The 256,252-nt window shown below is 43.6% G+C and overlaps 2 protein-coding genes and 1 long non-coding RNA gene across 10 annotated transcripts in view; 2 read left to right on the top strand and 1 right to left on the bottom strand.

Annotated features, from left to right (window-relative positions):
• Nucleotides 1-64,736: 64,736 nt before the first annotated feature.
• On the bottom strand, nucleotides 64,737-71,737 carry LOC149972076 (uncharacterized). Its single transcript, XR_016491911.1, has 2 exons — nucleotides 71,243-71,737; nucleotides 64,737-65,300 (listed from the first exon to the last, which is right to left on the bottom strand). It is a non-coding gene; the product is annotated as an uncharacterized LOC149972076 (long non-coding RNA).
• Nucleotides 70,760-215,016, top strand: LOC110505383 (myelin transcription factor 1-like protein). 7 transcript variants are annotated; one of them, XM_036962448.2, is made up of 23 exons: nucleotides 70,760-71,372; nucleotides 114,364-114,479; nucleotides 117,893-117,938; nucleotides 118,641-118,674; nucleotides 122,991-123,053; nucleotides 154,705-155,147; nucleotides 159,430-160,566; nucleotides 177,216-177,350; nucleotides 182,455-182,545; nucleotides 184,121-184,231; nucleotides 185,008-185,234; nucleotides 186,137-186,402; nucleotides 194,486-194,692; nucleotides 199,460-199,581; nucleotides 200,810-200,878; nucleotides 201,111-201,173; nucleotides 201,285-201,368; nucleotides 204,445-204,666; nucleotides 204,870-204,964; nucleotides 207,433-207,536; nucleotides 208,882-209,025; nucleotides 211,620-211,682; nucleotides 212,450-215,016. In XM_036962448.2, exons 3-23 carry the CDS (start codon nucleotides 117,893-117,895, stop codon nucleotides 212,588-212,590), a joined length of 3,867 nt encoding a protein of 1,288 aa, XP_036818343.1. In that variant the 5' UTR covers nucleotides 70,760-71,372; nucleotides 114,364-114,479; the 3' UTR covers nucleotides 212,591-215,016. The 7 variants fall into 7 exon arrangements, 6 of the variants coding, with proteins under 6 accessions (XP_036818343.1, XP_090076775.1, XP_036818342.1 ...); XR_016491910.1 differs by lacking the exons at nucleotides 70,760-71,372; nucleotides 208,882-209,025 and adding exons at nucleotides 71,750-71,965; nucleotides 208,714-208,821 and having other exon boundaries at nucleotides 212,450-212,467; XM_090220649.1 differs by lacking the exon at nucleotides 70,760-71,372 and adding an exon at nucleotides 71,750-71,965 and having other exon boundaries at nucleotides 208,882-208,929.
• Nucleotides 215,017-215,937: 921 nt separating this feature from the next.
• The window catches only part of pxdn (peroxidasin), an 88,986-nt gene continuing 48,671 nt past the window's right edge, over nucleotides 215,938-256,252 (top strand). The window contains exons 1-3 of one of the 2 annotated variants that reach the window (XM_021584563.3): nucleotides 215,938-216,250; nucleotides 242,140-242,211; nucleotides 243,677-243,748. In XM_021584563.3, the coding sequence (XP_021440238.3) occupies nucleotides 216,066-216,250; nucleotides 242,140-242,211; nucleotides 243,677-243,748 (329 nt within the window). In that variant the 5' untranslated portion in view covers nucleotides 215,938-216,065. The remainder of the gene's footprint in view (nucleotides 216,251-242,139; nucleotides 242,212-243,676; nucleotides 243,749-256,252) is intronic. The other variant, XM_021584564.3, reaches the window with a different exon arrangement.

The following is a 256,252-nucleotide window of genomic DNA, read 5'->3' as shown; positions in this document are numbered from 1 at the left end:
AGTCTGGAACAATATCTCAATGTCCTCTCGAAATGTGCATCATCAACTAATACACTACAAATGAATTCACCGGAGCGAGGGGGGAATAGGGATTGGTCGCACTTACTAAGAAGGGGGAAGGAGAGGGGAGACGGGACAAATAATGCTTATTTAATTTTTTTCTCTACTATTTTTCATTTCTTCACATATGTACGTTAACATTATTGCCTGTCTGTGGGCTGAACCCTTCTAATAAAAAATAATTGAAAAAACAATTTGGTAAAGAAAATAAATAAATGATAGGCAGAACAACCATAGCTAGCCACAAATGTGTACCAAATGGCTGACTTTCATTCCTTTCTGAAAACCTATTGTGGATCGAGTGCTCCTGTTATTTTCTATGTTCTATTTTCACCGGCTGTGGTTTCTTTCAGAGGAGAATTATATGGGAGGCTAGTTCTGATGTCTTCCAACAGGGACTCAACCTTGGCATGGTGCATCACTGGACGATAGAGAGGAGAGATTCAGCTCTGTTGATGTTATGACGACCCTCCCACTCTGTCTGCCGTATTCTCTCTTTGTTCTTGTTTCCTTTTCCTTATTAGCTTGGGGGGTGCCGGTGGGCGGAGTTGGGAGGGTCGTCAGCTACATGGGAAACACCTGGGCCCGGTGTGTCCCAGGATAAATAGACCTCTTCCACATTCATGGAAAAAACTCTCCATGCAGACACCTTTACAGATTTTGCTGTGTATCTTGGTGGCCTTTTGGTTGTTTGCTTTGGCACCTTTCAACACCCTGCATTATCACATTTATGCATGCAAAACACTCACTTACACTACTGATTACTGATTACACACACCAGTGTGTATTGTACTTAGTTTACTTCATTTATATATATATATATATTTTGTTACTCCTTATCTCCACGTTGTCTCCATTTTGGTACGGGCTTTGAGCCGGTTCGTGACAATGTACACACTGTTTCCTGCCTCCACTATTGACTGAAAGGACAGATCAGTTTGCGGTTGGACTTCTACATAACATGCGTTAATGCTTTAGTTCAAAGTGCCCAATGGTCTGGACATTTTCTTGGAATGAGAACAACAACATCTGCCGTAGCCTGTTCTGTTCAGAAACACACAGGCACACTTAGACACTCCTCCTATCATGTACTAATATATGGTGTATCACTCTACTGTCTCATGTATCTGTGTATTATCACACTACTCTCTCCTGTATCTCTGTGTATTACCAATCTACTCTCTCCTGTGTCTCTATGTATTACCACACTACTCTCTCCTGTATCTCTGTGTATTACCACACTACTCTCTCCTGTATCTCTGTGTATTACCACACTACTCTCTCGTGTAACTCTGTGTATTACCACACTACTCTCTCCTGTATCTCTGTGTATTACCAGACTACTCTCTCCTGTATCTCTGTGTATTACCACACTACTCTCTCCTGTATCTCTGTGTATTATCACACTATTCTCTCATGTATCTCTATGTATTACCAATCTACTCTCTCCTGTATCTCTGTGTATTATCACACTACTCTCTCATGTATCTCTATGTATTACCAATCTACTCTCTCCTGGCTCTCTTGGTTATTTCCATTTGAAAGTAGAAAGCAGTGGTCCTGGCAAAGACCCAGCTCTCTCTTGACTGCAGCTGTGAGCCAATAGGGAGTGTCCACTAGTCCTCAGGCTTTACTGCTCTCAAACACGCTTTTCAAACAGGATGGGTGAATGATTCTACCCAACCAGAATATGATGTTGCCCTGCTGCCATCCCTCTCACTAGCTGTAGATGCCAGAGAATTTTAACTCGGGAGTAAACAAGAGGAACAGCAAAAGATCCCCTAAGAGAGTAAAATGGGACATTTGTTTCACAGACTAAGGGCTCCTTTCAATCCGTATCGCAGAAATTCAGAGTTACAGTGCGATTGAAATTTGAAGGCAATGTTCCCGCGTTACACCGTAGAACTTAAAGTTCTTGACCCGCTCCACTCGCCCCTACGTTTCCTGTAGTCCTCCACGATCAGCTCCTTTGTCATGATCACGTTGAGGGAACGGTTGTTGTCTCTGACCTCCTCCCTATAGGCTGCCTCATCAGTGATCAGTCCTCCCACAGTCGTGTTAGCAAACTTGATGGTGTTGGAGTCATGTGTGGCCACGCAGCACTGGGTGAACAGTGAGTATAGCATAGTACTAAGTATGCACCCCTGAGGGGCCCCTGTGTTGATGGTCAGTGTGGCGGTTGTGCTGTTGTCTTCCCTCACCACCTGGGGGCAGCCCGTCAGGAAGTCCAAGATCCAGTCCCAGGGTCCTGAGCTTGGTGAGGATCTTGGCGGGGACTATGGTGTTGATTACTGAGCTGTAGTCAATGAACAGCATTCTTACTTATGTATTCCTTTGGTCTAGTTGGGTGAGGGCAGTGTGGAGTGCAATAGCGATTGCATTATGTTTGGATCTGTTGTGGTAGGATGCAAATTGGAATGGTCCATAGTCTCTGGGGTGATGGTGTTGATGTGAGCCATGACCAACCTTTCAAAGCATTTCATGGCGATCGATGTGAGTGATACAGGGCGATAGTCATTTATGTGTGTTACCTCGGCGTTCTTGGGCACAGGGACTATGGTGGTCTGCTTTAAGGTCAGGGATAGGTTGAAAATGTCAGTGAAGACACTTGCCAGCTGTTCAGCACATGCTCTGAGTACGCGTCCTGGTATTCCGTATGGCCCCGCGCCTTGCGAATGCTAACCTGTTTAAAGGTCTTACTCACATCGGCTACGGAGAGCTAGATCACCCAGTCTTCCGGAACAGTTGGTGCTCTCATGCATGGTTCAGTGTTGCTTGCCTCGAAGCGAGCATAGAAGACATTTAGCTCATCATGTAGGCTCACATCGCTGTCCAGCTCATGGCTGGGTTTCCCTTTGTAATCCATGATAGTTTGCAAGCCTTGCCACATTCGTCGAGTGTCAGAGCTGTCATAATAGGATTTTATCTTAGTCCTCCTGTAATGATGCTTTGCCTGTTTAACAGCTATGTATTACTATACTTGTGAGGACTTTTTGGGGACCAACAATTGTTTTCCATACACCTAACCCCTAATCCTAACCCTAGCCCTTACCCTAACCTTAACCCTAAGCTTAACCCCTAACCCTAAACCTTAACCCTAAGCTTAACCCCTAACCCTTAACCTCATCCTAACTCCTAACCCTAACCCCTAATTCTATCCCTAACCCCCAAACCTTAAATAGTAATAAGACCAGCAAATTATCCTCACCGCTCTGAATTTTTGTTGGTTTACTAGTCTGAGGAATTTTGGTACTCACAAGTATAGTAAAATGTGTACACACACACACACACACACACACACACACACACACACACACACACACACACACACACACACACACACACACACACACACACACACACACACACACACACACACACACACACACACTGGCCAGATAGTGACAGCTAGGCTACTGTAACACCAGAAGAAATGACATACAATTACAGAACAATTCTGGCCTCAAGGACTGTGACCTGAAAATGCTGTGTCCCACCCACCAACACACAATCCAGATCAGCCACTGCAGATGCATTATCTACATGACTTGTTAAGGTAAGACATAACCTTCAAAGCCACCTTACCAATAATATCTTTCTCATTCTCTTTCTATGTGGATTATGCATTATGGTTGAACCAAAAGATTACATGTAACAAAAAATGCAATGAAATAGGAAACAATTAAATAGATCTGTGAAGTTGAATCAAACAATAATGTATGTTAATGCTAATGTTATGTACAATATTTAATTATGTTTCCACATCATAACAATAGCCTAATATATTCAATATGCTATAAACTGTTGTTTTTTAACAGTTTCACTCAATTCATTCTAATTAAACTTAATAATTTTGACACACCCCTCACTATTGTCATTGGTTGCACTAATTGCACTGTTTGTCTACATAACCTGGTTCAAGCATTCATGACATCACCCTGAAGTAGGCACAGAAATGTCGAAACTTTGGTGATTTAACCAATAAATTACTGGAAGTTTATACACGGAGTGTGCAACTTTCTGTATTATTTTTTTTATAGCTTATCATTCCCTTTCTCAACCACACTATTTCACTCAACATTGTCTCCATGTAGACTGTAATGATGAGAGTATGAAACTATTGACAATACAAGTGTGCTGTTTTCTGTCCATTTATACAGCTTGTGTCACAACAGGAGGTACAAGGCAGGTTGGATTCATTTGCATACATGGACGGACCAGCGAATCGGATCACCATACAGACGAAGTGGATAGATAAGAGACACATTTTATTACCATGTGTAGATATAACAAATCTCGATCAGATAGTGATCGGATCATCTTGATCGGATGACGACAACCAAGTCAATAATGTAAGGTGGAACCACGGCTTCTGTCTCTCAACTCACACGGAATCTCTCCCTCTCTCTTTCTCTCCCCCCCCCACCCCCCTTCTCCAGCTCTGCCTTACAAATCAAATCACATTGTAGTCATTGTGGACACAGTTCACAGCAGGTATCAAAGATGCAGCGAAATGCTTGTGTGCTCGCTCCCTCAACATTGCAGTACAATAATCAATATCAATAATAAAGAGTCAAATTAAAATCATAACAACAAATAGAATAGGCAGTATGCGTAGTGATAGCTTTTTATGTACACAATAGGATATACAGTATAGGTAATGAGTGTACTATAACTATGATTGCATTCAATATCTATATATACCCCTACCCATATTTGAAAATCATATGAGTGCTATGTATCTTCCTCTCTCTCTTCCTATCAATCTCCCCCTCCCATTTATCCCTGTCTCTGGCCAAGGTTTAATAGAAGAGCTATATCGAGAGAGGGAGAAAGAGTGTCTGGCTGGCAGGACATACCGAGGGAGGAGAGGGGAACAGAGGTAGGGCCGTGGTTGGGGCCAGACATATGGGCTGATATTCTCCTGGTAATCGGTCTGATCAGGACAGCCTAGCCCAGTTCACTGATTCATCTTCCAGGAGGAGTAAGAGAGAGAGAGAGAGTTTCTTGTTTACTTTTTGTCTTTCTTTAATGATACATCCTCATTTCATTAAAACCTCCCCACCCCCTTTAAAAAACAACTATCCCCCGTGCTGCATACTCACCTCATTCTCCACTCCACGATACTAAACATCACACATCACAATAACCAAAACCTCACCACTTCTACAACCGTATTTCCAACCCACCTTCCCCAGGTATACAGACGACCTCCCCGACACACCATACCTCCTGAAACATCTCCACACTTTTTATCATTTTATAGAACTTGAATTCCACCCTAAGGCACGCAGAGACCATCCCATGAAATAATAGTAAAGGGTCTGTTATCCCCCCACCTTTGACACTGTTCCTCCTTGTTAGCAAAATAGCCAACTTTGCCTGAGCAAACAGAGAATTCAACAACACACATTTGGCCTGTTACTTATTTGAATACCTGTACCCCATTATAAACATCCCAACAATAAACTCCACCCCCAACCTCTCTCACAGACATTCCAACAGAGACATTAATGGCATTAACCTGGCACACAAAGCAAAAAAACACATGATGCACAGTTTCATTCATGACACAGAAAGGACACCCCTGTCCGACTCCCGGGTCGACCTGTACCAACCAGCTATTAGTGGCCAGGGCTCCCTCCACTGGAGGTCCCCTGACCTATTTGGTACTGGGAGTTTGTAGAGCCCCCTCCATCTAAAACCCACATACCCCCTGCCACTGATGTGCCTTCACTCCTGTTAGGCTCCTAATGTTCCTCTCCTTAATGCAGAGGTGAGGCTTTACCTCCCACCACTCAAACTCCCCCAAGCTCAGAGTGTTAAAGTCCAACAAGTCCTCCATACCCCCTTGCCAGAGCCCAGTCTCTGCGTCACCTGCAATGGCGGAAACATTTTTGGCCCCTCCCCATTTGGCCGCTCAAACACCCTCCTTACCGGCTCAGAGAGTCTCTTCTGGACCTCCTCCAGGAATCTCTCCAGTAGCCTAAGAGATGTTAGTCCTGTTTGTTGTGGCAGAACTTCCAGGGTTTTCCCACCCCTCCTCCCCCAGCAGCCGCAGGTCACCCAGTCTTAGTAAACCCGCTAACATCAGTCGCTTCTGCAGGGTGTCCGATTGAACCGATCTCAAAAGGATGGCTGGATTGTGGAAGATAGGCTCATCCCACACCCACAGCCCAGGCTCCACACCCTCTTCTCGTCTGGGCCTTAGCAGCTGCCGGGCCCTCAGCACTGCAGAGTAAAAATCAGAGAGACCTGATGTACTCAGCCTCTCCAGCCTCAAGAGGAACAGCTGCCTGTCCAACCCTCATTTGCAAGCTCTCCTCAGCAGCACGCATGCTGGTTCCTTTCAGCCGACATCAGTATGGTACAGCAGTCTCTGCGCCGCATTTAGTCGGAATGCAGCCACCCTGCTCTCCAGTTCCACTTGGCCTTGTCCTCCTTCGTAGACAGACATGTACAACACTGCCGCCCTCAGCCAGTGATAGCCCGACCAGAAATCAGGTCTGCTAGCAGGGGAGGGTTTGAGGACAGCCAGTTTACGCCACAGAGAGGATGTTGCCAGGTTGTTGATTATCAGCACCCTCCCTGTATATGACACTTGGGACAAGAGCCACACACACCTGGCCAGTCTTGACACCACTGACTGTGACAGCCCCTCCCAGTTCTTCCTGACCCACCTCTCCAAGCCCAGGTACACCCCCAAAATGTTAAGCCCTTCACAACCCCAATGCAATCCCCCTGGAAGCAGAGGGGGGGCCCTATCCCTCCATGTCCCACATAACAGAGCTTTGTCGTACCTAAGTTCAACTTACAGTGCCTTGCGAAAGTATTCGGCCCCCTTGAACTTTGCGACCTTTTGCCACATTTCAGGCTTCAAACATAAAGATATAAAACTTTATTTTTTTGTGAAGAATCAACAACAAGTGGGACACAATCATGACGTGGAACGACATTTATTGGATATTTCAAACTTTTTTAACAAATCAAAAACTGAAAAATTGGGCGTGCAAAATTATTCAGCCCCTTTACTTTCAGTGCAGCAAACTCTCTCCAGAAGTTCAGTGAGGATCTCTGAATGATCCAATGTTGACCTAAATGACTAATGATGATAAATACAATCCACCTGTGTGTAATCAAGTCTCCGTATAAATGCACCTGCACTGTGATAGTCTCAGAGGTCCGTTAAAAGCGCAGAGAGCATCATGAAGAACAAGGAACACACCAGGCAGGTCCGAGATACTGTTGTAAAGAAGTTTAAAGCTGGATTTGGATACAAAAATATTTCCCAAGCTTTAAACATCCCAAGGAGCACTGTGCAAGCGATAATATTGAAATGGAAGTATCAGACCACTGCAAATCTACCAAGACCTGGCCGTCCCTCTAAACTTTCAGCTCATACAAGGAGAAGACTGATCAGAGATGCAGCCAAGAGGCCCATGATCACTCTGGATGAACTGCAGAGATCTACAGCTGAGGTGGGAGACTCTGTCCATAGGACAACAATCAGTCGTATATTGCACAAATCTGGCCTTTATGGAAGAGTGGCAAGAAGAAAGCCATTTCTTAAAGATATCCATAAAAAGTGTTGTTTAAAGTTTGCCACAAGCCACCTGGGAGACACACCAAACATGTGGAAGAAGGTGCTCTGGTCAGATGAAACCAAAATTGAACTTTTTGACAACAATGCAAAACGTTATGTTTGGCGTAAAAGCAACACAGCTGAACACACCATCCCCACTCTCAAACATGGTGGTGGCAGCATCATGGTTTGGGCCTGCTTTTCTTCAGCAGGGACAGGGAAGATGGTTAAAATTGATGGGAAGATGGATGGAGCCAAATACAGGACCATTCTGGAAGAAAACCTGATGGAGTCTGCAAAAGACCTGAGACTGGGACGGAGATTTGTCTTCCAACAAGACAATGATCCAAAACATAAAGCAAAATCTACAATGGAATGGTTCAAAAATAAACATATCCAGGTGTTAGAATGGCCAAGTCAAAGTCCAGACCTGAATCCAATCGAGAATCTGTGGAAAGAACTGAAAACTGCTGTTCACAAATGCTCTCCATCCAACCTCACTGAGCTCGAGCTGTTTTGCAAGGAGGAATGGGAAAAAATGTCAGTCTCTCGATGTGCAAAACTGATAGAGACATACTCCAAGCTGTATGTAAGGGAATACCCCCCTGATTTGGACAAAAACAAATGGCGGTATATTGGCATTGGATAAACCATGTACACGATGGTCAATACCACCCAATTTGGCGTTGATTCATGCAAAGTATATTGCAAATGCCATATGGCAATTGCCAATTGTAACACTTCAAAATTCCAATAGGGGGCGTGTGCGTTCCACCGGGGCATTTCATATTGCAAATGACATCCAAGTCAACATCCAAAAGCCAAATTTTGAAAAATGAAATAAAAAAAAAAAAACTTAAAACCCCTTAAAAAAGTGCTTTCTGGACCTTTTTTCGAAATTCTTTCGAGTTTTTTGTCAATTACACATGTGTAAGAACTGTATGAGTATACTTTTGTCATCATATATATATATTTTTTAAGTACATGCGCATAAGGCATATGTTTTGTCCATTTGCAATATGATTTCATAGGAAGTCAAAAGTCAAAAGTCAAAAATGTCAAAATTTGGTAAAAAACTTCACACATCCTTAAAAAAGTGCTTTCTGGACCTTTTTTCAAAATTCTTTCGATTTTTGTGTCAATTACACATATATAAGAACTTTATCAACATACTTTAGTCATACTTTATTATCATATATATATATTTTTTTTTACTTGTGCATAAGGCATATGTTTTCTCCATTGGCAATATGATGTCATAGGAAGTCAAAAGTCAAAGTCAAAAGTAACGATTTTCCTCCGTGCAACTGATGATCTAAAATGTGCAACAAAATGTTTTTGATTTTTTTTGTTTATGTTTCCTTACTTTTTCAAAGTCACTGTGCATTTGCAATATGTTTTAATGGGCAGATACCATCACGAATTTGTCATGCTCAAAATTCAAACTTTACTTTGCTCAAACTATACCTTGGTCAACTTGTATTACATATTTCTTTTTGTTTTACTTGTGCATAAGGCATATGTTTTCTCCATTTGCAATATGATGTCATAGGAAGTCAAAAGTCAAAGTCAAAAGTAAATATTTTCCTCCGTGCACCTGGTGATCTGAAATGTGCACCTGGTGACCTGAAATGTGCACCTGGTGATCTAAAATATGCAACTGGTAACCCAAAAAAAAAATTTTGGGATGTTTTTTTGTTTATGTTTCCTTACTTTTTCAAAGTCACTGTCCATTTGCAATATGTTTTAATGGGCAGGTACCATCACGAATTTGTCATGCTCAAAATTCAAACTTTACTTTGCTCAAACTATACCTTGGTCAACTTGTATTACATATTTCTTTTTGTTTTACTTGTGCATAAGGCATATGTTTTCTCCATTTGCAATATGATGTCATAGGAAGTCAAAAGTCAAAGTCAAAAGTAAATATTTTCCTCCGTGCACCTGGTGATCTGAAATGTGCACCTGGTGACCTGAAATGTGCACCTGGTGATCTAAAATATGCAACTGGTAACCCAAAAAAAAAATTTTGGGATGTTTTTTTGTTTATGTTTCCTTACTTTTTCAAAGTCACTGTCCATTTGCAATATGTTTTAATGGGCAGGTACCATCACGAATTTGTCATGCTCAAAATTCAAACTTTACTTTGCTCAAACTATACCTTGGTCAACTTGTATTACATATTTCTTTTTGTTTTACTTGTGCATAAGGCATATGTTTTCTCCATTTGCAATATGATGTCATAGGAAGTCAAAAGTCAAAGTCAAAAGTAAATATTTTCCTCCGTGCACCTGGTGATCTGAAATGTGCACCTGGTGACCTGAAATGTGCACCTGGTGATCTAAAATATGCAACTGGTAACCCCCAAAAAAAATTTTGGGATGTTTTTTTGTTTATGTTTCCTTACTTTTTCAAAGTCACTGTCCATTTGCAATATGTTTTAATGGGCAGGTACCATCACGAATTTGTCATGCTCAAAATTCAAGCTTGTGATCTAAAATATGCAGCTGGTTACCCAACATTTTTTGGGATGTTTTTTTGTTTATGTTTCCTTACTTTTTCAAAGTCACTGTGCATTTGCAATATGTTTTAATGGGCAGGTACCATCACGAATTTGTTTATCGAATTTGTTTATGTTTCCTTACTTTTTCAAAGTCACTGTGCATTTGCAATATGTTTCAATGGGCAGGTACCATCACGAATTTGTCATGCTCAAAAAATTTTAGATGTATTTTTTTTTGTTTCTTACTTTTTCAAAGTCACTGTGCATTTGGAATATGTTTTAATGGGCAGGTACCATCACGAATTTGTCATGCTCAAAATATTTTAGATGTATTTTTTTTTGTTTCTTACTTTTTCAAAGTCACTGTGCATTTGGAATATGTTTTAATGGGCAGGTACCATCACGAATTTGTTTATCGAATTTGTTTATGTTTCCTTACTTTTTCAAAGTCACTGTGCATTTGCAATATGTTTCAATGGGCAGGTACCATCACGAATTTGTCATGCTCAAAAAATTTTAGATGTATTTTTTTTGGTTTCTTACTTTTTCAAAGTCACTGTGCATTTGGAATATGTTTTAATGGGCAGGTACCATCACGAATTTGTTTATCGAATTTGTTTGTTTCCTTACTTTTTCAAAGTCACTGTGCATTTGCAATATGTTTCAATGGGCAGGTACCATCACGAATTTGTCATGCTCAAAAAATTTTAGATGTATTTTTTTTGGTTTCTTACTTTTTCAAAGTCACTGTGCATTTGGAATATGTTTTAATGGGCAGGTACCATCACGAATTTGTTTATCGAATTTGTTTATGTTTCCTTACTTTTTCAAAGTCACTGTGCATTTGCAATATGTTTCAATGGGCAGGTACCATCACGAATTTGTCATGCTCAAAATTTTTTAGATGTATTTTTTTTTGTTTCTTACTTTTTCAAAGTCACTGTGCATTTGGAATATGTTTTAATGGGCAGGTACCATCACGAATTTGTTTATCGAATTTGTTTATGTTTCCTTACTTTTTCAAAGTCACTGTGCATTTGCAATATGTTTCAATGGGCAGGTACCATCACGAATTTGTCATGCTCAAAATTTTTTAGATGTATTTTTTTTTGTTTCTTACTTTTTCAAAGTCACTGTGCATTTGGAATATGTTTTAATGGGCAGGTACCATCACGAATTTGTTTATCGAATTTGTTTATGTTTCCTTACTTTTTCAAAGTCACTGTGCATTTGCAATATGTTTCAATGGGCAGGTACCATCACGAATTTGTCATGCTCAAAATTTTTTAGATGTATTTTTTTTTGTTTCTTACTTTTTCAAAGTCACTGTGCATTTGGAATATGTTTTAATGGGCAGGTACCATCACGAATTTGTTTATCGAATTTGTTTATGTTTCCTTACTTTTTCAAAGTCACTGTGCATTTGCAATATGTTTCAATGGGCAGGTACCATCACGAATTTGTCATGCTCAAAAAATTTTAGATGTATTTTTTTTTGTTTCTTACTTTTTCAAAGTCACTGTGCATTTGGAATATGTTTTAATGGGCAGGTACCATCACGAATTTGTTTATCGAATTTGTTTGTTTCCTTACTTTTTCAAAGTCACTGTGCATTTGCAATATGTTTCAATGGGCAGGTACCATCACGAATTTGTCATGCTCAAAAAATTTTAGATGTATTTTTTTTGGTTTCTTACTTTTTCAAAGTCACTGTGCATTTGGAATATGTTTTAATGGGCAGGTACCATCACAAATTTGTTTATCGAATTTGTTTATGTTTCCTTACTTTTTCAAAGTCACTGTGCATTTGCAATATGTTTCAATGGGCAGGTACCATCACGAATTTGTCATGCTCAAAAAATTTTAGATGTATTTTTTTTGGTTTCTTACTTTTTCAAAGTCACTGTGCATTTGGAATATGTTTTAATGGGCAGGTACCATCACGAATTTGTTTATCGAATTTGTTTGTTTCCTTACTTTTTCAAAGTCACTGTGCATTTGGAATATGTTTTAATGGGCAGGTACCATCACGAATTTGTCATGCTCAAAATATTTTAGATGTATTTTTTTTTGTTTCTTACTTTTTCAAAGTCACTGTGCATTTGGAATATGTTTTAATGGGCAGGTACCATCACGAATTTGTTTATCGAATTTGTTTATGTTTCCTTACTTTTTCAAAGTCACTGTGCATTTGCAATATGTTTCAATGGGCAGGTACCATCACGAATTTGTCATGCTCAAAAAATTTTAGATGTATTTTTTTTGGTTTCTTACTTTTTCAAAGTCACTGTGCATTTGGAATATGTTTTAATGGGCAGGTACCATCACGAATTTGTTTATCGAATTTGTTTGTTTCCTTACTTTTTCAAAGTCACTGTGCATTTGCAATATGTTTCAATGGGCAGGTACCATCACGAATTTGTCATGCTCAAAAAATTTTAGATGTATTTTTTTTGGTTTCTTACTTTTTCAAAGTCACTGTGCATTTGGAATATGTTTTAATGGGCAGGTACCATCACGAATTTGTTTATCGAATTTGTTTATGTTTCCTTACTTTTTCAAAGTCACTGTGCATTTGCAATATGTTTCAATGGGCAGGTACCATCACGAATTTGTCATGCTCAAAATTTTTTAGATGTATTTTTTTTTGTTTCTTACTTTTTCAAAGTCACTGTGCATTTGGAATATGTTTTAATGGGCAGGTACCATCACGAATTTGTTTATCGAATTTGTTTATGTTTCCTTACTTTTTCAAAGTCACTGTGCATTTGCAATATGTTTCAATGGGCAGGTACCATCACGAATTTGTCATGCTCAAAATTTTTTAGATGTATTTTTTTTTGTTTCTTACTTTTTCAAAGTCACTGTGCATTTGGAATATGTTTTAATGGGCAGGTACCATCACGAATTTGTTTATCGAATTTGTTTATGTTTCCTTACTTTTTCAAAGTCACTGTGCATTTGCAATATGTTTCAATGGGCAGGTACCATCACGAATTTGTCATGCTCAAAATTTTTTAGATGTATTTTTTTTTGTTTCTTACTTTTTCAAAGTCACTGTGCATTTGGAATATGTTTTAATGGGCAGGTACCATCACGAATTTGTTTATCGAATTTGTTTATGTTTCCTTACTTTTTCAAAGTCACTGTGCATTTGCAATATGTTTCAATGGGCAGGTACCATCACGAATTTGTCATGCTCAAAAAATTTTAGATGTATTTTTTTTTGTTTCTTACTTTTTCAAAGTCACTGTGCATTTGGAATATGTTTTAATGGGCAGGTACCATCACGAATTTGTTTATCGAATTTGTTTGTTTCCTTACTTTTTCAAAGTCACTGTGCATTTGCAATATGTTTCAATGGGCAGGTACCATCACGAATTTGTCATGCTCAAAAAATTTTAGATGTATTTTTTTTGGTTTCTTACTTTTTCAAAGTCACTGTGCATTTGGAATATGTTTTAATGGGCAGGTACCATCACGAATTTGTTTATCGAATTTGTTTATGTTTCCTTACTTTTTCAAAGTCACTGTGCATTTGCAATATGTTTCAATGGGCAGGTACCATCACGAATTTGTCATGCTCAAAAAATTTTAGATGTATTTTTTTTGGTTTCTTACTTTTTCAAAGTCACTGTGCATTTGGAATATGTTTTAATGGGCAGGTACCATCACGAATTTGTTTATCGAATTTGTTTGTTTCCTTACTTTTTCAAAGTCACTGTGCATTTGCAATATGTTTCAATGGGCAGGTACCATCACGAATTTGTCATGCTCAAAAAATTTTAGATGTATTTTTTTTTGTTTCTTACTTTTTCAAAGTCACTGTGCATTTGGAATATGTTTTAATGGGCAGGTACCATCACGAATTTGTTTATCGAATTTGTTTATGTTTCCTTACTTTTTCAAAGTCACTGTGCATTTGCAATATGTTTCAATGGGCAGGTACCATCACGAATTTGTCATGCTCAAAAAATTTTAGATGTATTTTTTTTGGTTTCTTACTTTTTCAAAGTCACTGTGCATTTGGAATATGTTTTAATGGGCAGGTACCATCACGAATTTGTTTATCGAATTTGTTTGTTTCCTTACTTTTTCAAAGTCACTGTGCATTTGCAATATGTTTCAATGGGCAGGTACCATCACGAATTTGTCATGCTCAAAAAATTTTAGATGTATTTTTTTTGGTTTCTTACTTTTTCAAAGTCACTGTGCATTTGGAATATGTTTTAATGGGCAGGTACCATCACGAATTTGTTTATCGAATTTGTTTATGTTTCCTTACTTTTTCAAAGTCACTGTGCATTTGCAATATGTTTCAATGGGCAGGTACCATCACGAATTTGTCATGCTCAAAAAATTTTAGATGTATTTTTTTTGGTTTCTTACTTTTTCAAAGTCACTGTGCATTTGGAATATGTTTTAATGGGCAGGTACCATCACGAATTTGTTTATCGAATTTGTTTGTTTCCTTACTTTTTCAAAGTCACTGTGCATTTGCAATATGTTTCAATGGGCAGGTACCATCACGAATTTGTCATGCTCAAAAAATTTTAGATGTATTTTTTTTGGTTTCTTACTTTTTCAAAGTCACTGTGCATTTGGAATATGTTTTAATGGGCAGGTACCATCACGAATTTGTTTATCGAATTTGTTTATGTTTCCTTACTTTTTCAAAGTCACTGTGCATTTGCAATATGTTTCAATGGGCAGGTACCATCACGAATTTGTCATGCTCAAAAAATTTTAGATGTATTTTTTTTGGTTTCTTACTTTTTCAAAGTCACTGTGCATTTGGAATATGTTTTAATGGGCAGGTACCATCACGAATTTGTTTATCGAATTTGTTTGTTTCCTTACTTTTTCAAAGTCACTGTGCATTTGCAATATGTTTCAATGGGCAGGTACCATCACGAATTTGTCATGCTCAAAAAATTTTAGATGTATTTTTTTTGGTTTCTTACTTTTTCAAAGTCACTGTGCATTTGGAATATGTTTTAATGGGCAGGTACCATCACGAATTTGTTTATCGAATTTGTTTGTTTCCTTACTTTTTCAAAGTCACTGTGCATTTGCAATATGTTTCAATGGGCAGGTACCATCACGAATTTGTCATGCTCAAAAAATTTTAGATGTATTTTTTTTGGTTTCTTACTTTTTCAAAGTCACTGTGCATTTGGAATATGTTTTAATGGGCAGGTACCATCACGAATTTGTTTATCGAATTTGTTTATGTTTCCTTACTTTTTCAAAGTCACTGTGCATTTGCAATATGTTTCAATGGGCAGGTACCATCACGAATTTGTCATGCTCAAAATTTTTTAGATGTATTTTTTTTTGTTTCTTACTTTTTCAAAGTCACTGTGCATTTGGAATATGTTTTAATGGGCAGGTACCATCACGAATTTGTTTATCGAATTTGTTTATGTTTCCTTACTTTTTCAAAGTCACTGTGCATTTGCAATATGTTTCAATGGGCAGGTACCATCACGAATTTGTCATGCTCAAAAAATTTTAGATGTATTTTTTTTGGTTTCTTACTTTTTCAAAGTCACTGTGCATTTGGAATATGTTTTAATGGGCAGGTACCATCACGAATTTGTTTATCGAATTTGTTTATGTTTCCTTACTTTTTCAAAGTCACTGTGCATTTGCAATATGTTTCAATGGGCAGGTACCATCACGAATTTGTCATGCTCAAAATTTTTTAGATGTATTTTTTTTGTTTCCTTACTTTTTCAAAGTCACTGTGCATTTGGAATATGTTTCAATGGGCAGGTACCATCACGAATTTGTCATGCTCAAAAAATTTTAGATGTATTTTTTTTTGTTTCTTACTTTTTCAAAGTCACTGTGCATTTGCAATATGTTTTAATGGGCAGGTACCATCACGAATTTGTCATGCTATAAAAATCCTGCAGGAATGTGAAATTGACTGGCCCGATGAACTCGGGATGGCTTTGCAGTGATTCTGGGTCATCTCAATCGCTCGTTTGGGTTGATTTCAGAATGTCGCTTTTGGTGATGTTTTTTCACTATAGAATCATATTGCAAATGTACAAGAGTCAAGTGGACAAGAGTCCATCAGTCAATTAGATATCATTCTGACCACCAAACTGATACAAACTGACACCAAACCCACTTTTTCCAACTCGTTTAGTAGCCAACTATTACATACTTCAGAGCTGGCCCAAAATTCACAACGCCTTCGGTACAAACCATAAAAAAACCATAAAACACGTAGTTACGTTCTAGCTGCGGGTCCATTTCTTATGTTATGTGTTGGCCTAGCTGAGGCGACCCCGAATCCCAAGTTTCGGCTCGATAGGTCATTTGGTGTCCGAGAAAAACCCTAATTGGTGCTGAAAATCCACTATTTTCCATGACTTGCTACGGGGTCCTTGAATGAGATATCGGACAGAAACGTTGGGGTCTGTCTATATGGGCCGAGACGTTCGCAATGCACCTAGTCTTGCGACTCTGGGACATTTCTAAATGTCGTCATTTTCGTGATGCAAAAATGAATTGAAGTTATTTCAAATGTACGAGGCTGTTTCTCGGTCCGAGAACCTTCTAGAGCCACGTAACTCACCACGCACCATCTACGGGAGGTCTAGAACAGGTTTCTAAAGTTTCGGAACTCTAGGTCCGACGGTTCTTTTTTAGCTCCAACAAAGCTAACTATTGGAGCCACTGTCTGTCTCTACGCACCCCAATACGTCCCTCCATCCAAGTTGTGTTTTAGTGCAATTTTTTTTCCTTTGATTTTTTTGGGGAAAAATGACTGATTTACAGTTCATGGGGGTTGCCTAATCACACATATGAAGTTTTGGACAGATCAGACTTTTTTAACCCTTCGAAACAGCCCCTGAGACACCAATTATGGCACTTCCGGTTGGCACAGGAAGTTATAAATCAACACATATCCTCATTGGGGTATGCTGTTACAGAATCCTGAGTTTTAAGTCCTTACGTTAAGAATTGACTGATCTACACAGGGTTGAATGCACTATGTCTATCAAACTGCATGCATTGTATGGGTAAACACTTTTAGGGGCATTTTAACCACTTCCGGTTGGTCCAGGAAGCTTAGAATCAACACAGGTAGACCTCATAGTGGCCTGATGGACTGGTACCGAAGACAGGTTCATACGGCATTCATAACCCACATAGGCCTCAGGTTGAAATTAGGGGTGCAGGCAATGTATTCCTATGGGGAGAGATGACACTGTAATCTGTGAGATCAAAAAACACTGTTTTACTGTTAAGGGTTAATGCCACACGGTCAAGGTTAGGCTTGTTCAGATCGGGAGGACCTTAGGAACATTCCTATGGTGGAATTTTTCTTCTCACCCTAACGGTTCTCTCACTGTCACTCAAAAGCAAATGACATTGTGGGGCAGGCTTCATTTTGGGCCTAATATTCTAATGGTTGCTGCGCCTAGACCGAGCGAGCTACGGTCAAGCGGGATAGCTCGTTGAACTCAGCACAGTCTGGAGACTATGGTGATGCCATTTTTTGTGTTGATTTCAGAATGCCATTTTGGTGATGGTCCCTCTCTGTTTAAACATATTGCAAATGTACAAAAGTCAACTAGCAAGTCAGTGTCCATCAGTCAATTAGATGTCATTATGACACCAAACCCACTGTTTCCTACTCATTTAGATGCCAACTATCATATATGTCAGAGCAGTCCCATAATTCACAGCGCCTCTAGTTTAAAACATAATAAAAAGGTAAAACACATAGTTACGTTCTAGCTGCGGGTCCAGTTCGGACATTATGCGAAGTCCTATGTGAGGCGACCCCGAATCCCGAGTTTCGGCTCGATAGGTCATTTGGTGTCCGAGAAAAACCCTAATTGGTGCTGAAAATCCACTTATTTCCATGCCTTGCTACGGGGTCCTTGAACGAGCTATCGGACAGAAACTTTGGGGTCTGTCTCTATGGGCCGAGCCGGTTTCAACGCACCTAGCCTTGCGTCTCTGAGACTTTTCTAAACGTCGTCATTTTCGTGATGCAAAAATGAATTGAAGTTATTGCGAATGTACGAGGCTGTTTCTCGGTCCGAGAACCGTCTAGAGCCACGTAACTCGCCACGCACCATGGCCCGGAGGTCTAGAACAGGTTTCTAAAGTTTCGGAACTCTAGGTCCGACCGTTCTTTTTTAGCTAGAACAAAGCTAACTATTGCGGCCACTGTCTGTCTCTACGCACCCCAATACGTCCCTCCATCCAAGTTGTGTTTTAGTGCGATTTTTTTTTCCTTTGATTTTTTTTGGGAAAAATGACTGATTTACAGTTCATGGGGGTTGCCTAATCACATATATGAAGTTTTGGACAGATCTGAATTTTTTAACCCTTCGAAACAGCCCCTGAGACACCAATTATGGCACTTCCGGTTGGCACAGGAAGCTATAAGTCACCACATATCCTCATTGGGGTATGCTGTTACAGAATCCTGAGTTTTAAGTCCTTACGTTTAGAATTGACTGATCTACACAGGGTTGAATGCACTATGTCTATCAAACTGCATGCAGTGTATGGGTAAACACTTTTAGGGGCATTTGAACCACTTCCGGTTGGTCCAGGAAGCTTAGAATCGACACAGGTAGACCTCATAGTGGCCTGATGGACTGGTACCGAAGACAGGTTCATACGGCATTCATAACCCACATAGGCCTCAGGTTGAAATTAGGGGTGCAGGCAATGTATTCCTATGGGGAGAGATGACACTGTAATCTGTGAGATCAAAAAACCCTGTTTTACTGTGAAGGGTTAATGCCACACGGTCAAGGTTAGGCTTGTTGAGATCGGGAGGACCTTAGGAACATTCATGTGGTGGAATTTTTCTTCTCACCCTAACGGTTCTCTCACTGTCACTCAAAAGCAAATGACATTGTGGGGCAGGCTTCATTTTGGGCCTACTATTCTAATGGTCGGTTATTGTGTTATTTCAGAAAATCATAGAAAATCACAGAAATGTCGCAGAGCTCCGCAGCACACTTTAAAAAGATTCGTATGAACACCCTGCAACTGGATCTGTAACCGTTGAAAAAAAAAAACGCCTATTTGTGACCATCACCAATTTGCCATTGTTCCGTTTCTCTTAAATGACGATAGATAAATGGCTGGTTCTTTTTTTATTGACACCGGAGGCTCCTTGGCTTTGACCCGAAGTGGAAAAATAATTTCTCTACTTCCATTTTAAGCCTTTAATCCCAGAAAAATGGCCGTAGCTCAAAAACCGTCGAGGCCTAGACGCCATCCCGTTCGGGGCCAACTGCCCGTTACGCCAACCCTACGCTCGCCAAGTTTCGGCTTCGAAATATTTTCAGTTTTTGAGATAAGGCCCTGTCGCGATTCGTGATGTTTTGCCAAATTGCCATATGATTCCGTATGCCATCTGGTGGGAGTGTCCGGGACGGCGGAAAAACGGTCCGAAACTTGTTTTTTTTTTTAAACGGGAACCGAAAGTCCGACAAAGTTCATTCGACGACTTCCCGGTAGGTCCGGCCCTACCGCACGTCCCGACGCCGACCGCGAATTTTACAAACGATTTCGGACGTCGGGTAAGGGACCGTACATTTGCAATATGGACTTTCTCACTGATCATACACGAAATGCCGAAATGTTCCCTTAAGGTATGTAATCGCAGCAAAAGGTGGCGCTACAAAGTATTAACTTAAGGGGGCTGAATAATTTTGCACGCCCAATTTTTCAGTTTTTGATTTGTTAAAAAAGTTTGAAATATCCAATAAATGTCGTTCCACTTCATGATTGTGTCCCACTTGTTGTTGATTCTTCACAAAAAATACAGTTTTATATCTTTATGTTTGAAGCCTGAAATGTGGCAAAAGGTCGCAAAGTTCAAGGGGGCCGAATACTTTCACAAGGCACTGTAGCTGACAAAGCTTCCTCGTACACCTTCAGACTTGTATTTAGTGCCTGCATATCCTGCCCATCCCTGACCATCACAGAAACGTCATCTGCATACATTGACACTGCTATGCCTGTCAACACATCCGTGACTGTCCAGCACACTCCCTGCAGTCTCCTGTGCAGGATGCCCAAAGAATACTCAATGGCTAGTGTATATAACTGCCCTGATAGAGGGCTTCCTTGTCTACTGCCCCGCCTCACCCAGACTGGCTTACTGAGCCCCCCTCCCACCTTGACCATACATGACGCCCCAGCAAATAACATCTTCACACAAGGCCCTAATTAAATTATCTGTGATTGAGCGTCCTGGTACACAATATGTCTGGTCCTTGTGTACTTTAGAGTCCAGGTGGGACTTCAGTCTGTTAGTGAAGACCTTGGCAAATATCTTGTAATCCGCACAGAGCGATGCCACAGTCATCCAGTTCTTAAGTTCACACAAGACCCCTTTTATCGGCAGGAGAGTCAGAGCCACCCAACGGCAGCTCATTGACAACTCTCTTACCCCGACGCATTCACGCAACACGCAAAAGAAGTCCAGTCCAATTCTTCCCCACAATTTTTTATAAAACTCCACTGTGAGGCCATCGACCCCCGGTGCATGGCCGGGGGACATCTGGGTTACGGCCTCTGTCAGTTCATGGAACAACAGGGGAATGTCCATTTCATCCCTCTGTACCAGAGAGAGCATAGGGAGTTCTGCAAACAAAACCTGAGCAAACATAGGATCACACAGTTCTGCTCTATGCAACTCAGTATAAAACTCCACAGTCTGCTCCCGCATCTCCCCCACCACAGAGGTTACACCGACCACCCGAAAGCCGTAGACAATGCATTCCCTATCACCGCTCTGTTTTTCCAAACCAAAGATGAAGGAGCTGAGAGCATCCATCTCCTTGTGCATGGAGAACCTAGCTCTTACAAGTACTCCCTTTGCTTTAACCTGGAAAAACTGACCAGGTCCCTGCGTAATTCAGCTAAATTAGCCTGGAGGCCTATATTGCCTTGCCCCACCAGCTCTACCTCCACTTCACTGGACTCACCCACAAACAGGACCAAGCCTGACCTGCTGAATAGTGACTCCATCCCAGCTGGAGGGGTGCTCTCATCTTATCTACCAACACAGACAGGGCTCTAACTCCTCTAGCTCTACAATGAAATAGGGTGCAGGCCAGGCAGCAGGCTGTTAGCCAGCCTGCCAGCATAGTGGAGTTTGTCACTAGCACAGTCAGTGTAGTCAGCTCAGCTATCACCATTGAGACCGTGTCTGTGCCCCGACCTAGGTTGGGCAAAACTAAACATGGCGGTGCTCGCCTTAGCAATCTCACTAGGATAAAGACCACCTCCATTCCTGTCATTATTGAAAGAGATCTCAAAATAGGGCTACTTAATGTTAGATCCCTTACTTCAAAGGCAATTATAGTCAATGAACTAATCACTGATCATAATCTTGATGTGATTGGCCTGACTGAAACATGGCTTAAGCCTGATGAATTTACTGTGTTAAATGAGGCCTCACCTCCTGGCTACACTAGTGACCATATCCCCCGTGCATCCCGCAAAGGCGGAGGTGTTGCTAACATTTACGATAGCAAATTTCAATTTACAAAAAAAAAAATGACGTTTTTGTCTTTTGAGCTTCTAGTCATGAAATCTATGCAGCCTACTCAATCACTTTTTATAGCTACTTACAGGTCTCCTGGGCCATATACAGCGTTCCTCATTGAGTTCATTGAATTCCTATCGGACCTTGTAGTCATAGCAGATAATACTCTAATCTTTGGTGACTTTAATATTCACATGGAAAAGTCCACAGACCCACTCCAAAAGGCTTTCGGAGCCATCATCGACTCAGTAGGTTTTGTCCAACATGTCTCTGGACCCACTCACTGTCACAGTCATACTCTGGACCTAGTTTTGTCCCATGGAATAAATGTTGTGGATCTTAATGTTTTTCCTCATAATCCTGGACTATCGGACCACCATTTTATTACGTTTGCAATTGCAACAAATAATCTGCTCAGACCCCAACCAAGGAACATCCAAAGTCGTGCTATAAATTCACAGACAACACAAAGATTCCTTGATGTCCTTCCAGATTCCCTCTGTCTACCCAAGGACGCCAGAGGACAAAAATCAGTTAACCACCTAACTGAGGAACTCAATTTAACCTTGCGCAATACCCTAGATGCAGTTGCACCCCTAAAAACAAAAAACATTTCTCATAAGAAACTAGCTCCCTGGTACACAGAAAATACCCGAGGTCTGAAGCAAGCTTCCAGAAAATTGGAGTGGAAATGGCGCCACACCAAACTGGAAGTCTTCCGACTAGCTTGGAAAGACAGTACCGTGCAGTACCGAAGAGGCCTTACTGCTGCTCGATCATCCTATTTTTCTAACTTAATTGAGGAAAATAAGAACAATCCGAAATTCCTTTTGATACTGTCGCAAAGCTAACTAAAAAGCAGCATTCCCCAAGAGTGGATGGCTTTCACTTTAGCAGTGATAAATTCATGAACTTCTTTGAGGAAAAGATTATGATTATTAGAAAGCAAATTACGGACTCCTCTTTAAATCTGCGTATTCCTTCAAAGCTCAGTTGTCCTGAGGCTGCACAACTCTGCCAGGACCTAGGATCAAGAGAGGCGCTCAAGTGTTTTAGTACTATATCTCTTGACACAATGATGAAAATAATCATGGCCTCTAAACCTTCAAGCTGCATACTGGACCCTATTCCAACTAAACTACTGAAAGAGCTGCTTCCTGTGCTTGGCCCTCCTATGTTGAACATAATAAACGGCTCTCTATCCACCGGATGTGTACCAAACTCACTAAAAGTGGCAGTAATAAAGCCTCTCTTGAAAAAGCCAAACCTTGACCCAGAAAATAAAAAAAACTATCGGCCTACAATCGAATCTTCCATTCCTCTCAAAAAATTTAGAAAAGGCTGTTGCGCAGCAACCTACTGCCTTCCTGAAGACAAACAATGTATACGAAATGCTTCAGTCTGGTTTTAGACCCCATCATAGCACTGAGACTGCACTTGTGAAGGTGGTAAATTACATTTTAATGGCATCGGACCGAGGCTCTGCATCTGTCCTCGTGCTCCTAGACCTTAGTGCTGCTTTTGATACCATCGATCACCACATTCTTTTGGAGAGATTGGAAACCCAAATTGGTCTACACGGACAAGTTCTGGCCTGGTTTAGATCTTATCTGTCGGAAAGATATCAGTTTGTCTCTGTGAATGGTTTGTCCTCTGACAAATCAACTGTCGGTGTTCCTCAAGGTTCCGTTTTAGGACCAATATTGTTTTCACTATATATTTTACCTCTTGGGGATGTCATTCGAAAACATAATGTTAACTTTCACTGCTATGCGGATGACACACAGCTGTACATTGCAATGAAACATGGTGAAGCCCCAAAATTGCCCTTGCTAGAAGCATGTGTTTCAGACATAAGGAAGTGGATGGCTGCAAACTTTCTACTTTTAAATTCGGACAAAACAGAGATGCTTGTTCTAGGTCCCAAGAAACAAAGAGATCTTCTGTTGAATCTGACAATTAATCTTAATGGTTGTACAGTCGTCTCAAATAAAACTGTGAAGGACCTCGGCGTTACTCTGGACCCTGATCTCTCTTTTGAAGAACATATCAAGACCATTTCAAGGACAGCTTTTTTCCATCTACGTAACATTGCAAAAATCTGAAACTTTCTGTCCAAAAAGGATGCAGAAAAATTAATCCATGCTTTTGTCACTTCTAGGTTAGACTACTGCAATGCTCTACTTTCCGGCTACCCGGATAAAGCACTAAATAAACTTCAGTTAGTGCTAAATACGGCTGCTAGAATCCTGACTAGAACCAAAAAATGTTATCATATTACTCCAGTGCTAGCCTCCCTACACTGGCTTCCTGTCAAAGCAAGGGCTGATTTCAAGGTTTTACTGCTAACCTACAAAGCATTACATGGGCTTGCTCGTACCTATCTTTACGATTTGGTCCTGCCGTACATACCTACACGTACGCTACGGTCACAAGACCTAGAATTTCTAAGCAAACAGCTTTCTCCTATAGAGCTCCATTTTTATGGAACAGTCTGCCTACCCATGTGAGAGACGCAAACTCGGTCTCAACCTTTAAGTCTTTACTGAAGACTCTTCAGTGGGTCATATGATTGAGTGTAGTCTGGCCCAGGAGTGTGAAGGTGAACGGAAAGGCTCTGGAGCAACGAACCACCCTTGCTGTCTCTGCCTGGCCGGTTCCCCTCTTTCCACTGGGATTCTCTGCCTCTAACCCTATTACAGGGGCTGAGTCACTGGCTTACTGGGGCTCTCTCATGCCATCCCTGGAAGGGGTGCGTCACCTGAGTGGGTTGATTCACTGCTGTGGTCATCCTGTCTGGGTTGGCGCCCCCCCTTGGGTTGTGCCATGACGGAGATCTTTGTGGGCTATACTCAGCCTTGTCTCAGGATGGTAAGTTGGTGGTTGAAGATATCCCTCTAGTGGTGTGGGGGCTGTGCTTTGGCAAAGTGGGTGGGGTTATATTCTTCCTGTTTGGCCCTGTCCGGGGGTGTCCTCGGATGGGGCCACAGTGTCTCTTGACCCCTCCTGTCTCAGCCTCCAGTATTTATGCTGCAGTAGTTTATGTGTCGGGGGGCTAGTGTCAGTTTGTTATATCTGGAGTACTTATCCTGTCCTATTCGGTGTCCTGTGTGAATTTAAGTGTGCTTTCTCTAATTCTCTCTTTCTTTCTCTCTCTCGGAGGACCTGAGCCCTAGGACCATTCCCCAGGACTACCTGACATGATGACTCCTTGCTGTCCCCAGTCCACCTGGCTGTGCTGCTGCTCCAGTTTCAACTGTTCTGCCTTATTACTTTTCGACCATGCTGGTCATTTATGAACATTTGAACATCTTGGCCATGTTCTGTTATAATCTCCACCCGGCACAGCCAGAAGAGGACTGGCCACCCCACATAGCCTGGTTCCTCTCTAGATTTCTTCCTAGGTTTTGGCCTTTCTAGGGAGTTTTTCCTAGCCACCGTGCTTCTACACCTGCATTGCTTGCTGTTTGGGGATTTAGGCTGGGTTTCTGTACAGCACTTTGAGATATCAGCTGATGTACGAAGGGCTTTATAAATAAATTTGATTTGATTTGATTTGATACTACGCTTGAGTTCCCCCAATACTCTCCCAGCCCCTGAGGATGAGAGAGCTGTATACTGTTGACAGAAAAGCCGAATTTGGACTTTCCCCACATCCCATCATTGACTCAGAGACTCATACTTCATTCGCTGCCCCCACCTTTCCCAAACAGTCTGGAAGCGTGATCAAAAAGTGTTATCTTGTAAAAGCTTTACATTATACTTAAAAAGAGGATGCCTGCCGAGGCCCTGGTGAAATAGACAGCCGAACCATGGTTATGTGGTGATGCGAAAAACCCACCGGGAGAATAGTAGCGCCCAACAGCCTATTGCTCAGATTCCTCGACATGTAAAACTGATCTAGTCTGGCTGCAGTCACCCTAACCCCAAAGACATTCACCCATGTATACTGTCTTGTGTTGGGATGTCTAGTTCTCCAAACATCCACAAGGTGAAATTGCTTAAGGGACATCTTTAATAATCTAACTGCACTGTCCAATTTACAGTAGCTATTACAGAAGAATACCATGCTATTGTTTGAGGAGAGTGCACCTTTATGAACTTCAAAAGCTATTAATAAACCAATTAGGCACATTTGGGCAGTTTTGACACAACATTTTGAACAGACATGCAATGGTTCATTGGATCAGTCTAAAACTGCACATACACTGCTGCCATCTAGCGGCCAAAATCTAAGTTGCGCCTGGGCTGGGATACTACATTATGGCTTTTCTCTTGCATTTCAAAGATGATGGTCCAAAAACCATACATCTTTATCATCTTTTACCAGATCTAATGTGTTATATTCTCCAACATTAATCTCACATTTCCACAAACTTCAAAGTGTTTCCTTTCAAATTGTATCAAGAATATGCATATCCTCACCTCAGGTCATGAGCTACAGGCAGTTAGATTTGGGTATGTCATTTTAGGCGAAAAATGAAAAAAATGGGCAACCATCAACGTCTCAGGTGCTACCTGTGAGAGTTCCTGTCTAAGACATCCAAGCAGACATCCCCTCACTCCCTGTGTTAGGCATATACACATTTATAAAGACAAAACCCCTGTTGTTAATTTCTGTTTTTACTACAAGCAGTCTACCCCTACACACCTCCTTTGAGGATAATTTTTTAACAGCCAGACCCAGTGCAAAAAGGACTGCTACTCCTGTACTAAAATTTGTCCCATGGCTCAGCATACTTGTCCCTTTCCACCAGAGCCCCCAATCGACTTCATTCACCACATCACTATGCGTCACCTGCAGAAACAACACCTGTACTTTTTTGTTTGTTTTACATATTCATCCAACACACTGCTCTTTCCCGCATCTCTGGTGGCATTTATATTAAGTGAGCCTACCCAAAGAGTCTCCAAAAGAAGTGGGAGAAAAGCCAGCAAAGAAAGAGACCAATAGCAAAGCTAAAAAAGCCCCAGTGCCAGAAAAAATAATAATAATCTAAACAGTATCTTATGCACTGTTGTGACCCACTTTCCCGGATCGCAAAAAAAGCTTCAAGATGAACCAATTTCCCTTTAGTCTAATTCAGAAACCTTGACAGTTCCCTCATCGTGTACTTTAACCCCTCTGCCTGTCTTTAAGCCTCCTCATTGTCCTCTTCCTCAGACTCACCTTCCTCCTCATCATCATCTCCATCTCCCATCCTGACCACCTGCCCTTTCTCTCTAGTTGGGGCCTCCGCCCGAGCACCAGGCAAAGGTTCCACACGCACCGTAGACTCTCTGCTGGCAAACCCTGCATAGAGCCCCTCCTCATGCCTCACTTTAAAATGCACATTGAACTGTTGATCATTGTTATTCAGAAACATGAACACTTACCTCCGGAATGAAACAACATGCTTAACGGCATATGCCTGAAAACTGGCCAACAGTACATGAAAACCACTAGCAAACTTACCAAAATGACTCAGCTCTTTCCTGATTTGGTCATCCGTAATAAACGGAGGCAGATTTGCAACTACCACCCTGGTCGAAGGAGTCGAAAGAGGAGAAATCAGTAGCAACACATCCTTTACACATATTCCACTAGCAATCAGCCTACCAACCAAATGTACTCTTTTCATGAACACAACCACAGCTTTGTTCATTCTGGATGTGGAATGTATAAATGCAACTACTACCTGTTCGCTGAACGTGAGCAGAACCTTCTCCACCTTAACTCCAATCTCAGGAACAGACCTGAATCCATGCCGTAATGACAGTGTCCCCTCAGCGCTAAGCTGCCGAGCCATTGAGCACACCACACCGTTCAAAACCCTAGGAAACTAAAACTCAGTCCTCTTCCTCCCTAACTTTGAAATTTTTTTAAAAGTGGGTACAGGTAAACTAACTGTGTGTTAACCCTCCTCTATGGAATATTTTAAAGGAAAGAAAATACCAAGGAAAGAATCAAGAAAATAAGTAAGGACAGAGCCTCTCAACTACAAAACAGTAGTTTTGAAAGGGAGCAAGAGAGAGAAAGAGAAGTGGAAGAGGGAAAGAGAGAGAGAGAGAGAGAGAGGTGGAAGAGGGAGAGATAGATATAATTGGAAGAGGGAGAGAGAGAGAGAGAGAGAGGTAGAGAGAGAGAGAAGTGGAAGATGGAGAGGGGGAGAGAGAAATAGAAAGAGAGAGAGAAGTGGAAGAGGGAGCGAGAGAGAGAGAAGTGGAAAATGGAGAGAGAGAGAAGTGGAAGTGGAAGAGGGTGAGAGAAGTGGAAGTGGAAGAGGGGGAGAGAGAAATAGAGAGAGAGAAGTGGAAGAGGGAGCGAGAGAGAAGTGGAAGATGGAGAAAGGGAAGTGAAGAGGGGAGAGAGAAATAGAGAGAGAGAAGCGGAAGAGGGAGAGAGAGAAGTGGAAGAGGGAGCGAGAGGGAGAGAGAAGTGGAAGAGGGAGCAAGAGAGATATAGAGGTAGCAAAAGGGAGAGAGAGAGGAGTGGAAGAGGGAGCGAGAGGGTGAAAGAGAGGAGTGGAAGAGGGAGCAAGAGGGTGAAAGAGAGGAGTGGACGAGGGAGCGAGAGGGTGAAAGAGAGGAGTGGAAGAGGGAGCGAGAGGGAGAGAGGAGTGGAAGAGGGGGTGAGAGGGAGAGAAACAGAGAGATGTGGAAGAGGGAGCGAGAGGGAGAGAGACAGAAATGTGAGAGGGAGAGAGAAGAGTTGAAGAGTTAGGGAGAGAGAGAGAAGTTGAAGAGGGAGCGAGAGAGAGAGAAGTGAGGAGGGGAGTAAGAGAGAGAGAGAGAGAGAGAGAGAGATGTTGAAGAGGGAGTAAGATAGAGAAAGAAGTAGAAGAGCGATCAAGGAGGGAAAGAAGTGGAAAAGGGAGTGAGAGAGAGAGAAGTGGAAGAGGGAGTGAGAGAGAGAGAAGTGGAAGAGGGAGCAAGATAGAGAGGGAGAGAAAGAAAGAAGTGGAAGAGGGAGCGAGAGAGAGAGAAGTGGATGAGGGAGAGAGAGATAGAAAGAGAGAGGTGGTAGAGGGAGAGAGAGAATTGGAAGAGGGAGCGAGAGAGAGGGAGAGAGAGAGGGAGAGAGAGAGAAGTGGAAAAGGGAGAGAGAGAGGGAGAGAGATAAGTGGAAGAGGGAGCGAGAGAGAGAGAGAAAGAAGTGGAAGAAGGTGCGAGAGAGAATTGTAAGATGGAGAGGGAGAGTGAGAGTTTGAGTTTTAAACAACCTTTATTGGGTCTGGGAACCCACAACACGATAAACACTCATTCAAAACCATGGTTACACATCAATTAAAAACACAACATCAAATCTTCCTACACAGTAACTAAACACACCAGCCTCTGAATACCCCATATACTCATAACAGATCAATATTGTTAACCATTTTGTAATAGACAAACTCAACCCTCAGTCTCGCTGCCAACATCCCCTCCAGCATTCCCACCACCTCCACAAACCCCTGTCCCCGAATACTGTTCTTTCGTGTCTTCCATATTGCTAATTTAGCTGCCCCTAACACAAAATTAAGCAAAATGACTACACCCCTTCGACTAAACCTGTACTTTATCCCAAATATCAACTGTTGGGAAGAGAAAACCTCTCCCAAAAGCTGAAAACCAGTTAGTGATCAGGTCAATCATCTCGAACCACCTAGGACACTAAGAACAGATGTGCCAGAGTTCCAGACTCAGCACAGAATGGACACCCTTCCCCAACTGTCGGATCCAGGCGTACCAGATGCATATTGGTGATTATGACTCCATGTATTACCCTCATTGGAGGTCAGCTGTCCTCTTTCAATAGGCAGTTTGTATAAAGACCGCCAACAGCCTTTTGGGGAGGCACCTGGACTAAAAACACCTGCCCACATCGACGATTTTAACGCTTCCAGGGAAGAAGCCCGGGACAGTTTGACACAGATTTTGTAAATGGCCTTCTTTCCCACCACCTTGAACTCTCCCAGCTCCGGGGTATGGAAGGAAAGCACCATCCCCACATCCTCCACGAATGCCCCCACCGCAGCACTAACATTCATCGCTGGGGACACATCATCCAGACCCTCTGTCCACCGATCAGAATTGGAAGAGTCAGTCACATACTGCGGATGAAGTACTGGCAAAGAATTACAGACCTCAGCTACGACCTTCCTCAGTAGGCGAGATGATCGGATCCCTGCTCTTTCTCCCAGCTCCTCCAACGATCTGCTCCTGCTCCGCATCAGATGACCCAACTTAGTACACCCCATGCATAACAGGCATGAACGTAGGCTGGCTGAATGGCAGTGTTATAAAAAAGAGGCTCTTCAGAAAGCCTCATCACTGGTGGCGTGCCGGCCTTACGGGACTTGACAAAAACTCTCCAAGCCTGCATAACAGACTCATAAAATGGAGTCAAGCCAGACAAATCACCCCCCTCTAGCTTTAACCTCTTGAAGCTAGGGGGCACTATTTTTACGTTTGGAAAAATAACATTCAAAAAGTAAACAGCCTATTTCTCAGGACCAGATGCTAGAATATGCATATATTTGACCGATTAGGATAGAAAAGACTCTAAAGTTTACAAAACTGTCAACATTTTGTCTGTGAGTTAAACAGAACTGATATTGCAGGCTAAAACCTGAGGAAAATCCAATCAGGAAGTGCCCCTGTTCATGAAACCTCCCTATTGCCCATTTAAAGGGATATCAACCAGATTCCTTTTTCTATGGCTTCCCTAAGGTGTCAACAGCCTTTAGACATAGTTTCAGGCTTTTATTTTGAAGAATGAGCGTGAACGACCACATTGCGTAAGTGGATAGGTGGGGGCTCTCAGAGTGAGTTGTGCGCAAAAGAGAAAGGCGGCCATTGTTACTCCCGGTCCTAGTGAAAAGCCAACTGTCCCGGTTGATATTTTATCGAATAGATATTTGAAAAACACCCTGAGGATTGATTATAAAAAACGTTTGACATTTTTCTGTGGACATTATGGATATCATTTGGCATTTTTGTCTGCGTCGTGACCGCTCTTTCCGGTGGATTCCTGGGCATAGCGCACCAAACTAACGGAGGTATTTGGATATAAAAAATATCTTTATGGAACAAAAGGAACATTTGTTGTCTAACTGGGAGTCTCGTGAGTGAACACATCCGAAGATCATCAAAGGTAAACGATTAATTTGATTGCTTTTCTGATTTTCGTGACCAAGTTACCTGATGCTAAGTGTACTTATTGTTTTGTAGAGCGATCGATAAACTTACACAAACGCTTGTATTGCTTTCGCTGTAAAGCATAATTTCAAAATCGACGACAGGTGGATCAACAAAAGGCTAAGCTGTGTTTTGCAATATTGCACTTGTGATTTCATGAATATGAATATTTTCTAGTAATATTACTTGACTGTGGCGCTATGCTATTCAGCGTTGCTGATGACAATTATACCAGATCCGGGAATGGATGGTTCAGAGAGGTTAAGAGGAAAACAGCTCATCAATGTAAAGGCTGTATCCAGCCAGCTAGAACTGTCACAGTACAACCGTCTCTGGGCTACTTTTGACCGGAAAGCCATGATCCTGGAAGAATTGTCCACCAGCCCTGGCCCACCCTCGTGCAGTGGCAGGTACAGGGCTGCAGCTTTAATCCAATGTTGTCCAGACCAAAATACATTGACAAGGGTCCTCTGGAGCTCTTGTTTCAGACCCCACTGGTGGCTGTAAAATCATTAGTCTGTGCCACAGGGTAGAGGCAGCTAGATTATTGGCAACCAGCCCCCTTCCTCTATAAGACAGCTGGTGGAAAAGGGTAGCACCCATTTCCACCTTGACAGTCCGGCACACATTTTCTCCACTGCACCCTCCCAGTTATTTTTCTGAAAGACATCGGAGCTTAGGAAAAAAAACAAAGTCTTCATCCCACCTCTGCTCCCCTGGTAACCGTGGAGCGGACCTCGTCTGAAGCTGACCTGCCCACAGCGATTTGCTCTTTTCCCAATTGACTCTAGCTGAGAAGGCCCCCTCATTCACCTTTTAGAGCGTTTGAGAGAACCTGAACATCTTCACCCCCTGTAATAAAAACAGTCACGTCATCTGCATACGCAGACAGTGCTATCATGGGACCCTTCATTACTCCTGGCACGGAGAAACCAGTAAGCCTCGCTCTTGAAAAACAAAGCATTGGTTCAATTGCCAGGCAATATAACTGCCCTGAAATTGGGCATCCCTGCCTGATACCCCTTTGGATGGGGATGGGGCAACTTAAACCACCCCCAACATTCACCGTACATGGGGCCCCAGCATACAGTAAACTCATCCAAGACAAAAAACGTCCCCAAACCTAAAGGCTTTCATCATTTTGAACAAGTACTGGTGGTCCACATGATCAAAGGAAGTAAACCCACATTCACATCAGACAGTTTACAAATGTCTAAAACATCTCTTATCAGAAACAAGCTATCAACTATAGAGCGGTCAGGTACACAGTCAGACTGGTCCTTGTGGATACAATTTTAAATTCTGCACACAGCAATGCAACTGGTCACCAATTTCTTAGAAGAAATAAATGCCCCTTTTTTGGCAACAATGAAAGCACAGCACGTTGACTGGAAACAGGATGAGAACCCTCATGAAAAGAATCATGCACCACTTCATAAAAATCCTCCCCAACAGACCCCCAAAACTGCTTATAGAACTCAGATGGTAAACCATCGATGCCAGGGGCTCGGCCTGATGAGAGCTGCATAACTGCTGTGGACAGTTCTTGCAGAATAATGTCAGAGTCCAAAGCAATTCTTTGCTCAGGGTACAATTGAGGAAGTCCATGTAACAACTGTTCAGTACACAGAGAATCCCAATCCTCCGCCTTATAGAGGGCAGAGTAGAAATCCACGGCATGTTGGCGCATTTCACTGTCATCCGTGGTCACCTTCCCATCAGGGAGATGAAGGCAGACCATCTACTTACATTGCAATGTCGAGTGCCCAAGTGGTTTTAAAAAAAGCGCTAGGAGCATCAATTTCCTTGAGGGTAGCAAAGCCAGACCTAATCAAGGCACCCTTCACTCTTTCATGTAGAAATGAAATCAGTTCATGTCTCTTGTCTTGTAAGTTCATGACCAGTCCGCGGTCATTCTGAGTGAGCAACTTCGTTTCAATAGATTTGATGTCCTGTTCAAGGGCCCTGATAGTCTCTTTAACTTCAATACGAGACAGAGCAGTATACTGTTGACAAAACAATCGTATTTGGGCCTTCCCAACCTCCCACCATTGTCTCAGAATTCCTTTCTGTAACCCTCCATTTTTCCCAAAACAACAGAAACGTTTCACAAAACATGACATTGTGTAACAATTTAACATTAAAGTACCAATAAGGTGATGACCTTCGTGGACAGGACAAGTGAATATCAACAGTAACAATATGATAATCAGAGACACCCACAGGAGTAATATCACACCTTCCAACCCTACTACAGTAGCGATCAGATACATACAACCTGTCTAACCTTCTCAACCCTACTACAGTAGTGATCAGATACATACAACCTGTCTAACCTCCCAAACATACTACAGTAGTGATCAGATACATACAACCTGTCTAACCTTCCAACCCTACTACAGTAGTGATCAGATACATACAACCTGTCTAACCTTCCAACCCTTCTACAGTAGTGATCAGATACATACAACCTGTCTAACCTTCCAACCCTTCTACAGTAGTGATCAGATACATACAACCTGTCTAACCTTCCACCCCTCCTACAGTAGTGATCAGATACATACAACCTGTCTAACCTTCCAACCCTCCTACAGTAGTGATCAGATACATACAACCTGTCTAACCTTCCAACCCTCCTACAGTAGTGATCAGATACATACAACCTGTCTAACCTTCCAACCCTCCTACAGTAGTGATCAGATACATACAACCTGTCTAACCTCCCAATCCTACTACAGTAGTGATCAGATACATACAACCTGTCTAACATTCCAACCCTCCTACAGTAGTGATCAGATACATACAACCTGTCTAACCTCCCAATCCTTCTACAGTAGTGATCAGATACATACAACCTGTCTAACCTCCCAATCCTTCTACAGTAGTGATCAGATACATACAACCTGTCTAACCTTCCAACCCTACTACAGTAGTGATCAGATACATACAACCTGTCTAACCTTCCAACCCTACTACAGTAGTGATCAGATACATACAACCTGTCTAACCTCCCAATCCTACTACAGTAGTGATCAGATACATACAACCTGTCTAACCTTCCAACCCTACTACAGTAGTGATCAGATACATACAACCTGTCTAACCTTCCAACCCTACTACAGTAGTGATCAGATACATACAACCTGTCTAACCTTCCAACCCTCCTACAGTAGTGATCAGATACATACAACCTGTCTAACTTTCCAACCCTAATACAGTAGTGATCAGATACATACAACCTGTCTAACCTTCCAACCCTCCTACAGTAGTGATCAGATACATACAACCTGTCTAACCTTCCAACCCTCCTACAGTAGTGATCAGATACATACAACCTGTCTAACCTTCCAACCCTCCTACAGTAGTGATCAGATACATACAACCTGTCTAACCTTCCAACCCTCCTACAGTAGTGATCAGATACATACAACCTGTCTAACCTCCCAATCCTACTACAGTAGTGATCAGATACATACAACCTGTCTAACCTTCCAACCCTCCTACAGTAGTGATCAGATACATACAACCTGTCTAACCTTGCTGCACTGACACCACTTTCATTCACTTTTAACCATGTGTTCTGTCTAACTTTTGCATTCCTTACTCTCCACATATCAGAAAGCTCAAACTCAGTTAATAGACCAGACAGGCAAGTAGCTGACCACAGGGGAGGTTCTTCAGCAGTGCGGTCAACAGTAAAATCCACAGTACAGTTCCAGTCCCCACTAAAACCATACACCCCTCTTGGTCACACTGTCTTAAGGTTTCCTTTATTTGATCAAATACAACAATACGCTCTGTACCCTCATTAGGAGCATAAACATTAAAACAATACAAATAAAAATACATAACATCTGCCTGACCAATAAAACCTGACCCATGACAATCTCTGTTGTAGATACCACAGTCACCCCTAAGCCTGAGGAAAACAAAATTGCCACCCCAGCACTGAAATGAGTACCATGACTGAGTATATGCTGCCCCTCCCACCACATACCCCAGTCAACCTCGTTAGCCTCAGCACTATGTGTCCCCTGTAGAAAAACTACATGAAGCCTTTTCTGTTTCAGAGCCGGGTGTTTGAAATGACATAACCTGTTTCAGAGCTGGGTGTTTGAAATGACATAACCTGTTTCAGAGCTGGGTTTTTTAAATGACATAACCTGTTTCAAAGCCGGGTGTTTGAAATGACATAACCTGTTTCAGAGCTGGGTGTTTGAAATGACATAACCTGTTTCAGAGCTGGGTTTTTTAAATGACATAACCTGTTTCAAAGCCGGGTGTTTGAAATGACATAACCTGTTTCAGAGCCGGGTGTTTGAAACGACATAACCTGTTTCAAAGACGTGTTTGCAACCCAACAAGATAATCTTAATTGAACTTGCAAACTTCCCAAACCAGAATAGCTCACGCTCCAATAGCCCATTGGGAATAAACGGGAATACATTCGAAATCGTAACCCTTGTTGACGGAGAAAAAAGCGGTGTAACTTGAATACCATTAACTTTTTATGGCTGCAGGGGGCAGTATTGAGTAGCTTGGATGAAAAGGTGCCCATATCAAACGGCCTGCTCCTCAGTCATAGTTGCTAATATTTGCATATAATTATTAGTATTGGATAGAAAACACTCTGAAGTTTCTAAAACTGTTTGAATGATGTCTGTGGGTATAAAATAACTCATATTGGCAGGCAAAATCCTGAGTTGAAATCAAAACAGGAAGTCAGAAATCTGAGCTTGTATGTATTCACCAGAGTCCCCAATGAAATCCCCTTGAGATATGAATGATGTTGCACTGCCTATGGGTTCCACTAGATGTCAACCATCAATAGAAATTATAATGAGGCTTCTATGTTGTTGTGGGAGTGAATGAGAGCAGAATATATCAGCTGTCCATCAAGCAGCCATTTTGTGATCCCACTTTTTCCTCATGGTAGTCACTTGCGGTCCATGGCTCACGAAGACAAGAAAGAATACTCCGGTTTGAACTTTATCGAAGCTATATGTTAAAAACATCCTAATGATTGATTCTGTACTTAGTTTGAAATGTTTCTTCGACCGGTAATATCAATTTTGAAGTTTTGTCCCATATAACGCTGACCAGAATTAGCATTTGGATATGTATACCAAACGCTCTAACAAAAGAAGGTATTTGGACACAAATAAAGGACATTTTCGAACAAAACAAACATTTATTGTGGACCTGGGATTCCTGGAGTGCTTTCTGATGTAGATCCTCAAAGGTAAGGGAATATTTATCATGTCATTTCTTGTTTATGTTGACGTCATCTTTGCGGCTGTGGTGTTTGTAAATTGAGCGCTGTCTCAGATTACTGCATGCATTTCTTTTTCCGTAAAGTTTTTTTGGAATCTGACACAACGGTTGCATTAAGGAGACGTATATCTATAATTCCATGTGTATAACTATATTATCATCTACATTTATGATGAGTATTTCTGTTGAATGATGTGGCTATGCAAAATCACTTGAGTTTTTGTAACTAGTGAATCTAACGCGCCAATGTAAACTCAGATTTTTTTTTATATAAATATGAACTTTATCAAACAAAACATGCATGTATTGTGTAACATGTCCTAACAAGTCCTATGAGTGTCATCTGATGAAGATAATTCAAGGTTAGTGATTCATTTTATCTTTATTTCTGTTTTTTTGTGAAGGCTATATTTTGCTGGAAAATGGCTGTGCTTATTGTGGTTTGGTGGAGACCTAACATAATCGTTTGTAGTGCCTATTTGAAATCAGACACTTTGGTGGGATTAACAACGAAAATAGATTTAAAATGATATAAGACACATGTATGTTTTAGGAATTGTAATTATGAGTTTTGTGGTTTGAATTTTGGCACCCTCTATTTTCACTGGTAGTTATCATATCGATCCCGGTATTGGGATTGCAGCCATAACAGGTTAAGAAGAAAGCCATGCTCAACCATACGATCAAGAGGACGCTCTTCTTTCAGAAAAACCACCACCGCTTTATTCAACATTCTCATATCCTACCTTCTCTTCTACGGCGACCAGAAACTCCTCCACAGTGACAGAAGCTCCAGTAACACACCTAATGCCGCGCTGAAGTGACAGGGACGGCGTCCCCATGTGGGTCGCCATTCCCGCCAAAGCCAGGGCAATTTTGACAAGAAAAACAATGCAGAGAAAAAGGAAAACCACCAAGAAAAGGGAAAAAAGAAGGAAAAAACAGGCAATCTAACTCCAGACAACACTCACACTCGCTCATACAATTCCCAGCATTCAGAGAGAGAGAGAGAAGTGGAAGAGGGAGCGAGAAAGAGAGACAGAAGTGGAAGAGGGAGAAAAAGAGGGAGAAGTGGGAAAGAGAGAGAGAGAGAGGTAGAAGGGCGAGCGAGAGAGAGAAGTGGCAAAAGGGAGCGAGGGAGGGAGCAAGAGAGAAAGAGAGAGAGAGAAGTGGGGCGAGGGAGGGAGAGATGGAAGAGGAGGAGAGAAATAGAGAGAGAAGTGGAAGAGGGAGAGCGAGAAGTGGGAGAGGAATCGAGAGGGAGAGAAAGAGAGAATTGAAAAAGGGAGCAAGAGAGAGATAGAGGTAGCAAAAGAGTGAAAGACAGGAGTGGAAGAGGTAGAAAAAGAGAGAGAGAGAGAGAGAAGTGGAAGAGGGAGCTAGAGGGAGAGAGAAGTAGAAGTGGAAGAGGGAGTGAGAGAAATAGAGAGAGAGAGAGAAGTGGAAGAGGGAGCGAGAGGGAGAGAGAAGTAGAAGTGGAAGAGGGGGATAAAGACAGAGAGAGAGAGAGGTGGAAGAGGAAGGGAGCAAGAGAGAAGTGGGAGAGAAAGGGAGAGATAGAAGTGGAAGAGGAGGAGAGAAATAGAGAGAGAAGTGGAAGAGGGAGAGCGAGAAGTGGGAGAGGAATCGAGAGGGAGAGAAAGAGAGAATTGAAAAAGGGAGCAAGAGAGAGATAGAGGTAGCAAAAGAGTGAAAGACAGGAGTGGAAGAGGTAGAAAAAGAGAGAGAGAGAGAGAGAGAAGTGGAAGAGGGAGCTAGAGGGAGATGTGGAAGAGGGAGAAAAGGAGAGAGAGGGAGAGAGAGAAGTGGAAGAGGGAGTGAGAGGGAGAGAGAGAAGTGGAAGAGGGAGCGAGAAAGAGAGACAGAAGTGAAGGAGGGAGGGAGGGAGGGAGAAGTGGAAGAGGGAGAAAAATAGAGAAAAGGAGAGAGAGAAGTGGAAGAGGGAGCGAGAGGGAGAGAGAGAAGTAAAAGAGGGAGCGAGAAAGAGAGACAGGATTGAAGGAGGGAGGGAGGGAGGGAGGGAGGGAGGGAGGGAGGGAGGGAGGGAGGGAGGGAGGGAGGGAGGGAGAAGTGGAAAAGGTAGAAAAATAGAGAAAAGGAGAGAGAAGTGGAAGAGGGAGCGAGAGGGAAAGAGAGAGAGAAGTAGAAGAGGGAGCGAGAGGGAGAAGTGGAAGAGGGAGAAAAAGAGAGAGAGAGGGAGAGAGAGAAGTGGAAGAGGGAGTGAGAGGGGGAGAGAGAGAGAGAGAAGTAGAAGGGCGAGCGAGAAAAGTGGCAAAAGAGAGCAAGAGAGAAAGAGAGAGAGAGAAGTGGGGAGAGGGAGGGAGAAATGGAAGAGGAGAAGAGAAATAGAGAGAGAGAGAAGTGGAAGAGGGAGGGAGTGAGAGAGAGAAATAGAGAGAGAGAGAGAAGTGGAAGAGGGAGAGAGAAGTAGAAGTGGAAGAGGGGGATAAAGACATAGAGAGAGAGAGAGGTGGAAGAGGGAGGGAGAAAGAGAGAGAGAGAAGTGGGAGAGAAAGGGAGAGATGGAAGTGGAAGAGGAGGAGAGAAATAGAGAGAGAGAGAAGTGGAAGAGGGAGTGAGAGAGAGAGAAATAGAGAGAGAGAGAGAAGTGGAAGAGGGAGAGCGAGAGAGAGAAGTGGAAGAGGGGGCAAAAGAGAGAGAGAGAAGTGGAAGAGGGAGTGTGAGAGGGAGAAGTGGAAGAGGGAGAAAACGAGAGAGAGGAAGAGAGAGAAGTGGAAGAGGGAGCGAGAAAGAGAGACAGAAGTGAAGGAGGGAGGGAGTGAGAAAGAGAGACAGAAGTGAAGGAGGGAGGGAGGGAGGGAGGGAGAAGTGGAAAAGGTAGAAAAAGAGAGAAAAGGAGAGAGAGAAGTGGAAGAGGGAGCGAGAGGGAAAGAGAGGGAGAAGTGGAAGAGGGAGCGAGAGGGAGAAGTGGAAGAGGGCGAAAAAAAGAGAGAGAGAGGGAGAGAAAGAAGTGGAAGAGGGAGCGAGAGGGGGAGAGAGAAGTGGAAGAGGGAGCGAGAGAGAGAAGTGGAGGAGGGAGCGAGAGGGAGAGAGAGAGAGAGAGAGAGAGAGAGAGAAGTAGAAGGGTGAGCGAGGGAGGGAGCAAGAGAGAAAGAGAGAGAGAAGTGGGGAGAGGGAGGGAGAAATGGAGAGGAGGAGAGAAAGAGAGAGAGAGAGAGAGAGAGAGAGAGGTGTGGAAGAGGGAGTGAGAGAGAGAAATAAAGAGAGAGAGAGAAGTAGAAGGGCGAGTGAGAGAGAGAAGTGGCAAAAGGGGGAGAAGTGGAAGAGGGAGGGAGCAAGAGAAAGGGAGAGATATAAGTGGAAGTGGAAGAGGAGGAGATAAATAGAGAGAGAGAAGTGAAAGAGGGAGTGAGAAATAGAGAGAGAGAGAGAGAGAGAGAGAGAGAGAGAGAGAGAGAGAGAGAGAGAGAGAGAGAGAGAGAGAGAGAGAGAGAGAGAGAGAGAGAGAGAGAGAGAGAGAAGTGGAAGAGGGAGCGAGAGGGAGAGGGAGAGAGAGTGAAGTGTAAGATGGAGAGGCAGAGAGAGAGAAAAGTAGAAGTGGAAGAGGAGAGAGAAATTGAGAGAGAGAAGTGGAAGAGGGAGTGAGGGAATTAAAAATAAATAAATAAATAAATAACAATAATAATAAAGAAAATTAAAAAAAGTAAAAATTTCATGCAGAAAAACAGCTGACTTGTTATGACGTTTTGGTTGTTAAGAGCGAGATTAGCATAAAATGTATAGGTAATCAAATTGTACAACTGAAGATCAACACAGGAGGAAAAGATTGACAGAGAGTGAGTTAAAATACCTATCTTCATCATGGTAGCTAGCCAAATTCAAATCTGTCAGCTAGCTTACTGTCTAGCTTCAACTGTTTACTGGTGGTAACCATAGCAACGCGACCACTGAGGCCGTGCCAGCAGCAGCAGAGATCCCCCCCTTTTTGAATACCCAGCAGAAATCAAATCAGAGAAGGGAAGAATCCATTTTAAACACTGAATTCTGAGGGAGAACCCAGAAACTTTGTTTGCCGACTGCTCACAAAACAGGACTGTTACAAACCTGTTATTTTACACAGACCCACTACTGCCTGGCATACAGCTGTAACCAGGCATGTCAACTATACCACAAAGAAAGGCATCTGCAAGGGAAGGCAAATCCACATGTTTGAGGACAGCGATAAAGACCAGGAAAACAGGTTACTGACGGTAAACATGTACCAGAACAGCACTGTCATGGTCCAGGGCAGTGAGGCTGCACTCAGCTCTGTTGTGCAGGACTACCCCACCATAAGGAAGATAGAGGAAAGCAAAAAAGACAAGGAGAGCACCCCGACCTCCCCGCTCACCTCAGGCACCCCAACAACAGGTCTATCCTCCCCCTGCCTGCCTACAACCACCAGAGACAAGACCACACTACCATCAGCCTGCGGAGAGACAGGCTGGCTCTGTTAGAGCAGCCCCCAGCTACACTACCATCAGCCTGCGGAGAGACAGGCTGGCTCTGTTAGAGGTATGGCTTACTGAGCTGAAGGAGCAGCCCCCCAGCTACACCACCTCCAGCCCAGACACAGAGCTTCTACAGGACCAGATCAACCAGTGCAGGACCCAGCTGAAGAACTCTGTCCAGGAGCTGAGAGAGAGCCTTACCACAGTGCTTGAGGAGGTAAAGGCCACCATGAGGAGAGAGCTGGTGCAGGTAAAGGAGGAGATGGCAAAGGAGTTGTCTGTCATCAAGAGGGTGCTAGAGACTCCTAGAGAGAAGCTACAGCCCCTCACTAACAACCCCACTGCCCCACCTTTACCCACAATCCCCCCGCATACCGACAACCCTTTTCCCACACCCCCAGTCAACAAGTAGGCTCACACATCTCTCCCTACTACAGAGAGAAGCTCCTCTCTCACGGAGGTCGTCAGAGGACAAGAGAACCCTGTAGGTTTGAGTGAGATTAAATAGCTCCTCCAATACATCTACACTAAACACACACACACACACACACACACACACACACACACACACACACACACACACAATGAATAGGAACATGTATTTATATAACAGAAAAAATGTTAGCTGTTATCCTGTTTATCTCACTCTTAACAACTTATTAGTTACTGTATTTCTGACTGCTATTCTTTCTTTTTGCAACATGAAATCACTATCAGTTGGCATGTGGAACATTCAGGGCCTAAACTCATCAACCTTTGGACTGAAGAGTTTTGCACTGGAATTCAACAGAAATCGTAATTCACATTCACAGCCCAGTAAACTGCACAACATCTCAAATTCATACAGATGGGCCCAAAACAGCACCGGAGAATACCAGAAATGAAACTGTAACCAAAATATCCAAACACTCTTAGATAACTTTCTGGATACCACATTCACTCACAGTAAAGAAGGCATCAATCTGGCAGTAAAAAACATCAACTATATATTCAGGCAAACGGCAAAAGAAGCACAACTGAAGTTGATAAAAAACAAAACAAAAAAGACCACAGATGACAACTAGTTTGATGCAGATTGTAAACTTATAAGGAAATAATAATTCACCCAAATAATGGTGAATTACGCCTTCATAACTGTGAGACTTTAAAACTCTATAAACGTACAAAAGTGGATGAGGGAGCGAGAGAGAAGTGGAAGAGGGAGGGAGGGAGGGAGGGAGGGAGCACCAGAGGGAGGGAGGGAGGGAGGGAGCACCAAACGTAGGGAGGGAGGGAGGGAGCACCAGAGGGAGGGAGGGAGGGAGGGAGGGAGGGAGGGAGGGAGGGAGGGAGGGAGCACCAGAGAGAGAGAGAAAGAGAGAGAGAGAGAGAGAGAGGTGGAAGAGGGACAAGTAGAGAGAGAATTGGAAAAGGGAGTGAGAGAGAGAGAGAGAGAGAGAGAAGTGGAAGAGGGAGTGAGAGAGAGAGAGAGAGAGGTGGAAGAGGGACAAGTAGAGAGAGAATTGGAAAAGGGAGAGAGAGAGAAAGAGAGAGAGAGAGAGAGGTGGAAGAGGGACAAGTAGAGAGAGAATTGGAAAAGGGAGCGAGAGAGAGAGAGAGAGAGAGAGAGAGAGAAGTGGAAGAGGGAGTGAGAGAGAGAGAAGTAGAAGAGGGAGTGAGAGAGAGAGAGAAGTGGAAGAGGGAGTGCGAGCGAGAGAGAGAGAAGTGGAAGAGGGAGTGAGAGAGAGAGAGAGAGAGAGAGAGAGAGAGAGAGAGAGAGAGAGAGAGAAGTGGAAGAGGGAGTGAGAGAGAGAGAGAATTGGAAGAGGGAGTGAGAGAGAGAGAGACTGAAAGAAGTGGAAGAGGGAGTGAGAGAGAGAGAAGTGGAAGAGGGAGTGAGAGAGAGAGAGAGAGAGAGAGAGAGGAAGAGGGATCGAGAGAGAGGGAGAGGGAGAGGAAGAGGGATCGAGAGGAAGAGAGAGAGGGAGAGAGAGGAGTGGAAGATGGAGCTAGAGGGAGAGGGAGAGAGACAGGAGTGGAAGTGTGAGTGTCGCCAAGCCACATAATCATACACACCGTAAGCAATGACCTGTGTGCTCATGCAGGAGAGGGTGGCGACTTCACTACGGGGAGTGATTGAGAAGGCCTCCACAATCTTCCCCAACTCAAGGATCGTGGTGTCAACCCTTCTTCAGAGGAAGGGCTTCCACCCTGCCACAATCCAAAGAATAAACGCCAGCCTCTCCCAGGACTGTGCCCTGCGACCCAATGTACACCTGGCCCACCATCCCACCCTCGATCTGAACTGTCACTATGACCATGTTCACCTGTGCAGGGAGACAGTCCCCATCCTTGCCAAGACTCTCAAGGAAGTTGCTTTAAACCGCAGTCCGGCCTCTCCACCCAGGAACAGCGGAGCAATCTCCACCTTTCCAAGATCATCGAGACAACACCCCGGACCAGCACCCTGGACCCCCCAGCCACGACCACAGCACCACCAACCTCAATGCCCACCACAACCAGCGCAGCAAAGACCACCCCAGCCCAGATTCAGACCCACCCAGACGAGGCCTACCACCCCCCCCCCCACCCCCCTCTCCTCCCCCAGCAGACCCACACCCGGAGGAGCCACAGCCCAGCAGGCAGAGTTTTGCACAGGCTGTGAGAGGAGCAACTGGCCCAGCCCCCACCAACGAAATGAGTGACATTAAACAAATGCTGAGTTTACTATGCTCTCACATGTGATAGGCCGAGGGTCATGGTAAGATGAGCACAAGAACTCCACCATCCTCACACTACACCCATCCAAGTGGCATGACACAAATGCTATCTTGAATTATAAACAAATCACATTTTCACAATAAGAGTTGACTTTAATTGAAAAATCCTATTTTAATAGTTTTTTTTGGATTGTGAGTGTTTGTCTCATTTTGAAGGTAAAGAAGAAAAAAAAGTTGTTAAATATTTTTATGTTGCATGTTGGAATTGACAAGGTTTGAAGTCCTCTGCTTTTGGACTAAAGAGCAGAAACCCAGACTTCCTGAAAGAAATTGCGGATGTTGATATTGTAGTACTACAGGAAACATGGTGCAGAAGTGATGTTTCCACCTGGCTGTCCACTAGGTTACAGGGAGATAATCCTACCATCCACTAAATGAAAAGGAATCACACAGGGCAGAGACTCAGGGGAAATGCTAATATTGTATAAATCTGAACTAATTCATTCAATCGAATTGATCAAAACAGGAGAATTCTTTATCTGGTTAAAAATCAACAAGGAGGCTATCTTAACAGATAAAAACGTCTTCCTCTGTGCCACATACATTCCCCCATCAGAGTCACCCTACTTCAAAGAAGAGAGTTTCTCCATTCTAGAGGGGGAGATGAGTCTCTTTCAGGCCCAAGGCAACGTACTGGTCTGTGGAGACCTGAATGCTAGAACAGCAGAAGAACCAGACACTATTAACAGTCATAGGGATAAACACCTACCAGGAAGCAACAACCTTTCCCTCCCCACATACCCCCACAGAAACAACTATGACAAAGTGAAAAACAAAAACGGAGTACAGCTCGTGAAGCTCTGTCGAACACTGGGTCTGTACATAGTCAATGGTAGGCTGAGAGGGGACTCTTTTGGTAGGTACACCTACAGCTCTGTCGAACACTGGGTCTGTACATAGTCAATGGTAGGCTGAGAGGGGACTCTTTTGGTAGGTACACCTACAGCTCTGTCGAACACTGGGTCTGTACATAGTCAATGGTAGACTGAGAGGGGACTCTTTTGGTAGGTACACCTACAGCTCTGTGGAACACTGGGTCTGTACATAGTCAATGGTAGGCTGAGAGGGGACTCTTTTGGTAGGTACACCTACAGCTCTGTCGAACACTGGGTCTGTACATAGTCAATGGTAGACTGAGAGGGAACTCTTTTGGTAGGTACACCTACAGCTCTGTCGAACACTGGGTCTGTACATAGTCAATGGTAGACTGAGAGGGGACTCTTTTGGTAGGTACACCTACAGCTCTGTCGAACACTGGTCCTGTACATAGTCAATGGTAGGCTGAGAGGGAACTCTTTTGGTAGGTACACCTACAGCTCTGTCAAACACTGGTCCTGTACATAGTCAATGGTAGGCTGAGAGGGGACTCTTTTGGTAGGTACACCTACAGCTCTGTCGAACACTGGGTCTGTACATAGTCAATGGTAGGCTGAGAGGGGACTCTTTTGGTAGGTACACCTACAGCTCTGTCGAACACTGGTCCTGTACATAGTCAATGGTAGGCTGAGAGGGAACTCTTTTGGTAGGTACACCTACAGCTCTGTCGAACACTGGTCCTGTACATAGTCAATGGTAGGCTGAGAGGGGACTCTTTTGGTAGGTACACCTACAGCTCATCCCTTGGCAGCAGCACTGTAGACTACTTCCTCAATGACCTAAACCCAGAGTCTCTAAGAGCCTTCACAGTCAGCCCACTAACACCTCTCTCAGACCACAGTAAAATCACAGTGTATCTGAGAAGAGCGGAACCCAACCATGAAGCATCACGGCCCAATAAATTACATGGTACTAAACAGGCCTATAGATGGAGTGCAAACAGTAGCAGCCAAAAAATACAATCTCTCCTGGACAACTTTTTACCCTTAACATTCCTCTTCAGCAATGAAGGTGTACATTTGGCTGTTTGGAACATAAACTTTACATTTGACAAATGATCCTCCTTGGCTAATCTAAAGAAGCATAAGAACAAACCAAAAATATTAGAGATAATGAAAAATGGTTTGATAATGATTGCAAAAAATCTAAGAAAGTCATTGAGAAATATATCTGATCAAAAACACAGAGAACCAGATAACAAAAATATAGGCCTTCAATATGGGGAAACACTGAAGCAATACAAACACACGCTAAGAACAAAAAAAGGAACAGCACATTAGATATCAGCTGGATGGAATTGAGGAATCCATAGAATCAAACCACTTCTGGGAGAATTGGAATAAATGAAACAAACCTCATCAGGAGGAATTGTCTATCCAGAACAGGGATATGTGGAGAAATCACTTTGCAAACCTCTACAGCAATATAACAAACAGCCCAGAACAAAAAGATATTCAAGAAATATTACAAATCCTTGAATCAGAAGTCAAAGACTATCAGAATCCTGTGGATACCCCAATTACAGAAGAATAATTATTGGAAAAACTATGTACACTCCAACCCAAAAAGGCCTGTGGTGCTGATGGTATTTTAAATTAAATGATAAAATATACAGACCACAAATTCAAATTGGCTATACTCAAATTCTTCAACATTATCCTCACTGCAGGTATTTCCCCCGATATTTGGAACCAGGGATTGATCACACCAATCTATAAACATGGAGACAAATTTGACCAAATAATTAAAGCGGAATTTGCGTTAACAGCAACTTGGGGAAAATTCTCTGCAGTATTATAAATAGCAGACTACATCATTTCCTTGACGAACACAACGTCCCGAGCAGAAGCCAGATTGGATTTCTAAAAAGTTATCGTACAACAGACCACATTAACACCCTCCACACTCTAATTGACAAACAAGTAAACCGAAACAAAGGCAAAATCTACTCGTGTTTCGTAGATTTCAAGAAAGCATTTGATTCAATTTGGCACGAAGGTCTTTTTTATAAACTAATAGAAAGTGGTATTGGAGGGAAAACATATGATGTTATTAAATCAATGTACACTAAAAACAAATGTGCGGTTATATACAGTGGGGCAAAAAAGTATTTAGTATCTTTTTAAGTGGGAGAACTTGCACAATTGGTGGCTGACTAAATACTTTTTTGCCCCACTGTATATAATGATATTCCAAAAAAGGTCAGGATGACAAAAATAAATTATATTTGGACACAGTTCTATTAGAACACACCAACAACTACATGTATCTAGGACTAAATATCAGCAACACAGGTAGCTTTCACATGGCTTTGAATGAGCTGAGAGACAAAGCAAGATGAGCATTCTATGCCATTAAAAGGAACATCAACATTGAAATTCCAATTAGAATCTGGCTCAAAATGTTCCATTCAGTTATAGAACCAATTGCTCTATATGGCAGTAAAGTATGGGGTCCTCTCTCTAATAATGAATTTACCATATGGGACAAACATCCAATTGAAATACTGCATGCAGAGTTTTGTAAGACTGTATTGGAAGTGCAAAGCAAACTCAAAATAACACATGTAGAGCAGAATTGGGCCAATACCCCCTCCTCATTCGAATAGAAAAAAGAGCCATCAAATTTTACAACCATCTAAAAACAAATGACCCAAAAACATTCCATCACATAGCTCTACAATGTCAAGAGATGAAACAAGAGAAGAGCCCCTTCAGCCAGCTGGTTCTGAGGCTCAGTTCCCTAACTCAAACCAACCCCATAGAGCCTCAGGACAGCACTCATAAAAACTGGCCAAACAATAATCATCACAAAACAAAAATAAAAATATATCACCTGTTGGAAAGACACCACAAAAAATCAAAGTAAACTTCAATGCTATTTGGCTCTAAACAGACAGTACATGGTGGCAGACTATCTGACCACTGTGACTGATAGAAAACTGAGGAAAACACTGACTAGGTACAGACTCAGTGAGCACAGTCTGGCTATAGAGACCGGTCGTCACAGACAAACCTGGCTGCCCAGAGAGGACAGGCTGTGCTCACTCTGCTCCAGTGGAGAGGTAGAGACAGAGCTGCATTTCCTATTACACTGTGACAAATACTCAGACCTAAGAGAATATTTATTTCCCAAAATTATAATTCAATACAAAGAATTTGAAACTATAAAAGATGAAGAAAAAAACATATTTATTGGGTGAAAAGCCAAAATGTGCATTTTGGCAGCCAAATATGTGTCCTCCTGCCACAACCTGAGGGACAGCCAGTGTAAAGAGCAATGTAATGTCGATAATTCCCATCTTGTTTTGTTTTGTCTTTCATACCATGTCATCTGTCTTCTCAGTCATGTTGGCACTGGTCTACTACCATTGCTTTAATGTATTGTTGTTCTGATTAATATTGTTGTTGTTGTTAATGGTAATCCCATGTCCACTACTACTATTATTATTGCTGTTGGTGGGAGAGAGTGGGAGAGAGAGAACAAGAGAGACAGAATAGCGGAAGAGGGAGCGAGAAAGAAGAGTGGAAGAGGGAGTGAGAGAGGTGTGGAAGAGGAAGTGAGAGATAAGTGGAAGAGGAAGTGAGAGATGAGTGGAAGAGGGAGTGAGATGTGTGGAAGCGGAAGTGAGAGATGAGTGGAAGAGGGAGTGAGAGATGAGTGGAAGAGTGTGGGAGCGAGAGAGAGAGAGCGAGTAGTGGAAAAGGGAGCGAGAGAGCTGGATCGAGAGGGAGAGGGGAGTGGAAGTGGGAGAGGGAGAGAGGAAATGAAGAGTAAGTGAGAGGGAGAGAAGGAGCGAGAGAGAGAGGAGTGGAAGAGTGAGCGAGAAGGAGAGAGGGAGCGAGAGAGAGAGAGAAAATGAGAGAAATGAGAGAGGACAAGACTCTTGCTGCTGGGACACTGCTATTACATTAATGCTGCATCCCAACTGAGAGGAAGCGGAGAGAGGAGAGAGTGAAGGAAAGAGTGAATAGACTGGGGGAAAGAGGGGAATAGGGGGGAGGGGAGAGAGGCAGAGAGAGACAACTGCATGACAGAAAAAGCCAGAGGTAGGGAGATACTGAGAGATGAGCAAAGATAGGATAGGAGAAGAGAGAGTTCTCTGCAATCCAACAGAGCTTTGAACCAATAGTGGAAGCTCATTGTTCATAGTATCTCATGGGCTGTGTTTAGACAGGCAGCCCAATTCTGATATTTTTTTTCACTAATTGGTCTTTTGACCAATCACATCAGATCTTTTCACATCAGATTTTTTTCAGAGCTGATCTGGTCAAAATACCAATTAGAAAAGAATATCAGAATTGGGCTGCCTGTCTCGACGCAACCATAGACTCAAGCTTGCTCATTCATTTCACTCCCTCTATTCACTGAGCCATTACGGAAGCCTTCCTTATTCCAACAGTAATCATGTTTTCATGTGAACAATTGTAGCTTCGCCACAGATTAAATAATGGGTCATATTTATCATTGTAATTAAGCAAATGAACAGGTTTGGAGTTCTATACTCTGTGGAGGTGGGTAAGAGTTAGGAGTGGGGAAGAGAAGGGCACTAAACTTCAGAGTCCTTCCGCCTTGTCCAGCCCCACACTTTGATTCACAGGACTGACAACCTTATTATGCGCTGCACTTATTATTGATATTACACCGAGCCCGGTTGCCATGACCACCGTGCAAGAGACATTTAATTTTCTCTCCTCCATCATCATTATCTATGGGGCCATCTGTTGTGGAAAATGAATTCAGCCTCATTTGCATGACTGATAAGCACATTCTTTATCTCTTCAACAGAAGGTCATATGGCATGGATTTAGAGGCTGCTGAAGGAAGGAGGGAGAGGGACAGAGAGAGGCAGAGGGAACGAGAGATAGAGAATGAGAGGGCTAGAAGAGCGGCAGAGAAAGAGAGAGAGAGCGGGAGAAAGAGGGAGATTGGGAGGAGGAGAGGAAGAGGGGGAAGAGAGAAAACGATGTGGAGAACATATAGAGAGCATGTGAGTGTGTGTTTACGTAATGTATGTGTGCAGCATGTTTATATTGATGTATAAACTGAGTGGACTAAACATTAGGCTCTTTTTGACATAGCTTTCATCTGGATTCACCTGGTCAGTCTATGATCACTTATTGATGTCCCTTGTTAAATCCACTTCAATCGGTGTAGAGGAAGGGGAGGAGACAGGTTAAAGGAGGATTTTTAGACAATTGAGTCATGGATTGTGTATGTGTGCCAATCAGTTTGTGAAAATTCTAGACAATATATTTCAGTGCCTTTGAACAAATGGTAGTAGCTGCCAGGCACAGCGGTTTGAGTGTGTCAAGAACTGCAACGCTGCTGGGTTTTTCACGCTCAACAGTTTCCCTTCTGTAAAAATGTCCACCACCCAAAGGACATCCAGACAACTTGACACAACTATGGGAAGCATTGGAGTCAACATGGGCCGGTATCCCTGTGGAACGCTTTCGACACCTTGTAGAGTCCCTGCCCTGACGAATTAGGGCTGTTCTGAGGGGAAAAGGGGTACTCAATACGCAACTCAACATTGGGAAGGTTTTCCTAATGTTTTGTACAGTCAGTGTATATTCTATTTCTGTGCCCATATAATATAATATGGGAAATAGTATTAAATTGTGTTTGCATTTGATTTCCCATGTGTGAGCGCTTACAAGCCTGTGTGCATGCAAACGTGTGTGTGTCTGTGCATGTGTCCCTGCGTCTGTGTGTCCCTGCATGTATGTGTGTGTGTGTGTGTGGAGGATGTTCTCTGCCTTGATGTGTGTTTGTGCTGTGTGTGCAGGTAAAGTAGTTCCCTGAGGCATGGGGAAGTCTTTCATGTCTGGCACATTTGTCATCCCATCCTGTGAGACATTAGCTTTCCCTGTCTCTGATGTGCTACCTGCCAGAGACGACTATCTCTCCCTCTGCCTCTCCCTTATTCCCACAACGCTGTACTGTACAAGCCCTCTCATTATGCTGACAGAGTACCTTAACCCTGTGCCTCTCCCCCATCTCTCTCTCCCAACTGCCTCTTCCTCATTCCCACAATGTATATCCTTGTACTCCACAACTGTACCTCTCTTTCACTCGCTCTCTCTCTGTACAACACTACAGCCGTTCCATCTCTCCCGTTACCTCTCCCCTAGTCCCATGACACTTTGACCACTCCATCTCTTCCAGCTCTAATCGCTCCCTTCATCCCACATCGTGCAAGGCTCTGCATCTGCTTCTTCTCGCTTCCCGCTTTCCACTCTCAAACCCATAACAACCGCTCTCGGTCCTCCAGGTACACCTCTCTCAAACCCATAACAACCGCTCTCGGCCCTCCAGGTACACCTCTCTCAAACCCATAACAACCCCTCTTCGTCCTCCAGGTACACCTCTCTCAAACCCATAACAACCCCTCTTCATCCTCCAGGTACACCTCTCTCAAACCCATAACAACCCCTCTCGGTCCTCCAGGTACACCTCTCTCAAACCCATAACAACCCCTCTCGGTCCTCCAGGTACACCTCTCTCAAACTCATAACAACCCCTCTCGGTCCTCCAGGTACACCTCTCTCAAACCCATAACAACCCCTCTTCGTCCTCCAGGTACACCTCTCTCAAACCCATAACAACCCCTCTCGGTCCTCCAGGTACACCTCTCTCAAACCCATAACAACCCCTCTCGGTCCTCCAGGTACACCTCTCTCAAACCCATAACAACCCCTCTTCGTCCTCCAACTAGACCTCTCTCAAACCCATAGCAGCCCTTCTCCTCTCTCTCGTCTATATCTCTCAATCCCACAGCATATGTCCCTCTAAGTATCCCTCAAACCCATAACCCCACAGCAGCTCTTCTCCTCTATCCCTCTAACTCTCTCAGTCCCACTGCTCTTCTCCTCTCTACCATCTCTCCCTCTAACTCTCTCAGTCCCAATGCTCTTCTCATCTCTCCCATCTCTCCCTCTAACTCTCTCAGTCCCACTGCTCTTCTCCTCTCTCCCATCTCTCCCTCTAACTCTCTCAGTCCCACTGCTCTTCTCCTCTCTCCCATCTCTCCCTCTTAACTCTCTCAGTCCCACTGCTCTTCTCATCTCTCCCATGGTATAAGGGAGCCCTTTATTTAACTCCCTTCTCTCTCTCTCTCTCTCTCTCTGTCAGTCTCTCTCTCTCTCTCTCTCTCTCTCTCTCTCTCTCTCTCTCTATAGTTGTCTCTCTCTGATACTCTCGTTCTTTCTGTAGTAGATACTCCTGTGAGAATCAAGGGTGGGTTTAACTCTATTTCACTCCCCTTCACCATATCTTCGCCTGGCAGGAAGTATCATTGCTGTTGTTGTTGTTGTTGTTGTTTTTGAACTGCATCCCGTGCACAGCTGACTGCTGGCTCCCTGTCTCTTTAGCAGGAGAGTCATGCTAGGAATGCAAATGTGATACCACATATCAAGTATATATTTATATATATATATATATACTGTATATATATAGCACTGATAAGTATAGCATGAAAAATGTTGTCTTCTGTGTGTGTGTTTGTTCTATTCAAGAATTACTTGTTTGTCATTTGTTATTTATGCTGAAAGTTAGGCTTGGTGAGTTCTCTACCATGCCCTATAGAGAACAGTAATATTCTACCTTATCATATAGGGAACTGCAATATTCTACCATGCCCTATAGAGAACAGTAATATTCTACCATATCATATAGAGAACTGCAATATTGTACCATATCATATAGAGAACAGTAATATTCTACCATACCCTATAGAGAACAGTAATATTCTACCATACCCTATAGAGAACAGTAATATTCTACCATATCATATAGGGAACTGCAATATTCTACCATGCCCTATAGAGAACAGTAATATTCTACCATATCATATAGGGAACTGCAATATTCTGCCCTATAGTATTCTGCCCTATAGTAAACAGTAATATTCTACCATGCCCTATAGAGAACTGCAATACTCTACCATGCAAAATAGAGAAGTACAATCTCCTACCATGTAATATAGAGAACCGCAACATTCTACCACACCCTATAAAGAACTGCAATATTCTACCATACCATATAGGGAACTGCAATATACTGCCATGCAATATAGAGAACTGCAATATTCTACCACACCCTATAAAGAACTGCAATATTCTACCATACCATATAGAGAACTGCAATATTCTACAATGGCTTCCAGGGAACTGCAATATTCTACAATGCCTTACATGGTATTGAAATATTCTACCATGCCCTACAGGGAACTGCAATATTCTACCACGCCCTATACAGAACTGCAATATTCTACCATGCCCAATAGAGAACTGCAATATTCTACAATGGCTTCCAGGGAACTGCAATATTCTACAATGCCTTACATGGTATTGAAATATTCTACCATGCCCTTCAGGGAACTGCAATATTCTACCATGCCCTTTAGTGTTCTGCAATATTCTACCATGCCCTATAGGGATCTGCAAAATTATACAATACAATGTAAGGAACTGCAATTTTCCACCATGCCCTATAGGGAACTGCAATTATATTCCATGCCCTATAGAGATCTGCAATATTCTACCATGCCCTATAGGGAACTGCAAAATGATACAATGCAATATAAGGAACTGCAATATTCTACCAAGGTTATAGGGATCTGCAAAATTCAACAATGCCTTACAGGGAACTGCAATATTCTACCATGCCCTATAGGGAACTGCAATATTCTACCATGCCCTATAGGGAACTGCAATATTCTACCATGCCCTATAGGAAATTTCAATATTCTACCATGCCCTGTAGGAAATTTCAATATTCTACCATGCCCTATTGATGCCATGCCCTAGCCATATAAGGAACTGTCATGCCCTAGCCATATAAGTAACTGTCATGCCCTAGCCATATAAGGAACTGTCATGCCCTAGCCATATAAGGAACTGCTATATTCTACAATGGCTTCCAGGGAACTGCAATATTCTACAATGCCTTACATGGTATTGAAATATTCTACCATGCCCTACAGGGATCTGCAATATTCTACCATGCCCTTTAGTGAACTGCAATATTCTACCATGCCCTATAGGGATCTGCAAAATTATACAATACAATGTAAGGAACTGCAATATTCTAACATGGCTTATAAGGATCTGCAAAATTCAACAATGCCTACCAGGGAACTGCAATAATCTACCATGCCATATAGGGAATTGCAATATTCTACCATGCAATATAGAGAACTGCAATATTCTTATATATCCTACAGGGAACTGCAATTTTCAACGATGCCTTTTGAAAGCTTCAATATACAACCTTGCAAAATAGAGAACTGCAATATTCTACCATGCCATATAGGGAACTGCAATATTCTACCATGCAAAAGAGGGAACTGAAATATTCTTATATATCCTAATGCAAACAGCAAGATTCTACCGTTCCATTTAACAAACTGCTATTTTCTACAATGCGTTACAGGGAATTGAAATATTCTACCATGCAATATAAGGAACTGCAAAATTATACCAAGGCTTAAAGGGATCTGCAAAATTCAACAATGCCATACAGGGAACTGCAATATTCTACCATGCCCTATAGGGAACTGCAATATTCTACCATGCCCTATAGGACATTTCAATATTCTACCATGCCCTGTAGGAAATTTCAATATTCTACCATGCCCTGTAGGAAATTTCAATATTCTACCATGCCCTATTGATAACTGCAATATTCTACCATGCCCTATAGGAAATTTCAATATTCTACCATGCCCTATAGGAAATGTCAATATTCTACCATGCCCTATAGGAAATGTCAATATTCTGCCATGCCCTATAGGGGACTGCAGTGTTCTACCATGCCCTATTGATAACTGCAATATTCTACCATGTCTAATAGGGAACTGTAATATTCTACAATGCCTTACAGGGCATTGAAATATTCTACCATGCCCTATAGGGAACTGCAATTTTCTACCATGCCCTAGAGGGAACTGCAATATTCTTATATATCCTAATGCAAACTGCAAGATTGTACCGTTCCATTTAACAAACTGCTATATTCTACAATGCGTTACAGGGAATTGAAATATTCTACCATGCAATATAAGGAACTGCAAAATTCTACCATGCCCTATAGGGAACTGCAATATTCTTATATATCCTATAGGGAGCTGCAATGTTCCACCATGCCTTTTGAAAGCTTCATTATTCAACCTTGCAAAATAGAGAACTGCAATGCCATATGAAGAACTGCAATATTCGACCATGCCTCATGGATAACTGCAATATTGTACCATGCCCTGTTGGGAACTGCAATATTCTACCTTGCAATACAGAAAACTGCAATATTGCACGATGCCATACAGAAAACAGTAATTTTCTAACATGCAATATAGAGAACTGCAATATTCCAGGGAAATGCAATATTCTACCATGCCCTAAAGGGAACTTCAATATTCTACCATGCACTATAGAGAACTGCAATATCCTACCATGCAATATAGGGAAATGCAATATTCTAACATGCCCTATAGGGACCAGCAAATTTCTACCATGCAATATAAAGAACTGCAATATTCTTATATATCCTAAAGAAAACTGCAAAATTCTACCATGCAAAATAGGGAACTGCAATTTTCTTATATATCCTACAGGGAACTGCAATATTCTACCATACGTTTTGAAAGATTCAATATTCTACAAAGAGAAAACGATCGTGCAGTAAGTAGTGCACATAGGCACTATACAAAAAACAATATCCCACAACGCAGGTGGGAAAAGGGTCACACTAAGTATGATCCCCAATTAGAGGCAACATCATCAGCTGCCTCCAATTGGGAACCATACTCACACCAACATAGAAAATAAAACCTAGAAAACCACATAGTCACGCCCTGACATAAAACACCATAGAGAACCCTGAGGGCTCTCTATGGTCAGGGCATGACACCTATAAGGACTTGCAATATTCTACCACGCAATTTAGAGAACTGCGAAATTCTACCATGCCCTATAGGGTACTGCATTTTTCTACAATGCCCTATAGGGAACTGCAATATTCTACAATGCCCTATAGGGACCAGCAAAATTCTACCATGCAATATAGGGAACTACAATATTCGACCATGCCCTATACAGAACTGCAAAATTCTACCATGCCTTATAGATAACTCCAAACATTGTCCATGCTCTATAGGGAACTGAAATAATCTACCATGCAATGTAGGGTTTGCAATAATCTACCATGCCCTATAGGGAACTTCAATATTCTACCATGACCTTTAGAGAACTGCAATATTTGACCTTGCCTTATTGAGAACTGCAACATTCTACCATGCCCTATTGAGAACTGCAACATTCTACCATGCCCTATAGGGAATTGCAATACTCTACAATGCACTATAGAGAACTGCAATATTCTACCATGCCTTTTGAAATCTTCAATATTCAACCCAAAATTCAACCCAAAATTGAGAACTGCAATATTCGACCATGCCTCATGGATAACTGCAATATTGTACCATGCCCTTTTGGGAACTGCAATATTCTACCTTGCAATATAGAGAACTGCAATCTTCTACCATGCCCTGTAGGGAACTGCAATATTCTACCATGCCCTATAGGGAACAGCAAGATTCTACCATGCCCTACAGGGAACTGCAATATTCTACCATGCTTTATAGGGAATTGTAATTTTCTAAAATGCCCACTGACGTTTTTCATTATTTGTTGTTAGGGAATTTTATAAGGGAAAATATGTAATATTATTAATTAAATTTTAATGAGGATCTATAGAAATGGCCTGGAAATGCCATTGTACGGAGCAAAGGATATCTGCAAAAAAAGTTTTTTCAATTCTAAAAATTGGCAAAAATGTATATTAACTGAAAAATTACATATGTAGTTTCTTGCAATAGCCATTTGTGACTTTAAATAAAATGTATCTCAAAACATTGATTCCTAAAAGGAAGTTCAGCTTTACAGTGTGATTGAAATTTAAAGGCAATGTTCCCGCTTTAGCTGCATAGAACGGTGTCACGCCTGCACCAACTCCCCCTCTCTGGCGCTCGAGGGTGCCAGGTTGCCCTTCATTACGTACACCTGTCACCATCATTACGCGCAGCTGCGCAATATTGGACTCACCTGGACTCAATTTCTTTGTTGATTACCGCCTCTATATCTGTCTGCTCCTCACTTTGTTCCCTGTATCAGCATTTGTGTAGTTATTTTTCCCCTGTTCAGACGCTGTTCCTGTTCTGTTTCACTTCCATGTTTCATTAAATGTTCCTGTACCTGCTTCTCCTCTCCAGCGTCGATCCCTACAGAATGCTGACACCACGAAAGGAAGCATCAGGGAGTTTGGGCTTTTTGTTTTGGTTGGTGATGTCGGGTCTGGGTGCTGTCATTGATGGAACCGGGGGTGCCTTAGCTAACTCGTCGGGCTTCCATGCCTCGCTCGAGACGTCTTCTTGCTTAGGTTGGCTCGGCAGGCGCCCACCCCATGTCATGCTACAGCCGGCACATCAGGCTCCCATGGCTCAGCCGGTACATCAGGCTCCCATGCCTCAGCGGGATCATCAGGCTCCCACGCCTCTGGTGGCTCGTCAGGCTTCTATGCCTTAGCCAGCTTCTCCAGCGCCCATGCCTTGGCCTGGCTCGTCAGGCTCGCCCAGGTGGGACACCGGGTGGCGCCGCTAGAGGGGGGGGTACTGTCAAACCTGTTCCCACCCTACCCCTCTCTGGCGCTTGATGGCGCCAGGCTTCCCTTCATTACGCACATCTGTCATCATTACACACAGCTGCACAATATTGGACTCACCTGGACTCCATTACTTTGTTGATTACCACTCTATATTTGTCTGCTCTACACTTCATTCCCTATGTCAGCATTGACGTCGTCGTCATTTTCCCCCTGTCCAGACGCATTTCCCGTTCTGTTTCATGCCCGTGCTTCATTAAATGCTCAATCCCTGTAGCTGCTTCTCGTCTCCAGCATCGATCTTTACAATAGGCTCAATTGGAAATTACCTTAACATTTCTATTGCGGAATCTGTAATGCTTCAGCTTTACAGATTGAATAGAGTCCTTGGTTTACCTCATCAGATCTGTCTAAAAGCCTAAATGAATCAGGAATGAGCAGGGTCAGCTATACCATAACCCTCTACCGTCTAAGCCCTGTTTAAGCCGAGGGGAGCGGGGAGGAGGGGTTCTACTAAGCTATATGGAATTATTTTAAGAAGGTCAGACCAAGGCTCATTTAGCTATTTGATTTGAAGTGTCCAAAAAATATATAAACAAAACTCTATGAACATTTTTTATTTGGCCTTACTGCTAATAGCCCATACAAACACGTTGAATAACAGATTTACTACATTAAACAACAGATAGTCTTAAAAAAACTAAGCGAAACTGTAGGCCAAACCGCTCGGACGCTACAGACAATTTTGGGAGAAGACTGATTTTCGGGATGTCTCATGGTCTGACAAACACCGCTCTACCTCTGTCACCTTTCACCCCAGATGTGGAGGTGCGACATCGGCAGATGCGGTGGATTGAGACGCATCCAATGCAAAGATAACTGATATCTCTAGCTTTTTTAAACTGATATCTCTAGCTTTTACTGATGGATTGGTGTAGGATTGTTGTGGGATTTTTTATTATTATGCGAGTTAGATTTCCGCGGGGCTGTAGAAATCAACTCTAAGGGGATAAGGACCCCTTATTCATGTCCTCATTACATGTAGTGGAACAAGACCACTTATAGTCTGTAAATGTTTCTACTTTTGATAGATTTCAAGAAACAATATTGGAAAGACCATGTCACAAGCATAAACTGTCAACCCATCTGCCTGATAGATTAAAATAGAATGTGCATTTTGCAGATTGATATAAAGCTAACTCTATTCTTAGGGCAGAAGGGTTATCATTGGTTATTGCAAAAAGGTCAAGAGGCTTGGTTCCAACAGTAATCATGATCCACCACGACAGGTGCCTGTTAACATGCTATCTAGCAAAATGATTTTGTGCAAGCCATATCCAAGAGGTAAGTTGCATGAGTAGATGAGAACTTTTTAAGTAATAAATTAAACAGTTTTAGCTTGATTTACTCTGAAGAAGCCTATTTAACTAATTATTTTTGGAGAGGGGGTATATGGCTACTTTGGGAATCTAGTTAGCTAGCTAACGTTAGCTTAGCTAGCAAGCTAACAAGCTAGCAACGTTTTTTTCCAAGAAGCACGTTTACCAGTCACATGAATACATAGAAGACAAGGATAATGGCCCTATTGCGGCTCCCCACAGACATGCTGCCCCCATTTCTCCTAGTCAACCATCTTCTAACTGCCTATTGAAGTATTACAAGAACAAAGTCATTAGGCCCTGCTTCAATGGCGAAGGTGCATGAAGACAGAGGAGTTCAGATATGACGTCATTGTTTGAGCACTATCCACAGACTTTAAACTACGACGCGCGACATGGTTCAGTGTGCCTTTAAATCTCCACAATCAGCTTAGTTATTTCTAATTGCTGCGGTCTTGGAGCTATATTTAGGATCATGTATACTGTGCTAATGTCAATTCAAAAAAAGAGTAACGGAGAGAACTATACGATACGGCGAATGAGCCGTTTGCATGGGGAGGAATTCGTCTTTATGCACCTTCGTCATTGAATAAAATCAGAAGTAACATATATGAGGTCAGTCTCTTATCTGACACACCTGATGCACATGAAACCAGCACAATAGGATCTTGGACTCGGGAACACTTTTCTGACTGCATTCAGCTCTTTGAAGTCTCTATCATTCATCACAGACGTATAAAACCAAACACAAGTGAGATAAAATAGAGAGCTAGAAATTGATGGATGAATGGAGGGATGGATGGAAGGATTGTTACAGGTTAGAAGTGAGGGTCACACGTTATGTTATGATGGTTGGTTGCACACAGTACGAGATGTGGTTTCCCGAAATAGTGAGTGTCAAAGCAATTAATAAGAATGTTGATTATGATGACAACAGTTTTTGAACACTGTCCACAATAGAGTGTATACAATGGTATTAGACAAGAGTGTTTTACCAAAAATTAAATGATGATCTTGACTGGGAATTAAGCATGGATTGGCCTGCGATAATTTCTCTAAATACTTCCCCTATGGTGTCAGTTGTTTCCTCAGAATTAAACATGCTATAGGAAGTCCTCTACCACTATGCTTGATGGTAAGGATAGCATAGAACGCTAACCACAGGTTAGTGGCATCCAGAAATACCATGGGAAGTGGGTTCTCTTGTAGTTGTTGTTTTGTCCATTTTCTTTGGACAACTATCATCAGATGCTGCTTAGATACATTACAGAGAGGATGATAGATTAGAATGTTGTCCTTCAGATCAGAATTGACTAGCTTTTCTACACTGGTGTTATCTTTCACATCAAGGACTGATAAGGCTTTCAAACGTCGTTTGATGTTGCAAACATCTTTAGGGGCTTGAAAGTAACACCGGTCTCGTTTGTTGCTGTGTCCTTCACTCATAGCCCAATCACAAATCTTCACAAGCACCTCTGATATAGAGCATCATTGAGAAAGCCACAACTCCACAAAGGACAGAAGCTCAGGATCAATGCGGTGACAACCCCCTGTTTTGCGTCAGCATAGTCATGTCCAATGTGTTTTACCATTTTGTGTACGACAGCACCTTTAAAACAAGTGTCCCTAACCATATTTAAAGAAACATAGGCCCCACACCAATTAGCCCTAGTGTCACATGGTTTTCCTATGCTTCACCCTATTGGTTTGCTGCTTCATTCACATGAATAGTGGAAGTATTCGTTACTGAGAGAGTGAACTGCTTTGAATTATGTTTTGGTTTCTGTTTGAAGCTTCTCTATGTACATTCCTCCTCATCTCCATCTATAAAGGACAACCTCACGTTCCAGCCTCTCATCTTTCTCTTTAAGATGCTTCTCAATTCCTCTCAACCATACACCCTCCATTTCCTATAAAAAGACAAATGTTGTAAATTACAATAGAAAAAAGCAAATTCAGAGATAAGAATGAACAAACACTTTAAGCTAATCAAACATAAATCATGCACGATTTAAATTGTTATAGTTCCACTTCTTCAGTAGGCTATAGAACGTAAAGTCATAGCTGAATGTACAGTTGAAGTCGGAAGTTTACATACACTTAGATTGGATTCATTAAAACTCTTTTCAACCACTCCACAAATTTCTTGTTAACAAACTATAGTTTTGGCAAGTCAGTTAGGACATATACTTTGTAATTTTTCCCACAATTGTTTACAGACAGATTATTTCTGTCACGCCCTGGTCTAAGTATTTTGTGTTTTCTTTATTATTTTGGTCAGGCCAGGGTGTGACATGGGTTATTTATGTGGTGTGTTTTGTCTAGGGGGGTTTTATAGCTAATGGGATTGTGGTTAGTGGGTTCTCAATCAGAGGCAGGTGTTTATTGTTGTCTCTGATTGGGAACCATATTTAGGCAGCCATATTCTTTGAGTGTTTTGTGGGTGATTGTTCCTGTCTCAGTGTTTGTTTGCACCAGATAAGGCTGTTTAGGTTTTCACGTTACGTTTATTGTTTTGTATTGTTCGTATTTATCTTTTATTAAACATGTATCGAAATAACCACGCTGCTTTTTGGTCCGCCTCTCCTTCACCGGAAGAAAACCTTAACAATTTCACTTATAATTCACTGTATCACAATTCCAGTGGGTCAGAAGATTACATATACTAAGTTGACTGTGAACTTAAACAGCTTGGAAAATTGCATAAAATTATGTCAGGGCTTTAGAAGCTTCTGATAGGCTAATTGACGTCATTTGAGTCAATTGGAAGTGTACCTGTACCTACAAAAGCATCTATATCCACAGTAAACAAGTCCTATATCGACATAACCTGAAAGGCTGCTCAGCAAGGAAGAAGCCACTGCTCCAAAACGGCCATAAAAAAGCCAGACTACCATTTGAAACTGCACATGGGGACAAAGATTATACTTTTTGGAGAAATGTCCTCTGGTCTGATGATACAGACATAGAACTGTTTGGCCATAATGACCATCGTTATGTTTGGAGGAAAAAGGGGGAAGCTTGCAAGCTGAAGAACACCATCCTAACCGTGAAGCACGGGGGTGGCAGCATCATGTTGTGGGGGTGCTTTGCTGCAGGAGGGACTGGTGCACTTCACAAAATAGATGGCATCTTGAGGAGGAAAATTATGTGGATATATTGAAGCAACATCTCAAGACATCAGTCAGGAAGTTAAATATTGGTCACAAATGGGTCTTCCAAATGGACAATGACCCCAAGTATACTTCCAAAGTTGTGGCAAAATGGCTTAAGGACAACAAAGTCAAGGTATTGGAGTGGCCATCACAAAGCCCTGACCTCAATCTCGTAGAAAATGTGTGGGCAGAACTAAAAAAGCATGTGCGAGCAAGGAAGCCTACAAACCTGACTCAGTTATAATAGCTCTGTCAGAAGGAATGGGACAAAATTCACCCAACTTATTGTGGGAAGCTTGTGGAAGGCTACCTTGAAATGTTAGACCAAAGTTAAACAGTTTAAAGGCAATGCTACCAAATACTAATTCAGTTTATATAAACTTCTGACCCACTGGGAATGTGATGAAAGACATAAAAGCTGAAATAAATCCTTCTCCCTACTATTATTCTGACATTTCACATTCTTAAAATAAAGTGGTGATCCTAATTGACATAAGACAGGGAAGTTTTAATAGGAGTAAATGTCAGGAATTGTGAGAAACTGAATTTAAATGCATTTGGCTAAGGTGTATGTAAACTTCTGACTTCAACTGTATAATATTATAGGCATTTTGCCATTTTACTGCTCATACCAACTCTCCCCTCAAGCTAGCTAGCTATACACTGGTTTGACAAGATGAGACAGATGGTAGAACTCAATAAACTTTGTTGGCCTCACTTATGCACACTTAAATCACTGAGATAATGCTGATCTTGAGGCTGAAATATACTGAATAGAAGACACTATCTGCTATAACTACACTATGAATAAAGACTGTCCCAAGATAAATGTGAGCATCCGTTAGGTTTTATAAGGCGTCAATTTCAACACAGTTTCGATTTGGTTTTAATAATTTCGATGTCGATTGAGGGATCGTTTTCCCTCCCCCCAATTTTTATAAAATCATATTTTTGGGAGTGGCAACAGCAATTTAGCGCCACAGCTAAACTACTATAGCGGAAAGACTGACTTTTGATGTAGCTAGCTATGCAGAACTGTTCAACTGTTGTTCAAAGACTTTGCATCAAGCTAGCTGGCTTATTAGTTGCAAAAACTAATGTTTCACAGCAAGCTTCTTACTGATGTTGCAAGCTGCCCTGGCTAACATCTCGTTACAGTGCCTTGCGAAAGTATTCGGCCCCCTTGAACTTTGCGACCTTTTGCCACATTTCAGGCTTCAAACATAAAGATATAAAACTGTATTTTTTTGTGAAGAATCAACAACAAGTGGGACACAATCATGAAGTGGAACGACATTTATTGGATATTTCAAACTTTTTTAACAAATCAAAAACTGAAAAATTGGGCGTGCAAAATTATTCAGCCCCTTTACTTTCAGTGCAGCAAACTCTCTCCAGAAGTTCAGTGAGGATCTCTGAATGATCCAATGTTGACCTAAATGACTAATGATGATAAATACAATCCACCTGTGTGTAATCAAGTCTCCGTATAAATGCACCTGCACTGTGATAGTCTCAGAGGTCCGTTAAAAGCGCAGAGAGCATCATGAAGAACAAGGAACACACCAGGCAGGTCCGAGATACTGTTGTGAAGAAGTTTAAAGCCGGATTTGGATACAAAAAGATTTCCCAAGCTTTAAACATCCCAAGGAGCACTGTGCAAGCGATAATATTGAAATGGAAGGAGTATCAGACCACTGCAAATCTACCAAGACCTGGCCGTCCCTCTAAACTTTCAGCTCATACAAGGAGAAGACTGATCAGAGATGCAGCCAAGAGGCCCATGATCACTCTGGATGAACTGCAGAGATCTACAGCTGAGGTGGGAGACTCTGTCCATAGGACAACAATCAGTCGTATATTGCACAAAGCTGACCTTTATGGAAGAGTGGCAAGAAGAAAGCCATTTCTTAAAGATATCCATAAAAAGTGTTGTTTAAAGTTGGCCACAAGCCACCTGGGAGACACACCAAACATGTGGAAGAAGGTGCTCTGGTCAGATGAAACCAAAATTTAACTTTTTGGCAACAATGCAAGACGTTATGTTTGGCGTAAAAGCAACACAGCTCATCACCCTGAACACAACATCCCCACTGTCAAACATGGTGGTGGCAGCATCATGGTTTGGGCCTGCTTTTCTTCAGCAGGGACAGGGAAGATGGTTAAAATTGATGGGAAGATGGATGGAGCCAAATACAGGACCATTCTGGAAGAAAACCTGATGGAGTCTGCAAAAGACCTGAGACTGGGACGGAGATTTGTCTTCCAACAAGACAATGATCCAAAACATAAAGCAAAATCTACAATGGAATGGTTCAAAAATAAACATATCCAGGTGTTAGAATGGCCAAGTCAAAGTCCAGACCTGAATCCAATCGAGAATCTGTGGAAAGAACTGAAAACTGCTGTTCACAAATGCTCTCCATCCAACCTCACTGAGCTCGAGCTGTTTTGCAAGGAGGAATGGGAAAGAAATTCAGTCTCTCGATGTGCAAAACTGATAGAGACATACCCCAAGCGAATTACAGCTGTAATCGCAGCAAAAGGTGGCGCTACAAAGTATTAACTTAAGGGGGCTGAATAATTTTGCACGCCCAATTTTTCAGTTTTTGATTTGTTAAAAAAGTTTGAAATATCCAATAAATGTCGTTCCACTTCATGATTGTGTCCCACTTGTTGTTGATTCTTCACAAAAAAATATTATATATATATACATATAAGTTTTATAGCTTCATGTTTGAAGCCTGAAATGTGGCAAAAGGTCGCAAAGTTCAAGGGGGCCGAATACTTTCGCAAGGCACTGTATCTAGCTAGGTAGTCAGTTAGTAACTCACTAGCTAGATTGACGACCCATCCAGCTAGCTATGAACTAACGTTACACAACAAGCTAGGTAGCAAGCTGTATGATTATCTGTCACAAAAAAACAAGCTTCTTACTGATGTTGCAAGCTGCCCTGACTAACAGATAGTTATCTAGCAAGCTAGTGAGTTAGCTACATGGATTGACGACCCACCTAGCTAGCTAACGTCAGCTAGCTATTGCTACTGTTGTTTGACACTGGTTGTTATTATTGTTGTATAAGTCAGGGCATATTTAGCACTGTAAGGTGGTTGCTACCTAAAAATAAGTATTTGTAAAAGTAACATTAAGTAGCTTACCCGTTGTTAGGTTCGTAGTAGCAAGCAATAGTGCTGCGAATGCGATAACTGAATCTGGCAAATCCAACAATTGACCTTTGAGCAAGCCAAACATATTCCTTCTATCCCCAGGGCAGAGTTGCCCTAGGAACAAAATTGACAGCACTCTGGTTGAAATACAGTAATCAAATCAAATCAAATGTATTTATATAGCCCTTCTTACATCAGCTGATATCTCAAAATGCTGAACAGAAACCCAGCCTAAAACCCCAAACAGCAAGCAATGCAGGTGAGTAAGCACTGTGCTAGGAAAAACTCCCTAGAAAGGCCAAAACCTAGGAAGAAACCTAGAGAGGAACCAGGCTATGAGGGGTGGCCAGTCCTCTTCTGACTGTGCCGGGTGGAGATTATAACAGAACATGGCCAAGATGTTCAAATGTTCATAAATGACCAGCATGGTCAAATAATAATAATCACAGTAGTTGTCGAGGGTGCAGCAGGTCAGCACCTCAGGAGTAAATGTCAGTTGGCTTTTCATAGCCGATCATTAAGAGTATCTCTACCGCTCCTGCTGTCTCTAGAGAGTTGAAAACAGCAGGTCTGGGACAGGTAGCATGTCCGGTGAACAGGTCAGGGTTCCATAGCTGCAGGCAGAACAGTTGAGACTGGACCAGCAGCACGGCCAGGTGGACTGGGGACAGCAAGGAGTCATCATGTCAGGTAGTCCTGAGGCATGGTCCTAGTGCTCAGGTCCTCCGAGAGAGAGAGAGAAAGAAAGAGAGAATTAGAGAGAGCATATTAAATTCACACAGGACACCGGATAAGACAGGAAAAGTACTCCAGATATAACAAACTGACCCTAGCCCCCCGGCACATAAACTACTGCAGCATAAAATACTGGAGGCTGAGACAGGAGGGATCAGGAGACACTGTGGCCCCATCCGATGATACACCCGGACAGGGCCAAACAGGAAGGATATAACCCCACCCCAAGGGGGGGCGCCAACCCAGACAGGAAGATCACGTCAGTGACTCAACCCACTCAAGTGACGCACCCCTCCTAGGGACGGCATGAAAGAGCACCAGTAAGCCAGTGACTCAGTCTCTGTAATAGGGTTAGAGGCAGAGAATCCCAGTGGAGAGAGAGGAACCGGCCAGGCAGAGATAGCAAGGGTGGTTTGTTGCTCCAGAGCCTTTCAGTTCACCTTCACACTCCTGGGCCAGACTACACTCAATCATATGACCCACTGAAGAGATAGATGAGTCTTCAGTAAAGACTTAAAGGTTGAGACCGAGTCTGCGTCTCTCACATGGGTAGGCAGAGCATTCCATAAAAATGGAGCTCTATAGGAGAAAGCCCTGCCTCCAGCTGTTTGATTAGAAATTCTAGGGACAATTAGGAGGCCTGCGTCTTGTGACCTTAGCGTACGTTTAGGTATGTACGGCAGTACCAAATCGTAAAGATAGGTACGAGCAAGCCCATGTAATGCTTTGTAGGTTAGTAGTAAAACCTTGAAATCAGCCCTTGCCTTAACAGGAAGCCATTGTAGGGAGGCTAGCACTGGAGTAATATGATCAAATATTTTGAAGTTTAACTGAAGTTAATTTAGTGCTTTGTCCAGGTAGCCGGAAAGTAGAGCATTGCAGTAGTCTAACCTAGAAGTAACAAAAGCATGGATTAATTTTTCTGCATCATTTTTGGACAGAAAGTTTCTGATTTTTGCAGTGTTACGTAGATGGAAAAAAGCTGTCCTTGAAACAGTTTTGATATGTTCTTCAAAAGAGAGATCAGGGTCCAGAGTAACACCGAGGTCCTTCACAGTTTTATTTGAGACGACTGTACAACCATTAAGATTAATTGTCTCTTTGTTTCTTGGGACCTAGAACAAGCATCTCTGTTTTGTCAGAGTTTAAAAGTAGAAAGTTTGCAGCCATCCACTTCCTTATGTCTGAAACACAGGCTTCTAGCGAGGGCAATTTTGGGGCTTCTGTAACGGTTTTCCTCCTCTTCTGAGGAGGAGTATGAAGGATAGGACCAATGCGCAGCGTGGTAAGTGTTCATGTTATAATTTATTAAACTGAACACAAAAATAACAAAGGAGAAACCACGACAAAACCAAAACAGTCCGATTAGGTGACAAAAACACAAAGCAGGAAACAACTACCCACAAATCATAGTGGGAAAACAGGCTGCCTAAGTATGGTTCTCAATCAGAGACAACGAAAAACAGCTGCCTCTGATTGGGAACCATACCAGGCCAAACACAGAAATACAAAAACATAGAACAACACATAGAATGCCCACCCCAACTCACGCCCTGACCAAACTGAAATAGAGACATAAAAAAAGAACTAAGGTCAGGACTTGACAGCTTCACTATGTTTCATTGACAGTACCAGTCAAAAGTTTATACATACCTACTCATTCAATAGTTTTTCTTAATTTTGACTATTTTCTACATAATAGTGAAGATATCAAAACTGTGAAATAACACATATGGAATCATGTAGTAACCAAAAAAGTGTAAACAAGTCCAAATATATTTTATTTTTGAGATTCTTCAAAGTAGCCACCCTTTTCCTTGATAACAGCTTTGCACACTTCGGCATCCTCTCAACCAGCTTCATGAGGAATGCTTTTCCAACAGTCTTGAAGGAGTTCCCACATATGCAGATCTCTTGTTGGCTGTTTATCCTTCGCTCTGCAGTCCAACTCATCCAAAACCACCTAAATTGGGTTGAGGTCGGGTGATTGTGGAGGCCAGGTCATCTGATGCAGCACTCCATCACTCTCCTTCTTGATCAAATAGCCCTTACACAGCCTGGAAGTGTGTTTTGGGTCATTTGGACTCATCAGACCAAAGGACAGATTTTACCGGTCTAATGTCCATTGCACGTATTTCTTGACCCAAGCAAGTCTCTTCTTATTGGTGTCCTTTAGTAGTGGTTTCTTTGCAGCAATTCAGCCATGAAGGCCTGATTCACGCAGTCTCCTCTGAACAGTTGATGTTGAGATGTCTCTGTTACTTGAACTCTGTGAAGCATTTATTTGGGCTGCAATCTGAGGCTGGTAACTCTAATGAACGTATCCTCTGCATCAGAGGTAATTCTGGGTTTTCCTTTCCTGAGAGCCAGTTACATCATAGTTCTTGGTGGTTTTGTGACTGCACTTGAAGAAACTTTCAAAGTTCTTGAAATTTTCCAGATTGAATGACCTTCATTTATCTTTGCTTATTTGAGCTGTTCTCACCATAATAGAGACTTGGTCTTTTCCCACCCCTTCCATGTCACAACACAACTGATTGGCTCAAATGCATTTAGAAGGAAATAAATTTCACAAATTAACTTTTAACAAGGCACACCTGTTAATTGAAATGCATTCCAGGTGACAACCTCATGAAGCTGGTTGAGAGAATGCCAAAGTGTGCAAAGCTGTCATCAAGGCAAAGGGTGGCTACTTTGAAGAATCTCAAATATAAAATACATTATTATTTATTAGTTATTTCATAGTTTTGATGTCTTCACTATTATTCTACAATATAGAAAATATTAAAAATAAAGAAAAACCCTTGAATGAGTAGGTGTGTTCAAACTTTTGACTGGTACTGTATGCTACATTTAATTGCATTTTTAGAGGGAAAAATCTGTCTGTTTTCAGTAGGAACTCTGTAATTGATGGGTGACCCCCGTAAAATCGTTCTTTTGGTCAATATTGTGAACAAATACTATAATCACTGTTCTGCAACATACACTTAAACAATTTGAGTATTTGCTGTGCTATATCTGAGTGATAAGGTTTGCATTATACATGTTTTATGTTCTAAATCTAGAAAACATGCCAAAATACTAACGAAATTAGCCCTGAAGTATTTAATAGTGATACAGTATAAAACCAAAAAAATAGATATGTTTGAAGATTTGTATTACATATTTGAATAATATAACAACCAAGGCTTTTAAACAATTGTTGGACAATAACTGTAAAAAAATAAAATGCCTTTTATGGTGTCTGATGGAGTTGACATAAATCCAGTTAGTTGCACTTCATGACAAAATGTTTTGGGGGAGGTTGTTCCTTGACTGATACTTCGGTCTATCAAAACATATATTTCAAATGTTGATAATATTAAGACAACTATTTGAGACTGTCCCTTCTTTCAAGAATCCCTGAGCTCTAAAAACAGCCTTGACCTTGCAGAGGCCCGCTTAACTGGGCTACGCCACTGACCATGCCCTTTAGGGAACTGCAATATTAATTTATCACTGGGGTTATTTCCGGTTTGGGGTTTTATTTTCATTTATTGAACTGTTTTTTGGAGGCTAGGTGTGCTGTTCACAACTTGACCTACTTTTGGGGGGATTAATTGGGCTACTTCGTCTAGCACAACACCCACCCTGTCCCGTTAGAGTAAGAATTAGGGGATATCCGCCACTTCTTTTCTGATGGAGGCGCTTTCGCCGTCACTGGGCTCCGTTAATTACTCTCTCTTCGGCTTTCCACGGCCCGTTCTGACATTTGACTGCTGCTAATTTGCTGATTAATCTCATTAACGTGATTACGGGAGGGATTTGGGTCCAGCTGCCTTTGTGCGCGTGAAATCTACTGGCTCGGGTTTGACTGTTACTCCACTCGTCTCACCCGCTCAAGTCTCCAGCTCTATCCCGCCTCTCGTGTGTGTGCTGTCCGCTATTTCTTTCTCGTCCTCCTCTTACCATCATTCCACGGCTTGAGTTTGACGTGGTGATTTGCCGCAGGTTTCTCCCTCGTATTCCCTTCTGTTCTTTTCAGCACCTGGAGCTGTCTGCCGCCGCCTCCTGTCTCTGGTGAGAGGGACTTACTGCGACGTGAGAGGGAACTACTGTACAGCCTACAGTACCCGGGAATACTGAAATGCACGGGTCACTAGGAGAAAGATCTCCTTATCTGACAGCAAAGCACACAATCTACCAATTATAACCTACAACTCAATGACGAGATGCTGGTTAACTGTCCTCAATTTGAAGCTTTCACTAGCCTCCAGCGCACGGAAGGGGTTGAAAATATAAAGCTGTTGGTTGCTTTATAAATTAATTTAAACATTCATGATTTGATCTGATGATTTTCTTATTATTTCAGTCAAATAAATTGTTATTTTTAAAACACACATTATTTTAAATTTTTGTTTATTTGTTTATGACCCCTGACTGCAAAGTAAATTAATTGTGCTTGATTGGCATTAACATACCCAAATACGAATTTGAAATGATAATACTGAGTCCCCTCAGGGCTCCCATGTCCCAATCCACTGGAGTACTTATCATGCCTAGTCACTCACTGCTAGCCTGGCAGCATTACTAAAGAAAGCTCTCTGCTTGTTGATTCTACTAAATGTATGATTTGTTAATTGTTATTTTGGTGATCAAAACAGAATATTAGATTAATCTATCATACTGTAGATAGGCTATACTCAAAGAGCAAAATATTTAGTATGTTTTCTTATTTTCTCTTGTCCTCGTGTATTTTCCTAAAACTATTCTTTTGAATATGAACAATGTAAAGATTGGTGGAAAAAAAATGAATGGAATAATATCCAGCCTATGTTCTCTCGTGGTATTACCACTCTGTTGTTGTCCCAAGCTACACTCTTAGAAAAAAAGGTGCTTTGAACCTAAAAGGGTTCTTCGGCTGTCCCCATAGGAGGACCCTTTGAAGAATCAATTTTGGTTCCAGGTAGAACCCTTTTGAGATCCATGTAGATCCCTTTCCACAGAGGGTCTTACATGGAGCCCAAAGGAGTTCTGCATGGAAGCGAAAAGGGTTCTACCTGGAACCATAAAGGGTTCTCCTATGGGGACAGCCGAAGAACCCTTTAGGAATCCTTTTTACTAATAGCTACTTTGGCAATTCATTCAAACTCACCAGTCGAATTAGCACTTCTGCCGGTATGAAATGAATCTCATTTCTAATCTAATTATGGTGATGTCTCAGGGACCAAATTAGCATACCTTCATTTGCATATCTGGGTAAATATGAAAATTCATGTACTGTTATTCACTTTTCATTCACACAAGAGTGGCTATGAATGTCAGCACTCTACGACAGGACATGATTATACTGTAAATATGTCCTCGGTTTGGGCCAATAGGTTCTCCTGACTCCCTGTATTGGCTGAGAACAAGGCTAGCCTGCTTCCCAAGTGATTTATCTTGTCTCCTCCACCATGCTGCTGCTCAACATAGTTCATTTTAAAGCCCAGCCTGGAAAACAGCCTTAATTAACTGTGTGAACTACAATTCAGCAGCCTTCCTCTATATTCTACCATCTTACTGCTCAAGGTTCCCCTTACAGCTGAACCACAGACTTGTCCCCCCCTCCCTCCCTCCCTCCTGAGACCCAGGGCCCGTGGGAAGAACTGACGCTGGGAGCAGACAGTCTGCAATCCTGAATAGTTGTAGGAGCGAGAGAGAGGCAGAAAGAGAAAGAGAGAGAGAGAGAGAGTAGTAGAGCTAGATTGTGGGAGAGGTAGAGAAACAGGGATACATGTTCTACTCATATACATACATATACAGAGAGCGAGAGCGAGAGAACAAATTCAGGCTGGAACAGAGAGAAGTGACAGTATTTTTAGTCTTCCTCAACCCTTTCTTTCTCTTCCCAGCAAGCACACGCTCTCACACATACATACACTCACAGACGCACACTTGCTTTAGGGTACCAGGCGGCTTGGCGTTCTTCTTTGATGTTTTTGGTATTCATCAATCTCGGTACGGTGTGCTGTGCCGTGTGCGTCTCACAGGGTGAGGAGTCTGTCTGCGTGGATGTCTGAGGATGCCAGTAACACTACGGTAAGCCACACACTTCTCCTTCTCTCCCTTCTCTTCTGTTCTCTCCTTTGCTGCAGTCCCTCCGTCACAGTGGGGTAGCTAGCCCCTGCCATGCATGTCCTTTGCTTCTCTTTTCCCCTCTCTCTCTCTCTGTCTGCCACTCCACTCTTTCTTCCGCTGTCTCTCCTCTCGGCTGTGCACTCTCACCATCGTTTCCTTCCCTGCCTCTCCTCCCTCCATCTCTTTCTCGCCCCTTCGCTTTGCCTCATTGGTGCTGCCCTCATTCCTTTTTTTCCATTAATCTCCAGGCCCATTGGTCGTCTGCCTTCAACCATTTATCTCTTCTCCTCCTTCCCTCTCCCTTGCTCGGTCTCTTCCCTCTCCTCTCTCTCTCCCTTGTTCCCTTGTCTCCAGCCGACTCTCAAGTCATAAAAATTATTTGCATACAGGAGGAGAGGAGAAGTTTGTAGGGAGCACTATGAGTGTATGAGGGGAAAAGAACGAGTGAGAGAAAAAGAGAAGTAGAGAGAGAGAAAGAAAGAGAGCAAAAAAGAAAGGAGGACAGACTTACTGGAGCATAAAAAAGTTTGAGAGAAGACTGCATTTTGAGACTGGTGGGTTACTCTTCTTTCCTTCTTCGTGTGAGCACTTTGGCTTCTGTCAATATTAAGTGAGTTTGATAGGAGTAAATTGTCAAAAGAGACTTATAGCTATAAAATTGAGAGGAGGATATTTGTTAGGTAGGATAGTGAACTATGCAGTATTACAAAAATCCCCTTCCTTGAAATGCTTGAGTTTCAGGTATTACAGATATTTTATAGATATTTTGAATATTTATAGAAATATGTGTACTCTCTGCATAATGTGCTTTGGTTTGGAAGCCATGATGCCAAGCTTTGTTTAGCTAAGTTGTTTGATTGAATGGCAAGTACAGTGTTGCACTGCTTTTGGATATTTTTAACTTTTGGCTGGATTTTGATATAGTTGATATTCACTTTTTATTTCGTTGCAGATATTGTTTTGCCCTTTGACTGCTCTATATTGTTATAATTCTATAGCATACAGCTAACTTTGAAAGGAAATGTTACATTTCAGAGGCAGTGTTGCATTGTTTTGAATCCACACAAATGGCTAACTAATAATAACAAATGGGAGACATACGCTCTGCTTGTAATGAATGGGTTGTCCCTCAACATTATGCAGTTTATGGGAATAAGTTGTTTGGTGGTACAAAGCTTTCCGTACTTTAACTCCAGTCTTTTTCTATTATGCTATTTTTATTTTGGCAAAATCAGTGTGTTGTCTTGTTGTTAGAAATCTTCCTAAAATTACATATGATGTATTACATTATTATATTTAAATGCACAATACTATTAATTCTCATATAAACGCACACTGGCAAGAAGTTCCTGTTCTCGTGACTTAGCCACAACTGTCCGGGCTCACGAAGTCCCACACACACATTCACAGACACACACACGCACACGCACACACACACACACCAGACTGTTCACACATACGTCCCTGTCCTTTTGGGCTCAATTCCTCCTACACACCTTCTCTGGCTCGCATGTGGGAAAACAACATGCTGATGTATAGTCTGGGCTGGTGATCTCCACCATGGCACAGAGCAGAAGGCTGAAGCGCTGCAATCTGTTTATCAGGGTGAAGAAAACAGACCTTAACAACAAAGCTCTGAGAGAAAATGAACTGTCAGTCCTATTTTTGTTCGACGGATGTTCTAACAACAATTGCCTTTTGTTTTTGAATAATGAAGAAAGTGATAATTATGTCTACAAATGTCTGTAAATGTAGAAATGGGAATCTAATGGGTTCCAGAGAAAAGTAGTGTTTTCTTGTCATTGCTTGTCATTGTGAGGAGACCTGCCGCATGTTGAAAGGATGTTCTGGAGAATTTTCAGGTTACTGGATGAGAAAGGAAAGGTATTGCTTATCATGAGACCGTGTTCAGTGTGATGGTTTGTGTGCAGAGGTGGGTAGGGTTCTTTATAGATGTAATCTCTTACAGTTACTAGTTACAGTACCTGTCCAATATTGTAATCAGTAACGCAACTTTTTGATGACCCAAACTCATTAACATATTTGGATTACTTTCAGTATTTTTTAAATTTACTTTCCCTTTAAGAGGCATTAGAAGAAGAAAGAAGGATCCTTTAAACACGTGGTGTGTCATCATAGTGATCTCTGACTTGTGGTCAGACTCGCTCAGGTGGAGCAAACTTAAACGTGCGCCTTTTTTCAACGCTGAATTGAATGTCATTGGGGAAACAGAAAGGTGACATAATGTATCCATTCTGAATTTAAAAGTAATCCAAGAAGTAATCATCTCATTTTTCAAAAGTTAGTGTAATCTGATTACAATGTGTAATCAGTTACTACCCAACCCTGTACGAGAGAGAGTGAGAGCGAGAGCGAGAGCGAGAGAGAGAGAGAGAGAGCGAGAGCGAGAGCGAGAGCGAGAGCGAGAGCGAGAGCGAGAGAGAGAGAGAGAGATATAAAGACTGTATGTCTCACTGCGGTGCCTAACGTGCTTTGCTGTGCAGGATGAGGACAGTGAGACAGCCAAATGTGATTAAATTATAGAGGGATGGCACGCTCCCTGGCTCTCAGTGTAACCATTTCCCCGGGAACCCCCTCCCTTTATCCAATTAAATTAAATTCAAGGGGCTTTATTGGCATGGGAAACATATGTTAACGTTGCCAAAGCAAGTGAAGTAGATAATATACAAAAGTGAAATAAACAATACAAATTAACAGTAAACATTACACTCACAGAAGTTCCAAAAGACTAAAGACATTACAAATGTCATATATGTACAGTTGAAGTCGGAAGATTACATACACTTAGGCTAATCAAACAAAATAATGCATTTAAATTGTTATAGTTCAACTTCTTCAGTTGGCTATAGAACGTAGTCATTGCTGAATGTACAGTTGAAGTCGTAAGTTTACATATACTTAGGTTGGAGTCCTTAAAACTCGTTTTTCAACCACTTCACAGATTTCTGGTTAGGACATCAACTTTGTGCATGACACAAGTAATCTTTCCAACAATTGTTGACAGACATATTATTTCACTTATAACAATTCCAGTGGGTCAGAAGTTTACATACACTAAGTTGACTGTGCTTTTAAACAGCTTAGAAAATTCCAGAAAATGATGTCATAGCTTTAGAAGCTTCTGATAGGCTAATTGACATCATTTGAGTCAATTGGAGGTGTACCTGTGGATGTATTTCAAGGCCTACCTTCAAACTCAGTGCCTCTTTGCTTGACATCATGGGAAAATCCAATTCCAAACGCCAGAAGGTACCACATTCATCTGTACAAACAAGAGTACGCAAGTATAAACACATAGGACCACGCAGCCGTCATACCACTAAGGAAGGAGACGCATTCTGTCTCCTAGAAATTAACATACTGTGGTGCGAAAAGTGCAAATCAATCCCTGAACAACAGCAAATGACCTTGTGAAGATTCTGGAGGAAACAGGTACAAAAGCATCTATATCCACAGTAAAACGAGTCCTATATCGACATAACCTGAAAGGCCACTCAGCAAGGAAGAAGCCACTGCTCCAAAACTGCCAGAAAAAAAAACAGACTATGTTTTTGCAACTGCACGTGGGGACAAAGATCGTAATTTGGGGAGAAATGTCCTCTGGTCTGCTGAAACAAAAATAGATCTGTTTGGCCATAATGACCATCGTTATGTTCAGAGAGAAAAGGGGGATGCTTGCATGCAAGCTGAAGAACACCATCCCAACTGTGAAGCATGGGGGTGGCAGCATCATGTTGTGGGGGTGCTTTGCTGCAGGATGGACTGGTGCACTGCAGGAGGGACAGCGTGTGCAAGCAAAGAGGCATACAAACCTGAGGCAGGTACCTGGCCATCACAAAGCCCTGACCTCAATCCCATAGAAAAATTTGGGGCAGAACTGAAAAAGCTTGTGCGAGCAAGGAGGACTACAAACCTGACTCAGGTACACCAGCTCTGTCAGGAGGAATGGGCCAAAATTCACCCAACTTATTGTGGGAAGCTTGTGGAAGGCTACCTGAAACCTTTGACCCAAGTTAAACAATTTAAAGGCAATTCTACCAAATACTAATTCAGTTTATATAAACTTCTGACCAACTGGGAATGTGATGAAAGAAATAAAAGCTGAAATCATTCTCTCCACTATTATTCTGACATTTCACATTCTTAAAATAAATGGTGATCCTACCTGACCTAAGACAGGGAATTGTTACTAGGATTAAATGGAGTTTAAATGTATTTGGCTAAGGTGTATGTAAACATCAGACTTCCACTGTATATATACCGTGTTGATAACGATGTACAAATGGTTAAAGTTGCCAAAGGGAAAATAAATAAGCATTAATATTGGTTATATTTACAATGGTGTTTGTTCTTCACTGGTTGCCCTTTTCTTGTGATAACAGGTCTATTAACAGGTATTTCACCCAGTAGACTTGTGAGTTTATCAAAATCGGGTTTGTTTTCGAATTCTTTTGTGGGTCTGTGTAATCTGAGGGAAATATGTGTCTCCAATATCCATCCCTTTATGCAGCGGTCCTCTTATTCATTCACCCTCAGCATCTCAAGGATCCCACAAAATCAGAACAGTCTCTGGAGGCCAGACAGAAAGTCAGTGGGATTTGAAAATATACCGGGTCACTTTCGGCAACATTACTGTGTCGGCCGTGTGGCCGATATGTAAGCTTGTTAAATATCGGTGATACTATCAAGAGCAGTGTGTGGTTTCCTTCTTCCTTCGGCCACATCACTGTGAAATTACAGGACATGGAAGTGTTGAGGTTCTTATCTTAAGTGCTGAGGTTCTTATCAAGAACATTTGTTTGGATTCAAAAAGTAATTAAGAAAGTTTGCTTTTAATCAATTTTGAATAATCAATTTATTTATTTAAATACCATTGATGTCTATTTCTTCCTGATAATAACATTGCTTTTGTTGATTGAGTGCTGTTGGAGTGTCTGGATAAAATAATAGGTTTCGTTGATTAAAGGTCCGCTATCGTGGGCAGAGCGTATTAGTGCCATAAAAATTATACTTTCTTTACTGACTTCTTACAAAACAACATCTGCACAGAATAACCTCTGAACCGTTGTTAGCAGTTTCTATATTTCTATTCCTGGTAGCTGGGAAAGTAATTATGTATCTCTACAATAATGACTGTATCACTCCAGTGGGTTGAAACTGAAACACATGTCCAAGACATGCATCTTTAATTCTTTACACCATATTGTGTGTGTGGGGTAGTGTGTATGTGCGTGCATGCGTCCTTGCCTGTGTATGTGTCTAAGGATCTCCAGGCTTGCGTGTGAGTAGCATGTCCCCACCTCTCAGCAGACTAATGAATGAGCATTAGGCCTCATGGGAATTCTATAAATGCTAAACCTACTGGGTCATATAGCTACACGTTAGCCTGTCTGTGCTGGGTTAAAGATGATAGCATGACTAAGGTAATGTTAGCTTGTCTGAGGTCAGTAGAAGGAGGTCACACAGCCAAACTAATATCATTCTTTGTGCTGGGTAGTTGGGTCACATAGCAACACGCTAGCTAGGACTGCCTGGCTGGGCTGTGGGACAGTGGATGCACACTGACTATTTTAATGGAACTGTTCTTTAAATGTATTTTTATTTAACTGGGTCATGGGTCATGGGTCACGCCAGTTAGCCTGTCTGTGCAAGGGTTAACAGGCATTACCCACCTAGTGGGCACAGACGTTCATTCAACATCTATTCCACATTGGTTCAACATAATGTGGTTGAAATGACGTAGAAACAACGATAATTCAACCAATGTGTGCCGAGTGGGCAGGGATTGTGATGAATAAACAACTCCCTGTCATCCCCCAAACAGCATCCAGGATCCAAACTGTTTTATAATCTGTTACATTCACTGATAAAATTGATTCTTAATTCGATCGTTGAGATATTTTATATTAAAATATAACGTTACTCTGCAAATGATGGTCCTCAAGAGCTTTAGAAGGTGATTTGGTGGTCCCCTGAATAGAAAAGGGTGGGAACCACAGCTATAGGGCGTTATAAGTCTGCTAGCATGACTGTGTGCAAATGTTAGATTGTCTAATGTGGTGGAGGAGGTTAGTATGACTGTGTGCAAACTGTCACCCTAACAAAGTGAGATTGGCTGTAGCTAACATTCCACTCATTGCCACTCCTTGTCATTGCCAAAGAGACTGGCCTTTCAACAATCTTCAAATTTGAACATTCTGTCATTAATGACCTCGGGGAGATCGGAGGATTTGATCACAGCTATCATCCAATCATAATGTTAATGCAAATTAGACTGATAGGAACACTTTGTAACTTAATACATACATTTGATTGGAAACATTCTAACATTGGGCATTCTGATGTAATACATTTAATTGTAAACATAAATTTTGGGAGCAGGGAGAACAGAGGATTCCCGTTTATTGCAATACTGTGTCTTCAGAAAGCCACACCCCTTTACTCTTTCCACATTTTGTTGTGTTACAGCCTGAATTAACATTTTATTACATTTAGATTTGGTGTCACACACAATACCCCATAATGTCACAGTGACATTTTGTAGCTAGAACATTTTTGAAATGAATAAAAAATGTCAAGCTGAAATGTCTTGAGTCAATAAGTATTCAACCCCTTTGTTATGGCAAGCCTAAATAAGTTCAGGAGTAGAAATGTGCTTAACAAATCACATAATAAGTTGCATGGACTCATTCCATGTTCAATAATAGTGGTTAACATGATTTTTGAATGACTACCCCATATCTGTACCCCACACATACACTTATTGGATGGTGTATCAATACACCCAGTCACTACAAAGATACAGGCATCCTTCCTAACTCAGTTGCCGGAGAGACAGGAAACTGCTCAGGGATTTCACCATGAGGCCAATGGGGATTTAAAACATTTACAGAGTTTAATGGCAGTGATATGAGAAAACTGAGGATGGATCAAAAACATTGTAGTTACTCCACAATACTGACCTAAATGACAGTGTGAAAAGAAGCCTGTACAGAATAAAAATATTCCAAAACATGTATCGTTTGCAACAGTAATACTGCAACAAAAATAGCTAAGAAATAGAGCGTTATGTTTGGGGAAAATGCAACACAACACATCACTTAGTACAACTCTTCATGTTTTCAAGCATGGTGGTGGCTGCATCATGTTATGGGTATGCTTGTCATCGGCAAGGACCAGGGAGTTTTTTAGGATACAAATAAACGGAATACAGCTATAAGCACAGGCAAAATCCTAGAGGAAAACCTGGTTCTGTTTGCTTACCACAGACACTGGAAGACCAAATAGCCTTTCAGCAGGACAATAACCAAAAACACAAGGCCAAATCTACACTGGAGTTGCTTACCAAGACAACATTGAATGTTCCTGAGTTGCCTAGTTACAGTTTTAACTTAAATCACCTTGAAAATCTATGGCAAGACTTGAAAATGGCTATCTAGAAATGATCAACAATCATCTTGCCAGAGCTTGAAGAATTTTTAAAATAATAATCAGCAAATATTGTACAATCCATGTGTGCAAAGCTCTTAGAGACTTACCCCAAAACACTCACAGCTGTAATCGTTGCCAAAGGTGCTTCTACAAAGTATTGACTAAGGGGTGTGAATACTTATGTCAATTAAATATTTCTGTATTTAATTTCCAATAAATTAGCAAATATTTCAAAAATAATGTGTGTGTAGATGGGTGATAATTTTTTATTTTTTATTTTTTCAATCCATTTTGAATTCAGGCTGTAACCCAACAAAATCCTTTCTGAAGGCACTGCATATATATTTTTAATTGCTCAAAATAAGTGACCAAACTACTATATATTGCCACTTCTGGGACAAGCATTGGGCTAGGAGAATGGTTTAAGAGCTTTAAAGGAATACAGAGGATGGAAGAGAGAGAGGTTAGTGGGGGATGCCAGCGGAGATGCATGAATTGTGTAAGAAGGGAACAGGGATGGTGTGTAAATTAGAAGTGAATTCATAGGCTGGGCTATTATGCCTAATCCACCATCCGCATGCTAGCCTATATATTAGGCCTAGTTTACTACTGTGAATTTAGGCGACCACTACCTGTGCTATGCAAGCTCTGACGCACGTTTTGTGCCAATTAATTGAAATTGAGCTTTGCGACATTTTAATTAAATGTGCAATAAAAATGATAGTGCCTAGGCCTATTTAATGAAACTCTCACAAAGCAGGGAATCCCCATTCCCCACTGAGCTATTTGTTTGGAAATGGCAAGTTCACTTTCTCATCCATAAGCGTATATCAAGTGCAAGTGCGTAGTCCAGCAGCTCACCTCAGCATGATGAGGGGCCTTTTCATTAGGAGGGACGTCTAACATTTCCTAAGTTTAAGTGTTAGACCTATGGGGACGCCTATACGTTTGTCAGTCAAGCATAAGTGATCGTTGTAGCCTTTTATCGTCTAGACACAATGTTGAAATATTTCCACGCCCACAATAGAAACCACCAGGATTCCGTCACATAGGCCTACTCAATTCAATGAAAAAACCATCAAGAATTACAGGGGACAGTTTGGACAAGTGGATCCGGTGCAAATCCGACATCCTCTGGAATAGGCCACGTGCTGATATTTCTCTGGAAGGCGGCACATGCTAATTACACAATGTCTATAGTTGTACTAGAGCGGTCACATGACAGTGTGTCTGTCTGATTGTGAGTTAATGAATAAGGTCCTGGATGAGGGTGTTCCTACCTGTAGAACGTGTTTACCCCAGGCCACCCAAGGGCCTATCTACACCGCCCAGGAGAGGATCACACAATCCCCCTGTGGAGACAGATAAACAAGCTTACAGCTAGCTAGCCCCCTCAGAGCACCGCCCATGACACAGTATCTGACGCACACTGTATTTATAAACTACATATACTGTACATCAGAATGATGAGGGATGGAGGTTTATGCTTATGATGATTCATAACCAGGATAAAATCAATTAGGCCGTGGTCTGGATAATTTTAAACAGTTGAATTATGACTATGTCCACTCGTAAACCACTGGCTGGATGTTGAAGAGACATTGATGTGCTCTTGCGATCACTGAATGTTGTGGTTCGGCTGGTTTTGTGATAGGATAAATCCAAGGTAAATTCTGTCAATACTGGTCCTTCAGTGATGTGAGAAAGTGGGCTCTAGTGTGCCTCACTGGTTCATGCCAGGTTTCTGTAAGGCTTAAGAGTCAATGTGCTGATGAGTGAGTCCACCAAACTTCCCCACATATGGATAGTTGGTTGTAAAATCTTATTAGAGTGCCAGATTAAGCTAGCAGATTACTAATACCTATCCAATCATTGGAGATTTTACCAGAGGTGCCTAGAGGAATAGGACTATGGGTGTTGATTTGGAATTGGTCATCTGTCTAAGAACACATTACCTCGCTATCCTCTCCTCTCCAGCCCTTTCCTCTCTGGGACGGAAGCGACCCTATAGCAGCCCCACGTCTCCTGGCTTTCTGGGGGGAAACATGATGTATTTCCTGGAGGGCAGGCCAATTAAAAACCAATCAGGCCTGTTGGAGCGTGTGCAGGGTAATGGGAAAGCCAGGAGAGCGGAGGAGCTCAGTGATTAATGGACACTTTCACCTTGTGGCACAACAAGTCCCCACGGGCATTCATCACCTGGGACACCACTCACCTAATCAGGGCTGGGCTGGCACCCAGCACCCACGACCATCCAACGTTGTCACTACCAGACACATCTGCATGAGTTACACTGGCTGTGGCTGGCTGATAATGCAGTGGATAGGAGCTGGATTGGTCACATTCCTCCTGGGTTATGTTTTCAGAGCGTTAGCCAGCACAAATTCAAGCCAACGAAGGTATTAGCAGTGCGAGGGCTGTTCCATTTCAGGAGCTGCACTGACCTATTTCACACAAGCAGACAGACAGGCAGGCAGGCGTAAATAAGAATTTTCATAACCTGGTTTGGCCTTCTACCGTTAAGTAAACAAACGCAGCTCAGAGAACTTAAAAAAAGTGCATAGGGGCCTGCGGTTAAGCCTGTTAACTTCATAATATCATTATGATCAATCCGATATCTGAGTGTTGTCACTGATGGTAATCAATTATACGTGTTTAAGTTGATCATAATCAGTATTTAGCTTGCTTTGCTAACAGAGGACCGACCAAATGGTGGGACAGCATTTTTTAATATTTGTCCCTGTAAGCCTCACCTGTAGTGTTTTCTCTATTCCCCCGTCCTTCCACCTACACATACCTTCTGAGAGCGAGGCAACCGTGTGACTTTGTGAGAGAGAGAGGCATCGCTAAAATATCTCAGACATGCTAATCCCAGCGTGCCTGCTGGCTTTTTTTTAACCTCTTCCTATTAGGTGTCTGTTACACTTGAGGTGCGTGCTTCTGTCACTTGAAAGAAAGAGGGAAGAGGAAAAAAAAATAAAAAATGTGGAAAATGAAGGGAGAAGGTAATCCCCCCTACCTCGTGCTTGGCTGGGGGAAAGCGGTGCGACATTGGAAAACGATTAGAAGACGCCAATCCATTATTCATTAGTTAGATTGGGGAGGGCGCCCGCTCCTTATGTGTGTCTGGTCTTCAAATCGGATTTGTCGGTTTTGATCACTGTAAAATCTCCCAGTTGCGCGGTGGCAATATTGGGCGAATATTACACTGTCTAATGGGTAATTGATAATGGCAAGTGACACCAGATGGGATGAATGGACAGATTGTGGGAGGAGGAGGCATGGAGGGGGAAGAAGGAATGACTGTTGAATATGGCTGTGCATGTAGTGGATACATGCATGGATTCTTTTCTTATTTGATTTAACCTTTACCTCCATCAAACAATCCATGAATCTCTTCCAAGGGAGACCTGGCCAATGAGGCAGCTTCAGTATAAAACTTAGGAGGACTATGTTACATGCAGAACATACAATCAAAACAGCCCTCGAACAATTATGGAAAAAGTGAAAAGTCATGCAGACTTTACTGGGTCATTATTGTAAAAGAGAATGTGTTCCCAATGATGTTCCTTCTTAAATAGATGCCAAACAAATACATTTAATTTTGTGTATGCGAAAATTCAAAACTAGAGCTGCTGCTGCTTCTGCTGTGTGTGTGTGTGTCTGGACTGTTGGATGTGACGGTGTTTGAGTCATTGTGTGTCTGAGGGTGGCCTGGCCCCAGCCTTCGGCTCCGGTTCAGAGGATAGCAGCAAATGAGAGGTGTCACAGGATGACAGGACAGGAGCGCTCACTAGCCTCCTTAGGAATGACAGGCTCATCCCAACACAGCTTCATAACACACACACACACACACACACACACACACACACACACACACACACACACACATACACACACACACACACACACACACACAGCTCAGATCAATAGTACAGTAGCAGGTTCTAGACAGGGAGCCATTGTTTGGCCAACATATGTTTTAATGATTTGGGTTCAATTTGACCACTTACTACCTGCCTCGACTAGACAAATCAAACTCTGAACTGAGGAATGCTGCTATGTTTGTTTCAGACAACAATTGGCGTGCACTTATTTTTGATGATGTGTCAAAACTCCCTTTGAAGTGGTGAGATTGGGCTGGTAAGAATAAGCGATCGATTTGTTTTCAAGCCACTTTTTGGAGCCCTTCATGGGGGAAGACAGCTGCAGTTTAAAGAAACAAATGTATCGGTAAACCCAGCGCAGACAGGTTCCACTGAACAACACACAATCATGCACTCTCTTCAAAAAAAGACAAGGTGATTTCTTAGTTAGAAGCTTAGAAACTATATCTGGCTGAATGAGATACGACCAAATGTATCCAAACAAACAAACCCATTGTTATGGAACTACACTTCAATAATCCTGTTTCGACTGTTTACTGTTATAATGAGTACATTATTGCAGAGATGTGAATGGTTAGCCACTTGTGATGTTGAACTGATAAACCTTTGTTTCAACCCTACAACAAGGCCACACATGATGAAAAAACACCTATATAACAATCAGAGCAGGTGTGCTGTTGTCAGGATTGCCACTGGTTACATTAACACGTCCCTAACAGGGCAGAGTGTGGTTGACCCTTTAGCGACGTTAGCCTACACATGCTAGTGTGAAGAGTGTGACTGGTGTGGAGACAAAGAACAACATTTACCTGTCATCCAGTGGAGGCTGCTGAGGGGAGGAGGGCTCATAATAATGTCTGGAGAGGTGTTTAATTGGCTGGGATGGTGTGAATGGAATGGTTTCCAAACGTATTTTATACAGTACCATTCAATTCCCTCCATTTCAGCAATTACTATGAGCCGTCCTCCCCTCAGCAGCCTCCACTGCTGTCATCAGACTACAGTATATTCCAATACATTGTTGGAGCTGGAGGAATGGAACCAGCAGCGTTGCAGTTCTTGACACACTCAAACCAGTGGCCTGGCACCGACTACCATACCCAGTTCAAAGGCACTTGTCTTACCCACTCACCCTCTCAATGGCACACATGCACAATCCATGTCGCAGTTGTCTCAAGGCTTAAACATCATTTAACCTGTCTCCTGCCTTTCATCTACACTGACATCAATAAGGGATCATAGCTTTCACCTGGATTTACCTGCTCAGTCTAAGTCATGGAAAGAGCAGATCTTCCTAATGTTTTGTGCACTCAATGTATACAAAACAGTTTTTACAATTGACTATTTGGCAAAGTGAGGAGGTTGGATGTAGTCTATAAACTCAGCCTATAGTACACTTACTTCCTCATAGATTATACGTGATGCCTTGTATTGGATAACCCGACATTTTCTACAGACATGCACACACACAAACAAACACACTCACAGACAGAGATAGACAGATCGAGACAGATATAGAGAGAGCCAGAGAGAGGGGGAGGGAGAGAAAGACACACAGAGAGGGAGGGAGAGAAAGAGTGTGTTGGTTGGGATTGGAAGAGTGCTAGAGGACAGATACAGCTCCTCAAAGTAGGGCAGTTCCACCTGGTACCTGGGGGCCTCACCCACATCCCCAGAAACCGCTGACACGACACCACCAGGGCCCCTCTCAAGCCCTCTGTCTCTTTCTCATACCTCCCTCCCCTACTTCTCCACCCCTCTGTCTCTGTCTCCTTCTCTCTACCTCCCTCCACTCTCTATATCTTTCTGTATTCACATCTCTATCCTTTTACAACTCTCTCTTTCTCTCTTCCTATGCCATATGTGCTCTCTCTCTTCATTTCCTCTCCTTCCATGTGCTCCCCATCCTCCCATTCCCAAACGAAACCTGCCGATACTTTCCCTAATGCTTCCACTTAAACATGAAGCAAATTGTTAGGAAGGATCTCATTTCACATAAGTCTCACCTCTTTGCTCATAATGCCAAACAAATTATTCCTTTCATAGATTCAGTGTATATAAATCCACCCAGAGTAGGCCTACACTGCTACAGTCTTCTCTTCTTTTTTTTTTACCACGGTCTCTGTTTCATCCCAAAAGAAGGTACTGCCCCACTCTTGTAGTGACCTCATTTTCCCGCTTGGCCCAGAGTTTTCTGATGTGAGCCGTTTTAAAATAGCTCTGTACAGCAAAGCGTGGCAAGCTCATTTCCATCTTGCATAACAGACTCTACATTCCTTTGCTCTGCCTCGCTGCCATTAAGATGCTACACTGAATATCACCCTTTAGACACAAAACAGGAAATACTACAAATACACACCACAAAAACACCAACATCTATATACAAACCTATATCACATTTTCAGTTTAGCATACATGACACTTCGTGTCTGTTTTGAGTATCAGTAGGTCTCTATAGCCTATACTGCCACTTATTTTATTCCGTTTCCTCAGGGATAATGAGCGTCCATATTTCAGAAAATCATTATTTCACTCATTGCTGTGCCTCTATCTCAAGGTCTGCTGGGCACCCTTCGTCTGTGTTGGAGAAACATGTAACAGATGGAATGGAGGATTATTTGATCTGTAAAAGCACTGTGTGGGCTTTGTAGCGGCCAGTGTGTGTGTGTGTGTGTGTGTGTGTGTGTGTGTGTGTGTGTTGGCGCGTGTATGTGTGTGTGTCTGTATGCATGTGTGTGTTTGTTTGTGAACAAATTGTAAAAAGTAATTGAGATATTCATTACAATTATGGATCTCTTGTTGTTCTTAACACTGGAGTTCTTTGGGGTTAGGATTGCTCCAGGGCTGATTTGGAGTGTGAGGGGCGCTCCTATCTGATATGTTTACACAGTCCATACTACTGCTGCCCTCTGGTCTCCTCTGCCCCATTCCTACACACACACACACACACACACACACACACACACACACACACACACTGAAATTAAAGATTCCAGAAATGTTCCATATGTGCAAAAAACACATTTTTTAAAAATGTTATGCACAAATTTGTTTACATCCCTGTTGGTGAGCATTTATCCTTTGTCAAGATAATCAATCGACCTGACAGGTGTGGCATATCAAGAAGCAGATTAAACAGCATGGTCATTGCACAGGTGCACCTTGTGCTGGAGACAATAAAAGGCCACTCTAAAATGTGCCACACATGTCTAAAGTTTAGAGGGAGTGTGAAATGGTCATGATGACTGCAGGAATGTCCACTAGAGCTGTTGCCAGATAATTCAATGCGCCCCTGCCCAGTCATGTAAGATCCATAAATCAGCTTCTACTGAATTTATTTCATTTATCTGGCTTCCTCATGTGAACTGTAACCCAGCAATATCTTTGAAATTGTTGCATGATGCGTTTACATTTTTGTTTAGCATATATGTTGGTGGACATTTCTATGTGGATAGTGGATGATAACAGAAAAGTATACATTTCCTCAAGCACTGATCCAACATAATTCAGTTCTTAGATGGTATTGATGGAAGCAGCAGCGTTTTACCGAAAATCTTCCATCTAATTCACTGCATTGCTGTAGCGTCCCATATAGTATTCACAGCAGCGTCTCTCCCTGCATACAGTGCAGTATATTAGCCCTGACATGACTGAGGCCCAGTATGGCATGACGGCCCCTCTGTCCCCTCCCTGTAGTGCGAGGCAGGGCTGCCTGTCAGGCAAGGGTCACACACACGCAGACACTCACACGCACACCAGTGGAGGCTGCTGAGGGGAGAACGGCTCATAATAATGTCTGAAACGGAGCCTCTGTCTCTTTCTCATACCTCCCTCCTCTACTTTTCAAACCAAGCATGTTGATGTATTTGATGCCATTCCATCTATACCGCTCCAGCCATTACCACGAGCCCGTCCTCCTCAGTTAAGGTGCCACCAACCTCCTGTGACGCGCAGACCAGGACACACAGAGCATAGACACACAGAGACACACACACAAAGCATAGACACACAGAGACACACAGAGACACACACACAGAGCATAGACACACAGAGACACACACACAGAGACACACACACAGAGCATAGACACACAGAGACACACAGAGACACACACACAGAGCATAGAAACACAGAGACACACAGAGACACACACACAGAGCATAGACACACAGAGACACACAGAGACACACACACAGAGCATAGACACACAGAGACACACAGAGACACACACACAGAGCATAGACACACAGAGACACACAGAGACACACACACAGAGCATAGACACACAGAGACACACAGAGACACACACACAGAGCATAGACACACAGAGACACACAGAGACACACACACAGAGACACACACACAGAGACACACAGAGACACACACACAGAGCATAGACACACAGAGACACACAGAGACACACACACAGAGCATAAACACACAGAGACACACAGAGACACACACATGCACACACAGAAAAGTCAGGTCACCCGGGATACAAGTCAGTATTCGACATCCATCCATGTCTGAGGACATTGGGATAGTGAAAGTTGTTACCTTCAAGTAGGTTCGGGTTTTGCTATAGAATTGTAAACAGGGATGGCAGATGAACATACGCATCTGTGTCTGATTCCAAAGGTTTCAAGTTCAAATACAGTGATAGGAAGTTGTTTTTGATCTTAACCTTAACCCTTACCGTAACCTAAAGATTTTGGAGTTAAAGCCTAAACTTAACCTTAAACACTTCAAAATTTGACATTTGCAACAACTTCTACATTTGATGTTTAAGAAACATGGATAAACGTCTAATTCTGACATGAGACTATGAGAGCTAGTTGCACATAGATACGCAGACACAAAGACACACAGACACAGGGGTGAAGGTCTGGTTGGTGTTGGCTATGCGTGACTGGCGGACACACCTGTCAGCAGTGGTCTATAGGCATGGGCCTGATGCTATCTGACGGCTGGCTAGGCTGTGATGTTATGTGACGGCTCTGGGTGCGTGCTCGTGTGTGTGTGTGGTGACCGTCTGGGTGAGTCAATTTTATGCCTCTGCACCTCAGCTCCCCGGAGGACCCTGTCACAGGCTGGTGGTCTGTGTGTGTGTGTGTGTGTGTGTGTGTGTGTGCGTGTGTGTGTGTGAACGCGTGTATATGTGTGTGTACTGCTTACATACTGGCTTTATTTATGTTGGTGTGTGTGTGTGTGTGTATGTTTGCATACAGTGCCTTCAAAAACTATTCCAACCCTTTGACTTATTCCACATTTTCTTGTGTTATAGCCTGAATTCAAAATGGATTAAATATATATTTTTCTCTCACCCATCTACACACAATACCCCATAATGACAAAGTGAAAACATGGTTTAGAAATGTTTGCAAATGTACAGTTGAAGTCGGAAGTTACATACACTTAGGTTGGAGTCATTAAAACTCATTTTTCAACCACTCAACCACACTTGTTAACAAACTATAGTTTTAGCAAGTCATCTACTTTGTGCATGACACAAGTCATTTTTCCAACAATTGTTTACAGACAGATTATTTCACTTATAATTCACTGTATCACAATTCCAGGGGGTCAGACGTTTACATACACTAAGTTGATTGTGCCTTTAAACAGCTTGGATTTTTGTATGTAATGTCTTAAGAAGCTTCTGATTGGTTAATTGACATAATTTGAGTCAATAGCCCTATATCGACATAACCTGAAAGGCCGCTCAGCAAGGAGAAGCCACTGCTCCAACACTGCCATAAAAAAAGCCAGAATACGGTTTCCAACTGCACATGGGGACTAAGATCATACTTTTTGGAGAAATGTCCACTGGTCTGATGAAACAGAAATAGAACTGTTTGGCCATAATGACCATCGTTATGTTTGGAAGAAAAAGGGGGAGGCTGGCAAGCCGAAGAACACCATCCCAACCGTGAAGCACAGGGGTGGCAGCATCATGTTGTGGGGGTGCTTTGCTGCAGGAGGGACTGGTGCACTTCACAAAATAGATGGCATCATGAGGTAGGAAAATTATGTGGATATATAGAAGCAACATCTCAAGACATCAGTCAGGAAGTTAAAGCTTGGTCGCAAATGGGTCTTCCAAATGAACAATGACACCAAGCATGCTTCCAAAGTTGTGGCAAAATGGCTTCAGGACAACAAAGCCAAGCTATTGGAGTGGCCATCACAAAGCCCTGACATCAATCCTATAGAACATTATAGAACATGGGCAGAACTGAAAAAGAGTGTGCGAGTAAGGAGGCCTACAAACCTGGCTCAGTTACACCAGCTCTGTCTGGAGGAATGGGCCAAAATTCATCCAACTTATTGTGGGAAGCTTGTAGAAGGCAACCCAAAATGTTAGACCCAAGTTAAACAATTTAAAGGCAATGCTACCAAATACAAATTGAGTGTATGTAAACTTCTGACCCATTGGGAATGTGATGAAAGAAATAAAAGCTGAAATAAATCACTCTCTATTATTCTGACATTTCACATTCTTAAAATAAAGTGCTGATCATACCTGACCTAAGACAGGGAATTGTTACTAGTAAATGTCAGGAATTGTGAAAAACTGAGTTTAAATGTATTTGGCTAAGGTGTATGTAAACTTCTGACTTCAACTGTATACAGAAATATCTAATTTACATAAGTATTCACACCCCTGAGTCAACAGAAGGACCTTTGGCTGCGATTACAGCTTTGAGTTGTCCTGTCTGTATCAGCCTTTTACATCTGTATTTGGGGATTTTCTCCCATTCTTCATTGCAGATTTACTCAAATTCTGTCAAGTTAGATGGGGAGCAGCGGTGAACAGCAATCTTCAAGTCTTTCCACAGATTTTCAATTGGATTCAAGTCTAGGCTTTGGCTGGGCCACACAAGGACTTTCCCGTTCTTGTTCTGAATCCATTCCAGCATTGCTTTGGCTGTATGCATTAGTTTTGAATGTAGACTTCAATACTGATACCAAGCTTAGTATCACAGTGCTTGATACCATCACAATGCTCAATACCAAAATGATACCACAAAAAAAAGGCATTTTAACAGAAGTCACTTGATCTAGAGAGAGCTACTGCTCTGTTCAATCATAGGTCAGTATCATTATTATATATTATTATTTTTTTAATGGTAAATCTCTATTGATAAACTGGGTAAATTAAGATGTAGCTTAGGTCTGTTCACAATACAGGTGACTGCATATTATCTAAAAGAAGTGTGTGCATGCATTGAGTTATTGAGCTTGTTTCAGCTGATTTCATGGGGCTACAGATGACAAACAATCCCTTCCATGTAGGACATATTTTATTGGCAACTACTAAGAGAACATATTATTTCATTGTACTGATGAACTACATTTGCATAGAAAAAGCAATCTCTTATTTTCAAAAGGGTGCCCTCTCTCTTTAAGAAATTAATGACATCATTCGCGAGGCAGAACGTGGCTGTGGAATCTGACTTTGTGGCTATGTAATCTAGTGGAAACCAGATGGGAGGCAAAGGAAGACGAAGAAGTGACTGAGGTTTTGGTGGCGAGGGAGAAATCAGCATATTTTGCGTTATGGTCTGCATACTGCCCTCACCCACCTGGCCAAAATAAATGCATATGTGAGGATGCTTTTCCTTGACTACAGCTCGGCCTTTACTACTATAGTGCCCTCTAAGTTCACCACAAAGCTCACGGCCCTGGAACTGAACTCCTCCCTATGCAACTGTGTCTTGGACTTCCTGACGGGCCGCCCCCAGGTGGTTAAAGTAGGCAACATTACCTCCTCCACACTGGTCATCAACACAGGAGCCCCACAAGGGTGCCTCCTCAGTCCCCTCCTGTACTCCCTGTATACCCACGACTGTGTGGCCTCACACAGGTCCAACTCCATCATCAAGTTAGCTGACGACACGACAGTAGTAGGCCTGATTACCAACCACGTTGAGACGGCCTTCAGGGAGGAGGAAGGCACTCTGACGGTGTGGTGCCAGGTAAACAACCTCTCCTCCAACATCAGCAAACAAGGATGGGCACTCCCACATCCTTATCAACATGGCTGCCATGGAGACTGTCGAAAACTTCAAGTTCCTCAAAGTACACATCTCCAAGGCTCTGAAATGATCAAACCATACTGACACCTTGGTGAAGAAGGCACGACAGCGACTCTTCAACCTTCAACTTCAAGAAAATTGGCCTGTACCCGAAGGCCCTCACAGTGTTCTACATGAGCACCAATGATAACATACTAACGGGCTGCTTCACAGCTGCACCACCGCCGTGGACTGCAAGGTGCTACAGAGGGTGGTACGCTCAGCCGAACGCAACATTGGGAGCACACTGCCTGCCCTCCAGGACATCTACAACACCAGGTGTCACAGGAAGGCCAAGACGATCATCAGGGACCTCAGTCACGTCCAAGCCATGCCCTGTTCTACCCGCTTCCATCACTCAGACACGGGCAGTATAGGAACATTATGGCAAAAACTGAAAGACAGGACAATAGTCACCACTGTTCAGCCACCTGCTCCCCCTGTCCCCATCCTGCTCTTCACGCTATAAAGGGTCTACACTGATACAGACTTGATCCGCTCAATCACGTTAGACACATTTGACAGAAATACCGAACGTAACAAAAATCCTAGTACCAAATTGTTTTTTTTTGTTTGTTTTGTTTATAAGTACTGATGTATTAGTATACCGTTCAACACTAGTATGATTGGGGTCATTGACCTGTTAGAATGTAAATCTTTGCCCAGTCTACGGTCATTTGCACTCTGAAACAGGTTCTCATCAAGGATTTGTCTCTATTGTGCTCCATTCATTGTTCCCCTATCCTTACCAATCTCCTAGTCCCTGCTGCTGGAAAGCATCCCATAGCATGATGCTGCCACCACCATGCTTCACAGTAGGGATGGTGTTAGACGAGTGATGAGCTGTGCCTGGTTATCTCCAGATACAGCGCTTTGCATTCAGGCCAAAGAGTAGAATGTTTGTCTCATCAGAACACATCATCTTTCTCCTTATGATCTGTCCTTCACATGCCTTTTTGCAAACTCCAGTCATGCTGTCGTGCCTTTCCTTAGGAGTGGCTTCCGTCTGACCACTCACCCATAAAGCCCAGATTGGTGAAGTGTAATAGAGACCGTTGTCCTTCTGGCAGGTTCTCCGATCTCAGCCAAGGAACTCTGTAGTTCTGTCCGAGTGGTTATTGGGTTGTTGGTCACCTCCCTGACCAACGTCCATTTTGCCCGGTTACTCAGTTTGGTCGGTCTGCCAGCTCTAGGTAGAGTCTGGGTAGGTCCATACTTTTTCCCAATGACAAAAACCACTATGCTCTTGGAAACTTTCAAAACTTTCACAATTCTATCTCAGAGATCTACGGCCAGTTCCTTGGACTTCATGGTATAGTTTTTGCTGACGTGCACTGTCAACTTTGGGACAGGTGTGTTTCTTTCTAAATCATGTCCGAACAATTGAATTGGCCACAGGTGGACTCCAATCAGGTTGTCGTGCCGGCTCAAGGATGGGCAAAGGAAATTGGATGCACCTGAGCTCAATTCAGTGTCATAGCAAAGGGATGTGAATACTGATATGAATTCTGTATTTAAGTTTCAATAAATGTGCTAACATTTCTAAAAAAAAACGTGTGTTCACTTCATTATTGTGTGTAGAGAATTTTCAAATCAATTTTGAATTCAGGCTGTAACACAACAACATGTGGAATAAGTCAAAGGGTATGAATCCTTCCTGAAAGCACAGATGAGCCTATGAGCTGCTTACATACTGGCCTTAATGCTCCACCCACACATTTCACACACACAACCTACCGAGACTGTGGTTGGGTTGGTGGTGTCTTAAAATGCAGCTGCAATGTATGGATGCATTATTCTGTATCATAACCCACGAGCTTAGCAAATAGCGTAGCACGTTGCACCAGTCTGGCTAAGTGATATGTTTCATAGAGACTGAGATTATAATGCAAATCATAGTACTGTAAGTGTGAGTTTTAATATGTTTTGGCACATATAAGCCGCGTTTACAGCATCATTTCTCATAGAGAAGATGCATGGCTCCGTTGTATTTCACAACAGAGAGAGAGAGAGAGAGAGAGAGTATTGTTAAATCACACACATCACAGAGCTGCCAGCTAGGACAGATGTGACCTCAGCAGCCCAGCACATGCACATGATTAGATATGCAGAACGGCTTCCAGCATTACCTTGCATGTATAATTAGCCGATATGCTGCTCGCAGATGATAATTCTGCGAAACAATGTTTTGTAGGGGGAGAGCGACGAATTTCCATTGAAGTGTGAAAGAGTGATTAAAAGGGCTGTGGTTTTATCAAGTCAACAGCGTCCTCTCTGCTCTGCTCTGCTCTGCTCTCCCCAGACATGAGGAAACAGAGAGAAACAACAATATGAAGCCATCTACCACATACATAGCCATCCATTTCACTCGCTCACATTCAGATTCAGCCAACAAATCCATGATGGAAAAACAGAACACAGCATCCTGTTTGACTAACATCCATTAGTTTTCACTTAATCACTTGTCAACCTTTGCAAATGCCACCGAACAGTAACCAAAGAAGCATAATAATAAACAATAGACAATTCTTTGGTCTTTTTTGTGCTTTCAACTGTGACATGCACTGTGGATAAAGTATGCTCATGTGTTTGCAGAACGTCATTCAGATCATTAGGTGATATAGGTTATTAGGCATGCTGTATGGTAGGCATGGCAGACCTATAAAGCTGTGTTTAGGTTTGGGTTGAAGAGGCGTACACCGTAAGCCTCTGTGGTTTCAGTAGAGCAGAGGAGACGATTCTCTCTGGTTTCATTCTGTCCTCTGAGGCCTGCTGTATGGAACACAGAATCCTGACTGCAGAGAGAAAGAGAGAGAGGGCGAGAGAGAGCGTGTGTGTGTGTGTATGTGTTTGTGTGTGCGTGTGTTTTCTGCAGCAGGAGACAGAGCCAGAGCTCAGGCACTGGGGAGCCCTGTCTGTGGCGGGAGGGAGGTAGGGAAAGCGGGAGAGAAGGAGGGAGGGTGTGTGTTATCTGATGCGTGTGGGCGTCGAGCACAGAACATCTAATTACTGCTCCAGCAGCTCCAGCAGGCAGGCCTTGGCTCTGTCTCGCTCATCCCCTGTTTGGGTGCTCTCTCCCTGGGTAGACCAGACAAGAGTCGACCCCTTCCCCATGTTTACCCACTGGAGCCTCCTCGACCATCAATTCCATGCCTTGGCTCTAGAGACTCTGCCATAGCCCACTGCACTATAGTACCCTGTAGCCCTGCCCATCTCATGCACTCGACCCAAGGGTTAATGAGCGTTTGCAACATAGCTATATGAGATGGGACCATCATTTTCCCTTCTTTATTTCGTGGTGCACCCAGCTCAGTAATTGGTGGTGATTGTGATTGGGGTTTGGCTTAATGTCTTCCAGGACCCAGCTGTGTAGTGGGAGATGATTGACTCTTTCCTGGCTGAGTGTGGCATCAGTCTCTTTCATCTCTGACTGCCCTGCTACTGTTTCAGAGGAGATGAGAGACTGTTTGGAAGACACGGGCAGATAGAGGGTGGTGCAGTATTATGAGTTCTCGCCAAAAGCAGACGTGGCTCGCGAGGCACAGACAACAGAGGGTTCCACTGGCACACGTTGTAGCACAGCAGAGCACAGCTGCCTCTTCATGCGTTTGGGCGACGGAAAGAAAGAATGGGGGAGGAGAAAGAAAGAGGATGGGAGAAATAGATAGAAGAACAGAAGGAGAGAAAGAGAAACAAAGACTGACATAGATAACGTCTTCACTGGCAACAGAGACATGCAGTGGGTTTGTCATTAAAAGAGCAGAGCTCCACATCGCTACATACATCCCTGTATTCCAAAGGCTGCTGTATGTCCCTCTGAATGGGGCCAATCCTCAGGAGGGAGGGATTAACAGAGGAAACAGTGGATGTGGTTTGATCCAGCTCCTGTGTTGACGTGGGAGGAGAATCAGTCAGTAAACACACTATGCAGTGTGATGACAGGAACCCTACGGACTGGAAAAAGGAGACTGAACATCTTGATCATCAACCGTTTTCAAGGGTTGTTATTCTAAAAGAAAGGACCACTCATTCTCATGAACTGCCTCCAAGCCATGGCTTAGCCTGAGCCTATAGGCAACAGAGAGGTATCATCTTTGTGTTGTTTGTCTGAGGCTTGTTCCACATGCCCGTGGGCAGGTAGGAAAAAAAGTGATATAAATTCCATTAACTGTCTCCTTCCACCTGTGGGCACAAAAGCAGGTTGAAGTCTAACTTCTATTCTGATGAAAATAACATGGTATTGTGTGTCATTTCAGAGTCCCACCTCGCAACATTTAGTATTTTCTCTGTTTTTCTCTCTCTCTCTCTCTCTCTCTCTTTTTCTCTCCCTTTCGCTCCCCATCTCTCTCTCTCTCCATCTCCCCCTTCCTCTCTCTCCATCCCTCCCTCTCTCTCACTCTGTCTCTCCCTCTCTCAGTAAGGAATACAGCAGGGTCTTTTGTTCTGTGGCAATTAGAGACGTCCTTGACTGCCACGCTAGTCCCGTATTGTTCAGTCGAGAGCAGCCACGCAATCTGACTGAGCCGGAAAAGAGAGGAGAAAAAAGAGGAGCAAAGAGGTTTTCAGCTCGTCTGTGGAATATATCCACGAGCTAGCTAGTCAGGGAGGGATCCAGCAAGGAGAGATTCAGCGGGAGAAGAGGAACAGGGTTAACAGTGGGGGATCTCTGGTGAATGAAGACAACAGCTAAGATGATGGAGATAATGATAGAAAGGCAGGCAAGTACAATAACCGCAACAGCGGTGGGACTACAACACCATGGAAAAACAGAGCATCAAAAGCAGTGGGAGTGATGAGCGGTGGGGACTAGAGGAGGTGATTGTTGAGGACGAGGCTGCTTTTGGTGGCCTTGGATGGCTTTACCCCAGCAGTAGTAATGACAGGCAGACAAGAAGACAGACAGGGAGATAAGATGGAGAGAAGGACACAAGGTAGCAGACGGACAGACATCTGCCTCCAGGCAGATAGACATACATGTGCAGTAGTGTAGGAAGGAGAGCAGTTATAACGCAGGGAAGGAGCAGAGGCATTAGGGAGTGTGACAGAGGAACAGAGATCGAGAGAGAGCAAGGGAGGAAAAAATGGAGAGAGGCATAGGGGCAGCGAGTGACGCACGAAGGAAGAGACAGAGATGGAGCGAGAGAGAGAGGCAGATAGAGAAAGAGAGAGAGAAAGAGAGGCAGGGTAGGAGGGCAGAGCACGGCTGGCTGGCTGGCTGCTGATCTGTGGCCCAGCCTGGCATAGGAGACTCCTTAGGGAGCCAGCTAGACGGAGAGAGAGAGAGAGCGGGAGACAGAGAGAGAGTGTGTTATGGAGCAGAATAAGGGAAAAGTAAAAAATATATAGGTGGATGAGAAGGGCAGAGAGCATAGAGAGAGACGATAGACTATACAAAAAGATGGACGAAGCCATCGATAGAGTACATACTGATACATCTGGTAAAATAGAAGCAGTAGAGCACCTCCCCTATCTCCTCTTCACACACAGAAAGAAACAAACATTTGAAGGACACTCTGCCACAGCTCGGCCACATGGGGCTCACTGTACTCCAGGCTTTTTTGGGGAGAAGGACATGTGATATTGTGTATACTGAGCAGACTGCTGCTGTTGACACCAAATGAGGTCAGGGAGAGGGCTGCTCTGAACAATAGATGGACGTCGTTGCTTTACACAACCAGACGACAACAACACACTTTAGATTATTAGTCGGCATGAGAAATACAGACGGTTTTATTGTGAATGGAGTGGACAACTGCTAGCCTAAAGGAATGTCAAAATGTACTTGCTTCTCCAAAAATAGTTTTCTGCAAATGTATGATACTATTTCATTGGGATGTAACTACATAAAGTGCATTCGGAGCCTTTGGCTGCATTCCAAACACTTAAAAGAGACACACCCTATCCCCACAGACCTCAAATTAAGTGGACACTTCTGATGACGCATCATGACGTCTGACGAGTATACACTTGCAGGGCAAGGGGCGAGGGAGGAAGGAATGATTTTTAAAATTTGTCACTCGTTCATCCCGTGATGATTGTGTTATCAGCCACTGGTAGCTTGTGGGTGCTTTATATGCGCTACAGTCCATAATGATTGCACATCTACTAATATTAACTATATAATTATTAATATACACCTAGCTAGCAATTTAGCTAACTAACGTTAGCCTGCCTAGCTGGAACTTCTGAAGAAGGAAAAGGTTTTATTACTACAATTTCCAAAAGCTAGCCAAACAAAAACATCATTACTTATACGAGATGTGTTTGTGCATTAGTAGGACCATTTCTAATTGATTTACATTTGTTTTTACTTACACTTGTATGTTGACTGCATATTGACGTTGAGGTTTTAAGTTTTGGCTGACTTTTCTTAGCGGATGTACAATCATCGCAAATTAATTATGGGTTGTTTCAGACCCAGAAGTGAACATAATTGTACTCTCACGAACCCCATTAAAAAACTAGGGCTTAGGGGTAAACTTCCCTTGCTTGGCTAATCATGTGGACCGATGACAAATATGGCTGCGGGGATTCCCCCGAGGGAAGTGGACGAGGGTGTGTCTTTTATGACTTTTTACATTACAGCCTTATTCTAAAATTCATTAAATTGTTCTTTTTCCACATCAATCTACACAAAATACAAAAACTAATTTTTAGAAATTGTTGCAAATTTATAAAGAAAGAAAAACGGAAATATCACATTTATATAAGACCCTTTAGAGGTACTTTGTTTAAGCACCTTTGGCAGCGATTATAGCCTCGAGTCTTCTTGGGTATGATGCTACATGCTTGGCACACCTGTACATGAGGAGTTTCTCCCATTCTTCTCTGCAGATCCTCTCAAGCTCTGTCAGGTTGGATGGGGAGCGTTGTTGCACAGCTATTTCCAGGTCTCTCTAGAGATGTTCAAGTCTGGGCTCTGTCCTGGCCACTAAAGGACATTCAGAGACTTGTCCCGAAGCCACTCCATTTGGAAGATTAACCTTTGCCCCAGTCTGAGAGCCAGAGTGCTCTGAAGCAGGTTTTCATCAAGGATCTCTATGTACGTTACTCCGTTCATCTTTCCCTTGACTGGTCTCCAAATCCCTGCCACCGAAAACATCCCCACAGCAGGATGCTGCCACCAACATGCTTCACTGTAGGGATGGTGCCAGGTTTCCTCCAGACGTGGAGCTTGACATTCAAGCCAAACAGCTCAATCTTGGTTTCATCAAACCAGAGACCATGTTTCTCATGGTCTGAGAGTCCTTTAGGAGCCTTTTGGCAAACTCCAAGCGGGCTGTCATGTACCTTTTACTGAGGAGTGGATTCCGTCTGGCAACTCTACTATAAAGGCCTGATTGGTGGAGTGCTGCAGAGATAGTTGTCCTTCCACAGAGGAACTCTGGAGCTCTGCCAAAGTGACCATCGGGTTCTTGGTCACCTCCCTGACCAAGGCCCATCTCCCCCGATTGCTCAGTTTGGCCGGTTCCAAATTTCTTCCATTTAAGAATGATGGAGACCACTGTTCTTGGGGACGTTCAATGCTTTAGAAGTGTTTTGGTACACTTCCCAGATCTGTGCCTTGACACAAACCTGTCTCAGAGCTCTAAGGACTATTCCTTAAACCTCATGGCTTGGTTTTTGCTCTGACGTGCGCTATCAACTGTGGGACCAACTGTGGGACAGGTATGTGCCTTTCCAATCATGTCCAGTCAATTGAATTTACCACAGGTGGATTCCAATCAAGTTGTAGAAACATCTCAAGGATAATCAACGGAAACAGAATGCACCTGAGCTCGATTCTTAGTTTCATATCAAAGGGTCTGAATACTTATGTAAATAAGGTATTTCTGTTTTTTATTTTTAATAAATGAGCTAAACATTCTATAAGCCTGTTTTTGCTTTGTCATTATGGGATATTGTGTGTCGATTGATGAGGGGACAAAATAATTTTATCCATTTTAGAATAAGGAGGCTTTAACGTAACAAAATGGGGGAAAAGTCTAGGGGTCCGAATACTTTCCGAATGCGCCGTATGCTTATATGAATGTTTGTGTGTTTGTGTGTGTGAGGTTTGTGTGTGTGTGTGTGTGTGTGTGTGTGTGTGTGTGTGTGTGTGTGTGTGTGTGTGTGTGTGTGTGTGTGTGTGTGTGTGTGTGTGTGTCACAGGGAGTTGTGCTGCAGGGCACAAAGCTGCTCCAAACGTCCATCTGCTGAGTTCCTGCAGATTCCACAGTCCACCTGAGCCCACTCAGCTACCCCCAACACACAGACACACACGCACACAACCTCTAGTGTCTAACTTGTTAAGCAACGCACGCATTCTACACTTAAAGAAAAATGCACTGTGTACGGAGGCACTATTATTTAAACATCCATTAAACACAGAGAATAATGTATTCCAACAGATACCCACCCGTTCATACTCCCATGCACAGCAACATTTTGTATTTTTCAGAAAAACAATAACCTCGATTTAGCAGGCAAATCTCTGCAGGACGTCGATATAACACGTTTTCTGAAGCTCGTCCAAAAATGCATATTTTCCTACTTTCCCAACAGGTGTTGAGAGCAGTAGAGGGCTGAGGTGGAGAAGGGCCGTCTGCTTCGGAGTTTCACACTCTTCTCAGTTCCACAGAAACCAAGTAGTAGCAGATTTTTAAAAAAAATGCAGCTTCCATTTCTGCGTGGGTTTAATGTTTGGCATATGTAGAGAATTCAATCATTATTGAAAGCAGTTCTTCACTATTTGTCTTGGCTTTGCCAAGGTGTTGGAAATAGAGGTTACTCGTGCTGAAACTATACTGCAGTCCATTTACCAACTGTTTTTCTTGTAGCCTCCTAAATAGCCTTAAACTGCAATGCCTGTTTAGAGAGGGCAATATTTAATTTAACAGATGCACAATTACCACTGTGTGAATTCTAAGACAGTTGGCAAAGGTTTTACATTAAGAGTGATAAATGCGCTATGTGTCAGTAAACCTTTGTATATCTCTGGTTTGGAGTGTCTGGTTTGGCATGTTGTCAGTTGAAGACATGATGCCTATCTAATTCACTCACTGGCAGAACAGGCATGGTGCCACCCAGCTGAAACTGTTTGTGGCACCAAGCATAGACAATATATCAGTAGACAGAAATTCTAGTTCTTTTTGGCTGCATTTAGACAGGCAGCCCAATTCGGACATTTTTTGACCAATCACATCAGATCTTTTCATGTAATTTATTACATTTTTTTGAAATTTTGCAGGGCAAAGTCTCTTGAGATGCACCACCTCGTTTTCAAGTGTCCAAATAAAAAAACGATAAAAAAAATGAATAGTTCGTCAAAATAACAATATGGCAACTGCTGTCTAATAATAATAGCAATGAAATAAAGAATTATACAAATAAATAAAACTTACATTATCAGTACATAACATATTATTCAGAGCTCATCTGATTGGTCAAACGTAAAAGTAGCCTTTGGTGTCCCAATCAAAGCAGGCCCCAGCTAAAATTGATGACAAATTCTGCGACTCTGATGAATATGGCCTCTATGACATCAGCATACAGTATGTAGGGTTTCATATCTATTAAGCCAAATAGAAGGCATTAGGCAGAGGGCATCTTTTTAAAGTACAATTCTACCAATTTTCAACCTCATTTTCATTATCTCCAGTACAATACCAGTACAATACAATACCAGTCTACGGGCACATTTCTATGTTTTGTGTAAAAATATGTGACGTTAAAAGGTTCTAACTGATGACATCATCAACAGTTACCACATTTTAAAACTGTTATTTTCAAACACTATGAGATTCCCGTTGACGTGGAGAGCAAGAAAATATCCTCCCCCTGGCTAAAAACTTGTTGCAGGATTTGAAAATCACAGTTTTTTGTACTTTTAATCCTACCCTGTGATGTGACAGGGAAGCATTTTTTAGGACCTTTCTTCTTATCTTTTTAAGCACAGATTATAGAAATTTGCCGTTTTCACATATGTAGACACTGGTATGGTGCTGGAGATAATGAATATGAGGTTGAAAAATGCCAGAATTGCCCTTTAAGTACAGATGCGCATATCAACTCTCTCCACTTGGGTTATCACATTTATCAAAGGCCAAGTTCTGTCAAAAACGTGATATTCCTATGTTTGATATATATTTCCAAACTAAGAGTTTGGAAGTTTGGAAATAATCTGTAAAATTGTGAAAATGATGATAATGCACTTATAGTGTAAGAGCAGTTTGATAATACTGCCTGAAATAACAGCCTGTTTTTGTGGGATGGAGTTTTGGTGACATCACCAGGCAGTAAATTAGTTCATAAACCAATACGAAAGAGAGTTTCAAACCTCTCTGCCAATAACAGCTAGTTTTCAGTTTCCCCCTCCCCAATCAGACCACTCTTAGACAGTCCTAGCACAATTCTTCCTTGAGAAATTGCTCTTGCTAAGAAGCTAGTTCTGTTTCTTTTTGCCCATTTTAATTGAAAACGATCACAGTAAGGTACTTAATTGTTACCCAGAACAGATTTGATATTGAGATAAAAACGTCTGCATTGGACCTTTAACACTTTGGCTGCGTTAAGTCCATTGGTAATACTACACTTTCATAATATGGGAACTCCTTAGTAATGGGAGAACAATAGACTTGAATGTGATCGGCTTCTAGGAAGATGATTCACACAGATATTTACAAGAATGACTTTGGGTCAAACGTTTCATTGAGACCAAGAACAATGGGCTCAATCCACTCCATATTACCATCCAAGTTTTTTCTGAAAGCAAGCATCTCATGCCTAACCAACTTGGCCACATAGGGACGGTACGTCATTTAGAATGAGGGATATCTGGATCAAATCCGACCTCTCTGAAATGAAAACGGATGGTCCTCCCTTCTGCAGCACCAGACGTTGTGATTTCTATACAGGCCATTGTTAAAAAAGAGGATAGTCTAAGTCTGGAACAGATCTAAAGTCCATCAACTGTAAGAATTAAGGGACAACAGAACCAGTTACATCTGAAGTATCTGATCATCAATGAATTAGAAAACGTCATTTGTCGTCAGGTAGGCCTTATATGCACTTTTTTTCAATTGGGAAACTCTCCTTTTCTAATTTATTTCATTTACAAAATAGATTTGTGTCCTGTGATTAAGGCATGGAAATATAAGAGCATCTGCTAGGCTAAATTATCAAACTAGGCATGCATGCGCTCATCGCATGATCCTCAAATCAAAGACTGGCCAAACTCGTGTTTTTAAAAGTGAATTCAAAGGCATAAGGCATTTTTTGTTTCATTATTCTTTTATCCTAAAATTACATTTTATACAGCCTAAATGCATTGTATAATTCAATTTCATTCTTTCTTAGGCTACCTGGCTTCCTCTCGACTGATTTAGAGTCCGTATGTTGTTTAATAGCCTGTTTAAACGCTGAATGTGAATTGATAGTGACAGAATCACACATTACTTCCCATTTCTTTCTCTCCTCAGCTATAGAAGGTTGTAGCGCAGCGTCTGAATGTCATAGAGACAAACCAAAGACATCCCATATGCATCGGAGTCACATCGTTCCCCGGTATTTTACAGCTTGTTTCTAGCATTACGGACTAAAGTGTCATTATACACTGAGTGAACAAAACATTAACCATTTACTTCAGAGGGCTAAATCAGGTTCAAAAGTGATCTTAAACAAATCTACTCTACACATGGTTACGGCCAAAACAAAGAAGACAACTTTACCATGTCAGCTATAGAGTTAATTTTGAGTTTGCATCCCATTATTACACTATACATCACAGAAGGCTGAAGTAATACAAAACGTTTTGACATAGAAATGCCGGATTTTCGTCATTCAAAAACATATCATCATTAATTATGAAAAATATGAATAACATTCCACCCATGAGGCCAAAGGAGGTGCTTTTGGTCACTGACTGCTGGAAAGGGCTACATACACCAGGTGAAAGCTATGCTCCCTTATTGATGATCCCTTTTTGAAGGGCAAGACAAGATAGTGAAGTGCCTTTGAACTGGGTATGGTAGTACAGTGCCTTGCAAAAGTATTTGGCCCCCTTGAACTTTGCGACCTTTTGCCACATTTCAGGCTTCAAACTTAAAAATATAAAACTGTATTTTTTTGTGAAGAATCAACAACAAGTGGGACACAATCATGAAGTGGAACGACATTTATTGGATTTTTCAAACTTTTTTAACAAATCAAAAACTGAAAAATTGGGCGTTCAAAATTATTCAGCCCCCTTAAGTTAATACTTTGTAGCGCCACCTTTTGCTGCGATTACAGCTGTAAGTCGCTTGGGGTATGTCTCTATCAGTTTTGCACATCGAGAGACTGACATTTTTTCCCATTCCTCCTTGCAAAACAGCTCGAGCTCAGTGAGGTTGGATGGAGAGCATTTATGAACAGCAGTTTTCAGTTCTTTCCACAGATTATCGATTGGATTCAGGTCTGGACTTTGACTTGGCCATTCTAACACCTGGATATGTTTATTTTTGAACCATTCCATTGTAGATTTTGCTTTATGTTTTGGATCATTGTCTTGTTGGAAGACAAATCTCCGTCCCAGTCTCAGGTCTTTTGCAGACTCCATCAGGTTTTCTTCCAGAATGGTCCTGTATTTGGCTCCATCCATCTTCCCATCAATTTTAACCATCTTCCCTGTCCCTGCTGAAGAAAAGCAGGCCCAAACCATGATGCTGCTACCACCATGTTTGACAGTGGGTATGGTGTGTTCAGGGTGATGAGCTGTGTTGCTTTTACGCCAAACATAACGTTTTGCATTGTTGCCAAAAAGTTCCATTTTGGTTTCATCTGACCAGAGCACCTTCTTCCACATGTTTGGTGTGTCTCGCAGGTGGCTTGTGGCAAACTTTAAACGACACTTTTTATGGATATCTTTAAGAAATGGCTTTCTTCTTGCCACTCTTCCATAAAGGCCAGATTTGTGCAATATACGACTGATTGTTGTCCTATGGACAGAGTCTCCCACCTCAGCTGTAGATCTCTGCAGTTCATCCAGAGTGATCATGGGCCTCTTGGCTGCATCTCTGATCAGTCTTCTTCTTGTATGAGCTGAAAGTTTAGAGGGACGGCCAGGTCTTGGTAGATTTGCAGTGGTCTGATACTCCTTCCATTTCAATATTATCGCTTGCACAGTGCTCCTTGGGATGTTTAAAGCTTGGGAAATCTTTTTGTATCCAAATCCGGCTTTAAACTTCTTCACAACAGTATCTCGGACCTGCCTGGTGTGTTCCTTGTTCTTCATGATGCTCTCTGCGCTTTTAACGGACCTCTGAGACTATCACAGTACAGGTGCATTTATACAGAGACTTGATTACACACAGGTGGATTGTATTTATCATCATTAGTCATTTAGGTCAACATTGGATCATTCAGCGATCCTCACTGAACTTCTGGAGAGAGTTTGCTGCACTGAAAGTAAAGGGGCTGAATAATTTTGCACAACCAATTTTTCAGTTTTTGATTTGTTAAAAAAGTTTGAAATATCCAATAAATGTCGTTCCACTTCATGATTGTGTCCCACTTGTTGTTGATTCTTCACAAAAAAATACAGTTTTATATCTTTATGTTTGAAGCCTGAAATGTGGAAAAAGGTCGCAAAGTTCAAGGGGGCCGAATACTTTCGCAAGGCACTGTATGTGCCAGGCGCACCGGTTCGTGTCAAGAACTGCAAATCTTCTGGTTTGTTCAAGCTCAACACTTTCCGGTGTGTATCAAGAATGGTTCGCCACCCAAAGGACATCCAGCCAACGTCACATAACCGTGGGAAGTATTGGAGTCAACATGGGCCAGCATCCCTGTGGAATGCTTTCGACACCTTGTAGAGTCCATGCCCTGACGATTTGAGGCTGTTCTGAGGGCAAATGGGTGGGGTGCAACTCAATATTAGGAACGTGTTCCTCATGTTTTGTACACTCAAGAGTGTAGATGGGTTTATATTGTATGATCAGGTAAATTTTTTCTATTTTCTATTATATTTTAATATTTTCTATTTAGATTTTATCTTAAGCTCACAAGGGATGTTTTTTTTTGGTCATTTTCTTTAACAGAAAAACACAATACCCTCATTTAACTTAACACACCAAGCCATTCACTGACACTGAGATAGGAGTGCATCGTGACTGAAGGACTTGGCTGACAAAATCGATGTATAGTAGACTATAACTTTGTCTGTCAAACAGGTAGGCATACTTCTTATACCTTGAATAGGAAGAAATAGGCTCCAACACAAAGCCCTCTTGTTCTTAGTGGCCCAAAGTCAAATGAAAACGAAGACAATTTAAATCAATTTAAATGTCGATTCATACTAACGTAAGTTACGTAAATGACTCGAATATGGTCAATAAATCGCTTCACAATGGGCAACGAAACAGATAGTTTTTTTTATTTCAATCAATTCTAGCAGTAGCAAGCTTATCTCCGGTCCTACTTCTCGTCTTCGCATTCTCCCTCTCAAACTGAACAGAACATCGGTAGGCCTAGTCTGCAGGCACAGAATTAGATTTGTTATTGTTTGATTCGCCTCGTGAAGTGCCAGCGTGCACAGCACAGCCATTGGTCAGCAAGAGTAGGGCAGGCCAGGGCTCATGATTTGGACAGCCTATACATTGCAGTGTGTAATGCAGTATAGCCTAGTTTTACACCATCCCATCAGTGCAACAACATCGAAATATAGTCCTGTAGAAGTATAACTTTGTCTGTGCTTCTCCGAGCATGCTCTTCGTATAGTGCCTTCAGGAAATATTTAGACCCCTTGACTTTTCCCCAATTTTTTACGTTACTGCCTTAAATATATAATTAAATATTTATTTATTTAAATAACTAAAAATCCTCAGCAATCTACACATAATACCCCATAATGACTAAGAGAGTCCACTTGTGGTAAATTCAATTGATTGGACATTATTTGGAAAGGCACACACGAAGAGATTGTCTGCAGAGCTCCGAGACAGGATTGTGTTGAGGCACAGATTTCTGCAGCAGTGAAGGTCCCCAAGAACACAGTGGCCTCCATCATTCTTAAATGGAAGAAGTTTGGAACCACCAAAACTCTTCCTAGAGCTGGCCGCCCGGCCAAACTGAACAGCACACAGCCAAGACAACACAGGAGTGGCTCGAGGACAAGTCTCTGAATGTCCTTGAGGGGCCCAGCTAGAGCCCAGACTTGAACCCAATCGAACATTTCTGGAGAGACCTGAAAATAGCTGTGCAGCATCGCTCCCCATCCAACCTAACAGAGCTTGAGACAATCTGCAGAGAACAACGGGAGAAACTCCCCAAATACAGGTGTGCCAGGCTTGTAGCGTCATACCCAAGAACACTCGAGGCTGTAATCGCTGCCAAAGGTGCTTCAACAAAGTACCTAGTAAAGGGTCTGAATACTTATGTAAATGTGATTTTCCGTTAAAAAAAATAAGCTATTTAATACATTTTAGAATAAGGCTGTAACCTAACAAAATGTGGAAAAAGTCAAGGGGTCTGAATGCTTTCCGAATTCACTGTAAAGCCTAGGCCTATAGCCTACATTATTATATGGACTAAGGATCATTTGATTGAGATCACACTAGGCACAGTTGATAATCAGAGATGAGGGACAGCATCAGCCACACATCGATATACAGTGTAATAAACAGCTAATTCACAATCACTGAGCAACATGACATTTCATCGATTACAAATGACATGACGCTCTCCTGGACTGAATAAAAAATACTAACCCTGACTGAAATTGAAAAAAGATGCCCAGATTTTCCTCCACGTAACAATTGTGTACATTTCGACCGCTCCCTTACCATCCCTTACCAAGAGTTATCAATCTACAGTGTGATCCAGGGATGTACATAGGATTCAGCTATATAGTATGCTATTTTGATGATATTTTGTATTCTGTTGCGGTGTCACCAATGACAGACTCGGGTGGGTGTTTTCCCCCTTTCCTGCGATGGTGTGTGAGTTGTGGGTGTGATTGTGTGTGTGTGTGTGTGTGTGTGTATGTGTGTGTGTGCCAGTTTAAGAGCTATTGTAGGTTGTTCTTCACTCCAGTGGTGTGTGTGTGTGTGTGTGTGTGTGTGTGTGTGTGTGTTTGTCAGTTTCAGAGCTATTGTAGGTTGATCTTCCCTCCAGTGGTGTGTGTGTGTGTGTGTGTGTGTGTGTGTGTGTGTGTGTGTGTGTGTGTGTTTGCCAGGCGGGGGTACCTGATGGGGGGCTGTGCCCGCTGTCACCCTGGGGTAAGCCTGCAGGGCAGAGGGGCACGTGTCAGCCCTTTCTTTCTTTTTGTCTGTAGAAGTATCATTGATATTCTGAAAGACACCCAACAGCAGTATCAGCAGCAGTAGTAGCAGACTGACTACTCACTGCACAGTGGAGACAGCAGACAGAGAGAGAAGAGAGCAGGAGAACAATAGAGCTCATCACAGGGGCACTGCAGACTGAGTTTAATCAGAGAGAGAGAGAGAGAGAGAGAGAGAGAGACATAGCTCCGCATGTCCACACATATCAGGGAGACACACACAAATGCACAATTTCATGGTGCCATGTTCAGTGTTGGGTAGGATACTTTCTAAATGCAATCTGTTACAGTTACTAGTTAACTGTCCACAATTGTAAAGTCATTTTTTGAATACCCAAACTCAGTAACGTAATCTGATTACTTTCGGTTACGTTTGCCTTAAGAGGCATTAGAAGAAGACAAAAAGGATCCATCAAACGCATTTGGTGTGTCATCATAGTGGTCAGACTCGCTCAGGTGGAACAAACTTAAACATGCGCCTTTTTTCAACGCTGAATTGAATGTCATTGAGAAAACAGAAAGGTGACATCATGTATTTTATCGCAAAACATCCGTTAAAGGTAATCCAAGAAGTAATCATCTCATTTTCAAAAGCATCTGTAATCTCATTACAATATTTTTGCTGGTAACGTAACTGATTACAGTTACCATTTTTTTCTCATCAGATTACATGTAACTGACTACATGCAAACAGTTACTCCCCAGCCCTACCCTTGTTTCAGAGATGTTCTGTTGCTGCAGCTACCAAATTCAGGTACATTACTCAACAAGTCACGTCTTTATAGAGCACACACACAGTCACGCATACACACATACACACACACACACACACACACACACACACGCACACGCAGACACAGACACACACAGACACACACACACACACACACACACACACACACGCACACGCAGACACAGACACAGACACAGACACACACACACACACACACACACACACACACACACACACACACACAGAGAGAGAGACAGATGTCCCTGCAACCACAGCAGGTGGGATCTGATTTGAATAAAGAGCAGGACAAAGTGATGAATGACACATTTTTTGAAAATGTCAACATGAACGACTACACAAAGACATTTCATTTGCCTGTATCATGTCATAAAAAGAAAAAGTCTGGACAGAAATGTTCTGCACAACACACCCAGTTGTTCAAATTCAGACACACAGTAACATTCATCTGGCTAGATGGGAATTATGAGCAGTCTTGCAGTATTGTCAGAAGTTTCGTATTTGACTCATCATACTGTGGTAAGGTGGAGATCTATAGTGTAGATTATTACTGTAATAATGTGAGACCTTGCTAGTCTGCCACTGTGTCGAACCTCATGCTGCTCTGGTTGCTTTGAATACTGTAAAGAACATAAATGACCATTGTCTCTCTCCTCTCTCTGCTGCCAACCTCTCTCTGCCTCCCTCTATCTCTCTCCCTCGCAACACACACACACGCACGCACACACGCACGCACGCACGCACGCACGCACGCACGCACGCACACACACACACACACACACACACACACACACACACACACACACACACACACACACACACACACACACACACCTTTCAGGTTGGGTGAGCTGGGAGACAGACGCAGGGCCAAAGACATGGCTGGTAATTAAGGCCCTGGTGCTCCCGTTTGACAGAAAATGAAAGAATATGTCCCCCTCTCTCCCCCCTCTGCTCTCTCATTCCACCTTCCCTCCCTCTCTCTACCTGTTCTCTCCCGCCCTCTCCTCATGCTCTCAGTTCCCTCTCACTGCCTTCCCTCCCTACCCCCTTCCCTCGGTCCCTCGCCCTCTCTCTCTCTCCCCCCGTCGGTCTGATTGCCGTCTGGCGTCTCTCACCTGAGTGTTCTACCCAGCCTCATTTTGCTGGTGATTACCCTACTGTGGGTAATTGCAGTGCCGTGGCTGTGGATGGTATTTCCTCCCAAGCTCCCCAGGCTCCCAAGGGGCTCTGCTTTATGGTGTGTGTGTGTTTATATGTGTGTCTGAAAGTGTGACTGCTGTTGCTTCAACCTCTCAAGTCCTTGACCCAAAAAGGGGTTGAGTTTGTCTGAGCTATTGCTGTTGAATGAGAAGAGGCAGAGAAGGAATATCTGTTTCCCCGTTCATCTGGTTCTATTTCCAGCCGTAATTATTTGGATCGAAAAACAGTTTTAGGGGAAGGAATGTAAACCATTTCCCCAGCCACCTCCCCCATCTTGGCAGCTGCAGAGGCAACAACGTGCGTGTTAGGATCAGAGTTGGTGGTGCAGGATCTCCTGCCTCCCTTCGTCTGCTTCTGTCTATCACTACCTTCCCTTGTTCCCTCAACCCTGTCTTCACAAGCCTCTCCATCCACCATACTGTCTGTCCTCTCTCTCTGTCTTTCCCCAGTCTCATACTGTCCCAGCCAAAAGCCACCCACAGACCGTACGATTTTGTCCGTGGCATGCCACGATTTTGCCTTCCCGGCCAAAATGTCCACGTTGTGGGCAATATAGGTAGGCCGTAAACGATTGTCGGACGTCTCGTTCAGTGTGACAGGGTCTATGTCTGCCGATTAAGTACCGTTACGCGCGGTCCTAGGCGCCGGCAAAGTTCTGGCTGTGTCAGAGTATATTTAGCCTTTATCGTGTAGCGTGGCTGTTGTTACGAGTCGATCCCGGTGACTGACAAATAGGAACAAGGCCGGCAGTGAGTAGGCACACAATAATATGATTATTGTGAATAGTCAGAATAACATAGTAGTTTGATTTACACCTTTACATGCTGTGCAAGAAGAAAGATTTCCCTTATAACTTTGTTTACATGGCACATTGTCACGATCGTCGTATGGAGTAGAAGGTGAGGATCAAAACGCAGCGTGGTTGGTATACATTCTTCTTTATTGAAGAAAGAACATGAAGTAAACTGAACCAAAACAATAAACGACTGTGACGCTATAATAAGAAAACTGTGCTGACACAAGCAACTAACATAGACATAGATAATCACCCACAAAGTAGCCACAGAATATGGCTGCCTAAATATGGTTCCCAATCAGAGACAACGATAGACAGCTGCCTCTAATTGAGAACCAATCTAGGCAACCATAGACATACAATTTACCTAGACAGGAAACTGCCCCATGAACATACAAAACCCCTAGACAAGAGAAAACACATACATCACCCATGTCACACCCTGACCAATTAAAATGAATGTTTTACCACAGCAACCATGTTATTTTGGGGAAGACTGTTTGATTCACTTCACTCACGCATAAGCGTAGAGAGGTTTGCGATGCTGGTGCTGGCACACGCGCAGATCAAATACACCGCCGCAGTTAATGCAGCCTACATCGGCTGATTTAGCCTCTCAAACCAATCGCAGCATGTGACGACAGAATTGAAGCAAACCATACAGTCTGTCCAGGTTGATGTCAAGATTTTAATTTGGTATCATCGCACAGTGTGACATGTGACAACTGAAAAAGACTGAATCCGATGTACAGTAGTTTGCATTCCCATGGCTTTCTCCCACGTTCTTGCTTCTGTCTACCCCATCTAACCCTGTCGCCCCCTGCCTCCTTTCTGCCCTCTCCCCCTGTCCCTAACCTTCTGATGATTCCCTCTTCTTCTGTTGGACTGCTACCGTACCCTTCTTCCCCCAGCCTCCCCCAAGACCTCACACCTCCATGACAGTGTGGAGATTACATAAATGAGTAATGGCATCACAGCCTGCATCATGACAGGTCAATGACCACCTTGCCTCCCCAGACTGGCTGTGCCTTCCAAATGGCCATTGTGTTTTAAAGAGACCTGCTTATAAAGCTCTGAGTGCCAAGGCAGTTCTCTCTCTCTCTCTGTGTGTGTGTGTGTGTGTGTGTGTGTGTGTGTGTGTGTGTGTGTGTGTGTGTGTGTGTGTGTGTGTGTGTGTGTGTGTGTGTGTGTGTGTGTGTGTGTGTGTGTGTGTGTGTGTGTAAAAGACTAAAGGCATGAAAATCAGAGAAAGGAGAGGGAAAGAGAGAGAGAGAGAGATAGAGGAGAGAGAGAAATGACAAAGAATATTTAGATAGAGCTCCTCTCCTCCTCTGTGCTGCGTACACACATTCCACAAAATGTAGGTCAGGCAGCCCCAGTCACTCTTAAAAACTGAAGGCTATTTTAGGCTTGCGTGTGTGTAATGTGTGTACGTGTGTGTAATGTGTGTACGCTTGTGCCTGTGTGTACGTGTTTGCCTGTGTGTACGTGTGTGCCTGTGTGTACGCGTGTGCCTGTGTGTATGTGTGTGCCTGTGTGTATGTGTGTGCCTGTGTGTGTGTCTCGTGCACAGTCTCCCTGAGCCTATCTCTCTGCTGTGGAATTTTATTGCAAATGTTTTTTACAGGCACCACATATCAGGCAATACACAACTGCTATTTACAGGCCATATACCCTGGCTCTGATAAATATCACTTTTGAAAAGGGCTAAGTCCACCCTCCCCCCACCTCTATGGGTTATGAAATAACAACAATTACACAAACACACCATCACTCACTCCAAAAAGTGTGTGTGTGCTGCGTTAATGCATATATGTGTGTTTGTGTTTTGATTTGTAATGAATGGCTACAGCCCAGCCTGTCTGTCTGGGCTGTAGTCAGCACTGCTACTGCCTTGCTGAGGTCACTCTGTCACTGTCCTTGGTGCTGAAAGAGTAGCACACACTAACCATAATGAATACCATCTCTGCTGTAGGAATGGATTACTAAAACACACACACACGACCCCGTAGAGAGAAGTAGGCCAAGGCATTGGGATGTGGGAAGCTACAACACGACACGTCAGGGCTCTGATTTCATCTTCTGTCCCAAATCAAGACCTTAATCAGACCAATCAGAGAGCAGGGCCAGCGGCACTCAGTGTCTGATTAGAGAACTGGGGGACAGGGAGGAGAGGGGTGAGTGTGTAGAGAGAAGGGAGAGAGGAGAGAGAAAAGAAGAGAGGGAGACTCTGAGTTGAGGGAAAAGTAAAGGTTTACGGGAGGAAGGAACTTTTTCTTGTTCTTTTTTTGTAGGAGGGGATGTAACTCTGAAACCAGGGCTGAATGCTGACAGTAGATGTCCCCTTCCCAGGGAAGCGGAGAGAAGTCTTTTGGGCATACGCTTTAGGGCTTTTGTTATTTTTCAACTACAAAAGGAGACAGAGAAGAGAGAGAGGAAGAGAGAGGATGAGATAGGAAGAGAGCAGGAAACAGAATGAGAACCCCCAGTGGTTCAAAGGAAAACTGTGAAAACCCACTACATGAAAACACACACACCCCGTGACGCCCCTATCTCCCTAGCAGTATTCCCAGCAACATATTGTGTTGCACAGCTGGCTATTGTAAGCTTTAATGTAGAGAAGTGGTCCTGTCTGTGACTGCAGCTCTGGCTGTGACTGGCTACTCATCACTGCTGCATCATGAACACCTCCTCTGCTGTCTCCTGGACACTCCTCCAATTAACATGCCTACATACAGGACAGACACAGAGACAGGGAGGGATGGAGAGAGGGGAGGGGTGAGGGGTGAAGAAGGGAAGAGAGTGAGGGAGAGAGGGAATTTATACATGCCTACATACAGGACAGACACAGAGACAGGGAGGGATGGAGAGAGGGGAGGGGTGGGGGGTGAAGAAGGGAAGAGAGGGAGGGAGAGAGGGAATTTATACATGCCTACCTCTGCCTGTTAAGATAGAGGGCCCGGCAGCCTATTTAGGGGGTGTGAAGCAGCAACAGTTGAGTAGGAGTTGCATTTACAAGTGTACAAATTGTAAAAATGGCTTTAGAAAAATACTTGCATTCATTGACAAAAATAATAACTTGCAAAAATAATAAACAGTGTGCCAATAGCAGTATTATCTTGACTTGAGGATAGAAGCCTAAGCGCTTTAAACATTGGGCAAAACAACTATAAACACACATCAGAGTATAGACCATTTGTGGTCTTTACATGGTTATAAAGCATAGTGTTTGATTGTAGCCTAGTAGCGATAGCATAGTTAACTTAGCAAACAATGTTGGGCGTGCAAAAATATGGCGGTTTCCATGTACTTACCACAAATGCCCCATTTGCTAAGTTCGCCATACTGTAGCTTGCTCTCTGTTACTCTTTCTATATCTGCATTGGCAAAGCATAGGCCTAGGCTACACAATACCAATTCTAGGTCCCAGACGCAGGAAATTTGATGAACTGGAAAAGTAGACTGTGTCCATTTGTGTGGGAAGCAATGGAGGGAAATGTTGTGACCTGGCGTCACTGCCGAAATACCTAAAATGGCCCTCGTTCTCTCTCTCACTTTCTCTCACTGTGCATCCTCTGTGTTCACCATGCATCTTGCTCTGCGTTTGGTCTCTTGCTCTTTGTTTGTCCCTGGGCGTCTGTGTTTTGAGAGGCAGTGTTATTGCCCTGGTCAGGGGAGATAAATAGGCCTCTTATATCTGGATTGTTTTACATCAGCAGTGGTTGAACCTCCTTGGAGCTGCCAAGCATGCTTTGTCCACCCAACACCCCTTCCTCTCTCTCTCTCTCTCTCTCTCTCTCTCTCTCTCTCTCTCTCTCTCGATCCCTCCCTCTTTCCCTCTCTCTCTCTCTCTCTCTCAATCCCTCCCTCTCTTTCCCTCTCTCTCTCTCTCTCTCTCTCTCTCTCTCTCTCTCGATCCCTGCCTTGCTCAAATACTCTCTCTCTCCCCCTCTCTCTTCCTTTCTCTCCCACCCATCTTCCTTCCTTTCTCTCTCTCTCTCTCTCTCTCTCTCTCTCTCTCTCCCTCTCTCTTTCGCTCTCTCTCTCTCTCTTTCTTTCTTTCTCTCTCTCTCTCTCTCTCTCTCTCTCTCTCTCTCTCTCTCTCTCTCTCTCTCTCTCTCTCTCCCCCGCTATCTTTGTCTCGTTTCAATTCATAGGACGGCAGAGTTGAAGAGAAATCATGGAGGGTAGCATGGATCATTAGCTATATTTTTTCCCACTTCCTGCAGAATATGATAGATCTAGCTAATTACCGCCTTGCCAAGTCTATTTCATAAAATGACAAGCAGCTATCGGGAGGGAGGAAATCACATTCACTCCGTATATAGCATACATGTTATACTATGTGACTATTCATGAGTCTATCATCGGCTTCCTTCTCAAAGGAAGGAAACTCAAGCCAAAAGCTATCATACAGCCTGGGTAATTATGATTTGCATGGAGATTTGAATTCCTAAGTATGGATATTGTTTTTTAAATTCTTTGCAGAAAATGAACTTGAAAGAGTGGTGATCCCTTTCTCTCCAGTCAAACGTCTACTGTTGTGGGCAACGGAGGAAGCAGAGATCTGGACCAAAGAACAATCTCACCCCAAACCATTTCAGGTACAGTTACAACAACCGTTTCAGTTATAATGATACGGTACATCTTGATAATCTCATAACCCTGTTTTAAAATGTAGAGCCTCTGTCATACTCAATGCCAACCATTCAAAGTAAAGATACAAAACTCTGTCACACCCAAACCTTTCCACAAGCTTGTCTCAGAGTGATAGCTACCTACCTACAAGAACAACACTCACTGGAGAAAATGTTGATAGCCGATTTCCATCCTTATCTCCCCCTCTCCCTCTCTATCTCCCTCTCTATCTCTGGCACTCACTCAATGCTATCAGCCTGGTCCTTCACAACTATTCAGATGTACTTATTTTAGCGAGCTTGCATGTTTACTGTCACTGGGTGATGATGGCGTAAATACCTAGTTGCAGTGAAATTTGATCATGCAAGTGTGGTTTTCGGAAGCCTCCCCAATGACTCACTGAAGGAATACCAACGCAGGCTGAGGAGTGGGGTGGTGGAGAGGTGTGTGTGTGTGGGATGCGGGGGGGGGGGGGGGGGGGGGGGGGGGGTAGCACCGTATGCCTGAGACATATTCTCCCAAAACTTCAAGGTGAAACAAAGGAAAAGCGATAACGATGTGAATTGTGGTCCCAGCCCCCACCACACGCACATACACACACACACACACACACACACACACACGCATATGTACACGCACACACACATACGCACACACACGCACACACACATGCGCACACACAGGCGGCACAGAAAGGGCACGAATGAGAGTTATTCCGCCTCTTATCTGCAATATACAGTATAAATACGGTAAAACGGTATGAACATAGGGGAAACAGATCTTCCTTATCTTTCCATTACTGCAAGCTCCACAAGCTATTACATCTGTGACATTTGTGTAAAAAAACGGTCGGGTGTGGAGGATGAGGAGGGTGAGGAGGGTGTGGAGTGTGAGGAGGGTGGGGAGGGTGAGGAGGGCTCTTAACACCCAGAGGGGCGGACGAGTCTCAGACAGGCTTTCAGGGACCTGGGCACCGGTCTCACAAGGGGCCTTGATGGAGGAAGTTGCGGCGACGGAGATGCAGTTGTTGTTGTTGTCATGTCTGCTGAGAGAAGCCCTTAGAGAGAATCTGACAGTTGTAGATAGGCACAGTTTTGTGTGTGTGTGTGTGTGTGTGTGTGTGTGTGTGTGTGTGTGTGTGTTGTGTGTTTGTCTGTGGAACTCCCTCACTCACCATAGCCAGGAGGAAATAGCTCACGTTGTGTTTTCTGACATAAAGTGTAGCACTGTTGCGGTCAGGTGTTGAGTGCTTCCCATATGGTTGTTGAAAAACACCAGTGCAAAGCACAGCATTATCATGTTGAGCCTGGCTAGTCTCAGCAGGTGACGACTAATTGAGTTTCTGTCAAGCAGTTCATTCATTGTCCCTCACATTTGCTCCTTTGCTCTGTCTGTCTCTCATGAGCCAAATGTCACCGTAAATAGAGTGTGGTGAGTTGGGCCACACGGATTGATAACTTCTTGTTATTTTCCCTTGAGGTAGGATTTCCTCTTATTACCATGGAAACCCCTGCGCCGCTCCACAGAAATATAATTTCAGGCTCTCCTCCTCCACCCCCCCCCCCCCCCCCCACCCCCCCAAAAAACACCCCGCCGTTCACACTAATAAGATTTACTAGGTACCGTTGGCTTTGATCATTTTATTTTCCCCGTTTGAAACATTTATGGCCAGCATTAAAAAAAACACGACGGCTTCCACCATTAGGACTGAAGGCTTCAGTGGCACTTTAATAAATCATGGAGCATTAAAGAGACATCCAAACTCGGCTAGCCTGTGATAGTCCACAACTCAGCGAGCGTTCATATCTTCAGTAACATCTGGGAATAACAGAATGAGCCCCTTCTTTCAACTCATCAACGGTTAATTCTCCTCTGACCAGTCGGGATCCACTTTTACTGTGAGATGATGGCTTTAGTGTGGGAGACATTGTGGAGTGGGAGTGATGTGATATCTGTGAGATTAAAAAGAGGATTTACAGATGAGACATTGATTTGAGAGGCATGCAGAACATTGTGTACACAGTGAATAATGTGGTCTAGCGGAATATGGGAGGGATTATAATTAGACTCTATATATATATATGACTTTGTTTGAGGAATGTGCCAAGTGGTAAACAGCAAAGATGACACCTTTTAGGTAGAAAGTAGTATAGGTGCCCTTTAATGGAGAAGTGTGACTGTGTTTGGCGAACGATGAAATATCATAATCCGTACACAAATATGGACCAGAAGAAGAACCAATGCAATTATGCATTTGTTTTCACAGTACATTTGCATACATATTTCAAAGCACCATGAAGGAAAGGTTTGGGTGACAGTAGCACCTGGCAAAATCTACATTTCTTAATCCTTTTAAAGAGAGAATAAATGCAATTTCACAGTGTCAGAAACAGTGAAGCTTTGGTACCAGGCAATTACTGTCGGGATAAATTGGGGTGTAGGTGTCTCAGTGTGTGTTCATAAGAGAGAGTGACAGACTGGTGGATCGACGGGCGGGCGGGCAGACTGGTGGACCGACGGGCGGGCGGGCAGACTGGTGGACCGACGGGCGGGCGGGCAGACTGGTGGACCGACGGGCGGGCGGGCAGACTGGTGGATCGACGGGCGGGCGGGCGGGCGGGCAGACTGGTGGACCGACGGGCGGGCGGGCAGACTGGTGGACCGACGGGCGGGCGGGCAGACTGGTGGACCGACGGGCGGGCGGGCGGGCAGACTGGTGGATCGACGGGCGCGGGCGGGCAGACTGGTGAACCGACGGGCGGGCGGGCAGACTGGTGGATCGACGGGCGGGCGGGCAGACTGGTGGATCGACGGGCGGGCGGGCGGGCAGACTGGTGGACCGACAGGCGGGCAGACTGGTGGATCGACGGGCGGGCGTGCGGGTAGACTGGTGGACCGACGGGCGGGCGGGCAGACTGGTGGACCGACGGGCGGGCGGGCAGACTGGTGGATCGACGGGCAGGCGGGCGGGCAGACTGGTGGACCGACGGGCAGGCGGGCGGGCGGGCGGGCAGACTGGTGGACCGACGGGCGGGCGGGCGGGCAGACTGGTGAACCGACGGGCGGGCGAGCGGGCAGACTGGTGAACCGACGGGCGGGTGGGCTGGCGGGCAGACTGGTGAACCGACGGGCGGGTGGGCAGACTCGTGAACCGACGGGCGGGCGGGCGGGCAGACTGGTGAACCGACGGGCGGGCGGGCGGACGGGCAGACTGGTGAACCGACGGGCGGGCGGGCAGACTGGTGAACCGACGGGCGGGCGGGCGGGTGGACAGACAGACAGACAGACCCAGGTGCCGGGTCACCAAAGCCACTCTTCTCTTGACACAGGCCCTGGCAGGGCTTCTATCTCTGACTGTCTGTTTGTGTCTCCTCTGCAGATGGAGGTGAATGCAGACGAGAAGCGCCATCGCACACGCTCAAAAGGTATCCGAGGTGCGTCTGCACTCTCCTCAAATCACTGCAGGCGCCATTCAGGGTGACCTTACCCCAACCCACAAGCACACACATACACACAAACACACACAAATACACACACACACAGCTCTCTCACTCACTGCTTCACTCTTCTCTTCACACTGTCTCTCACCTCACAAGCCATCCTATATGAGACACTCTTGAATTCACAATTCTCCAGGCAGTCTATCCAGCCAATTACATTGTGTTATTGTGCCTGCCTCCATTGAATATGGTTGTCACTGTTTTTAACCTTGATGAAAGCATGCTTTTAAGATATAGGGATTACTCTTTTTCTTTCGCATCCCCTCACTCATTATTTTTTCCCCATCCCTCTCTGCCTTCCCTCTCTTACTCCTCTCTCTCCTCTCTCTCGCTCCCCTCTCTCTCTCCCCTCCCTCCCTCTCCTCTCTCTCTCCCTCTCTCTCCCCTCCCTCTCTACCCTCCCTCTCTCTCCTCTCTCTTCCCTCTCTCTCTCCCCTCCCTCTTTCCACATCCCTCTCTCTCCTGTCTCTCCCCTCTCTCTCCTCTCTCGCTCTCCCCTCTCTCTCCCCTCCTTCTTTCCCTGTCCCTCTCGCCCCTCTCACTCATCTCTCTCTCTCTCTTCCCTCTTTCTCTCTCCCCTCCCTCTTTCCCCATCCCTTTCTCTCTCTCTCTGCCTGAATTTCTCAGTGCCTGTGGAACCAGCGATACCAGAGCTGTTCAGGTCAGTATTACTGTTAAACATTGTCCCTGTTCCCCTGCCTTTCCAGCTAACCCCCATGTGTGTGAGTGAAAGAGGGAGGGAGGTAGAGAGGGGGAGGGAGAGGCTGAGAGATGAAAGGCCACGAGGGCCGATAATGGCTGTGGAGTACTCCCAGCCTCTCAGTGTGCAGCGAGAGACGAGCACTACAATCACCTCTTCAGACAGGAGGGCGACGCCATTTACTCTGCATGCTACTTCCTCTCTCTTTTATTCTCATCTCTCACTTTCTCTCCCTTATTCACTCTGTATCTCACTTCATCTGTACCAGTCGCTCTCTCGCTCTTTTCTCTCTAACTCTCTTCCTTTCTGTCTCGCTATCCCGTTTCTCCATTTTCTTTCTCTATCTATCCTGACAAACCCGATTGCCAGTAAATAATTAAAATCGAAGTTCTCTTTGATCAAATCTAACTTATTAAAACCCACTGCAAACTCCATCGTTAGCCTGTACTGACAGGTGGTTAGACATGTCAGTACAGTGGGCATAAGATGATCCTGAATTGACCCTTGTGTGTTGTCTAACTAAGTTCATTGAATTGCATGTACTAGACGCCCAGGGGTACGAGCAATACTGTCGGGTGTACGCCAAATAAAAATGTGATTCACATATTCAAACAGTCCATTTATATTTTCCAACAGGGTTATACACTTGGGTGAGTTTTTTTTCTCACCTGAGTAAGCCTTGATTCACTTCCAAAAATCAAATTAAACCATCTAGTGTTCAGCGAAATAACAACACAATGTCAAATACAGGTAGTCAAATACAGGTAGTCAAATGCAGGTAGTCAAATGCAGGTAGTCAAATACAGGTAGTCAAATACAGGTAGCCAAATACAGGTAGTCTAATACAGGTAGTCAAATACAGGTAGTCAAATACAGGTAGTCAAATGCAGGTAGTCAAATACAGGTAGCCAAATACAGGTAGCCAAATACAGGTAGTCAAATGCAGGTAGTCAAATACAGGTAGCCAAATACAGGTAGCCTTACATTAAACGTTTCTCTCTCGCGGGAATTCCACTAATGGCCCGTATGTAGCCACACAAAGCTGCTGCTCATTCCTTTTGCTCGAAAATTGATAAATGGTTAAAAAAAAGTAAGGCCCGTGTTCATGAAGACACATACCAGCTCTACCTGCACCCGTCCACGACACAAGTTGTTCTGCTTCCACGAGCACATCCAATGCTAGCATCAGTAATTCTACATTTGTTGTTAGCCCAGCTAGCATGGACACTAACAGTTGTGAATCTGATGCAGCCGAAGATCTACTGCCGCCTTACCCGGGAAAGCACCGAACAACAGACAGGGACGTTGGACCATCGAAGAGGCCAAATATGATGAGGACTACATTGATTTGGGGTTCACTTATATTGGGAGTAGTGCCTTTCCTCAGCCACAATGTGTTATATGTGCAAAAGTACTATCTCACAACTCGCTGAAACCTTCACTCTTGCGCAGATATTTTGAAACAAAAAATACCAATTTGAAAAATAAGCCACATGGAGTTTTTTGAGTAAGATTTAAGACAACTTTCAAGTAGTAAGACATGTATAAAAGCAACAGATACCATTAATAAGAAGGGGCTAGAAGCATCTTATATGGTGAGCTACCGAGTGGCTAGGACAGCAAGCCCCATACTATTGTGGAGGACTTCATTCTTCCTGCTAGGACAATAGCTTGCTTTTCCCTCAGCATGGCTGGGACAATGCTGAGGGGAAAGGCCCAAAAAACTATACAGACAATGACTTCATCAAATAGCACTGTTTCACAGCATACAAGCCAGTGAATTCTATGCATGACTTTCTCACACGACTGGCCTATCTGGGTGATGGCATACTGGCCTATCTGGGTGATGGCATACTGGCCTATCTGGCCTGGCATACCTCCTGGTATACAGTATGTCCGATACATTTATGGGGGGGGTCAATTAAAGAAGACATCCTCTTCTGCAAACCACTGGAAACCAGGACAACAGGAGAGGGTATTTTTAAAGTACTGGACAGCTTTGTGACATCAAATGGACATTGGTGGTCATGATGTGTTTATCTGTACTGATGGCGCATATGCCATGACAGGGTGACATAGTGGAGTGGTAACGAGCGTAAAGTTTTCTTTACTGTCATTTTCACTTGTCTGACCGCTTGCATGACAATGACTTTCTCACACGACTGGCCTATCTGGGTGATTTTCTTTCCTCGCCTGAATGATCTGAATCTAGGATTATACAGGGAGTCTCCGCAACTATATTCAATGTGCGGGACAAAATTGAGGCTAGGATTAAGAAGTTGGCGCTCTTCTCTGTCTGCATTAATAACAAAGACAACACACAGGTCTTTCCGTCGTTGTATGATTTTTTTTTGTGTGCAAACAAATTCAAGCTTACAGACAATGTCAAATGTGATGTAGCGAAGCACCTGAGTGAGTTTGGTGCACAATTACGCAGGTACTTTCCCGAAACGGATGACACAATCAACTGGATTCGTTATCCCTTTCATGCCCTGCCTCCAGTCCACTTACCGATATCTGAACAAGAGAGCCTCATCGAAGTTGCAACAAGTGGTTCTGTGAAAATTGAATTGAATCAGAAGCCACTGACATATTTCTGGATAGGGCTGCACTCAGAGTATCCTGCCTTGGCAAATCACACTGTTAAGACACTGATGCCATTTGAAACCACGTACCTATGTGAGAGTGGATTCTCTGCCCTCACTCGCGTGAAAAATAAATACAGGCACAGACTGTGTGTGGAAAATGATTTAAGACTGAGACTCTCTCCAATACAACTCAACATTGCAGTTCTGTGCATCCTTTCAAGCACACCCTTCTCATTAACCGGTGGTGAGTCATTCATAATTTTCGATGAGTAAATAAAGTTGTATATGTAAGATGGCTAAATAAAGAGTAAAATGAATGATTATTATTATATTATAATTTGTGCCCTGGTCCTATAAGAGCTCTTTGTCACTTCCCACGAGCCGGGTTGTGACAAAAACTCACACTCATTCTTATGTTTAAGAAATGTATCATATAGTGTGTATGTGGCAAGCTTACAAGGATGGCAAAAAAACAACATTTGAGAGTGAGCTGACCCTGGTGCTAGAGGGGGTGCTCCAGTTATCCACTAAGAGTTCTCATGTATTTTATTTGGACATTTAATCCTGGTTCAAAGATACTTTTATACTTTCATCCATGGGTTTAATTAAGTCCTTTACAGGCTGGGATAAGTTTTTTTGAGACATAACATTCTGGACCCACCTATCAATAAATAATATCCCACCTGGACACATACAGTATTGCTTTCTGATTTCCACAGACAGTGTGGCTCCCCATCTCTACCTCCCTCTTCCCCCTCTTTCTTTCTTTCTTTCTTTCTTTCTTTCTTTCTTTCTTTCTTTCTTTCTTTCTTTCTTTCTTTCTTTCTTTCTTTCTTTCTTTCTTTCTTTCTCTTTTTTCTCTCTCTCTCTCTCTCTCTCTCTCTCTCTCCCTCTCTCTGCTCTCTCTCTCTTTCTTTTCTCCACCGCTGCCTGCAGATAGCAATTAGTCAGCGGATCGATGGCCAGCCTATCTCCAGGCCGAGGCGTCCATAATGCCGATAATGCCGCTCGATGGCGTCGCTCCCCAGAGAGCGGATAGTCATCAGGGCAAATACGCTTGACTTTCCGTGACGGTTCTGTCTGGTCTGGTCTGGGCAGATATGCCACTGTGATACTGGAGAGGGTTATGATGGTTATGATGAGGATTAGGCTAAAATGAGAGGAGGGGCTAGGTGAGGGAGTAAGACCAGATTGGAGTGTGAATTACCATAACAGTGCATACTGTACATATCGGAGTACAATAAGAGTGCATTGTGTGTAGAGTAAAGGTAGAAATGTTACATGATTTCAAAGGAGGCGGAACATCCAATAAAAGTGTGAAGAAAACAGAAACTGAACAGCATATTAATAGTAGATGGATGGACAGATGGAACAAGGGAAGAGTGGATAATTGTGAGTTATGTGCATACTCTGTGTGGAGAATGGTGAGCTGTGTGCATACTCCGTGTGGAGAATGGGGAGATGTGTGCATACTCGGTGTGGAGAATGGTGAGCTGTGTGCATACTCGGTGTGGAGAATGGTGAGCTGTGTGCATACTCCGTGTGGAAAATGGGGAGATGCGTGCATACTCGGTGTGGAGAATGGTGAGCTGTGTGCATACTCAATGTGGAGAATGGTGAGTTATGTCTATACTCAGTGTGGAGAATGGTGAGTTACGTGCATACTCAGTGTGTTCTGTTTCATCACAGCTGTCCTACTCAAGGCTGTGATGGAAGTGGACATGTCAGCGGCAAATATGCAAGACATCGAAGGTAAAACCATCTCCTTTTGGTCTTATTTCAGTAACGGATTGACCCTTCTTTCCACTTTTACTGTACACTAATGATTTCCATTTTTTTTTTACTGGTATATCCTTTATTGAAACGCATTCCGATAGCCTACCATAATTGTTTCTCCTCAGCCAGGTTTGATGGGCAGGTTACTGCACTAATATGTATTCCCATCCCTTTGTCATTTGCATATGTACAGTGGGATATGCTAATCATGTTTTCTAGTGCATAAGCTCTCCATAAAGCTATTCATAAACAAGCACTCAAAATGGAAGGCTCTCTCTCCTCTCTAAAGGACATGCCTGTGTTCTATTCCTTCCCCTTTGTTCTAAAATACCAGGCTCATTGTGAACTAATCCCACTTTCCCAGTCAGACAAAGAGTGGGTTGCTGCCTTACATAACCGGAACCAGACACTTTGGGCGTCTCCTAGATACGCTGTCAAAAGAATTGGTAGAATCCCCTCTTTTCAGATAAAGTCTGTGACTATTGTGTATATATTATGTGTGTCACAGGAGGTTGGGGACACCTTCATTGGGGAGGACAGGTCCGTTGCAATGGCCGGAGCGGAATTAGTGGAACGGTATCAAATACATCAAACACATGGTCTCCAGGTGTTTGATGCCATTCCATGTCTGCCGTTCCAGCCGTTATTATGAGCCGTCCTCCCCTCAGCGGCTTTCACCGACGTGTACACTAACTTGTGGTTCTCAAGCGTGGGTACCATATCACCACAAACACTATGTTAATCCTTATGACATCACATGCGTCAGACCCGTTCAGACTCGTCTCTTAAACAGAGCGCTTGTGTTTGTCTCTTACTAAATACAGGCAGAGCCGTTCTCTCTCCGTCAGCTCCTCTTGAGCTGAAATGTTCTGAACAGTTGAGGAAGCTGGATCATTGCTAAACCTTAGTTAAGCCCGATGAAAACTCTTTGAGGTCCAACGAGTTGCTGATAAAACAAAGCATTCATTGCGTGGGTATTCATCAACTTTCCTTGTGGAATTGTTGTACCCTGCAACTGTGGACAGTTTTGGATATGCATACTGTTCTTTTGAACTGTCTATAGCTACCTGTTCTAACTCCATCTCTGTTAAGACATAGGTTTTCTCTGTCCTCTGGTTGGTGGAATGAGAGAGGCTAGTAGTTCTAGTGGAAGCTTTAATCGCCAGTGTCAGAGCTGAAACATGGCCGTCCAAGACATTATCCAGTTAATTTAACATTTTAATTATTCAAAATCATTGTAGAATGTGATGACCGTGTCGGTGAATTGGGAACTAAACTAAGTCGCGCACGTGTGCACACGCACACACACACACGTACACACACGTACACACACACACACACACACACACACACACACACACACACACACACACACACACACACACACACACACACACACACACACACACACACACTATCTTTCCCACAGAAATCTCCCATCCCGGTCACGTGCAAGGCATTCCAGTGTTATAATTACTTGCCCTTGTCTGGATGGGGTCATTACTTAAACCCCCTCAGAGGCTGGCGGTCCTCTGGCTTTGGTCTTGCCGCCATCTTGGACGTCAGCACAGTTGATAGACAGCAGCGCTCTGTACCGTATGTGTCTTTATAGCGAGAGAGAAGAGAGAGGACGGACAGTATGGAGAAGGCTGCATAGCCATGCACTATTTCCCATCTCTGTTTTCGCTCTCTTTTTCTTTCTCTTTCTTTCTCTCTCACACACAACAAGGAGACAAAGAAACACTCCTCCTCTTAGTGTGACGTGTCCATCCCACCAGCCAGTGCTTTGCTTTGCTCAGCGGATAATTGAAGATAAATAAAACAAACGAGAGGCTCAATCCATCAGCATGCCTGGCTAAGACTGCCTTGCTCAAATACTCTCTCTCTCTCTCTCTCTCTCTCTCTTCCTTTCTCTCCCGCCCATCTTCCTTCCTTTCTCTCTCTCTCTCTCTCTCTCTCTCTCTCTCTCTCTCTCTCTCTCTCTCTCTGTCTCTGTCTCTCTCCACCTCCCCCTCTCTGCCCCCTCTCCCTTACTCTCATTCTCTGTTCACACTCGGCCATCTCCGGCAGCTAATTTCTCCTTCAGATGGTTCCGTGCTCATTTGCATACTTATCAAAGTGTTTTGACTATCCGACAGAAGCTCTACGAAGGTGGGATCATTGATATGTTAATTAGTCCCTTTCTCCACTCTCTGCACGGCGTGCCAGCGATATCCTCTTTCCTCTCCAGCCTAGCCGCGCTGCAATTCACAAAGCCTTAGAACGCATGCCGCAGACCCAGAAATGCCATAACATAAGACTGTTCACACCCTGGCAGACCCAGAAATGCCATAACATAAGACTGTTCACACCCTGGCAGACCCAGAAATGCCATAACATAAGACTGTTCACACCCTGGCAGACCCAGAAATGCCATAACATAAGACTGTTCACACCCTGGCAGATGGCTCCATGCAGTCCCAGTAAACCACAGTCTCTGTTTGTCTGTAGCATATGATTTAATTTTATTATCGTGTCAGGCATCTTCAGGATGTCCATTGTATTTACTGTAGCAAAATAAGATAAGCATGTCTATACATACAGTTCCTTCGGAAAGTATTCAGTTCCCTTGAATTTTTCCACATTTAGTTACTTTTCAGCCTTATTCTAATTCCTCAGCAATCTACACACAATACCCCATAATGACAAAGCAAAAACAGGGTTTTAGAAATGTTTGCATAAATATATGTATAAAAAATTGAAATACCTTATTTACATAAGTATTCAGACCCTTTGCACCTGACTCAAAATTGAGCTCAGGTGCATTCTGTTTCCGTTAATTATCCTTGAGATGTTTCTACAACTTGATTGGAATCCACCTGTGGTAAATTCAATTGATTGGACATGATTTGGAAAAGCACACACCTGTCTATATAAGGTCCCACAGTTGCACAGTGCATGTCAGAGCAAAAACCAAGAAATGAGGTCGAAGGAATTGTGAGACAGGATTGTGTCGAGGCACAGATCTCGGGGAAAGGGTCCAAAAAATGTCTGCAGCATTGAAGGTCCCCAAGAGTACAGTGGCCTCCATCATTCTTAAAAGGAAGAAGTTTGAAACCAACAAAATTCTTCTTAGTGCTGGCCGTCCAGCCAAACTAAGCAATCTGGGGAGAAGGGCCTTGGTCAGGGAGGTGACCAAGAACCCAATGGTCACTCTGACAGAGCTCCTGAGTTCCTCTGTGGAGATGGGATAACCATCCAGAAGGACAACCATCTCTGCAGCACTCCACCAATCAGGCCTTTATGGTAAAGTGGCCAGACGGAAGCCACTCCTCAGTAAAAGGCACATGACAGCCCGCTTGTCTGATAAAACCAAGATTGAACTCTTTGGCCTGAATGCCAAGCATCACGTCTGGAGGAAACCTGGCAACATCCCTACGGTGAAGATTGTTGGTGGCAGCATCATGCTGTGGGGATGTTTTTCAGCGGCAGGGACTGGGAGACTAGTCAGGATATGAAAACCTGCTCTAGAGCGCTCAGGACCTCAGACTGTGGCGAAGGTTCACCTTCCAACTGGACAATGAACCTAAGCACACAGTCAAGACAACGCAGGAGTGGCTTCGGTACAAGTCAGAGCCCGGACTTGAACCTGATCGAACATCTGTGGAGAGACCTGAAAATAGCTGTGCAGCGACACTCCCCATCCAACCTGACAGAGCTTGAGAGGATCTGCAGAGAAGAATGGGAGAAACTCCCCAAATACAGCTGTGCCAAGCTTGTAGCGTTATACCCAAGAAGACTCAAGGCTGTATTCTCTGCCAAAGGTGCTTCAACAAGGTACTGAGTAAAGGGTCTGAATACATATACAAGTGATATTTCTGTTTTTCATTACATTTGCTAAAATAAAAAGTAAAATGTTTTTGCGTTGTCATCATGGGGTGTTGTGTGTTGATTGATGAGGGGGAAAAAACGATTTCATCATATTTAGAATAAGGCTGTAACGTAACAAAATGTGAAAAAAGGCAAGGGGTCTGAATACTTTCCGATTGGATGTATATATAAACATACGTTCATACAGCAGTGAAAAACTATTGAGAAAACAAAACAAAAATATTTCAAGTTTACAACTTATCTTGTCGAAGCTTCGGAGATCAAATTTGCAACCAAAAATAGTTATTTTCTAAACAGCCATTCAAATTTTTCTTCATATCTAATCAAGAATAGTTCCTGATTTCTTTGCAACATTTTATTAAACAGTATAACTCTCAAATCATCATATAAAGTACAATGAAATAAAAATGGCAGTTCATTCTCGACCTGCCCTAAATCACAGACAGTCACGGGTGTCGTTGGAAGTAGACCAAAGCGCAGCGTGGTGAGCGTACATATTCCTTTTATTTGAAATAACGCCGACAAAACAATAAACAATACAAAACAACTGTGAAGCTTAAGGGCTATGTGCCACAAACAAAGACAACTTCCCACACAGAAAGGAGGGAAAGGGCTGCCTAAGTATGGTTCCGAATCAGAGACAACGATAGACAGCTGTCCCTGATTGAGAACCATACCCGGCCAAAACATAGAAACACAAAATCATAGAAAACAAAACACAGAATGCCCACCCCAAATCACACCCTGACCAAACCAAATAGAGACATAAAAAGGCTCTCTAAGGTCAGGCCGTGACAACAGTACATAGTCGCTCTTCTTCATCTATGGCGTTGAACCTACCTACTTCAATTGCCAAAGGCAGTAGCCCGGTTAACAAGGCTAATCTGAAAACAAGACTCCATAAATTGTATCAGCATATCGATTGCGCAACCAGGGCTGGTAAAACCTTGGATCATTGCTATTCTAAATCCGCGACGTATATAAGGCCCTCCTTTCGGAAAAGCTGACCACGACTCCATTTTGTTGCTCCCTGCCTACAGACAGAGACTAAAACAAGAAGCTCCCGCGCTCAGGTCTGTTCAACGCTGGTCTGACCAATCTGATTCCACGCTTTAAGACTGCTTCGGTCACGTGGACTGGGATATGTTTCGCATTGCTTCCAACAACATTGACGAATACGCTGATTCGGTGAGCGAGTTCATTAGAAAGTGCATTGATGATGTCGTTCCCATAGCAACGATTAAAACATTCCCAAACCAGAAACTGTGGATTGATGGCAGCATTCGCGTGAAACTGAAAGCGCGAGCCACTGCTTTTAACCAGGGAAAGGTGACTGGAAACATGACCGAATACAAACAGTGTATCTATTCCCGCTACAAGGCAATCAAACAAGCTAAGCGTCAGTATAGAGACAAAGAAGAGTCACAATTCAACGGCTCAGACACAAGAGGTATGTGGCAGGTTCTACAGTCAATCACGGATTACAAAAAGAAAACCAGCCCCGTCACGGACCAGGATGTCTTGCTCCCAGGCAGACTAACTTTTTTGCTCGCTTTGAGGACAATACAGTGCCACTGACACGGCCCGCAACCAAAACCTGCGGACTCTCCTTCACTGCAGCCGACATGAGTAAAACATTTAAACATGTTAACCCTCGCAAGGCTGCAGGCCCAGACGGCATCCCCAGCCGCGTCCTCAGAGCATGCACAGACCAGCTAGCTGGTGTGTTTACGGACATATTCAATCAATCCTTATCCCAGTCTGCTGTTCCCACATGCTTCAAGAGGGCCACCATTGTCCCTGTTCCCAAGAAAGCTAAGGTAACTGAAGTGCTTTGAGAGACTAGTCAAGGACCATATCACCTCCACCCTACCTGACACCCTAGACCCACTCCAATTTGCTTACCGCCCAAATAGGCCCACAGACGATGCAATCTCAACCACACTGCACACTGCCCTAACCCATCTGGACAAGAGGAACACCTATGTGAGAATGCTGTTCATCGACTACAGCTCAGCATTTAACACCATAGTACCCTCCAAACTCGTCATCAAGCTCGAGACCCTGGGTCTCGACCCCGCCCTGTGCAACTGGGTACTGGACTTCCTGACGGGCCGCCCACAGGTGGTGAGGGTAGGTAACAACATCTCCACCCCGCTGATCCTCAACACTGGGGCCCCACAAGGGTGCGTTCTGAGCCCTCTCCTGTACTCCCTGTTCACCCACAACTGCGTGGCCATGCACGCTTCCAAATTCAATCATCAAGTTTGCGGACGACACTACAGTGGTAGGCTTGATTACCAACAACGACGAGACGGCCTACAGGGAGGAGGTGAGGGCCCTCGGAGTGTGGTGTCAGGAAAATAACCTCACACTCAACGTCAACAAAACAAAGGAGATGATTGTGGACTTCAGGAAACAGCAGAGTGAGCACCCCCCTATCCACATTGATGGGACAGTAGTGGAGAGGGTAGTAAGTTTTAAGTTCCTCGGCGTACACATCACGGACAAACTGAATTGGTCCACCCACACAGACAGGTTCGTGAAGAAGGCGCAGCAGCGCCTCTTCAACCTCAGGAGGCTGAAGAAATTCAGCTTGTCACCAAAAGCACTCACAAACTTCTACAGATGCACAATCGAGAGCATCCTGTCGGGCTGTATCACCGCCTGATACGGCAACTGCTCCGCACACAACCGTAAGGCTCTCCAGAGGTTAGTGAGGTCTGCACAACGCATCACCGGGGGCAAACTACCTGCCCCCCAGGACACCTACACCACCCGATGTCACAGGAAGGCCATAAAGATCATCAAGGACAACAACCACCCGAACCACTGCCTGTTCACCCCGCTATCATCCAGAAGGCGAGGTCAGTACAGGTGCATCAAAGCAGGGACCAAGAGACTGAAAAACAGCTTCTATCTCAAGGCCATCAGACTGTTAAACAGCCACCACTAACATTGAGTGGCTGCTGCCAACACACTGACTCAACTCCAGCCACTTTAATAATGGGAATTGACGGAAATTGATGTAAAATATATCACTAGCCACTTTAAACAATGCTACTTTATTTACATACCCTACATTACTCATCTCATATATATATACTGTACTCGATACCATCTACTGCATCTTGCCTATGCCGTTCTGTACCATCACTCATTCATACATCTTTATGTACATATTCTTTATCCCTTTACACTTGTGTGTATAAGGTAGTAGTTTTGGAATTGTTAGGTTAGATTATTCGTTGGTTATTACTGCATTGTCGGAACTAGAAGCACAAGCATTTCGCTGCACTCGCATTAACATCTGCTAACCATGTGTATGTGACAAATAAATTTGATTTGATTTTGATTTGATTTGATTTGGTTCTCAACTGGGCACAAAAGGACCTTTGGTCTCTGGTTAGGTGAGGGATGACATAATGTTCTGGATCGTAGCTGTTTCTGATATGGTTGTATGTTCTGAGTTTTGGTTTTAGCCATGTGTCTGTTGACCATTTTTCTTTGTAGCTTAGTGTTAACTTGCACCAAGCTGTCTGTTTAAACTACTAGAATACAGCTCAGAAATCCATGCATACCCCACAAGACATGCCACTAGAGGTCTCTTCACAGTTCCCAAGTCCAGGACAGACTATGGGAAGCGCACAGTACTACATAGACCCATGACTACATGGAACTCTATTCCACATCAGGTAACTGACGCAAGCAGTAGAATCCATTTTTTTACAAATTATAACGGAACAGAGGGGATTGTGAAGAGACACACACAGGCACAGGCACAATCATACACACACACATGATAACATACACACTATACATACGTACACATGGATTTTGTCTTGTAGATACAGTGGGGCAAAAAAGTACTTAGTCAGCCACCAATTGGACAGGTGTCTTTTATACTGATAACAAGTTCAAACAGGTGCCATTAATACAGGTAACGAGTGGAGGACAGAGGAGCCTCTTAAAGAAGAAGTTACAGGTTTGTGAGAGCCAGGAATCTTGCTTGTTTGTAGGTGACCAAATACTTTTTTTCCACCATAATTTGCAAATAAATTCATAAAAAATCCTACAATGTGATTTTCTGGATTTTTTTTCTTCTCATTTTGTCTGTCATAGTTGAAGTGTACCTATGATGAAAATTACAGGCCTCTCTCATCTTTTTAAGTGGGAGAACTTGCACAATTGGTGGCTGACTAAATACTTTTTTGCCCCACTGTATGTGTTAGTGTAGTAGTGGCCTGAAGGCACACACTTAATGTGTTGTGAAATCTGTTGTGAATTGTAACGTCATATTTTTAACATTTGTATATAACTGCCTTAACTTTTTAATTTCACCTTTATTTAACCAGGTAGGCTAGTTGAGAACAAGTTCTCATTTACAACTGCGACCTGGCCAAGATAAAGCAAAGCATTGTGACACAGACAACAACACAGAGTTACACATGGAGTAAACAATAAACAAGCCAATGACACAAACAAGTCAATGACACAGTGGAGAAAATAAAGTCTATATACAGTGTGTGCATAAGGCATGAGGAGGTAAGCAATAAATAGGCCATAGGAGCAAATAATTACAATTTAGCAGATTAACACTGGAGTGATAAATGAGCAGATGATGATGTGCAAGTAAAGATACTGGTGTGCAAAAGAGCAGAAAAGTAAATAAAATAAAAACAGTATGGGGATGAGGTAGGTAGATTGGGTGGGCTATTTACAGATGGACTATGTACAGCTGCAGTGATCGGTTAGCTGCTCAAATAGTTGATGTTTAAAGTTGGTGAGGGAAAGAAAAGTCTCCAACTTCAGCGATGTTTGCAATTTGTTCCAGTCACTGGCAGCAGAGAATTGGAAGGAAAGGCTGCCAAATGAGGTGTTGGCTTTGGGGATGATCAATGAGATATAACTGCTGGAATGTGTGCTACGGGTGTTATCTTGTAACTGAGATAAGGCGGAGCTTTACCTAGCATAGACTTATAGATGACCTGGAGCCAGTGGGTCTGGCGACGAACATGTACCGAGGGCCAGCCAACTAGAGCATACAGGTCGCAGTGGTGGGTGGTATAAGGTGATTTGGTAACAAAACGGATGGCACTGTGATAGACTGCATCCAGTTTGCTGAGTAGAGTGTTGGAAGCTATTTTGTAGATGACATCGTCGAAGTCGAGGATTGTTAGGATAGTCAGTTTTACTAGGGTAAGTTTGGCGACGTGAGGGAAGGAGGCTTTGTTGCGAAATAGAAAGCCGATTCTAGATTTGATTTTGGATTGGAGATGTTTAATATGGGTCTGGAAGGAGAGTTTGCAGTCTAGCCAGACACCTAGGTATTTATAGTTGTCCACATATTCTAGTTCAGAAACATCCAGGATGGTGATGCTAGTCGGGCGGGTGCGGGCAGCAAACGGTTGATATGCATGCATTTGGTTTTACTAGCGTTTAAGAGCAGTTGGAGGCCACGGAAGGAGTGTTGTATGGCATTGAAGCTCGTTTGGAGGTTAGCTAGCACAGTGTACAAGGAAGGGCCAGAAGGGCCAGAAGTATATAGAATGGTATCGTCTGTGTATAGGTGGATCAGGGAAACCAAGGCTATTGAGTCTGCCAGGTCGATGAAGACCGCTGCACAGTACTGTGTTTTATTGATGGCGGTTATGATATCGTTTAGTACCTTGAGCGTGGCTGAGGCAAGTATCTGCGGGGGGGGGGGGGGGGGGGGGGGGGCTGTTGGCTGGGTTTGGAGTAGCCAGGAGGAAGGCATGGCCAGCCGTTGGACTCCAGGAAGAGTAGCTGCGGCCTCAGCCGCGGCTAATGGGGATCCATAATAAATACAATTTCAAACTTGTGTTTGATCCTATTGGCATTGCATTGTAACTTGTTTCTAAATATGTGTTGTAGATCAGATTCCTTAAATATAGTTTCTGTGTATGAAATGACTGGGCTTCAATGGATCTCTATGTTATATAACTCCAGGGCCAGGGGTTTGTTCATGGAGCTGATCAAGTGTAATAATGTCATTCCAACGGATTTATCTTAAGGTGGAGGTTAATGGGGTAGGCATATTGGATGGCAAATACAGGCCCATGGCAGTATAGCTTGGCCAGCCGTTTTAGATTAGTCAACTCTCATCAAGTCTCAACGCTGGTAGATAATTGGCTGGCTGGGGTTATTAAGACAGAGGGACTACAGCAGGCTTCTCTAACGCCTAGTGTGACTAAACATCACTAGACAATGTTCTATTAGACAAAGCATTAATAGCTGATGCTGTTAACATGGCATCCAGGGATTTGTTGGGAGTTCCTTTGCCGCTACCCATAAGAAATCCAATCAAAATGGTATTTTCTTTTTTCTTCTATTTTTTAGAAAATATGTACTGTTTATTTTCCCTCTCTCTGTTTTCCTCTGAATTTTTGTGAAAATTCATCAAACGTTAATTATGTGTGAGAAAAAAACGAAGCAGGGTTTTTTTATGGTGTGAACATGCCAAGGGGTCAAGGCAGGGCAGTAGATCCCGCCCACTCAGGCCATACTTAATAATGACTCTCACTTTGAACCCACTTACTGTCTGGAAGGTTGATTGACAGATAGTGTCGGTGGTGTCGGGGGTGAACAAGCCCCTCTGGACCACGACTGGAGTTACAGAGCAGTGGCAGCTAAATTACACCTTAGGAAGGACCTCTGGCTCAGAGAGAGCGAGGGAGGGAGGGCTGATGAATGAAGAATGGATGTGAGATGAGAGGCAGAGGTTGAACCGTGTGGGTCCACAGAGCACATAGAAGATGAGAGGAATGAGTAACACACCAGGCAGATCACTCAAGAGTGACTCTGAAATTGGACGTCTATTCATGTCCTGGATAGAGGGGACATGGATAGGGGCAATTGTGAGGGCTATTACCATCAAGTAGGCTTGGGTTTTGCTAGGGCGTTGTGGATGGGAATAATCCAGTAATCCCATGACTCCGGATAAGGTTTAATCCCAGTGGTGGTTTTGTTTTAATCCTATCCCAAACCTTCACCCATAACGTAACCATTCGGAATGAATGCCTGACCTTTATGTTTTAACCCCTATCCCAAACTTTAACCCCTAATCCAATGACTCCAGATCAGAAGGTATTCTGTTCAATCCCAGTGGTGGAAACACATTTTCTTTGTTTTGACCCTATCCCAAACCTTAACCCTTAATTTAACCATTTTGATTGAATACCTAGCCTTAATGTTTGAACATTCTCCCAAACCCTATCCTAAACTCAGTTGGTAGAGCATGGCATTTGTAAAGCCATGATAGTGGGTTTGATTAGTTGACCACCCATATGTAAAATGTATGCGCGCATGACTGTAGGTCGCTTTGGAGAAAAGTGTCTGATGAATGGCATATAACCCAGGGTGTCAAAAACACTTAGTAATTCGATGTTTGGAGCAACTTCAAAATGTGACGTGTGGATGAACATCTAATTCTGCGGTGAGACTCTAAGAGCTTGTTGACACACATACTAAGTAACACACATACACACACACGCGCACACACGCACACACACACACACACACACACACACACACACACACACACACACACACACACACACACACACACACACACACACACACACACACACACACACACACACACACACACACAGGTACATTCTCAAACACACACAGACAGGTGCATTCTCACACACACAGATTTCATGGAGTGATGAGACTCAGCATGAAGTCATTAGATACACATTCCTAATCAGTCACTATTAGCATTTCATTATTCTCACATAGTGTTTATCAGTCATATGCAATCATTCACTAATACACATTTAGAAAATGTATGCACATACAGTACAGTCCATTTAATCACCTCTTCACACAGCTAGTAATAAACACACACATTCCCACACACATTCCATACACGAGCACACACACACACTCACACGTCGAGTGGCTGTCTGCCTCTCTGATTCAGAGAACCTCCAATAACAGGCGGTGCGGTCTGAAGAGCCCCAGAGGACCAGAGGACTTTGAGAGGCCTCACACCCCTCCTGTGAGATCCCTAGAGAGGGAGGAAATCCACAGCTCACACCCTTCATGTGAGAGGGTGGATCTGTGTGTCTTTTGTCTTTACCAAGTATACTGTACACACACACATAGAGGTACATTCTCAAAAGGCACACACACACACACACACACACACACACACACACACCCATCCATTAACATCGGTTTCTTCATAGTCCAGAGCAGGAATCCTCCCTGAGCAGCCACTCAAAGCAAATCATTTCACCAGAGAGAACATAAGCCTGAAATACAGACGGTACAGACGATATCCTTCTGTGTCCCACCATTGTGTCTAAATGGTGGAGCAGGGTACTAGTATAACATGTAACTGAACATCCTCTAACTAGCTGCCTCTCATACCTCCTCTGTCACTCAGATAGAAGAGGGGTATGGAGGGATGGTCTGTAAACCTGTTTCGGGTCCCTGTGGGGTCATCAAGGCAGATAAATGCTCTCGGTTCAGTCCAGGCTGTTTGTCAGCCCCTCTAAGAAGGGGCGAAGTATGGAGAAGCTATAAAGCCCAATTAGTGTGTGGAAGGACAGAGTAACGGCCGTGTGACTGGACTCGGGAGCCCCACTCTGACACCTCACAGGCTGTACACTAACACAATCAGGAAGTGGAATGGAGGTAGAACTGTAATGGCGGTAGAGCTATGGTGAAGGGAGCAACCAGGCAGCTCAAAACCGCTACTGAGTCAAAGGGGTTTGTTTGTGACACTCCACCATTTTCCAGTATTTTTACTTCATGAGAAACCCTCCTATGCATGCATCCAAATGTAAAAGAGAAATAGGCCACATGGTTTCCTCTGAGATACCAATACTCACTGTGACACACACACACACACACACACACACACACACACACACATAACTCTCTCTTTCTGACAGTGATGTTTTGGTTCTGGGTGGCATTTAGTTTCTGGGCTGCACAAGATGCTTCATAAATGAATGATGAGTAAATCTGTGAAGTGTGAATAATTGATGGCAGCAGAGGTAACAAACAAAGGACTGCTGTTATTATTAGTTAATAAGACACTGTGAATACTCACTAACGATACCTCATTATCTCACACCCTACCTCCTCGTCCTCCATATTTGGAAGGCAGGATAGCAGGCTGACAGGATACACATTGCATACTAAAACACTGTTCAATCCCTCCAGGCCTATGTGACTATCCCTACCTGGGAGATGTGCCGTTGCCTAGTGCACGGTAATTACATCCCACGCTAACAAATTATTAGCCGATGATGGATAGGTTCACGCTCTTACTTACTCATGCCTCAATGCTAGCTGATAAGACATGCACCATATAGGTGTCATATATACCTGATATACGCGGTGCCCGTATATGTGTGTGTCGTTACGGTGGGTGGTGACTGTCACAGTGTTAAGGGCTGGTGTTTTATGGACATTGTCTACCTATAGATAAGCAATGATTAAGTGGTTCAACTGATTCACTAATGTGGTCCGTAGGGTAGCTCAGTGGTGGTGGAGGTGGTGGAGGTGGTGGTGTGTCTTAGGTCTGACCTGAGGAAAGGACATCTGGCTGGGGTCTCTATGGAATATTTTACCCTCCCATCCTCCATAAACTGTCTCTGTGGTGCTCTCATAGCCACAGCCACCCACAGATCTCCTTTTACAACTAGAATAAAGTCATTAAGATACACCGAGGCAAAACAAAAACTTTGCTCACAGAGGTGAGAGCAAAACAATAATATGAATGCATATTTTCCAATATCTGCATAATTTCTCTCTTTATCATTTGTTATGAATATATATATACAGTGCCTTGCGAAAGTATTCTGCCCCCTTGAACTTTGCGACCTTTTGCCACATTTCAGGCTTCAAACATAAAGATATAAAACTGTATTTTTTTGTGAAGAATCAACAACAAGTGGGACACAATCATGAAGTGGAACGACATTTATTGGATATTTCAAACTTTTTTAACAAATCAAAAACTGAAAAAGTGGGCGTGCAAAATTACTCAGCCCCTTTACTTTCAGCGCAGCAAACTCTCTCCAGAAGTTCAGTGAGGATCTCTGAATGATCCAATGTTGACCTAAATGACTAATGATGATAAATACAATCCACCTGTGTGTAATCAAGTCTCTGTATAAATGCACCTGCACTGTGATAGTCTCAGAGGTCCGTTAAAAGCGCAGAGAGCATCATGAAGAACAAGGAACACACCAGGCAGGTCCGAGATACTGTTGTGAAGAAGTTTAAAGCCGGATTTGGATACAAAAAGATTTCCCAAGCTTTAAACATCCCAAGGAGCACTGTGCAAGCGATAATATTGAAATGGAAGGAGTATCAGACCACTGCAAATCTACCAAGACCTGGCCGTCCCTCTAAACTTTCAGCTCATACAAGGAGAAGACTGATCAGAGATGCAGCCAAGAGGCCCATGATCACTCTGGATGAACTGCAGAGATCTACAGCTGAGGTGGGAGACTCTGTCCATAGGACAACAATTGCACAAATCTGGCCTTTATGGAAGAGTGGCAAGAAGAAAGCCATTTCTTAAAGATATCCATAAAAAGTGTTGTTTAAAGTTTGCCACAAGCCACCTGGGAGACACACCAAACATGTGGAAGAAGGTGCAGATGAAACCAAAATTGAACTTTTTGGCAACAATGCAAAACGTTATGTTTGGCGTAAAAGCAACACAGCTCATCACCCTGAACACCATCCCCACTGTCAAACATGGTGGTGGCAGCATCATGGTTTGGGCCTGCTTTTCTTCAGCAGGGACAGGGAAGATGGTTAAAATTGATGGGAAGATGGATGGAGCCAAATACAGGACCATTCTGGAAGAAAACCTGATGGTCTGCAAAAGACCTGAGACTGGGACGGAGATTTGTCTTCCAACAAGACAATGATCCAAAACATAAAGCAAAATCTACAATGGAATGGTTCAAAAATAAACATATCCAGGTGTTAGAATGGCCAAGTCAAAGTCCAGACCTGAATCCAATCGAGAATCTGTGGAAAGAACTGAAAACTGCTGTTCACAAATGCTCTCCATCCAACCTCACTGAGCTCGAGCTGTTTTGCAAGGAGGAATGGGAAAAAATGTCAGTCTCTCGATGTGCAAAACTGATAGAGACATACCCCAAGCGACTTACAGCTGTAATCGCAGCAAAAGGTGGCGCTACAAAGTATTAACTTAAGGGGGCTGAATAATTTTGCACGCCCAATTTTTCAGTTTTTGATTTGTTAAAAAAGTTTGAAATATCCAATAAATGTCGTTCCACTTCATGATTGTGTCCCACTTGTTGTTGATTCTTCACAAAAAAATACAGTTTTATATCTTTATGTTTGAAGCCTGAAATGTGGCAAAAGGTCGCAAAGTTCAAGGGGGCCGAATACTTTCGCAAGGCACTGTATATACAGTGGGGAGATCTGCATGGAGGAATGGGCCAAAATACCAGCAACAGTGTGTGAAAACCTTGTGAAGACTCACAGAAAACGTTTGACCTCTGTCATTGCCAACAAATGGTATATAACAAAGTATTGAGATATACTTTTGTTATTGACCAAATACTTATTTTCCACCATAATTTGCAAAAAAAATCATAAAAAATCCTACAATGTGATTTTCTGGATTTTTTTTCTCATTTTGTCTGTCATAGTTGAAGTGTACCTATGATGAAACTTACAGGCCTCTCTCGTCTTTTCAAGTGGGAGAACTTGCACAATTGGTGGCTGACTAAACACTTTTTTTGCCCCACTGTATATATATATATATCTTTGTGTTTGTCTTCTTTTTGGTCTTGATGCAATGGTGAGGGGGAGGAGGGGAAGGGTGCTTGTTTTGGGGTGGGGATGTTGGGATGTTGGGATGGTGGGTGGTGGCGGGGTACAGGGGTGGTACAGGGGTTCAGGGGTTGTGGTAGTGATTGCCATGGCTGCAGCTGGGGCTGAGTAATTGCCTGTCTTGGTGGGAGCGTGTTCTGGAGCTAAAGTCGAGTGCTTTCTTCCTGATGTATAGCTCATTTGGATTCCGCCAGCCTTCCGCCAGCCTTGGGGCTGTATTATTCATGCCTTGGCAGATAGCACTCACTAAAAGCATTGGAATGGAGCCAGGTAGTGGTGGGGCGACACAGGAACACTTCACCTAGCAGCCTGGCAGAGGGAAAGAGAGAGGGGGCGGGAGAGGGAGGGAGAGGGAAGGAGAGGGAGAGGTGTGTTGTTAGGAAAAGAGAGAGAGGAAAGTAGAGCGATTGAGAAAGAGTTAGAGGGAACGGTAGAGAAATAGGATATGGAGAGAGAGAGAGAGGGCAAAAGACCTTAGAAATGGATGAGAACAGGGTGTAGTGAACAAGCAGCCCTCAACCCCTCCGCCCCCTTCAGCGCAGCCCCCCCCCACTGCCTCCTTGTGCAAATACAGATAAGGTCACGTTAATCATAATGCCACCTCCCTTTGAAAAATCACCCTCCATACAATCAACCCCCCACTGTGAGGTATCTGGCGCTGGAATGGACATTTCCATATTTAATTGGCAGCTTTATTTTCCAGTAAGAGAGGGAGCGGGTGAGTGTGAGGCAGAACGAATAGAGGTGAAGAATCAGCTTCCATGTAGGAGTGGCCAGTGCTCTGTAGACTGGCTCTGTGGACTGGCTCTGTGGGGATTATTATAGGGTTCCATATTTTTTACGGTGATCATCTTAGTTAGTATATTTCATTCGCTTGTTTTTTCTTTGTTTCGTGTAACCACTGCCATTATTGAATAGTCAATGATGGAGTCAGCTTCCCTTGGCTTTCCGTCAACTACAGCACCGTTTTTCCTACAGCATGTTGTTCGTAATAAGCAAATCTTTTTTTTATGTATAAAACATAACATAAAGATACCTTCAAACATTTCACTTCGCCCCTCTGATATATTCTGCCACTCTCATCTATCCCCCCTCTTCCCTTTCTTCCTCTGCCACTTGTTTATTTTTCCCCTTTGTGTTATCCTCCTCTTTGTTTAGTGGTGTGTTATTATGACAGTCAGTCAGGCTAGCTCCAGTACCTAGCGCTGCTCTAGCCTAGCGTTAGCTAGCGTGTGGTAAACAGGTGGTGTTTACGCTTCCTGCCTCAGCCTGCCTGTCGTCGTCGTCGTCCCCCCCAGCCCGCTGGAAACACATCAAAGGGAATGAGAGATCATGTGTAGCGAGCCCAGCGTCGAGCAGCATGCCAGGGGGACCTGTGACGAGGAGCGAGGGGGCACATGCCAGTTAGAGGCTTAGGACCCTCAATCTCCTCTCCGGGCCGGGCACATCCTGACCTCCTACACACCCACACCCCCCAACTATCTCCCTTGCCCCCAGCCCCCTGGCCTGCCATCCCTCCGCACGGCTGCCAACTAAATTACATCAATGTCAAGAGCCCTCCCCTGTCTCCGCTGGGGAAATGTACCAGGCCCAGTAAACAAGCCAACAGAACAGGCAGAGTCACAGCAGCCAGTCACTAATGGCAGCAGACACTAAAGGCTGGGTGGGTGGAAGTGAAGCTGGATCTTAGGTAGAGAACTGTACACTAGTTATTTCAGATGGTGAGTAATGGCACAGTTCCTGTGCTATCATGGTGGGCCAGTGATATTTTAGAGCTTGTTCAGTTCACTCGTGTTTTTCTGTGCTGCTAATCCTAGATGGACTGAGGCTCTGGTGAATGGGTATGGCCGTCTCTGTGCATGTCTGAACCTTATCTCAAAATAACTTTCAAAAACATTTGTGACATGATATGATTGCAGTATGAACTCCATTAATGTAACAAAGCCAGTGTAGTTAATACAGAATGATAGAGTAGATGGGGAGGGTAAACCTTCTCCAAGATGGCCGCAGGGCTCTGCAGCTTCTCTCTGTGTCTCTCCCCATGTTGAAGTGATTGATTGAAGTAATTATGTGAGTGGAGAGGATCCTTACCTGGGTGATTCAGGAGTGAATTTAGCCGTGGAATGACAAATGGGTGCAATACAGTACATAAGTAGAACCATAGGCCTGATTAGTCCACCCCATATAGGAACTGTAAAATGATCTTATTTATATCAACAGAGATGCATCTACCAAAGTAATTTCCTATGCTGGCCACTCCCTCCATACAGTCTGTTTTACTGGTGTGTACAACCCTGTGGCGGTCTGTAGATGGACTAATGGATTCAGTGATGGTGATAGGCAGCTATAGCCTCTGGTCAGTCCCAGGGATGTGAATGTGTTAGAACCCCTGGAGCCCTATTTCTCCATCCCCTCATTGAGGCCATGATCACTGGGCCTGAGACCGACAGACAGACACATCTGTGTCTGATGGGGGTGATATGCCTTAGAGGGGCCCTAGGAGAGGCTATGGGGCTACTGGTTGGGCTCCTGGGGTAGAGGATAAGGAGCTGGGGATGGGTGGGGAGCACCCATAGGGCTGCTGGTAGACAGGCTACAGTGTCATTCTGTCAGGTTTCGATGGCATGGCTGAGGCTGGGTCTGGGGCAATGGGCAGGGGTAGGGGCAGGGGGTAAAGGCAAGGGTAGGTTGAAGAACAAGAGGCAATGACTGGTGCTGAAGAAGAGGCTAGGTAAGGGGCTGAGGCAGAGGAAGGCACTGGGGCTGCCTGTCAGGCTGACTTGATGATAGGAGCTGGGTATCTGCAGGGGTTTGATTCCTCTGGCTTTCTCTTCACTCTACTGCACCGGCTGTCTCCTGTTACAGCCCATAACGCTGCAGTGGAAGACACTAGGGACTTGGTGTTATTGATCTTTTACAATACCACCTCTGTAATGGCAGTGTTTACAAATGATACAATAGTGTGTGTGTTGTATTATTCAGATATCACATTGTATGAGCTCTAATTTACTGGGGAGGTTTTACTAGTGAAAGTGCCATGTTAAGAAGCAAGAGAACAGTTAGCCTGAACCACACAGCTTTTGTTCTTTTCTTTGGAGGGGAGAAGACTGTCGGGTCTCTCACACTCGCTGTCCCTCTCTCTCTCTCTCTCTCTCTCTCTCTCTCTCTCTCTCTCTCTCTCTCTCTCTCTCTCTCTCTCTCTCTCATGCACTCGTTGTCCCTCTCTCTCTCTCTCTCTCACGCACTCGTTGTCCCTCTCGCTCTCTCTTTCTCTCTCTCTCACACTCGTTGTCCTTCTTGCTGTTTCTCTCCCTCTGTCTCTTTCTCTCTCGCTCTCTTTATCTCCGTTCAATTATCTTTCTCTCTCTCCACCTCTCCCCCTCGCTTTCCTTCCCTTTCCATCTCTCTCCCTTATTCCATCCCCCATCTCGCTCTCTATTTCTCTCTGACTAGCTTCATGCCTGTGTGCGAGGATGGCAAATCCCTGTTGTATTTCTGGAGGATATCACCATGGAGACGACGCTCTGCCACGCGTGCCTATAGATCCTGTTAGATAGGGGCACAGCGAGAGGTGCACGACACTCCTCCAAGAAGGGGAGAGACAGAGACAGAGACAGAGAGAGAGAGAGAGAGAGAGAGAGAGAGAGAGAGAGAGAGGACAGGGGATGAGGTAGAAAGGGAGAACTCAGGTAGAAGGAGAGAGGATGGTTGAAAGACGAAGAGAGAGAGGTGAGAGTATGAGCGAGTGTGAGGTATAAGAGTGATGGAGAGAGAGAGAGAGAGAGAGAGAGAGAGAGATAAAGCTAAGTGAGTGCAGCAGGAGTCTCATCCCAGTGTCAGGGAGACAAATATCACATGATGCTAATGAGTGGCAAAGTCTCGGCCCCGCTGTGAACAGGCTTTAATATGACTACTAATAAAGCTGCTGTGTAACACTGTCACAATCCTTCACACACTCACTGTCACCCACCTGGGACTACACACATACAGACACGCATACAGACACACACGCATGGAATCTGATCACGACTCCATTTTGCTCCTCCCTTCCTATAAGCAGAAACTCAAACAGGAAGTACCCGTGCTAAGTTCTAGTCAACGCTGGTCTGACCAATTGGAATCTACGCTTCAAGATTGTTTTGATCACGCGGACTGGGATATGTTCCAGGTAGCCTCTGAGAATAATGGTGACTGAGTTCATCAGGAAGTGTATAGGAGATGTTGTACCCACTGTGACTATTAAAACCTACTCAAAACAGAAACTGTAGATAGATGGCAGCATTTGCTTCAAAACTGAAAGCGCGAACCATCGCAAAAGCGCGAACCATCGAATACAAACACTGCAGTTATTCCCTCCGTAAGGCAATCAAGAAGGCAAAACGTCAGTACAGAGACAGAGTGGATTTGCAATTCATCTGCTCAGACACGAGACATATGTGGCAGGGACTACAGACAGTCACGGACAACAAAGGGCAAACCAGACACGTCGCAGACAACAATGTATTGCTCAAGTACAAGCTTAACACCTTCTTCGCCTGCTTTGAGGATAACACAGTGCCACAGATGCGGCCCACTACCAAGGATTTGGGGTCTCCTTCTCCGTGGCCGACGTGAGTAAGACATTTAAGCGCGTTAACCCTCGCAAGGCTGCCGGCCCAGACGGTATCCCTAGCCGCGTCCTGAGAGCATGCGTAGACCAGCTGGCTGGAGTGTTTACGGACATATTCAATCTCTCCCTATCCCAGTCTGCTGTCCCCACTTGCTTCAAGATGGCCACCATTGTTCCTGTACCCAAGAAAGCAAAAGTAATTGAACTAAATGACTATCGCCCCATAGCACTCACTCCTGTCATCATGAAGTGGCAGGGACTCGGCGTACACATCACGGACAAACTGAAATGGTCCACCCACACAGACAGCGTGGTGAAGAAGGCGCAGCAGCGCCTCTTCAACCTCAGGAGGCTGAAGAAATTTGGCTTGTCACCAAAAACACTCACAAACTTTTTCAGATGCACAATCGAGAGCATCCTGTCGGGCTGTATCACCGCCTGGTAGGGCAACTGCTCTGCCCATAACCGTAAGGCTCTCTAGAGGGTAGTGAGGTCTGCACAACGCATCACCGGGGGCAAACTACCTGCCCTCCAGGACACCTACAACACCCGAAGTCACAGGAAGGCCATAAAGATCATCAAGGACAACAACCACCCGAGCCACTGCCTGTTCACCCCGTTACCATCCAGAAGGTGAGGTCAGTACAGGTGCATCAAAGCTGGGACAGAGAGACTGAAAAACAGCTTCTATCTCAAGGCCATCAGACTGTTAAACAGCCATCACTAACATTGAGTGGCTGCTGCCAACATACTGACTCAACTCTAGCCACTTTAATAATGGAAAAATTTATGTAATAAATGTATCACTAGTCACTTTAAACAATGCCACTTTATATAATGTTTACACACCCTACATTACTCATCTCATATGTATATACTGTACTCTATACCATCTACTGCATCTTGCCTATGCCGTTCGGCCATCACTCATTCATGTATTTTTATGTACATATTCTTATTCATTCCATTACACTTGTGTGTATAAGGTAGTTGTGAAATTGTTAGATTAGATTACTTGTTAGATATTACTGTATGGTCAGAACTAGAAGCACAAGCATTTCTCTACACTCGCATTAACATCCGCTAACCATGTGTATGTGACAAATAACATTGGATTTGATTTGATTTTAAGTGTTTTGAGAGGCTAGTTAAGGATCATATCACCTTCACCTTACCTGACACAGTAGACCTACTTCAATTTGCTTACTGCCCCCAATAGATCAACAGACGATGCAATCGCCATCCCACTGCACACTGCCCTATCCCATCTGGACAAGAGGAATACCTATGTAAGAATGCTGTTCATTGACAATAGCTTAGCATTCAACACCATAGTACCATCCAAACTCATCATTAAGCTCTGGGCCTTGGGTCTGAACCCCACCCTGTGCAACTGGGTCCTGGACTTCCTGACCGGCCGCCCCCCAGGTGTTCAAAGTAGGAAACAACACTTCCACTTCATGATCCTAAACACAGGGGCCCCACAAGGGTGCATTCTCAGTCCCCTCCTGTACTCCCTGTTCACCCCTGACTGCGTGGCCACGCACTCCTCGAACTCAATCATCAAGTTTGCAGACGACAATACAGTAGTAGGCCTGATTACCAACAATGACGAGACGGCCTACAGCGAGGAGGTGAGGGCCCTGGCAGAGAGGTGCCAGGAAAATAATCTCTCACTCAATGTCAACAAAACAAAGGAGGTGATCGTAGACTTCAGGAAACAGCAGAGGGAGCACGCCCCTATCCACGTCGACGGGACTGCAGTGGAGAAAGTGTTCCTCGGCGTACACTTCTGAAAAGGTCCACCCACACAGACAGCTTGGTGAAGATAGCGCAACAGTGCCTCTTCAACCTCAGGAAACTAAGGAAATTCGGCTTGGCCCCCAAAACCATCACAAACTTTTACAGATGCTCAACTGAGAGAATCCTTTCGGGCTGTATCACCGCCTGGTACGGCAACTGCACCGCCCGCAACTGCAGGGCTCAGGAGCAAACTACCTGCCCTCCAGGACACCTACAGCACCCGAAGTCACAGGAAGGCCAAAAAGATCATCAAGGACATCAACCACACGAGTCACGGCCTGTTCACCCAGCTATCATCAAGAAGGAGAGGTCAGTACAGGTGCATCAAAGCTGGGACCGAGAGACTGATAAACAGCGTCTGTCTCAAGGCCATCAGACTGTTAAATCGCCATTACTAGCCGGCTTCCTCCCGGTTACGTAACCCTGGACCTTAGAGTCTGCTGCCCTTTTTACAGTACATAGGTATGGAATCACTGGCCACTTTAACAATGGAACACTAGTCACTTTAAGATTGTTTAAATAATGTTTACATACTGCTTTACTCGTCAGGTATATACAGTGCCTTGCGAAAGTATTCGGCCCCCTTGAACTTTGCGACCTTTTGCCACATTTCAGGCTTCAAACATAAAGATATAAAACTGTATTTTTTTGTGAAGAATCAACAACAAGTGGGACACAATCATGAAGTGGAACAACATTTATTGGATATTTCAAACTTTTTTAACAAATCAAAAACTGAAAAATTGGGCGTGCAAAATTATTCAGCCCCCTTAAGTCAATACTTTGTAGCGCCACCTTTTGCTGCGATTACAGCTGTAAGTCGCTTGGGGTATGTCTCTATCAGTTTTGCACATCGAGAGACTGACATTTTTTCCCATTCCTCCTTGCAAAACAGCTCGAGCTCAGTGAGGTTGGATGGAGAGCATTTGTGAACAGCAGTTTTCAGTTCTTTCCACAGATTCTCGATTGGATTCAGGTCTGGACTTTGACTTGGCCATTCTAACACCTGGATATGTTTATTTTTGAACCATTCCATTGTAGATTTTGCTTTATGTTTTGGATCATTGTCTTGTTGGAAGACAAATCTCCGTCCCAGTCTCAGGTCTTTTGCAGACCATCAGGTTTTCTTCCAGAATGGTCCTGTATTTGGCTCCATCCATCTTCCCATCAATTTTAACCATCCTCCCTGTCCTTGCTGAAGAAAAGCAGGCCCAAACCATGATGCTGCCACCACCATGTTTGACAGTGGGGATGGTGTGTTCAGCTGTGTTGCTTTTACGCCAAACATAACGTTTTGCATTGTTGCCAAAAAGTTCAATTTTGGTTTCATCTGACCAGAGCACCTTCTTCCACATGTTTGGTGTGTCTCTCAGGTGGCTTGTGGCAAACTTTAAACAACACTTTTTATGGATATCTTTAAGAAATGGCTTTCTTCTTGCCACTCTTCCATAAAGGCCAGATTTGTGCAATATACGACTGATTGTTGTCCTATGGACAGAGTCTCCCACCTCAGCTGTAGATCTCTGCAGTTCATCCATAGTGATCATGGGCCTCTTGGCTGCATCTCTGATCAGTCTTCTCCTTGTATGAGTTGAAAGTTTAGAGGGACGGCCAGGTCTTGGTAGATTTGCAGTGGTCTGATACTCCTTCCATTTCAATATTATCGCTTGCACAGTGCTCCTTGGGATGTTTAAAGCTTGGGAAATCTTTTTGTATCCAAATCCGGCTTTAAACTTCTTCACAACAGTATCTTGGACCTGCCTGGTGTGTTCCTTGTTCTTCATGATGCTCTCTGCGCTTTTAACGGACCTCTGAGACTATCACAGTGCAGGTGCATTTATACGGAGACTTGATTACACACAGGTGGATTGTATTTATCATCATTAGTCATTTAGGTCAACATTGGATCATTCAGAGATCCTTACTGACCTTCTGGAGAGAGTTTGCTGCACTGAAAGTAACGGGGCTGAATAATTTTGCACGGCCAATTTTTCAGTTTTTGATTTGTTAAAAAAGTTTGAAATATCCAATAAATGTCGTTCCACTTCATGATTGTGTCCCACTTGTTGTTGATTCTTCACAAAAAAATACAGTTTTATATCTTTATGTTTGAAGCCTGAAATGTGGCAAAAGGTCGCAAAGTTCAAGGGGGCCGAATACTTTCGCAAGGCACTGTATATATTGTATTCTATTCTACTCCGACATTGCTCAATCTAATATTTATATATTTCTTAATTTCATTATATTACTTTTAGAGTTGTGTGTATTGTTGTGAAATGTTTTAGACACTACTGCACTGTCAGATACTACTGCACTGTTGGAGCTAGGAACACAAGCATTTCACTACACCAGCAATAACATCTGCTAAATATGTGTATGTGACCAATGCAATTTGATTTGAGTTGATTTGAAGTGCACACATGCACACACACAGACACTCACACACACACACACTCAAACACACACACACATACGCATTAGGGACGCTTATTCATGACTCTGAGCTCTCTTACCAGATTTAACATTCCAATTTGTCTCTCTTCAACATCGACAGAGTGTTTTTCTAACGTTATTTGACTGGCCACTTGTTCCACTTTAGTTAAATGCATTTCATCCAGTCTCATGTGGATTTGAGGATGCTCTCTCAAAATACAAGGGAAAAATAAGTGGCTTTCTTGTTACACAAGGGTATGTTTTCCTTTGATAGCTGCCTCTCACACCAAACACACTTCTACTCTGCTGCCTGGAGGAAAAAAGGCGGAAATAAATAACTTTCTGTCCTCCTCTCCTGACACAATTCCAACAGTATAGCTTTATTTAAATGGCATTTAATCGCCTGTGGAAAGATAATTGCAAGACACAGTTAGAGGGCTGCAGCAGCAGGTCTGAGACAGCAGAGATGTGGCCAGCGTCATGCTGTGAGAGAGCTGAGGAACGTGTGCGTGTGTGTGTGTGTGTGTGTGTGTGTGTGTGTGTGTGTGTGTGTGTGTGTGTGTGTGTGTGTGTGTGTGAGAGAGAGAGAGAGAGAGAGAGAGGGCTCCTGTTCTTCTTGTGGGTTAGTGATTGGCTTCCCTGTGTCGGGGCAAACACACCTCTCACAGTTACAACAACCTCACAACTCAGGAGTAGGAGTGGGCTACAAGTCAAATCCTAGTTATTTTAAGTTGTCAACACATTAATTAGTGGGATAAAGAGGAATTTGGAGATCATTCATAAAGTTGTTGGTGAAAATTGAAATGAACTCTTTCAGTAGGAGAGGATTTTAGGACCAACTGAGACATATTTGCAGTAGTAGTATAACAGAACATTATGTAACAACGAAAACACTTGTGGTTTAATTGACCCCTTTTAGTTTAATTGACCCCTCTATATCTAGGAATTTTTCTGATAAGAACAAGTTCTAGTGATTTTAACCTCAATCCATTTGCTGAGTGTTTCAATACAATTAGCAGTACCACAGAGATTGCGTATTGAAAAGTGATTCAGGTGAAAACACATGAAGGCCTGTCATGGAATGAGCTGTAGCACATTAAGCACAGACACCCAGCACCTCCATCAGGGTACTGCATTGCAAGGACTGCCTCATTGCTAAAACCCAGCTGGACAGAGTGTGGTGAGCAATGGAAGATGAGCGGAGGGAGAGATGAATTTCAACAGCTCCCTCTCCCTCCCTCCCTCCCTCCCTCCCTCCCTCCCTCCCTCCCTCCCTCCCTCCCTCCCTCCCTCCCTCCCTCCCTTCCACTCACCTATCCTCCCCGCCAGGCTGTCTGCTTGGCAGTACGTATCCTGCTGGGATACGCCCTTGATTTATTTGGAGGGGCTTTGGACTGGGCCAGGATGAGTGGCATTTTAATGTGCTTTTGAAATGTTTGGTCACAAGCACTATTGATCAGAGTACTCAGTAACCCCCATTCTTCCCCCCTCCACACCTCAACCCCCACCCTGGAGAGAGGCGCAGGGCCTGCAGGAGCCTGCAGGGCTGTCAGGCAGGGAATGAGTTTTCGTGTGAGCTTAGATTAATGAAATGAGGCCCCGTGTGTGGGTGCAGGGGTCAGGCTATTAAGTAATCCCTGGGCCTGCTGAGATTGAGGCTGTCTGCCAGTTTGGCCCGACGCTGACTGAGTGATGGGCACCCGCTCCTTTTGGGCTGTGGGGATAAAACATGTGTATGGGAAACATGTGTGTGTGGAGGGAGGGAGGTAGATCAGCAAGTCGGTGCGCCCTCGCAATTCTAAGACAAGTAAACAGTGCTAAGAGGTCCACAGTGAACATGCTGCAGTCAGCCAAAATACCCAGTTCTCCACCAATTTAAGAAATGATGCTTATGTATTAACAGCACCTCCCTGACCTCAAGTGGTGGAGGCTTCAGAGAGGTGCCACATCCGCTCTGAGATGCCCATGACAGAACGCCTCCACCGTCTATAATAACTGCTGATATCAATTTACTGCTCGGCACCTTCAATTTAATGCTCTCTATTTGTTCACATTAGAACCTATTTTGGGCTGAGTGAGGAGGGAGAAAGACTCTTGGCTTTTGTAAAGGGGAATCAGGGACATTTCACTGCTCAGTTGCCTCTGACTAAGCATACCTGAAACCTGTCTGACTCTGTTAGCTATGCAAAGGGAAAGGATCACTGCCGCTACTTCGCTAATGTGCATGACATGGGGAGCTCACTTTAGTAGAGAGGAGTATCAGCAACTCTGTTACCTACCAGCATAGAGCACTGATCTGCTTGGCACCTAAACCACATTGTCTCACTGGTATCATTGGGACCCTGTCCGTGTTGAATTTTTTGAAAGAGCGGTTGGGTGCCACGTGTTCACACACACACACACACACACACACACACACACACACACACACACACACACACACACACACACACAGAGACCTGTATCGCCCCCAGACTCCCCATGGTTTGATGAGGGAAACGGATTAGGCGCTTGTGATCAATAGTCTGGGCGAATACACAGATTATCAGATTATCAGATTAAAATGTGTCCCCTGCTGCCAAGGGGACCAGGAGAATACAGTTAAACCCAGGTGCCTCGGCAAGATTCAATTAATTATCTCTCTGATTATTCTGTTTTCCCAATGATGATCCTACAACAACGTACACAGCTGCAGTTGGTACAGCAGAGTCAGACAATGTCAGCTCAATAAACAATTTATAACCCAGGAATGTGATTATTTGTTTTAATGTCTTTGTTTTTAAATCAGCCTGGGCTCAGAACCCTACGAAACATACTTTACGTATTTCTGAGGACTTCCAAGACGTATGATACCTACGAATGGTGTAGTTACTTAAGACAGAAATGAAAGTAGGGAGGATGAGGTCGGTGTAATCTGTGACCATCTAGCAATCCAAAGGTTGCCTGTTAAAGTCACGCCGGAGGCAGCTGTAGAACTGGGCACAGACGTCAGTTCAACGTCTAGTTTTGACTTACATTTGTCAACTAGCGTTAATTTAACGTGAAAACAATATTTCACCATGTCGTTGGATTTACTGTTTTCATCAGTATGTGGTACATTTTCACAACTCTTAGAACAAAACTCCAAACTGGTCACACTTCTAACGCAGCCAGTCTTTCATTCAAAACGTGTCATTGTGCATTCATTTGGATTTTAAACATCTCTCACCACACAACCATTGATAAAAATATAGAAGTTTATTGTGAAATGTAATGAGAACATTGGTTTAATCACCAAAACACAACATAATGATATATTTTCAATTTAGTAATTTTGACTACCAGTTAATCCAATAGTAAACAATGTACTGGGGCGGCAGGGTAGCCTAGCGGTTAGAGCTTTGGACTAGTAACCGAAAGGTTGCAAGTTCAAACCTCAGAGCTGACAAGGTACAAATCTGTCGTTCTGTCCCTGAACAGGCAGTTAACCCACTGTTCCTAGGCCGTCATTGAAAATGAGAATTTGTTCTCAACTCACTTGCTTAGTTAAATAAAATAAATATACTGTACATATTTCAAATCTCCCTTAGAAGTGCTGAAAGTAATATGCTACAGTACTGTAAATGACAGTTTTCACTTTAGCCAATACAATTTCCATAACATCTTTCCAATGAGTAATCAAAGGTGTGGTCAATGAAGACGTCCTCTACAATCATTCATGCAACTATTTTTGCTGTAATTGCAACATAGGTGTACTGTTTGTAGTCAAACATTAACTAAAAGAATTGAACATTTAAAAAAAGTTTTGCACACATTAGTTTGCATCAAGCCTGTCTTGAGCATTTGGCCATCAATTCTCATCCACATCACAGTGAATGTCTTCAGAAAAAAACTTTTGGCGAATCCAAGCTTGACATTGGTTTGCATTGATGTCGTCACATGCCTCATCCATGGCCAGGAAGGTGGCAACCTCATTGGGATGGCGATCGTACACCTTCCACACTGAAAAAAAAAAAATCCTCAATAGAGTTGAGGAAAGGAGAGTATGGGGCGCAGGTATAGGGTCACGAATCGGGGATGGGCCCGAAACCATTCCCGAACCACCTCTGCTAGGTGGAACCTAACATTGTCCCACACAATGACATAGGTCAACTTCTTCACCTTCAAAGGCCTGCTCAATGTCAATGAGGAACACAATGAGGTGTGCAGCATTGTAGGATCCAAAACATCCTACCACACCATCTTCAGAGATGGCTTCGCACTTGGAGACGTTTCCCGCACGTTGTACAGGCACTTGGACATCCTCCAGTAGGCCAATGAGTTTCCGCCCACGACCCAGAGTTTTGGCCAGGTTGGAGCTCGCTTGATCAACAAAGATATTCTTGTGATGGTTCACAGCAGCATCAAGCACCATCACCGTTCAAAAATATATTTTGGGGAGTTATTTCTACAGTATAGTCCCAATATGGTATTGTGAAGTAGCATGTGCATTAATATTAACAGTAATACAGTATATAGTGCTGTACCTGAACATATTCGGCCCGCAGTTGCTTCACCCGGTCGTTGTTTCTCTCAAAAGGCACCAGGTAAATGTGTTTCATAGATACCTGGTGCCTCTTTCCAAAGGCTGGTGATTGTTAGTAGGCTGATGGATGCCACATTGCCAAAGGTGTTGTTGTTCTCTTCAAATGGCCTGTTTTATTTAGGACAGCCATACGTCATTCCTGGCCGTCACCATTTCCACTAGTGCCCCACTCCTGCTGATTGGTCAGCACACGGCCACCACCATGGGGTCTTCTGTCAATTCTGAGGGTACAGCGGGTAGAACAGAGTATACTGTCAATAGATCATACTGGAAGAATACTGGAACATGATTTGTGAATTTACATGCATTACAATATGTAATTTACTGTAAATGTAATGGTACAGAATAGTGCATATCCTGCAGACCAGATTTCTTGGCGAAATGTTCTCATGATCGTATTGACAGTTGATCTTCAGATTGGGATGAACTAATCTGCCAGCTTCTGCCAGCTTCTGGTAAGGCCTCTGTTTACCACATGGTCAATGACGATGACCCGGGCTTCAATAAACACAACAGTTCCCTGACGTCTGCCTCCCTCTTTCTGATGTCCACCTCTTTGACAGGGCCCATGCCCACAAATTGACCTCTTTGACGGGGCCCATGCCCACAAATTGACCTCTTTGACGGGGCCCATGCCCACAAATTGACCTCTTTGACAGGGCCCATGCCCATCTCTTTGACCTCTTTGATGGGGCCCATGCCCACCTCCCTGACGGGCTCCTTGTCCACGAGATCTTTGATTTCTTCCTCTCTCTTGCTGTCTGTCCTGCTCCATGTTGAAAGAAATTGCAAGTGTTCACACACACCCTTTTATATGGTGACCATTGTGGTTACCACTATGTGAAACCAATTAGCAATAACGAGTAGACATTATGTTGTCATTACAGTTATCATGTATCATACATGTCATTTAGATGTTTATACTTTACAAACATATGTTTTATTCCTGTAGTTCTCAAAATCCATTTATAGCAGACAGACCAGTTGAAAATCTATAGGTTTACCAAATGGTAAAGCGATTAACCATTAAGTGCAGTTGGATTAAGTGACGGTCAAATGTATTTAAACTAATGAGAAAATAATCATATGAAAAGTATTGTGAGCCTTGCATTGTGAAAGGCAATTACTTTATATGAAAGGTATTTCTAGATGAAACACTGATTCGGTTTGGTGGAACAAAGTTACTGTGCGATTTTGTGTGTCAATTGAAAATGTTCTTAACGTTTAGAAAAAAACAGCCTTTTTGATGATCCTTTTTGAGTTTTGTACTATGAGTTGTGAAATTATACCACATACTTTTGAAAATAGTACAAAGGCGATATAAAAAAAAAAACTGTACGTTTAAAATACCCTTACGTTGAAGACAAATCCAATTAGTATCACACGTCATCAGATACATTTTTTGGGTTGAAATAATGTAGGAAGAAATTAGATTCAACCAGTTTTTGCCCAGTGGACTTCCCCCCAACCCTTATTATTAACTTAACACAATTTACCTATCCTGCTACACAAATTCACCTTTGCTTTTTTTTTTGTTCTTCCCCATAATTATCCTTTGTTGTTATGGCACACAAGCAACCTGGTCTCAGAGAAAGACGTATCATATGTCCTCCAAAACATATGATAAGTTACATCATCCAATTTGTATGCTATTGTACGCCTGGGTAAGAAGTATCAAATCTAATTTTCTTCGTGACACGTGCCAAATACAACAGGTGTACACCTTACTGTGAAATGCTTACAAGGCTTCACCAAAAATGCTGACTTTTAGCAAAATAGTAAGTAACAAAATATTTGCAAAATAAAAACAATTATTATAATAATAATTATAAGTAACACAATAAATAACAATAACAAGGCTATAAACAGGGGGTACCGGTATGAACTATATCTAATATAATTCATATGATATTGTACAACACTATTCCGTTCATAATGTATCCTAACGTTACGTAATATGGTATATAAAATGTAGTCCACAGATTTACGTACAGAATAATAAGAATTGCCCGGAGACCACTTTGTTCTCTTTATCTCAAGAAATTCCTACCTCTTGTAATTGTAAACCAAGCAAAGGAGAGCAATTAGAATGTAATTACACAATAGTGAATGATTATGGGCACGATTAGTGCTCTGTTCATAAAACGTTGATTTCACTTTCTCTCTGGTGTCAAAAACAAAGCCCTTCAGCAGAGCAATGGGTTTATCTTAGATCTGTTCTGCAGCAAGAAAGCGTCACAACATTCAACACCTTGCGGCGTTGTGCTGCAGTTGTGTTTTATTGTGTTTTGTAATGTACTCTCCAAAAGTGTTTTAATCGGTAAATAGACAGCTGGGCAGTGTGCTGGACCAGTGACATAGTCAACACCAGAGCTAGTGTATTATGTTAGCTTAGCCACTAGCCAGCCACTAAGCCAGGTGATATGGAGTTTTGGGTCTGGTGGCTAAGCGCTAATGGCTCCTGTCTTATCTGTTCCCTGCAGTGTATACGGCTGCCCCCTGGCCAAGAAGAGGAAAACACTGGACAGACAGCCTCAGGAAGCCCTGGAGGTGCTGGAGCCCTTACTGGAACCACTGGAGACAGACCCCAAGAGTGGACCCCTCATAACCCACATGGACAACTCCACTAGGGAGGAGAGCTACGAGACAGACGGAACAGTGGAGATGGATGACAGAGAGGAGGAGGTGGAGGAGGGAGTAGAGGATGGGGGAGATGAGGAAGAGGAGGTAGAGGAGGAGGAAGAGGAGGGATACTTGGAGGACAATGAGGAACAGATGGAGCAGGAAGAAGGAGAGGTGGAGAGAGGGGAGGGAGAGGTGGAGGAGGTAGAGGTGGAACAAGAGGAAGAGGAGGGCGGAGTACAAGAGGAGGAAGAAGAGGAGGAGGAGTATGAGGAGGAGTATGAGGAGCAGAGTCATGGCCAAGGTGAGACGTCATTTCTTTAACCCTTTAATACACCAAGACATATTAGAATGTTGTTGTTTTTTTCAAAGTAATGTAAATGCCTGAGTTGCTATGGTCTATGTTGCCGAACGGTTAGTCTTGAATATACAGCATGCTGTATATGCAGTATAGTAAGGCAACAAAGGCATGCAATGATATTTTTGTCTGCATACTGGGAATTGAATTGTGATACAATTCTACATAACAAAATGCAAACTAAATCCCAAGCCTGTCCCAGAACTTAGAATATATTATTCTGTTCACATTCCTTTCATCTTTGTTTGTTTCATCCGTTTGACTGGTTTATTTATTTGTTTGTTTGAGCGTTTGCTTTTCCTCCGACTTATGTGATGACTGTAGCTACCTGAAACAGAATTTGTAGTGCTAGATCAAACCTGGTTACCTGGAATAGAGAGATGGTTTGGCAGCGAAGGCAATTTTCTTCGGGAGCAGCTCAGTTCTGTCATTTGAGGTTTGTTTGGGCCATTTGCCATTACCTTCAGGGCTATCTCAGTCACAGGCTAAAAGCTGTGCTGGCGCTGTCTCTCACACACAGACCCTGTGAAAATGGCACTTTGTCAATGGCTCCACAGGGGCTGGATGGGAACACCCTGTCTCCAAAACACCTCATTCCAGAGATAAATGCCCTGAAATAGAGGATCGGGACTAAAAATGATGCAATGAAAGAAACTAAACCATCACTCGTGAATGTGGTTTTTTTGTTGATGTCATTTTCACGAGGCAGACAGTGTTTTCGGGACACGTGCTAAGTTTCACATGTACATTTTTCATATTTGTTTTTACCATTTTTTTTTTTACCACTTCCAGCTTCATCTGGTCTCCCCATCCAGGGACCGAGCCTGCTTAGCTTCAGAGGCAATCCAGCAGTAGGATGCAGGGTGCGATGTTGCTAGAATGAATGTGCCAAAAGTTGCAAATGGAAAAAAGGCAGCAAAAGCAGAGGCCAGGGTACCATAACCAAAAAGGGAAAATTCCAGAAAAGAAGGAGCCGTTTTATTTCATCGTGTTATCATAAAAAAAATGTTTTGCGTCGATTTACAATTAATTTGCTCTCGCATTATTTCGTTTTGCTATGAATACTTTCGGGTGAGGATTCATTCACTAGAGGATTGCACCATATAATAAAACATTAGTCTATTAAATGTCTCCCCGCCACAGTTTCGGTAAAAAGTTGAGGGATGGGACTGGAGAAATGCAGACACCCAAACCACACTACACTATGGATGTAAGGACTAACCATCCATGATCTATTGTATTTTCAACCATGTTTTTAGGCTGGACCGTGTTTGTTGACGTTTACTTTCTTTACAAAGATTGGAGTAAAACAAGCTTATATTTTGGGTTCTGATGGGGTACAAAAATTGAACTAAGCTCATGAGGCATTTATACGTTTTAGTCTACAGGAATCAATGAGTACATATCATTCATTTAGAAGTGCAAGAATGGATATAGCAACAAATAATTGCCCCTTTACTAACAGGCATTGACCTTCATACAGCTTAACTAAAATGCAATTGAAATGGGATCTATTTACCTGCCCCAAAGAAATGTATTATGTCCACTGTTCCGCGAATGTCCAGCAAAATCATTCACTTGTCCCGCATTTGGGCTTTTTTGATGTGGTCACCCTTATTCCACCGGTGGAAACATGGCTACAGCGCCATGTTAACAGCATCTTTTCACGTGTGAGGAGAATGACATCATTTCAACCCCACATGTGAATCTACAATTCCACGTGCGAAAGTGAGATTTTCAATGGTGGAGTTGTCTTTCATGTGATCCTGCAAATGAGATTTTCACATGGGATTGATTTCCAGATGTGAACTTGCAATCCACGTGAGATTTTTGCTCGTGCAGTTTTGTTTAAATGTGAAACGACAACTGTGATTTTCACATGTTATTCTCCTCACGTGAAGAAGTGGTGTTAACATGTAAACTCAAAATGTGAAACATGTGAAAATGCTATTTTAAAATGCAAATTTCACATGTGAAACTGCAAATGTGAAGTTTATTTTGTAAGGGTGCATGTATTTGCGTGAGAAAATTTAAAAGCAGGAGTCCCACCACCTTTGCTTATAAGCATGAATAAGTTGTGCTATATATACAATAAAATATTATATTTAAAATGACCTGCAACATACCAATTGAACACAGAACTCTATAAATGATATAGAAAAAACACAGTAGCCTGCGTCTGCTTTCGAGACTGTCTGGGACGTGAGAAGTTTTCCCCCATGTATGGTCTCTACCCTGACGTGCCAAAACACCACATTTGGCAGGTTTCTCTACAACTCATTCTGCCTCTCACCCCCCGCACCCCAGATCCTTCCTGACAGAGCCCTCAAGTCCAATTAAGACTGGAGCTCTGAGAGATGCAGTACATTGTGCTAGCTTCCTCCCTAAAAGTGTTAGTATGTCAGCCTCCCTCCTCTGTCTCTCTGTTGGGCATGAGAGTCCACAGTCAAAGAGATGGTCTTTGTTTCCCTTCTTGGCCCAAGGAGCACAATTAAATCAATTCCACTGGGTGTAAAAGCACTGGCCTAATTAAACTGGGTGAATATTTAGGATTCTCTCCATCGTCCTAAACCACAGTGCCATCTTTAGATAGGAGGACGAAATTACACTTTTTTTCCTTCTCCTTTTTCTTGGCTTCTCAGAAATGTGGATGAGTCTCTCCACATGCACCACTATCATTTCCCCCATATCCTCCAAAACAGAAGTGGCAGCAGGGCAGATTCCAATCTGTAATGGAGGTGGTATTGTTATGGCTGCTCTGTGTTTCTCAATAGATATATGCACACTGCTGCACGCTGCATTGTTAATCCAAGCCAATATGGAGCAGCGCAATCTCTCAGTTCTCCTTTCAATCTGTTTCGCTTCCCTTTCCCCTTTGTGTACCTTGATTGCTCTTCAAATTGCTTTCCTGAGCCATGTTTGAAACCATCAAAAATTAAACCTCTGGCAGCCAGGGTATGGGTAGGTTACTGTGAGAAAGCGTCCCCCTGTCAAAATATGTGCCTGGTCAGTCGTGACTCCCCGGTCCAGAACCCTCACCTCAACACACTAGATGTTGTGTTGCTCTCATTAGATTGGGAAGTGTGTTTGGGGGTTGTGTGTGTTTGGGGGTTGTGTGTGTGTGTGTGTGTGTGTGTGTGTGTGTGTGTGTGTGTGTGTGTGTGTGTGTGTGTGTGTGTGTGTGTGTGTGTGTGTGTCTGTTGCAGTGTATATCGATGTGTTGTATGTGTGTGCGTGTCTAGGTGTACTGTTTGTGTACATGTACTGTATGTAAAGTATACATGTATGTTTGTATGTTTGCGCATGCATGTATACAGGAACTTAGAGGCTTTCATGCTTCATGTTTACGCCTTTGGTCTCTATCTTATGGTATTGTTCCCGTTCACACACACAATACGTCGTTGAAACCTGGCAGGTGATTTGTCAGGTGATTTTCTGCCTCCATCCAGAAATCAAATTTAATTTCATATTTCTGTGTAAGCTTCAGTTTTTTTTCTCTGCAGGAATGTAAGTGCCAAGCGTGTGGCGGGTTGGGAGTGAGTGATGCGATGCGCTCTTGACGGTTCACGGGCTGGAGGGAATGTGAGAGGGCCAATTGGAAGTGCTCTAGAGTGGCTGCTTCACATTGCTGGCAGGAGAGGCTCAGTAACCTTTAGGAGCCTGTCTTGCAGAATCAATTAGCCAGTGAAAAGCATTCTGAAGATCCTGTTGATTGGACAAAAAGGGCCTTTCTGGAATAGGGAGCATAGAGGGAGAATGTATGGATTTGTTTATTTTGTCAACATAATGGCACACTACATGAGACAATCAATGTATAACATAAAGCATGCTGATTCCAGTTTGAAGGACTTTTGCTCCACTACAAAATATGGTAAAATGAAAAATGTGTTGCTTCATGCCAGTTACTTAGCCATCAACTGGGAGCGGCAATGTGCTTGTTGTTGTGACCCAAAGGATCCAGTTTACCTGGATGTGGTGTACTTTAATTTCGGGAATGTACATCCAAATCATCTCTATGGAAATTTCCAAACCACTTTATCCCACATCCTGTGCTGATTCACAATTCAGTTATAGGCTGCTGTTAAGACTCTGAAAGTACATTACTGAGAAACGCAAAGAGTTCCTTATCCAATTTAAACAGACCAAGACCAGAAATCTGATTAACCCATTAAATAGAATGAGCAAAATGAGATTACGATGCATTTGTTTTTCTTTTTTTCCCGTACAGAGCACGATCAGATGAATGGCGGCAGTGGCGGTGGCGGTGGCGGCCATCCTAAATCCGGTCTGACGGGGGAGAAGGACGACAACAACAACGATGAGTATGAGAACTATGACGAGCTGGTGGCCAAGTCTCTGCTCAACCTAGGGAAGATAGCAGAGGACGCCGCCTACCGCGCCATGACCGAGTCTGAGATGAACAGCAACTCCTCCAACAGTGCCGAGGAAGAAGAGGAAGAAGAGGAGGAGGAGGAGGAGGAAGAGGAGGAGGAGGAAGAAGAAGAGGATGAGGAGGGTGGGGAGGGCATTCAGAGGAAGGGGGAGTTGACCCTGGATGTCGACAGTGATGTAGTGAGGGAAACGGTGGACTCTCTGAAGCTGCTGGCCCAGGGACACGGGGCTATGCTCTCTGACAACATGGAGGGAGGAGACTATGAGGACGGGATTGGGGAGAACGGGGAAGCGAACCGTAATGGAGGGACTGGAGGTGGTAACAGTCAGGGTAAAGCCTCTAATGGACTGCAGGAGAGTGATGAGGAGGTGTGTCTAAGCAGCCTAGAGTGTCTGAGAAACCAGTGCTTTGACCTGGCCCGCAAACTGAGCGAGACGCAGCCGACTGACCGCTCGGGCACAGGGCTCCCGCAGCAGAACCACCCTGGCGGAGGGGACACCCAGGGACTGCATCCCCACCCGTACCAGCCTGGGTATGGGGACCTCCAGCAGAGCCAGGAGGAGAGGCGCACCCTGGAGAGGAACTACTCCGACATGGTCAACCTGATGAAGCTGGAGGAGCAGCTGAGCCCGCGCTCCAAGGCCTTTTCCAGCTGCGCTCAGGATGACCGCTACCACAACCACATCCACGACCGGGACGAGGACACGCGGTCGGTGACGTCGGACCGCTCGGAGGAGGTGTTCGACATGACCAAGGGGAACCTGTCTCTGCTGGAGAAGGCAATCGCGCTTGAGTCTGAGAGGGCCAAGGCCATGAGAGACAAGATGGCTGCCGAGGCGGCTCGGAGGGACGGGGTGAGGTATCATCATCACCATGGAGACCATCATGGGGAGCACCAATCGCGGCATGGCTACGGAGAGGAGCGCAAGGCCCGCCTCCATGATGGGATGAAGAAGCCCTACTACCATAAAAGTAAGTAAATCTGGCCAGAATGATTTGCACTTTGGTAGTGGTTGTGGGGAAAATCACTGGGGAAGGTTTACAACCTTAGTGTTGTGATAATTTGGTTGTTTGTTCTGTAACCTGTTAGTTCATATGCCTTCCACGCTGATACAAAAGTATGTGGACACCCCTTCAAATTAGTGGATTTGGCTATTTCAGCCACACCCGTTGCTGGCAGGTGTATAAAATCGAGGACACAGCCATGCAATCTCTAAAGACAAACATTGTCAGTAGTCAGTTTGTGAAATTTCTGCCTTGTTAGAGATGCCCCGGTCAACTGCAAGTGCTGTTATTGTAAAGTGGAAAGATCTTGGATCAACAACGGCTCAGCCGGGAAGTGGTAGGCTACACAAGCTCACAGAATGGGACCGCCGAGTGCTGAAGTGTGTAAAAATCGCCTGTTGCAACACTCACTACCGAGTTCAAACTGCCTCTGGAAGCAATGTTGTCTGGAAGAACTGGTCAAGCAGCCGTGGCCGAGCAGCCGCACCAAGCCGTAGATCACCATGCGCAATGCAAAGCGTCGGCTAGAGTGGTGTAAAGCTCGCCCCCATTGGACTCTGGAGCAGTGGAAACAAGTTCTCTGGAGTGATGAATCATGCTTCACCATATGGCAGTCTGACGGACAAATATGGGTTTGGCAGATGCCAGGAGAACGCTATCTGCCCGGATGCATAGTGCCATCTGTAAAGTTTGGTGGAGGAGGAATAATGGTCTAGAGGCTGTTTTTCATGGTTCGGGCTAGGCCCCTTAGTTCCCTTGAAGGGAAATCTTAACGCTACATCATACAATGACATGATAGACAATTTTGTGCTTCCTACTTTGTGGCAACAGTTTGGGGAAGGCCGTTTCCTGTATCAGCATGACAATGCACCCTTGCACAAATCAAGCTCCATACAGAAATGCTTTGTTTATATCGGTGTGGAAGAACTTGACTGGCCTGCACAGAGCCCTGACCTCAACCCCTGACCTCAACCCATCAAACACCTTTGGGATGAATTGGAATGCTGACTGCGAGTCAGGCTGAATCGCCTAACATCAGTGCCCGACGTCACTAACCCTCTTGTGGCTGAATGGAAGCGAGTCCACGCAGAAATGTTCCAACATCTAGTGGAAAGTCTTCTCATAAGAGTGGAGGCTGTTATAGCAGCAAAGATGGGACCAACTTCATATTAATGCCCATGATTTTGGAATAAGATGTTTGACGAGCAGGTGTCCACATACTTTTGGTAATGTAGTGTATATAGGCCTAAGGCCAAAACAATTAGAAGGGCCAGTGGCAGAATAAATACAACCACACCTTTTCTTCATCACAAAACCGGAGAGTAACCTCTGTCCTGTAAAGTCCACAAAGCATATTGCATGTGACAAACAGTTAAATGACCTAAAGCACGATCAAGCAAGTTAATGTTTCCGACATTTTCGTACTACGAAACAACTATTGATTTAGAACCATGGAGAGTTCCCGCAAGTTGTAAAGAAAACAGGAGTTACCTCCACTATTGCAGCTTCATTTCAACTTCAACATTTCAACATGATTGGATCAGAATCACCCTTATAATCATTGGCCAGTACGGAGAATTAAGTAAAACTCCAAATCCATATCTCCATCCATAGCAAATTCAGGAAAGGGACAATTTTAGCTAGCTAGTAGCTAGCCACCGAAGGACAACAACGCAACGAGATGCGACTTGCACGTTCTTTCTGTCAATAATGTTTTGCTTTTTATGTGATGTGATTGGTGAGAAGCCAAGTCCAAACTGGCTTCCCTTGAAAGGTTTTTGTTGGTACACCAGAACCATTCTTCTTTATCAAGGGAGGCCAAATGCTCGCTGGTCTCCCGTGCATTCAATGCTATTTGCGGAAACAATATCCTACTGTTTTTGACCAGACAGCATCACATACAGAAGGGTGCTATCTACGGTGAGATACATTCAGCCGGAAAACTATGAAACACAGAGAGACTCAAGACACATTCTTTTATGTATTTTTTACGGGGGTTGTACATTTTTGGGGGGGTGCATGGCTTCCATTGGCATCCAATAATACATACCACTGTTAAATTTATAACGAGGACCCACAGATACTTTGGGTATGCTGCCACAACAGTAGCCATTTGACTACACCACACTACCTCTCTCGCCTTGCTGAGGTGAGTGAACAGTACCTGTACTGTGCCTTTGGAAAGTATTCAGGCCCATTGGCTTTTTCCACATTTTGTTACATTACAGCCTTATTCTAAAATTGATTAAATAAAATGTTTGGTTGTATTTTAGCAAATGTACTAAACATTTACATAAGTATTCAGACCCTTTGCTATGAAACTCAATATTGAGCTCAGGTGCATCCTGTTTCCATTGATCATCCTTGAGATGTTTCTACAACTTGATCTGTGGTAAATTCAATTGATGATTTAGAAAGCCACATACCTGTGTATATAAGATCCCACAATTGATAGTGCATGTCAGAGCAAAAACCATGCCATGAAGTCGAAGGAATTGTCCGTAGAGCTTCGAGACAGGATTGTGTCAAGGCACAGATCTTGGGAAGGGTACCAAAACATGTCTGCAGAATTGAAGATCCCCAAGAACACAGTGGCCTCCATCATTCTTAAATGGAAGACGTTTGGAATTACCAAGGCTCTTCCTAGAGGCTCACCTGGCCAAACTGAGCAATTGGTGGAGAAGGGCCTTGGTCATGGAGGTGACCAAGAACCCAATGGTCACTCTGATAGAGCTCTAGAGTTCCTCTGTGTAGATTGCAGAAACTTCCAGAAGGACAACCATCTCTGCAGCACTCCATCAATCAGGCCTTTATGGTAGACTGAAGCCACTCCTCAGTAAAAGGCTCATGACAGCACACTTGGAGTTTGTCAAAAGGCACCTAAAGACTCTCAGACCATGAGAATCAAGATTCTCTGGTCTGATTAAACCAAGATTGAACTGTTTGCCCTGAATGCCAAGCGTCACGTCTGGAGGAAACCTGGCACCATCCCTACGGTGAAGCATGGGGGTGGCAGCATTATGCTCTGGGGATGTTTTTCAGCAGCAGGGACTGGGAGACTAGTCAGGATCGAGGCAAAGATGAATGGAGCAAAGTACAGAGAGAGCCTTGATGAAAGCCTGTGCCAGAGTGCTCAGGACCTCAGACTGGGGTGATGGTTCACCTGCCAACAGTACAACGACCCTAAGCACACAGCCAAGACAACGCAGGAGTGGCTTTGGGACAAGTCTCTGAATGTCCTTGAGTGGCCCAGCCAGAGCCCAGACTAGAAACCAATCGAACATCTCTGGAGAGACCTGAAAACGCTGCTCATCCAACATCACAGAGCTTAAAAGAGGATCTGCAGAGAAGAATGGGAGAAACTCCCTAAATACAGGTGTGCCAAGCTTGTAGCATCATACCCAAGAGGACTCGATGCTGTAATCGCTGACAAAGGTGCTTCAATAAAGTACTGAGTAAATGGTCTGAATACTTATGTAAATGTGATAAATGTGCCCCAAAAAAATCTAAAAAACTACTTTTTTCCTTTGTCATTCTGAGGTATTGTGCGTAGATTGATGACAATAAAATGTTTTCATCAATTTTAGAATAAGGCTGTAACTTAACAAAATGTGGATAGCTTCAAGGGTTCTGAATACTTTCCGAAGCCGCTGTATGTGTTTCAAGTAAACCCCAATCAGTCCCTGGCTCCCCATGTCCTCTCTGTCTGTGAGACGTAGGGATGGCAGGCTAACATGCTTACTGCGAACCTCACTGTGACCTCGGGACAAGCTTTTGCAGCCAATTTGAAGACTGGCATCTCAGCAGCGGCTGCAGCAGCAGCAACAGCTTATGTTGTTAAAATAGGCCAGCATGACAACATCAGAGGGTAGGCTTGTCAGGCATAAGTAATGGCAATCTGCACGGACCGTTAGGACTGCAAATCACATCCCTTCCTGCCTGCAATGCAGCCCCGGTTGAAGCTGCCTATTTTTAAACTCACAGAGTGACTGGAAGCTATGAAATAGAAGGCTGCTGGAGCTGCCTCTTGAAGGGAACTGGGTACTGTGTACAGTCAACTCTGGGGAAATGAGATTTTAGGAAAAACTGTACTGCGTCCTGCAGAATGGTTAATTTAGTGAGTCTTTGTGTTGTGGTTTAGGTTTAAATTGGGTGTTAGTGTTACCCCTCCGTAACTGTATATGAGACATGCTCTTCTTCTATGGTGGTTGGTTTCAGACCCAATGGTTTGACAGATACAATATCTTAATGGCGTATCTGCCCTAACACATAAGTGTGGACATTATGCATACTTAATTCTGACTTGAAAAAAAAATACATTTACAATTGGTTGCTTCTCCAAGATCATTTGAAGAGTGATTCTTCTCACCGTATTCCATCTGCTGTCCGACAGGGATGGAACACTTATACCAAGGGGTTAATACCCCACCCTCTACTATGAGATAAGGAGGGAAGGCGTTTTATAGACACACATAAAACAGGTCAGATAAGAGAGTAGCCAATATGAACATCCTCCTTCACAGCAGGCATATTAAAACACAAATGCTAATTTCACATGTGCGGCACGGCATGTATCTGGTATCTGGCTAATGTAAGAATAATGAGAGTGTCGCGATAACATCTTCCCTCTGGTGAGATAGCAGCAGACACCTCGTTGACCAGGGTTGCTGTCTGTGATTTAGAAGTGAAGCGGAGGTGATGACTACGAGGGGAGAGCCCAGCCGGATTGACAGGGAAAAGCACCAGGCGGGGAGATGGAAATTGAACAGTATCAGAATGAGCGATAACGAACGACAAGCCCACTGGCTGCACATTAATTATCCGGAGATAGTATGGTAATGGGGTCCATTTGCTATGAAAAGCGCGACCTGTCTCCAGCCACAATCGATATCCTCTGCTTTCTAATATGCATTCCACTTGGCTCCCTCACGTACTCCACTCTTCACTGTCCTCCATTAGGCGGCATCAGGCAGAGCCGCCGTGATGTGTGTGTGCATGTGTGTTCCTTTTATTGGAATGTAATTCATTTTAAACAAGCATAGATTGAAAGTTCAGACTGCATAAGTGACACAAGGGAAAGCCATTTACCATGCCATTATGAACTGTGACTTAACAGTTCTTTCTCAGTATAAAAACAGGCCTAGTCCCCACTGTCTGATGCAGTCGTACCCTGTAAAAGGGGAAAGTCAGACACGACACAGACACAGTGTACCAACCGTATGTATCCTAATATGAGACTGTCATAAGAGGAAGGCCCTAATAATGTACAAGGAGGTAATGAGGGTCGTGTTCTGATCTATGGAGTCACAGGGAACTCATCGGGTGACTCACTATGTCTGAGTAGGTGTATCTGTACTTCAGTGGCGGTCGGTGCCATTTAAGATGAGGGAGGATGATCATTTTTTCTTATGAGCCTGGCCTTATTTCTATTACAGCATATTGGATGACTCTCATTCATATTCCATTCACTCAGCTCAATGTAACATCGATAGGTCTAGGCGGCTACATGATAGTCTACTACTGTACATAAATGTTCCCTGTACCCATCATGAAGTTGCTACAACCTAGCCTATGAGTGAAAGTTTATGAATGTCGAGAGAATTTTGAGTAATCAAGGTGACAGACACTGACACATTTAATCAGGGGCTCCACTTTGGTTTTAGAAGTGGTGGGGGGGGAATAACCTGGTGGGGGGCTGGTGGTCCTCCCCCAGAATATGTTTGGGCATCTAAAGATCCTTCCCTGCATTTTTACAAAATCCAATATGCCATCTCTATTTAGAACAAAAAGTAAGCAAAAATGGCAACGGTCTTCAAGCTAGGTAAGAGATCCTTACTAAATATGTTTAAGTGATCAATACGACTGAACTAGAACAAAGGTAATTATTTTAATAAATATTGTTTTGCTCCTTTAACCAATAGCCTAACAAATGATCAACTCTCGAAAAAACGTCTTTATTAAGACATCCTCTATTTCAATTTTCAGCCAGACCGACCAGCCAGCCCAAGCCACCTGCACGCCCGACTCCCACCAGTCTAGTCAAATCAAAACAAATCAAATGTTATTGGTCACATACACATGGTTAGCAGATGTTAATGCGAGTGTAGCGAAATGCTTGTGCTTCTAGTTCTGACCAGTGGAGGTGTTGTTTCCTACTTTCAACACCTGGGGGCGGCCCGTCAGGAAGTCCAAGGACCCAGTTGCACAGGGGGGGTTCAGACCCAAGGCCCAGAGCTTAATGATGAGTTTGGATGGTACTATGGTGTTGAATGCTGAGCTATAGTCAATGAACAGCATTCTTACATAGGTATTCCTCTTGTCCAGATGGGATAGGGCAGTGTGCAGTGCGATGCCGATTGCATCGTCTGTTGATCTATTGGGGGCAGTAAGCAAATTGAAGTGGGTCTAGTGTGTCAGGTAAGGTGAAGGTGATATGATCCTTAACCAGCGTCTCAAAGCACTTCAAATCAAATCCAATCAAATGTTATTTGTCACTTACACATGGTTAAGCAGATGTTAATGCGAGTGTAGAGAAATGCTTGTGCTTCTAGTTCCGACCATGCAGTAATATCTAACAAGTAATCTAACAATTTCACAACAACTACCTTTTACACACAAGTGTAAAGGAATGAATAAGAATATTACATATAAATATATGGATGAGCGATGGCCGAACGGCATAGGCAATATGCCGGTAGAGTACAGTATATATAGTACATATGAGATGAGTAATGTAGGGTATGTAAACATTATATAAAGTGGCATTGTTTAAAGTGACTAGTGATACATGTATTGTATGTAGAGTTGAGTCAGTATGTTGGCAGCAGCCACTCAATGTTGGTGATGGCTGTTTAACAGTCTGATGGCCTTGAGATAGGAGCTGCTTTTCAGTTTTCAGTCTCTCGGTCAATAACTCAACTCTCTCCCAACACAATTTCCTTCCCATTTTACACCTTTATTTATTTGTATTCCCAAGGGATAGGTTTGGAAACAAAAAAACAAAACAAAAAACCCCACATACACCTCAAACATACATTAACACACAAACAGCAAATCCTCCATATAATTCATCTCATAGGACAAATAGTACTGTAGAGCTACTTCTACTTGCACACAGTATAGCTGGGTCGCCCCGTCCTGTCCCTAGGGATGCACCACCCTGCAGCTCCCCAACCCAACACACCCCAGTCAGCTTTAGGTTCTTAGTGAAACATTCATTATTGGTTTCAATAATTTAGGCCAAGGCCATAGTGACAACACACAGGTTGGCAGACCCCCAGGGCCAGGACTGAGTAGCCCAGCAGCTAGGGATTGTCTAAATAGGTATTTCCCCTGACGTGGGAATGTTTTCAATACAGACTCCTTTAGTTGTTCTGTAATCCATATAAGTCATCCAGACCTTATGAAAGTTGCACAGTATACCCTTAATCTTGTAATCAATCAAATCTAGTGGTACATAACTTGACATTGTGGGAGGATAACCAACCTTCCAATTAATGGCAATGCATTTATTAGCCACTATAAATGCTAGGTCACACAGTTTCTTCTTGATAACAGTCTCCAATATCAACATTTCCAAGCAAACAAAAACAGGGAGAAGGTAGAGTCTGTAGATATGCTGAGATAAAATAACATACGCTTTGCCAGAATTCAGCCAGCCAGCCTTCACAAGACCATAACACATGCAAATATGTCACCTTTGTGCTTTAAACCTCCAGCAGAATAGTACAATTTCTGAGTGCATGATATTCAGTTTCACTGGAATATAGTACATTCTATGGATGGTCTTAAACTGCACTAATTTGTGTCTGAGATTATATGAACATGGCTGGGCATTCTAACCTATCAGTATCCATTCATCATCATCAATAGTCTCCCAGGTCTTCGTCACATTTTTGTTTTACATGTGTCATGCCATCGGGGAAAAGCCTCTATCAACCCTTGAAACAGTTTCTAAATCAACTTTGGCGGTTTGTCAGACTGCCTTAAAATAGTATCTGGCTTGTCCAGTGTTTGCTGCACAGAGGAAATAAAATGTTGTATCTGCAAAAATCCCCCTCACCTCCATCACAGACTGGTCTTATGTAACGGTTTTCTTCGTGAGAAGGAGAGTCGGACCAAAATGCAGCGTGTAGATTGCGATCCATGTTTTAATGAACAAACGTAAAACACGAATCAATACAAACACTACAAAATAAAGAACGTGATGAACGTAACGAAAACCTAAACAGCCTATCTGGTGAAAACACATAGACAGGAACAATCACCCACAAACACACAGTGAAACCCAGGCTACCTAAATATGGTTCCCAATCAGAGACAATGACGAACACCTGCCTCTGACTGAGAACCATATCAGGCTGAACATAGAAATAGACAAACAAGACATGAAACATAGAATACCCACTCAGATCACACCCTGACCAATCAAAACATAGAAAATACAAAGTAAACTATGGTCAGGGCGTGACAGTACCCCCCCCCCAAGGTGCGGACTCCGGCCGCAAAACCTGAACCTATAGGGGAGGGTCTGGGTGGGCATCTGTCCGCGGTGGCGGCTCTGGCGCTGGACGTGGACCCCACTCCATGACAGTTTTAATCCCCCTCCTAAACGTCCCTAAATAGGTTACCCACCACAATGATAACATGGGACAGAGGGACAGCTCGGGACAGAGGTAACTCGGGACAGATGGGTAGCTCAGCACTGAGAGGAAGCTCAGCACTGAGAAGAAGCTCAGCACTGAGAAGAAGCCCAGGCAGGTAGTAGAAACTACCAGAACCTGGCTGGCTGGCGGTTTCAGCAGATCCTGGTCGACTAGCAGATCTGGAAGAATCTGGTCGACTGGCGGATCTGGGAGAATCTGGTCGACTGGCGGATCTGGGAGAATCTGGTCGACTGGCGGATCTGGGAGAATCTGGTCGACTGGAGGATCTGGGAGAATCTGGACGACTGGCAGATCTGAGAGAGTCTGGACGACTGGCAGATCTGGAAGAGTCTGGACGACTGGCAGATCTGGAAGAGTCTGGTCGACTGGCAGATCTGGAAGAGTCTGGTCGACTGGCAGATCTGGAAGAGTCTGGTCGACTGGCAGATCTGGAAGAGTCTGGACGACTGGCAGATCTGGAAGAGTCTGGACGACTGGCAGATCTGGAAGAGTCTGGACGACTGGCAGATCTGGAAGAGTCTGGACGACGGGCAGATCTGGAAGAGTCTGGACGACGGGCAGATCTGGAAGAGTCTGGACGACTGGCAGATCTGGAAGAGTCTGGACGACTGGCAGATCTGGAAGAGACTGGTCGACACAGACTGGCTGCTCTGGCTGCTCCATGCTGACTGGCAGCTCTGGCTGCTCCATGCTGGCAGACTGCTCTGGCTGCTCCATGCTGACTGGCAGCTCTGGCTGCTCCATGCTGACTGGCGGCCCTGGCTGCTCTGGCTGCTCCATGCTGACTGGCTGCTCCATGATGACTGGCAGCTCTGGCTGCTCCATGCTGACTGGCTGCTCCATGCTGACTGGCAGCTCTGGCTGCTCTGGCTGCTCCATGCTGACTGACTGCTCCATGCTGACTGGCTGCTCCATGCTGACTGGCTGCTCCATGCTGACTGGCGGCCCTGGCTGCTCCATGCTGACTGGCGGCCCTGGCTGCTCCATGCTGACTGGCGGCCCTGGCTGCCCCATGCTGACTGGCGGCCCTGGCTGCTCCATGCTGACTGGCGGCCCTGGCTGCTCCATGCAGACTGGCAGCTCTGGCGGCTCCTTGCAGACTGGCAGCTTTGGCGGCATCCTGCAGACAGGCAGCTCTGGCGGCTCCTTGCAGACTGGCAGCTCCTTGCAGACTGGCAGCTCCTTGCAGACTGGCAGCTCCTTGCAGACTGGCAGCTCTATGCTAACTGGCAGCTCTATGCTAACTGCCAGCTCTATGCTAACTGGCAGTTCTGAACAGGCGGGAGACTCCGGCAACGCTGTAGAGGCGGAAAGCTCTGACAGCGCTAAACCGGCGGGAGACTCCAACAGCGCTGAAGAGGAGGAAGGCTCTGGCAGCGCTGAACAGGTGAGAGACTCCGACAGCGCTGGAGAGGAGGAAGGCTCCGACAGCGCTAAACAGGCGAGGCGCACTGTAGGCCTGATGCGTGGTGCTGGCACTGGTGGTACTGGGCCGAGGACACGCACAGGAAGCCTAGTGCGGGGAGCTGCTACCGGAGGGCTGGGGTGTGGAGGTGGCACAGGATGGGTTAGACCGTGAAGGCGTACTGGAGATCTTGAGAGCGGTGCTGGCACAGGACGTGCAAGGCTAGGGAGGTGCACAGGAGGCCTGGTACGTGAGACTGGCACCATCTTCACCAGCCGACTAACACGCACCTCAGGACGAGTATGGAGCGCTGACCCAGGTGCCATCAAATCCCCGACACGCTCCGTCGGGCGAATTCCATGTTTAAAACACCAACACAGCAACTCCCTCATTTCTCTCTCCTCCAATTTCCCCATTAACTCCTTCACAGTCTCTGTTTCGCTCACCTCCAACACCGGCTCTGGTCTCCTCCTTGGCTCCTCACGATAAACAGGGAGAGTTGGCTCAGGTCTGGCTCCTGACTCTGCCACACTCTCCCTGAGCCCCCCCCCAAGAAATTTTTGGGGCTGACTATGGGGCCTCCGTCCGCGCCGCCTTGCTTGCTTCGCAAACTCCATTCTCCTATATCCTTCCGCGCACTGCTCCATCGAATCCCAGGCGGGCTCCGGCACTCTCCCTGGGTCGACCGCCCACCTGTCTATCTCCTCCCAAGAAGTATAGTCCATACTGTACTCCACTTTGGGCTGTTCCTGCCTGTTGATACGCTGCTTGGTCCCTTTGTGGTGGGTGATTCTGTAACGGTTTTCTTCGTGAGAAGGAGAGTCGGACCAAAATGCAGCGTGTAGATTGCGATCCATGTTTTAATGAACAAACGTAAAACACGAATCAATACAAACACTACAAAATAAAGAACGTGATGAACGTAACGAAAACCTAAACAGCCTATCTGGTGAAAACACATAGACAGGAACAATCACCCACAAACACACAGTGAAACCCAGGCTACCTAAATATGGTTCCCAATCAGAGACAATGACGAACACCTGCCTCTGACTGAGAACCATATCAGGCTGAACATAGAAATAGACAAACAAGACATGAAACATAGAATACCCACTCAGATCACACCCTGACCAATCAAAACATAGAAAATACAAAGTAAACTATGGTCAGGGCGTGACATCTTACCTGGTTGCCTGACCCTGTCGTGGCCCCTGTCACCATCTGGTCCTCTTAAAATGAGGCATGAAAAAGAATTACCTTGGTGTATTATTTGGCAATAATGGAAATGATCATTATTCCCAGATCCCAGACTGTAGCAGTAATATTAAGTTTCTGTCCTGTAGCCACTGTAGATCCACCCATCAATTCAAGATGGAATTTTGTGTCATTCAATGATATTGTTAATGTCCTGCCAAATTCACCTCCGTAGACTGGTCTTCCCTGGCTGTCTGACCCTGTTGGGACATCTGTCACCGTCTGATTCTGCTAAAACCTGTAGGTACCGACAGAGATCATTGCGGCGAGGTCTGCATTTTTCATGCTGCGGGTTTTTTGTATGCGTTCGCCTACCTATAGTATTAAAAACACGTTTTTCGCTTTATTTGAGTTATTCACACATAATTTGCTGCTTCAACTTCAGTAGCCTACCTCTCCTAGTTGGTTGTGAGAGTTCAAGTGTGCCTAGTATGTGTGGTCTCTTTGAAATAGAGTAGGCTGCCTACATGGGAGGAGAATCACATCACAGTTAACTTGAATATGAAATTAACTTAAATATGATTAGACTGTAGTTTACGATAGTGTCTGTATATTGATAATGGAAAGAAGTAGGGGGCGCTCAACCAACGTGAGTCGAAGTCAAATCAAAACATGTAGTCATTGAAAAGGAGTGAGGGAGCATTATTGTCTCTGCCTGCAAATCGTCCTGCTAAAAGGTAGGCTATATCTATAGGACTATGCAAAACGTAGGAAGTGTCGCTGTCATCATTCTTGCTGCTTCCAGTTCAGTAGCCATACCTGCGGGATCAGGTGCGCGCATGTGGTTTCAATTAAATAGAGTAAGTTATAGCCCAATCCGGCCGACGAGACATTTACAAAATATATATATTTTTAAATGATACATTTTTTTCCCCCCAATTTCATGGTATCCAATTGGTAGTTAGTCTTGTCCCATCACTGCAACTCCCATTCGGACTCGGGAGAGGTGAAGGTCGAGAGTCATGCATCCTCCGGAACACAACCCAACCAAGCCGCACTTCTTCTTGACACAATGCCCGCTTAACCCGGAAGCTAACCCCACCAATGTGTCGGAAGAAACACTATATGCCTGGCAACCGTGTCAGCGTGCATGCGCCTGGCCCGCCACAGAAGTCGCTAGAGCACGATTGGACAAGGAAATCTCGGCCTGCCAATCCATCTCCTAACCCAGACAATGCTGGGCCAATTGTGCACCGCCTCATGGGTCTCATAGTCCCTGCCAGCTGTGACGGCCTTGGATTGAACCCAGGACTGTAGTGATGCCTTAAGCACTGCGATGCAATACCTTAGACAGCTGCACCACTCGGGAGGCCCCCCGCAAATTGATTTGGACAAACAATTGGTCCTCCAAAAAATGTGGCCCTCCGTTGAATTTCGTAATCCCGATGTGGCCCTCGAGCCAAAAAGTTTGCCCACCCCTGCTATAGCCTATGCATGGGTGGAGAAGCAAGGGGCAGTTATCTTTCCAAGGAAATGTACTTCCTAAATAGGCATTTGACTAGGCTTACTAGTTTACTACATTGACTAGAAATAGGCCTAAATATTGATCACCCATATTTCTCTAACTCTGCTCTCTTCAAACTACATCTCATCGCAGATGGTTGAGCTCCGATATTTATTAATCCAAGGGGTAGGCAAAAGGTAGGTCGGGGACAGGCGAGAGTTCATGAACTGGGTCAGAGTCCAAAACAGTACCAGACGAAGGACATTCTCGAGGTCAGGCCAGGCAGGGGTTCAGTAACCAGATCAGAGTCCAAACAGTACAAGGGGATAGGCAGGCTTGAAGACAGAACAGGAAGAGTGGTCAGGCAGGCGGGTACGGAGTCAGGACAGGCAAGGGTCGAAACCAAGAGGACTAGAACCAAAAGAGACTGGGACAAAATAGGAGCAAAGAAAAATGCTGGTTGACTTGGTAAACAAAACGAACTGGCACAGAGAGACAGGAAACACAGGGATATATACACCGAGACAATCACAAGGACAGGTGAAACAGATCAGGATGTGGCACATCTAGCATATTGGCTGATATAGCCCAGTAATACAATATAAGGGCCAGTAATACAATATAAGGGCCATGTACAAATCTCTAATTCAACCTATTATTCTTGCGCATTTGATTTTACCTGTAGGGTGCAAAATTGCTTGGACCATGGCTGGCAAGAGAGCTGCGTCACATACACCTAAAATAACATTGCTAGACTGCAGTTGGGTTTGGGACCAGTTCTTGTTGCGAGTGCGAGTCGGACAGAAAGCCAGCAGTGCTGGCAGGAGCAGGAGCAGGATGAAGAAATTGGTCCCACGCAGACCTCTACAGTGCACCTCTCCCTACAGTGCACCTCTCCCTACAGTGCGCCTGTAACGTTAGAGCTGTTTATTACTGTGTCAGATTGAAAAGGAGGGAATTAGCTCAGGAAACTGACAGATCAATAACGTTACATTGCAATACTGACTAATATTGCACTATAAAAACGTCAGAATATCAACATTCAGTCATTTGACTGCTGGTTTCATAATTTGATTCAGGTCTAGTGTGATCGAGGCAAAAAGAATAGCTAATGTTAGCCAACTTTTGGCCAGCTCTCTCTCTATTGGTACATCAGCTGGCGAAATCTATCCAAGTTAATTTACTTCTGAAACGGGGCAGAACAAAGACTACAAAACATTTCCAAAACAACAACGGGTGTTAGATAGTAATAATTGCCACCTTATATCGCTATCTGACAGATAACTAGACCCGTCCCCCCATCCCCAGTGAAAGTTGTGCCCCTGCATTCAATACCACCTTGCACATGCTTGCCTGCATCCAGCTGATCTTGTCCAACAGTTGCAAATGAGCAAATTGAGGTATGTTTATCCCTGTGTTGTTCCGTTTGCTTCTGTTTAAGATTTTTTTTCAACAGAATCGGCGGTATGAATATCCGCAAACACAGTTCACTTTCATTGTAGCCACATAAAAACAGCATGATCATTTTGCTCATTGTATATGTACAGTAATTCCTTCTCGCAAGTATCTACTCGCTCTCCTCTTCTCACCTTATCCCTTCGCTTGTGAACTTCAGTGCACAACACATCAGCCATCTATGACTCGGCGAAAAAAACATTCCGAGCCAAACCTTCATATCATGACCGCTAACCGCTAACGTTACACACAGCTTACATCGTTGTCATGTCATAGTCAACATAGCTACAAGAACTAACGCGTTAGTAAACCTGCTACAATCATGTAGTACAGTGTACAGTCAGTCACACCCGCGGGCCCTGGTGGCAATAAATTAATAAAACCAAACTAGTGTTGAATAGCCATAGCCAGCTAGCTAACATAGCATCTCTCTCTGTTTGAGCCGGGTGTTTGAGTAGGGTAAACTAGCTAGCTGCATTTGCTAGCTAAGTGAAAGTTTTAAAAAATATAACCAAATATGGCTATGTCTCTCTCTCTCTCTCTCTCTCTCTCTCTCTCTCTCTCTCTCTTTTGCTTCTCCTTAATTAATTTGTTAAGAACTGTTCAACTATTGTCTTTCTCTCTCTGAGTAAACTAATCACCACATTTTATGCACTGCAGTGCTAGCTAGCTGTAGCTAATGCTTTCAGTACTTCGTTGTCTGATCCTTTGACTAGGTGGACAGCATGTAAATTCATGCTGCACGAGCTCTGATAGGTCTGATAGGACGTTCTCCGGAATTTGTCATAATTACTGTGTAAGTCTATGAAAGGAAGTGAGAGCCATGAGCCTCCTGGGTTTTGTATTGAAGTCAATGTACCCAGAGGAGGACAGAAGCCAGCTGTCCTCTGGCTACACCATGGTACTACCCTACAGAGTGCTGTTGAGGCTACTGAAGACCTTCATTGCAAAACAGTATGTTTTAATCAATTATTTTGTGATGTGAATATATTTAGGATAGTTCTTTCTAAAAAGGATAACTTTCTTAATGTTTCAGTATTTCTATTTTTATGAAATTCACTGGGGATGGTCCTCCCCTTCCTCTGGGGAGCCTCCACTGCTGTCTCGTCCTCTCTATTGTTCTCTCTGTCTTTTTTTGTCTCTGTCTTTTCCTCCCTCTCTCTTTACCACGCCGTCTTCCTGTGTCTGTGTTTATTTTGGTTATTCAGTAAGTGGTGGAGGTGAAGGTCATTGAAGCCTTTCAAACTTGACTTAGCAGACTATCTCTCTGTGATCCTGCCTTTCTCTGACTTCCCTCTCTTTCTCTGTCTTTCTCGCTCTAACCCTCTCTCTCTCTCTCTCTCTCTCTCTCTCTCTCTCTCTCTCTCTCTCTCTCTCTCTCTCTTTCTCCCGCTTTGACTGTCACTCTGTGGAAGATGTGAAAGGAAATGCATCCCCTCTCTCTCTTTTGCTCTTTACCCTTTTCCTCCCCCTCTCCCCCTTACCGTACCAAATATTTTCATAGACTTAAATGGCGCACGGAACATCTATTATTTCTGTGTTTTTGTGTTTCACAAACAGCTTATCAGCCAAGGAACAGTTGAGATCCTTACTATCATTTTATGGAATTCCAAATATACATTGTATTTGCAGTGTATTTGAGTGTAGCTACTGAATATCCTAACACCAAAGAACTATCCATGATCTTGTTACCCGGTTGAAGACATTTGAAGGTGGGCTGTTGCACCTGATGCCGGTTGGCATGTGATGCCATCGCTGCTTTTGGATGGTAACACTATCTGATTGAGTTTGGAGGAATAGAGAGGGTAAGGTTGGGCAAGGGAAAGACAATCCCCTCCGGTGTGCATGTGTGCGTGTCTTATTTTGACCAATAATGACCTTCAGTACAAATAATTGGTTGAAGAAAATCTGACTTACTTTGTCTTGGACATGGCAACACATGCTCTTTGCTGCTACAGTTGTGGCTTTATTCAACAAGATTTTGTCTAGTGGTGTGAAATATGTTCTGTTACTATGGCGATGATATACTGTAGCTAACCTTATGTTATGTTCCCGCAAGGTCCCATGTCGGCTTAGTGAAATCAGTGGCAGGTTTGTGATACTGCTTTTAGCCTCGACAATTCTTCAAATGACGTTGTTTGGTTGCTGTGGTTATAAGCATTCTCGCACTAGCAGCACACTGTTCAAGATGACTTTCACCTCGTTCTGACAGGGTCACTGGGTTTGCTGGAAGTGTTAAAATGTGCTGCTTTCAATGAAGCAAGCTAATTTCTCTCTCTCTCTCTCTCTTTCTCTCTCTCTCTCTTTCTCTCTCTCTCTCTCTATCTCTCTCTCTATATATCTCTCTCCCTCCCTTTCTCTCTCTGCACCTATGTTTTTGTGTGTTTAGATTCATCGCGTGGAGACAAGAAAGAGAGCCGGTGCCCGACACCGGGCTGTGATGGCACAGGTCACGTGACGGGGTTGTACCCTCACCATCGGAGCCTGTCTGGCTGTCCACACAAAGACAGGGTTCCACCTGAAAGTAAGAACTGCACTTTCACACTTTACTTAAGTGTACCATTCTGGGGTAAATTCAGTTTCAGTTCAGTCTGTTTCAAACTCTGGAATTGAAATTGAATTGACACTGCTTATAAAGCCAGTGGCTCTCAGTTTATTGCAGGGTTTGTTTGATGTATTGCATTGCAAGGTCTGCATGTTTTGGTTTCTCTGTGTTTCTGTCTGAATGCTGTGTGTTTATTGTGGCTGATCTTCGTTTGTTATGGCTGCTCTGTGTTTGCTAGACAGGTGGGGACTGCGCTGGGAGGTCATGCGGGCTACAGCTGCTCTCCTGGCATTACCTTTGCATGCATGGGGTCATGGATTTGCTTGTGTTAGTCTATGACTGATTACCTGTCCAGTCTACTGTGCAATGATGGGGGGGAAACAAGGCCTCAGAGATGAGTGGCAGAGTACAGCAGTGAATGGTGGGACTGTTCTAGCACTGTCTACCAATGAGTTAACATCACTCATTCTTGCTGACCAACAGCCAGTGCTTCACAGCACTTGACATTCCCACCCACTGTTGGATAAAGATAATTTATTTTACTTAAGCAACTTTTTTTTTTGCATGTTACTGTACTTTGACTCCCTAAATTCATATGATGTTTACCTCACAAAGTAAGACATAATTAAGATCATGATTTATAAAACTCTCTTCTGCTTGGTGACACTGTTAAGTGCCTGTAGAAAAGTCAACTGTCTCTGTCTGGCAATAGTCACCAGCAGTGAGTAAGACTGAGTACGCCTATCAATCTCCCCCGCACAATAAACCCCATAAAGTTATTTCTATTCTTTGCTCAATTAAATTCAGTTGAATAAAAGAGAAGTATTATGGCTTTTTGCAGCAGATCAACTGCAGCGGCGATAAACATTAGCCCTCAGCGAATAGGCACCCCAGTTATTTGGTTTCATTCACCTTGTGCAAACTTCTCAATAAACTCTCTTCAACACGTGCTATTAACCCAGAGTCAGAAGATTACGTTATGACCTGCCATGACCCAGACTGCCATTAAAATAATAGCTTTTTTTTTATAATGGCACATAAATCATTTAACATAAGACATGGCCTTATAAAGTAGCCAGTTATCAGACATGTCTTTTTTTGCTTTGAGTACCATGCTTAGAGCTAACAGTTTTCCCTGACCTTGTGACCTTACCAGGAAAAAACTCCTGGGCCTAGCTATAGCCTAGTTATAGCACCAAGGTATAATAAATGTGTACTCCTAGAGGTTTAGGATGGGGAGAGTTTTTGACCTTGAGGGTGCAAACCCCAAAATGGGTTTTAAAATAGGCTTCGATCGATTGTCATAGGATCTTTTGGAGGTAACGTCCGTGTTCCCTCTCCTATTTCTTATTTGTGTTGGTTAAGCTGACGTTTTGGAAAAATAGCATAAATGTTTCATTTTGGAATTAAATCATGTTCATTCTAATTGCAACTCACAGTGTGACTACGCAGAAAAGGGTCATTGTAAGGAAATAACACACACACACACTCACTCACACACACGCACATACACAGACAGGTATGTGAGGTATCGACAGAACTCTGCTTTATAATCCATTATCCGCCATGGAGCAGCTAGCCACAAAGTTTCTCTCTGACCATCAGTGGTCAATAGCCTCTCAGTGCAGACAGACTCAAATGTCCTCTACACACACACACACACACACACACACACACACACACACACACACACACACACACACACACACACACACACACACACACCCACACCACACCTGCTGACAGCGAGGAGGCAGAGAGAGATAAAAGCCCGCCCGTCTATTAACACATTTACAGTGTAGTGGACAATAGATTATTAATGCAAGGTCTTCATTTAGCAATCACACAGCGCACAAGACACTTCCTAGGGAAATCTAGGATATTAAAATGAAGCGACGCTACAAGTTCATTTTCGTGTTTGCTCAGTGTTGAATGTCAAATATTTAAGCCGCTCATAACAGATCTTTGTTTTTGTTCCTGAAAGTGGTGTACCTATGAATGAGAGTACAAAACACAATACCTCTGTAGCATACACTTTTCAGGAATCACTGCTTTTTTATTTTTGTGAAATGTTCCACGATGCTCTAAGCATACAGTGAATGAGGACAGGCAAATCCAACCATTTCCAGTCATTATAACTGTTTCTTTGTCATGGTCAGGGAAAGTAGTGATATAATCTAACATAATGTATTGGCTCTCGGCGTGTTGAGGTGGAGGGACTTGCCCAATTAGCTCTTCTGAGCTCGAATTAGTATGCCAGAGAGTGAGGATGACGAGGGTCAGAGTGTAAGGGGGTGATAATGATGAAGCTGACGCAAAGAACAGTTTTAACCCATACAGGAGGGCGTCTTTCTGGCCCCTCTCCTCACCCCCTCCCCTCTGGTGGTTCTCAACCGGGGTCCCTTAGAGACGTCCGTGGACAGATCATTACTCTAATTGGCTGCCGTGGGGAGAGCAGACTATACTTCCACTCCTATTTGATATATCTTTAACCAAAGCCTAAAGAATTGTGTGTCCACAGGTGTGGAAGGAAGCTAAAGTAATCCCACTGCCTAAAAATAGTTAAGCACCCTTTGCAGGCTCTAACAGCCGCCGAATCAGTTTGCTGCCTGTTCTTAGTAAGCTGATGGAGTTAACTACTGACCTTCAGCAGTCATAATATAGAGAAGGGCACTCAACTTCTACTGCACTGACTCAGATGACTGATGATTGGTTAAAATAAATGTATAAATAAGATGATAGTTGGAGCTGTATTGTTAGATACAGTGCAGCCTTTGGTGTTATTGATCATAAATTGTTATTTATGGCTTTACATCACCTGCCATCACATGGTTGGAGAGTTACTTATCCAATAGAACCCAGAAAGTGTTCTTCAATGGAAGCTTCTCTAACATCTGATATGTAAAGGGCGGTGTCCCTCTAGACAGTTGCCTTGTGCTGTTACTCTTCTCTATTTTTACCAATGATTTGCCACTGGTCAAGCTTGAATGGCTATGTATGTGGAGGATTCCACACTCTATAGGTCAGAACCCAAAGCCAGTGAGCTCACTAACATTCTAAATAAGGAAACCACGCATCTTAACACCCGCCTGCTTAACCCGTTCAACGGACAACCGAGGTCAGACTGCAGGCACCCGGCCTGACACAAGGAGTCGCTAGAGCGCAATGAGCCAAGTAAAGCCCCTATTTCCAAACCCTCCCCTAAACCCGGATGACGCTGGGCCAATTGCGTGCCGCCCTATAGGAATCCCGATCACGGCCAGTTGTGATACAGCCTGGGATCAAACCCAGGTCTGTAGTGACGCCTCTAGCACTGCGGATGCAGTGCTTAAACCGCTGTGTCACTCGGGAGACCCCGATGTTCTGTGCTTTTGACACATAAATCAACTGTACTAGTTGTTCTGGCTCTGGTCTTGTCCCATCTTGATTGCTGTCTGCTAATCAAGTGTAGCAAAGAAAGATGTAGCAAAACTGCAGCTGGCTCAAAACAGAGCAGCATGCCTTTAACAGTACATACAGAACTAACATCAACAACCTGCATTCCAGTCTTTCCCGGTTGAGGGTTGACGAGAGATCAACTTCTCTTCTAGTTTTTCGGAGAGATATTATTGCGATGAAAATTCCAGATTGTCTGCATAATCAAATAACATACATCTCAGACACCCGTACATACCCCACAAGACATGCCACAAGAGGCCTCTTCACAGTCCCCAAGTCCTAAACGGATTCACGGCAACAGTAATATGCAGAGCCATGATCACATGGAACTCCCTTCCATCTCCTATTACTCAAGTAAAAGTAAAATGACCTTAAAAAAAATCTATAAAAAAAAACATCCCATGGCAGGGACTGTAAAATGACACACACACAAACAAACACACACGCACACGCACACACGCAGACACACTATCACACTGTACCGCACACAATCTACATATTTTCCTTTAGTTGTATTGTTTGTATATTGTTGTATTTTGAAATTGACGGACTGCTCTTGTCTAGCAGTGTCTCTGTGTTTTGTTACTTGTCGTGTTTTATGTTTTTGACTGTAACCCATTTGACTGTTTTAATGGTAAATGCTATCAAAGGCAGGAGCATCTTAAAACGGGTGGATGTATAGGAGTATATATAAGAGTATAGTCTACAGTATACACTGTATATAGAAAAATAAATATACTGTATGTGTCTGGCACGATCCGTGAATAACTGGCATGTCTTCTGTTGCATTATCCGTTGGCTACTTGTTCTGTTCTCTGCATGCCTCAAGCTGCCTCTGGTATATGTCTCTGGCTATGTCCTAGGCTAGTATTCTTATACCCATGTCAGACAGACGATTTGGTGTGTTACCGGCATAAGAAAATATGGCAATATTTATATGACCCCCTTTGAAACAGCCCCTTTCCTTCGAACCTATTTGTAGGTTTTCCCCTTTTATACATATCAGCTGGTAACTGGCAAATTGGGACAGATGGGAGGTGTTGTTAAACCATGGGTGCTGTTTTCAGTTCAAATTAGGGAGGTTTTAAGCAAGTGTTAAACAAGTGAAGTGTTCATGAATTTACCTGCAAAAAAAAGCAGAGAACCATTCACACAGATCCAATACCTGTATTTTGGTTTCAGGGTCTGTGAAAATGCAGGAATCACGACAAGCTCTTTAGGTGGCTTTTGTTTTCCCATGTGTTTTATGCCATACCCCTTTCAGATATATGAAAAGGCTGGTATAAAAATGCAGGCATGTTAAATTAGTGGGATTTTGGTCTGTGTATAAAAGGGATTTTAGATGGCTTCTTCTTCGCAATACTCTCCATCTTCAATCAACACTGATTTCAAAAGGCTATAGCAGTGAAACCAGTATGGTGGCAATAACAAACACTGTCTGCCCTTTCAGGCTGTACTGCTCTATAGGGAGGAGGAAGGAGGTCATCTCAAATTGCTGGCACAGATCCTAATGATAACGATGATGATAATACCAAGCTGCTCAACCTCTCACACACTAATGATACTGTCTGGTTGTGTGGGCTTCTAACCTTCCCTATCTCTCTCTATCGCTCTCCTGTATGTCTGTTTGTCTGTCTGTGTGAAGTCCTTGCTATGTATGAGAATGTTCTTAAGTGTCCTACACTGGGCTGCACGGGACGCGGCCATGTCAATAGCAACAGAAACTCCCACAGAAGGTGAGTCGCCCAACAGGACTGGCAGCCATCTTGGGAAATGCCAGGATCATCTGTGTTACGTCCATCTTTTGTTCAGTTGGAGATTTTATTTCTTTCCCTCCAATGACGGGTTGTTACTTTATCCTTGTTTCTTTCCTCTTTATCAATATATTTTATTTATTAAGTGTTTTACTTGACATTCATGATCATTTCTTTCACTTTGTTTATGTTCTATTTATTTTCTCAAGTGTTTATTGTTTGATTGATTTATTTTATTTGTATCATCTACTTGCCAATAATTTTGTGTTTGTATATTGTTGCACAAATGTCACTATTTTTATTGATTGCGATGGAAAAGGGGCTTACAGAAGTATTTGGCTTTGGATATCTCAGTTACCACAACCACACCTAATTATGTGGTTGCTTGTCTAAGGCTACATTTGGAGTCACGCGTGAAATGCTGTAATCCACACCTCTGATGAAAGAATCACAGATCAAGGCTTCCGGGAGAGAAGCTGTGTGTATGGGTGTTGGTATTGAGAGTGGAACTGAAATAGCCGTGTGCTCCCCTCTCCTGTCACACGGCTAGAGAGCGAGAGGTGAGAGAGAAAGAGAGAGAGGAGGGGAGCAGATCAGAGCGGGAAAGAATGAAAGGAGAGAGAAGGATGAGAATGAGTGGAGTGTCACCCACAGCAGATTTTGTGAGAGTCAGGGTGTATCAGCAGCCATTAGCACCTCTCTACCACTCTGGCAGGAGGGCTACAGACCTGGGAAGACTGGAGCTCTCTCTAGCTGAGCACAGTGTCACTCACACACTGACACTCAGACAGGCATGCACACACATACTCACACACATAGACACACGGTACAGACACACACACAGACATGCACACGCTCAACTTATCAGACAGTCGTGTACACTAACACACTCACACGCACTTGCAAATCACACACACACACACACCTAAATGAACACCTACTAACTGATACTCACACCTCGAGAAGACACCTCTCCCTCCACCTGCGCTGGTTCAGGGCCATGATCTGAATAACCTCTCTACTGGGACTTGAAGCCTCTTTTACACTTCACAACATTTATAAAGAAGAATTTGTGAAATTACATATAATGATCAGAGCCTTTGTTAAATGTGGTTGATTGGCAGTATCTCAAACAGCTGTGCTGCAATAACATGTCCTTTATTAACCTTGGGAGTTTGGTGTGTGTGTTTTGGGAGGTTGTTTGGCCGGTGTGTTTGTGTGGATTGGGTAGCACGGACATTGATTGTGTTGGTTTATCCTCTGAATCCACTCAACCAAAAAAAGCAATCTGTTATAATAACCAACTGCGTTGTTGTCATTTAAAACGTTTGATGAAAATATATGATATTGGAAATTAACCAAAAACTCATTGAAAGGCAGGTAGGTAGATGGATTATCAGTTAGACAGACAGACAAACAGACACGCTGGCAAACCAGCAGGCAGACAGACAGGTGGTCAGAGATGCATTGAATGGGACCATTATATTGGTTCAGATATGATCAGCCTCACCTCCATTACTGGTTGTCATACTCATCCCCCCTCTGTTGTCCTTTCAGCCTGTCGGGGTGTCCAATCGCTGCAGCAGAGAAGCTGGCTAAAGCCCAGGAGAAGAGCATCGGGTGCGATGGCTCCTCCAAGTCTAACCAGGGCTCTGACCGAGTGCTCAGGTACTGTTCACTGCTCACCACACCACACTCAGCTTCCATAGGGACCACCTCACTGGTAGATGCAGTGTCCAACGGCCTGAATATATTAATTTAATACTTTACCAGGGTTGGGTTTCATTCATTTTCAAATTATTTTACTCTTCCTGAATTTGAATGGAATTGGCCCCATTCCGGAGCACTACATTATATCCTACCTTACTATAACTCAGCTTGCATTAGTCAGTCAATGTTGGAAGGTTTTCTTAATTATTGTATTATAGATTTTCATATTTCTTTATGTCTGTTTGATTTCTTGATCTTTTGATCTCTCAGACAGTTATCGTTTGGAGACGCTCCACATTCATTTTCTTGTTTATGAAGTGAAAGCCTTTATTGGGTTATAAAGAGCTGAATCATTTCAACAAAAGTTGTTTTGATATGCAATGGTAGATATAACATTTCTATCCAATTAGACTTCATCACTAATTAAAGCTCTGATAGTTTCTAGATAAAAACATTTTTGTAAAATAATATCAGAGAAAATGCATGGCTTTAAATATGAGTTGTGTTTGGGTGAGACATTTTCAGGAAACAGCATAGACATGTAGCTTAGATGAACTTAAAGCTAAATCCAAGGATTCTCTTAGGCTAGAGTTGACTGTTGCCTTGCCTTTTCCCTTTTCTACGTTCCCCTCCCCTTTCCCACCCCCTCTTCTCCCTTCCCCCTCCCCTCCCCTGCGTGATGTTTGGTGCCTCTGCTCTGTCCAACCTACACCCCCTCGTGGTTTATTTTCCAGGCCTATGTGCTTTGTGAAACAGCTGGAGATCCCTCAGTACGGCTACAAGAACAACGTGTCCACCAGCACGCCACGCTCCAACCTGGCCAAGGAGCTGGAGAAGTACTCCAAGACCAGCTTTGACTACAGCAGCTTCACAGACAGCAGCCATGGCAACAATGTCTACGGCAAACGGGCCATCGCACCCAAGCTCCAAGGCAGGGACACTTCTCCTAAAGGATATGATGGTACAGTCCATCTTTCTGGCACTTCAGCTTTATCTGTTACCTACTTTATTGTTGTTCAGGTAGTCAATATGAATATTGTGTCAGTAGAATAATGAATATCCTTGCTTCTGTGGTTTGGTTTATGAATGGTCTGCATTCCAAGCCTTTATTCTCCACAGATTCATTGTATTTTGTGCCCAGTCTTTCCAAATTCACCAATATTTTTACTTCCCAAAATCCTTATTGTTGAATGCATCCCCCACAGCCAAACTTGTAATGAATACTGAGGTAGAAAAAGGTGTAGATTCACACGCAGAGCGCGGCAGGTGTTTATTTCGCCTTCGCAGGAGGCAGGAATCGTGGTCACAGGCAGGCAATGGTCATACACAGGCAGGCAATGGTCATACACAGGTAGGCAATGGTCATACACAGGCAGGCAATGGTCATACACAGGTAGGCAATGGTCATACACAGGTAGGCAATGGTCATACACAGGTAGGCAATGGTCATACACAGGTAGGCAATGGTCATACACAGGTAGGCAATGGTCATACACAGGTAGGCAATGGTCATACACAGGTAGGCAATGGTCATACGCAGGTAGGCAATGGTCATACACAGGTAGGCAATGGTCATACACAGGTAGGCAATGGTCATACACAGGTAGGCAATGGTCATACACAGGTAGGCAATGGTCATACACAGGTAGGCAATGGTCATACGCAGGTAGGCAATGGTCATACACAGGTAGGCAATTGTCATACACAGGTAGGCAAACAGGCAGATTAATAAAAACATCGCAAGGTTGACAAAAAAAAAAAAAACAGAACCTTACAAAACGACGGTAAGAGTATTTCCACGCCGTGCATTTGTCGATACTTGCGGATGAACTACCCCTATCTCTGTGTGCTTGTGTCCTCCAGTCAAGCGCTACTGTAAGAACTCCAGCTCGGCGAGCAGCCCGAACAGCACCTACGCCCCCAGCAGCAGCAGTAGCAGCCTGAGCTGTGGAGGAGGGGGCGGAGGGGGGGGCAGCAGCGCCAGCTCCACCTGCAGTAAGAGCAGCTTCGACTACACCCACGACATGGAGGCTGCCCACATGGCTGCCAGGGCCATCCTCAACCTGTCCACGCGATGCAGAGAGATGCCCCACGGCCTGGGAGGAAAACCCCAGGACCTCTGCTCTCGGGTAGGAGTTGTTTAGTGACCAACTCTTTATAAAGCCTTCAGAGCTGATACTTTTATGTAGAATCGACATGAGATAATGGGATTGTGTGTAATGTACAATATTCGAAGGACATGAGAGGTTGGACACTACAGGTTTTTTGTTGTTGTTGTTGACATGTAGGTTGACTTTCGGCCAACTGGAAGTATTCAAATACGACTTGACATCCTGTGGTCTAACATAGAGTGTCATAGTATTGGTTAGACCTTTGAATGATTTCCTCGAAACACCTTCCCATCCCACTGCTAGAGGCCTTACTCTCCCAGCTCCAAGCTTCCTCTGTCCTGCCAGGTAATGTGAGCAGTGATGAGTGAGGACGATAGGGTCTCTTTAGCCACGCACACTGGCGCTCTGTTAAAGAGATATCTATGGCTGTGTCTCTCGAATGGCGCTCAGCAGGACAGCTTTATATTTTCCCTCCAGGGATCAGTTGAGGTAGATAGGGAGAACGGTGGGATGGGACGGATCGCCGCCGACACGCCGCGAGCCCAATATGTCATCAGGAGGAGATAAGGCGCCGGTATCCCTGCATTATCAGCATGGAGACGCCGAGCAGGTAAATAGGGAGGCCTTCTGCGTGAGGTAGAGCGGAGTACACTCAGCTGGCAGAAGAGCCTTAACCAATCAGGACTTCCTCTCTCTTCCTCCCTTCCTCTCTGTCCATTTCTGCTCCGTTGGCGAGACAGACAGACAGACAGACAGACAGACAGACAGACAGACAGACAGACAGGAGGCTCCAAGGCAAAGGTAGAGACAGGAAACGTCAGGGAGATTCTCAACCTTCTTTCATCTGAACACCTCCAGTCATGTCATTGCTTTTCTTACATTGTCTGTCTTTCCTCATTTACGTCCATTCCTATCTCTCTGAGTGAAAGCGAGGGAGACTGAGGAATAATCATGAATGCTGAGAGAGAATACATTTGTTTCATTTTAGGAGCTGGAGGAGGCTGGTGGAAGTAATTTGGGGAAGCAGCCACTGACCCCTCCCGCTCTCTCTTGCCCCACCTCCTCCCAGCAACAGGGGACCGGGGCTATCTGGGGGTCAGATGACAATCATGTGGTCCGTGAGGAAACAAACATGCTCGTTAACGCACAATGACACACATACTGTATATGCATATTAATTTGAAGCACACACATACCATGCCACATGAAAATATCTCTCTCTCTCTTTCCTGCTGATAGCTTTTAGCCTTGCCTCAAAGTTTCTCTCTCTTCATTCCACATGCCCATAACCATATTGGTTGGAGTGGCGGCAACGATATAGTAAATTAATATATTAATATATGATGCATATTAAATTAATATAGGGGAAACACTGATGTCTATCTTTGGTCTACAAAGGCTGATTCTGTTTTGTCACCATAATAGCGTCAAACTCCAACGATCCTGAATCCAGTAACATATTGTCCAGAGCATGAAAAAAAAAACTAGCTTGAGCTACTACAGTTGAAGTCGGAAGTTTACATACACCTTAGCCAAATACATTTGTTTTAAGAAGGTGAAATGTCAGAATAATAGTAGAGAGAATTATTTCTTTCAGCTTTTATTTCTTTCATCACATTCCCAGTGGGTCAGAAGTTTACATGCACTCAATTAGTATTTGGTAGCATTGCCTTTAAATTGTTTAACTTGGATCAAACGTTTTAGGTAGCCTTGTACAAGCTTCCCACAGTAAGTTGGGTGAAATTTGGCCCACTCCTCCTGACAGAGCTGGTGTAACTGATTCAGGTTTGTAGTCCTCCTTGCTCGCAGAAGCTTTTTCAGTTCTGCCCATAAATGTTTTATAGGATTGTGGTCAGGGCTTGGTGACGGCCACTCCAATACCTTGACTTTATTGTCCTTAAGCCATTTTGCCACAACTTTGGAAGAATGCTTGGTGTCATTGTCCATTTGGAAGACCCATTTGCGACCAAGCTTTAACTTCCTGAGTGATGTCTTGAGTCTGGCTTTTTTATGGCGGTTTTGGAGCAGTGGCTTCTTCCTTGCTGAGCGGCCTTTCAGGTTATGTCAATATAGGACTCGTTTTACTGTGGATGTAGATACTTTGTACCTATTTCCTCCAACATCTTCACAAGGTCCTTTGCTGTTGTTCTGGGATTGATTTGCACTTTTCGCACCAAAGTACGTTAATCTCTAGGAGACCGAGCGCATCTCCTTCCTGAGCGGTATGACGGCTGCGTGGTCCCATGGCGTTTATACTTGCATACTATTGTTTGTACAGATGAACGTGGTACCTTCAGGCGTTTGGAAATTGCTCCCAAGGATGAACCAGACTTGTGGAAGTCTATAAAAAAAATCTGAGGTCTTGGCTGATTTCTTTTGATTTTCCCATGATGTCAAGCAAAGAGGGACTGAGTTTGAAGGTAGGCCTTGAAATACAGCCACAGGTACACCTCCAATTGACTCAAATTATGTCAATTAGCCTAAGCTTCTAAAGCCATTTCTAGAATTTTCCAAGCTGTTTAAAGGCACAGTCAACTTAGTGTATGTAAACTTCTGACCCATTGGAATTGTGATACAGTGAATTACAAGTGAAACAATCTGTCTGTAAACAATTGTTGGAAAGATTACTTGTGTCATGCACAAAGTAGATGTGCCTTGCTCAGGGTCAAAACGACAGATTTTTACATTGTCAGCTTGAGAATTAGTTCCAGCAACCTTTCGGTTACTGGCCCAACACTGGAAGCAGACCCCAGTACCCTAACCTCTGAGCCCAGAAGACTATACAAGCATACAGTATGTGCGTCACAAAGTGTCATAGTATTGGTTAGACCTTTGAATGATTTCCTCGAAACACCTTCCCATCCCACTGCTAGAGGCCTTACTCTCCCAGCTCCAAGCTTCCTCTGTCCTGCCAGGTAATGTGAGCAGTGATGAGTGAGGACGATAGGGTCTCTTTAGCCACGCACACTGGCGCTCTGTTAAAGAGATATCTATGGCTGTGTCTCTCGAATGGCGCTCAGCAGGACAGCTTTATATTTTCCCTCCAGGGATCAGTTGAGGTAGATAGGGAGAACGGTGGGATGGGACGGATCGCCGCCGACACGCCGCGAGCCCAATATGTCATCAGGAGGAGATAAGGCGCCGGTATCCCTGCATTATCAGCATGGAGACGCCGAGCAGGTAAATAGGGAGGCCTTCTGCGTGAGGTAGAGCGGAGTACACTCAGCTGGCAGAAGAGCCTTAACCAATCAGGACTTCCTCTCTCTTCCTCCCTTCCTCTCTGTCCATTTCTGCTCCGTTGGCGAGACAGACAGACAGACAGACAGACAGACAGACAGACAGACAGACAGACAGGAGGCTCCAAGGCAAAGGTAGAGACAGGAAACGTCAGGGAGATTCTCAACCTTCTTTCATCTGAACACCTCCAGTCATGTCATTGCTTTTCTTACATTGTCTGTCTTTCCTCATTTACGTCCATTCCTATCTCTCTGAGTGAAAGCGAGGGAGACTGAGGAATAATCATGAATGCTGAGAGAGAATACATTTGTTTCATTTTAGGAGCTGGAGGAGGCTGGTGGAAGTAATTTGGGGAAGCAGCCACTGACCCCTCCCGCTCTCTCTTGCCCCACCTCCTCCCAGCAACAGGGGACCGGGGCTATCTGGGGGTCAGATGACAATCATGTGGTCCGTGAGGAAACAAACATGCTCGTTAACGCACAATGACACACATACTGTATATGCATATTAATTTGAAGCACACACATACCATGCCACATGAAAATATCTCTCTCTCTCTTTCCTGCTGATAGCTTTTAGCCTTGCCTCAAAGTTTCTCTCTCTTCATTCCACATGCCCATAACCATATTGGTTGGAGTGGCGGCAACGATATAGTAAATTAATATATTAATATATGATGCATATTAAATTAATATAGGGGAAACACTGATGTCTATCTTTGGTCTACAAAGGCTGATTCTGTTTTGTCACCATAATAGCGTCAAACTCCAACGATCCTGAATCCAGTAACATATTGTCCAGAGCATGAAAAAAAAAACTAGCTTGAGCTACTACAGTTGAAGTCGGAAGTTTACATACACCTTAGCCAAATACATTTGTTTTAAGAAGGTGAAATGTCAGAATAATAGTAGAGAGAATTATTTCTTTCAGCTTTTATTTCTTTCATCACATTCCCAGTGGGTCAGAAGTTTACATGCACTCAATTAGTATTTGGTAGCATTGCCTTTAAATTGTTTAACTTGGATCAAACGTTTTAGGTAGCCTTGTACAAGCTTCCCACAGTAAGTTGGGTGAAATTTGGCCCACTCCTCCTGACAGAGCTGGTGTAACTGATTCAGGTTTGTAGTCCTCCTTGCTCGCAGAAGCTTTTTCAGTTCTGCCCATAAATGTTTTATAGGATTGTGGTCAGGGCTTGGTGACGGCCACTCCAATACCTTGACTTTATTGTCCTTAAGCCATTTTGCCACAACTTTGGAAGAATGCTTGGTGTCATTGTCCATTTGGAAGACCCATTTGCGACCAAGCTTTAACTTCCTGAGTGATGTCTTGAGTCTGGCTTTTTTATGGCGGTTTTGGAGCAGTGGCTTCTTCCTTGCTGAGCGGCCTTTCAGGTTATGTCAATATAGGACTCGTTTTACTGTGGATATAGATACTTTGTACCTATTTCCTCCAACATCTTCACAAGGTCCTTTGCTGTTGTTCTGGGATTGATTTGCACTTTTCGCACCAAAGTACGTTAATCTCTAGGAGACCGAGCGCATCTCCTTCCTGAGCGGTATGACGGCTGCGTGGTCCCATGGCGTTTATACTTGCATACTATTGTTTGTACAGATGAACGTGGTACCTTCAGGCGTTTGGAAATTGCTCCCAAGGATGAACCAGACTTGTGGAAGTCTATAAAAAAAATCTGAGGTCTTGGCTGATTTCTTTTGATTTTCCCATGATGTCAAGCAAAGAGGGACTGAGTTTGAAGGTAGGCCTTGAAATACAGCCACAGGTACACCTCCAATTGACTCAAATTATGTCAATTAGCCTAAGCTTCTAAAGCCATTTCTAGAATTTTCCAAGCTGTTTAAAGGCACAGTCAACTTAGTGTATGTAAACTTCTGACCCATTGGAATTGTGATACAGTGAATTACAAGTGAAACAATCTGTCTGTAAACAATTGTTGGAAAGATTACTTGTGTCATGCACAAAGTAGATGTGCCTTGCTCAGGGTCAAAACGACAGATTTTTACATTGTCAGCTTGAGAATTAGTTCCAGCAACCTTTCGGTTACTGGCCCAACACTGGAAGCAGACCCCAGTACCCTAACCTCTGAGCCCAGAAGACTATACAAGCATACAGTATGTGCGTCACAAAGAACCGGAACCTGGGTTTTGCTCCACTGGAACACAGGGAGACTCCAGCCTAGGGGGAGTGTCGTGTGGAATCACTGTTGAAACAGGCGTGCCTTAGCTGGAGAGGGGGAGAGGAAAATAGAGGAGAGGAGGAGATGAGAGGGGGAGTGGAGGGGGTTGGAGTGAGGGATTTTAACGAGGGCAAGGGAAGGGTGACAAATAGACATTACCCCTCCCCTCCAGCCCCCTCCAAATACAGGGCAGAATTCTACTGTGCGCATGTTCACCAGATGCAATACATCTGCGGAGGCTGCTGAGGGGAGGAACACTCATATTCATGGCTAGGATGGAGTCAATAGAGTGGTATCAACCACCTGGAAACCATGTTTTGATGTGTTTGATACCATTTCATTGACTCCATTCCAGCCATGATTATGAGTCGTCCTCCCCTCAGCTGCCTCCACTGCAGTACATGGATATTCAGCTGGGAAGGAGAGGGAGGGAGCATTTTGGCTGATTATTCAAGCCTGTCTGTGTCCCTGTTTGTTGTGCGATATTTATTGTGTTTTTGGTTGACTAGCAGCAGTCCCTATGCAGCCGCCCAGCGTTGCCCTCCCGCCAACCTCTAACCCCACAGCCCAGTCTCTCTGCCCAAATCCACTCACATCACACTCAAACCAGCCAGGCCCCAATCTGCTCCCTCTGGCTGTGGAGGTTACAGACACTCTGAGAGAGAGAGAGAGAGAGAGAGAGAGAGAGAGAGAGAGAGAGAGAGAGAGAACAGAATTTTTTTCACAATGTCGAGGTGTGAGACAAGGCTGCAATTTGAGTCCAAATCTTTTCAACATTTATATCAATGAATTAGCAGACATGTTGGACCAATCTCCAGCCCCAGGACTCACACTATTTGACACAGAGGTGAAATACCTGCTATATGCTGATGACTTGGTACTTCTATCACCAACCAAAGAAGGTCTTCAACAAAACATTAATATTCTGGAGCAATATTGCCATAATTGGGCCCTGGCAGTAAATTTCCAAAAAACTAAAATCATGATTTTCCAAAAAAAACCCAGATGTCAGAAACACAAATGTAAATTCACCCTGAACAACACCTTAATTGAACACACAAAACATTACACCTACCTTGGTCTGACCATATCTGCATCGGGAAACTTTAATATGGCAGTGAAGGCACTCAAAGAAAAAGCCCGCAGAGCAATGTATGCAATAAAAATGAAATTATTCAAAATCAACATCCCAATTAGAATTTGGACTAAAATATTTGACAGTGTAATCCTACCAATAGCACTTTATGGAAGTGAGGTTTGGGGGCCACTCAATAAACTGGATTTTAAAATGTGGGACAAACATCCAATTGAAGCCCTACATGCAGAATTCTGTCGGAAAATTCTACAAGTCCAGAGAAATACACCAACTAATGCATGTAGGGCAGAATTGGGCCGTTTTCCAGTAATAATGAAAATACAGAAAAGATCATTAAAATTTTGGCTACATCTAAATTCAAGTCCAAATTCGAGTCTGCAATTTAAAGCACTTCAAGCCCAAGAGCTGAGCCCAGAAACGAGCCCTCTCAGTCAGCTGGTGTTGGACCTCACCAACCAAGCTGACGCCAGCACTGCTTCAAAAGAAAGAATTCCAATAAGCAAAATTATGAACCAATCAAAGGAATCATATTTACAATACTGGAAAAACGAAACAAAATCCCAAAGCCGACTAAATTGCTATCTGACCCTAAACAGAGAATATGAATTGGCTGATTATCTCTACTCTGTCAGAGATACGAAGCAGAGACAGATCCTTACCAAGTACAGGCTGAGTGACCACCGATTGGCAATAGAAACCGGCAGACATAAAAAGACATGGCTACCCAAAGAGGAGCGTGTATGTGGTCACTGCATGACAGGGGAGGTAGAGACAGAGATGCACTTTCTCCTTTACTGTGATAAATATTCCTCACAAAGAGATTCATTATTCACAGAAATGACTACATATATTCCACATTTTTACAAATTGAACCCAGAGGAAAAACTAAGAATACTCATGGGCGAAGGAGCAATGGCTCCTCTTGCAGCCAAATATGTATTTTCCTGCCATAGCCTGAGGGACACTGAATAATAACATCTGCATAGTAAACAGTAACTTACTTATTATTACTATTATTGTTATTACTATAATTATTAATGTTTACTGTAGACTGTTACCATTTTATTGTATTTATTTTTGTATTATTATTTACTACCATTTTATATTATTATTTGCTATCATTTACAATTTTGTTACAATGTATATTGTATACATTGTTGCTTTGGCAATATTGACACAATGTTTTTCATGCCAATAAAGCAGCTTGAATTTGAATTTGAATTTGAGAGAGAGAGAGAGAGAGAGAGAGAGAGAGAGAGAGAGAGAGAGAGAGAGAGAGAGAGAGAGAGAGAGAGAGAGAGAGAGAGAGAGAGAGAGAGAGAGAGAGAGAGAGAGAGAGAGATGGTGAGATTAGTGCTGGATCACTACATGTGCTCCCTTGCCCTTTACCACTGATGACCCTGTCTCTCCCACAGTCACCATGCCTTTTTTTACCAGAAGGAAATATTTAGAGAGTTATGTAACATATATAACAGGTTTTTGAGATGAATGTTGCTTTGCCTTTCTTCTCCTCCCTCTCTCCTTCCTGCTGCCCCTCCCGTCTTTCGTCCTTTCCCTGTCTATCTTCCTCCCTCCAGAACCCAGACCTAGAGGTAGATGAGAATGGGACATTAGACTTGAGTATGAAGCAGCGTCTGGGGGGTGGCGTAAGTGCGGTGCTTACCCCCCTGGAGCCCATGTCTCCCCAGCGCCAGGCTCTGATGCGTTACGGCATGGGGGATGACTGCTGGGACCTGCCGGTCGACTACGCCAAGATCAAATGCATCGACGAGGACAGCAAAGAGGTACTAAAATGTGAAGGATGATGATGCTAATGATGATCAGATGATGATGCCGATCACTCCTCTAACCTGTAACTCGGATTGTGGGATGAGGCTATCCTATCTTTCAATGACTTTCTGTCACATTAGCTTCACAGTACCTCAGTACTCAAATAACATTTACACGGCAGCATTCAAATATCCTGCATATAAACAAGCAGCTTGCATACTGTACATACATCTAACGTTACGATTCACAATGGCCTACATACAGAAGTCCCCCGCTGCATTTCAACAACACCCATCCATTTGGCAGTCCGTACAGTACCTACTGTGTTTCACATCTGTCCAACCCAAGCCATCTGTCTCCAAGGACTTTCTGTTGATTCCTTCTTGTGTAAGACTCCCATCTCATGTTGAGGTCATTTTTAACACCAGCCCAGATCTCAGGTTGAATGATTGGAAAGTCATATTAGGAGTTCTCAAGGAAAACAATTCATTCTTTGTATGTTCATTTCCATCAGCATCACCATACAGCAGACAGAGGTAGGCTGTGTCTCTCAGCTGTTTGCCAGAATTAATTATGCAAATAAATACTGGGAGGGAATCTAAATAGCTCTTCTCGTCAAAAGACTGCAGGGAATCAGTGTGTGTGGGGGTGTATTTGTGCGTGCGGGTGCATGTGAGCGTGCCTGCGTGTGTGCCCCTTTTTTACACTGTAGAGGACCTTGCAAAATGACCCAGCCCAATGCTCTTCAATATGTGCTGGATATATTTGCCTGTCTTTAGGGGCATTACTGTACACAAAGGAAAATAGATGGTTTACATCAATAGTCTTGCCCCGCCTGGCTGCCTGCACTGTAGACAAAGCCAGCCTGCAGTCAGACTCTAGCTATCTAGGACTTCACCACAGTGCCATCTAGGGTATTTGTTAAGTACAGCATTAGAACGCTCAGCCAAACTCCTAACTCTGATTCCATTGTGTTGAGGTTAATAGGCATAGGGACGCACAACATAGTGAAGCCTACTGGAGCACAACAAAGAATCTCTCTATCAGGTTTTCCTCATATAATCCTGTAAATAATCATGCAAATAGATAGCTCCAATCCTGTAATATGCAGCACTTCGTAAAAACTCCAGAGTTTCTCGTCTAAAGAGATAGTCCTGACGTTTCCAGTCTGTCGTGGTAAGAAGTCCTTTACTTTGTCAATCCTCAAAGAATGCTTTATATACACAACAGCATTTCCAGTCTCCTCATTCGGAGTCTCTTCTGTTGATTCGCAAACACTAAACAAATGGCTTAGGTGCTCCCAGGATCTCAACAGCGGTACTGTAAACGGCATTATTTCTACTTCCTGAGTGCTGCGTTCTCTCCACAACCCAGATTGACGGTTTGACAGAGCCTCCTCAACCACCACCTTGGCAGCCCGCCAGACAGGCGCAGCCATTTGCATGCAAATTGAGAGAGCAGAGTGCCATTGTGTTTTAAAGAGACCTGCTGCTAAGGCTCTGAGAGTGCCAAGGCAGCTCTCTCTCTATTTCTGTGTGTGTGTGTGTGTGTGTGTGTGTGTGTGTGTGTGTGTGTGTGTGTGTGTGTGTGTGTGTGCGTGTGCGTGTGCGTGTGCGTGTGCATGTGTGTGCGTGTGCGTGTGCGTGTGTGTGTGTGCGTGTGTGCGTGTGTGAGTGTGTACGTGCGCGCGTGTGAGGCTGATAATCTGAAGGTCTGAGTAATACCTCTGGTCAAGGAAGTTGGCATTCTTCCTCGCCGAGCCAGTAACTGTGCCACCAACCGATTGGCGCTCTAAGTTGGTATTTGTTGGTGTCTGCACAATTCAAATAAAATCAAATGTTTTTGGTCACATACACGTGTTTAGCAGATGTTATTGCGGGTGTAACGAAATGCTTGTGCTTCTAGCTCCGACAGTGCAGTAATATCTAACAAATGATATCTAACAGTTTCACAACGTATACACAAAATACAAGTAAATATAAGTAAGGAATGGATTAAGAATATATATATATATATATATATATATATATATATATATATATATATATATATACACTGCTCCAAAAAATTAAGGGAACACTAAAATAACACATCCTAGATCTGAATGAATGAAATATTCTTATTAAATACTTTTTTCTTTACATAGTTGAATGTGCTGACAACAAAATCACACAAATATTATCAATGGAAATCAAATTTATCAACCCATGGAGGTCTGGATTTGGAGTCACACTCAAAATTAAAGTGGAAAACCACACTACAGGCTGATCCAACTTTGATGTAATGTCCTTAAAACAAGTCAAAATGAGGCTCAGTAGTGTGTGTGGCCCCCACGTGCCTGTATGACCACCCTACAATGCCTGGGCATGCTCCTGATGAGGTGGCGGATGATCTCCTCCCAGACCTGGACTAAAGCATCCGCCAACTCCTGGACAGTCTGTGGTGCAACGTGGCGTTGGTGGATGGAGCGAGACATGATGTCCCAGATGTGCTCAATTGGATTCAGGTCTGGGGATCGGACAGGCCAGTCCATAGCATCAATGCCTTCCTCTTGCAGGAACTGCTGACACTCCAGCCACATGAAGTCTAGCATTGTCTTGCATTAGGAGGAACCCAGGGCCAACCGCACCAGCATATGGTCTCACAAGGGGTCTGAGGATCTCATCTCGGTACCTAATGGCAGTCAGGCTACTTCTGGCGAGCACATGGAGGGCTGTGCGGCCCCCCAAAGAAATGCCACCCCACACCATGACAGACCGACCGCCAAACCAGTCATGCTGGAGGATGTTGCAGGCAGCAGAACTTTCTCCATGGCATCTCCAGACTGTCACGTCTGTCACGTGCTCAGTGGGAACCTGCTTTCATCTGTGAAGAGCACAGGGCACCAATGGCGAATTTGCCAATCTTGGTGTTCTCTGGTAAATGCCAAACGTCCTGCACGGTGTTGGGCTGTAAGCACAACCCCCACCTGTGGACATCGGGCCCTCATACCACCCTCACGGAGTCTGTTTCTGATTGTTTGAGCAGACACATGTTGTGGCCTGCTGGAGGTCATTTTGCAGGGCTCTGGCACTGCTCCTCCTGCTCCTCCTTGCACAAAGGCGGAGGTAGCGGTCCTGTTGCTGGGTTGTTGCCCTCCTACGGCCTCCTCCATGTCTCCTGATGTACTGGCCTGTCTCCTGGTAGCGCCTCCATGCTCTGGACACTACGCTGACAGACACAGCGAACCTTCTTGCCACAGCTCGCGTTGATGTGCCATCCTGGATGAGCTGCACTACCTGAGCCACTTGTGTGGGTTGTAGACTCCGTCTCATGCTACTGCTAGAGTGAAAGCACCGCCAGCATTCAAAAGTGACCAAAACATCAGCCAGGAAGCATAGGAACTGAGAAGTGGTCTGTGGTCCCCACCTGCAGAACCACTCCTTTATTGGGGGTGCCTTGCTAATTGCCTATAATTTCCACCTGCTGTCTATTCCATTTGCACAACAGCATGTGAAATTTATTGTCAATCAGTGTTGATTCCTAAGTGGACAGTTTGATTTCACAGAAGTGTGATTGACTTGGAGTTACATTGTGTTGTTTAAGTGTTCCCTTTTTTTTTTGAGCAGAGCTTCTAGCTCCGACAGTGCAGTAATATCTAACAAATGATATCTAACAGTTTCACAACATATACCCAAAATACAAGTAAATATAAGTAAGGAATGGATTAAGAATATATATATATTCTTAATATATATATTTATATATATATATATATATATATATATATATATATATATATATATATATATATATATATATTCTTAATATATATTCTTAATATATGTATATATTCTTAATGTGACCAAAACACATTATATATATATTCTTAATGGATTAAGAATATATATATATATATTCTTAATATATATTCTTAATATATATATATATATATTCTTAATCCATTCCTTACTTATATTTACTTGTATTTTGGGTATATGTTGTGAAACTGTTAGAAATCATTTGTTAGATATTACTGCACTGTCGGAGCTAGAAGCACAAGCATTTCGCTACATTCGCAATAACATCTTCAAAACACGTGTATGTGACCAAAAACATTTGATTTTATTTGAATTGTGCAGACACCAACAAATACCAACTTAGAGCGCCAATCGGTTGGTGGCACAGTCACTGGCTCGGCGAGAAAGAATGCCTACTTCCTTGACCAGAGGTATTACTCAGACCTTCAGAGGGTAGATTACCCGCCTCACACACGCACACGCACATATATATATATATATATATATATATATATATATATATATATATATATATATATATATACATGTATGTCAGAGCAGCATTGGACTAAGATAGTTGTGCCCCTCTTCTAGCCTGCTGGTGGCCCAGGGACGGCTTTAAACTGTAGCCTGATGGACCATGCTACCCATGCCCTCTGTCACCCACAGTGCAACTCCACAGATAGTTGGTCTGTCAGAGCTGTCAGTGTCAATCCATATTCCCCCTCCTTCCACGCCATCTTTCTGACTGTGTGTATCTCCCTTTGTCTCTCTTTGTCACTCTCTCTCCTCTTTTCTGTCTCTCTCTCTCCCTCTCCCTCTCTCTCTCTCTCTCTCTCTCTCTCTCTCTCTCTCTCTCTCTCTCTCTCTCTCTCTCTCTCTCTCTCGTCCCTCTCTCTTGTTCACCCTCTCACCCCAATCTCTCTCGTTCCCCCTCTCTTTCTCGCCCATCCCTCGCTCTCATCCACTCTTTCTCTCACCTACATCCCCTTCATCATCTAGCCTGATGACCTGGACCCCTTCCGGGATCTGCTGGGGGAGCGAGGTTACTCTGGTGACGTCACCATGCACAGCCCCAAGCCCAAGTACGCCCAGTGCAAGGAGAGCAAGAAGGACCTGATAACGTAAGACTGACCTGGATGGGATATGTGTGTGCGTGTGTGTCACAGGAGGTTGGGGGCACCTTAATTATGGAAGGTGGCATCATGGAAATGGCTGAAGCAGAATAAGTGGAATGTATCAAATACATCATTCCATTCGCTCCGTTCTGGACAGTATTATGAGCCGTCCTCCCCTCAGCAGCCTCCTGTGGAGTGTGTGCCACCACTCCACTCAGCTCCACTCCCCCTGCTGCCATCTGCTTTTCACCCCCTCCGTCTTTGCTTTCCCTTCTTTTTGTCTCTGTTCTTTTCCTTAGCTTCAAAGGAACCACCCACCTCTTCTCCTTGGCATGCTACATTTGCAGCGCACATTTCTGCCAGCTTTTCATTTGATCCACAGCTCTTCAGCCAGTGTATTGATGGCTTCTTATGCTTCTCTTACGTTGATGATTTATTGTAATAAAACATCAGTACCTCTTCATGTTGCAGCTGCGCCCTAGAATGGGGTCCAAAACAAACCATTTTTGCAGACAGTGAAGCTAAACTGAAAACAATGAAAAACAAATCCGCCAACAAGAAAGACACAAACAAACCTTCCATGTCTTTATTTTATGTTCCTCTCGTCATGGTTCCATTGTGTCTATTTCTCTGGTGACAGATGCCCAGCCCCTGGGAGTGACGGGAGAGGTCACGTGACTGTCGATTACGTGTCACATAGAAGGTGTGACTTCATTTTCTCCTGGTGGAATAAGTCTCTAGGATTTATTGTTTTCAGCTTACCTCGACTATGCTGTCAGACTAATGCAGCCAGAATGCACATCTCTGTGTTGACCTTTTGAGTACAAGTACAGTATCATCATGGTACACATAGGCCTACCAGATACCCAATAATTGTGTCAAGGAATCTAGCCAATGAACTTACAGAGCATGAAAACAAAGCTTTGTGTTCTACACAGGCTATCACTCAGAGAGTTAACACTTTTTAATTACTGACCCAAATTCCCCACTGCACTCGCATCATGGCTTTCTTGCAATTCCAGTCTGTGTGTCAGTGTCAGTGTGTGTCAGTGTGTGTGTGTGTGTGTGTGTGTGTGTGTGTGTGTGTGTGTGTGTGTGTGTGTGTGTGTGTGTGTGTGTGTGCGCGTGTACAGTATGTACCCCCATGTTGTATAGTATGTGTCTCTGTCATCACGTTTCAACGGTGGGTACTCTCTCTTGTTTGCCTCACTAACGTTGTCCTGGTATCTTTCAGTCTCTCTGGCTGTCCTTTAGCTGACAAAAGCATTCGAAGTATGATGGCCACCAACTCACAAGAGCTCAAGTAAGGCGTGAGATGTTTCAGTCTTATTTTTCTTTCCGCTTTTTTTTATATATTGTGAAAAAGGCATCATTTATCAAACAGGTTTTAGTACCTCAGACAAAGCTAATACACTCCACTGACTGTTACGGTGAAATACATTATAGATGTGGTACAGAATGGGTGTGTTTTTGAGTGTGTCCCTCAAGACCTGTTGGTTATTGTAGGCCCTGATTCGCTGTGCTTTCTGTCCCAGGTGCCCGACACCGGGGTGCGATGGTTCTGGGCATAATACTGGCAACTACGCATCACACAGAAGGTAAATATATACACACACACACACCTGTAGTTCATCACACAGGCAGTAGACTGGACAAAGTTCTCTGTGTCGGTAATATCTGTCATTGACGTGGTTGCCTTTCCTCTGCAGTCTATCAGGGTGTCCTCGGGCCAGGAAGAGTGGGATCAAGATCACACACAGTAAAGAGGACAAGGAGGACCAGGAGCCCATCAGGTAGAGTTAGCCTGCCATGAATGAGACACAGTCTCCCAGTGTTTGAGTGTTCCCAAACACCTCTCAAAGACTTAGGGAACTACAGAGCTCACTCATTTTCCAGATGCCCTCAACCAATGACATTTGATGCCTTTAACCGACTCTTAGTGTTCTTTACACAACATTTTAACAGATTAGATTGAAACAGAACTGAGCAAACCCCAGTCTACCATGGTTTTAGAGGGAGGGCTGTCCTGCAGAGGGATCTGCTGTGTTGGCATCACATAGAGATACAGAGACCACTAGCTGAGACAGAGAATGATCCGGATTCTACCTAAATCCTCCCATTGATTTCTCTGTGGTGCTGAGAGTAAACCAACGCCCTGGCCTGTCCGTGCGTCAGTCTGTCTGTCTCACACGGTCAGCCAAGCCCAAAGAGGCAGGGACGCTTTCCGAAACATCTATCTCCACTAAAACAGCCTAAAATGAGCACAGGCTGGTGAAGAAAAGTTCTAGGACTTTCTGAAAGCATTTGGAACTGTGTTGCGGTTTGGACCAGTTTTTTCTGCGTTATTTCAGGGAAGGGGAAGAGATTCTGACTGTTTCTGGAAGTAGAATAAGCCTGATTGATAGATTAATAAAAACCAAGGGGAGTTGTAACCATAATCCATTGGGGGAAAATGATGTGTTGAAACATTTGCAGCTTCACTGCATCTGATTAGCCATAGTGCTGACTGCTGATTTAACGTTGACTCACTTTAATCTGTGTCAGTGTGATAAACTGCCATAGGGACAGATTAGACCAGATTTAAGGTGTTTTTATTTCTATTTAAGTTGGAGTGATTATATATACAGTTGAAGTAAGAAGTTTACATACGCCTTAGCCAAATACATTTCAACTCGGTTTTTCCACAATTCCTGACATTTAATCCTAGTAAAAATTCCCTGTCTAAGGTCAGTTAGGATCACCACTTTATTTTTTGAATGTGAAAAGTCAGAAAAAGAGTAGAGAGAATGATTTATTCAGCTTTTATTTCTATCATCACATTCCCAGTGGGTCAGAAGTTTACATACACTCAATTAGTATTTGGTAACATTGCCTTTAAACGTTTTGGGTAGCCTTGCACAAGCTTCCCACAATAAGTTGGGTGAATTTTGGCCCACTCCTCTTGACAGAGCTTTTGTAACTGAGTCAGGTTTGTAGTCCTCCTTGCTTGCACAAGCTTTTTCAGTTCTGCCCACAAATGTTCTATAGGATTGAGGTCAGGGCTTTGTGATGGCCACTCCAATACCTTGACTTGGTTGTCCTTAAGCCATTTTGCCACAACGTTGGAAGTATGCTTGGTGTCATTGTCCATTTGGAAGACCCATTTGCGACAAAACTTTAACTTCCTGACTGATGTCTTGAGATGTTGCTTCAATATATCCACATAATTGTCTTTCCTCATGATGCCATCTATTTTGTGAAGTGCACCAGTCCCTCCTGCAGCAAAGCACCCCCACAACATGATGCTGCCACCCCCGTGCTTCACGGTTGGGATGGTGTTCGTCGGCTTGTAAGCCTCCCCTTTTTTCCTCCAAACATAATGGTGGTCCTTATGGCCAAACAGTTCTATTTTTGTTTCATCAGACCAGAGGACATTTCTCCAAAAAGTACGATCTTTGTACCCATGTGCAGTTGCAAACCACAGTCGTTTTTTTTATGGCACCTTTGGAGCAGTGGCTTCTTCCTTGCTGAGCGGCCTTTCAGGTTATGTCGATATAAGACTTGTTTTACTGTGGACATTGTAAAGGGGTGCGTAACTGGTGGCAAGGAAGTCAGACGCAGGAGAGCAGAAATAAGTAGTAGCCGGAGCAATTTAATCCAAAAACCAATGGCATAAAAATACAACAGAATATGGGTACAAAAACCCCCTACGTGCTCCAGTAAACCTGTGCACAAGCACTTACAACAAACAATTCCAAATACATGGGGGGGAACAGACATGGGTTAAATACACAACAAATAATGAGGGAACTGGAAACCAGGTGTGTAGGAAAACAAGACAAAACAAATGGAAAAATAAAAATGGATTGACATTGGCTAGAAGACCGGTGATGCCGACCGCCGGACGCCGCCCGAACAAGGAGAGGTGACAGATATTTATATTTTTTATATTTACCTGTTTCCTCCAGCATCTTCACAAGGTTCTTTGCTGTTGTTCTGCGATTGATTTGCACTTTTCGCAGGAAAGTATGTTCATCTCTAGGAGACAGAACGCATCTCCTTCCTGAGCGGTATGACGGCTGCGTGGTCCCATGGTGTTTATACTTGCATACTATTGTTTGTACATATTAATGTGGTACCTTCAGGTGTTTTGGAAATTTCATCCAAGGATGAATTAGACTTGTTGAGGTCTCCAGTTTGTTTTCTGAGGTGTTGGTTGATTTCTTTTGATTTTCCCATGATGTCAAGCAAAGAGGCACTGAGTTTGAAGGTAGGCCTTGAAATATATCCACAGGTACACCTCCAATTGACTCAAATGATGTCAATTAGCCTATCAGAAGTTTCTAAAGCCACAACATAATTTTCTGGAATTTTCCAAGCTGTTTAAAGGCACAGTCAACTTAGTGTATGTAAACGTCTGACCCACTGGAATTGTGATACAGTGAATTATAAGTGAAATAATATGTCTGAAACAATTGTTGGAAAGATTGCTTGTATCATGCACAAAGTAGATGTCCTAACCGACTTGCCAAAACTATAGTTTATTAACAAGACATTTGTGGAGTGGTTGAAAAAAATAGTTTAATTGATTCCAATATAAGTGTATGTAAACTTCCGACTTCAACTGTATGTATTATCCCATTATGCATACTGGTACTCAAAGCAAACTGCATTCTATTCTGTAATGATATTTCAATAAATATAGGCACCCATGAAACTACATGTGTCCAACTGTACATTAGATAGACCATATGGCATTGCAATAACTATGTAATTACACAATTATTCCTGACAATTTATCCTGATCAGGAGAAACTCTAGGCTCTTGTCAGAAAGAAACTCTAGTCCCTGGTTATTAGAATAACCACAGCATCCCTCTGCCATCAATAGGTGTCCGGTCCCGGGTTGTGATGGTCAGGGTCACGTGACGGGGAAGTACGCGTCTCACCGCAGCGCGTCGGGCTGCCCCCTAGCTGCCAAGCGGCAGAAGGACGGCTACATGAACGGCTCCCAGTTCACATGGAAGGCTGGGAAGACAGACGGAATGTCCTGTCCCACCCCAGGCTGTGACGGCTCAGGCCACGTCAGTGGGAGCTTCCTCACACACCGGAGGTGGGTCTGCGTCCTGAATCAATATTCCATAATGCATCCTCTCTTTATCCCTTCCCTGATGTATTCCCTGTTCTGATATTACAGGCTTTGTGAAAGCTATGTCGTGGAAACAATGCTTTCACCTATCCAGTCAGGTTGTGCGTGTGTGTCTAAATAAAATATGTACTATTTGTGTGTAACTATTTTCTCATCTGTTCCTCTAGTTTGTCAGGCTGTCCGCGTGCGACGTCTGCCATGAAAAAAGCCAGACTGTCTGGACTGTCTGAAATGCTAACGATAAAACAGCGCACCAGCAATGGTAATGACCGTCATACACACAATGGAGCCAATCAGGAGAGTGTATGTGTAATGAGCTTCAGAGTGGAATCCCAATCTAATATAAAGAGCCAATCAGGAATGTGTATGCGTAATGAACTCCAAAATCTAATCCCAACTTGAAACAAAGTGTCCAGGATTGTCATACAGCAATCAAAGAAATCCATACAGCCTCTGAGGTAGCAAGCACGCCTGTGACAATTAGGCTATTCGTAGATGCGGTAAAGGAGTCAATGGAACACTGATGTTCAATGACCAGATTGGCGCACATTCAACAAATCTGTTCTCGCAAAGTGGATATTAGTCAAATCCGTCATTATTTATGTAGTGTAACAGGCCCACAAATTCGCTGCATTACATGTAGAAGTGGTCCCTTTTCAGGTTTAGAAGAAGTGACTGCTAAATGCTAACTCCCCTTTGTATAAACTAGTTAGCATAGCTAGCATACAGAAATCATTGATTGTTGTCAAAGTGGTTTTTAACTGTAATGCAGTTGATTAGTTGATATCCATACAAGCATTATATTTTTCCCACAACATATTGTGAAATACACATATAAACAATAGCCTAAATGTAGACACATTTTGCTGGTGGGCAATGAAGGTCACTTGAGTTCTTTCCCCCACGGCCCTTTCCCTAACGCGTTTCCATGGCAACTCCATTGTTTTTGTCGAGTTCAACTTCTTTACCAAAGATTTTTATAACTAAACCTCATTGTTCTATCTGTGTCTTTACAACATCTAAGGGTTGCACCTCCGCCATTTGGTCATGTCGTTGCCATTGCTGTCAACGTTCTACAGACACTGCAGACATATTAATGCCCAAAAGCAGAAATGGGGTTAATGACTGTTTTGTCTAAAATAGATGACATTGCTAAAGTAGGCAACTATTTAATTGGAAACAACTTTGCAATCAACATCATGTCATCAAATTTACTTTAGACAGATGGCAATGTTGTCATTAGCTAGCAAAGTTAGTCAAAAATAGCTAGAAATGCTAACGTTAGCTAGCTAAAATCCGGTGGTCTCCTCTCAATCTAAGCTACGTAGCTAATGTTATAATGCATCTAATCTAAATTAATCTGGCAACATAAAAATGCTGGCAAAAGGATATCCTACTAATTATTTGCCATCTTTAGAAATGTCTTTTTTTTAAATAATATATATATGTTTTTCTTTCTGAATTTTTTCTACATTCCAGAAAAAAAGAAAGAAAAACTGTACACATACAAACGACAACTCACAGACACCCACAAACAATGACCACATCTCCTATGCCCAGACCTGAATCTCCACACCCCCATCCCTAGTGCCTGCATTATTGTTTGTCACTTATTCTTCAATTGTACCAATTTATTTTTCTCAGTCGCCCATGCTATTTCAATATTTCAGTAATATATCATTTGAATTTTACACTGTCAATGATGGCGCAATGGTTGATTTCCAAGTTTTTACTAAATGTTTTTAAAAAATGGTGATGAGAAAAAAAATCGTCCAGCCCATTGTGTATCTCATTACCCTCCCATATGTCATGTCTTGAAATACGCAGACAGATTTATTAAAAGTAAGTTTACATTGTAATACTTCTGACAGTCAACTTTCTAGCTCCGCCCACAATATCCGAACTTTATAGCATTCCCAGAAAGCATGGATTATTGAGTCATTATTAGTTTTACACTTGAGACATGACTCTACCATTGTGCTGTAGAATTTGTGAATTTTGTCTCTTGTATAATAAATTCTGTACATTAGTTCATACTGGATAAAGCGTACATTTTCATTAACTGTAATTTTGTTAGTTTATGCTCCAACTTTCGCACCATATATGTGCCAACATCAGCTCTTTTGAAATCTTGGTTCCAATCATTTATGTTTTTTTCTAAGAGATTGTTAGTTGGATATGCTTTCTGCAAGGTTTTGTAGATCTTCCTGATCATGTGAACATTCTGTTCTGACTCAAATAAGATTCCCTCAAGGTTGCTCTGATGTCCAAAAGATTTTAAAATTCCGTGATGCTGTATGTAACTTTTAAGTTGCATGTATTTGAAACTATCTACGTTGATCAGTGCAAAATTACTTTTTAATTCTGTCATGGAAATAAATGTATTTCCTGTTACCTAGATATTTACGGTTTCTGTGCCTTTAGTTTTCCACGTGGGCCATTTATCGATGAATTCTGAAAAGCTGTCTAAGGATTATTCTATAAGGTTGTGTGTCATTCTCTATTTCCAAGCCACTGTAATGCACTTGGAGTAGAATGGAGCAGAATGCTCAGTCGGGCATCAGTCTTCAAATGAATGTTCAAAACAATATTGTGACGGAATGTGCAACCCTCTGCCTCTATCACACTCTCATTCACTCACCACACTGACAGATTATTTGACAAGTATTTTGTTGGGCTTGGAGTGGGTGGCAGTTATCTAATAATTGTTCACTGTATTGTCTTTTGAAGGAATCGAGAATGAGGAAGAGATTAAACAGCTGGATGAAGAAATCAAAGATTTAAGTGAATCTAATTCACAAGTGGAGGCAGATATGATCAAACTTAGAACACAGGTAGGTCAGTACTAGTACCACGTCATTTGTTGACTTGAATATTTGACTCATTTCATGCTTACCGTTCAGTTTCTACCCATTGTGGCACACCATTCTGCTATCGTCAGTGCTCCTAGACTCTAAGTGTGTATTTCTAGCACAGCGTACACCTAAATGAATCTACCCCCTGCTAAAGCACTCACAAGAAAAGGGACTCCAGTTTTGGAAAGATCTGTCCAATCGTCATACATGATCTACCATCAGTGAGACACATCCTAGCATATCTCACATCTGGGAGAATGCGGTTTAACAAAGTGGGGCATTCCTAATTATAAAGCACTTTTCCTCTGGGGCCCCCTGCGTGCCAAACATTGAAAAATAGAGAGAGCATAATCACTCCCAGCCAATAAAGAGGAACACCCAGTCCACAAAAACATCCTACAGCTCCATTAGAAAGAGAACAGGGGCAGCAGCTTCACAGCTAGTATAATAGGATTTCTATACAACTATGTGTGTATGTGATCTGCAGAAGCTAAAATTCAATATCAAGAATGTATCAAACACTCCTTTCAAATCCAGGATGGAAGGAACGGAAAGAGCTTCACAATATGTTCAAATACAGTTTGCCTTTTCGATAATGCATGCAAGTTTGATCTCACTTTGGAAATACAGGCTGTATTCTAACCTGTAGTAGACTTTTGGACCTCAAACATTTGAGCACAACAGTGCATTGGAGGCACATCCCTCTGAGCAAAAAGTGGTTGAATCAACATTGTTTTCACATCATAAAAAATAAAAAAATCTACTTGATGACGTTGGATCAACATGGAAAAGTGATAGGATTTGCAAAAAGTCACCAAACTAAGGAAGTTGTGTATATTTATTTTCACAACTTTTGAACTTAAACCAATGACAAAGTGAAAAGTTTGGTTGATTTCATGTTGAATTTACATTAGTTGACAACACAACTAAATGTAAATCAAAACTAGACGTTGAAATGACGTCTGTGCTCAGTGGGACGGCATATTTGTGCTAAAATTGAGTTTGATGCATGTGTTGGAATATACCCCACAGAATTTGAAGCACATCTGTGTGATTGTCAGTGTGTTGAATTGCAACTGTCCATGCTTGCCCATTGCTCTTCACATATGTTGCTTTGTTGCGGTTACATTCATCTCTCCGTGTGATGATGCCATAGACATGGCTGCACGCCAGCCAATCAGCCGTGAGTTGTGGCGTGTCTGAGGTGTGCCGCTGCCCGTGGTATGTGAACTGCACCCTGTGTGCTCCGCTGTAACAACCACAGGTAAAAACCACCACCTTTACCGTAACCCTCTTCTTCTCTCACACTCCCTCCCTTCCCTAGATTACCACAATGGAGTCTAATCTGAAGTCAATAGAGGAAGAAAACAAGGTGATTGAACAGCAAAATGAATCTCTCCTGCATGAGCTGGCAGGTCTCAGCCAGACACTGATTAACAGTTTAGCTAATATCCAGCTCCCTCACATGGTAAGGGAACACCAAGAACAACAACCTGGCGAGTTCCTATAAGCAAACATACTGTAGCATATGAATCGATTCATTTATATACTCATCTATGTACAGTATTTCTCTATTCATTATTTGCATTTCTGTGAAGCCCTTAAGGACCAAGTTTGTCCATGCTGAGTTGAGCTGGAGCTTAAAGCCTAGATTAATGGGAAATAGGTTATTGCTAATTTTAGCCAAACTGAAATGGGGAGGTTTTACAGCGCCTTCGGAAGGTATTCAGACCCGTGCCTTTTTACACATTTTGTTAGGTTACAGCATTATTCTAAAATTTCCTCAGCAATCTACACACAATACCCAATAATGACAAAGCTAAAATTGCTTTTTAGAAAATGTTGCTAATTAAAAACAAAAAACAGAAATACCTTATTTTCACAAGTATTCAGACCCTTTTCTATAGGACTCGAAATTGAGCTCAGGTGCATTCTGTTTCCATTGGTCATCCTTGAGATGTTTCTACAACTTGATTGGAGATGATTTGGAAAGGCACACACGTGTCTATATAAGGTCCCACAGTTGACAGTGCACATCAGAGCAAAAACCAAGCCATGAGGTCGAAGGAATTGTCTGTAGGCCTCCGAGACAGTATTGTGTTGAGGCACAGATCTGGGGAAGGGTACCAAAATATTTATGCAACACAGTGGCCTCTATCATTCTTATATGGAAGAAGGTTGGATCCACCAAGACTCTTCCTAGAGCTGGTTGCCCAGCCAAACTGAGCAATCGGGGGAGAAAGGCCTTGCTCAGGGAGGTGACCAAGAACCCAATGGTCACTCTGACAGAGCTCTACAGTCTCACTTTGGAGATGGGAGAACACTCCAGAAGGAAAACCATCTCGGCATCACTACACCAATCAGACCTTTATGGTAGAGTAGCCAGACGGAATTCACTCCTCAGTAAAAGGCACATGACAGTCCGCTTTGAGTTTGCCAAAAGGCACCTAAAGGACTCTCAGACCATGAGAAACAAGATTCTCTGTTCTGATGAAACCAAGATTGAACTGTTTTGCCTGAATGCCAAGCGGCCTGAATGCCAAGCGTCACATCTGGAGGAAACCTGGCACCATCCCTACGGTGAAGCATGGTGGTGGCAGCATCATGCTGTGGGGATGTTTTTCAGCGGCAGGGACTAGGAGAATAGTCAGGATTGAGGCAAAGATGAACGGAGCAATGTACAGAGAGATCCTTGATGAAACCTGCTTCAGAGTGCTCAGGACCTCCAACTGGGGTAAAGGTTCACCTTCCAACAGGACAACAACCCTAAGCACACAGCCAGACAACGCAGGAGTGGCTTTGGGACAAGTCTAAATGTCCTTGTCTAGTCAGAGCCCGGACTAGAACCCGATCGAACATCTCTGAAGAGACTTGAAAATAGCTGTGCAGCATCGCTCCCCATCCAATCTGACAGAGTTTGAGAGGATCTGCAGAAAAGAATGGGAGAAACTCTCCAAATAAAGGTGTGCCAAGCGTGTAGCTTCATACCCAAGAAGACTTGAGGCTGTAATCGCTGCCAAAGGTGCTTCAACAAAGTACTGAGTAAAAGATCTGAATACTTATGTAAATGTGATATTTCAGTCTAAAAACAAGTTCTTGCTTTGTCATTATGGGTGTAGATTGGCGAGAGAAAAAAACAATGTAATCAATTTTAAAATGAGACTGTAACCTAACAAAATGTGGAAAAAGTCAAGTGGTCTGAATACTTTCCGAAGGCACTGTATATGAGGCTTGTGTTATGAATTAGGGGTCAATTTCTACATGCAGAGACTTACAATGGTGACCAAACAACAGCCTGCTGATAACGTTTTCTGATATCCAACATATAGACAGATTGGAAAGGCAGTCTTTAACAAAAATGTTTATCAAATATTGCTATCTTCTGTACCTGCCTGTTCTCAGTGCAATGGAAACTTAGTCTCCGCCGTTTTGACTCTCTCTGTAGCTACAGGCTATATTATGTTTGCAAATTCAACAAACTAACTTGTTGATCTATCATGGATTTTCATAGTACAGTACATGTGATGCTATAATTGCAGGTCTGTTTTTACTGTAGGGATAAAAGTATTTTAGGGCATGCCAAAAACAGCCTTTCTCCATAAGAATCCATACATAAAAATCCCTATAGTCTTTAGAAAAAGAAGGACAAAATATCACTGATCCAAAAACTATGACTGATGCCCGTGTTATTCACAAATGGCCATTTTGCCATTTTCTTACAAACCATAATGCTGCCATTTATCATAGTTAATTTTTTTTTAAACGATATCTCTTCATCTAAAAATGTGTAACCTTTGTGTATGAACACAATGAGATATCATTCCAGATGCTATGATCATTCTGACTTTGTTGTGAGCTGGATTCAGGCCCAATTCGCTACCACACATGTATTCTTGTACTGTATGCTTTGCTTTGTCTTCCCTTTACTTTCTTCAAAGTTACATTTAGTTAGATGTGCTGTTGGTACTGCAGCTAGAATGCTACCGTCTAGTGATTGTTTGAGAGAGTACCAGTAACTAGGCACCAACTAACAGTAACTAACCTTTCCCCCCCCCCCCATAGAAACCGCTTGCATACAAAGAGGCTCCCATTAGAAATAACAGCTGCTTACAGATGCATCAGATAGTAAGACAATCATTCGTCATATTCTTACTCTAACACTGCTTTTCGTTCTGTTAATCCTGCTCTTTATTTCCTCATCTGGACACTATAATATGCTACTTGTGTCAGTGCCACCCTAATAGTCAGTAGAGTTAGTCATCTGTCTGGTTCAGAATCTCTCCCATGCATGTCCTCCTATTGTCTTTCCTATGTCCATCTGTTTTTTTATTCGGGGTGACCTTGTCTTTTTTCCAGTCATCTTACATCTCTTGATGCGATTTAAAAAAAAAAATCCTGAATCACTTCCATTCCTGAATTTCCCTTTTTTTCCAAATGTTCTAACCGCAATGATCATCTATTTGAATGGAAAAAGCTTGATTTAGCTAAATGAAAGTGCCCTTGTTGGTTGCAAAGTGCATGTACACACAATGCGTATAGACACTGCAGCATGACCCTATTTTCCCAACGTGGACATCGCTGCATGACATCTTACTCTGTGTGGATCATCTTTGTGTAAAACCACCACCTCTCAGCCTTTAACCTGTTGCAAGACACCTTATTTCGATGACTATCACTTTTAGAGCATTTAAATATGAAAAGGCCTAGTTCAGAGAATAGTTTGTTTCAAGTGGTTTTATCTGTGGTAAAACATGTTGGTTAAAAAAAACTGTAAGGCTAAGCTCCTCAAAGGATGACTTTAGTTTTTTTTTAGGCCTGTCTTCTGTTCTCTCTTTTTCACCTCTTTTTCTTATGATCTCACCTAATTCTGGTGTTGTTGAAATGTTTCACAGGAGCCAATCAGCGATCAGAACTTTGATGCTTACGTGACCACGCTAACAGACATGTACACCAACCAGGAGCAGTACCAGAGCCCTGAGAACAAAGCCCTGCTGGAAAACATCAAACAAGCGGTGCAAGGAATCCAAGTGTAGCCCAGCCCGCTAGCCCAGCAAACGCCAGAGCTTCTTCTCAAAGAGGAGTGAAGGAAAACAACATCCACAGGGAAGAACTAGAAGTGACATGATGGGATGACGCCTCATGGTTTGCTGCTGTAACTTATCATACAGTGTTAGATACAGATTTTTGACCTTCAAAAAAAAAAGAAATGTTATGCTTAGAAAACTTCATAATGATTTTTCTTTTTTTTTGTCTTGCTTTGATGAAAAAAAAAAGTAAGTGGCAGAATAGTTTTTGAAGACATTCACATTTTGTACGTTTTCATACTGTATGAGCTGAAATGGTGTGATGTAATGTTTCTAGCTGCTCGTGTATGCACATTTTTTTGTGTATATTTCTGGACAGTAAGCTGATTAACATAGGACTTTAGTTATTTTTAATGCTTGATGATGACGATTTTAGATGAAAAAGCTGCTCTGGACAGTGAAAACAAAACAAAAATCAAGAGGGAACTGCAAGGAGGTAGCTACTTTTCAATTATCTTTCCCTCAATGGATGATTTTGGAATTCTACAGATGGTTTTTCTTCTTCTTGTGTGCAGATTGTTGAATAGCAAGACTTGGTTGCAAAGTACTTTTTTTGAAACCTTTTTTAAAGGTTGGTAGCTGTAGGTGGGGGCATTTTTAATAGGTGTTGGAAATGAGTATGGCAAGAAACTGACTTGATGTTTGTATGAATGTTTTAGTTTTATTGTAAACATCATGACACGGAAACCCAATGGTGGAAATCCCATTGTCTTGAAAAGGACTATTCACTCTTGATCTTTTGTGTTGGTAGATACCCATTGTCATTCAATCAGCAACAATGTGATGTATAGCGGAAATAGAGTATCAAGGCATCATTCTAGCATTTAGTATTAGTTCTGGTTCAAATGTCAAAACTTACGTTGCTAGAATCGGGCAATGTCTCAGCAATGTATATCTAAATCATATGTTTATAATAGATATGGGATGCAAAAACAAATTGGGGGGGTATATGCAATTACCTGTTTATAAACATAGGGGGGGGGGGGGGGGTCAAAGGAATCTTTTCACTATATGTCAAATATAAAATGTTATATAAACCTTTCAATACAAAAAAGTATTTAAGTTGAACATTCAGTTTTAAGGATGAAAGATGCTTTACGAGTTCCACTTTCTTTACATACAATTTTGCACAAGGACACCTTTGTTTCCATGTTTTGATGTTTCTACAGAAACTAAAGCAGTACCTGAGAGCCTAAGCGGAGAGTAACAAGAGTTTTGTAAAGAGTATTTATACTAGAGTATGAGAAAGAGCGGGACTTACAGGGTCATTGTCCCCACTTATGTGCCAGTAGACTATTTGCACTTGTCCTACAGATACTATCCTAACATGTGGCGGCGTGCAATTTCCAGGTGTTCCTTTGAAACACGATTGGAGCAAATAACTGCTTGAAGCCACTAGGTGATGAATTAGTTCCACTGAAGGAGACTACAGGGATTTGAATCAGAAATTATGATTATAACCATACCACTAATACTGTATTATCAAATGTTAAACAATGATGCTATTTCATTTTGGTATGTTATATGAGTATTAAATAATCCCCAGCAGCACTTTATATCTAATCACTGTACAAATTAAATAGTCAATCAATTAAAGGTAAAAATAAAAAAAAGAAGTAAATTGAGGGCGTATTCTCTTTTTTTTTAACTCTGAATCGGGGGATGCAGCTCCATGTCTGTATGCGGCCCCTCTTTCTGTTGTGTTATTAGTTGTTAACGACCATGTTGAGAATTTGCCTTTTAAGAGCTAATGCAAAGGTGCTTGTTGTTCAACTGATCTCATCTATTGTACTTTTACGTCCTCTTTTAGGGCTCCTTTGTCAATGGCTGCATATGCCTTTCTCCACAGCATTGTGTCTGCAGCTTTTTGCCAATATAGTAATGCTTTCAGTAGAGTACTAGTTAGTATCAGTTCTTGAATTCATTCTCATTATCAGTACAATGGAAAGGGATTTAAAGCACAAACCGGCTGCTCATCTACCGTTGGTACATGAAATCACATTTGAAAAAAGTTTTCTGTGAATATTTACATAGGGGACACAAAAGTTGTCACATATTAGAATGCTGAATTTTCATATAAATTATTGTGAATTCATCAGAGTTTATTTATTCTATCCTATTTATTTTGAGGTTGATTTAAGTATTCATTAACGAAGACAGGATTTTGTATAAACTATTGTGCTCTCTGTGGACCTGAAGTTTAATTTATTTTTGTACTACACAGCATGGATTTGTTGACATTTTAATTTTGCTATAAATGTGTGAGATCACAAGTTGCTGTGATATTTCATTTTTAAATTGTGAACTTTGTAAAAATTTTGTCATGCTGGATGTTGAACACATCTTACTCTGAATAAAGAAAAATTGTGTTGCCACAGGCCTGTAAGCTTTGATGTCTAGTCATCATCCTTGGTCATCATCCTTGTTCATGCTCTCAATTCAGTGCGTAAAACCCACCATTCTTGGAACCCATTCAGCTAAAGGCTGCATTCATTCACATGGGTTTTTTCAATACACAATAGAATCGCTAGGTTGTTTTATTCCTCGACAATCCTGATGTTTTGCAATAAGAATAAATAAATAAGAATAAAGCTTTCTTGGGATTCACTTTACGCTATGTGATACATTTGACGTTTATTTTGACGGCTATAAAGTGGAGTGGGTGTTTTGTTACAAGTACTGTCACAAGTACCATTGTCAATCCACAGGAAAACCAGCAGAGAGCAGCACAGAGCACTGTATAACGTCATATTTCTTGGACAAAGTTTTTTTTACCTGCATCCTAAACCATTATAATGTCCTAAACCGTTATAACGTCCTAAACCATTATAACGTCCCAAACCATATAATTGTATGGCAATCTGTTTGCATATTTGGCCCAGAATAGGCACATCAATGGAGTATCAATAGAGTGCTGTCCACCCAGTGAGAGACAAACTGGCAACATTTTAGGGCATAATTTCCAGGTTCTATGGGAATAACATCTGAATAAGCAATTTACACGTTTTTTTTAATTTATTACATCATTATTTTTAATAGTATTAAGCAAAATTGGTATCGCTTAACTGTATGTACCAGTAGTTTAGTAGGCTACATAGTTGATACATTTTTTAAATCGGACATCTCTATACAGATGCAGGCTACAAAGTATCATTTTATTAACCAGGCTTTCCATTAGTTAGAGTTTCTCCCCTGTCCAACATAATTTGTAACACTGCCCTAGATCTCTCTCTCTCGCTCTCGCTCTCCCTCTGTCTATTTCTCTCTCTCTCTCTCTCTCTCTCTCTCTCTCTCTCTCTCTCTCTTTGTCTCTTTCGCTCACTCAGTCAGCTGAGTTCCCTAGCTTTACTATAACTCAGCCGATGTTAGTTTCGGCTAGAGGGTTTGCTGGCGGTGTGTTCTCTGGGCTGCTGACTCCCTAGCAATGGCGCTGTGGACGGGTCAAGTCTTATCCCCTTTTGTAGTCGCGGTAGCACTGATTTTGGTCGCCAGTGGCCCGCAGCCTGTATATTCTTGTCCAAGTCGGTGTTTATGTTTTCGCACTACCGTGAGATGTATGCATTTAAACCTGGAAACCGTACCTGCTGTTGCTCCGTCGACAACCATCCTGTAAGTAACATTACATTGTATCTAACGGGAAAGGTTAGTCGGCTATGGAGGGAACAGAATTAATGCACTGATTTCTGGAGGAGTCACATCAACCCAAGCGCTTTGAGATGGTTATACGATCTCTTATGTTGGTGTATAATAATTTAAACAGTTAGACGTTATCTAATATTTCCGTATCTAAAGCACAGTTGAGAAAGCAAGATGAGAGGAGCTACTGTCATCTTTCGGACCAGACCACCATTCTGGTTGCCTATTCAAATTTGCAATGATGGAGTCTGGGAGTTTTGATCGTTTTTAAGTTCCTCATCACATGGATTTAGTTTTGTAGGCTTATATTATACGTATGCCTGTTCGTTATCTGTCTTGCATTGGTTTATTCAGTTGACTCACTAAAGAAAAACTATAACTTTTTTCAGCCTATAGGCTACCCACATTACGGAAAAGAGGTCAACGGCTTCGTTGTCGGTTGCATAGCGGTTGGAAGGGACGTGCCTTAGTAAAGTTCCAAGACACCTTTGACGTCTGCCAGTGACTGAGCTAGGCCCTACTTATTGAACGTTTTTTGGGGTGGTTATGCAGCTATCGAAGACAGCCATAGAAAAAATGTGATGTATTGAAGTTGAATCAACATGGAAAAGTTTGCAAAAGTAATCAACATAAGGGAATTTCATCTTTTTTTCACCCAAGGTTGAACCTACATCCAATGACAGGGTGACATGTTTGTTTGATTTCACGTTGATTTCACATTAGTTGACAACTCAACCAAATATATAAACATAAATATAAAAACTAGACGTTGAATTTACGTTGTTGGATCATATGGTGTATTGTAAAGCCTAATATAGTTCTCTGCATGTGAGCTTTGTGAGAAACTGCACCATGGGGTGACCTTTCCTCCAAGCGCTTGTTTAATTAAGCCTTGTTGGACTGCAAGTGGATGGCCCTTGACCAATATGGCTTAGTTGATTTCAAATCAAATTTTATTTGTCACATGCGCTGAATACAACAGGTGTAGACCATACATTGAAATGCTTACTTACAAGCCCAACCATCAATGCTGTTTTAAGAAAAAATAAGTGTTAAGAAAGTGTTTGCTAAATCAACTGAAGTAAACAATAAATACAAAACAAAAAAATATTAAAGAGCAACAATAAAATAATAGTAGTGGGGCTATATACTGGAGGTACCGGTACAGAGTCAATGTGGAGGCTATATACAGGGTGTTACGGTACAGAGTCAATGTGGAGGCTATATACAGGGTGATACGGTACAGAGTCAATGTGGAGGCTATATACAGGGTGTTACAGTACAGAGCCAATTTGGAGGCTATATACAGGGGGTACCGGTACAGAGTTAATGTGGAGGCTATATACAGGGGATACCAGTACAGAGTTAATGTGGAGGCTATATACAGGGTGTTACAGTACAGAGTCAATGTGGAGGCTATATACAGGGGGTACTGGTACAGAGTCAATGTGGAGGCTATATACAGGGGGTACTGGTACAGAGTCAATGTGGAGGCTATATACAGGGGGTACCGGTACAGAGTCAATTTGCTGGGGCACATAGAGGTAGAGGTAAAGTGACTATGCATAGATAATAAACAGAGAGTAGCAGCAATGTAAACATGGGGGGAGGGGTCAATGCAGATAGTCTGGGTAGCCGTTTAGTTAGCTGTTCAGGAGTCTTATGGCTTGGGGGTTGAAGCCGTTAAGCCTTTTCGACCTAGACTTGGCGCTCTGGTACCGCTTGCCATGCGAAAGCAGAGAGAACAGTCTATGACTAGGGTGTCTGGAGTCTTTGGCAATTTGTAGGGCCTTCCTCTGACACTGCCTGGTATAGAGGTCCTTGATGGCAGGAAGCTTGGCCCCAGTGATGTACTGGGCCGTACGCACTACCCTCTGTAGTGCCTTGTGGTCGGAGGCCGAGCAGTTGCCATACCAGGCGGTGATGCAACCAGTCAGGATGCTCTCGATGGTGCAGCTGTATAACTTTTTGAGGATCTGAGGACCGATGCCACATTATTTTAGTCTCCTGGGGGGGAATAGGCATTGTCGTGCCCTCTTCACGACTGTCATGGTGTCTTTGGACCATGACAGTTCGTTGTTGATGTGGACACCAAGGAACTTGAAGCTCTCAACCTGCTCCACTACAGCCCTGTCAATGAGAATTGAGGTGTGCTCGGCCCTCCTTTTCCTGTAGTCCACAATCATCTCCTTTGTCTTGATCACATTGAGGGAGAGGTTGTTATATTGGCACCACACTGCCAGGTCTCTGACCACCTCCCTATAGGCTATTATTATATAATTGTTTCAGCATATTGCAAGGTAGTATTGTCATGGATGTGTCATTGGCTTCTTGGAGAACCAGAGTAAAGGGTCAGTAGGCAGGCATGGGTCTATGTTAGAGGGTAAAACTGGTTTAAATATGTCTCAGATGAATGGAAGCACAGTTTGTGACCCTGGTGCCTTCAGCAGTAGTGGCACTTCTGCACTTCTTTGATAGGTCCTGATAGGTCCACTGGAGGCAGCTAAAGACTGAAAGTGCCAGCGAACAGACAGACAGAATACACGCACACAGCTCTGAAACTCCAAAACAGTCCAATCTCTGGAATATGTGCCCTCTTGTTTTTAATTGACCCTTGTGATTTTGACACGTTTCCGAAACCTGCGTGCATCTGTGCAAATAAAGACCTTCAGGCAGGAAGCTGGGCACAAAGGAAAAACTCAGCCTTAACCACGGGCACCGCGTGCACAGAATTAGCCTCCCTAACATACACTACCAGTCAAAAGTTTGGACACCTACTCATTCAAGTTTTTTTTAACATATAAAATATGTTTTCATTTGTTTAATACTTGTTTGGTTACTAAATGATTCCGTATGTGTTATTTCATAGTGTTGATGTCTTTACTATTATTCTACAATGTGGAAAAGAGTAAAAAATAAAGAAAAATCCTGGAATGAATAGGTGTGTCCAAACTTTTGACTGGTACTGTATGTATGCAAGCTTCCAGGCCAGCCTCAAAGGGAGTCAATGGGCCAGACCTACAGCCACAGAGCACTGCCCTCCCTGCCAACTCTGCAAGATGCCCAGGACACGTCAACGTCCCCTCTGCCATGGGAACTGTTTTATGGTTTGGTGTGCTGAGCCCCCTTCTTCATCTTCTTCTTCTTCTTCCCTCCTTTGGATGCCTCTGAATCTGTCACTGTTTAGTGTTGTTCAGAGGAGGGCTGTGGAGGGCAAATCATGTGTCAGTTTGACAAGTTTTTCATGCTCGCTGGGGTTTGAACTAAGCAAGCCACCTGTCGCTTTGCCCTGCCTGCCTGTGCTCAGTCTTGTTGGAACATGAATGCAGCTCAGCTAGCCTCTGTGACTCTCCCTGCCTTTCCATTATTCCACTGTAAATTGTGCACACAAGCCTGGCCTTCAGGGCTGCAAGGCACCTTTCAACAGAACTCGAGCACTCTTTTGAAGGAATGCTTGAATGTGGGGAATATTTGACTCCCTGAATATGAAGTTGCAGATCACATTTAAGCCTCATTAGACACTAGTTAGTAGCTCCTTTGAAGGATAAAATGTAGTGTGTATTTTTGTGTGTTAGAACCAAGTTATGGCATCAGTCCTGTGCCTTGTACTTTATATTGGCTTTATTGACCAGTATGGAGGCTAAAAATACAACATTTTGATTGAATTCCTTTCTCATAGCTTCACTCATTTCGGCCACAGTCCCAGGACCAAAACACTGGCCCCTCCCACCTTGGGGTCAGCTGATTGCTGGCTGTGAGGGCTGGGGGGCAGAGGTGACTGGGTTGTTAATGAAACAGGTGTTAGAGACAGGGGGCATTGTATATAGATGTTTATTTGGGGACATGCTGCTGGCTGGCTAGGCCCTGAAGGTCTGGGCTTTGCATTCCTCGTCCTGACCTGGCAGTGTGCCATCTCTGATGTGGAAATTCCTCCTCATCAGCATAGAGCACTGCCGTCAGATGTTCCACTAATAGGTTCCTCAGAGCTGTGGGAAGGTATTTTGTTATTGTTTGAAAGCATCTCCCCAACCTCTCCTTTCTCTGGCTCTATATCTACCACGTTTGCCCATTTTCTCTCTCCACATCTCTTTTTCTCTCTTCATTCACAGTATTCTCTCTTACTTTCTCCCTCTCGTTCACTCTCCCCGTTGTTCTCTCTTTCTATCCCCCTCTCTTTCTCTCTCCCTAGTCCCTATACCAAGCCCTTAGTAGCTCTCTCCTGTGATGGATTTTGACATTTTGGTTGGTTAGTGCAGGGCAGGCAGCATTGTGTCAGATGCCTGTGTCTCCCATAAGAGGCCTAGCTGGAGGTGGGGCTGGAGATGGAGCTTGGGCTGGAGCTGGGGTTGGAGCTGGGGCTGGAGCTCCGACTGATCCCAGTTCTAATGTGGCGTCTGTGTCTAAATGTTCTGAGCCTAGTCAGCCTGCCCAGTGTGTGTGTAATGCTTGTTTCTCTACTAATGTCAATCTCGAATGAACTCAGGGACCCTGGCCCAATCACTCAAGGCTCTCAAAAAGTCAGTGGCTTCTGTGAGATAAGTATCTTATATCTCTAAATGTGTCTCTTCCTATGGGAAAAGGGGAATAAGGTATTTTTCCCCAAAGTACACCCAGGACTGTGCTCGGTGCTACCGTTTTTAGTTTAGTTTTTACTCTCAGCGGTTTTCTTTCAGATTACGGTAGACGTATTTTTTCCCTCCCATCTTTGATGGTCCACATTTATTTTTCAGCTGTTGTCTCGGATAACTAAATTACTGCCCTTCCTCTTTGTGACGATACTGCTGTACTCCTGCTCTGGGATTGTCAGCTCTATTCTGTCACTCTCCTGAATCCTCTCGTATAGGCCCACGGTTGTTGATGCTAGCTCTTCCGCTTGCTTACGCTGTGTAAAGACACATTTTAAGCTACAAAGACACAAGACCAATGTTCCCTCTAAGCTGCTCGCAGACACGCAGCTCCCCAGGGACAGCCGGGCAGAAGAAATATCAGCCCAAGCAGAGAAGCACGAGATTGAACTTCACTCAACTTTCTAGAGTTTTCCACATTAGCTAACACTACCAATGTTTCCCTTTACTGTGGGAATTGTGCTCGAGTCAATGCAATATTAGCCACTTTCAATGCAACATACCGAAACAAAATGAACTATGCAAGACTTAGTATGCAAAACAAACTATCAAAGAGATTTTGTTGTAGGCAGAACGCATCGGCGTAGGAATCTATTGCATTGACAGGCGCGGCTCAGGGCCGTATACACAGACCGGTGTGCCATAACCAATCAGAGATGCAGTAGGCCTATATGCAAATAGACCATTGCCATTCACTTTGAACTGGACTGTTTTTACAGCATGAGCGGTCGTCAGTAGATACACTTGTTTTGAGAGCAAAGCGAGAGCTACATGTAGCGACGTGTGCACATTTGTACATTTGTTCATATCCTTTGCTAGTTAGTGAGTTATTAGCCCAATTATAGATCATTTGTAGTTAGCAATGGGGGAGGGAATGCTTCCTACAGGAGCACAAAACATGTGCATTTCTAGACACATTTTGTCTTAAAGGGGCAGTGTTGTATTTTGAGATGGTCTTGAATAAGCTAAGTAGCCAATAGGCAGAGGGCAGCATAATTTGTCTGATTTTTTGTAATAATGGTAGGGGAATAATTATGCATTTAATTTTGTAAAGTGGTGTCTTGCATCAAACAACACAACAACATGTTCATGTCTAAAGGACAAGTGGATAAACAGGTTCGTGTAAAGCCTTGCATGTTTTTTTTTCTCAAAAGTCTCATGAGTAGCCTGCTTGACCACTGTTAAAACTAACTTGAAGCGGGTACAGCCTCAGTGTTCACAGTAAACTTGTGCCAGAATTTTCACAACGTTCAAGTTTGCGCTCAGCAGACCTGAAATTTGCTGAGTGAAACATTTTCTTTGAGGGAACATTGCGCAAGACGACAGCTTGTCTTGCAGTGGTGAGGTTTTATGCGGGAAATGTTTATGTGACATACTACAGTGCATACAGGATTGTTATAGACTTTCCTTTTTGGTTCTTTCATAGTTCATGTCTTGTCTGAAACCTCACAAATGGCCTCTTGTCATTTATGTATGTATGTTTGTTTCTGTGTGCTGTCACATGGTCTGGCATCCATAGCAGAAATGTGTTAAACATTGTGAAAGTGAACCCTGATTATAAACACATGGGCAACGCCATGGCAACGGGGAGTCTGCCCCGTTGTAAATGTGTCAATGTGCTAGCTCATAAAGTGGCTTGTTATGGCCTAGGTTGCCTCTTTATGAAATGTTTAGTATTCAAATAGGCTCCTTTCTTGGTGTTTTTACTCTCACACCCTGTGGTGGATGTGGTGTTTTTTAACGATATTACTACAAACAAACCCTTGTGAAACTCTGTTCTGTAGTAGGCTTGTAATAACAGTAAAGGTAAAGGCCGGGATGAAATGTGAAGGCTCAGCCTTTGGTTCACTCTCACAGGCTCAGGATTCAGGACTCTCACAGGATCAGAATTCATTTCACGTCAAAGGTTTTGCATTGTATTTTGGAGAATCAATAAGTAGTTTAGTTTTTCACCGGATCTTCGGCAGAAAGGTGGTAGCTTACAGGAGCAGGAGCAGCGGCTGGTTCTGAATGGACTGTGACAAGACAGACTAAGAGGTTGAATGAGTGCCCATCCAATGAGTGAAGCTGGAGGTTCCTGGTGGGTGGGTTCAAATGGGGGTGGGGTGGAAGTTGAACTCTGCAGCACACTACAAGGCAGGGAACCTGCCATCTGTATAAGATGGTCTTGATTTGCGACTTTACATTTATGAGCCTCCCAAGTGCAGTCCTTAGAGCCCTACTGGGTAGATTTAATGACCTGGTAGTCGGGCAGGAATCAGGGGGTGACATTTTTTCTCTCAATCCCTCCTTCATTTTCTCCCTTTATCTTCTCTATTTTGTGACATCGATGGTTTACAACAGTGGGCTGAGTGAGTGAGAGAGAGAGGGAGTCAGGGAGGGAGGGAAAAGAGTAGCTCCATTGTGTGGAATTTGCTGCAGTCAGGCTTTGTAAGGCGTTCAGTCTCTGCGGCATTATGGAATGCAAAGCCAGAAATCCCCAAAGCTCTGCTCATTTGCACAGGGAGATTGGGTCGAAGATAGTTCTTGAAAGGAACCCGCCTAGTCTCTCTCTTACTGTGGCTGTCCTATAGGGGTTGTGGGGGAGGACAGCTCGGCTGCTGAATTCTAAAGTTGTTCCAGCGTTTTTGCAGCATTTCTCACATAGCGTTGTTATAGCGTTATTGCAGGATTGTTAAACTAAGGATGTCTCCTAAAGGTCAGATTCTCCCCCTGTGACTTGTTTAGGATTTTTTTATGCATGTCCAGGGCTGTTCGTGCATAGTTGTTAATCATGCATGTCTATTTGCAGCCATGTTGTTGGTGAAGGGCCTCAGTGGAAGGAAATAGAGCTGAAGGGATACACTTTTTATGCCCTTGTCATGAATATTTATAATGCTTAATAAGATATTCGTGACTGTTGATAATATAGTTTCCTGGATAATGACATCAAAGGATGTCAAATAGGGTTGGGTGGTATTTTTCATAGCTTCATATTGTTCCTGTACCACACATCTTCAGACGAAGAGGAGGAAAATCATTACAGAATCACCCACCAAACAAGGACCAAGCGGCGTGGTAATGAGCAGCAACAGCGGCCGAAGACACAAGACTCCTGGACGGGAGAGGACCCTGGGCAAAGCCAGGGGAGTGTCGCCGTCCCAAGGTGCAGCAGGAGAAGCAGCAGCAGCAGGAGCAACAGCAGCAGCAGCAAAAGCAGCAGCAGGAGAAGCAACAGAAGCAGCAGAGGAAGCGGCAGCAGCAGCTAAAGCAGCAGCAGGAGAAGCAACAACAGCAGCAGAAGAAGCAGCAGCAGCAGCAGCAGGAGAGGCAGCATTATCTGGACTATACAACTTGGGAAGAGATAGACAGGTGGGCGGTCGACCCGGGGAGAGTGCCGGAGCCCGCCTGGGATTCGCTGAAGCAGTGTGAGGAGGGTTACATGAGAATGAGGTTGGCGAAACGAGCAAGGCGGCGTGGTAGGAAGCCCGAGAGACAGCCCCAAAAATGTCTTGGGAGGGGGCACAGGGAGAGTGTGGCAGAGTCAGGAGCCAGGAGTCAGACCTGAGCCAATTCCCCCTGTTTACCGTAAGGAGCCATGGATGGAATCAGAGCAGTCGGCTAAGTTGAGGGCTGAGTCTGAGAGGATTGAGGAGTTATTGGACAGATTGGAGGAGAGTGAGCGGATGGGAGATGAGGAGACACTCGAGGAGTTGTTAATAGAATTGGAGGAGAGTGAAGAGAGAGAGCTGTTGATTTGGCGTAGTATGCAAGGCATTCGCCCTAACGTGCGTGTCCCCAGCCCGGTACCACCAGTGCCGGTACCCCGCACCAGGCTGTCTCTCCGTCCCATCAATACAGGTGCTCCCGCCTGTCCGGCGCTACCAGAGTTTCCTCCCCTCAGTCCAGAGGCGCCAGAGCCCCTCAGTCCAGAGGCGCCAGAGCCCCTCAGTCCAGAGGCGCCAGAGCCCCTCAGTCCAGAGGCGCCAGAGCCCCTCAGTCCAGAGGCGCCAGAGCTCCTCTGTCCAGCACTGCCAGATCCTTCCTCCTCTCCAGCGCTGCCAGAGTCTCCAGTCTGCCCAGCGTCGCCTGAGCTGCCCCTCTGCCCAGCGCCGTCTGAGCTGCCCGTCTGCCCAGCGCCGCCTGAGCTGCCCGTCTGCCCAGCGCCGCCTGAGCTGCCCGTCTGCCCAGCGCCATCTGAGCCGTTCGTCTGCCCAGCGCCATCTGAGCCGCCCGTCTGACCAGCGCCATCTGAGCCACCCGTCTGCCCAGCGCCATCTGAGCCGCCCGTCTGCCCAGCGCCATCTGAGCCACCCGTCAGTGAGGTGCTGCCAGAGCCGCCCGCCAGTCAGGAGCTGCCAGAGCCGCCCGCCAGTCAGGAGCTGCCAGGGCCGCCCGCCAGTCAGGAGCTGCCAGAGCCGCCCGCCAGTCAGGAGCTGCCAGAGCCATCAACCAGCCTGAGCTGCCTCTCAGTCCTGAGCTACCCCTCAGTCCTGAGCTACCCCTCAGTCCTGAGGTGTCCCTCAGTCCTGTGGGCCTGTTGTTTAGGGTTCCCAGGTCAGGGTCGGCGGCAAGGGTCACCGTTCCTAGGAGACCACAGAGGCGGACTAAGACTATGGTGGAGTGGGGTCCACGTCCAGCGCCAGAGCCGCCACCGCGGACAGATGTCCACCCAGACCCTCCCATATAGGTTCAGGTTTTGCGGCCGGAGTCCGCACCTTGGGAGGGGGGTACTGTCACGTTCTGACCCTAGTTATTGTGTTAATTGTTTGTTTTAGTTGGTCAGGACGTGAGTTGGGTGGGCATTCTATGTTTTGTGTGTCTAGGTTGTTTTTCTGTGTTCGGCCTAGTATGGTTCTCAATCAGAGGCAGGTGTCGTTAGTTGTCTCTGATTGAGAATCATACTTAGATAGCCTGGGATTCACTGTTGTTTTGTGGGTGATTGTTTCCGTGTCGGTGTTTTACACCACACGGTACTGTTTTTGGTTTCGGTTATTCACGTTACGTTTATTGTTTTTGTATGGAGTGTTCAGTTTATGTGTTTAAATAAACAACCATGGACACTTACCACGTTATTGGTTGGACACTTACCACCATATTGGTCCTCCGATCCTACACTGTCGCAAGGCATTCTGGTACTTGCAGTCATAAAAACGACTACATCGGCCATGATCCTCACGGCCACTTTAACCTTGATCCTTAGCGATTATTTGGTGCCATTCAGCCCCGTTCAGCAATATGGCACGCATCAAAGTCAAGTACTTCCATCTTAATGCGGGAGTTTGGATGAGAATACGTGGATGACGTCAGCGCTATCACTATCTACTGGTTTTAATATATACGGCAGTACCTAGCTGGCAGCCTGGCTAGCTGGCTTTAGCCTGGCTAAAAACATAGCAAGCTAGCTATCCTTTTTAGCTTCTCACATCTCCATGTGATATAATCAGATTTATAATTTCAAAAAAATATGTCCATCAAATATTCTTATACCTACGGGTGTAACCTAAAACATCCCAGATTGATATGCTGCTTGTGTATTCATTCCCATATATACTACAAATAAAGCACCATGTTTTGGTCATGGAGAAAAAAGCACATGGCTAGCTAGTTGGCTACAGCAGGTTCTACCATTTCACAACAGTAATCACTCGTTATTACTTCTGAATAAAATACCTTTCTCATACTTGCCAGTGTAACCTACAACATGTTCCCAATATGATATGCTGCTTCAATGTATTCACCCCCATATCAGTTAAGTCATCATGTTTTTGTTGTGGAGAAAAAGCACATCTCGCAGCTGTTTTTACTAGTAGCCTTGAATCACTAGTTATTACTTCCAAACAAAATACATTTGGGGGGAATTCGAATATTGTTTGACAGTTGCTTATCAATGCAAAATAGGCTATTTTGACACATAGCTTATAGATCATATCAAGGAACCACAACACTGTCCCCTCAGCTACAGGAGAGGTGATATGGCGCGTTACAATTTCCTAGTGGCACGGGAGTACGAGGAATGTCGGAGCGCACTACAAGGAGCCGCCTCTTTTGTGACACTCTGTTGGCTCCGTTTGCATATTCTGTGTAGACCCGTTTAGGCAGCAGGGTTGTTGATCTAGGACGGGATTGTCTTTGCTGTAACCAAGAAGATTGAGCTGGTATTTTCTTTTTTTGGCGGTATTGAAAATCGTATCGCCGGTATTTCAAAATACCCCAGTATACGGTATACCGCCCAAATCTAATGTCAGATATGATGACACAATACTCTGATAGACTGTGGACGCTCCACCGGGCAAAATACACATCCTCCTCGTCTTTTTTATACTGCAGGATTCACACAGAGGTATTAAGAGAAAAGCTTCCAACCATGTTTGGAGATTGATATGGCCTTGTTCTTCTTTGAAGAAATGAGGTGGGGAGACTGCCATGATGTTGTTTAACAAAGTATGAGTCATGCACGCCCAGAGAGAGTCATTGGCTGTCCAACTTGGGCATGTGTCAGAGAGCCTAACAATTCCGAGAGAGAGAGAGAGAGAGAGAGAGAGAGAGAGAGAGAGAGAGAGAGAGAGGGGGGGGGGGAGAGAGAGAGAGAGAGAGGGAGAGAGAGAGAGAGAGAGAGAGAGAGAGAGAGAGGAGAGAGAGAGAGAGAGAGAGAGAGAGAGGGAGAGAGAGAGGGAGAGAGAGAGAGGGAGAGAGAGAGAGAGAGAGAGAGAGAGGGAGAGAGAGAGAGGGGGGGAGAGAGAGAGAGAGGGAGAAAGAGAGAGAGAAAGAGAGAGAGATCCATGCATGGCACTCAGATGCTAGAGCTGGTGAAGTCCTGGCCAGGGAAGGCCCACTCCCTATTAAGGTTTGTATTGCACATGCTACAGAGCCTTTTTGCAAGATTTGTTTGTGGATTGACAAAGACTTTGCTTAATGGAGCTGTACCTATGTGGCCATGAAGCCCAACATGCTACCCTACCCAGCCATGGCCAGGCCGGCCTCTCCATTCTGACAGAGCAATTGGGTTTTGAAAAAGTTGCTGTCTGCCTGGTGTCGGTGGTAATCACAGCCGGCCCGGTTATCAGGCCCAAGGCTCTTATCGGCTTGGCCATTTGCTCAGTGGAATTTCCCTTGTGGAATGGTTGAGGCTGAACGGGCAGCCAACCAACAAGAACCCAAAGCACTGAACAGCATCCTGTTTCCAAGTGTTGTTACTGTGGACATTGTGTCACCTCTTGTCTCCTCTCCAGCACTGTGTTAACTCTATGCAGCATGTGACAAAGCATGCACGATCTCACAGGATCTATGTTGAAGCTCCATCCTGGCTAAAGTCTCAAAGAAACATGCTTATTTGGGAGGATTTCTCTTTTAAGGCTCAAGGCAGATACATTCATAGTTCAAGATTCACAGAGGAAAGCCTAGCTATTAGTTTAGTTTATGGCTGTTTGAGCTGACAAGTCCTTAGCTTCTAAGCATCCTAGGTAAACATATTACATTTCTAACATACTATATACTATATGCCGAATTGGGTAAGAATTTTCTTCCTGTGATATGTATTTCCATCATTCTTTCAAATGTGCTCTTGAGGGCTACAGCTGTTGAGCCAAGTGTTATATCCGCTTGAGTTCAAGTGCTGTGGTCTCTGTCTATGTTCTACTGGAGGACTGTAAAGTAGGGTTTATTCCACTCCATAAGGCCTTAGTCAGTAGAACTACATGCCTGAATCTTCAACAGTGTGGTAGGAATCTGAAGGAATGGTTAATCTGTCAATGCCCATTAATCACTGGTGAGAGGACAAATGTCCCGCTTAGTTTATCCCAAGTGTCAAGTTCAATTGCAGCCTCACTGCCCAAAGCAAAGGGTCTACTGTACAGCTTTCACAGATCAGTGATTACTTCAAGTAAGGAAGGAAGGATGGATAGATGGATGGATGGATGGATGGATGGATGGATGGATGGATGGATGGATGCATGGATGAATGGATGGATGGATGGATGGGTGGATGGGGATGGATGGATGAATGGAACATTCCCCATGGCTGTATTTCCTTCTTCCTGCCTATCAATCAAAGGTCATTACTCTTTGTCCATGTTTTATCTCTTTATAATCCATAAAGTTTTCCCCATATCACACTGAACATAAATATGAATGCAACATGCAACAATTTCAAAGATTTTACTGAGTTACAGTTCATATAAGGAAATCAGTCAATTGAAATACGTTCATTAGGCCCTCATCTATGGATTTCACATGACTGGGTATACAGATATGCCTCTGTTGGTCACAGATACAGTACTTTTAGAAAAAGGTAGGGGCGTGTATCAGAAAACCAGTCAGTATCTGGTGTGACCACCATTTGCCTCATGCAGCGCGACACTTCTCCTTCGCATAGAGTTGATTAAGCTGTTGATTGTGGCCTGTGGAATGTTGTCCCACTACTTTTCAGTGGCTGTGCGAAGTTGCTGGTTATTGTCGGGAACTGTAATACGCTGTCGTACATGTCAATTCAGAGCATCCCAAACATGCTCAATGGGTGACATGTCTGGTGAGAATGCAGGCCATGGAAAAGCAGGGACATGTTTAACTTTCAGGAATTGTATACAGATCCTTGCAACATGGGGCCGTGCATTATCATGCTGAAACATGAGGTGATGGGGGCGGATGAATGGCACGACAATGGGCCTCAGGATCTCGTCACAGTATCTCTGTGCATTCTAATTGCCATCGATAAAATGTAATTGTGTTCATTGTCCGTGGCTCATGCCTGCCCATATCAAAACCGCACCGTCACCATGGGGGCACTCTGTTCACAACGTTGACATCAGCGAACCGCTCACCCACACGATGCCATACACGCTGTCTGCCATCTGCCTTGTACAGTTGAAACCGGGGTTCATCTGTGAAGAGCACACTTCTCCAGCGTGCCAGTGGCCATCGAAAGTGAGAATTTGCCCACTGAAGTCAGTTTATGAAGAAATTATTTGGTTGTGCAAACCCACAGTTTAATCAGCTGTTCGGGTGGCTGGTCTCAGACGATCCCGCAGGTGAAGAAGCCGGATGTGGAGGTTCTGGGCTAGTGTGGTTACACGTGGTCTGCGGTTGTGAGGCCGGTTGGACGTACTGCCAAATTCTCTAAGACAGCTTATGCCAGATAAATGAACATTAAATTATTTGGCAACAGCTCTGGTGGACATTCCTGCTGTCAGCATGCCAATTGCACTCTCCCTCAAAACTTGAGACATCTGTGGCACGTGTTGTGTGACAAAACTGCACGTTCTAGAGCAATTTTCCCAACCGTGGGTACTTGGCCTATCCACAGGGGGTACTTGAGAAGACTGATGAGACCATAGGTCTACTGGTTAAATGTACATGAGGGGGTACTTCAGGTGTACTCCGGGCAGAGCAAAATTCATTTGGTGATACAGTAAGCCAAAAAGGTTGGGAACCACTGTTTTAGAGTGACCTTTTATTGTCCCCAGCACAACGTGCACCTGTGTAATGATGATGCTGTTTAATCAGCTTCTTTATATGCCACACCTGTCAGGTGGATGGATTATCTTGGCAAAGGAGAAATGCTCACTAACAGGGATGTTAGTTAAACAAATTTGTGCACAACATTTGAGAGCATTTCTGAGAGATTTTATTTCAGCTCATGAAACATGGGACTAACACTTCACGTTGCATTTATATTTGTGTTCAGTATAAATGTATTCCCAGACAGTATGGACCTTGCTCTGTTATTATCAGTACACTGATTAAGGCAGGGTGGCACAGTTTATCTGTATGGGCGCTGGGCGGTAGATCCAAGATACTTTCAGTTTGTTTTCCCTCTGGAGTCAAGCCAATGCATCCAAAAAGTTTGCACTGTATCAAAACTGTGTTGTGTTCAGGTTTCAATTTCCGACAGTATCTGCAGTGCCAAGACCGACAAGTATGTTTCTGCTGCTACATTGTGCACATTTTTTGGGGCTTCAGTGGCCTGATAAGCTTTAGAGTGGGAACAGCGCAATCAAAACATGGACTTGAGTTAATGGACTCTGGCAATGAAGCTTGTTCAAAAACCCTTCAATGAACATCAATAGGCAAAAAATAAGAACAATCTGAACAATCTCCTGCTGATGAAAGGTGTCTGCTGTGAAAGGTGTTTGCTGTGGAGTCAGTCAGACAGACCGACAGACAGACAGACAGGCTCAAGTAGCTGTTTATTGGAGGTCTGCCCGATATGTTCCTGTTGTTACTCCATGACCCTCCTCCACTTCCTCCCAGTCTTCTCACTACTCCATGACCCTCCTCCACTTCCTCCCAGTATTCTCACTACTCCATGACCCTCCTCCACTTCCTCCCAGTCTTCTCACTAATCCATGGTGATAAGCCACTGTGTCGAGCACTCTGGCTCCAGACGCTCCTTTATCTGGCATGGTAAACTCATTTACTGCTGGGATCACAATGCCATATTGTTCGTCTGTTGTTTATCATAGTCAGACAAACAACTGAGGGCTATTTGAGGAAGGATAATTTCGGGCCATTAATGTTAGAAGAATTACGCTCGTAAATGGTGAAGGTTTTGAATGTGAATTTGTAGGCCTACTAGTTGTCTTCAGTGAAACAGTCATTGCAGGACTGCTGTTTAGATGCTACTGTAGGAATATACTGTAATAGTAGGCTACACACACTTTAGGGGACAAGTGCTTCTGTTGACAAAGGCATAATTCATCCAACGCAATCAATAGAGGGTGTGGTCTACCTACCTGATACTGAAATGTATCTGAGACCAACAGCCATAAAGTGCTCCCTTGGTATTTCAGCCCTGACTTATTCTGCCCTTTTCCCATAAATACCGGGGTGATACCAGTATCACATTCTTTTTTCCATTTCTTTTTTCCACAGACCTTTTGCCACATTTCAGGCTTCAAACATAAAGATATAAAACTGTATTTTTTTGTGAAGAATCAACAACAAGTGGGACACAATCATGAAGTGGAACGACATTTATTGGATATTTCAAACTTTTCTAACAAATCAAAAACTGAAAAATTGGGCGTGCAAAATTATTCAGCCCCTTTACTTTCAGTGCAGCAAACTCTCTCCAGAAGTTCAGTGAGGATCTCTGAATGATCCAATGTTGACCTAAATGACTAATGATGATAAATACAATCCACCTGTGTGTAATCAAGTCTCCGTATAAATGCACCTGCACTGTGATAGTCTCAGAGGTCCGTTAAAAGCGCAGAGAGCATCATGAAGAACAAGGAACACACCAGGCAGGTCCGAGATACTGTTGTGGAGAAGTTTAAAGCCGGATTTGGATACAAAAAGATTTCCCAAGCTTTAAACATCCCAAGGAGCACTGCGCAAGCGATAATATTGAAATGGAAGGAGTATCAGACCACTGCAAATCTACCAAGACCTGGCCGTCCCTCTAAACTTTCAGCTCATACAAGAAGAAGACTGATCAGAGATGCAGCCAAGAGGCCCATGATCACTCTGGATGAACTGCAGAGATCTACAGCTGAGGTGGGAGACTCTGTCCATAGGACAACAATCAGTCGTATATTGCACAAATCTGGCCTTTATGGAAGAGTGGCAAGAAGAACGCCATTTCTTAAAGATATCCATAAAAAGTGTTGTTTAAAGTTTGCCACAAGCCACCTGGGAGACACACCAAACGTGGAAGAAGGTGCTCTGGTCAGATGAAACCAAAATTGAACTTTTTGGCAACAATGCAAAATGTTATGTTTGGCGTAAAAGCAACACAGCTGAATACACCATCCCCACTGTCAAACATGGTGGTGGCAGCATCATGGTTTGGGCCTGCTTTTCTTCAGCAGGGACAGGGAAGATGGTTAAAATTGATGGGAAGATGGATGAAGCCAAATACAGGACCATTCTGGAAGAAAATCTGATGGAGTCTGCAAAAGACCTGAGACTGGGACGGAGATTTGTCTTCCAACAAGACAATGATCCAAAACATAAAGCAAAATCTACAATGGAATGGTTCAAAAATAAACATATCCAGGTGTTAGAATGGCCAAGTCAAAGTCCAGACCTGAATCCAATCGAGAATCTGTGGAAAGAACTGAAAACTGCTGTTCACAAATGCTCTCCATCCAACCTCACTGAGCTCGAGCTGTTTTGCAAGGAGGAATGGGAAAAAATGTCAGTCTCTCGATGTGCAAAACTGATAGAGACATACCCCAAGCGACTTACAGCTGTAATCGCAGCAAAAGGTGGCGCTACAAAGTATTAACTTAAGGGGGCTGAATAATTTTGCACGCCCAATTTTTCAGTTTTTGATTTGTTAAAAAGTTTGAAATATCCAATAAATGTCGTTCCACTTCATGATTGTGTCCCACTTGTTGTTGATTCTTCACAAAATAATACCGTTTTATATCTTTATGTTTGAAGCCTGAAATGTGGCAAAAGGTCGCAAAGTTCAAGGGGGCCGAATACTTTCGCAAGGCACTGTAAATATTGTGTGCTATAGCGTGGCAATTAAGTAAATGTGATTCTGGATGACAATATAATGTTTGTTTTCCAACATTAGGGCTGTTTTCCTAAAGAAGTTAAATCCGCTTCGTGTTCTACTTCCTTGCCACGATACTAGCGAATATCGCAATACTTGTATCGTCCCGGCCCTAATAAATACATACTATTTGGAGAATGTTGCTGTATGTCTATTTTGGACAGCGTTGTTGTAAGTAAGCTTTAGGGATTATCAGCCAAGTGCTTGGAGGAGAGAATGTGTGCGTGATGGATAGGTACACTTTGTCATTTGAGCTCTCCAACGTTTTTGTTCACTGCTTCACTCTGAGGGCACCCCATTAGTATTTTCTCACAAACACTTTTCAGCACCCTTTGGCTGGTTCTAGTGTCTGGATCTTGTAATGCTTTCCTGCCTAAATCTAACACACACACACACACACACACACACACACACACACACACACACACACACACACATACACACACCTCTACTTTCATGTTTGAGTTGTACAGGTACGAAGGTGCTGCCTGAACCAGCATGTAGCAGCCCCCAGAGCCCCTTGTCCCTTCACTCCTTCCCCGAGCCTGGCGGCTTCGGGTCAACCCCTGTTCCAGCATGCCTTGGCAGAGTTCTGCACTACCTAACTCCCAGGTTGGCTGCCTGTAGATGGGTCTCCCCTTCAAGGCATACAACTTAAAGTCTTTCTTCACCAACAGTTAGCGTCCATCTATAAACACCAGCTTTGTTAGGAAAGTGTGAATATCCATGGGCAGGGATGGGAGGTATGTAGAGTATGCATAGAAGCATGGCTGAGGAATGTTTCTACTGCTTCTGATGTATTTTGATAGGGAGGAGACTACTGTTGAAAAGTTTAGCTGTTTTGGAAACAGAAACGTTTCCTTTTGTCATTATTGCTTTGGGTATGTGGTCCATTATGCTTGCATTTCTTTTTCTATGCATTAATTGTATCCTAATATTAACCACATGGCTTATATTTACAACAGGTGTATAGCCTACCTGGCTGGCATGAAAATGAACCACGGGGAAAAGCGTCCTCCATTTGCTATTTAAATGCATAGATTATAGTCCATTCACGTTTATAGCCTACTACCATGTGCACATTGCTGCTCTTATAATGTTAAGAAACAGCCTAATAGTTTATCAACATTTTAAGCTAAACGTTATGATCTGCTGCGTAAGCCACATTGCACCAAAAATATTTTTTGATGCTAGTGGTTGTATTAATTTGGGATCTATCGCATCCCACAACTGTCCCAGACTATGTTTGGAATATTTATTTCTCACACAGAATAGAATAGGTCGGCTTTTGTACTATGGGGGATAGTAGATTGACATAGGCTAGTGCTTTTGCTGTTCGTTAGGCCAACTCATCTGGTTGGTTGATGAAAAGTATATGTGGACAGTTCTTCCAATATCTTTTATATGCACCTCGGCATTGGATAAGGACGCGCACAGTTGCATCCCCGATGTGTCTGTCTTCACTTGTAGCCTGTGAGAAATACCAGATCACGCGACAGAGAGCTGTGTGAGTGAGAGACGCTTCGGATTGCGCAGCACACTCAGGGACAAGGGCACAATGCAGCACTCTGGGCTGCAAAAGGCATGGATTTTTTGAGGGTGCATTATGGCCACATAGGGGATGCCTCTGTGAAATTCGAGGCATTATCAAGTGCTTGTCAAATTGTGAATGAGAGCCTATTGGAGTGTGTACAGCCTGTGCAAAAAAACAAAGCAAAACTAATGCCTTTCAAGTAACTTTTTTCTAAATCATTAGTCTCATCATGCAGCCTTAAAATGTGATAAAAATCGAAACATGTAGTTCAACGTTTGTAGAACAACTGAAGTAACATTAATAACTCTAAATGAAGCGTATAGGAGTACCTGTTTCTTTGTTACCCGCTTAACACAAAATGTGCACACTCCCTCAAATCATTTGGAGAAAATAGTTAGATTTTATTCAGCTTTGTTATATTGTATTCTTCATACTATAAAATAATATAAAATAATGCCACGGAATTATAAGAAAATCTTGTCTGCTAAATGAACTAGTGTAGCCCACAGCCATATGGCATAGCCACATCAGGACCTAACATAAGGACAACTCAGATAATGCTCTCCGTTCTTCTGAAATAGACTACATTTTCTTCATATCATGCTTTTTTTTTTTAGACCTGTCTAAAATAAATCATGGATTTATTAGACTTTTTAAAATGATTGTGGGCTATGTGTGGAAACCAGGAAATGCTAAATGTGTTTATGTTCATTAACGGTCCATTACTGTGAGACCGACAGTAATGTGCTTGACAATCACCGGCTGACAAAATGTTGTGACTGCCACAGCCCTAGTTATGACGGTTATTTTATTTTCATGACGGTCTTCACCCATAACCGTCGGTTATACGGTAATTGTGCCAGCCCTAAATGTTATGTTACTTGACTTTTGTTGATATTGAAGGGGCTGTAGATGGTCAGATATCAGAGAAGTATTTCTGATAGACGGTGAAAGGCGCTCAGCTGGCTTCCTGCTCCTCCTGCTCGACTCTAGCCAGTGGTGCACACAGCCTTGGTTGAGGCTCATATATGAAAGGAAGTGAATATTTAAAAAGTTGGGCTCCATAATTGGATCCATATGCAGGGATTTCACAGAGTGAGTGACCCATAATGTATAAATCAAATCAATTCAAATTGTATTTGTCACATGCGCCCGAATACAACACCTGACAGTGAAATGCTTACTTATAAGCCCTTAACCAACAATGCAGTTTTAAGAAAATAACAAAAAAAGTAAGAGATAAGAATAACAAATAATTAAAGAGCAGCAGTAAATAACAATAGCAGGGCAATATAAACGGGGTACCGGTACAGAGTCAATGTGCGGGGGCACCGGTGTTGAGGTAATTGAACAGGCAGTAATATGTACATGTAGGTAGAGTTATTAAAGTGACTATGCATAGATAATAAAAGAGAGTAGCAGCAGCGTAGACAGGGGGGGGGGGCAATGCAAATAGTCTGGCTAGTCATTTGATTAGCTGTTCAGGAGTGTTATGGCTTGGGAGTAGAAGCTGTTTAGAAGCCTCTTGGACCTAGACTTGGCGCTCATAGGACAGTCTATGACTAGGGTGGCTGGAGTCTTTGGCGACTTTTAGGGCCTTCCTCTGACACCGCCTGGTATAGAGGTCCTGGATGTCAACAAGCTTGGCCCCGTTCGCATTACCCACTGTAGTGCCTTGCGGTCAGAGGCCGAGCAGTTGCCATACCAGGCAGTGATGCAACCCGTCAGGATGCTCTCAATGGTGCAGCTGTAAAACCTTTTGAGGATCTGAGGACCCATGCCAAATATTTTCAGTCTCCTGAGGGGGAATAGGTTTTGTTGTGCCCTCTTCATGACTGTCTTGGTGGGCTTGGACCATGTTGATTTGTTGGTGACGTGGACGCCAAGGAAATTGAAGCTCTCAACCTGCTCCACTACAGCCCCATCGATGAGAATGGGGTCGTGCTCGGTCCTCCTTTTCTTGTAGTCCACAATCATCTCCTTTGTCTGGATCATGTTGAGGGAGAGGTTGTTGTCCTTGCACCACACAGTCAGGTCTCTGATCTCCTCCTTATTGTCTCATCGTTGTCGGTGATCAGAGTTGTTGTGTCATCGGTAAACTTAATGATGGTGTTGGAGTCGAGCCTGGCCATGCAGTCATGAGGGAACAGGGTGTACAGGAGAGGGCTGAGCACGCACCCCTGAGGAGCCCCTGTGTTGAGGTGCAGCGTGGCGTATGTGTTGTTACCTACTATTACCACCTGGGGGCGGCCCATCAGGAAGTCCAGGATCCAGTTGCAGAGGGAGGCACCTAGTCCCAGGTTCCCCAGCTTATTGATGAGCTTTGAGGGCACTATGGTGTTGAACGCTGAGCTGTCGTCAATGAATAGCATTCTCACATAGTGTTCCTTTTGCCCAGGTGTGAAAGGGCAGTGTGGAGTGCAATAGAGATTGCAACATCTGTGGATCTGTTGGTGCGGCATGCAAATTGGAGTGGGTCTAGGGTTTCTAGGGATAATGGTGTTGATGTGGTCAAATTTGTCAAATTTGTCATTGGCTTCATCAATAACTGCATCGATGACGTCACCCCCACAGTGACCGTACATACATACCCCAACCAGAAACCATGGATTACAGGCAGCATCCGCGCTGAGCTAAAGGCTAGAGCTGCCGTTTTTAAAGAGCGGAACTCAAACCCGGAAACTTATTAGACGTCCCGCTATGTCCTCCGACTAACCATCAAACAGGCAAAGCATCAATACAGGACTAAGATTGAGTCGTACTACACCGTCTCTGACGCTCGTCTTATGTGTCAGGGCCTACAAACCATTACAGACCACAAAGGGAAGCACAGCCGAGAGCTGCCCAGTGACACGAGCCTACCAGACAAGCTAAACTACTTTTATGCTCGCTTCGAGGCAAATAACACTGAAACATGCATGAGAGCACCAGCTGTACCGGACGACTGTGTAATCACGCTCTCCGCAGCCGATGTGAGTAAGACCTTTGGACAGGTCAACATTCACAAGGCCGCAGGGCCAGGCTGACCAACTAGCAGTGTCTTCACTGACATTTTCAACCTCTCCCTGTCTGAGTCTGTAATATCAACATGTTTTAAGCAGACCACCATAGTGCCTGTGCTCAAGAACACTAAGGCAACCTGACTAAATGACTACCAACCCGCACTCACGTCTCCTGCCATCCAGGACCTCTGTACCAGACGGTGTCAGAGGAAGGCCCTAAAAATTGTCAAAGACTCCAGCCACCCTAGTCATAGACTTTTTTTCTCTCCTACCACACGGCAAGCGGTACCAGAGCGCCAAGTCTACGTCCAAGAGTTTTCTAAAAAGCTTCTACCCCCAAGCCATAAGACTCCTGAACATCTAGTCAAATGGCTGTCCATTTGAATCTATTTTGACTATTCACACTGCCCCCCCACCCTCCCCACCACTGCCACTCTCTGTTGTCATCCATGGATAGTCACTTTAATTAACTCTGCCTACATGTAACCAGTGCCCCGCGCATTGACTCTGTACCGACACCCCACTGTATATATTGCTATTTTTCTTTACTGCTCCTCTTTAATTACTTGTTACTTTTATCTGCACTGTTGGTTAGGAGTTCGTAAGTAAGCATTTCACTATAAGGTCTACTACACCTGTTGTTTTCTGCACATGTGACTAATACAATTTGATTTGATTTGCCTCTGATCTGGTGGACTCACTAAACACACACACTTCTTTTGTAAATGTTGTAAATGAGTGTTGGAGCCCCTGGCTATCCATAAATAAAAAGAAAAAAAGAAAATGGTGCCGTCAGGTTTGCTTAATATAAGGAATATGGAATTATTTGTTAATTTTCTTTTGATTATTATGTATAATTTAAATAAAATACCTGTATACTTTCACTCAAGTAGTATTTTACTGTGTGACTTTCACCTCTACTTGAGTCATTTTCTATTAAGGTATCTTTACTTTTACTCAAGTATGGCAATTGAGTACTTTTTCCACCACTGATTAAATCAATTTGAAAGCCCCAGATAGGGTACACAAGTGTCACAAATTGATTTGCAATGACTCCAGTGATATCGTAATTTCAACATGTTTATTGTATAAAATGGTAGGCTACAGTAGTCTACGTAGGTATATAAATCAATAGGCTAATCGATGGCCAACAGATGCAAATGTATCATTCTCCACATGTAACGTCATTTTCATTCCTTTTCCCATAACAGCTGCGCTCGAGACCCAATAACTGAGCGTAAAACCCTTCGCTTCAAATGGTTTTCCATAAACTGACGATATTAGAATGCAGTTTAAACCACCTCCGAGCAAATGTATCTAATGCGCTCTAGAACACCTAAAGTCGTTTTCCTGTTGTCCCTGTTATTTCTTGACACGCATCAGTTCTAGCGCGTTAATATGTTTTATGGAAAAAGGGTTTGGAAATAGGTGTCTCTGTAATGACAATCTAAATAGTCTACCTACACCTGGTAAAAAATTGTCACGAAGTGCAAGGTCCTGCTCTGTCGCCTCTCACTCAGATGACTCTGCTGCCTGCTGCAGCGCTCAGTCTCAAAGCACATACACCCCTCCGGCCCTCCCCACCGCTCACTCACTCACTCACTCAGTCTCTCTCTCACTCACTCAGCAACAAGCTGCTTGATAGTCAGCAACAAGAAGCTTGATAGTCAGCAATAACATGCTTGATAGTCAGCAGCAGCAGGTAACAGTGAAATATATATTTGTAAGAAATTTACATGGCGGCCGCAGTGCAATTTTGGAGAAGCCAAAAAACCCGAACCCGCGACCAATATATTTTCACCCGCAACATCGTTTTCAAAGCAACAGGAAATGCGCTCCTTGAGTGACAGGGGGCGGGGCTAGATCTGGTTGGAAATCGCCATGGAGAGAGAGGGAGGGAGAGAGATGCATTGCGTTGGCAATGTTAACATATGTTTCCCATGCCAAGGGGGAGAGGGATTACTCAAGTAGCGGTGTAAACCATAAAAATGGTTTACACACAGCATATCACATTTCACAAACCATACATTCAAATACCGTTATATTAGGTAAAGTAAAAACCCAAACCAGTCCTTGCATCAATACCGGTATATCATAAAATACAGTATACCGCCCAGCCCTAGCACTGGTAACTAGTAGGGCCGGGATGATACAGGAAGCAGACCAAACTCTTGAAAACAGGAAACTCTTCGGTCCTTTAAAAACCTGCTGTATGTAAAATATTTTGTGCTATAGCTTGGAAATTAAATAAATGTGACTCTGGATGACAACGTTTGTTTCCAACATTAGGGCTATTTTTCTAAAGAAGTTCAATCCGATTTGTGTTTTGTTTCCTTGCCACGATACTAACGAGTATCGTGATACTGGTATCATCCCAGCCCTAGTAACTAGGCAACATTAATGCAAAGCAGATACAGAACAAATGTGAATAAGAACCCCATGTTTCAGATGGAATTCACAGCACTGAATAGTCGACTGTCTTAGAGAAGACCATGTCAGCAAAGGTGAAAGAATGGACACAGAACTCACATCTTTACTGACAAAGTAGAAAGACAGTTTGAATGCTTGAAATGACTTTACTCCCAGTTACCCACTCAGCAACACTTAGAGAAGGTGTCACTGGAATGACTCTGTTAGTGGAGCATGTGGGCGTATTTTGACCTGGAGTCAGTCAGTGAAGGTTAAGGTCATTACAGAGTAGCTGATGATTGATTTCTATTACTCATGGTTGAATGTGGGTAGCTGGGGGATTGATTTAGCATTCCGTCTCCTACATTTAGAGATTAAAGATATCTGTGTTGTGTCTCCAACTATCAGTAATGAAGGTAAGACCCAGATGCAGACAACGTCGAATTAACAAAGGTTTAATAATCCAACAGGGGTAGGCAATAGACAGGTCAAGGCAGGCAGGGGTCAGTAAACCAGAGGTGGGGCAACGGTACCGGACGGCAGGCAGGCTCAGGGTCAGGGTAGGCAGAGGTCAATAATCCAGAGGTGGAGCAAAGTTACAGGTCGGCAGGCAGGCTCAGGGTCAGGCAGGCGGGCTCAGAGTCAGGACAGGCAAGGGTCAAAACCAGGAGGACGAGAAAAAGAGAGACTGGGGAAATCAGGAGCTGAGACACAAAAATGCTGGTTAACTTGACAAACAAGACGAACTGGCAACAGAGAACACAGGTACAAATACACAGGGGATAATGTGGAAGATGGGCGACACCTGGAGAGGGGTGGAGACAATCACAAAGACAGGTGAAACAGATCAGGGAGTGACACCAACACCATCTTGTCTTGCCTCTCTTACTGTGGCTGGACTCTGTCTTCTGGACTGGGTTGTGGTCCTTGTTGTTAGTGTTTTGCAGCAAGGCTATCTGCTCTTTGTTCTAAACACCCAATTATGGCCCGTCTGAGGGCAATGACTTGTATGACAATGTAATGTGATGACAGGAAAATAGGAATCATTTCAAGGCAGCAGCAACAAACCCTAACTTCTCTCTTGTGCCCCTCAGTATGTCATTCATATGGATAGCTGGTTCCACTTACAGAGCGTTTTTTCTCTCCGTCTTATGAAAATACTTTTGGCAAATTACTCAGTTGAAGGTCGAATGACTTAAGAGGCTAAGTTCCACAAGCATAACTTCATTGTTTAGCAATGTTCCCATTTCACTGAATGAGACAACGTGCATCTAGCTCTATATGGGTTAAGTACTTAACCCTATTATGGCCTACCCACCTCGTTTAGTTACAAACCAAATAGTGTTTCAGTGAAGGGTTAGGGGCCTATCAGGATAAGGTATATGTCATAATGGACATGAGTGGTTAGTGTCATGACATGATATCGTCACTGTATAATGAGAGGGTCGAATAAAGTGATAGGCTACTAAACTCCCTCGTCTCCCTGACAGCCATGACATATCTCTTCATTGTTCGCTTTAGGGCAATGTTAAGTAAACCATTCCCCATTATTACACCTTCACGAATGGCATTCCTGTAATATGAGTAATGTGACTATTATTCATGCTTTATAATAAACACTGTTTAGTGGAGATTCCTAAGGGGTTTGGATACACATGGAATATACTGAAGTATATTATAGTCATTGTATCAGCCTGTTTCCTCATAGCCATCAGCGGGTAAAAACTTTTCCATGTTGATGATTGGTTGGACAGACTCGATTGTCTCAATGTTGTTCATGACTGGGTTTCCTGTTTTTCCCTCCATAGAGACCTGAGGTTCAACAAAATCAAGGACTTACAGTCTGGCTCCTTCAAACGTCTAAAGAACCTCAACACGCTGTAAGTCTCCCTCCTTCCTCCCTCCTTTGTCTATTCCCCTACACACTCAGCAATTGAAAAGAGTGTAACTGACTTGGTTACCGGAGAACTCACTGCAAATGCATTTTAACAGAGCATACACAATTATGTAATCGCCATGGATCAGGAGTCAACTACTTCTGTAAGCCACATCTCTTCCCATAAACACCCAGTTCTCTTTGTTTATCTTTTGTCCCAAGACTCAGAAACACGTCACATCATTAGTGGTCCCTGGAAAGTCCTGTAGCCAGTCATTCAGTCCACACACATGAACACTGAGTGGCAGATTCTTGCTCTCCGTTCTGCTGTTCTTTCACACATGTAGGTCACCTCATAATCTGTGAGGAATTTATTTTTCCCCTTCACTCTCCCAGCCATTTATCATGGCCCAGCCCTGCTAGCCTACAGTCAGCCATGTGGCAGGGATCAGCCTATGAGGCTAGTGTATGAATATGAAGAGCTGTCCATGGAGAAAGGTAGGGCCAGGGAATGTTAAGAAAGAGAAAGACCAGATGAGATTTTCCTACGGTATCAGACCGACCGGCTAGCCATGTAGTCTATGGAGCTCCGTGTTTCATAGAGGACTCTTCACGGCTTCAACCTCCTGCTCACAGACTGAAAAATAACACAGGATCTAAAGCTTGCCGGTCTTTCAACTGGGTAGACAGTTCAATTATTAGTGTCTCAGGCAGACTGAAATAGATGTCTGGCTCCTACATGAAGGCAAGACTGGAGGGGCCTACTGCCTGTATTTTTCTGGTTCAGTCTGTGACAGACTGTGTCTAGCTGTCACTCTGAACATTGATTATACAATAGTGTATGTAGAGTTCATCAGTTTTTAAGTTGAAAGAAAAATCCAAGGCAGGGTGCAAAGGCCCCTGGGACAGCATCCATCACCAACATTTTCAAAAGAAGCCAATTGAGGCCAAATGTTTTTAGGCAAAAAAGCAAGGTGAAGAGGCATGTTCTGCCCAATTAATGTTCTGCTTATACATATCATACCCTTTTCCAAAACAGATTTTTCTGCATTAATTCCCGTTTCTATGGCACTAAGTTCAGGGATCACCAACTCAGGCCTTTATTGGAAAAGGATATTGTAGTGTTGCAGAAAGTCTATGACAGCCATTATTGATCCTTGTCCAGATTCTACCCCATAGATCTGGCAGCCATTATAAATGCAGAACAAATTGTGACAGTGTGTAGGATTCAAACCAGATGCTCTATAGAACAGCTACAATGTGCCAGGGATCTGAACTATATTATGTACTCTGGAAGGTTGAACTCTGTTTAGACTGGCATTGACCTAGAATTAGATCTTGACACAATAGTACGCCAGCATGGACAATTTTCAACTTGTTTCTACTAGTCTGTATGGATTCACTTTGTGTAAGTGTAATACTCCATTGGTTAGGTCTTTCAAATAATGGCCATTCTCTTGACTTCACAGCCTCCTCAACAACAACCATATCAGACGGATTCCCAGAGGAACCTTTGAAGACCTGGAAAACCTCAAATATCTGTGAGTTGTTATGCTTTTATGTCAATGTTATTCTCTTCTGAATGTCAAGTCACTGATCGATTGTTTTCATTGAAACAGTGTTTGGCAGCCATCTTCTCTGACAGGCCCAATAGGCAAAGAGTTTTTGTTCAAGTTTCACCCTGTTCCTCGTCGGCTGATGATAAAGCATGGCGAAACCTGTCTAGGACTTCTGTCTGGAAACAAAACTAAAACACACCATGTGGCTGTAAATTGGACGTTGCTAGTCAGAACAGAACAAGTGTGTTACTGTGGTAAATGAAATGAAGTAAGACAAGAAAAGAAAAGAACCCCCATTGTCTAATCCTCTGTACTTATCTGTCTCCGCGTGGTGACCTGAAGGCAATGACGAGAACAGAGGTGGGCTTGAGCAGCAGTCAGGCAACACATAGCCTTGGGTTGCTGCAGTATGGTTTAATTGAACGTTTTAATGTCACATGTACAAGTACAGTGAAATGCCTTTCTTGCAAGCGCTAACCCCAACAATGCAGTAATCAATAACAATGTAATACTAAAAAGATAACAAAAACACGCAATAAATAAAAATAAGAAGAGCACGTAAGTAAGCATACTATATACAGGGCCACTCCAATACCATGACTCTGTAGTCCTTAAGCCATTTTGCCACAACTTTGGAAGTATGTTTGGGGTCATTGTCCATTTGGAAGACCCATTTGCGACCAAACCTTAACTTCCTGACTGATGTCTTGAGATGTTGCTTCAATATATCCACTTAATTTTCCTTCCTCATGCGGCCATCTATTTTGTGAAGTGCACCAGTCCCTCCTGCAGCAAATCACCCCCACAACATGCTTCACGGTTGGGATGGTGTTCTTCGGCTTGCAAGCCTCCCCCTTTTTCCTCCAAACATAACGATGGTGATTATGGCCAAACAGTTCTATTTTTGTTTCATCAGACCAGAGGACATTTCTCCAAAAAGTATGATCTTTGTCCCCATGTGCAGTTGCAAACCGTAGTCTGGCTTTTTATGGCGGTTTTGGAGCAGTGGCTTCTTTTTTCCTGAGCGGCCTACCAGGTTATTTTTATTTTATTTTTTTCACCTTTATTTAACCAGGTAGGCTAGTTGAGAACAAGTTCTCATTTACTACTAAGACCTGGCCAAGATAAAGCAAAGCAGTGTGATACAAACAACAACACAGTGTTACACATAAACAAGCATGCAGTCAATAACACAATAGAAAAAAACGTTGTAGCGTGAGGAGGTAGGCAATAAATAGGCTATAGTAGCGAAGTAATTACAATTTAGCAGATTAACACTGGAGTGATAAATGAGCAGATGACGATGTGCAAGTAGAGATACTGGTGTGTAAAAGAGCAGAAAAGTAAATAAAAACAATATGGGGATGAGGTAGGTAGAGTGGGTGGGCTATTTATTGATGCAGCGATTGGTTAGCTGCTCAGAAAGCTGATGTTTAAAGTTAGTGAGGGAAATATAAGTCTCCAGCTTCAGCATTTTTTGCAATTCGTTCCAGTCACTGGCAGCAGAGAACTGGAAGGAAAGGTGGCCGAAGGAGGTGTTGACTTTGGGGATGAACAGTGAGATATACCTGCTGGAGCACGTGCTACGGGTGGGTGTTGTTATCGTGACCAGTGAGCTGAGATAAGGCAGAGCTTTACCTAGCATAGACCTGGAGCAAGTGGGTCTGGCGACGAATATGTAGCGAGGGCCAGCCGACTAGAGCATACAAGTTGCAGTGGTGGGTGGTATAAGGGGCTTTGGTAACAAAACGGATGGCATCGTGATAGACTGCATCCAGTTTGCTGAGTAGAGTTTTGGAAGCTATTTTGTAGATGACATCGCCGAAGTCGAGGATCGGTAGGATAGTCAGTTTTACTAGGGTAAGTTTGGCGGCATGAGTGAAGAAGGCTTTTGGGCGAAATAGAAATCCGATTCTAGATTTGATTTTGGATTGGAGATGTTTAATATGAGTCCGGAAGGAGAGTTTACAGTCTAGCCAGACATCTAGGTATTTGTAGTTGTCCACATAATTTTTGAAAGGAGCATGCTTATTTAAGATGGTGAGGAAATTACTTTTAAAGAACGACCAGGCATCCTCAACTGATGGGATGAGATCAATATCCTTCCAGGATACCCGGGCCAGGTCGATTAGAAAGGCCTGCTCGATATAGGACTCGTTTTACTGTGGATATAGATACTTTTGTACTGTTTCCTCCAGCATCTTCACAGGGTCCTTTGCTGTTGTTCTGGGATTGTTTTTCAGTTTTCACACTAAAGTACGTTCATCTCTAGGAGACATAACGCATCTCCTCCCTGAGCAGTATGACGGCTGCGTGGTCCCATGGTGTTTATACGTACTATTGTTTGTACAGATGAACGTGGTACATTCAGGCGTTTGGAAATTGCTCCCAAGGATGAACCAGACTTGTGGAGGTCTAAAATTTGTTTTCTGAGGTTTTGGCTGATTTCTTTTTAATTTTCCCATGATGTCAAGAAAAGAGGCACTTAGTTTGACAGTAGGCCTTGAAATACATCCACAGGTACACCTCCAATTGATTCAAATGATGTCAATTAGCCTATCAGAAGCTTCTAAAGCTTTTACATCATTTTCTGGAATTTTCCAAGATGCTTGAAGGCCCAGTCAACTTAATGTATGTAAACTTCTGACCCACTGGAATTGTGATGCAGTGAATTATAAGTGAAATAATCTGTCTGTAAACAATTGTTGGAAAAATGACTTGCAAACTATAGTTTGTACACAAGAAATTTGTGGAGTGGTTGAAAAACGAGTTTTAATGATTCCAACCTAAGTGTATGTAACCTTCCGACAACTGTATGTATAGGTGACTAGGTGACTAGGCATCAGGATATATGATAAGCAGCGTAGATGACAATTGTATGTAAGTGGATGTATGTAGAGTCTATATAAATGTATGTGTGCATTATGTGTGTGTGAGCAAATTATGCAGTGTGTGTTTATATGTGTGTTGGAGTATTAGTGCGCGTAGTGCACGGTTGCCCAACTGGCCAGCGGGTGGTTTTGTGACATTACAGTGTCAAATATATATAAAAAAATGTATGGCACACGAGACACCTGTCTGATTCATGGCTGTCTGAGTGGAATAATCCATTGTGGAGGCCGCGGGGGATGACACACCAGTATCACCAGTAGGACATTTACTGTTAATTACCATAATTTCTAATCTACAATGTTTGTTTTGTTACAGTAATTTCTGTTAATACATTCAATATAGTATTACAGTCTTACCATTGTCATTGTAGGACATGTGATGCTGTTTGCGGAGCGCACGGCCTAGGTGTGAGAAAAATGTTTTGGTTTATTTCATTCCATTTACGAGTTGTCAATTTATTCATTGTCTTTTGTTTGGAGTGATTACTTCTTATCCCCTGAGCAAATAGCCTACAGCTGTGTATATCTGTCCGGAGCTCACTGGCTCAGGAAACTCTGAGGGCCCAGAATATTTTATAGGTTACAAGTTTGCTAGTAGGAGTTTCTGTCACGTCTGCTCCCGCTCTTCCATCCCTGGCGATTGAGGGCGCCAGACTGGCCTGCATCACGCACTCTTGCCACTATTACACACACCTGCCTTCCCTCTTCACGCGCATAAGCGATATTGGACTCACCTGGACTCACTCATCACCTGTTTATTACCTCCCCTATATTTGTCAGTTCCCTGCTCTGTTCCCCACTGCTGTATTAATTGTTTTTTGTTTGTGTTACTTGTTTGCTGATGCTGCTCCTGTCTCGTTCCATGTCCGTTCTATATTAAATGTTTGACTCCCCGTACCTGCTTAGTCCCTCCAGCGTCAATTCATGTGACAGAATGCATCAGCCAACTTACAAAGCATCGGGGAGTACTGGTGTTCCGTGTGGTGGTGACGTCGGCTCTGGATCGCTGTCGATGGAACCGGGGGTGCCTAGCCAGCTCTTCGGGCTTTCACGCCCTAGCTGGCTCGAGAGGATTCCTATCCCCGGTTTACTCAGAAGGCGCCCATCCCACGTCACGCTCCACCAGATCATTGGGCTCCCTCTTTGCAGCAGGATCGACAGGCGTCCTTGCCTCTACCGGATCATCAGGTTCCCATGCCTCAGCCGGCTCGCCAGGCTCCCACGCTCCGGCCGGTTCGTCGGGCTTCCACGCCCCAACCGGCTTGCGCAGCGCCCATGTCCCGTCCGGTTCACCCAGGTGGCACGCCGGGTGGCACACCTAGAGAGGGGGGTACTGTCACGTCTGCTCCTGCTCTTCCCCCTGGCGTTTGAGGGCGCCAGGCTGCCCTGCATCACGCACTCCTGCCAGCATCAATTACGCACACCACACCTGCCTTCCCTCGTCACGCGCATCAGCGATATTGGACTCACCTGGACTCATTCATAATCCGTTTATTACCTCCCCTATATTTGTCAGTTCCCTGCTCTGTTCCCCACTGCTGTATTAATTGTTTTTTGTTTGTGTTACTCGTTTGCTGACGCTGCTCCTGTCTCGTTCCATGTCCGTTCTATATTAAATGTTTGACTCCCCGTACCTGCTTAGTCCCTCCAGCGTCATCCCATGTAACAGTTTCAGGTCAGACCAAATTAATAGTTAATACAATGTTTCAAGTTCCTTGCAGACAGGTCATGCTTAGCCAATGTAATTTCTAGGATATTTATTTTTATCAGGATATTTTCTACCTGCGGGCTGCAATGTTTTTATTTGTTGGCCATTTTTACATATTGGCAAAGGCAATGGAATTACATTTTTTTTTAAATCATTTTCATTTAGATAGAATTTGATTAAACACATGACATTGATTTTTAAGATTTGAAGACTATTATAAATGAAAGGAAACTGTTCCACAAAAATGTGCATATGAAAATAATAACTTGCACACAGATCAATAGAAATGGTACTATAACTTGGCACTCCAAATGGAAAAGGTTGCCGAGCGCTGGTGTAAACTGTTACCCTTGGGTCTGGTACAGATTATTTTCTTCTGGCTCGGCTATATTGATCTCTGGTTCCCTCTTTAGTCATTTGAGTGTCTTCATTTTTAATTGCACTGCTTAAAGCATCAGACAAGCTCAGTAGCCTACATAGGGTACAGTGCATTCGGAAAGTATTCAGACTCCTTCCCCTTTTTCACATTTTGTTACGTTACAGCCTGATAAAAACAGAAATACTTTATTTATACAAGTATTCAGACCGTGTGCAATGAGACTCGAAATTGAGCTCAGGTGCATCCTGTTTCCATTGATCATCCTTGATGTTTCTACAATTTGTATTCAATTGATTGGATATGATTTGGAAAGGCACACACCTGTCTATATAAGGTTTCACAGTTGACATTGCATATCAGAGCAAAAACCAAGCAATGAGGTCGAAGGAATTGTCCGTTGAGCTCCGAGACAGGATTGTGTCGAGTTACAGATCTTTGGAAGGGTACCAAAACATTTCAACAGCATTAAAGGTCCCGAAGAACACAGTGGCCTCCATCATTCTTAAATGGAAGAAGTCTATTCCTAGAGCTGGCCGCCCGGCCAAACTGAGCAATCGGGGGAGAAAGGCCTTGGTCAGGGTGGTGACCAAGAACCCGATGGTCACTCTGACAGAGCTCCAAAGTTCCTTTGTGGAGATGGGAGAACCTTCCAGAAGGACAACCAACTCTGCATCACTCCACTAATCAGGCCTTTACAGTTGAGTGGCCAGACAGAAGCCACTCCTCAGTAAAAGTCACATGACAGCCCGCTTGGAGTTTGCCAAAAGGCACCTAAAGGAGTCTCAGACCATGAGAAACAAGATTCTCTGGTCTGATGAAAACAAGATTTAACTCTTTGGCCTGAATGACAAGCGTCACGTCTGGAGGGAACCTGGCACCATCCCTACAGTGAAGCATGGTGGTGGCAAAATCATGCTATGGGGATGTTTTTCAGCGGAAGGGCCTGGGAGACTAGTCGGGATCGAGGAAAAGATGAACGGCGCAAAGTGCAGAGAGATCCTTGATGAAACCTTCTCCAGAGCGCTTAATTACATCAAGATGGCAAGATGCAGTAGATGGTATAGCGTACAGTATATACATAAGAGATGAGTAATGTAGGGTATGTAAACATTATATAAAGTGGCATTGTTTAAAGGGGCTAGTGATACATTTATTACATCAATTTTTCCATTATTAAAGTGGCTAGAATTGAGTCAGTATGTTGGCAGCAGCCACTCAATGTTAGTGGTGGCTGTTTAACAGTCTGATGGCCTTGAGATAGAAGCTGTTTTTCAGTCTCTTGGTCCCCACTTTGATGCACCTGTACTGACCTCGCCTTCTGGATGATAGCGGAGTGAACAGGCAGTGGCTCAGGTGGTTGTTGTCCTTGATGATCTTTTTGGCCTTCCTGTGACATCAGGTGGTGTAGGTGTCCTGGAGGGCAGGTAGTTTTCACCCGGTGATACATTGTGCAGACCTCACTACCCTCTGGAGAGCCTTACGGTTATGGGCGGAGCAGCTGCCGTACCAGGCGGTGATACAGCCCGACAGGATTCTCTCGATTGTGCATCTGTAAAAGTTTGTGAGTGTTTTTGATGACAAGCCGAATTTCTTCAGCCTCCTGAGGTTGAAGAGGCGCTGCTGCGCCTTCTTCACCACGCTGTCTGTGTGGGTGGACCATTTCAGTTTGTCCGTGATTTGTACGCCGAGGAACTTAAAACTTTCCACCCTCTCCACAACTGTCCCGTCAATGTAGGTAGGGGGCTGCTCCCTCTGCTGTTTCCTGAAGTACACGATCATCTCCTTTGTTTTGTTGACAACGAGTGTGAGTTAATTTTCCTGACACCACACTCCGAGGGCCCTCACCTCCTCCCTGTAGGCCGTCTCGTCATTGTTGGTAGTCAAACCTACCACTGAAGTGTCGTCTGCAAACTTGATGATTGAGTTGGAGGCGTGCATGGCCACGCAGTCGTGGGTGAACAGGGAGTACAGGAGAGGGCTGAGAACGGACCCTTGTGGGGACCCAGTGTTGAGGATCAGCGGGGTGGAGATGTTGTTACCTACCCTCACCACCTGGGGGCTGTCCGTCAGGATGTCCAGGACCCAGTTGCACAGGGCGTGGTCGAGACCCAGGGTCTTGAGCTTAATGACGAGTTTGAAGGGTACTATGGTGTTAAATACTGAGCTGTAATCGATGAACAGCATTCTTACATAGGTATTCCTCTTGTCCAGATGGGTTAGGGCAGTGTGCAGTGTGATGGCGATTGCGTCGTCTGTAGACCTATTGGGGTGGTAAGCAAATTGGAGTGGGTCTAGGGTGTCAGGTAGGGTGGAGGTGATATGGTCCTTGACTAGTCTCTCAAAACACTTCATGATTACGGAAGTGAGTCTCTTGAAGCATGTGGGAACAGCAGACTGGGATAAGGTTTGATTGAATAGATCCGTAAACACACCAGCCATCTGGTCTGCGCATGCTCTCAGGACGCGGCCGGGGATGCCGTCTGGGTCTGCAGCCTTGTAAGGATTAACACGTTTAAATGTTTTACTCACATTGGCTGCAGTGAAGGAGAGCCCACAGGTTTTGGTAGTGGGCCGTGTCAGTGGCACTGTATTGTCCTCAAAGCAAGCAAAGAAGTTGTTTAGTCTGTCTGAGAGCAAGACATCGTAGTCCGCGACGGGGCTGGTTTTTCTTTTGTAGTTTGTGATTGACTGTAGACCCTGCCACATACCACTCGTATCTGAGCCGTTGAACTGCGACTCCACTTTGTCTCTATACTGACGCTCAGCTTGTTTGATTGCTTTGCGAAGAGAATAGCTACACTGTTTGCATTCGGTCATGTTGCATTTGCTAATAAACTTGCTCACTGAATCAGCGTATTCATCAATGTTGTTGTTTGACATTATGCGGAACATATCCCAGTCCACTTCATCAAAGCAATCTTGAAGCGTGGAATTCGATTGGTCGGACCAGCGTTGAACAGACTTGAGTGCGGGGGCTTCCTGTTTTAATCTCTGTCTATAGGCTGGGAGCAACAAAATGGAGCTGTGCAGCGACACTCTGCACAGAGCCCAAAATAAGAATAAGGCTGTAACATAACAAAATGTGGGAAAAGTGAAGGGGTCTGAGTACTTTCCGAATGCACGGTATAGTTGATTTTATCCAAACCTAGAGTATGTCTAAAAATGGACTCTCGGTCGATCAATATTATTTTTTTTTCATTTAAACTCAGTTTTTCACAATTCATGACATTTAATCAGAGTAAAAGTTGCCTGTCTTAGGTCAGTTAGGATCACCACTTTATTTTAAGAATGTGAAATGTCAGAATAATAGTAGAGAGAATTATATATTTCAGCTTTTATTTATTTCATCACATTCCCATTGGGTCAGAAGTTTACATACACACAATTAGTATTTGATGGCAATTTTTTTTTTTTACTTGGGTCAAACGTTTCAGGTAGTCTTCCACAAGCTTCCCACAATAAGTTGGGTGAATTTTGTCCCATTCCTTCTGACAGAGCTGGTGTAACTGAGTCAGGTTTGTAGGCCTCCTTGCTCGCACACGCCTTTTCAGTTCTGCCCACATATTTTCTATAGGATTGCGGTCAGAGCTTGTTGATGGCCACTCCAATTCCTTGACTTTGTTGTCCTTAAGCCATTTTGCCACAACTTTGGAAGTATGCTTGGTGTCATTGTAAATTTGGAAGACCCATTTGCGACCAAGATTTAACTGATGTCTTGAGATGTTGCTTCAATATATCAACATCATTTTCCTGCCTCCTGCGGCCATCTATTTTGTGAAGTGCACCAGTCCCTCCTGCAGCAAAGCACCCCCACAACATGATGCTGCCATCCCCGTGCTTCACGGTTGGGATGGTGTTCTTCGGCTTGCAAGCCTCCCCCTTTTCCATAACGATGGTCGTTATGGCCAAACAGTTCTATTTTTGTTTCATCAGACCAGAGGACATTTCTCCAAAAAGTACGATCTTTGTCCCCATGTGCAGTTGCAAACCACAGTCTGGCTTTTTATGGCGGTTTTGGAGCAGTGGCTTCTTTCTTGCTAAGCGGCTTTTCAGGTTATGTCGATATAGGACTCGTTTTACTGTGGATATAGATACTTTTGTGCCTGTTTCCTCCAGCATCTTCACAAGCTCATTTGCTGTTGTTCTGGGATTGATTTGCACTTTTCCCAGGAAAGTACGTTTATCTTTAGGAGACAGAGCGCATCTCCCTCGTGAGCGATATGACGGTTGCGTGGTCCCATGTTGTTTATACTTGCGTATTATTGATTGTACAGATGAACGTGGTACCTTCAGGCCTGATGAACCAGACTTTTGGAGGTCTCCAATTTGTTTTCTGAGGTCTTGGCTGATTTCTTCTGTTTTTCCCATGATGTCAAGCAAAGAGGCACTGCATTTGAAGGTAGGCCTTGAAATACAGCCACAGGTACATCTCCAATTGACTCAAATGATGTCAATTAGCCTATCAGAAGCTTCTTAAGCCATGACTTAATTTTCTGAAATTTTCCAAGCTGTTTAAAGGCCCAGTCAACTTAGTGTATGTAAACTTCTGACCCACTGGAATTGTGATACAGTGAATTATAAGTTAAATAGTCTGTCTGTAAACAATTGTTGGAAAAATTACTTGTGTCATGCACAAAGTAGATGTCCTAAACAACTTGCCAAAACTATAGTTTGTTAACGAGACATTTGTGGAGTGGTTGAAAAAACTAGTTTTAATGACTCCAACCTAAGTGTATGAGACATTTCCAACTTCAACTGTATATATTATAATTATCAAATGGCAAATCTTATCATCTTTGTTAGTCACTCTCATTATAACCCCAGCACCCGTCAGATGTGGTGGAAGCAATGTCTGTGTTTACATTCACATGCGGCAAGTATATCTGAAATGTCTGTCTCCCTAGTCTCTCCACCTACTCAGTCTCATCTTCCCCTCCATTAACCTTCTCATCTCCTCCTTTCACCCCTGGGTTAGATAACGCAGACCTTCAGCCCACCAGGCTCACTGTAGGCGTTGGAAGGGTTGAACTGTAAAACACTTTGATTAGATTTTTTTGGGCTGTTCTGTAGATCCCTGTTTTGTCTTTACTAGTAGCTGAATATCATGTGATGGATAAGTTCCTGAGAATAACTTCAGACACACACACACACGCTCACACACACACACACACACACACACACACACACACACACACACACACACACACACACACACACACACACACACGCACACACTTCTCTAAATGCTGTAACTGCAGCATAGTGTGGGTGATTCCCATGGTTGTTTGTCTAGTTTTAATTATAAGGCCCTGTCCCTTTAAAGCAGAGATAATCTGAGGCCAGCACACTGACCATGCCCTTGTGATCAACCCTTTAACCCTTTAACCCTGCACCTCTCACCCTGACATCATAGCCTGGTGGATTGTCCCTTTACCTCCCTTAGGCCCCAGTAAAGCTTCCTCCCTGAGGTCTTTCATGTGCCCTCCACTGTACGACCTGACAGAAAAGTCGGTACATCCCTTTTTTAAGGGTCAGCTTTCCGTCGAAGGGTCTAGTGTTACGGGAATATGGTTTGTGATAATAACTAATGCCAGAAGTCTTTCCTGACCATCTTATGTATTCTAAGTAGCCTTGGCTTTTGCCAGCCGGAATGATTCATAGGAGCAGGAGTCTCTCCTTGTTTCTGTAGTGTGTATTGCTGAGCGATTTGTGCTTTTTGAGGTCGGACTGGTTCGATTGTTAAAAAATAATCACGGTTTTCGATTTCAGTTTAGAATATTTTTGTTTCCATTAAATGCGCTATGCATTATGTGTGTTGAATACTATAACAACACAGAATAAAACCATTAATAAAAGTCCCATGATGGTAGTGACTCTCCATTACTGCTGATCACTTATTAACCATCCTTTATTCACATGACTTTAATAAAATATTTCAGTATTTCAGGATATTACATTTGTTTTATTATTTAATTCCAAGTCATCATCTCATCCCTATAGAGCTGCTGCCTATGCTGTCTGACAAAATCACAATTTTGTAGTTCTTCAAAGTAAATTAGGCATACTTTTATGAATGCCGAACACCAACTATCAATCACTTAGATCATGTATTTTCGGGTTGAGATACACCACGAAGCAACAGCTGCTCTCTGTATATCCTCACACAATTTCGCATTCTAAAAAGAAACACAGACCTGACAAGTAGATGCGCAATGGATTATGGTCATTGTAGTTAATTTCAATGTTTTAGGTGCAAAATGTAGTAGAATTTTGGCTTGTTGGAAACTACAACATCGCACAGTTCAGGATGGGTCTGTTTTATCTCTAGATAAACTGTGCAATGTACCCGTGGAGCTCACAGGAAAAAACAAAAACAAAATGGAATTCAAAAATATTTAACCGACATCGGTCAATTAGTTGTTTGAAAACTGAAAAATAAGTGAAATTACAGTTAATCAATCAGCACTAGTAGTGGGAGGCAGCTTGATGTACAAGAACACCCTCTAGGAAGGACGCTAGTCTACCACAGCACCTTATCCCCAATCTATCTCCTATGTGACCTTTAGGCTATAGCCTAACCAGGGCTCTTGAGTTTCTTCCAAGTCAGGTCACATGGTCAGGAAGCACTCGGGGCCCTACTTATCTGTGATCTAAATCCAAATATCCTGTTGTGGTTTGTTGTGGTTTCTGTTGCTGTTATTTTTGTTGGTGGCGCTCTGATTGAGTTTTACCCTGGCATTGGGTCAGGTTGCATAGTTAGACATTTCATTAGATAGTATGAGATTACGAACCGAGAATACTTTACAGGCCTTGGGTTCTTCTCAGTGTCATTGGCGGTGAGGAATAACATCTCTCTTTGTGTCCCTCGTACAGTTTCACAACACATGTTTGTGGGTGTACAGTTGGACTAAAATGGCGGGTCAGTTGAGTTCTCATTGAACTGTATAAGGACGAGGCCACAGAGGCTTTGGGGTTATTCAAGCAAAAGGCCTCAGTACTCTTCCCCTCGAGAGTCGACCCTACAGCTCCCGACTCCATCCGGTTTCCCACGCAGACCCCACACTTCCAGGCCTCACCACAGTCTCTCTCTCTCTCTCTCTCTCTCTCTCTCTCTCTCTCCCTCTCTCTCTCCCTCTCTCTCTCTCATTCTCTCTCTCTCTCTCCCTCTCTCTCTCTCATTCTCTCTCTCCTCTCTCTCATTCTCTCTCTCCTCTCTCTCTCTCTCTCTCTCTCTCTCTCTCTCTCTCTCTCCCACTCTCCCTCTCTCTCTCTCTCTCTCTCTCTCCCTCTCTCTCTCTCATTCTCTTTCTCTCTCTCTCTCACAGACACACACACAGCATATGTTTTACTGTCTTTGTGGGGACCAAACAACCCCTAAGCCTAAAACTGATGGGGACCTGGGAATTGACCTTTTTTCACTAACCTTGTGGGGACATTTGGGGATTTCCGGTACCCACGAGGATAGCAATACAAGCCCACCCACGCACACGCACGCACGCACGCACGCA

This window comes from Oncorhynchus mykiss, chromosome 25, assembly GCF_057628025.1.
Source record: "Oncorhynchus mykiss isolate SJ-2025 chromosome 25, ASM5762802v1, whole genome shotgun sequence".
Lineage (NCBI taxonomy): Eukaryota > Metazoa > Chordata > Actinopteri > Salmoniformes > Salmonidae > Oncorhynchus > Oncorhynchus mykiss.
This window is presented reverse-complemented; position numbering and strand designations above follow the sequence as displayed.

Bases quoted from the DNA above. Each gene is read 5' to 3' on its own strand.
- LOC110505383 (XM_036962448.2), top strand. From the start codon at position 117,893: ATGGAGGTGAATGCAGACGAGAAGCGCCATCGCACACGCTCAAAAG. The intron at 207,537-208,881 runs GTAGGTCAGTAC...TCCCTTCCCTAG, and splicing joins TGATCAAACTTAGAACACAG to ATTACCACAATGGAGTCTAA. The intron at 211,683-212,449 runs GTAAGACAATCA...AATGTTTCACAG, and splicing joins GCTTACAGATGCATCAGATA to GAGCCAATCAGCGATCAGAA.